This window comes from Echiichthys vipera, assembly GCF_963691815.1.
Source record: "Echiichthys vipera genome assembly, chromosome: 7".
NCBI classification, from domain to species: Eukaryota; Metazoa; Chordata; class Actinopteri; order Perciformes; family Trachinidae; genus Echiichthys; species Echiichthys vipera.
The window spans coordinates 14,051,560-14,255,026 of NC_139832.1; the positions used below are offsets into that span (position 1 = coordinate 14,051,560).

The following is a 203,467-nucleotide window of genomic DNA, read 5'->3' on the forward strand; positions in this document are numbered from 1 at the left end:
TTTATTGTGTATATTATATATTCTTTTTAAAAGGATTGGATTGTCTGCTGTTCCTCACAACAAACCTGAAAGCTGCTGACATGCTGTCAGTATGAAATAAAAAAAGAATAATATTGGTTTATGAGATGCAGTCTATTTTTGGAATCTACAGAGCGGAAACGAGGGATGAAATTTGTGGTGTCACGGATAAATCTGATTACTTTCCCCTCTTCCCACCAGTATCGGGATTATAAACCTAATTCCTATTTTGAAAGCTCTCTCGCAATCTCCATTGACAACCAGTGGAGTGCGAGTTATGATCTGGGTACAGCGATGCATTTCTCCTACACATATTGGAGCCATTAAACCTGCACCGTTATGCATTATTGTAATCACCTGCTGTAGAACAGAAATAACCAGCTGGGTTTAACTTTCATGCAGCACAAATGGCCCTTCAGTGCAGAGGTGGTGTAGCATAGACCGTCCTCCGATGCCACAGGTGTCTGATGGCCTAGTTTCTAAAGTCACTTGGGGCATCTCTTCTGTTTTGCCACCCTCTCAGCTTTCCTACAGCCTCGATGGAAAAATAATGATACCACTGTGAGCGGACTTTCCTGAGAAAGGAAGCTCAATGCGGCATTGAAGCATCTGATTACAGTTTGCAGATTACAGTGAGGCATTGAATGACCTGAGGGACTGTAACTTTCACAAGGGAGCACAGCATCTTCCGAAAGAGCACAGCTAAACATCATTTCCATTCAGCGCACAGGACCAGTGACATTTTGCAGTCCTTGCCTCTGGAATTTGAGCATACGTTTAGGGAATGGGCATTTTCCTGCATGCAGATTAAATTAATATTTAACCCAATTGTGTGTTTTTAAACAGGAGTGTTCTCAGCACTACAACCAAAACAGGTATGACACTTCCATTGGAAAACACAGGATGTCACCCTACACCCAAGAATGGCCCACCTCATCAATTATTTCAAGGCTGCAAGAGTGCTTTATTACACTGCTTCACCTTGTCATAACCTAACCAATACTCTGGGGACAAAAAAGTTACTTTATTAATAGACATCTTGGTCAGCAGTTAAATGCTCCCTTCTTGGTGGGTGGAATAGAAATAGCCTCCAGCAGCATTAATAAGAAATGGTCTCATTAAAAATGCTCTATCTTACCTTTCTTTCACCCAGTCCTATAAGAAGTCACAGTGTGTTAGTGTTTAGCTAGAGAGTCTGCCTGTCAGAGGTGAGTAGCTTCACTTTTCTCTACCAATGAAAAAAGGAGGTGGGTACAGTTTAAAGTGGGTTTTACCCTCCACTACCAACAACCCCAGCGCTCCTCATGGTAATTACAACCCTCACTCCTGACTGAGCGGAAGCCGGCAGGAGGCTCGCGGGTCCGGCACAAATTCGGTAACTGCTCTTGTTACTGTGGTAACACGTCAAAAAAGCTAAAAAAAAAAAAAAATCCCATACAAACTGACAATGTTAATCAATAACCGTTAGAACCTTACCTGTCACCAACCGCTCGTTGGCATAACAACCGGCATATTAATGAGCCGAGTGTAACCGTTATACGTTCGTGATTCATAACGGGCACATTCATAACCGGTGCATCTTACATTTTAAATCCACAGTAGGCCTAAATACACATTTAAAGCCCACATTATGTACCGGTAGGAAACACGCTAGGCTTATACCACCTAACGGAAAATGACTCACAGCGAAGCGAATCAAAAATACCATCTATTTTCACATCATTTTTAAAATAAGACATCTAACGTTAGCTTACAATGTCGCCTTGACGTCATTCCCAGGTAATATTTGAACGGCTTCAAGTCAATTTAAGGCATTTTTGAACAAGACACCCGGCCACGATTCACAGTAACACTCTCACTGCATCCCGTTATTATCTACATACCACATATAGAGCCGTTTGTTTCCGTTATGTCCCTCGGTGTGGCTGTGCAGTGGAAATCAAAGCCTTTACTCTATTTATCTTTGGCTGACAGACCGACAACAGCTAGACCTACCGGTGTTACTAGCATTTGAGTCCAGAGGAGGTGGGAGTGAGAGCAGGGGAGGAGGGGGAGAGAGCCGGGCAGGCGATGGAGTAGTTCTCGGATCATTTAGAAAAAAAAAAAAATAGAAAAGGGATTTTAAAAGGGGTCCTCTAGTGGTATGTAGTAGAATTACAAACATGAATTTTTTTTATTTGCAGCAAAGGTGTATAGAGGGTGGGGGATGGGGATCCGCGTCATCGTGACGTCTCATCTCAACCCCCTGACCTTGAACACTAAAATAGAAAAATGTCTACAGAAGCTGAAATAGTGAGGCTATAAGTCTGCAAACAACCAGTGACTCACTGCTGCAGTACTCACAGCATGAAGGCAAAAAACAGTTGGCATTTCTTTACATAACAGTTTATGACAAAGGTGGAAATTCATACACAATCTAATATCCTGATGTTTCACTGTTATGTGCTGTAGCTAAGCTGGAAGACATTTAATCAGCCATAAAAAATGGCCTCCCCTTGCACTTTCAGTCGTCCAGGCCTCAATAGTCCAACAGCTCCAAGTGTTAACACAGTCCTGAACTGGTAAAAGTGACCAAGAAATTAAAATAAATAAATTAAACTGATTAAAAAATACTCATGGTAAGTCAAAAATGAATGAGTTAGGCACAAATCTGATTTACTGTTGTTAAACGCATAAGACACCAACAACCTCTTTCACACATGCACTGCAAACTTGACATTATCTAGACATTACCCGGCGGAGCTGTATACAAGAACGCAAATGTCCGAATCAGTTGGATCGAACATCAGACTTGACCCTTTAGTGAGCCCATGTGGGAACAGAGCCGCTCAATGTGCAGAGGACTCACAGCGAGCGAGCGGCGTGTTAATGACGTTCCTATTATGCAGCTGCTGCAAAACCAGAAGAAAACAAACCTCGAAAGGGTGAAGAAAAGAAGAAAAAAACAGGAATTTACACAGAGACGACAACAAAAATGTCCAAACTGGAGAGACGACGAGATTCAGGAAGTTTTGTCGGTAAGGACTGAGGCCGAAATGACAAAAGACTCAGTTGTTTAGGAGCAAATTAGGAATCTCACGACAAGAGTGCGGTGTAATCCGCGTCATGTCCGCCCTCCTGCATGCTTCACCACCAATCGCCTAGAGTATTTACAATAAGTGAGAGCACGTCTGACACGGAGAGTCTCCTGTTGTTTCTGCATGTGTGAAAGAGAAACTGATTCTCCTGATATTGTCCAGAGTTCAGATGAGAAAAGGGTAGGTAAAATTACAAATAAACGACTCACTGAGTTAAAATTTTTAACTTAATAAGCCAAATATTTGTGAGATACTCAGTCAAAAATGGTGATGAGTCACTTTTTCACAATAATGAGTAAGTAAACCCAAATTATGACATAACCAGCATAAATTACTGACTTGTGCCTTATCATTGTAACTTACCACAGGTATTCTTTCATCATATATAACTTGTGACGTTGAAATGAGCCTCCAATGTGTCGTCTTGCACACTGAGACAGTTTTTTTTTAAATGGAAAAAAGCCTCAGGACATCATCTTCATGCCGTTCATCCATCTCCCCTGAAAGGCGCCACCAGCTGTTAACTATCATGATTGTGCTAAGATAGATTTTTCTGTACTGCGGGACAGTTGTTTCGACAGCAGGATGAGGTGACGGGGGCCACTGTAAACAAACAGGTTACTCAAGTGTAAGTCCGCCATCTGCGCCCAGCGTGGGTTCATCTACTGCTGTGGTTCACTCAGGGAGGAGCTCTCTGCTTCCAGGCCCACTCTCCTCAGCGACTCCGAGTACTTTCTCCTCCCTATACTGACGACGTCCTCGATCTCATCTGCCAGGTCTCTCCTGCCGCTCTCGATCATAGCGGCCACCAGCCTGGACGCTGCTCCTGGTCCTGCATCCCTCTGTCCCCGGGCCCAGAGGAACAGCATGTCCAGCACCAAGGCTCCCAGGTTGTCCCTGTTGACGAGAGCAGAACAGACACACTTTTATTTTTTAACATCAGCTACAGTCACCTACTACTGACCTTACAACAGATAAAGGATGCACCGCAAATAATGAAATGGAAGGAAAATTATTTTTCTTTTCTGTTTCTGTTGAAGAATGAATGAATTTTGTAAACAAGTACTGTAAATGTTTAAATATACTGTAGACATGTAGATGCTTGTTATTCTTTGTTAGCTCGTTTTCCCTTTTCTTTCTATACCTGCTAAATGTATGTTTATGTCTGTCAACACATTTTTGTGTTTTTTTTCCTTCTTCAAAAAATGATTCTTATAGACTTAAAATAAATATAAAATAACTGATCACTGTAAATATATATCTTAATCAATAATATTTGTGGTTCTCACGTCAAAGCAAAATTAGATTCTATATTTCATACCAGCTACGGCCACATGAAGTACCGTACGTTTCAAATTCCAATGTATATTCCAGATACTGGAATATATAATATATATAATAATATATAATATAACAATATATAAATATTCCAGATACTGTACATTCATAAATATTCTATATAAAAGGTGCCAACGTTGTCTAATCATGTGAGGTATTGTGATCTACGTGCAGTTTGAGTATAACCACGTATAAACTGTAAGGTTTGGGCTTTGCACCAACGTTTATCGACTGCCAACTTCCATCAAATACACATAAAATGATATGAGAATGAATTCCCATATAGAAACCTCACACATAAAACATCAACACAAAGTGTATGTAAGATTAAACATGATGCCTTTTTTTTTTCAGCCACCTCCGGGATGCGTCACGAGAGGTTTTCTGAGCATGAGGAGTAGAGGGGAGGGACAGATGAGCATCAGCCTGTGTGTAATCTCCTGCAGTGTCCCAGATGGCTTAGTGATGGCTGACAGTGCAGATTAAAACAATCAAAATTCTCTACCATTCCTCATCCCACTGCGGTTTCTTTCACTCATATTACGTCTCTCCAATTCCATCGTGTTCCCTTCGAGGCTCTGGCTGCTCTAACACACGTGTGTGTACGCGCTGCTTACGTCATTCACTCAAATAGAGATGCTTTAAAACAGAAAACGTACATTTGTATCTAAATTTCTCACATTTTACTCTATATTTGACTGAAATCTCAATCAAATGGGTCAGATTGACATAGCGTTGGAGTCTATAATAATAATAATATTTGTATTTATCCCTTTATAAATGAGCTCTGCTTCAATGTTCCTTAAACGGTAAAGGTTTATGTTGCATGGACAATAATTGCACAAAGCATTTTAATTTCTAGTCAAGATAAAGTTCCCACAGCATTTGGTTACATGGTGATAGTTTGGTTTCTAACTCATGGCCTTAAAATAAAAATAATAAAGTTTAAGTAGATCTCAGAACCACAGATGTATATATATTTGTTGTTTGTATATCTGGGGTTCCGTGGCAAAAAATAATTTCCCCCTGGGATTATTAAAGTGTTTCTGATTCTGATCCTGTAAGTACACGATAGCTTGTAAATGCAATGACCAGTCCAGTAAATATTGAGTTCAGTTGAGGAATTTTGGCTGAACATGACGCAGTTGGTCATTCCTACCTGTACTTGTACTGGATGCGGTCCAACTCCTGGTAGCTTAAGCCAAGATTGATGCCAATAACACGCCAGTCCTGACCTATCTGCAGAGAGATGGACAGCAGGTTGGCCTCCGTCAGGAAGCCGCTCTCAGGGTCACCCAGGTTCAGAGGAGGATACTGGAGCTCTTCCATGATGAAACCATTTTCTGAGTTCAGAGCCTTTGAACAAACACAGAGAGATCATACTTGCGGTGCTTTTCTTGGGTCTGAGGTTTAGATGCTAAATATTAATGTATATTGAATGTACAGATTTTTTCTCTATATGCATATGCTAATAAGTACACCATCCAACATTTTAAGACAAAATGCACATGAGGTTCCTACTAACTACTATCCTAATATCCGGAAATGCTAAAAATATCTTTGTTATCATATGAAATACGGAGAAAAAATGTCACTTCAACTGACAGGAAGTCTTAGTGGTAACGTTGTGAGCCACTGGCTGTCAGGTCCTTTCCTCTTTCTTGCCACTTCCTCTGGTAGATTGCTGGGAATATCCCCTCTATAAAAAGACACCTGTAGAGAGGTACAGAACATATTTTTAATGCACGGCACCGACCTGGTACAATTTACACTGAGTGACAACGGAAGAAACACCCATACAATGTTATACAATAATTACAATAAATACTACCAAATAGTTATTACCTTTCATTGAACTATTAGTTTTATTAGACACCAATACCATAGCTGTTTGTGTTTTGACTAGATTCTTGATTACATTTGCTGTATTATGCTGAAAGGTGTTTTTAACTCTTTTACACAGTATATGATGAACATGAATATGAGAAACACCTCATTATATAATGCAAACCAATACAAAATACGGTAAAGCCTTAACAACGACCACAAAATTTACCACAAAGTTGAATCTGACTCTGCTCTGGATCATTTAACAGTGTACAGTTTCTACTGTCTGGTCACTTAAAGTCCCATTAAGACTAGATTTATTTCTCTAGGGGTGTCAAGGGAGTTTTAACATCACCGCAACAATTACAGCTGCAATAACAGTATATTTATAACCTGTATGGCGTAACCTACTTGTATTTTAAAGTGGATTTCTGATGGTTTGTTTTTATTTTTTAACATGAGAAAAGCTGCTGTCCTTTTGTTTCTATTTTTATCTTTAAATCGGCTCTGACTGCTTTGACTATTGTGTGAAAATGGGGTGAGTCAGAACCCTGTTTGTGATGCTGACACATACATAAACTGGATTGGATGAAGTAGCACTATAACGGTAGAAAGAATAAAAGCCATTAGGAGAGCAAGACTCCATGTCAGCTACACGTATTAGTATTTTCTCTTTTGAGCCTTGTTTTGGGACCATATTTGTTTAAACTTTGGCAAAATTGGCACCATTAAAAGTCTGTCGAAGTAGCCGTTAGTTGTTCCTTTTTACACTGTACCTGTGGGTGTCGAGATAACTGTCACTGGAATACTTTGATGGTGAAGAAAACTTAACAATTTAATGATTCTCAGGCAAGTTCTGAAGCATCTTTTTATATCATTTCTAAAGAGATTTGTTAATAGTGGATAAAATGATATCCTCGGAAAGTGTAAGTCACTCTGATTGATGTCAATGTGTGACTTTTTGTTTTTAAGATTTGACTGAGATATGACTTTGAGAATGTATGTGATATGTACAACTTGTTACTTGTTGTTTGTTAAGATATAATGTGGATGAGATCGTGCAGTTCTTGCATCGTGTAATGTGGAACTGTAAGATTGTATGAGATGATATGCGTGCAAACAGAAACAGCAGAAATCCCTATTTTCCGTATCTCTGTCTTACTTGTCCTCTCACTGGCCCCTTCTGTTCCTGATCTGGACAAATGTACACTTCCTTCAGATTCTTCAGGGTGGAGTAAAACACAAAACGTAGTCTTCCCTCCACACAGTCTGGTCTCTCTGGAGAAACAAACAAACAGGAAAATGTAATCACAAGACTTCTTACAGATAGCTGTTTGGGGACAGTCCGTCCACTACAGCACATCATAAGACCCTGGAAGGAAAGGGAGCAGGAGAAAGAAATGTTTATTTAGGCCAGCGCCTCAAAGAGGACGTCAGACCTGTGCTGATGTCTAAGCCTCGCTCAAAGCCGGCGAAGAACTGCTCTCCTTCCAGCAGGTCAAACAGGTCTGAAGGCTGAGGTCCGTCATATTGAGCTGACAATAACTGCAGTCTGTCGTCCACCTGGACAGGGAGCATCACAATCCCTGTTTAGCATTTTCGTGTAAATGTTTCAGTTGCACAGAGAGAAGAGAGCTGATATGCAGACTGTTCTTGGTGTAAGTTTATCTATTAAACTACACGTTTAAAGTACAAAGAGGAGAATAACAAACCTTGTTAGCAGGTAAACACTGCAGCATAACTTGTGACGGATCAGTCTTCCTCTGAAGGACGAGGAACTGGACTTTAAACTGTTTTAGCCTTTGATAGACCTTCCTGACCACCCCACTAACACAGCGATGAGTGGTGTACCACAGCCAGTACCTGTGTTGGCGAACACAAAGTCGCGTTAACACAATGGAAATATATAAAACAAACATGCATTATGAGAATAGATTATAAATACTCACCAGGAGAAATGTGTGATGTAAAAAATGGCATACAAATGGGTGACGTAGAGAGACACTTGTGCTGTAATGTCAGTCCAGGTTTGGGCAGTGGGGTCTCCATGTAGCAGATGTAAACAGGATATATCGACTGTATGGCCTGCAGAAGCACCAAACATGCTAATACTTGCTAATACAGTCTGGTATAAACATGTATGATAATGAAGGCATTTTGTACCTGTGACTCCAGATGGCAGAGGGACCTGAACTTTGATACGTTGTAGGAAATGTATGCTGGGAGTCTGGGAGAGGCAGAGGAGAGGGCTAACTGTGGCCTGAGGATCCCCGCACAGCGCTTTTACCTCTGACTCAGACACCTGCAGCACCTACAGAAAGAGACAACATAAGGCTACATCCACACTACTTTTTAGCTCCGAATCAATAATAATCTCAGTTCCCATTAAAACACCTGAAAACGCATATCACATGTCCATTTGTGTATACTGGGCATATGTGTGCCGGTGTAAACAGGAAGCAGATTGTCTAATATTACTCTGGGGTTGAAAGTCATGGATGTGTAAAGTTTTTTTTACCAGCTGCACATCTGTATCAGCCGCTATTTCCAGGCTAATGACATTTTAGATGATATTCTCCGATGACTGGTGTTGATCTGTTGTGTTGCATCAAATTTGCGCTGGCTAAATGTTGTGTTTAAGGTTAAAAAGGCTTTAAGATTTCTTTGTTTCCTTGGCACAAACAGGGTTATAAATAACAAAAACAAAATACACAACAAGAATAAACATCAAACAAATTGTTATTTTAAACATAATTTCATATCGGCCCAGAATTTCACAATCACAAAATATATTAAAGGGTGAACCGCAACAGCGATAAGTAAGACCGGAGATTTATTTGCTTGGACCAACGACAAGGTGGAACTGTTACTGAAAGTATTAGACTAGTAACGGTGGAAGCAAACATAGATTGGGAGTCATTGTAAAGCAAATATAACGACATATTAAAGCGGTATCAGGAGACTTATATATCGCTGGAAGAAGCAATAGGAGAAGGGAAAGGAACACGCACACAACAAGGATGAAGAACAGCCTACCTAACTGATAACACATCGTTTTCATTCATCAAGAATAAAATGCCAGAGTTTTCAAACTAAAAAAGGCTCAGCAGCGTTTCCAAACATCTCTGAACTAGGGGCTCAGAAATGCCGGAGTAGTGTGGGCACAAGGAGGAAACGTAGCGAACGATAAGTGTTTTTAGACAAAAACATACTGGAATAGTCTGGATGTAGTCTTGCAAACCACAGGTGGCACAAACTGACATAGACTTCCATATTATGCAGTGTTACCTGTAAGGTTATAGTGCGGGTTTGGACAGTGGAGTCTGGAGGGAAGTGGAGTTTAACTCCAGGGTCAGCGCTGGACACCAGCAAGGCTCCAGCTGGTGTAACAGCGCAACTGTCCTTTACCGGACAGCACACTGCCATGAACCAGGAGAACTGTCTCACTGTGCAGCAGGCCAGCTACAGAAACACAAACACTATTATTACAATTTGTACTGCCAAAAGACAAAAGCTTAAACACAACTGTTAATAAAATTGTTTTGCAGTGGCAGGCTTTACACTTTACCCTGGCCGGACGTCCACCTGGGTGGCTGCTATGGCTCTCGCTTCCTCTCCTCAGAACAGTGGGCAGAGTGCTCCATGACTCTCCGTCAAACCTCCGCACCACCACCTGCCTTCTTTGTTTCCGACGATATGGCACACACACCTCCACAGGCTGTGAGGATTTCAAAGTTGTAAGTACGTTTACGTCATGCAAGTGCAGGAGAGAACTCAGTGACAAGATGGAGTGAGAATTTTGTTTCTGTGACTTTCGGTACAAAAGTTACCAAATGGCCAAATCTTAAAGTTTATTATTATAGAGCCACCATTCACTTAGTCCTCAGCAATACACAGAGCCTATAATAACCATGCACTGTTCTTTCTTTTATGCAGAACTGAAGCCTGAAAGAAAATTAAGACAGAATACCACAAATCACCATTTAGATACAGGACTAAGGCTGCAATTCAGGGAACTTTCCATTGGAATTAAAAGGAATTTATGGGAATAAACTGGAATAAACCTGGAATTTACAAAGTTTAAGGTTGGCGTTAACAGGGATTTTAATGTAGTTGGGGAAAATATATTTTAGTATTATCTTGACTAAAACATGCAAGTACACTGGAGAATATCTTTGCTATTCCTCAATCACAACACACAGCATACGACTTACTGCAGGGGTATTAAAGCCATGACCCCTACATGCACTATGCATACCTCCATCACAGAGGATTAATGTCTGCCAATGACAAGACAAAATGTTTATATTTATGTTTGGATATGGTACAGTTTCTTTAAATGACCCCCAATTTCCACTTAATTACCATACATTCTCATAATCCCCATGGCAAGTTTCCAATTTGGGCATTTCCAAAATTCCTCATCTAAACTTTCCATGAAAGTGTCTGGAAGGTTTACAAAGATTTACGGGAAATTGTCCGCCCCTTTGCAAGCCTATACAGGAATCTGTCTTCGTGTGTATAATTGGTTAAGTCCCTGTAACAGATGTGGCACAAAGGCAAATAAAGTTCAATACCTTTAGAAACTTAATTCCATGGGGTTGAAGTTCCAGTGGACGACTCAGCAAGATGTCATGCTCCTCCAGCCACACCCACTTCCTTTCTGGCCTTTTCTCGACCCACTTCAGTCTTGTGGTTGTCACCAGGCACCCAGGGGGGAACAGCAGCTCAGCCCCCCCTGGGAGAAACACATGACACCCAGCAGACGAGACGCAGAAACTAAGGAGCAAAAGGAGTGCAACAGCTTTAATGTTAATCCAGTCAGAAACACGCTAATTGTTAATATGACCGCAGATTGAGAAAATAGGTCCGTGCTGAAAGTGACACTATACCTGTGCTGATTAAATCCAAGATGCAGCTCTTGAATTTTTGTTTCTCCTTGATCTGGTAAGAGAGCAGTGACAAATGTCAACATTGTATCTGATTACGATACAGTCAAACGGATCTAAGCAAGCCATTTTTTCTCCTCTCACCAGGTGTAGGAGGGAGAGGAGGAGGGGTCGGAGGTTGTCCCAAAAGGTTGGCACGCACATCTATTTTCAGCAGAGGCAGTTTGTTCAGACAATGTGGGATCAGGCGGAGGTCATTGCTGTAGATGACAAGCTCCCTGAGAGCGAGGAGGGAGCCTGGTCAACAGAGAACACAGTGCTTACACCCTTTCTTAATGCTGCGTTCACTTACATCAAATAAAACAAGATTTCCAGTTTGTGACTGTAATGGTATTTCACTGACACGCCCACTCGCCCGTACGTCCATACCCATGCTCTCTGGTAGCTGCTTCAGCTTGTTGTTGGACACTTCCAGGATAATAAGCTCCTCCAGAGAACCAATTTCCTCAGGTAGCTGCTGAAGGAGGTTATGTGAAATATCCAGTGTCTGTAGTGCTTTCAGCTGACCCACACTCGGGGGAAGAGAGACCAGCTCGTTCCCTGTGAGGGAGAGGTAGGTGAGGGAGCACAGCTGGCCTATATCAGGAGGCAAAGCTGAGAGGCGGTTGTGACTGAGGACCAAAGTGGACAGCGCAGGCAAACTGACAAGGCAGGACGGCAGACAGGAGAGCTGGTTGAAGGAGAGATCCAAGTGCACCAGATGGAAAAGGGAGGAAACAGATGTGGGCAAAGTGGTGAGGAGGCCAGGCAGGGGGTCACCTTGCGAGTCATAAAAACGGTGTCCTTGAATTAGAAATAAAGGTGCAGTTAGAGATTGTAAAACAGAGAATAAAATCCATATTAAAATGCATTACCACAGTATTCAATTCAATTCAATTCAACCAAAAATACAGAAGGTGAATTAAGCCATTTAAAGTTCCTCTCCAGACACTTACTGTATGTTAAAGAATGTAAACAAGTATGTAAGAGCACTTTCGCATCTGCCTCAATCGAACTTGAGTGCCTCATTTGCTACGGTTCGTTTGTGCTGGTGTGATTGCAGCGATCGTACTCGGACCAACCAAGCTCTTGTAGGCAGCTACGTGATCTACGTAATGATTAAGAGCCTCCCCTGTCACTGAAACAACAACAACAACACCCGATGTAATAACCAAGGACCAACGACAAAATCAACCCCCGTAGTTGTCTCTCCATTGTGACGTTATTTGTGGTGGATGCGTTGTCTGCTGTCACTCTGTTTACAAACGCATTTCAGGATTTACGTTACTGCACCCGCCCAAGACACATCTGACCAATAAGTGAAGTGCTATTTCTTCCTTATTTGTCCCAAACCTTAACTAAGCCAGGGTGCAGCTACATTTTGGTTCACTTCAACATGTCATCAACTGATTCGGAGCAGATCAAAGGAATACGTGTGAAAGTGAACCAGAAAAGCGGGAAGAAAAATATAAAAATATTCATTTTTGCATCTGGTGCACACCAGGGAAGTGGACTAGAAATGGACTATCAGGTGTGAAAGTGCCTTTAAAACTACTCTGCTATGATTTATATTTTGTGTGCTTTTCCATATAGAAAGTTAAAAAAAACTCTGGAAGCACATCTACTCTTTCTCCCTCACTGAGAAATACTGGATCTGGCCTCGCCCCGCCCACAGCTGCTCGTTCTTGGTTGACTCTTCGGTGACCACGTTAAAGCTTCGGCCCAAAGTTGACCGGTGAAAGAGCAGCGCTACAGGATGTTTGAGCCGTGGGCTGCCTGCCAACCACAGGTTATCTGCAACTAGTTTCAGTGTCAGTCAGACCCAGACGAGGAGTCTGTTGTGAACTAAAATCAGCGACTAGCAGATGGATCAGAATGGGAAGTGCAGTTAGCATTTGTGTCTTTTGTGTGTTAGCTTATTAGCTTGTAACTTCAGGTTTCTTTTCCAGTGCAGTGTCAAAGTCATTCCCCCGTCAAATGGTGTTTTCCATATTAGAAAGTGATTTGTTTACCGATTAGTGGCGTACCAACGATAGTCCCCTGGGATACGTTTCAATTTTGAATTGCAGAAAAGTGTACAGACATCTTCTGTGCTCTGATATCAGTCAGTATAGTCAACCTCAGACATTTTAGAGGACATAGACATAAGAAAAACACATTTTTGAGAGGAGGGGGACTTTAACAATCTATGTCAACAAGCAGCTGATACCACATGAAATGAATCAAAAAAGTACCCCAAATAACCAGAGAACGCAGTTCTGTCAGACGGGATAGGACATCCAGTGCCCCATCCAGGCCTGGTTTATCCTCAGAGCCCAGTCTCAGGTACTTGAGGCCCCTCAGCTGGTCTGGGACGGACCCCCAAAGCCTGGGCAGTACCGCTGCTCCTCCCTTATACACGTCCAGGGTCAGGCGTGTGTCAGTCAACACAGATGTGAGCTCCACAGAGGGAGGCAAGGGCGGAGTCAAAGACAAGGCAGAGGATGAGGAAGATGAAGAAAAACCGGCATGATGATGAGGATGATGATGATGGGTGGAGACGTAAGAGGAGGAGAGGCTTGATATGGAGGGACCACAGGTGTCCATGAGGCTGGACGGAGACGGAGAGCGCGCAGGTCCGGTCTGCTCCTCCCATTTCTCCTCAAGCTCTCCGCTGAGCCTCAGAGCCAACGTGTGAGGAGGAGGAGGGTCAGGAGCTCCACCTGTTGATGGATTTATTCATATATATTATCATTACCTATTAGTTCTAATATTCACTGCCATAACAACACTATTAGTCGTATGTCTAGTAGTAATATAGCCATTGTTACTACTATTATAAACTATCATATTCACCACCATAATTATTATTATTCATATTTCTATCACTTTAGCTGCCCTTATAACTACTATTCATATCATTTTATCATATTCACCACCATAATCATTATTATTCATATTTCTATCACTTTAACATCCTTTATAACTACTATTCATATCATTGTATCATAGTCACCACCATAATTATTGTTATTATTCATATTTCTATCACTTTAACTGCCTTTGTTACTAATATTCATATAATTTTATCATATTCACCACCATAATTATTGTTATTATTCATATTTCTATCACTTTAACTGCCTTTGTTACTAATATTCACATCGTTTTATCATGTTCACCGCCATAAGTGTCATCATTATTCATATTTCTATCACTTTAACTGCCATTATTACTACTATCCATATGATTCTGGTATATTAATATAATTATTAATATACCAGAATTAATTAATTAATGCCATAACTTGTTAGTCATAATTACATTAATATAGATATTATGACAGTTAATGTTAATTCTGTGGTCTCATCATAATCATCATAGATAAATCTAAGTGTGGTCTAGAAATACTCCACATGTAAAGTGTCTTGATGTCACTTTTGCACTATAAATTAAATAGAAATGAATGAATTACCTGCAGGTGTCACCGCTGCTTCTTCATCCTCAGACCTGCCTGGCACCACCATCCGCCCGGCTGCTGCTGCTGCTGCTGCCTGGTCTCCGCCCTCCTCCTCCTCCTCCTCTTCATCAGCAGCTGCATCTTCCTCACTGCTTCTCTCCATTAAAGACACCTGCTTTTGTCAGATTCCTGTTTGACACATGTCTGAGTGGTGCAACAGTGTCAGTGATGTTAGCTTCTTTGATAGCCGCTAACATCATCTACGTGAACATGAGCTGAAACCACACATCTGATGCCCTCTGCGGCTGCGTTAGACACTTTCAAGGTCCGTTTCTAACGTGACTTTGTCGCTAATGAAGTTATTAACTACACAAACACACAAACGCGTGGTGTTGTCTGCTGTTTCTCTCAACTCTCGGTCCCTTTCACTTCCTTATGTCCAGTGTTTTTAAAGAATAAGTCTTGCGTCACAGCGGCCTGCTCGTTTTACTGCACAGCGTCCACCAACGGGAGGCGGGCGGAGCCTAACCGTATGCATCTGTCTGAACCAGGGTAACCCCGCCTGTCCCGGGTGTCCCTGTGTTTAAAATCGAGCGCCTTCACGCTGGCGCCGCCAAAGTTTCACCCCAGGGCGGGACCAGCCTTACACTGTCAGTTTATTAGGTACACATTTCAAAGGATTGAGGACTTTTTGAATACAATTTGCACATGTACTTTTATTTTTAATGCTGTTTTATTTTGTTTATCATGTTTAGTTGTGTGTTGTTTTGGTTTTAAACGTGAAACTTGTATGTTTATGCTGCTGTCTTGGCCAGGACTCCCTAGGAAAAGAGATTAAACCTCTCAATGGGAACATTCCTGGTTAAATAAAGGGTAATAAATAATTAAATTAAAGACAGATAGATAAAACCAAGGCAGTTATTGTCCAAAGTTCACATAAAGTGAATGGGGTAAAAGTTGTAACCATAAAATATCAGTATGAAACATCACTCACATTAAGACAAAACTATTTTGTATTGTAAGTTTTCTGAAATGTTATGCAAATTACACATTATCTAAATAAGTGATACTCTACATATTCTCTCTAAACTGACATCTGAATTGAATGAATTCATTAATACAAATATTATTTATACTCAAGAGTTCACTGAGAGAAAAACAAAAAGTAAAGACGAAGCAATGCATTCATAAAAAAGAAAAGAAAGCCTAAATTTAAAAAAAAATAAAGAAAGAAAGAAATTAAAAACTTTTAGAGAAAATGAAAAAGAAAACCGCCATATATGTATGTATGTATGTATGTGTGTATGTATTGTACAATTTCATGCATTGTTATCGGGGAACAATTTTTACAGACACAATATCTTATCAAACTGCAGCATCCTGTAGATATCACATATATACTGAGGAGAAGTCTACAGACACAATAAAGTAGTAAAATGCACATCTAAATGTGTATTTTGTGCCTTAGGACTTCAGAGAAGTGTAATAAACTGAACACTGAGTGGATATGAACTTTTTTGTCACTGTGCCAATTTGTTCTACAAATGTTTGAATTAAATTTGTGAAAATATGCAAATAAGGTTTTAAAAAATCTACCAGAAAAACAAAACAATACTGTATTTACAATATTGTAAACTTGTTAAATCTACAAGGGACAACATTTTAGATTAGGCCCACTTTTAATCCCTTAAAATGTAATTTTGGAATTATTTGAGTCCATCCAAATTATTAATAAATAGAAAGCTTTTTATAAAGCTGCTAAACTACAAGATTTCTACAAGGAAGTGCCTTTACCTTTCAATTACTTTTTCTTGTATTGGTTTATTTACATTGCATTTCTTGTTTTATTTTGTATTTACTTCCTTTCTTTTTGGTTGTGTATTAAAGTATTCTTCTTAAATTTAATTTTGCTATGTCATCATAATGTAAGATTAAGATATTAATTTAAAAGGAAAAAATTCTGCCTTTATATTTTTTAAAAGTATGTTGCCGAACTGATCTACAACTGTTTGTGTCACATGTTGTTTGTGAGAATGAAATAAAGTTGTTCCAGGCCCGTGGGCGGCGCTGCTGGACTATTGGACTGTTTTTATTATACACATACAATTATACATAAATAAATCATATCGGTCTACATCATTTGCACATTGCTCACGCTGTAATGTAATAAAATGATATTGAATTTAAAAGTATGCAGCCATGAAGAGAATGACTATTGTTCGTGGACAATGCAGTTTCTAAGCTCTTAGAAATTATTTTTCTGCTAAACTCAATTATGAAAAGATTGCAACTGTCAAAACAGAAGAAGCATTTTGTTTATTTTATTTATTGGATTTTACATTTTTATTTTTATTCTTTGTTTAAATGTCTTTTAATTCCCTTTTTGTTTTGTTGTGTCGATGCAGTATTGGACAATTTTACTATATATTATTTGACTGTAAAATATTATGGGGGAAAAAAGGTTAACACCCTAAATAAAGAGCAGCGCTTGTCTTTTCATAATGAGTAGTAGTGTTTGTTTGTTGTTTTTCTGTTTGTTTGTTCAGACACATTAGTGAATGTAATAGCATTTTTTTATTTAAAAGCTTTTTAAAATATGTTTGCAATTCCTCTGGAACATTCCTCAATTAATTCATAATTTAAAGATGAAATAACATAAAATAAGTATATTTTTATGTTATAATGCATCATCTGTTCATTAAAAATATATATTTATTACATTTTTGTATGATCTACGATTCTTCCTCAAAAGGGTTAAACATCTTGTTTATATCACATTACTCATTAGTGACACATCAGTAAAAAAGTGCAAAGAAATTGTGTTAAGAGTTCATCTCTGCTGTGGAAACTATTTACTTATGTAGGAAAGAATCTGTCCGATACCAGTACGCTGTGCCAAAGGGAGATAGCTGGTTCAAAGAGCTAATTCGGGCACAATAATAAAATTCTTATCACATAACCACGCACCAAGTGCAGCTGCTGTCATAATTCAATTCAATTTTATTTACAGTGCCAATTCAAAACAAAAGTAAACTCAGGACACTTTACATAAGGAGTAAAGACCACACTCTATGACTTATCCTTTAAGTTTACATAGACCCAACAATTCCCCCATGAGCAGCAATCTTGTGAAAAGTGGCAACGGAAACCTTCCCTTTAACAGCAGGGACGGACAGACATCTGTCTTTACTGGTTTGGGAGGAAGAAGAGGAGAAAAAAGAGAGAAAAGACAGACATATGGACAGAGGGAGACAAAGACAGACTCTCCGAAAAGTCCCAGAGATGCAAGCAACCACAAAAGTAACTATAATACTATCTATGGTAATGTGAATATGACTTATATGTCATGACAGTTAATAAAGTAGTAAAGTAGAAACAAGTGCAGCTAAAGTGATAGAATATGACAATAACAATAATTATGTTGGTAAATATGATCAGTGATGAGTAGTGGTGATAACAGCTGTGATACAATGAGATATATTACTGATCATGTTTTTATGGCTAAAAATTTTATAATTAAGAAAACTAATGACAGCAGGAAGCGTCATGCAGGACCATGGCAGCAGGCACCACCACGATCTGCAGAGACCTGAGAGACGACAAAGCACAAACAACTCCGGGGAAGAAGTTGAATTAGTAACATGCATTGATGAGACGTGAATGATACAGACAGAGAGGAGAGAAGGTCAGAGTATCAGGAACAGGATTATCCACAGCAGACTAGGCCTACAGCAGCATCATTAAGCAGAACAAAATCAACTTAAAATCTGGTCAGACACAGACAATGAGTCACTTTCCTTGACGCTCAGCCAGAATTACATCTCTTTTGGGGCATTTAAGTGAGTCATTTACATAAACACGTTTCTAAAATGATACGAATGTGTTAACTTTGACATAACATTTTAAAACTGGTCAAATCTTAGATTATTTGTACTTTTTGTACTTGTTTATGTACGTAACCTTGATGTTATGCCAGCAGATTGTCGGGAGCTGAACTGCATCACTGTCAGCGTGGACGGACTCACCTGCTCGGTTGTTGATTATAATTAGAAAATATAATAACGAGCTGTGATGCCCCTATCGACCCCCAACGCCCCTGGTGAACCTGAGACCTTTGGTTCGCTGGGGAAACTCAGCTTTGACCGTCAGTAGTTAAAAAACACTTGACAGAGTGGGAATGTACTTTTTTTAAAGACAAATGGTGGTTTCACAACAGGATTTTTGTTCTCTAAGGAGCTATGTCCTAAACAAAACCTGGATCAGTGCCTACAAAATAAATTATATTTGGAGCCTAATTCTGCGAATAGTTTGTTCAAGGAAGTTTTCCAGAAAAACATTTTATTGTTATTCCTGAATGTAGGCTACTTCGAATGCAAGAGATTTGTGATTTCATTACTATTTCTTGTGAAACCCTACTACTATTTTTGTAAGGAGACTGTTGCAAGATGTTCAGGCTCTTTCTTGAAAACATGAAAGTGTTTGTTAGTTTGTAAAAATGACCACTATAAACAACAAATAAACAAAAACAGACTAGTGCCACTGTCACAGGTTTACCTTGACCTGTAAACAAAAGGTTAATAGGCAATATTGTAAAGTTGGGTAACAATACACACTCTTACTGATAACAATGATTACCAAAGAAAGTCCCTGTACAGCCTAGTTGTAATGTATAGACATAATTAATAATAAAATAATTAACACAATCTATAGAGAGGACCAAACCAGCGGTGGAAAGTAACTAAGTACATTTACTCAAGTACTGCACTTAAGTACAATTTTGAGGCATTTGTACTTTACTTGAGTACTTCCATTTTAATCTACTTTATGTTTCTACTCCACTACATTTCAGAGGAAATATTGGACTTTTTATTTGGCAGCTTTAGTTTTTGATATTATTAATACAAAATATTATCAACAAATGAAATAATATATTGTTATAGATTAAACACAGCAGTATATAAAGTAAATTCAAGTAGCCCCACCTTCATCAGCTGCAACATTAAAGTGATATTTACATTAATAAATCAATAATTATTATGTAATAATGTGATATTCTGAAACAGGCATTCTGCCTAATGAGCACTTTACATTTTGTACTTAAAGTACATTTTGATGCTGATACTTTTGTACTTTGTCTTTTACTAAAATAACGTTTTGAATGCAGGACTTTTAAAGAGTATAACAAAGTACTCGGAGCTGTTTTACTTCTTCCACCCGTGGACAAAACAAACCGCGTCGTTGCGCCTGGGGACAAATATTTGACTCATTGACTCCACCGTGTTACGGCATGGTGGACTGTGATTGGTCACGTCTTCAACTGTTGGATCTGTGATTGGTCAATTTGCTATGCGGTGTCGATTGTGATTGGTCGAGCCGGTTTGCCCCGCCCCCTCCCCCAAAGACACACCAACCAGGGTAATTGAAGGAACCAAAACAACTCCCCGTGGCTCACCGCGGGCTCGCGCTATTTAACTCGCTCAGGGCTGTTTTAAACTACAACTTTCACTCACGGGGTCGAGCTGCAGCATAATGGGGCTCCCGTGTTGTTTATTAAAGTTATTTTAGCAAACGTTACCTGCAGCGACCTTTACCCTTCACCCCATCGGCATGTTTCCTCTAGACTCGCCGTGGAGCATCTCGTTTGCCGGTTGCGGCTTCCTCGGGATCTACCACGTCGGTGTGGCCAGCTGTCTGCTGGAGCAGGCGCCGTTTCTGGTGCTGAACGCCCGGCACATCTACGGGGCCTCAGCTGGAGCTCTCACCGCCACTGCTCTGGTCACCGGAGTGTGCCTGGGTCGGTATCTGTGGGGGGTCTATTAAACATGTCCAGGAGGTGGAAATGATGCTGTTAAAAAAAACCAAATAGGCTGCTTGAGTCATGTTTAAAAAGCTTGTAGGCTGCAGTAAACTGATTTAGTATAAGTACTAATTGTATTAGTGTATTTCCAGTCATCAAAACCATTTATTAATTGCTTATATTGCACTGTATCATCTATTCCTTTGATATTCTTGGTTTTATTTCCTTTGCTTGTTTTTATTTTTATCTGAATGTCATTTTATATGTGTTTCTTTCCAATGCGTTTAATGTTTTAGGTAATTATGAATTACCTTGTTGTCAAAAGGTGCTATACAAATAAACTTGCATTGCCTAATGCCTAGTCCTGTGACAAGTAGAAGTAAATAAGTAATGCAGTACCAACGAATCGTAAAGGATTGATAGTCATTATGCAAAATTGATTATTTAACAGTAATATAAGGTTATACACTGCAGCTACTACAACAGTGGATTATAACGTTTGTTGCATTAAGGTGTAAGCAGCGTTTTAATGTTGTAGCTTGAGGTGGAGCTCATTTAAACCACATTATACACTGTTGAGTAGTTTAATCTGTAACAATGAGACACGTTTATCACGTTCATCTGCAAAATAATTAGTAGTTGCGGCTGTTAGACAAGTGGAGTGAAATAATCACATTTCCTTCTGATTTGTAACAAAGTAAGTAAATAAGAGGATAAGTAAAGTACCTCAAAACGTGTTTACTTTCCACCACTGTAAGTTACTTTAAACCACTGTCAAAGGACCAGTATGGCACCCTGACCATAACCATGTCTAAATGAATGTGCTTTTCCAGCTTTTTCAGTTCAGCGGCACTCCTCAAAGTGATAACCATCTCTTCTTCCATAAAGATGCATTTTGAAAGATTGTCTTACAAGGGTTAAACGTTTAAAGGAAACATAATATCCTCCTAACTGCTCTCTTACAGAATAACTGCAATTCTTGCTTTTTCAAATATGAAAATAAACTTAATTGAAGCTGCAAGTCCTGTTTTTATAATGTAGACAAAGTGCAGTTGTATGAAGAACTTTATTCAACCCCAAACTTCCTGCATCTCATCTTTATCTGATCATTTGCTTTAACAAAGTCTTAATGTCTTCACAGGAGAGGCAGGTGCAAGTATCATCGATGTTGCCAAAGAGGCGAGGAAGCGATTCCTCGGACCCATGCATCCTTCCTTTAACCTGGTGAAGATTGTCCGTCACATGCTGCGACGCACTCTTCCAGATGACTGCCACCATGAGGCCAACGGGCGGCTAGGAATCTCTCTTACCCGAGTAACAGATGGAGAAAATGTCCTGGTGTCGCACTTCAACGACAAGGAGGAGCTGGTTCAGGTGGGAGTCTCAGAACAGTTCTGTCAATATTTTGCAGAAGAGTTGGTTGATATTAATGAAACCAGACGTCAGGATACGGTTTATTTAAGTCTCATAATGTGACAGTATTTCGGGGATGCCCATGTGCGGTTTCGGAGGCCGTTTGAGAAACGATCATTGTCCTGTAGAATTGACTGTTGTTTTTAGAGCTAAGAGACACTTCAGCTTCTCAAATGTGAGTATTTTCTGTTTCAGTGTAAACTGGACATCTTTGTGTTCAACTGTTGGTTCCACACAAAAGAAAAAGGTTGAAGATGTAACCCTGGGCTCTTAAGAAATATAGCATTTTTCACCATGTTCTGACATTTCATAGACAAAACCTTTAATCGATTGATTGAAAAAAGTATCTGCATATTAACTGATAATGAAAATAGTTTGTTAGTTGCGGCTTTAATGATTTGCACTGACTGTTTATTTGACTCAGCTACAATAATGTAATTTAACTGTAATCAATCCTTTAAGAACAGAAAAAGACAGCATTAAGTTACACCATGACACTGTGATAACTGAATAAATATATTATTACACTGTAATACCAATCTAATATCACTATATCACCCACTGTTACTCCGCCCCCAACAATAAGTTTCTGATATTATCTCTAATTAATGTTTTCTCTTTTGTTAGGCCTGCGTCTGCAGTGCCTACATCCCAGTGTACTGTGGCCTCATTCCTCCTACGCTGCAAGGAGTGGTGAGTAGATTCAGAATTATTCAGCATGTGTCCTCTGTTATCTGTCCATATCTGATATGTGGCCTATAATAAAAAGAAATGACCTTAATTACTTTCATGGATTTTAAGTTAAGGACTGCACCGTGGTGTAAAGACCCGTCTACCTTGTACTGTATTTTCTTTCACCGGGCTCGACACTAACTTGATTGATTGACTGATTTTACAACAGTTTTGGACCGTTGGCTAAGCGCTGCCCAAGACATTTGGGATTGGTTTTAAGAAATACAAACAAGTCAGACCTTTTTCCCCCTCTATCCCGGATAGTAAGCCGGTGTAGCCAGATCATACTCCACCGCGCTGCGAGACTACCAGGCTGGCTACCAGGCGTCAGCTTGGGTTGCAAAAACTGAAAATATGCTTTTTAGCCACCTTGAGTAATTAAGATCTAACTATGCACTTACATCAGCGTCAGCTTAATAATGAAAAGGTGAAAGACCCCAAACATTTGCAGATTTCCTTTTTGTTGGTTGAACAAAAGTAAAATAACTTTATTTGCGTCACCACTGTCTCTAAAACATATGAAGAGTATACACATGTAACAGCAATATTTGAAAATCACTAATGCAAATTATATTATAATTGAATTGGATGCCAGTTTCTTAAACAGGTTGTCAATGAAGGGTTCGTACACGTTTTCCAAGGTCAGATTCAAGCACTTTTCAAGCACTTTCAAGATCCATTTTCAAGGTTTTCCAGCACCTTACAGCTGTGGTAAATTACACAATTCTACCAATACATACATATTAAAATGTTTATTTGACTTTTTTTAAATCACGTTAAAAGAGATGCTATGAGCAACTAAAATTGTGTCCTGTAATACCAGAAGGATAAGAAATTTAATTAAAAGTCTATTTTACAGCTATTTGGTTTGAAAGAAATGGGGATACAATTCCCAGCAGTATCAAGCACTTTATCCAAAATTCAAGCACTTTTCAAACCTTGAACCCAAAACATTAATAGTCAAGGATTTTCAAGGATTTCAGGCCCTTGTAGGAACCCTGCAATAGCAACCTTGCAACTGTTACAGTCGAGCCCTGCTCTCATTGTGTTTTGTTGTTGTTACGCTTTGCACTTTGTTCATCTGTAACTGCTCCCATTAGAGGCCTCCCTTTCCTCAAGAATGTGTTTGTTCTGAATGGCTCGTGTATGGAAACAATGATTATAAAATTCCTCAGGAGTTAGTGTTTGTCAGAGATCTCAGAACTAAAGGGGAAAGCAGAACTTGTATGTTTTTTTTTTTGCTGGACATGTTTCTAGAGCAAAGGTTCTGTGGGCAATATGATTGAGCAATACCACCGCTCCCTCTGTGGCCTTTGTGATGGTGTGTGTGTGTGTGTGTGGGTGTGTGTGTGTGTGTGTGTGTGTGTGTGTGTGTGTGTGTGTGTGTGTGTGTGTGTGTGTGTGTGTGTGTGTGTGTGTGTGTGTGTGTGTGTGTGTGTGTGTGTGTGTGTGTGTGTGTGTGTGTGTGTGTGTGTGTGTGTGTGTGTGTGTGTGTGTGTGTGTGTGTGTGTGTGTGTGTGTGTGTGTGTGTGTGTGTGCATGTGCAAAAATGTGAGAGTGGCAGAGCCAGATGAGACCATGTTGGCACAGGCTTTAAGGTTGTTCTGTCCTCTCTGACTCTCAGAGGCTCAAATTCATAAATGATGTCACTTTGGTCTTAATCTGTTGACACACACATCATGCCTGCCACCTCTAAAGTCTAAAAGTTCACCAGCTTCTATAAAAACAAACATCAATACACAGGATATGATGTCACTTATCATATCCTCTGTGATGATTGCTCTATGGAAAAAGCAACATGAGGTTCCCAGATTTGTATCCACTCTTTTTTATGAATGTAATTGCTATTACAATCAACAGACATATCACCAAATATCTCTACAACACAACTAACACACAAGGCCTTTAGATTCTTCCTCACAAATAAATATACGACAAAAATGTATTAAAAAAACATGTACTTTCTGCAATAAGAAAGGTTTTTATTATTGTACTGTCTTTGGGAATTTTATATTGTGCAAAACAACACTAAAAAGAACATTAGCCCTTACTTTGAATGTTCATTTTTTCATACTCATAAAGCTACATATCTTAATTCCACCCCATCTTTTAAGTTGTTTTTAATTCAAATACGTTATTTTGAATCTCTTAAATGCGTCAGTAGCTCAAATGCACTTTAGAGATGTTTGTCTGAAGACCATCACCAAAATTATTCTTATTTTTGTATTATTATTATTTTTATTACTCTCTTATTTAACTGTTGCCAAATATGATTTACAGTTAACGTTTTAAAGATGTCCTGCATTGTATGATGCAAATGTTTTTCTTTTATCATTCAGCGATATGTGGACGGAGGAATCTCAGACAACCTGCCTCAGTATGAGCTGAAAAACACCATCACTGTGTCCCCGTTCTCCGGGGAGAGCGACATCTGCCCCCGGGACACTTCCACCAACATACACGAGCTGCGATTCACCAACACGAGCATCCAGTTCACTCTCACTAACCTCTACAGAGTCTCCAGGGCACTTTTCCCTCCAGACCCAATGGTAGGTCGCTTGATTACAACCTTCCCGATCAACACAAACCTACAGATTAGCTCTTTGAACAAGAGTGAACTCAGTGGATTTCTTGTTTGTGTTTGCTTTGAGTGCAGGTTATGAAGGCCATGTGTAAGCAAGGATATAAAGATGCGCTGCACTTTTTAAAGAGGAATGGTAAGAACCTTTCCTAATCATGACAAGCTTTGTTTAAAAGAAACGGTTGAGTAATACGCTGAATTGTTTTTTTGTCCTCTGTTCAGAACATACTAGAATGTAAACACACTATCGTCCTGATACGCTATCAGAACATGTGCTTCCTGTGACCACATCACCAAATCAATAGACAGCTTTCACTTGTGGTTAGACTTGTGTTACACCTCTCTCATTTGTTTATGTATTTATGTTTTGGCAATCTGTAAGCACACAATCAACATGATCGGACAAAAACACCATTTACAAATGTGTTAATAATTATAAACCTGTTGGATAAGTAACTTACTGAGAAATGACCTCAGCATTGATCTCAGATAAGAAAAAATAACTTTTCACCTTTTGCTTCTGTTTTCAGGATTGCTCGATTTCAACGGACCCCGCAATGACATGCCCCTGCTAGCTAATGCTGAAGAAAATGAGGATTGTGATGATGAAGAGGACAATAAAAGTGATGAAGAGGAGGAGAAGCCACATGTGCAAGGGGAAGCTATGATGGTTCTCTGCAGTTCCTCAATAGATGAGCATATCATGGAGCACCTTCCACCCACCCTGCACAACGGTAACATATTATAGAAGAACCAATGAAAGGAAGTGCACGAAGGAGGAATAGATGTAGCTTCATATGTAGACTTTTGTCTCTGTCCTGTGAACACCATGTATGCACATTTAGGCTGAGAGTAACATCCCAACTTTAGCTTCCTGAAAATGCATGTTTCTGATAATCCATTGGGTTTTCAAGTTTGGAGATACACGGCGTAAGGACTACCACTGACGTCATCAGTGACTACATCCACAGTTTATAAAGTTTTGTCTTCTACTTTGTAGGTATTGTTACCATTTGTGTGCATGTCAACAGTAGCACACTTGTTATGTTTGCATAGAAATGAAGTTAAAAGGTAGACTGATTTGAAAAGTCATGTTACTGAACCAGTGGCTGCCTATATGAAAAGAATCGGATCAATATGTAAAAAAAAATAGAACACTATAGGATGGATAATAATCAGCTGTATGCAAAAGAAGTGCAAACAGTATTTATTCATTTTAATTAGAATTTGTTAGGACCTGGCGAAACGAGGACTCACGTGTAGTCAAGGTACGATAAATGCAGGCTTTATTTCTGACACTCAAACACCCTCGTTAGACAGAACAATAACTCAACAGGCTACTAAACTCTAAACTTGTCTACACGGACGAGAACTTTACAAAGAAAACAATCATGGCAAGAATTTACCAAATAAACTGAAAATTGCTCCAGAGGGAGGAAAGAACAATAGGCCAAAGCTACATTGATCTGAAACTATCATGTAACACAGCAGACCGGTGACACAGGAGGAAGGGCAAGTGACCTGAAACGAGAGGGGGATTGCCCTTCAAAATAAAACATGAATTTCACGAGAGTAAAAACCCAAGACAGGACAACTCTCACCGCAGTGTGACAGAATTGTACTTTTAGTGTTTCTTAAATGTATTTTACCTGTTTGAACACTTTTCTTGTTATGTTAACTTTGGTCCTTTCAGGTAATACATTTAGATACAATACAATTAGTCGGTAGTGGAACAGTACTATCACACATTTAATGGGTCGTATTTTGACGCTCCCTCCGTCAGCAATTATTTACTTTTCAAACATGGTTTGGACCGGAGCACAACTTGCGTATATCAGTGGAGAAATGCTATATTTGCTTACAAGAAAGACTATGTTCACTCTGCTTAATTGTGTAATTTGATATACATGTTGTACAATATGTCTCCTGTTTAGCTCATGAATGGGGCTGCATAAATCACGTCAATTCATGGTTTGTAGTAACGTTGTGGTCCTCTTTGCCTCCCTCTGCAGCTCTAGTTGAAGCCTGCATGGAGAGGAGGAGTTTGACTCGGTCGCTAAGCAACCTGCTTCCTGTCCGGATGGCCTCGGCCATGATGCTCCCCTACACTCTCCCTCTGGAGTCTGCCATGTCCTTGACTCTCAGGTGCTGTAGATCTTAATTACATCTGGTCCCGTTCCCTCCTTACTGGATGTACCACAGTACTACCTCTGCATGTCTGCTTGGGTGTTATGTGTGTAGCTGTGTACAGCAAAAGTCATTAGGTTGTTTTGGATGTTAAGAATGTTTTTACTGATTAGTGGAGCTGACTATTCTGTACCAGTAACAGTGTTTGCCATAAAGACATTAAAATAGCAGATAATACTTGAGAGGCCTTCTGTGCCATTTAAGACTAACAGCAACATATCCTGTGTGTAGACTTCTGGAGTGGCTGCCAGATGTGCAAGAAGATGCAGGCTGGATTCGAGAGCAGATGTTTAAAATCCTACAGCATGTTCTTCGCCAGGCCTCCAAAAGCATTTCACAGCATGTATCTGCCAGGTACGTGACTGTGCAAACAGCAGTTATTTATCTTTTTAAAGCAAAGTTTGACATATAATCATATCTATACGCTCTGTGATTGATCTGGCTGCTATCTACAGTACTGTAGATAGCATCTACAGTACTGTAGATAGCAGGGCCGGGTTGCAACATGGTTAAACTGATTTATTTGGAACAGTTTATTTTTGCAAGAGTTTATTGTAAGCAAATAACTGCGAGTCTTGTTTGTGGCCACCTGGAATGTAAGTCCAATATTCACTCTCTTTAGATATTTTTGGTCTTCATCAATACCTCCTGAGTAAAATATCCAGCTCTTTAGCTGCTTACTTTGTCTGTCTGCTGTTTAGTGCAGAGCATTAGTGAACAGATGTTTTTTTTTTCACTGAAGAGGCCAAGCCCCCAACACAGCAACTTCCTTGTTGATCCACTACAGAAGTTTTTCACGGCATAATTAAACCCATTTAAGGCCTGGTACAGTGTTTAGGTCATATCTCCATGACAACACTGTATACTCGTATACGTCAGTCAGATGGACGTATCTCCCTCCCCGCAACATCACATACATGCCCTTTTTTGGTAAGAGGAAATGAGGCGGAGTCAACGTCTGACAAGATGGCGACTCCTGTAGACGTGGACGATTGGATAATATTGAGAGAACGGACCTCAACGAAGAGGCTACATCCATTTTTTATACAGTCTATGGAAGAGACTGAACCAAAATAGTGAAGTTGAGTGCTGGTGCTCGTCAGTTAATCACTACGATACACCCCTTTCAAACTGTTTTATTGATACATAATTACAAATGTTGATTATAGCAGCTTTAATATCAATAAGTGAAACCGTTACAGCTGGATCTTCTTTACCACTTCTTTGTCTAGGTTTTCCTGGCAGCTGGAGCTGCACCACTACCAGTGCCTCCCGTCCAAGATCAGCTCATCCAACCTGTTTCCCAGCTGGGTGAATGAGAGCAGTTCTTCATTCCTGGATGTCTTCACGCGTCTCGACCAGTACAAAAAACGGCTGCTGTCTGGCGACCTGTGTATCAACATGGACCTGCAAGGCTCGTTCAAAACTGGACTGATGTCACCAGATAAGAGCCCTCCCTCCAACCTTTCCCTTGAAGGCCTCATAATGAACATAGATCAGTTTGATGTTCCACCTGCGGCCGACTCTGAAGAAACCATCAGCAGCATCTAAGGCTACAGTTACAAGTGGCCGACTATTTTCAGAAACGGACATTTCGCCGTCGTTTTCAAAAATAACTTTGTGCGCACCTTTCCGTTTTCAGAAAAAAAAAGATTTACACTAAGCTGTGTATATATATATATGCCGTCAAGAGCACGCCAAACCTGTAGGTGTCAGTGTACAGAGAAGCTCAAGCCCCCGTTAGTCAACGATCCGTGATCACGAGAGCCACATGAAAATGGAAACATAGGTTGCACCTGTGACGCAGGTGCAAGTCCTGGCGCATACTTTGACGTCTGCTGCCGAAGACTCCGTGTTTCTCTGTTTACATGTAAACGTGCAACGTGTTTTTCAAAATCTCCACTCTGGCCGGAGTTTTTAGAGAGAATCGTCTTCAGAAGTGAATGCTCTGTTTGCGTGTAAACGAAGGGCACAAACGCAGGAAAACGTCTCTGTTTAAAAATAACCGTGTAAACGGGGCCTGAGAGCTTCTGACAGGTCTCTGCTGCTGCCGCACTGACGTTCAGACAAACTTAAACTAGACCCAGGAACATTTTAAAGGAATTTAAATCAGACGTTAACATCTGTTTACACCCTGACATTTAGATATTTTGACGATGCCAAGAAGGCATTTTTAATCTGATCAGACCTTCTGTATAGTGGTTGAAAATGGTACTAATTTACCACATTTACACTAACTGTGTATTAAATATTGACGGATGCATGACACTGAAATAAGTACTTTATATTTTAATCAGAGCCCATAGACAAAGTTTGTCTGCACAGTAGGTCTACAGAAGTGCATTTAAACTTAGCACATGTGCTCAAACATGTACAAACTTTAATTACAGGATGTTACAAACAAAAATGCACACTCAAAGGAGCTTTGTTAAAATAGGCGAGTGTTTATGTTTAAGTGGAATGTAGTCAGACCAGTGGTTAAGCATCACGCTCCTCCTGCGTAAGGTTATGAGCTCTAAGTCACTTCTGACCAGCAGTGAATGTACCAATCCATTTGTTACACTTATTTACTCCTTTTATTTGATGCAAGTGTCAATGCACTACTGTGAAAAACATGTTTCTATGTCATGGTTTTATTTCTTTACACTTATTTATATGAAAAATACAAAACTGCTGTGCTCTGTTTCTATTATCTTATTATTTTGAATTCACTCACATGTGAGTTACAACAATTTAAGTCTATATTATATTGAATTTCTGCTTGAAAATAGAAAAATACATTTTAATGCAAACAGTTAATTGATATATTTTCATTATTTCAAATAATTAGTTTTAATTAGAATTTTACTTAGTGTTTCTTAGGCAAAAATGTACCTGTTTGAATACTTTTCTTGTCGTGTACTACGGAAAATTCTAACTGTTGTGCCTTGAACTTCAATGAAATAATTGCCAAATGAGTTTAACATATTGTCAAATTGTTGCAGGGAATAATATTTATGTGATCATTAAATAAACAGGTATTGTTTAACATTAACTTCAGCTCATGTGTTTACTCATTGCTGTGAATACTCGGTTGAACAACAATGATCGTCACATTACCCAGAAAAACTGTGACTTGCAGTGAAAAGTGCGCACAGAGCAGGGAACAGCACACACCGGTGACAGTAACCAAACAGTGCATCTGGGAACTGAAAGATTTCTTGGGAGGCTTCCAGATGATTCCAATAAAATGGCAAATAATCACAGTTGATTCCCGACTTGTGGGTGTAAAGCACAGCTCACAGTTTGACAGTATAGTGGTACCACAATAAAACACTGAAATATGAAAATTGAAATTGATTGAGGTTGAAAAAAAATATGAAATACGTTCCAGGTTAATTTTGCTATTTAATTATAAAATACTTTTATAAAATGGAAAAGATAAGATAAGATAAGGCCTTTATTTATGGTCAGAAGGTAAATTTGGTTGTAGCAGCAGAAATAAAAAACAGATAAACAGAGAAAGTAAAAATTTAATTATATGAAGTGAAATAATAGAAGTAAAACTAAAAACTATACACGTTTCTATGCCCATGCATTTTCTATGGACCATGCAAATCTTTGACCTCAACCCTTATTTGATCTCAACTCACCTGTAAAGTTTCTTGACTACATTTTGTACGGTTATTGGGCCAGGGCCGTAAAGTTGGGGGCCCACACTCATTTTCGAAATCAACCTTCATTTTGAAATCCACGCCTGTGAAGTTTCATGACTGTATGCTGGACGGTTGGAGGCTACATATCGTGGTGCCAAAATCTGACCGATCTGGCGTCGCAGCATGGTTCGATCCCATCACAAGATGGTCTCTGGTGATACTTCGTGTCTGGCAGTATTAAAGGTTGAATATGGAGAATGAGCAGATCACCGCCATCTAGTGTCTCAAGATCGTCATCACAACAACAAAAAATAATTCCTCCTCTCAGGTTGCCAGGTTGGTCAGACCCGGTCCAGTGGCCTACAGTAGACCGGAGTCTGTTTGATCCCATCCCCTCGGACAAATCGCACCATAAAAACAAGCATTGCAGAGGAGTTTGACTGACAGTTACCGTTAGCCCCTACCGCCCTAAAGTCAGTCAGCTGCTGGGACAAATAAGCAGCTGCAGGATTTTCAAACTCCATTTCACCAGTGCCAGCCGACAGTAGCTGCACCCAACAACAGACAACCCTGGCAACCAGCAATGCCCAACGCTATTGGCTGGAACAATGTAAACAGAACGTGACAGACATTGTGAAACCGGTCAAAAAAAAATTAACAAATTAATTCAGACTAAATATATATTTTAATGGAAAAGCAATACTTTTACTCTGTACCCCTCAAAACGCCCTGTGGTGTTTTTTTTATATATATATAGCTTTTAATGAAGATTCTACATATTCAACCTTTAATATATAGGTATAGGTAATAGAAATATAATATAGTATATATGATCTAATACAGTAGCCTATATGGTTTACTAACATATGTAAGGCCATAATACAACAATACAGCCTAACCTAACTATTTGCCCCATTTTCCCACTCATTTAAAATGTGTCATATATTCATAATATTACTCTCTAAACCAAACAAATCTATTAACTTAACTTAATAAATCTAAATAAGTGAGATATAAACACAGGCAGCCAACGGCGGCAGATACGATGCCTTCAGGTAATGTCGGAAATATTGTCTTTCGTGTATTTTTGCTCATAGTCCGCCTCTGAAGGTGGAGGCCAATGACTGGTGTATTTTACACACATGCATTTGAATTTTATGTTGGCCTTTTATATTATATGTATATTATATATATATATTATATTTGTTTTATTTTTTATTTTATTTTATTAAATTTACGATAATATAATTATACTATAATATAACAATTTTGTGGGGCTCAAATCAACCTCTTTATTCTAATTCTCACCCAGGCACACTGGGTCTATAATGAGTTAGTGTCACGTACGTGTGCGTGTGTGTGTGTGTGCGTGCGTGCGTGCGTGCGTGCGCGTGTGTGTGTGTGTGTGTGTTTGTGTGTGTGTGTTGTCATGTGATGTAATCAATCAATCACTTTATTTGTCCCCTAAGGTTTTGTAGCACCTCACAGAAACACAAAGCACATGATCACATTACATAAATACAAAGTAGGAAGGGAAAACGGTAGCGGAAGTGTAAACAGGTTATAAGTTCTTTAACAAATATTAGTAAAATATCTCATCTTTATAATAAACCATTTATGTGTTGTTTTTGTGTAGACTTATTGTTTGTGTTGTTGATGTTGTTTTTAATCTAGCTAAAACGGTAATTGTTATTAATTCATAGCCTAGTCTATGAGAAAATTACACTACTTTTGTATTTATTTTTTGACCGTTGTAAAGAAAACATTGAAAATACAGTGTCCCTTCCACTGAGTTGGTACTTTCCGAATAGTCCTTGAAGGCAGCATGGGACTGCCACTCAGTCGGAGTTGGCTGTTTACGGCTGCGGTTCCGGTGTGTCTCCGCCAGGGGGCACGGCCCGGGGCAGACTCCAACCCCAAACCAGCCACTCCGCTTCTCCTCGTACCATGAGCTGAATCTGTCCGGGATAGACCAGGGAAGATGGCGGCCACTGACCATTCCCGGTCCGAAGCTGCCAAACAGCGACGGCAGGATCAGCTGCAGCGATGGCTGGGCTCGGAGACGGATCAGACGGGCTCGGAGGCCCGGGAAACTTTGAGCGGTTCTGGGACGCGGAGGGCAACAGTCCGGTTCGCCCAAGGAGCCGTGTTTATGGCCGCCTGCTCCGCCGGAGACCGGGAGGAGGTGGCAGCGCTCCTCCGGCAGGGAGCTGACATCAACCACGCCAATATAGACGGACTGACAGCGCTACATCAGGTAGGACGGTTACTTTCGAACTGTAACGGTTTATTTAGGGACGTGTGTTTCAGTTTATGGCCGTTGAGTTGCGGCTAACTGTCGCTCAACTGGTGGCAACGGTTCAACGTTTATCCGTTAATTATCCTCACAGCGAAGAAGCGTTAACTTATCGTGGACTTAAGTAAGTTAGTGGTTTAAAAAAGTACAGTTAATCTTCTGATTTCCGCTGCTTTTACATCTTAAGTTACTGTAAACTAAACCCGTCACTGTATCATCTCCAGTTAGATTGTTTTTTAAAAGTCCCAGCAGCGTTTTCTGGCCTGTGTGTGTTACTTTATTATTCTGTTGGCTGGGCCGTCCACACGGTTTATTAGGAAGTCAAAGGCTTCTTTTTCTAGCATATAATATAGATATGAAGATAGTGATGAGCAGAGGGCAGTAAAAACACGTCACCTCAAGGTCTATGGGATCATCAGGCAGTAAAAAGGCACTGACTCACACACAGTCCCTGATGGAGTGAAAAAGGGTCATTTTCATCAACAACAACAGGTCTTTTTCCTCAAGGAAGAAAGCAAAATGGAAGCCTGTTGACTATCACTACCGACATGGGGATGTATGGCAGGATCAGTTTAATTGAATCTCAGTTTGAGGACTGTTGCTTCTGCATGTCCCAAATTGGCTGCACTTCTTCTGAGCCATGTTCAGTCTTAATGCAGCTTAAGGTCCCTCCCTCCCCTTGACTTCAGTCATAACACAGAGCAGCAGTCTGGACAGCATCACTGTCACACAAGCCCTCACTGATGCAGTATTTCCTTAGCTTTTATGATGCCTCTTTTGAATCCACACTTGTATGGACTTAACTTTGATATATAAGCAAGCTTTTAAGCATAAAAGACCTTGTGCTTTTAATTTTCACGAGCTAGGCGCTCGCAGTTGACGTCATGCGTGGAGATGATTGGTGTTTTCCCCCTCATTTAAGCCAGTCGGGGTGTATTTGATGAAGTTACTTTCCCATGACCGGTTCAGATGAGTCACTGAGCATGTTCCTGCCTGGATGTAAGGTGAACGCACCCTCCCTTGGTTGATCCACATGTCGGCCTGTCTCTCGGTGTGGTCCCTCTCCTGCCCTCCATCCTTTTCTCCCCTGTTGCTCATCGGTTGCCTGGCAACCAGAATTAAATATAGGCCCACACTCTCCAAACTTTCCATCCTCTCCATCCAAAGCCTTTCTGTCTTCCCCACTATGCTTTCTCTCTCCTTTGCCCCCTTTCTCCTCCTCCTCCTCCTCTTCTCTCTGTCTCTCTTTCTCCTTCCCCTTGCCAATTCCCCATGGTGGGGACTTTAGGGATTTCGGATGAAGAAATGGAAAACATTCCTCAAACAGCACAAGCTGCTGTTGTCAAAGGCGATTTCCACAATGAGTCACTTGATGACCCAGTGAAGGAGTCTGCTGGGAGGCTGTGTGTGTGTGTGTGCACCCCCTCGTAACGCAGAGGACGCGAGAAGTGCCCTTCTGTTCATTCATTCAGCGTGGAGCACCCACTTGTTCAGAGGGATCCCCCCTTCTGCTGCCAGCGAACGCCGCTTTTGACTTCCAAGTTTCTGGCTCTGCTTTGTACTACGAGCCTCGTCTCAGACTCTTAAGACGACCACGTATTTGTTCGTCCAGCCCCTTTCCACCCTACTACCTGACTAATTATCTTATATTATGAAGGAGGGTGGAGACTTGTAGCAGCTTTGTGATTAGTTGATTTAGCCCCAAAGCAAAGCCTCTTAGGTGGCTTAAGACATCCTGATGGACAAGGTTTTGTGTGACTGCAGACACTTGCTGCTGTGATGTCCTGCAGAGGAGCTGATGGTGGTGAATGGCCTGAAACGCAGTCACTTTAGTGCAGTCTTCTGAGCAGACGCCACCTCATCAGCTGTTAGTGATGAAATCGGACATAGAAACATTGTTTAGATAGTATCACAGTGGTAAATAAAAAAACAAAAAGGTTGATTTAATTATTTTCCAATAAAAAGTTATAGTAGGTTATGTGTCTGCCCCCCCCCCCCCTTTTTTTTACAGCAGTACAGAATAATCTTAGAATCACTAATATGTTTGTGAACATTTATGTCTGTTTTAGATCGACCTGCTGGTTTACAGTGCTTCAGTATTTTTAGCCGTGTCAGCGGCCCGACTCGAGGAATGGTCGGTGCACTACTTTGTTCCAGAGTGAAATATCTCTACAACCATTTCATGGGTTGTCATGTACAGATATTTATGGTTGTAAGAGGATAAATCCTACTGACTTTGTTGATCCCCTGACATTGCATAGCATGAGGTTGAAATTAGTGTTTTTTTCACAGTGAAATTGGATGGATTGTCATAACATTTGGCACAGATATTCGAGGTCCCCCTCAGGATGAATTGAAATGACTTTTATGATCCCTTAACTTTTCATCGAGTGCCACCTGCAGATCAAACTGTATTTGTTCAATAATACTTTGGTTTATGACCAAATGCCTGCAGAAGGAAAGGCATTCCCATCACTCTCAGCTATACTTTGTGTTTAGTGCTAATTAGTAAATGTTAGCATGCTAAGCTAAGACGGTGAACATGCTGTAGACTCTTGTTTTTGTCTATAATTGACCCCTGACACCCTTATTTTCCTAAATACATAATAAATAAACTTTCTGTGTGCTTAATGCAGGAGTGCTTAGTCATGCAACAAAATAATAACGTAAATCTATCAAATATTTTTGGAATAGTTTAATTATTAAAGTCATTTATCAAGAAAAAGTGCAAAATATTTTAAGTTTCCAGCTTCACAAATGTGATGATTTGCTGCGTTTGGCTGTTTTTTTATATAATTTCTATTAATATGTTCTGATTTGAAAAACTATTTTCAGAAAAAATAATCAACAACATGACGACATTACCATGGGCTCTGGGGATTTTTATGGGCATTAACATGAGTTTCTGCCATGATCAGTTATATTTTGCAGCATTTCTTATTTGACCAAAAGCTCAATGTTCTTCCAGTTTAAGCTAATCTTTATCTGCTTTAGAGTTAGTGTTATACATCACAAATGTTATCACAATACAATATTATATCGATTCTTTGGACGGTATGACATTAGTTGATATCTGCTGCGATACAATTTCACTTTGCAATGGCCTGCAATGCATATGAGATGATATCAAATGCCCATTTAACATTCATGCTAACTCACAAAAAGCAACTAAAATATGATTTCACCATTTAATTACTGGGCTCTTCCAGACATTTAAATGCACTGTACTCAATATTCAGAACAGTAATGAAGCAGCAAACAACTATTTTCTATGCAAAGATACGAATTTTAATCCTTTATTGACCACAATCATTTATTTAGCTTCCACCATGTCATAAAAACAAAACACCAATTAAGAACAACAAAGGACCATAGGCTTAACTATTACACAAGTCCACAAAATGCACAATATAAACACACGTGCTTGTTGGTGCATGTGGCCGCGGAAAAACATTGTTGTTTCTCGTATTGGGCTGAGAGGCGTGTGGAGGTCACCCCAGCCTACTTTTTTTTCAGTATTTCAAGAAAGGCACCTTTTTAAATGAAGGACAAACTATTGTTTTTGATAAAAAGTATAGATATAAAGTGGGAATTTCAAATTAAAGGCACGTCTTAAATACGATACTAAGAGGTTTTCTCTTTGCAATGAGGATATTGCATCATTGATCATTGAATCGATATATTGATCCAGATCAATGTATCGTTACATCCCTATTTGCTAATGAACACTGCAATAATTGAACAATTTAATTCAATAATTGAAGAATAAAACTTAAAGGTTATTGCAATCTTTCTATACTACCTTTGATACTAGCGCAGAGGTCTACCACATGCTGGCTTGTTTCATGTTAACTCTCTATCTAGGAAATTCTTGAAATACGTTTTAATTTAAAACAGACTGAAACAATATTAAAATTGCATGACTTTTTTCTGTACTGGACATCTAGAGCATTGTTATAGCAGTAAACAAATATTTTCTGTGAGAAGATAAAGTGGAGTAATGGCGTCCTGAGCAGAGAATTAAGTCACTCCCCCTCTCTGTGTGTTGTAATCCGAGCCTCGGTTTCAGACGCTGATGGCAGTGACAACACATACTTGATGAGTTGGGAAAAAAGTCTGTAAGTGTGGAGAGACACTTTTTTCAGCCGTGATCATTTCAGCATCTTTTTAAATTATGGCTGTAATAACCAGAGCTTTTTTGTCTGGTATAGAAACAGTTCACTTGGAAAAAGTGGCACATCCAGATCTTACCCTCTGAGGTTTTTCCCATAAATATTAAAGCCACATATCATAACATTATACCATGGGGTCCTCATGGGATTCATCTCGGGACTTGTGTCGGATCACATTGGGATCTCAACTCGACCTCGCTTCAGGAAAAGCAGCTAAATGGATTTGCTGTTTCCCTCACGCCACAAAATGACTGTTTTGGAAAGTCCTTGAGGGCTTTGAGCAGCCCACTTAACAGAAAGTAATCACAAGTAGACACAGTAGTCATTGTTTTAGCCCCAGTGCTTTAGATGAATTTAATAGATTTGGGAAGTTTTGACTTTGACAACAAACCCAAATGAAGTGAGTCTAAGCTCTTCTCTACTGCGAGTCTGACTGACGTGGGCTGTCTGGTTTCTGTTTTTGTTTTTTTATGTGCATTGTGGGGATTCTCATAATAAACGGCCAACAATAAACACTTATATAGCAATCCGTCTGGGCGGGAGTGTGTCATGTGGCTGTGTGTCCTCTGGCAGGCCTGCATTGATGAAAATGCTGAGATGGTGCAGTTTCTGGTGGAGAGCGGGAGTGACGTCAACAGAGGGGACAACGAGGGCTGGACTCCTCTGCACGCTGCAGCCTCCTGCGGCTTCATCCAGATCACTAAGTGAGTGCTGAGCATCACTGACACAGCACTGCCATTTATAAAATAAATACCCCAAAGTCTTTACATCAACGTCGAGTCAGTATTCAAATGGTTAATAATGTGTATTACATTGTTATAATATTAACAATGCTGTTTTCAGTGTTTATACATTAAAGAACTTTAATATGTATTATTTTATTCAGGTTTAACTTTTCATTCTCAACTCAACACTGTATGCTTTTATTTTTTAAAAGATACCTGATAGAGCACGGTGCTCGCGTTGGGGCAGTGAACAGTGAAGGAGAGCTTCCTCTGGACGTGGCCACAGAAGACGCCATGGAGAGACTTCTCAAAGGTGAAATCAAAAAACAAGGTGAGGAATCGCTCAGTGCCGACATTAACATCTTCACTCCAACTCAAAGTCAACTGCTGCATCTTGTCTGTCCTGTTGAGACCTGTCCCCAATAATCTTTTTAAGTAAAGGTCCCATGTTTTGTTTATTTTCAGGTTTATGCTTTTATTTTGGGTTGCTACAAGAACATGTTTACATGCTTTCATGTTTAAAAAACACATTATATTTCTCATACTGTATCTCTGAATATACCTGGGTTTGACCTCTTTCTGAAACGCCCCATTTTAGAGCCTATCTCTTTAAGAAGCCCTCCTAAAAAAGCCCAGTCTCCTCTGATTCGTCAGTGTTTCTGGGTCTGCATCTGCACTCTCAGCGTCTCTGCATCGTCCTATATATATAAACTCACAGTATATATCACTTTCTACCTATATATAGTATATTTGTGTCACCAGAACCGTACAGAAGTTCTGACGGCTCCTTTAAAGGCACAGGCAGAATACGGGCTGGCTGTGTACATTTCTCTGTGGATTTAGTTTTTATATACTTTTCACAGTATTTATACAGCATTATAACCTGCTTTATGATTAAAGAACCTACACATTGAAATCTCACTTTTTACAATATGGGTCCTTTAAGTCATTTTTAAGCAAGGGCATTTGCCAATCCTTCGCTGCTTTCTGCTCTCAGATGTGAGGATTTGCCTTTTCTGTTTTTTTTTTTTATCATTGGAAATTGAATATCTTTATGTTTTGTTAAGTTTTAACTGTTAATTGACCAAAACAAGCTAGTTGAATGTGCCACCTTGATACCATTATGGGACTGAAAGTTTCAGTATTTTAATTAATTACTGTATTTTAATTTGATCTTTATGCAGTTGATAGTTGCATGGACGAGTAGTGAATACAAAAAAAAGGATTTGACACATCATAATTTGCAAATGAAAACATGATGGCTGCTGATGTTTGAAATACTGTGAGCTGCGCAGGGCAGATGTTTACTAAAACTATAGACACCATGTGGTTTGAATGAGGGGTTCTCAGAAGCTTTGGCAGCAGTTAATTTTTTAGGAGCAGAATAAATTAGGAACTCATTCAGAGCTCAGGCTACTTGGAGCGAAAAAAATCTTAACTCATTCTCATAAATCTATAGCCCCAAAACCTGCTTTGCTTTTTTTGTCCTGTTTTTACAAGCGGCCATGTTTAAAGCACACGTCTCGCTCAGAGAAGACAAAAATAGACAAGATAGAAACGAGGACAGAGTCACAATGTACCGAATGTTCTGTGACCTTCATTGACTGAGGCTCCAGGCTTATATCTTTATCACTGTCAAACACGCACATTGCCATCATGCAACTGAAATCAGGGATGAAATTGAATATTTTGTCTTTGTCTGCAGCTTACAGTATATGTTATAGATTTAACTGACAGGGGATTTTCAAAGGTCTAATTTTTGTGTGTGTATGTCTTCACTTGTGCATCACAGCAATAGACGTGGACAATGCCAGGAAGGAGGAGGAGAGGGTCATGCTCCAGGACGCCATGGCGGTGCTGGCAGGAGGTGGCACCCTCACACCTCATCCAAACACCAAGGCCACCGCTTTGCACGTCGCCGCTGCCAAAGGCTACATCGAAGTCCTTAAGTGAGGATCACTCGCCACACGAGAGCAATGACAGCCTGTTGGCTGTTTTAATTTGGTATCACACCAAGTCTAACTGCTCCTCCTGGATATTCCCCATCTTCTCCCGCACTTGTTTGCTTCCCTCCCCTCTTACCTCCCCTCTCCAGAGTTCTGTTACAGTGTGGGGTGGACGTGGACAGCAGGGACATCGACGGGTGGACGCCCCTGCATGCAGGAGCTCACTGGGGGCAGGAGGAGGCGTGCTCCCTGCTGGCTGACCACATGTGTGATATGGGTGCCGTCAACAATGTGGTGAGCGCGAGACAAAAGACCTTTCCTTTGCATAAACTGTTATGTAAATTGAAGCCTTTATTTGTGCCATGACTGACGATGCACCGTGAATGTCCTTGTAGGGCCAAACACCTTTAGATGTTGCAGACGAGAACCTCGCGGACACTCTGGAGGAGTTGCAGAAGAAGCAGAATGCTGTGAGTCTGCCTCCACAGAGGCTCCACAACTACCTCACTCAGTTAGATAAACCTGATATGATTGATAGTTTCACAGCGGCGAATGTTCTCTGTGTTTATGTATGTTTATATTCCTCTTCAGTTACGCAGCGAGAAAGAGAAACAGACTCCTGTTATTGAGACCAGCCCGCAAATCTCCATGGTACCAGCTCGCACACGCAGGTCAGTGCCAGCGTGTTGGCGTACGGGCATGTGTTTGTGTGTGTGTATGTGGGCACACGCTACGCTGTTCCTCAGCTGAATCCCAGTAATCCCAGTACCAGTAGTTTGCATGCAGGTATGATGTTAGCAGTCCCAGCATTCCTTTGAACCTTGCTGCTTCTATCCACTGACGCTACACTGGATAGATGTAGCAGGCGGCGTCATTCTGTGCCCCAGTTTCATACTGTATACTAAATGTTGCTGTTTTCAGTACATAGTGTGTACACATTTGAGAAGTGAACTGATAGATCTAAAATATGAACTTAAATATAAACATGGTTTTAATGGATGCTTAAGTCTTCCCCTGCAACAAAGAGGGAGAACATTAATCAACTTATTAAAGCATCTCTGCCACAAAGAATAACAATAACAATTTTTTAATGATTAATAAACATATTATTCCTTTGGATAAATCAGTTCAAACATTAAGTACGTTGTAGTATACAGTATGTGGTTGGAACACATTTGTTTGGATGTTTTGTTTCTATTTTATCCCTGCTGGTTTGTGTAAAGTTTGCATCACAAATTGAGGATAGATTAAAGAAAATAAGTGATAAAGTAAAAAGCTGTAGGTCGAAGTTGGCTAAATGGGGATCTCGAGATAAGACAGCAGTGCTACACATCACAAAAAGTGACCCACTGTTCCACCCACCGATGTGTTGATCGGCGCATGCCCGCTCTAATTGGCTGCACGTGGAATGACTGCCTTCACTGATCAGCTCCCTGCATGCCACCTGTTGTTCCACCCCACCTTGGCCCCGCCCCTGCAGGACTTCTATCTCTCGTATGAGCAGTAAGGAGAAGTTCTGCCTCCACGAGCGAGAGAAGCACCCACCTCCCGCTCTGCAAAGCAGCCCGGCGGAGGACGAGGAGGAGGAAGGCCAGACGGGACAAAGCCAGCCTCAGAGCCAGGGGAAGGCCTCCAGCAGCTCCAGCTCGGAGGAGGAGAGCGAATCAGAGAGCGACGCGGAGTCGGGTAAGAGAAGTTGCTGGTGTCTGTATTTTGAAGAGAGTCTGTGTATGTTAAATACAAATAATATTTGAGAGAAGTTATATTTCAGATGCTACTATTAATTTATTAATTACAATCCTTTTTGACCTTTGCACTGTTGCAGAGAAAGCGAAAAACAGAGAGATCATAAACAACTTGAACAACAAACGCAACGCCACCAGCCTGCTTCCTACCTCCATGTCAACAAGTACTGCTGCAAGCCAAGTGAAAAAGGTAATCTATAGAGACGTTATATTGGAAATATCAAGTGTGTGTTTTAGCTGTAGGACAATACTGAACAATACAGGTGATGACTTCTGCCGGTCTTTGCAGCAGGACCCAGGCAAGCCCCTGGCCCCTGAGGCCCCTGGCTCCTGGAGAACGTCTCTGAGGAAGGCAGGCAGCTCGGTGACTCTGGGCTCAGTTGGACTGTCTGACTCCGGCCAGGACCCCACCAGACCACCGGAGACCGTCCTTGGCATGACCCGCTCTGCCTCCAGTCCCCGCCTTAGCTCTGAGGCTGACACCAGGGTACACACACCGCTGCTCACATGATTTAAGGATCTATACACTCATGAAACCCGTTATTGTTTTATAAATCTAACCTGACTGTAAATAAAGAGTCGCATAAAAAAACTCATGAACCAATCTCGATCTCCCGTCTTTCTCAGGAGCCGAGGCTCGCTCGGGTACCGCCCATCCCGACACGGAGACTCTTCAGTATTCCAGACAGCAGCCCTGACAACTCCAACAGGTGGGTCGGTGCTCTCGTATACTCCTGCGTTTGTGAAACCAGAATCTGTTTTTCTGAGTCACTGCATATGTGCCCTTGTCACCCCGTCTTTCCCTCAGTTGGCTAAGTCGTAGCTCCTCTTACACCCGGCGCCTTCATAGTCAATCAGGGAATGATCTCACTAGTTCCACCCCCTCTTTGCTTCACAGGTCAGTCATGCTGTTCACTGCCCGTCTTGTATTTGTTTACACGTTTGTGTGTGATTTTGTTATTGCTGCGTCACAGCTTATTGCATTCCCCCAGCTTTGAATACTAAGTTGTGTGGCTGTGAAAGATGCCTTTGTGTTTCCAACGGTCTTTGTCTTGTTTCTAGCTCATCGTATGGAAAGAGACTGGATGACCCCACCGTGACCTCAGCTAGTACAGGAACAGGCTCTGCTGGACTCAGCCGCCTTAATAGTGTCTTGGCCCAGAGGTATTTCATTTTCATAAATATTTTCCAATGATGTGATACTTATCTGATCTGATACTAACCTCACCTCTTATATTTCTCCCTAAGACATCCTCAGGAACCGACAAAAAAGAAGGATCAGTCTGCCGACACCACCTCCAACTCTCGGAACACCGTGACCACAGGCGAACAGGAGGCCAAGCAGAGGCGCAAGTGAGCCATGCTGTGTGTGTGTGTGTGTGTGTGTGTAGGGTGGCGGCAGTGTTTGTAAACTGTGTGCATGGTGCTGCGTTGAATCTAAAAGTGTGTGTCTTGTGTAGATCATATCTGACACCAGTGCGGGACGAGGAGGCAGAGGCACAGAGGAAGGCTCGCTCCAGACACGCACGGCAGTCCCGCCGCTCCACTCAGGTTTAAACACCTCAGATGTTCATGTTCACAGAAGTGATGTCCGTCAGGCCGGTGCATAAGTCTGTGTTTCCTCTTCCACATCAAGGGGGTGACGCTAACTGATCTGCAGGAGGCAGAGAAGACAATGAAGACGGACAACAAAGGGAGAGAAAAGAAGGAGGAGGAAGAGAAGGAGAAAGAGAAGGAGGCAAAAGCAAAGAAGGGAGAGGAGGGGGTGAGAGCCATATATCAGAGTTATAGGCCTGTGTTGGCTGCTCTTATATAATGTCACGTGACATCACATGGCGGGGGGTACTGTGTTTACAGGAAGTGAGCTGGAGGTCTCGTATTGCCAGTCTGCAGAAGTCTGACCTGCTGGGCCTCACACAGCCCGCTGGCACTCCACGCCCTCAGACATCTGACAGGAGAGGTACACATCAACACTTACCTCTTCTCGCAAAACGTACAGCTTGTGGTGTTTGTTGAAATATTGGATTTGCGCTTAAATGAGTGCTGTGTGGCTTCATTCCAGATGTTGAGGCCAGCACAGGGGAGAGCGAGACAGAGCGATGGGCCAGGGAGCGCAGGGAGAGGAGGCAAGCTCGGGCCAGAAGGAAGGCACAGAGGACCGGGGAGGTAAACACCGCGAACATCACTTTTTATTTAATTCGTTCATCTTGTCCCTGTCGGGGTCGCGGGGGGGCTGGAGCCGATCCCAGCTGACATTGGGCGTGAGGTGGGGTTTTTGATTTGATTTGGAAATTTGATGCAGGAATGAAAAAAAACAAAAAAACAAAACTAACTTGACTTTAGTGTTTTGAAAGAACATGATGTATTGTCTGTGTCCTCCGCAGAGTGATGATAATGATCCCAGTGGAGAGGAGGAGTTCTCAGGCAGTGGGCTGGATCCACAGGTGTGTGCGTGTGTGCGTGTGTGCGTGTGTGCGTGTGTGCGTGTGTGTGTGTGTGCGCGTGTGTGTGCGTGCGTGCGTGCGTGCGTGCGTGCGTGCGTGCGTGCGTGCGTGCGTGCGTGTGTGTGTGTGCGTGTGACATCGACGTAACTCTTTTTCTTGTCTTCTCTGTTTACAGACGGACCAACACTTGAGTTCCAGGTATGATTTCAGCCTTTGACCTGTTTGATTTTCCCTCTTTCTTCATTCTGTCAGCACAGTCTCAATGATAGCAGTGTCTCTGACCTCTGCTCGTATACTCAGGTCCTTTAACGACTGCACCCGGGGAGGAGGCTCTGATGCCAAAGATTTTAAGAAGGTCAGCAGACAGAACTGATGGAGGTCAGAAAATGTGTTTTTCTTGTTTGATTGGCCCAGTTATTTACCGATTTGTGCCTTTTTCTGCGTCAGTTGTTCGAGGAGGTCTCAAGAGAAAACAGTCAACTCCAGTCTCAGCTGCAGGACACCCAGAGGATTATCAGTCAGACCAGGTTGGACCTGGAAAAGGCCACACAGGTGACGACACACTAAGTTAAACAGGTTCTATATTGTGGCCAGTGTTGGCTATCACTTGTTCTGCTGTCGACACAAACCGTATTCTATTCACCCTAATGTGGAAACAAAACGTCTTTTTCTTGTGTTTCTTCAATGAAGATTTGGATCTCAGTTTTATCTTTATCGTGTGACATTAAAGTGAAAATGTGGAACTTTTGAAAGAAGAACTAATTAAGTGTTCATACAGATGAAAAGTCCATTAACAGTGCGATGCATCCTTGCTGTCATCAGTGCCCCTGCAGCCTAACTTGGTCTGGTATGACCAGTAGTTGAAGCTGGCTAACGTTAGCTAATTTCAGCCGACATAGTTCATGCTCTGTAACTGATTAACTTTATGACTTCGGTGACACGTTTACCCTTTACCATCATCCTGTAATTGTTACCTGTGAACACTGCGGTTATTGTTTTGCTTTAATTGAAAATTCAAATGATCAAAATATATAGCAGGTTGTAATTTTAAATATTCATAATGTGTTTTAGTGCACAGGCCTTCTAGTGTTCACGCAAACCTACTGCTGTGGCGATGATGTTAATGTTACTGATTTGTTGTATCCAACAGAGACAGGAGCGCTTCACTGACTGTTCAGCCTTGCTGGACCTGGAGAGAAAGGTAATGCATCCCCCGGTGATGGTGTTACCTGTTGTTGTAGCTTCAACTGCCTCACTACTGCCACCCCTGCTGTCTGTTGACGCTCTCTCTCTACTCTCTTCTCTCCACCTGAACCACCTTCTCACCTGTTTTCACTCACCATTTGTGGTCCTTCCTCTCTACATCACCTTCTCTCTCCCTCACATTTCCCTGCCGTCAGGACCGGAGGATGTTGGAGCGGCGATTGGCAGAGCTGGAGGAGGAGCTAAAGGTGAGGAGACGAGTCTTATCGTGGCCGCAGACACTTTGCATGCTCCTGCTTGATTAGCCTGGCTTTAGCTTGTGCAGGCAGCAGTGTTGTGGAGGCTTTATACAGCACACCCTCTCTCAGCCTGTTTTCAAGCGACGTCATCATCAATTTCTGTTACGTGTGATTAATTTGGTTGTTTTTCACATTAATGGATTTTTCTGTTTTACCTCAAACCTGATCTGGCCACTCTCATAATTTTGTCTCATAATTGTCTCTCCAGTAATACAGAATGAATATGTAAAGTCCTTTTCTTTAAGGCTCCGTCTAAAGGTAACTTCAGTATTTGAACTGGACTCTCTGCTGGTCGCCTGACAAACTTTTAACTGTCTGCTGTGAAAACTGCCTATAATGTAAACTCTAACCATCCAATGTCTCCTAATCCAGCAACATAAGTACAAGAAATAAAATCATCAAACTGGTTTTAACTTTTCTTCTAATGTGTGCTCAAATTTGTAACCACCAGGTTCTGGTCGACCTGAGAGCAGACAACCAGCGTCTTAAAGATGAAAATGGAGCACTGATCCGTGTCATCAGTAAACTTTCCAAATAGACGGAGAGAGAGAGCGAGACACGAAGAGCAGGGAACACCCTCCCCCCTCCCCCCCTCCAACCCTCCCTGCTTCTACACATTCCTCCCAGTGCCAAAGAGTGTGAGAGAGGAGGGGGGGAGGCAGCAGAATGTCCTATGTACATGAACACCACAGCTTGACTTGGATCGTGATGCCTCTCTGTGAGCAGCTGGAGTGGCTTTTGTGTGCCTTACTGCCCGTTCATCACAACAAGACCTACGGCATGAAGGCCTGTGGCTATGTTCGGAGGCTCCCACAGTAGCAACGTGAGACTCGACAACAGCCAGAAAAAGCCCGCGGCGGGTGCAACACGCGAAACATCTACGACGACTGTGCATCAGGGGAACATTAACGTGCACACACATTCCTATGCGTGCATCACATACTTCCTCCGTGCACATTCCACGAGCGCGCAAGGCAGCTTGGGCCTTAATGCTCCCACTAAGTATTTATTTTTTTGTGAACACACTCACGTCACACATTCACGAATTTACCCCACTCACAGTTCAAATCTAACGTGTTGTCAAGCAGTAAATGTTTTGGTGTCGTTCATCAAAAAAAGAAGACGCATTTAAGGCTCAGTCTTTACATTAAGCACCGTCCCGACGACGGGGGGGAAGCCCACGAAGCTCCGTTGGGTTGTTTTGTTTCCACATGCAAGAGTTTGAACCCACCTACCTCTCCACCTATGCACTTCCCCACATACATTTTTGTTTTTGTGACCACAGACACACTCCATGCTCTTAAAAATGACCGCCTGAACCAGGTCAGTCGACCACAGCACTTTACTCTCTGCAAAGCAAAAAAGATGTGCAACGCTTTGCCCGTCCTCCACGCAGAAAAACTCATTTCAGAACAGCGCCCTCGCACTTATTAAGTGGAGGGAGAAGTTACCCATAGCTGAAGGTCAAAGGTCATTGCACAATTATAAACATTGCTGTTCTGTCAAAGCCTATTATGCTACGGATGGTTTTAATTATTACCATTGATAAAGATATTATTTTCATAGTTTTTCATTGTCAGTTCCTCTCTTGCAAGAGAGCGTGGTTATGTATATTACATGTGTATAAATATTAGTCTTGAATAATACCCCCCTTTGAAGTAAAATTCCATGTAGCCTTTCTTCACATGTTGGTTTTCTAATATATTGGATGGATGTCTGCACCCTAATTAAAAAACAAAAGTGTGTTTGTAGCGACTGCCTGGTTATTTTGTACTTTGTTCACCAAAGTACTGATTGAATTTTCCATTACAAGGATGCATCCTAATGTTGTTCCCGTACATCACACTGAATCCTTCATGGCTTCCCGGCTTCTTCGATAACATGTTGCGATCGATGAAGTCATCACATATTCTACTTTTGAGAGTTTTTGGTCAACTGGTTGTTTGCTTTTGTGCTGCTTTACCCACATTGTATCATCCTGACATACAGTTGTTCTGTTTTCTGGTAGCCAGATGTTCGACATCACTGAGGAGAGGGAGGGGGAAAGAGGAACAGAACAGCTGCAACACAGTGAGCATAACAGAGGAAACAGGGCAACACAGATGTATTTACAGTATGTTTGGACTGTTACATTAATCTGCTGCTCCCAGGTGAACAGTACATCTTGACTGACATGGTAGAAATGAGCGTCGTTATATGCTGGATGAGTGCTGAGGAGACGTCTGGGTAAAAGAGCTGCGAGTGCCGTCGTTTGAGCTCCTGTCCGTTTGAACTTAAGTGTAGTTAACACCAGTCATCCATCTGTTTGTCTCATCTGAGAGCAAAGAGATGGACCACTGTCCTGCAGGGTAAAAGTACCGACAACAAGCTGAGCTCCTAATAAGGAAGGGCAGGCTGGCCGAGGCACTCTCTCTGTAAATATCCCTCAGGTCTGAGAAAGACAGAGGAAGGGAGCTGGGGAGGAAGAGGGAAGCGGATGGATTGCAGCCTTATATGGACAAAGCACTGCTTTTCCCAGGGTTTGTGGCTCTGACCCCCGGCATGATGCCAGATGCTGCGCAAACAGCTCCTCAGCGCCACCAAGTGGTGCAACTAATGAAATGACTTGGTTGAGCTGAGGTTGAGGCTGAAAAAACTTTAAAAACTCAATAAATGAGAAATATTGTGCTTACACTGTAATCAGGGCCTTTAGTTGGAAATGGGACTATGCTTAAGAACTCACTTGTATCAGCCTTAAGGGAGATTTGCATATTTACCCAATCCTGAGTCTTGGTTATGATCGTATACTTATTTACATGGTGCATAATCTTTAAAGGGGTGCTCTTGTAATATGATGCGGTATTGTCATAAACTTCAGGGACTCACAAGAGACAGAAATTAGACAATAATCAGAGGTGCAGATATCCTCTCTTTTAGTCTCTTGTGTGTGACAACCCTGACAAATGCTGGATTCTCCAATTCCCACAATGCTAATTAAGTATTTTATCGAAACTTCCTTGCTGGTTAAATGCCATCATCTTTCAAACTCAATGCTCCACTTTAGAAAACTAACCCAGAGTCACAGACAGACATCATACTGCTGTTTTACAGGTTCAGCAACGATAAAACTGACCTTTATGTGCAAAATTGGTGGTGCCCCTTTAACACATTTTTATGTTATCAAGTGATATATATATTGTGTGTGTGTGTGTGTGTGTGTGTGTGTGTGTGTGTGTGTGTGTGTGTGTGTGTGTGTGTGTGTGTGTGTGTGTGTGTGTGTGTGTGTGTGTGTGTGTGTGTGTGTGTGTGTGTGTGTGTGTGTGTGTGTGTGTGTGTGTGTGTGTTTTTGTCAGAAGGACCCTCAGTAAAGGCTTTCTAGCAGGTTGATTTAGGGTGGTCTTGGACCCACATCAAAGGACTCCAGCTGGATGCAAACAGAGGCTATTACAGTTCATGGTCGACATCTTAACCTTCAGGTGTAGCTACTGTGTTAAATCTAGAAAATATACAGTATATATTGTTGGTAGTGGTCGTGGGGCTGCATAAATATTCCATTCATCGCCCTCATTTGGACATAGTGATAATAATAGATGAATAATATTTATTTGTAGAGCAATTTTCAAAAACCAGGTAACAAGTGCATATGACTGAACGTAAAAAAACAACAAAAATCAGAGCAAATGGAAAAAGATTTCAGTAAGATAGCAAAAAAGAAATATCACTCTACTCGAATAAAATCTAGTTAACGTCTCACATAAACGGATGCATGTTTTAAGAAGAGATTTCCCATTTCCTCAAGCAGGTTGTTCCAGAGGCTGCAAAGGCTCAGTCTGAAATGATCATGTAGATTGTTTAAGGAGTAAAATAAGAGCTAACAATAAGGTCAAGTGGGAGTTTAGAGCAACTGGTAAGCGAGAGTGGAGATGCCATGATTTAGTTTGGAGAGAGTGACGTGATGCAAGAGATAGCATGGAAATGTAAACACTCTCACTGTGACCTGCAGAGTATGTTTACAGCCTCAGCCAAGCGGCCCTGGGGTTTTAATTGTGAATATGTACGCATAAGGTGGCAGCGATTACAGCCTGCGACAAGAGGTTCAAACTGACAACTTTAACTAAAGTGCAGATTGTTAAAACATTTTCTTAAAGCTGCGCGTTGACGTCATACATGGTGTGATGGTCATGGATGGATTACTGAATGGGCCTACAGGTCCAGGCCCAGGGACCCTGACTCGCAAAATGTTGCTGAAAAAAGCACAAAACACTCAAAGGGATCCTAAATGACCACAAACACACACAAAACAACTACAAACATTCCAAAATACAAAGGGACACACCTAAAACATTATAGAAAATAGATGCATTACAGCTACAAAGGGACTCAAAATGACTAAAAATAGACACAAAAACAAAAATAGATGTTTAACAACTGCAAAGTTAGAAAAAATAGAAATAAAAACACTAAAGTGAGATGCAAAATGACGTAAAACGAATACAAAGTAAATCTAAAGGTCCAAAAATAGGCACAAAACCACCAAAAAGATGCAAACAACCACAGAAAAGTCAAGCCTCTAAAGATGGATGCAAACCGTGTATAAAGTGAAGCAAAATGGATGTAAAACGACTACAAAGTGACTCAAAATGACTAAAAATAGATGCAAAACGTCTGAAATATAGATGCAAAATAACTAAAACTAGATATAAAACAACTAAAAATAGATGTAAAACAACTACAAAATGACTCAAAATTACTAAAACTAGATATAAAACGACTACAAAGTGACTCGAAATTACTAAAAATAGATGCAAAATGACTAAAACTAGATACAAAACACCTAAAAAATAGATGTAAAACAACTAGAAAGTGACTCAAAGTTATTAAAAATAGATCCAAAATGATTAAAACTAGATGTAAAACGACTACAAAATGACTCAAAATGACTAAACTTGATGCAAAATAACTAAAAATAGGAGTAAAACAACTAGAAAGTGATTCAAATGATTAAAAATAGATGCAAAATGACTAAAACTAGATGTAAAACGACTACAAAATGACTCAAAATGACTAAACTTGATGCAAATTGACTAAAAATAGAAGTAAAACGACTAGAAAGTGACTCAAAATTATTAAAAATAGATCCAAAATGACTAAAACTAGATGTAAAACGACTACAAAATTACTCAAAATGAATAAACTTGATGCAAAATAACTAAAAATAGGAGTAAAACGACTAGAAAGTGACTCAAATGATTAAAAATAGATGCAAAATGACTAAAACTAGATGTAAAACGACTACAAAATGACTCAAAATGACTAGTAAACTAGATGCAAAATAACTAAAAATAGGAGTAAAACGACTAGAAAGTGACTCTAAATGATTAAAAATAGATGCAAAATGACTAAAACTAGATGTAAAACGACTACAAAATGACTCAAAATGACTAAACTTGATGCAAATTGACTAAAAATAGAAGTAAAACGACTAGAAAGTGACTCAAAATTATTAAAAATAGATCCAAAATGACTAAAACTAGATGTAAAACGACTACAAAATGACTCAAAATGACTAAACTTGATGCAAAATAACTAAAAATAGGAGTAAAACGACTAGAAAGTGACTCAAATGATTAAAAATAGATGCAAAATGACTAAAACTAGATGTAAAACGACTACAAAATGACTCAAAATGACTAAAACGTGATGCAAAATGACTAAAAATAGAAGTAAAACGACTAGAAAGTGACTCATGATGATCATGAAATGATTAAAAATAGATGCAAAATGACTGAAATATAGATGTGAAATAAATAAAAATAGATGTAAAATACTATAAAGTGACTCAAAAGGGACCCAGAACATGTGATGGGGGTCTCTTGTATGTCTGTGCCCAGGGGCCAGTTGTCTCATGATGCGGCCACGGTGACAATGAACTTGACACTAAAGTCTCGTGAGCCTGTTATGACCCATAGACGGTATAATGTACATTTATACAGTCTGCGTTATAAACATGTTCAATAAGACTGATCCAAGCTCCACAGCCGGAAGTGGAGTTGAACGCTTCCTGCCATGTTTTCCAGCAGACCAGAGTCAAGTCCAGGTTTTCTCCGCAGCACAGTGGCATGGACGCGACCTCCTCCTCCTCCTCCTCCTCCTCCTCCTCGACAAACTTCATCAACAACTTTGAGTGGTTTGCTCTCGTGAACTTTAAAAGACATCACAGCACATAAGCTGTTTTATTTTGGTAGGTTAAACTGTAAATAACCTGTGTGGGAGCGAGTGCAGGTTTTGTCTTCAGCTTCTTTTCTCTCAGCTTTTCTCTCTTTGTTGCAGAAACAGACGCGTCTTCCCGTTCACGTGAGAGTTCACTGTTCCCGCTGCAGTAGTTTCTTTAAAGAGACTTTTGACTTTACGGACTTTGTGCAGAAACATCAGCAGCTAACGTTTGAGCAGTGACATAGTGTCATCTACGAGCTTCTTGACTTGTAATTATTTTATTTATTTTTGCAAATGAATGCCTTAAAATGAAGTTTGTGACTGTTTAAAAAACTTTCTGTGCACCTCTCTACTTTATGACGTCACACATTTTTTGACACAAAAGTGCCAAAGTACACAAATCTACAAATAGCCTTCACTGGCAGGAAGCTGTGAAAAAATGTGTGAGGTTTCAGTCAAAGTTTCCAGGAAGGATCTAATGTCTCATATCGATGCAACTTGAGATGTTTAGTTCAGCTTAGTCCAGTAATAACGCATAAATACAGCGCATAACCTGCATGAAATGGATGTTAAAATGGAGCTAACTTGTATTTGGGGGAGACACTACAGGTGAATTTATTAAAAAAGCACTAATATAACCATTGAACTTCCCCAGGTGATTACTTATATTCAGACACATAAGCTTTGTATTACAATGTTTCATTAATTTCACGTTTAAATATGCAAATGAGAGATTACTTCATTAAATACGCACTTATTTGCATATACATATGAACATTGGATAAAACAGAAAACAACAATCTTGTTTCATTTTGCAGACACATTAGAGACAAAATATTTTACTGAGGGGATTGTGGATATATATTTCTATCACTCCATAAATCAGAAAATACTGGCAACAAACTTTACAACAACTTTTCAACAAGTTTTTAAGGATAAAAGTAAAGTAAGTATAAATGAGGCTACAGATGATATGTGAACAAACTTCTCTGTACAGAATATAGATAATAGATAGATAGGAATAAAACTGGAAAGTTAGGTGTATGTAAGTGCGACGGGAGCCGAGATTATTGTCGCAGTGATTTATATATATTATTAGAATTTTGAGGAAACGGCCTTTGTAAATACAGATTGTTCCACACACTGCAAGACTTTTTTCTTTTTTTTCAGGGTAAAACTCTTTAACCGATGTCCCCATGTTGTCTGAAATGTTATGTTTAAATATACAAATGAGGCATTGTCTAATGCAAACCTTTGGTGAATGTAGACACAAATAAACAGATAAACGTGTATTTTGGATGTTTCCTTAACTCGTCTGAAAGAAGACAAGTTAAATAAACAAAATAGCCCAAAATCCAAAAGATTGACCAGTGCATGAAGAAATGTTCCCCTTAAGTGAAATAATTGTTCATTGTTGAAGAGCTGGGACCCTTTCGAGGAACCCTGACTGCATTTGGGAAACCAGACCTTAAACCCCACCTCGTCGCCATGTCCTGTAACGAAGACCCCTACGTCTTCTCCACCGACGCTTTACCCAGTGACCGCCGCTTCCTGCCTCCGCTGAGCAACGGGCTGCTGGGATGGACGGTGTACAGACCTATCATGCACATGGGTAGTGTGTATAACGGGGAGGGTGGACGTTGTCACCGAGCAGATGTCCCCTGTCCTTTCGCTGTGACGGTTGAGACAGACGAACCAGCCCAGCACACCTATAACCTGGACGCCCGCACAGGTAGTCTCTGCTGTCTTTCACCGCCCGTGTGAAGTCATCGTGAAGAGTCGTCGTTGATAATTGTCTCATCTTCTCAACCACCAGGCATTTTCACCCACACCCTGAGCTCAGCAAGTGTTACGGCGTCACAGTCTCTGTATTCACACCGATACTACCCCAACCTGATGGTGATGGAGGTGCTGTTGGTGCGTCAGAGGACTTCACAGGAACCCGTCACTGTGAAGCTGCTCAGTTCATTCACACCTCAGAGCAAAGACATCATTTTTGAGTCTGGTCCTGATTACAAAGGAGGAAGGTAAACACATCATGTACAATGCATTATATACAGGTCATGTCCGATATCTTACACAGACTACACCCGTCTCTCCCTCAGTCACATCCAAGGAAAGGTGAGCTCTTCTGAGTTCCCAGGAGTCTCCTGTCCCACGGTGCACCTCATCTGGAGCCCCATACCCCTGACTCTGACTCTGCTGCCGGAGCAGGGCCAGGCTCGCTGGGGCTTCGTCCTGGTTGTGGCAAACAGTTTAGACACTGCTGAGGCCAACTTTGATGAGGGCCTGAATCTGATTGCGACTGGTAACCTGCGTCCGTCTCACGAGAAGGCCTGGAAAGAACTGTGGCTGCAGAGCCAGGTGGAGGTTACAGGATCGGAGCTCCTCGGCAGGGCTGTGATTGGCTGCATGTTTTACCTCCTCAGCGCCTTCCCCTCCATACATGACACCTCCAGCTCGTTTGGTGGCGTCAGTCCAGGTGGGCTGTCTAATGGTGCGGATGGTCAGGACTACTGGGGTCATGTTTTCTGGGACCAGGTGAGACCAGTGGCAGCTGATAGGTGTTATGTGCATGTTGTTTGTTTGGGTTGTATGATGTATCACACAATGTCGCTGCCTTCCTCTGACAGGACATTTGGATGTATCCTGGCATAGCCATCTTCTATCCCAAGCTAGCCCGATCTGTGCTGGAGTACAGGGTGAGGACTATAGATGGCGCAAAGGACAACGCCCAAAAGCAGGGCTTCAAGGTATGATGGTCACTGGATACCTGCCCTGTGTGTGTGTGTGTGTGTGTGTGTGCGTGTGCGTGTGCGCGTGCGTGCGTGTGCGCTTTCAGCATTTTAACAATGAAACTGAGTCTTCTGTAAAAAAGATATTATCTTCACAGGGACTGAAGTTCCCATGGGAGAGTGCTGTGTCAGGGAGGGAGGTGTGTCCAGAGGACATTTATGGACAACAAGAGATTCACATAAATGGAGACGTCACTTTGGCCTTCCAGAACTATCTCCACCTCACGGAGGTACGCTCTTTTATCCCGCTCATCGCCATAATGTCTCTGCCTGTGTGATGATATCCTGAGTTTTTACTACGTGAGCTCTTGCAGGATCTGTCCATGTTCACAGAGGGCCGGGGCAGGCAGGTGATTTACGGTGTGGCTGATTACTGGGTCTCTAGAGCATCGTGGAGCCCTGAGGACCAGGGGTACCACATCTTAGGTAAAGACCAGTATTAGAAATGTGGTAATCGTTATGAGTCTATTTAGCCTCACATGATAATCAGGCTCACTCTTTATTAAAAGCTAAATTAAAGACATCTGACATCAAATCAATTTTAATTAAATTTTAGTTTATCTCGAGACACTTATAGAGTAGGTAAAGGCCACACTCTGTGACTTATTTATGAGTTACAGAGACACAACAATTCCCCCACATAACGATTTCTGTAACAACTTGGATCTCAGTGTCAAGACCTTTTTATTTTATTTAATTCAGTTTCTATGTGAAGGTACGTTTCCTGCACGGGGTCATGTGAGAATGGAAGCAGGGGTCGATATTCACGGACATCAGTCCCATCTCAAGACGGAGTAACATTTAAACAAAAATACCGGTACAGACGTGTTGTGAACATTGCAGGGACAAATACGGGTCGCGTCCGTTGAATATTAAAGTGTAATTTTGGCGTTTGATGTGTAGGGATACTTATGCTACTGCAGAGGTTTGGTGTTATTTTGAGCAGTGGTTAAAAAAGACGTTTTAATGCCTTCACTGCTGCTCCGAGCTAATCAGTGTTAGCCACGTCTGGCTGTTAGTGACGCTCCGGGATTTCTCCGTTATTAGTTCATACACGAAAAAAACTGTCTCGATGGTTTATTTGATGTGTGTAAGTGCAGAAAAAGACCCTGGGATGATTTTACACCGGAATTACACTTTAATGTCCCTGACAATAACAAGAGACGTCTTCAGTCGTGCACACGTAGCTCCAGTCTTGCCCCTTCTTCTTAATCATCTTCATCATCGCCGTAGTCGTCGTCTTCTTCCTCATCATCATCTTGGTCTTCTTCCTCTTCTTCTTCATAATCTTCTTGGTCTTCTTCTTCTTCATCATCATCTTCTTGGTCTTCTTCTTCTTTATCTTCTTATTCTTCTTCATCATCATCATCTTGGTCTTCCCCCGTCCTCTTCATCATCATCTTCTTGGTCTTCTTCTTCATCATCATCATCTTGGTCTTCTTCCTCTTCTTCTTCATAATCTTCTTGATCTTCTTCTTCTTCATCATCATCTTCTTGGTCTTCTTCTTCTTTATCATCTTATTCTTCTTCATCATCATCATCATCTTCTTCTGTTGGCATCCATTAGTGTGGCATCACCACCTGTCCCTTGCCTCATCTATTCCAGCATCACCTTGTGTGAAAAGACCGGGATGTTGTGAAAGTGGCTGCATGTGTGAATGGGGAAAATCACTAACGGTACCTGAAATGTCATCCCAGTAATTAACAGAGAACCATTTGTGAGAGAGGCTTTAGATACTTAAAATGTGATAGCATTTGTAGCATAGTGGCATCATATTTGTATAGAATTGTATGAATATTTGTTTTAAAATATTATGAAGCATTTCCCTTTTGTGCCACTCAGGTGTCATGCCACCTGATGAGTATTATTACAATGTCAACAACTCTGTGTACACAAACACAGCGGCCAAATTCAGGTACTAGTATGTGAATATTTCCCTGCAGCGCAATTTGACTCATAATTACCAATAATACAAAAAGTTTTTCATTTCTCAGTCTCCAGTTCGCCGTAGAATTGGCTGAACTCCTCCAAGATCCTGCACCGAAGGAATGGCAAGAAGTGGCCGAACGCCTCAAAATACCTTTTGACCAAGAATTCCAGTACCATCCCGAGTTCGATGGCTATGTCAAAGGTTAGTTTTTGTTCCTTTCTGACACTGACCTGCATAAGAAAACCATGTCCTCAACACGATACCAGAATGTCTTTTTCTCCTCTCACAGGTCATCCAGTGAAGCAGGCAGACACGGTGATGCTGGGCTATCCTCTGGGGCTGCAAATGTCCCAAGAGATCAGGAGAAATGACCTCGAAGTGTATGAGCCAGTAACAGACCCTGATGGTCCAGCCATGACATGGGTAACACACAGCATGTTATGTGTGACTGTATTAGAGATTTATCGATAAATGTACTTTAAAAAACATCTCATCTTCAACCGCTTATCCGGGGTCGGGTCGCGGGGGCAGCAGCTTTAGCAGGGGACCCCAAACTTCCCTTTCCCGGGCCACATTAACCAGCTCTAACTGGGGGATCCTGAGGCGTTCCCAGGCCAGTGTGGAGATATAATCTCTCCACCTGGTCCTGGGTCTTCCCCGAGGCCTCCTCCCAGCTGGACGTGCCTGGAACACCTCCCTAGGGAGGCGCCCAGGGGGCATCCTCACTATATGATCCTGAACCACCTCAACTGGCTCCTTTCAATGCAAAGGAGCAGCGGCTCTACTCCGAGTTCCTCACGGATGCTGAACTTCTCACCCTCTCCCTAAGGGAGACTCCAGCCACCCTCCTGAGAAAACCCATTTCAGACGCTTGTACCCGCGACCTCGTTCTTTCGGTCACTAATGAAAAAGAAGCTCAAAAAAAAAAATACTCCAATTCAACTAAAAGTATTGTGTTGGAGATCTTAATATTTTATATCAACACTAGATCAAATGAGTATGAAATCTCACCTGGTCCCAGAAAACATGACCCCAGTAGTCCTGACCATCTGCACCGTTAGACAGCCCACCTGGTTCCCCTCAGCTCTACAGAGCTTTTTTTTTCCTCTACCGTTTTTCAGCTAATTCCTTTTGTTTTATGGCTCGCAGCTTCATCGTTTTGGTTTGACTCTTGACTCTTGACTCGGCTCTCATCAGCTCCTGGTTTTTAGCAGCAAGCAGCTGATTTCAGCTTAAACGCTCTGATAAACCTGCAGACGAGAGACGGACAAAGTTAGCCAAAAGTGCAGCTGAAGAGCCAGATATTTTTCTCAGGAGTTAGCAACCAAACATATATAACTATAACTTAATGTTGCTGGATGTGCAAAAGGTAACTGTTTGCTAACAAATCCACTTTTAAGGTGATAATATATCAGTGTTGTATTTACAGCTTGTCGTTTAGCCAAATTGACATGAAAGTAGCTTTAAAGTACAGTACATTAAGTATTAACGGTAAAATGAACTCAAAGCATTAAAAGTAATAATTATGCAGTAGAATGGCCCATCTGGGCTTTATGTACAGGATTTTACTATTATTATTATTGTTATTATTATTATTACATAACTGAATTAACTCTTTTTAACTACTTTATAGTTGATGGTTTAATAATATGTAACATTTCATTGTATTTTAAAAGCTCATCCCAGGTTTTATAAAAATCTTACTCTGCAAAGTAACTAGTATCAATAGCTGTCAGATAAATAAGTTAATTTATTAGTTAGTTTTAGTTGCATAATTAAACACAATTATGTATTTTTACAGTGTCTCTTTGCATTGGATGTCTATTGTTGCTGTCACTTTCTTATGAAGTGGTGTATATTTGTACTAATTCCTTTTTCTTTGTGTTGTAAGGGGATGTTTGCGATCGGCTGGCTGGAGCTGGGGGAGGCTGAGCGAGCTCAACATTTACTGGAGAAGTGCTTCAAAAACATCCAGGGGCCGTTTCAGGTGACCTTGTGACTCACACCAGCCTCATGATGCTAATAAATGCCTCTTTACTGCATATCCAGTGAACGTGTGATCACGTCTCTTCACAGGTATGGAGTGAGTCATCGGATGGCTCTGGTGCAGTCAACTTTCTCACAGGGATGGGGGGATTCTTGCAAGCTGTGCTGTTTGGTTACACTGGCTTCAGGTTCGTTAACAATGGGAAAAAAACACCTTGGTATGAACAAGGTTGTGATATAACGATTAACTTAGTGTGTTTTTTTTTCTAGAATTAAGAAGGAATGTCTGTCCTTTTCCCCAATTCTTCCCAACGCAATTTCTGAGCTCTGCGTCCGTGGTGTGAACTACCTGGACAGTCAGATGGACTGGCTGCTGAGGAAAGATGAAGTTTGTATCATACTGAGGGAACAGGCAAACATTAAGTCCTGTGACCTGCAGGTGGTCCTGAAGGCATCAGGAACTAAAATCCCTCTCATCCCAGGTAACTTAGTGATCAGCTCATTTCTGTTTTTCCTTTTAGAGAAGGGCTTATTTAGGCTTAAAGGACCATTGTGCAGAGTTTAGAGGCATCTAGTGGTGAGGTTGTAGATCGCATCTGGTCTCACTTTGCCTCACCGTTGCCTCAGCGCTGGAGAATGCTCTGTCTACACCAGCTTATCATTCTGGTATGGGGGGGAAAAGCGTTCTACTTTTCTTTAAACTAATCACACTCGTCTTGTAATAAAAATGTGCTCTTCTTCGAGACAGACGGGCTTTTATAACAATGATATCTGCTTTCACCAAATCTGAGGAAACTGGGTACTCCAGAGGTACTTTGTCTCATCTCATCTCATCTTCAAACCGCTTATCCGGGGTCGGTCACGGGGGCAGCAGCTTTAGCAGGGGACCCCAAACTTCCCTTTCTCGGGCCACATTAACCAGCTCTAACTGGGGGATCCCGAGGCGTTCGCAGGCCAGTGTGGAGATATAATTTCTTCACCTAGTCCTGGTTCTTCCCCGAGGCCTCCTCCCAGCAGTTGTTTGTGATCTTGCAAAACAGATTAACAGCCTTAATAATTCAGTTAAAAGATACCAAGATGCTATTATTAAATATACTCAAGTGCAAACCCCACCCAAAATGATACATGTTTGCACACTGAAAGTGTTACTGGACGGTGGAGTTACAAGCATATTTGTTTGAATTCATGTTTTTTTCTGTGCATTCAGAAATGCATCACGCTGCACCAGTCTTGAGTGATTTTATTCAACTTTGCTCCTTGATTTCATATTTCATTCCTTAATGGCTCTGATGCAGTAACATATTATTATTAATTGAATTGTATACATCTATATTTTCAGGGAAGCCGGTAACTTTTCCTCGAGAGCCCGGGTGTGTGTGTAAAGTGGTTTCAACGTGTTCCTGCTGGGATGCAACCACGGCCCTCCTGATGGTCCCGTTAACACACACTAAGAAGGTGTTGAACAAGTTATGTCACATCTAAGTTGCTGCTACGTTGTATGTTGCCATTCACTTGAGCAATCGTGGACAAAATGTATGAAATTCTCTTATTGTTGGGGCGGAAGTAGCTCAGTCCATAGGTGACTTGGCTGGGAACCGTAGGGTCGCTGGTTCAAGTCCCCGTGTGGACCATGTATGGAGCGTGGACTGGTGGCTGGAGAGGTGCCAGTTCATCTCCTGGGCACTTCCGAGGTGCTGTTGAGCAAGGCACCGAACCCCCAACTGCTCGGGGCGCTGGTCACTGGCAGCCCCCTCGCTCTAACATCTCTCCACTAATTGCATGTATAGGCCCTGTTTGTGCATGTGTGTATTTCGGGTCTGTGTGTGTAACATGTATAATAATAAGAGTGAAAAAAAAAAAATCCAATTTCCCGTGTGGGATAAATAAAGTAATTCTTTCTTATTGTATAACATGTTACAGACCATTAACCAATTATGTTATAATGTAAATGAAATATATTCAAATACAATTCCTTATAAAGCTTATTTGTTTTCCATATCTTGTGGATTTTTTATAAGTAGTAAACAGATTTAAAAAACAAATCACCTTGTCTTGAGCTTTTCTTAACAACTCTATTTGCGTATTCCAACAAACAGAGAACAGTTCGGCATCATACTTTAAAAAAAGGAAGAATATAAGGCAGTACGTTTTCCTTTCAATGAACATTACAATCTTACATTATGACTAAACATAAGAAAAGCAAATACAAAGTTAGTAAACAAATACAAAAAAAAGGATTCAGAAGTAGGCCATATAATCACAAACAATATTGTAAATCAGCTGCATAAACACTTTTAATTTTTATTTACCTTGGTGAGCTGGATCACCACAGCCTTTGTTGTTGCCCTTCTTCGACCAACCCAGACCGAGTTCTGGTGCTGGTTCACTGTTGCTTCAACTTGGGACCCTGAGGTTCTCCACAGGCTAGCCACGTCATTATGTCACTGTATACGTCTGAGGTTTCCCCAGAAATGATAACGCCCACTTCAATCACAACAACAACGGTGGACTACAACAAACTTGTACTGCTTGTCTTGAATACCATAAATTAAGATTTTGTTCGAGAAGAAAGGTTTTGATTCTTATTAACACTAAATGTAAGATGCTAACGTTAGCCTTTGCTGGAAGCTAACTTTAGCTAACCTTACCTAGCACAGGTAATTGCAGTTAAATTAATGATCCATTAGTGGATAGTGATTAGTGTTCAATGAAAACTGCTGATACACCAGGCATTTACATGTATTATTATTATTACATTATTTATGTTTGCTGGCCAAGTTAATAGTTCTTTCTCTTCTTTGATTTTCTATAAGGAACTGTGTGTAATTATTGTGCATAACTGTGAACTAACATTTTTTACTTAAACTGTGTTTCTCTGTTGATTAAGCATACTAAAGAAGACATGTCTATTTAGAAAAGTTGTTCATTTTGACAAAAATACAACAATAAAAGGCACAAATTCTAAAATCATTTATGCAAAACTTTATGGTTCAGGTTCAAGACCAGAAAAGAGTTGGTGCCGCTCTGTAGCCAGTTTTCCCGGGCAAAAGACGGTACGTCGGTTGTCGAAACAGGAAGAACCGGTTCAAGATTGGGCACCGGCTCTAAACCGGCCCTCAACATGTCTTGGTCGAAAAGGGGCAACTTCAGACGTCCTTTCGCTTTGTTTCCAGGGGCAACGGTCTGAAAGAGGGGATGTATCAAAGGACAGAGAGAGGTCATCATATTAATCTACACACACACACACACACACACACACACACACACATATATATATAAACAACATTTGCCTCTCAAACCAGACCACTTCAGGATTTCTTAGAATATATTTCTAAGTGTTTTCTGTCATAAAAACAAAACATCAGGCGGGTGAAGCCGGTGGGCGGGTCGGAGGAAATCCTGCCAAGCATCGATTGGTCGATTTAAATCTTGAGCAGCGCTGTGACCCCGCCCCATATTTCCGTTGGGTTCGCTCCATTTGTCTTCACCTGTCAGCGGTTTCCACACTCCGCGGCTCGCTGCTGTTGCGAAACGCCCTCGCGGACAGTCACGAAGAAACAAATGGAGCACCCCCTCCCGACGTCACTGAGCTTCGCCTCTGTAATTGGCTGGTGAAGTTTTGAACGAGTCAAACGGTTTCAGCGGTTCAGTGAAGAAGGACAGCGGATAGTTGATGGTTTTAACACGCGAGCTGTGAAGAGAAGTGGGAACTCCTTTACCTTTTAACAACACTTCTTTTCACAGTCAGTATGCGATTGATTTAGCTTTTTAAAATTAGCGGAGCAACGCACATCGGTTCCCCCTTCCACAGACTCGACACTTCAAAGGTAACGACATTTGTTTTGACCGCAAATAACGTTTCAATATTAGCTTCCGTCGGTACATTAAGATAGCCGTTAGTGTTAAAACATGGCAGTTAAATCAGTTAAATTACTCAGTGTGCCTCCATGTAACTGTTAGCGGAACTGTGTCACCAACCGGACAGTTTTTGTCTAAATTCTATCAAACTTTCTGTTTAACCTACGCATATAAATGACGGTGTAATGCTTTGAGTTAACTTAATAGTGTTAAACTAAAACCTAGCGTATTATCGTTATAACCATACATCGTTTTAACGGCCTAATTTAGCTGTATGGTTACAATAGCCGTCAAAAAGACGCTAACACCGGTATTAATCGTGTGCTACTCTCGGCCCTAGTCGGACACCCCGACCTCCTCGTCGTAAACACTGGGAGCTGCTGGTCGTCCACATTAGCATCAGTGTTGTCAAAACATCCAGGACCATACATCAGTCCTCCACAATAAAACATGTTTTAACAGCTCTAGTATACACAAAGTCTTCTTAATTTCCATTTTGAATGTAAACCAGCACCTGAGCCGCTCAGGCTGAGCGTCGCCCAAACCTTCTTATTACTTTCTCTCATCAACTTCACTTTATTTTACTAATTTGACATGTAAATGCTCATGTACAAATATGAAACTTCACTTGTGGATTCTTAGAAGTGTGCATATCGATCCGACTTGCACTTCGATGGCGACCACCCAGTAAAAGCAACTCGAAAAGACCAGAAACTACGGCAGACCAGATCCGTCCGGATAGGGATAACACCAGTGAACGGCGTCCGACTGGTGACACATCCCCTAGCTCTAAGCTAACGTGTTACCAGGGAAACGTGAGCTAATTCTGTTCACGTCGTCTAACGTATGTAATGTAATCTGTGGTGACGGCAACAAGACGTGTCAGTGCTGCTGTAACATTAAAAAGACCGATGTTTTTGTAAACTGCATTGTTAGTAAATACAAATACTAAATAAAGTACAGTCCAAACAATCCACCAAACCACAGGACATTGCGCATGCGCCGTTTAAATTTACAAAGACAAGGAAAGCAGACGTGACTGCAACACTAAAACATGACAACACAAAACAGGAATAGGTGACTTAACGTTGGTACTTTGTGACTATGAGAAGAGTATTACTTTTAAATTAAACTTTGCAAAGTCCAACTATTCTGAAAACGTTTTAAAGTAGCATTTTTATCCAGAATATAACTCTTAGATTTAGACTTCTCTTAATTGATCCTTTTGGGATGACTTTGGTATCCAGCAGCTTACAGAACACGTGTAGAAAATAAGAAAGTAAAGAAAAAGATACATATAAGATAAACATAAACTCTAAGCTTAATAAATATAGAACGTAAAACAGTAAACAATAGAAGGTGAACAATAGACAATATACAATAAGCTCTTAGCTAAATATATAAAAGTAGAGATAAGAATACAAGTAAAATAAAATTCACTGAAATTAAATTATTGCACAAAATGTCACTTGAAAAGACATTTTGTCTGTCTAGTAAGGTTGAATTGTGTGTCAGTGATGTTAAAGGAGAGTAAACCTCGTAACACTGTGATTAAACTTAAACAGGGAGTCATGCTTGTTCTCTTTTTTTGTACGTGGGAATAATTGTGGCATACTAATGACACACACACACACACACACATTTTTACATTGTAGTAATAATGGAAGATGATATTTTTCCTATGTGAAGCATAAATGGTAAACGTGTAGTTGTCAATTCACATAAAAAACAAAGATTTCCCCATCAAAGATTTGTTGTTGTTGACAATGTCAATATTAGATGCAGTATTTTTTGGTAAGTTATTGATACATTACCGTGTAAATGATTTTGTTGGCTTTTGTTTTCTGGTGTGGGTGTAATAGTTGTGCTAAAAAGAAATTACAGACTGTGAAAACCCAAATTTGAAACACAAACAACCTTTTTGGCCTCTATAGTGATTCTTCAGTCAACCTGTTTTTACTCACCATCAAATCTTTTCCAACTTGTTTATTTAATGGTCCAATCTTTCCCCCAGGCCGTCAACATGAATTCCGTACTATTATCTGTACGATCCCTCATGCAGATGTTTGATGGGAAAGCCCAAGAATTCATCAGTGACATTGACAATGTCCACATGGTGTGGCTTGAGGAGATCCAACAAGAGGCCAACCGCATGTTCTCCAGGTAGGTTTGAAGTCATGTCATGAAAAGCCACTAAATATGTTTAACAATGTTTGGTCTGCTATTTATTCCACAAGTTTCCATCTTCAAATATCTATTGTTTTTATCTGGATTTGTCTTTTAGGTTTAACAAGTGAATTCATTTTTATTTCAGAGATTTTAATGCTGAACCAGAATTAATGCCCAAAACACCATCACAGAAAAAGAATAGTCGCAGGAAGCGTGTATCCTTGGGGCATCAGGAAGAAAATCAAGCCAGACGAAGGTTTGTTGCTTTCATTAAGGTTTTAATAAAGGCAACAGTGTCACATTTCATCAAAACTTGAGTCGTTTTAAACATGTGCCTCTGTAACTCTTCCTGTCCAGATTTTCAAAGGGAAAACGCAGTAACCTCCGTGGCTCCTCTGTCAAATCGCTAAACTTCATTGCTGAAGAAGAGACCATTCCCAAAGCTTCCACCTCTGATGCCAACACAACAACACAGCCTAAACGCACCACCCGCAAAAACAAACAAACAAAGCCTGAGGAAGCAGAGGATGTGAGCCAGTCACACATCAGCCCTGAAACTGAGGAGGAACAGAACCAGAAGCCTGAGCTGGTGGAGGAGGTAGAGATGGATGAAGACATGGATATAAACTACAAGGCGAACAATGCAGAAGACACGCCGGACAACATATGCAGCACTGCCCAGTCCCCACCTACGATACCCTTGCCAGAGGTTGTTGTCAGCATCTCTTCCTCAGACCGACTGTCTGCTGAGCAAGCTAAAAATCTGCAACCTTCTCCTGGCCGTACGGCTGCTAAGATTGCAATAGCGGGCGAAGCTCGAAGCTCACGGCGGAGCTCTGCGCGGTGCTCTCTCAAACTACGTCACTCGCTGGCTGGTCTTCGTCACAGTATGACACAGGAGTCTGTTCGCCGAGCCTCCCGCCGCTCCATGCTTAAGAGGAAGGTGTCTCGCATGGGCAACTCCACATCTAGCAGCAACGTTGATGGTAAGAATGACCCATATTTGGTTTATTACATCAAATGCAACCTTCTTCCACACACACACATGTTAATCTGTTATATTTGGTCATTTTTTTGTGATCCTAGAAGACTCTTGCGTGGACTCTGCAGAGGAAGGCGATAGAGAGGCGTGAGTAATGACTAATGTTTGTCTTTGCATGGGTGAATATATTGACTTCTTAATGGAAAAGAAAAATCTGGTGTCTAGAATTTAAACTATTTGTAAGGTAAATTTCTTTAAGCCACGTGACTGCAATTAAATGTTCTTTGTTTGGAAGTGTTTCCCACTCATTCATTTATTCACTCTGATAGCGTGTTAGAAGCTGTAAGTGCAGACACAGAGGACAATCCTGCAGCCGAAGAATGCACAAACAATCCAGAGGTATGGATATGTCTTTGCTTCTTAATGCGATAAACTGCAATTGAATCTATCCTTTGGTTATCGATCAGCTAATATTTTTGTTTTACATTATTTGCGTCAAACTAATGTAGATCCAGATGAACCAGAGTTTACGTTCGTCTGTTGGACGCATTACTCGATCAGTGGCTGCAAACTCTGCCACGGTGGCATCCTCATCGTTGTTTACCACTGAACCAACAATGACCACTCCCAACAAGAGAACAGGTATGGGACCATGCCACTTTATGAATTGTTTTTGATTAGTAGATTTTAGTTGATACTTCTGGTTCAATGAAAATCAAATTACTTGGTGTCATGTTTTTCAGCCGCTTTGAAGCAGAAGACATCCCAGTCAGGTCGCAGGTGAGTGCTGTGTGTGTGTTTGTGTGCAGTGCCGTTCAACGACATCAACTTGGGAAGACTGTTAAATAAATTGTGTTCTTTCTTTTAAAAATAAATATTTTTGTGTCTTCAGTTCACGTGAGAGTACCAAACGCAAAGCACCAGATACTGTACAGGAAAGTCCCACAAAGAGATTCTCTCCTCCAAAGAAAAGCCACAGTGTAAGATGAAAATTTCTTGCTGGGATATTTTTAAAATAACGAGGGGATCAAACAGTAATCTTTTCTAACGTCTTCTCTTTTGTTTTTATTACATAGACAATTAGACCCAACATGAGACCCTTTTTCCACACTGTGCAGAAGAATCAGATGCTCATGATGACTCCATCTTCCCTCGGCCGGACTGGTGTTATCAAGTCCTTCATTAAACACACCACTCCTCTGAAGATTGATCCAAAGGTAAGGCAGTTCATCATGCGCTGATCTGCTCGCACTGTGGAGCCCAACTGCAACACTAGCAGGCTGAGTTAGACTAAACAGAGTTCAGTAAAGTAAGGATCGCATTTGATCTGCTTTATTTTTGCTGATTTAAAATGTATCCATTTTACTGCTGCTACTGATCAAGGCATCTGAACTTTCTGACTAACTCCTCTGACTCAAAACAGACGTGTGGTATCTGCATAACTCTCCATGTGAACTGAATTAGGTTCTTTAATGTCCCCAAAGGGTTAATAGTTTTCACACAAGTCAGTTAGTTTTCATGGCAGCATACATTTAAATAGGAACAACACATGGACATCATATACAGATAAAACAGATAACGCACCTTCTCCCCACAAATAAGAAATAGACCCTCTTCCCAAATATCCCCAGAACAACATATAGATAGCACATAGCCATGATCGCACATAGTTTTCTTCAGCGTTGTGATGTCTGAGGGGACAAAACTTCTTTTAAAATGTGCTTTCCTCTGGTCTAATACCCTATATCTGTGGCCAGATGGGAGTAGAGTGAAGTGTGGGTTGAGGGGGTGGTTGGGGGTGCTGATAATTACACGTGCCAGGCGTATGATAGCATCATTTGTCATTTACAGTTTCATTTGCGTGAATCCCTGACGCCATGATCTTTTGTATCTTTTAGAACATGTTGGAACTTGCAAGAGCACAAGTAAACATAAAAAAGTCACATTAAACTGAAACGGAAATATTAAAAATGAGTATGTGTTCTTAAACTAATAATATATCAGATATTGTGGCTTATGTTTTTCTTGAGTTGTTAAATTATGCGGTCCTCTTATTTGGATGTTTTTTTTCTCCCCTCCCCAGTTGAGTGCTGGTATAGTGGTAAGTGTAATGTGGAAGCACTCTGTTGTTTGTGGGCATTTGATGGTGTCACTGTCTAATATCCCATTGTGCAACTTGATTGCATGTCTCCTCATTCACAACATACCTTTAGATAAGCCCCTTTCACACTACCACATTGCTCTGTCAGAGCTGAAATTAAGGCCCTGACAGTTTGGCATCTCAAGATTTAGAAGCATTTCTGTCAAATTTGGGCTTTATTGCACACAGAAGCAGCAACGTTCCCGGATAAATCCCTCAAAGTCTAAGAGTTGAGACCCTGTTCTACAGAAAGACAAATAAATGACAGAAGCCATGTCACAGTAATTGAGCCCTGCAATTTTGCAGGGTCTCATTGTGAAAGGGGCTACTGTATTTCAATAACACCCCAAACTGCGCTCTTTCGGTGATGGCGTCTGATGCCAGGGGTCACTAATGCTCATTCTTTGCAATCTTTGAATCTAACAATCCCTCAAACCATCTAAAACAGCTCTGGTAACCTCACTGTTTGTTGACTTTAAAACACAATTTTATCAGAAGTACGGTATAAAACGAAGTAAAAATCCATCTGAACCAGAGGACATGTCACTGTTGTGTGGTTCATAAAACTGGTGTCAGTGGATTAAGATTCGCTGGGTGACAAAAACACACTGGTGCTAATGTATTTGTCCCCTTCTGGGGCTCTTGGTCGGGTTTTATCAGTTGTTTGTTCTTGTAATTAGATGACATTCAGCTACACTTGTTGGTAATGATAATAAAATAATGATAAACTTATTGTTGCATTAGATACCGCAGACATCACATGACTGTAGCCACATGTTGCTGGGTGATGTAGCTTGTTTAAAGGGACACAAACGTGATTTCTAGAAATGCCTTTCTTTACACTTAGTCTGTGGAAATTGTCAACACAGTAGTTTGGAGACTAATTTAAAGACCAAGGAAATAGCAGGAAGTCTGTCAGGGTGGATTTTTGCTTCATCCGTCAACTCCACTGGTGTGGTGATATGTTTCCACATGAATAAACTCCACCTGCTATTCCAAATTCTTTTGACCGACTGCTGCAATGTGTTAGAATTACAGTGGCCTGTTTTGTGAGAACACAATTTTCCTAAATCCTTTTTTTTTGTTTGTTTTCTTTTCTCAGACAAAAGAGCGTTACAAACTAGAAGCACTTAAGAAGAAGCAGGAGCAAGAGGAAGAAAGAATGAAGAAAATGGAGGAGGAGAAGAAAAGGAAGCAGGACGAACTTAAAAGGTTAACCCCAACCTCTTGACTCTGAACTGTTTAGTTATGTATTCTTATATTGTTTTGTTTTTTTAACCTTTTAAATTTTGCGCAATAGGAAGAGGGAGGAAAGGCTGAGAAGAGTGTGTGACGCCAAAGTGAAGGAAGAGCAGAGGGAGGTGGAAAAGAAAAAGAAGATTGAGCAAAAAATGGCTCAGATTGACGAGAAAAATGACAAGGTATACAATAAAGTTAGTGTCTCAGTGTGTTCACCTCAAAAGTGATGAACCCATTTTACTAATATTTGGCATTGTGCCTCTTTGTGCAGCGTGTGGCAGATGACAAGGCCAAGAAGAAGACTGCCAGTAAACGCCAAGAGGAGCTGGAACAGAAAAAGAAGTTGGAAGAAGAGGCTAAAAAGAAAAAGATTCAGCAAGCAGTGAGAAAACTTTTTAAAATTAATTTATGTAGTAATTTCTGTTGCTGAATTGTTTCTGGGCTGCTACACATAGTTGTGTTGATTGAGGAATACATAGAGCAAATGCCACTATTAAATACCAACATCACATTACCTCAACAATGGGGATAACTTTTGCACTAAACATTTTCAGTTTCTCTGCCATTACAAACTGCAATCTGATTTTTCTTGGTGTGTGTGTTTTTTTTCCTTTAAGGAGGAAGAGAAGCGGCAGCAGGAATTGCTGGCCAAGAGGAAGGCTGAGGAGGAGGAGGAACAGCGAGCTCGTAAGCTGGCTGAAATTCGGCGAGTGCAGGAGCTGGAGAGAGAGCGACTTGCTGCTGCTGAAAGGTTATCTATTGTCTCCTAACAGTAGTTACATAATGGTAGTGTTTACAGATGCCAGTATGGTAAATGCCTCTGATGCTGCCTAAAAGGCTGGTATCCGTTTTGGCGAGTATGCAAGTCTAAGCACTGATCTGACACCACATAATTTAGCCCTGAAAACATTTAATGACTAGATGTTAAACTAGATAATAAAGAAAAGTTATATGGCATTCATTCTTGTTTGTTCATGTTTTACAAAAGGGTTAAATACTGAGCCAGTATTGGCAGATACGCCAGAGTTTGTTTTTCTGACTAAATGTTTCTTTTTCAGGGAGCGCGTTGAAAAAGAAAAAGCTCTCGCCCTGCAACGAGAACAGGAGAGAGCAGCGAGAGAGAAAGAGAGGAGAGAACTGGAGAGAGAGCGACAAGCTGTTGCTGAAAGGTTATCTATTGTCTTTAATACTCCTAACAAAAGTACCACGATCAGTACTTCACGAAACTAAGTAGTCAAATTATCTTTCCATTGTGATAAGTGTATTAAACTGAAACTTGCATTGGTGAAGAAGACGATAAACAAGAAGTTTGTGTTTACGGTGGAGTTCATTTAATTGCGTAATGCCTGTTTTCCAGGGAGCGAGTGGAAAAAGAAAAGGCTCTCGCTCTGCAACGGGAACTGGAGAGAGCAGCAAGAGAGAAAGAGAGGAGAGACCTGGAGGAGAAAAGAAGGGCGCTTGAGGAAAAAAGAAGACTGGTAAGAAATCAGAATCCACAGTCATGAAACTGACTCCTGAGAACGGCCCTTTAAAACTGATATATTTATTGTCCAAAAGGCAACAGAGAAACTTGGTAAAACAACGCAAGCAAGTGTAAAGAAATAGAGTCAATTATTCAGGGGATTTGATGATCTTAAAATATCGGAAAGCATTGCATTATTCAGTTTCCTCCTCCTTTTGTTTTGAGTCAACACCATCAGACTTGTACAGTAGCTAAGAAGCTCATCTTATAACGGGAAAGTGTTGATTCTAGACCCCAAAAATGAAACAGATTTATCACATTTATTGGTCAATTCTGATGTTATATTAAAATGGTCTTAAAGTCTTAAATTGAACTTGTTGAATTCTGAAGAAACCCTGTTTAATGATGAGACATTAATGATTATAAGATTAATGGGAGTTTCAGCTACTTTGTTTGTTGTTGACGATCTCAGAATTACAAACGTAAACTAGACCTCTTCATACCCAAATCTTGTCCCGTTGCCTACGTATTCTCTGTCCTCTGCAGAATCTCTTTATAGAGATTAGTTGTTGACCAAATTTCACAAGGACCCCCTATGAAACAACTCTCTGAAGCACTCCACTCATTTTCTGAAAGTTGCTGTATTCTGCGTTTGTTATTTTGTTTTCTCAGCTGACTTGTTCATGTGCTTTTTTTCCCCTTAGGAGCAGCAGAAACTAGCTGCAGAAGAGAAAGCTGCGAAAGAGAGAGAAGCTGCTGCTAAAAAGGCTGCTGATGCAAAGGTAAACCTGCAGGAGGTAATAGGACTTAGTTTAGGTAAACAAAAGAAAAGGTTGATATAAATGTGTGGACAGTTGAAATTATTATTTTTTGCTTTATTATTCAAAGACTTTGCTTTTGAACACTTTTCAAATAGTCACTATACAAAATGTTCTTTGCCTTTTCTGTGGATGATCCACATTTGGGTGACCAGACATTTGAGAGTGCATAATACTGTAGCGGTCTGTATTTTAATGATAAATGTACTTGTTTTTTCTTCTCCCCTCTGTAATGAAGCCTCCTGCCTGCCTGAATGTGACTGTGGATCTCGAGGTAAGAACCTTAACACAGCCGCTCTCAAAATCAGATAATTGTGGACATTTTTGAATTGAACCTTATTTAAATGTGTGCATGTAAGGCAGGATGAGGGTTAGTTTGTTTTTTGTAAATATATCTGATTGTTATTCACTGACCATGTTAATGCACATGATTCATTACCTAAATAATTTATGGCCTCTGTGTTTTGTCTGTATTCTCTTTTAACAGTGGCGTTTTCTTGTTAACCAACAAAAGTTATGTTTACATTTAGTGTTAATCACTAAAGTGCATTGTATGTATTCTTGACGACTGACAAACACGTCGAGTGCAGTTCATAAATCCAGCATGGTTTACATCCATGTTTACTAGCTTCTTCTTCCCCGTCTTTGTTGGCACATTGCACCACACCACTGTTGCTCAGTGGAATAGCGTAATAGTGTGGCCACATGTATTTACGTGTAAGTGCACTAGTTAAATAAATATACATTATAGTGCTAAATGCCTAAAACTAAAAAGGAAGCTTTTCAAGCGGTAGTGAAAGACATATTTACCACTTTTCTTCTTAATCTTTGCAGCGCTCTGTGATCGGCACGCCTGTAGGAAAAGGTGGCGGCCTCAATGTGACCATTGAGATTGAGGTAAATTTAAATAATGTATTTTGGCCCACAGTAATTTATCATTGGAACGAAACTTCATAGTGTGTGTTTTTGTCCTCTGTAGAAATCACCACAATCCTACTCCCTCACTCCAACGGGCAACAAAAAACCTCAGATGTCCAAAAGTGCAGAAGATTACGGGATGGACCAAAACAGTGACGACTCTACCGATGATGAGTCCGCTCCAAGGAAAGCTATTCCATCTTGGGCAGAAGGTAGGCATGATTAACACAACGCATTTATTCTGATAATCAGACTCCATATACCTGAGTTGTTTTTTAATCCAATTTAGAAATGTGTGTTTCGTTATGCACGCGGTGGAAATTGACCTCCCTCAAACACCAGCTGTGTCCAATCATAGCTTAGCACGTGTAACCATGCTGGACAGGTCTGCGGAGGTTTGATTTCTCCTCATTTGGAACCAAACAAAAATAACACACTTGTTCTGCAGGGTGGTGTGGTGTTTACTTGCTCTAACATTAAGTCTTCCAAAGACTTTTCATCAAGCCATCAAGCCAGCTACTAATGAATACCTGATTAAACAGTCAATTTTATTGTGACTTATTCTAAATTGGGTCAATCCCATATAAATAATTATGAATGTTAGGTGCCTGTTGTTATTTGGGGTGTTGCTTATGTCGCAGTGTGGTTTTAATCTCATGTTGTGTCGTCTGAAATGAAAACCTTCTGTTTAAATGTGTCTCCTCAGGTCACAATCTGCAGCAGATAATTATGAAACAGTACTTCAACCCTCCGGATTTAGACTCTTTCTTCGGAACAATTGAGCCACCGAAACTGGAAAACATCTTTTACAAGAGCAAGCCTCGCTATTTTAAACGCACCAGCTCTGCTGTGTGGCACTCTCCTCCAGCTGGAAGCAAGTAACGTCTGGGCACTGACACAGATACACATGGCTGTATACAGTTAAATCTTGTCTGTTTTCAATAAAGTAACATATTTTTATGGATGTTTCACTGTCTTTTAGGTTTTAGCGTTCAACGTTTTAGGAAAATTCTTACTAGTATGTAAAATATCATGGTGATACACGTGAAATCGGTGCTTCACGCTTGGACTTGTACTTGAAAATGGGTTTGTATTATAACCATTGGGATATGAACGTTTGAAGGTTTTTGCCAAGTGATTAGTAAAAACTTTCATTTGCATGTGTGTACCGACTGTAAATGATCGTAGATTTCTTATGTTTGGATTTATTCAGGTGCATTAAAATGGTTGAGAAAATGTGTTGGTGTTGCTTTTGATTGAATTTGATAACGCGTGACATTTCTGTGGCTTTAAAGGCCCTGCACACTTAGTTATTTCAGCTGATAGGAGCTCAGCTCAGGGCACTGTGTGTAAGTTTCCATCCACCATGTGCCAAAGCGAAAGGGGGTTGCTCAGTCCTGAGAAGAGGTCTGATCAGTCCAAATGTGATCAACTGTTATGTATCATGGGTGTGCAGGGCTTTTGAGAGAAATTTGTTTTGAAGAAGACTGCAAGCTATGCCAGACATTTTTACTTGAGCTGTAGTATAACGTTATATTTCCACCTGTGGTTTTCCTGTCAAACTCTGCCATCTGTCACCCAGCAGCACATAACAGAATGGCCTGTAGGACCTTGGGGTCAGATTGTTTTGTCAATTACATCTAAAAAAAAAAAAAGTAAATGGTAAAACTGGAAACGCCTTTGATAGTAATTTTCATCTGTCCAGTATAATCTCTTGTAAAATGTTCTTCACTTAAAGGTTGAATATGAAGAATGAGCAGAACACCACCATCTAGTGTCTCAAGATCGTAGTCGCAACAACAGAAAATAATTCCACCACTCAGGTTGCCAGGCTGGTCAGACCCGGTCCAGTAGCCTACAGGAGACCAGAGCCTGTTTGAACAAATCCCCTCTGACAAATCACACCATAAAAACAAGTATTAGAGGAGTTTTACTGACAGTTAGCATTAGCCTTTACAGCTAAGTAAACATGAAAGTTAGCTTACAGATCAAGGAGGAACAAAGCCATTTCAGCGTGTGTTTTAATGCCGTTGAACTCCATTATCTCAGTCCATGGAGTGAATGCTCGGCCTATATTGACTCTGGTTTTGCCCGTCTCCGGTCACTCAGCTGCTGGGACAAATAAGCAGCTGCAGGATTGGTAAACTCCATTTCACCAGTGCCAGCTGACAGTAGCTGCACCCAACAACAGGCAACCCGCAATGCCCAACGCTATTGGCTGGTACAATGTAAACAGAACGGGACAGAAAGTCATTGTCACACCCAAATTTAAAATACTCATTCAAAACTTAATATACATAAAAAAAATTATAGAAAAGCAATACTTTCATTCTGTACCTCTTAAAACGCCCCTTGGGTGTATTGTTATTTAAAATATCGCTTTTAATGAAGATTCTACATATTCAACCTTTAATTTGAATGGAGCTGCAGTTCCAAAGACTATCCGGTAGCATGTGCTGTGAAACCTGACTCAAGTCCTCTTTGCACATGTCTGTTTAATAACTTTAAATGCATAAAAACCACTAATATCCATATGATCAGAAGACGCTTCCCCCTCACGCTGTGACGTCCCAGCGCGTCTGCAGCTGTGGCCGCAGGTACCGTCAGCGTCCGCCGGTCTGCCCTCTTCTGTCAGTGGACATTTGTTTTGTGAAAGGCCCGGCATCAACAAACCAGGTACTTTTGACATAACGGGTCCATGCACGGTTGGTAACTGTAACCTGCCGTGTGGTAGCGAGTGTTAGCACGGTCTGAGATGAACCGGCGGAGATTTACTAGCTAACAGTGCCTAGCAACCGTAACCAAGGGGTAACGCTAGGCTCCAGCGGGACTAACGGTACTTTCCTTCTTTGATTTCACGTTAGATAAAGAGTGTTAAAGGTGTTCATTTAGCTTGGTTACCGATGGTGTTTAACTTAAATACACGAGATATATAATTTTCAAAGTCTTTCGGTCAGTCATTGTGAGATGAAGGTCAGTTGTGTCTGGATCAATATGGATACAGACTATAACCAGCATACCAGTTGTGCTAGCCAACATTGAATTACTTGCTAGTCAGAATGATAATGAAAGATATCCACAATGACATCCTTCCTATCTACAATTGTCATTTCTGTACCAACAACATTATTTTTACTAGTACAACTTACATGACATGCCCTTCATGTGTATTGGGCTTTCAGTTCTAGATATCCACAATAACATTTTAGATATCTTAAATGGATATTCTGGATATCTGTTATGTAATTATTACTTATGAAACTGCAGTTGTACATATCCTTAATGGCATTTTCACTAGTCAGATGTATTTTGGATAGTCAAATTTACATTATGGGTATCTGGAATGGTATTTCATTTAGGATATCTGAAGTTTTTCCTAGTAATAATTACATTACAGATATTCAGGATGTCCTTTATAGATATGTAAAATGTTATTGTGGATATCTGGACCTGAAAGCCCAATAAACATGCATATCTGAAATGACTAGGAAGAATTGAATGACAGATATCTGCAGTACATAGTGTAGCTATTAAGTGTTAAAACCGCTTGCCATAAGTAGTACCATTAAAACTCATCCTAATGACATGGATTACTCAGAGAAGTTGTTAAATTCAGATGTAGATAAATATTTTTTTAAGTCTATCCACCTCCATTATATCAGGGTCAAGGCAGAAGGACATCCAAAATGATCGGCATAAATAAGATTCACTCTAGTTCACTAATTTTTTTATGTGAATTGACCCTTCGAGTGGTAGATGACAGTTATTTGTCACTTCATTATTCAGCATGTTAACATAAAGGTGCTGAGTTTCAGTGACACAAGTAGATATTAAGTGAGAAGAATAGTAATGTCAGGTGATGGTGTCATGTCTGTAGTTACACTGTCATAATGTGTCCATCCAGTAATCAATAATTACTGCCTGCAGATGAGTGCCATGGAAATGTGTTCATTACATCACATTTAGCTGACGCTTTTATCCAAAGTGACTTCCATTCACACCCATGCACAGCACAAGGAGCAATTTGGGGGTTAAGTGTCTTGCCCAAGGACACTTCGACATGTGGACCAGGGGATCGAACAGCTGATCTTTGATATGGGGAACACCCACTCTACCCCATGTTCACTCATTTATTGATTGTTTACAGAAATGAGTTCGCAAATCCGACAAAACTTCCACCAGGACTGCGAGGCTGCGATTAACAGACAGATCAACCTTGAGCTCTATGCCTCTTATGTTTATCTCTCTATGGTAAGAAATGCTTTCAAGCCGGTCATGTGACGTGCATCTTTACTCACAGCTCAATTCTGTTTGTGTTTTCTAAACTCAGAGACATAAAAAGGTTTTCTCTTTTTTATTTTTGATGTTTTTTTTTTCAGGCATACTATTTTGAAAGGGATGATAAATCCCTACCAAACTTTGTAAGGTTCTTCGACGCACAGTCCAAAGAGGAGCGTGGGCACGCAGAGAAGTTGATGAGTCTGCAGAACGAGCGCGGAGGCAGAATCTTTCTGCAGGACATTAGGGTGTGTACTGATATTTACTGTACAGTGTTAAAAGTGTATGTTTCGTTGGTTATTTTTTTGTAAAATCAGTATAACACCGGAGTTGAATCTGTGAATTATTTATGTCCATCTCAGAAACCTGATAGAGACGAATGGGGGAGCGGCCTGGAGGCTTTGGAGTGCTGCTTGCAACTGGAGAAAAGCGTAAACCAATCCCTGCTGGACCTGCAGAAAATGGCGACTGAACACGAGGATCCTCATGTAAGCAGCAGACTGCGTCACGGCTGCCAGAGACGGTCCATCGCAGTTTAACTTAACGCAGTCTGACTTTGTCTCCACACAGGTGTTTTCAGTTAAATAGTTGATTAGACCTCTTCTCAGGACTTTGTGGGTGTGTCAACTGTGATTGATTGACATCTAGCTTTGTTTCACCTGTTAAGGCGGGACAATGAACACCTTTATCATCTTAGTGGCAGACGCATTTATGACATTTATTACCTCATAAATTCCCATCAAATTCTCGCCAAAGCCCCGCCCACTTTCCACCCAGGCAGAGGTCTAATCAGCCAGAGTAACTGAAAACACCTGTGGGTGTTCAGGGGGTTTACAGTCATGCTATGTTCATTCAGAGGACCTGAAAGTCTAATGAGGTGAAAAATTCTGTCTTTTTTTATTCGCAGTTGTGTGACTTCATAGAAACACATTTTCTGGATGAGCAGGTCAAATCTATCAAACAGCTCGCTGACTGGATATCCAACCTGCGTCTCATGGGAGCCCCTCAGAGCGGCATGGCAGAGTACCTCTTTGACAAACACAGCATGGCTGACGGGGGCAGTTAAACTACGCTCTGACACCGATGATCATCCTGGTCAACGCTGCATGCCTCCCTGTATGGCGCTACCTGCATGTATGTGTTAATGTGGGTAATAAAGAGAACGCTGCTTTATTTCTGTTTGTAAGCCGACAATCAACTGCAAAATTTGCAAAAAGGCACAGAAGGCTCTAAAACAGGACAACTGCAGACCTCAGTTCACGTTACACACCAGATTACAATGGATCTAAGATGTTTTATAGACGTAAAGGCTGAGAAAACCTTTAAGTGATGCCATTTATATGTTCATACACACTAATATGTTACTGATGTGTTGGTGAAGATGCTACAGTTTAATGACTGAGCTGACCTTTGAAATGCATCTAGCTTCTCTTTGAGCAACAAGAGTACGGAGGCTGGACTACGCGCATATAATTAATTGCTTTTATAATAAAAATTATAATTACATTCAGTTTGTGATATCCGTGTTATTTTTATTTACACGTCTTTACTTTTTGTAAACATGTTGCAACTCTCTCTTTAATATATTCACACATTTTTACTTTATTCCTTTTACAATAAGTCTTATGGTACTCTGTAGGCTCTTGATTTTGCTCTGTTCAACATATTTTACACATTAGGCTCCTGATTTTGCTTGCTAATTATTATTTATTATTTTAACAAGCTTACATTTAATGATACCTAATTCTCGCACTGGGAGCAGTTTGGCTTATTTGATTAATTCTATGTACTACAAAGCATTGGCTAAATTGATGTAATATTATTATATACGTTTTGTAAACTATATTGTTCCTGCAAAGACTGTTATTGAGGGTATCTAAAGTCCTTAAACCTGAACATGCCAACATTTTATCTGCTGCTGATTCTCTGCGTTGAACCTTTAGTTCTGCATGTCAAGAAAAGCATCTTTAAATTCATTTGTACATGAAATAAACTTTAAGAGTAAAACAAGTGGTAAATGAATTGGTAGACACATTTAAAAGATGAATCCACCATTTAATGACAAAAACAAGTATTGAAAATTAGTTACTGGGCTTAAAATTAGAACAACAGATTTAACCCTTCATATTTTTATTGAGCATGGCCTTTTACATGCATCAGTTTTGAGCTGCATATATGCTCATATTTCTGTACGTGCTGACTGTCGTTGAATTAAATAAATGTTTGAGCGCACTGATGTTGGTAAGCAGGTGAAATCTGTTGAATATTTCCTCAACTATTTTTCAGGGGGGCAGATCGTTTCTCTCTGCAGTTGCTTTTTATAATATGATTTTTGCACTTATATGTACACACAGTATCCGTGTATAACAAAATAATAACTGAAGTTTAATTTTTTTATTGAAAAATCAAAAGAAACAACTTGATACTTCATATTTATTAAAAAGTACACTGATGGAAACCACACTAAGAAGATTAGTTTGTTTACACATTTTGGCTTCTTGTCATTGAGTTTTATAAGAAACTGGAAAAGTTTCTAATTTTTTCTTCACATGTTGACGGTTAAATCTCATAAGGTGCTTTCTTCGTCACAAGTAGGTTAATTGTTCTATGAGAGCTTAACAGTAAGTAGAGATTAACTCAGTGTTTACGACAAATATTTCTCAATTGTGTGTGGGGCTCCGGACTTCTGTAATGTTCAGTTCAGAAGCACCTTAGGTCACTTCCTGTTTCTATGAAATAGTTTGAATGCCGCGTGATACAAAAAGTCTGTTGCACCATCTTTTCTCAGTCCTTCTCCCTCCCTCCTGCCGCCTTGTTCGCTGCACCGTCCACCATAACACCCAGCAGATCCCCTTCAGCCAATGAGATTCCTGAATCATTGGGTGAGTGCTGCTGATTGGTTTCCTGCTGCGATGATGCTGAGGTGGAAACCGTGTTCGTGTTATTGCTCAACCCGCCGTTGGTGCCCCCGTTGCTTGCCCTCAAGTTCCCATGGTTACTAAAATTAGTGTGACTTGTGCCGTTGCAGAGACTTCCTGCCGGGCCAGCGCTGTTGGTGCTTGTTGCATTAATGCTGCTAGAGCTGCTGTTGGGATTACCGGGATTTGCTGCCGCTGTGCGAGAAGGAGGAGTGAATGAGAACACCCGTTCTCCTCCACTTCCGGCCGCCCGAGCACTTTGGGGTCCGGGCTGGCTGTCGGTAGAGGGGAGGGTGTCCAGAGTAAGGCGGGGAGGTGGAGGGCGGCGGGACAGCAGGCCATGTCCAGGTCTGAGTTTAGATATAGGGCAGAGTTCAGGTGGAGGGTCGGGGAAGGAGAAGGTGGGGGCACTTGGCACCTCACCGTCTGCACTCAGCCAGGGGAAGGCAGAGGATGGCGGTAGGGGGACGTGGTTGGGGGTGTCGGGAGGCAGCAGCTGTGAACCCACCATGGGATGAGCAAGGGAGCTGCAGCTGCGGTCCCACTCGTTCTGTGTTCGCCGGGCAGGTCGAGGGCGGGGCACCGCAGGAGGCACGCAGTGGATGGGTGTCTGCGGGCAGCTGTAGAAACCCGGTCTCTCATACAAGGGCATGTTGGAGAAGGCATAGTCTGGATCTCGCTCGTGGTTCAAAGGCTGGCGGCCTTGACTCGGGGTGGATGGCAGGTAAAGAGGGAAGCGGCTTAGTGGAGCCCCAGGGCGGCGGCGCAGCAGAGAGACGCGGGACGAGCGAGGAAAGTTAGGGGACTGGACACCGAGGAGGCGACCCAGCCCTCCGAGCAGCGGGGTGGAGTAGTTGGCTTCCTCATTTTCTTTGATTTGCTCCAGATTGGACTGAAATTCCATCTCCTCCTTAGGAACACTAGTTAAGATTAAACAGGTGGTTAAATGATGAGTAGGAGAGTATTTTTCAGTATTTAAGAATTGTCTGCCAGAAAATAAAGACATTATTGAACCTGATATCCAAGGCTGAACCCATGAAGGAGGGTTTGCGGTGTTCAGCACTGGCAGCAGTGTATGGAGGTTGAGGTTCGGACTCGTTCCAGTACACATCCTTCTCAACCAGCGGCAGGCTGTCGTACATCTCATCCACAGACAACAAGGACACCTGGGAGAGAACAGAAACCACAGCAGGTAGAACAAGACAGCCTCTGTCTGCTGATGAAAAAGCTGCAGATAGTTTGAATCCAAACCTGTAAATTGCGATCGACGAGCCAGTTGGTTTCAAAGTCGTCATCGTCTTCACCAAAAGGATTTATGAGTTGCTCAGCCACCTGAGACCACGAGCAGAAAAGACCACATCACAGCCAGGAGAACAAATTAATAACAATTATTTTGCAGCATCAGTGTGATTTGATCATAAAAACGATTGTGCCGTTCCTCACCTTCAGCCAACCGACGTAGAAGAAAAACTGCAGCAGGGTGAAAACAGGCACGTAGAAGTCAAGATCGTGACCAGGGTAACGCTGAGCTGGATCCAGGAACTGACGACCAATCAGACAAGCCAGAAAAAAGCTGTAGACCGCCACTGTCGCCACCTAGTTAAGAGATTAGTCAGGTGCGTTTCACAGCTAAGTCTCTCATAAAGTGTTTGTATTGCTTCTTTGCTCATGTGATCAAACTGAGTTAGTAATTTTATGTAGATGATGATGTTGATGATGATTGTGCGCACAAAATCACGTTCTTTTTATCCTACCAGCAGCTCATTAGCAGTTATTTCTTTTTTGAAGCCTAATCATTGGACATGTATCAACAAATGAAATCACAGTATATCAACACCTGAGTATAGACAAGAGGCAGACTGATCCAGTCGTAACCGTACAGCTTCATACATTTTGCCCGCAAACTATTCAACTCCTGAACAGAGGGGGAAAAAGCAAAAAAAAGAATTTCAGAAAATGTTTCAGAGCTAGAATTGCCACGTAAAGCTGTTCAGGCTGTTGTGGCCTGCAGACAGATGAAGACCTACGGTGAGAATGGCTGTGAGTGCCACGTCGTTGTTGATGCGGCCCTCAGTCCGAGCCCTCAGAGCCAGGCTGACGAACCACATGCAGGGAACCCAGAACTTGTTGTGAGGAGAGCGCAGGTCCTCCAGGTGCCTCAGCTCCTCCGACGTCATCAAACCTGCAAACACAGCAAAGAAATGAAGGAGAACGAATTCAGACATTTGCATGTGTTCAAGTTCTGAGCTCAGCTGATACATCACTAAAGTAGTGCCATGTAACGCACAAATGGTTCAACCACATCATACACAAGTCTGATCCAGTGCCATGCTGGACTTGTTCACACAGTTTCTTCTGGACCTTTAAACAAATAGATCCAGCAGCTTTGGTGTGGTTGTGCTGTATGTGAAAGAAGACTTGCAGGACCAGCAACAGGGAGTTTTGGTGTTTTCTTCGCCACGCCGTACCTGCCTGCACCACATGCTCCATGGTGGGAAACCTCTTGTAGACGGCTGTGCTCACGGAGCGGTAGATGAGCACACCAGAGAGGTTGGCGTATCGCATCAGAGTTCGCCGGGTGAGCCTGGAGGCCTCGTCAACTCCACGAACGTGACCACCCACTAATGCTGCCAAGCGGTCCGGCCAGGGGACGTTCTCAAACTGGCCCCACCAACGGGACACGACCAAGGTGACATAGAAGCCTGAAAAAAAAAAGAAGGAGAAAAAGTAAATGATTAGATGAAAACCTCTCTGCGATGGTTTCCATGTTTAGATTAGGCTTGAAATCTAAAAGTAGTAAAACAATCAGCCTCAACTCACCCAGCACAAACGACACAGGGATGAGCTCAGCGTAGCGGTCACAGTATATCGACAGCTTCTCAAACAGCCTCTTCTGGTCATCATTTAACACAAACCTGTTGCAGGAAACATCTAGTGAGGCCACACATCTAAAACACAGGGAGGTGAGCCTGTGGAACTTTCTGGTCCAGCATAACTTTTGATAGATATGGATACGGCAGAAATGATTACAAATAAATTAGGACATTAAAAATGAATCCGTTTTTCACCGAAACTTATTGTATAACATCTCTTTTTTTATCATAAATCTTCACACTTAATCAACTTTTCAGTATAAAAACTCCCACACCGATCGGGCTGTACAAATAAAGTTATTACTGGAGCTGAGAAATCTGTCCGGGGCTGACATCTGACAATATTATTTCAGATATATACCGGTATTGCCACGTCAGATGATAAGTAACATGAAATCTCCGTACAGAAATGCCAAAGTTTAAGATGATTTAAAAAGAGTCTAAATAACATTGTTTTCCAACAAGTTCCAACTGTCCATTGTAAGTATTATTATTAATATTATTTCTGTTTTACATGTTTAGGTTAAAAAATAAACATCAGAAGATATATCAGATTTTTAAAACTCTGTAACGGCCTCAAAAATCCAGTATGGGCCAAACTCAAGTAAAAGATGTAGTAAGAGACTGCTAATGGATGGATATCAGCAGCTAGAGTACCTATAAACAACACTGAAGGAGTAGTAGAGGAGAGTGAAGATGATGAGCTCTCTGTAGAGCAGTTTATAGATGCTGCCCTTCCATCGCAGAAGCAGGTGGAAGAAGGTCCCCAGACCTGCATCAGCAACCCTGCGAGAGTACGTTACTGTCATCGCTGCTGCTTGCTGGCTGTCTGTGTCGTGACATGAAGGAAACCAGTGTGGTTGTTGTTGTCTGTGTCTCGTCTTAGCTCAACGTCAGCGATCAACCTGGATCTCATGAGGCCAGCACGGTCACAGATCTCAAAATGATAGAAGAAAATCAACAGGTTATTAGCAGTTATTTCATATGTGCTCTACTTTACAATTCCCATGTGTGGATTCACTGATATTCCAGTTTCTACATGCCTGATTAACCACTTAAAATCACATTTTCCTCATTTTATAGATCTTAAATACACCACTACATCTGAGGAGAGGCTCACAGAGCTATAACAGGTCATACAATACGTGATTGTCTCAAACACAAGGCTGTGAAGTTATCACTTACCACACGATATGGAAACGTCTGGCCATCGTCCTCACTGTGTGTTGGCAGCGTCTGTTGGAATAACGCTGGAGAAGGGGAAGCAGGAAAGAAAAAGAGCGGGGGACTCCTACACCTCCGGTCACTTGATGTGTTAATCTGTTTCAGCAACAAAGCTGCATTGTGACGCCGGGTCCTGTTAATCTGAACAAATCTGAGGGCAGCAGAGCACCAACACTGCCACAACTAGGTTGGTTAAAGGCATGAGCGCTGAGTATTTATGTTCAGATTTTAGAAAAATTACTCTTTATGAAACCATTTTCTTTCAAAGTTTGAAGGTCCTCCCTCCTTTGACACAGGCGCACCATATCATGTTATCATGTCTTGACTTCAGAACACCTAGAGGGAACATTAATGTTTGAAGCGTCAGATTTACTGACGGTAAACTCTTGATCAGGTGAGACTGGGTTCGCCCTCCCTCTGCTGGAAGAAATGTGTACAGTTGGGCTTTGACTGGCCAAAAGGTGTTAGTGATTAACCCTTCCTGTCTAACCAGGAGAGCAACAGTGGGGCGAAGTGCGGACAGAGTTCAATCTTGAGATTATCAAAGCACAATTTCAGCACTTTTGACAGATTTTTGATGCTCTCGCAACAACTGGAGAACTTTGGTGAGTCTATTCTGTGTATTTTCCTTCCCTTTAAATCCTCCTGGATTAAGTCTCACGCACTCCACATGTGTGTGTGTGTGTGTCACACTTGAGCATGATATTGTTTCTGAACTTAGGTTAAAGTTATGTTTACACTGGGTATCTTGCAATGAAACGAATTCCTTTAGCATGATCACCTGCAAATAAAAGAGCCTGAGCTCCTCTGACTCTGCAGTATTCAGAGGGGGGAGACGTGAGTAAGTTATTCAAACAATAAAGGTCATGCCTTGCCACTGGGTACTGCAAGACTCTGTGAGGGTTGTTTTAGCTTTCATGTGATTTTAAATGGCAGTCTAAACTCTTTCTTTTCTGCACTGTATGTGCCTTAACACCCACAGGCATCAGGATCACTAAATACCACTCAGAGCATTGAATGTAAGTTCAGTGGAGGCATCTGCTAGTTTCATGGATGCCTTTGAGGGAATTCACAGCATCCAGATTTCCTCTTCTCCTCCATCTTCAACAACAGCCAGCCCAGGATATGAAGTCATCAAAGTAGGGAGGTCTGGAATAGCCGTATATTCCTCTACGGTGTTTTTCAGCACACCTGATGTCACGGGACAGCCGTCTGCCAGACAAAAGTGCAGCAGGGAAACTGAGGAGGAAGGCTGCGTTGTTGGACGGTGAGTGTTACAGAAGATGAGTTTGATCTGTATGGGCTTAACATGATTGGAGGTGACCACAATGGCTGTATTTAAAGGGTTCAAAAGCTTAACCCTCCACCGTATTGGTACTACAGAAGAGATAGTTATCATTTAATTTTGCATAATTATCAAACAACAAAAATCTTCTCACATGGTTCAATTAGACATGACGTAAAGTCGAACTTCTACCCTTCCTGAAGACTGGGACTGATGATGTGTGTGACCATCAGCCAGGTGGTAAAATCGAATGACCACATATGTAAACAGGCAAACAGAAGTCTGTATTTAATCAAAACTCCAGCATTGCATGATGGTCCCTCAAAGGGCTTGTTTAAAAGGAGGGTTTTGCGTTACAGCCAAGGAGTGAAAAACATCATAGACACAGAGACATTTTTTTTTCAGTCTGTGGGCCCACTGCGGGGTCAGATCAGGACTTGTTTTGTTTGGGTTTTTTGCCTTTATTAGAGCGTACAGTGGAGAGCCAACAGGAAATGAGGGAAGAGAAAGAGACGAAGGATCATGTGCAACAAAAATCAAGCAACTCAAACCAAGGATGTTGCGGTTACACAGTCACTGTCCCCTCAGTCACCCCAACTAAACTTCTTTTAGGTGGTGACGGTTTATTTGCAGGGTGAGAGGAGTTGCTGCATTACTGTGGGATGGGAGTTTGCATTGAAACCCTTTGTGGGACTAAAGTTGCAAAGAGGGGATTTCAAGGTGGAAACTTTACATTTGAATTACTGGGAAATAACAGGAATAAAATGGAAATAAACAGGTTATTTGTTCGGGCTGTTTAACATGTCATGTGCTGATAGAAACAAACATTTTACCATATCATAAGCAGACGCATAAGCCATTAATTTGTCAAACGCATACAGTGTGTAATGTGCCATGTGCTGAGTTGGCTGGCTAGCAAGTTAACTCATGGAAAGAGAGGCTTACTTTGAACATTTGAGCCGACAATAAGGGCTGTGTGCAAACTTAGGGTTTCAACTGAACAACTAATGTATAGAATCAATGCTTAACAATGAAGAATTTAATGCTTTAATTAAAACTCCTCAATTAGCACGCTTAATCAAGCTACATCCTGCATGCTAACAACTAGCTAGCAAAAACTAGCAGGAGAAGGTGTTAAGTAATAAACTGAAGTACACAGTTTTTAGGCTATCTGCTGGTTAACTGAAATATAAATATATGTAATATAATATAATATAACAAAACTTACATGAAAGCAGGGAATCCTTTGGCTCAGACAGTGCAGTGATTTGGGCTGCACATGTGATGGGACAATGCACTATGTTGTGCTTTTATTTAATTTCTTTTTAATGAGATGCTGATAAATGATCTGTACATGTTATGGAAGAGCTGCTGAATGCAGGGCAGGTTACATTTCAATTAAAGGACCATACTTTTAACCAAAACATGTGATAAGACCTAGTATTAGCAATGCAATTTCCTTTTACTTACTTTTCACCCTAGAGGCTGATATTGACTGATTTATCTGGCAGGCACTCGTGTGGTTAGACATTTTAATTAAGGGAAATAGATAAATCATGATATATTATAACAATTTTAAATGTTGATTATCATAGAGTGGAAAGGTAAGGCAAATATGAACTATATGAAGCATTTATTTAATGCTAATACTGGAAACTACAGTAAGCTTAACTCTGTGTTATCTGGCTTTTGCTTCAATTGAAACTTTTTTTTTGGCATGTACAGTATATTGTGTTTAATCAAATTACTCAATGGAAGATCTGAGGTATTCTAGCACAGGAAGCAAAGAAAAACTGTATTTGGTGCAGAAAGAGTGGGAGAAATGGAGGCTTAATTGGGGTCCAGCACCTCATGGAGACAATTTGTTGAGGATGCTTCACATCAGGACCATATCACTGAAAGAGAGAGATGAAGCGTATTTGCATATTAAATTTGGCCGAACAGTAAGGGCGGCCTAAAGTCTGTACACACAACTTTGTACGGTGCTTACAATACTAAGATATTACAATGATCACTATTAACATATTCATATATTTATACATCATATATTAATGTTAAACATACATTTAGAAGGCACATTGAATCCTTCAGCTCAGTTGTATCTGTGCATGGCTACCTTAGTGCCTAAAAGCCAATAAGCCATCATCAAGGTTGCGTAAATGTATTTTTTTCCCCACCAATATATCTTTGCTAATAATACGACGAATTCATGTTAATGTATATTTTCAGACAAGTTTAGTAAAACAACAAAAAAACATTGGAAAGATTATCAAACACTTTGGCGGACCCACTTGAAGATCTCTGCTTTTAGTTAACTAAACAATGTTTGGGCTTTAAATACAAAATTGTCTTAAGAGGTCAGATGAGCCTCACACACACACACACACACACACACACACACACACACCCACACACCCACAGATAAACAGATAACTGTATGAGGTGTTTGTTTTTCATCAACTTTATTATTGATTTACAAAATACACTAACAGTGCACATCGCGGGTACAAGCGGCCGAAATGGGTTTTCTCAGGAGGGTGGCTGGAGTCTCCCTTAGAGATAGGGTGAGAAGTTCTGCCATCCGTGAGGAACTCGTAGTAGAGCAGCTGCTCCTTTGCGTTGAAAGGAGCCAGTTGAGGTGGTTCGGGCATCTAGTAAGGATGCCCCCTGGGCACCTCCCTAGGGAGGTGTTCCAGGCACGTCCAGCTGGGAGGAGGCCTCGGGGAAGACCCAGGACTAGGTGGAGAGATTATATCTCCACACTGGCCTGGGAACGCCTCGGGATCCCCCAGTTAGAGCTGGTTAATGTGGCCCGGGAAAGGGAAGTTTGGGGTCCCCTGCTAAAGCTGCTGCCCCCGCGACCCGACCCCGGATAAGCGGATGAAGATGAGATGAGATGAGACTAACAGTGCATGAGCATCACATCGATAACAGACAGACGTTACAACTAAATGAATACACGCATTAATAGAGATAAAAAAATAATAATGATACATTTTAAAAAAGGATAAAAAAGTAAGATACACCAGGGGACATGAGCAATGAAAATGAAATTGAATTAAAGATATTAAAGAGGGAGCACAGATTTATAGTGTTGATAGCTTTCTTGTTATATGCAGAGGATATTAACTTGAAATACACCTCCAGTTGTTTCATGAAAACACAAAACATGGGGTTTACTTTGGAAAATGTACACTTGTGGATGTAAACTGTGCAATAATTAATGTGAGAGGAATTAAAAAGTTTCCTTTTTCAGCTGGAGCGATACTCTTTACAAAGCCAAAGGGGACATTATTCAAGAGGAGTTCAAAATCACAGCAGATATAATCTACAAGTATCTTGCCACAGTTTACGGGTACATTCACATTTCCAAAACAGGTGAATAACAGTCTGGGAGCCACAAAAGGCACAGATCCAGATCAACTTTTTGAATTTGATAAGGTTTTTTTTTTTTAGGTTTTTATTTATTTGGTACAATTTAAAAAAATACACAAATACTGACAAAGAAGAGAAATAACATACAGTGCACGAAGAGGCAGAAAACCCAGTGGGCTTATTTGAAGCCTCCACCTAAATAATGTTAAAAATTCACAATATTATAAAGAAACACAAAATTAACCTACAAGAAATAAAAAATAAAAAAGTACATAAAGAAATAACAAGTTAATAGTAACAAATTATATATGATAACAAAAATTAATAACATACAATATAAAAGCAAATAAATGGAGTATATAATATGTAAATGGACAAATGTGTAAAGATTTAACAACAATACATGAAAAAACGCAATTACAAAGCAACCATTAAATTATCTTTTAAGTTTCTTTTATAGGAAGTTATGGATAAAGAAGGATTTAACCGGGTAACACCGATGAACTTCTTTCACCTTATTAACCACAAACAAAAAATGGGCTCATATTTCCCCCCAAAATAAATTATTAACACGATTATTCCGGTGAAATATTACAGGAGAAACAGAAATAATGTTACACTGGAGAGGAGCACGGATTTTACGATTGCGTTACCATAGAAACGTGAGCTCTAAGGGTGTCACCACGCTGGGTTGAGTGTGTCGGTGGACCGGGCTGTCTCTCCGGGCGTTGGGAGTGGATGCGCTGTCATGTGACCGGCGAGAAAGAGGCAGAAACTGGAGCAGAGACACACAGAGTCGGGGTTTTCTCGTCTGGAATATAAGGACGCGTTGATGAAAAGAGAAAAAAATGAAGGACGTGGCTGGAAAGTGTTAACAAAACACTTTTAACGTCTTTTTTTTAACGTTAACGTCTGAACGCTGCTGTTGACGGTTGTCTACGTCATCGTCCGCATTCCAACGCTGATTTAAAACGGCTGAGATTAGTTCAACTGAAACCAGCTGATGTGAGCTCAGCATTTGATATCCTAACAACAACAATAACAACAACAACAACTGAAGGACACTGGAGGGGAGAAGACAGGACCGATACAGAGAGGGTGGGAGGTTGTCTGCTATCCTGGACACCGACAGGGTAAGGGCGGGCACTGAGGGGAAACATCCCCGGACTAAAAAAGTTGCAACTGTTAGCTAACAGCTAGCTAAACAGCTAACAGCCCTGTTAATGTTTGTGTGTGACCTCGGTTATTAAAAGTTTGGAGCATGAAGTTTGTGGGTGAATGTTGAGGTTTACTAATTAAGTGGCCGAGGGGCTAAACCTCTGGTCCGGGGTCCCCTCAGAGGTCTGTAAGTGATTTCACTCACCAGCTGCAGCTCCAATCAGACAATGATTCATTATTAAGAGGCTGTCAATCAAATGTTTGTGATGTTTAAGAGCTGTGAAGCAAAATATTTAGGTGTTTTCAGACACGATGCTGCTGTCTAAAACCAGAGATCCTAAACAGGGGGTCCGGGACCCCCGGTGTCCTCAGAGTTACTGTAGGGTTCGCTAAATAGTTTGATAATCTTTCAGACGTTTTTTTCCATAAATATTGCTGAAAATGTACATTAACATGAATGCAAAGTTATCACATTAACATATGATTTAATGTTAATAATGATCATTGTAATATCTTAAAAGCAAAGCATAAAAAGCTGTGTGTATGGGCTTTAGGCCACCCTAGCTGTTAGGCCCAGTTTAATATGCAACTCCATTTAATACAATATTTGTAGTGGGGGGTCCCTGCTTCAGCAAAGGGGTCCTTGGCCTCAAAAACCATTGAAGCCCCCTGGTCAAAACTGATGATAAGAAAATGTTTGAAAGCTGAAGTGGAAAATATTTTTAATTAACTTCATATTTAAAAGGTAAAGTATTGTTTTTAGTACAATCTAATGTTTTAAATATTTTAAATTGTTTATTTTGCATCCAAATTCTTGACATATACTGTAGTGAATAACACTCAGTTGCCAGTTTATTAGATATAGATGGCTAAAACTAACGCAGTATCAACAGCCCTGTGATACATCCTATGCCCACGAATCATCTGGGCCGATGTATTTTTTGAAAACATTGGCTATAAATGGGGTAGACAAAATATTAGAAACGCTAAAAGTAAAACACAAAACTGCAGCTTCTTAAAAACTGAACACTATTACCATAATGCTGGTAGGATTTATTTGTTTTAGCTAGGTGTACTTAATAAACAACTGAATGTACATTAAGTATCGGATGTTTGAGGATGATCATCTCTGTTTTACCCATATGACCCCTTCCTACATGAAAATGATGACTAAGTGGTTTTATGTTCCCCATTAGGGTTTAACCATTTGTGAAGACTCAAAAAATCTAATTGTTTTATTTGTAAGTACATTATTAACCAAACATGTTGCAATGTGATGTCAACATTAAACGTCTACCATAGTTATCTTAAAAGTTCATTTACATCTGCAGCTCTTGGCATCAACACTTAAAACATGCACACAGTGACCTACAAAACAAAGCAAATGGTTAAAATTATCATTACATCAACGTGATATCCTAAACTATCTTTATAGCATCCCAGTTTAAGGAGTGAACGTGAAATCTGAATGTTCCCTCACTAACCATACTTATTGTGTGAAGGTTGGTAGATCTGGATCCAGAGCCAAAGTCCAGGGTGGAGGGCGGAGGCCAGGCTGGGCCCACCTCAGCCAGGGACCATGGCGACCTCTCCCGGCTTCGTAGCTCCTCCCTGGAAATCAAAGAGAAAGAAATCAGAGAAAAGGGCTCGGAGATCCTCAGAGAACAGCTAGATGCTGCAAAGAGGGTGTTGTAACCTACTTTTTTGCTATGACACACACAGGCACACAAAGCATTGTGTGACCTGAAAAAAAAAGTTGACAATGCAAATGTCCTTCCTTGTTAAATGTGGCTGTGACCTTTTCTCCTACACATTTCAGGAACTGAAACTAAAGGACAAGGAGTGTGAGCGTCTGTCGCAGGTCAGGAATCAGCTGGAGCAGGAGCTGGAGGAGCTGACTGCCAGTCTTTTTGAGGTAAGCAGTAACTATCGCTCTCTGCTGACTCCTGACCGCGCTGTCATTTTGACACTCAGATCCTGATGATGAGGGAGTCTTCAAATTCCCAATACGCAGTTCAGTGAAAACATCTACTAAAAGCTTTTCCACTGTAGAGAAACAACATATTAAGCTGGAATAGTTCAATGACGACAATGATCATTTTGTTTCAATTGATCTATTAAACCTCAGAAAATAGGAAATGATTTTCCAGATGTCTAGTTTTTTTTGTGATGGTCTAAAACTCAGATATACTTGATTTACAATGATATAAAAATGAGGAAAGCACCATAATCTTCAATTCTGAAACCAGTGAATGTTTGTTTTATTGAATTTTTTAATAGAAATATTGATTACTAGAATAGTACTTGTTTATAAAAAAATCTATTAAAAAAAATAAAAAATAAATATATATATGTACATACACAGACATTTATACAAACACACTTTTACCTACTCAGATATACATGTTCTGTGTTGTTGTGATATTGTTTGCAGCTTGTTTTGCTTCCCAAAGTGTCCAAGTGTTTTTTTAAACAGATACACTGTTGAACATTCGTGAATTATCAAGGACAACTTTTGATCCGAGATATCAGAATTCCATTTTTGAAACCACGGTGTAGTTGGAGAACGAACCCAGTGTTAATGTCTCATCTTCATCACAACAGGAAGCTCACAAGATGGTGCATGAAGCTAACGTCAAACAAGCAGCAGCGGAGAAACAACTGAAGGAGGCTCAGGGAAAGGTGTGTGATGTTGTCTTTTGTTTCTGTACTGCATTTAAAACTTAAGGTGATGTTTCTTGAGCAGAGTGATTTTCATGACCCTTTGTCCTATTAAAACTCCTTCATAGCAGCTGAGCTACTTAAAAAAATTGCGGCTGCTATTCTAAGTAGTTTTTCTTTTAGATTTTAACAATAAAGTTACTAATTAGACTTTCATCACTTCCCCAATTCTCTTGTTTTCTTCTTCTGCACCTTTTCTGCCTCCCAGATTGATGTTCTGCAAGCAGAGGTGACTGCACTCAAGACTCTGGTGTTGACATCAACGCCTTCTTCACCAAATCGCCAGCTGCATCCACAGCTGCAGTCTTCAGGAGCCAGGGGAGCGTACAAACATGTGGGAGGCCATATCCGCAACAAGAGCGCAAGCGGTGCCTTTCCATCCTCACCTGGAAATCCAGAACCCTCCACGGTTTCCATACAGCCTGCCGCCAAAGAGGACAGAGAGGTAACTTGACTAACGCTTGCACATTTACCTCTCTCCTCTTTTCTGCATATTTCTCCTCTTCATTCTCGTTTCCAGTCACTGGTCCTTCATGTTCCCTTTGCTTTTTTCCTTTCTCTCAGTACTAACCTCTCCCTGACTTGTTCTTCCTCTCTGTCTCTGGTGTCTTTTCCTCTCTCAGCCTGCTGTTCCTGCTCTCCTCTCTCTGATACTCTGCCTGGTTCCTGGCCAGTCTGTCAGTGTGACCTTTGACCGTTACTGGCAGGAGCGGGGGGAAGGGCTGGGCACTGACTGCAGACAGGTAACTGCATCCCTCCGCCCAGGCATCATAAGTCTTTAATATTTATCTGCTTTCTGTAACTGTTTTAATGCTTTTATGCGACAATGAGCATGTTATTCCTATAATAATAATAATATTAATAATAATAATAATAATAATACACTCTATCTCTATGACAAATTACATGTTTGCTTCTGTTTTCTTTTCCTTTCTTAATAACTAACATGTTGTCAGCTGATGTTTATAGGTTTATTGATCAATACCAATGATTTAATGATCATTTGGAAAGGTGCTGGGACGCCTTGCTTTCAGCTGTTAAAGGCAGTTAAAATTAGTGTTTGACCAATATAGTTTTTCAGTTGCCAATATTTAGAGAGCAGGTGCCTGATAACCGACGTATAATGCCGATATAATGTTTTTATAAAATCTAACTGCTAACAAATGAAACACAAGATTGCTGAACTTAATTGAAAATGTATTTAAATGTTATTCTCTGCATTGTCTCTGTTGAGTCTGTGTTTAGTTGTATGTTATAATAATGTTTTCAAAACTTTTTTTCTTGTGTGGATTTCCCTTAAACTTCTTCACACTTGCTTACTGTCCCACAACCTTCACAAATGACACATCGGATAAATGTTTTACTCGTCAGGGGTGAAAGTGGGGGCGGGGGACGCCCATACAATAACCCTTTCAAGCCTGTAAGCTAGTTTAGCTGGTTGAAGGCTTGCTAGGGCCTGTGAATGTTCTCATTCGTCCAGGTCATCGTTATCCTCAAAGCAATTTCAGTCAAAATCAACTGGACTGGTTGTTTGTCTAGGAAGACGTTTCACCTCTCATCCAAGAGGCTTCATCAGTTCATGTACGCATCTGACCAGGCTGGGACTGGTCCAACTAACTGGTGTGGAGATCCAGGTATTTAACCTCTCACAAGGCCGATGATGTCACTGACACCCTTTGTGCTCCAAGTGCCCACGCCCGTCGTTAGAGTGACAGTCGTTGGTGGGCAGTTGGTTTCGACTTCGTTAGTGCTCTATTGAGTCTGAACGACAGTCGTTGGGGTCACCCGGGCCATGTGTGAACAGTTGTCCTTTGAGGTTAGATTGTTGAATCTCCTGGGAAGGGATGAAAGGGCGGCATTGTAAATTGGAGATAAGTGGTGTCTCAGACCCCCTCCTCTGTTTAGCGATGGTTTCTCCACTTTTACATAGATCGCTTCTTTTACTCCTCTTTCAAACTATCTGTCCTCTCTGTCCAAGATTTAGACATTGCTGTCATCAAAGGAGTGGGCTTTCTCCTTGAGGTGTAAGTGGACAGCCGAGTCCAGGCCTGAGGAGTTAGCTCTCCTGTGTTGGGCCATGCGTTTATGCAGTGGTTGTTTTGTTTCTCCAATGTAAAGATCTTTGCATTCCTCGTTGCATTGGACAGCATAAACCAGGTTGCTTTTGTGGTGGTGTGGTGTTCTGTCCTTCGGATGTACTAGTCTCTGTCTGAGTGTGTTACCGGGTTTGAAATACACAGGGATGCAGTGTTTGTTGAAAATCCTCCTGAGTTTCTCCGATACCCCAGCCACATATGGGATGACTATGTTGTTTCTCCTGTTATCTTTTTCTTTCTCAACCACTTTGGTTTTCTTTCTGGAGGCAGCTGCCGTTTTAACAAAGGTCCAGCTGGGGCAGCCACAAGTTGTGAGGGCGCCTCTCAGGTGCTTGCGTTCTTCCCCTTGAGCCTGTGAGCTGTTATACGTTATCAGCTCTATGTTGCAGTGTTCTGATAACGCCAAGCTTGTGTTCCAAAGGGTGGTGAGAGCCGAAAAGTAGATATTGATCCGTGTGAGTGGGTTTTCTGTATACCCCTATGTGGAGGCTCCTGTCATTCTCCATATGGACGTCACAGTCCAAGAAGGGCAAGCTGTTGTCCTTAACTTCCTCTCTGGTGAACTTGATGTTTCTGTCCACTGAGTTGATATGTTCAGTAAAAGTTTGCACCTCTTTGGATTTGATCTTAACCCATGTGTCGTCCACATATCTGAACCAATGGCTTGGGGTTACTCCTTTAAAGGAGTTCAACGCCTTGCCCTCTACCTCCTCCATGTACAGATTTGCCACAATAGGGGATACTGGTGAACCCATGGCACAGCCGTGTTTCTGTCTGTAAAAAATGCCATTAAACTGGAAATATGTGGTATTCAGGCACAAATCCAGAAGTTGGCAAATGTGGTCTGGTTTGAGATTTGTTCGGTTTTGTAAGGAAATGTCCTGTGTGAGCCGCTCTCTTACCGTGGCCAAGGCCTCCATGGTTGGAATACAGGTGAACAAGGAAGTCACATCGTAGGACACCATGGTTTCATCTGGATCCATTTTTAGGTCTCGGACTTTGTTCACAAAGTCCATGGAGTTTTGGATGTGGCGTGGGGTGTTTCCCACCAGTGGTGCCAGAATATTGGCAACATGCTTGGCAATGTTATAAGTGACCGAGTTTATGCTGCTGACAATGGGCCTGAGCGGGGCCCCTTCTTTATGGATTTTTGGGAGTCCATATAAGCAGGGGGTTGAGTCCTGGGGGTAAAGCCTGTAATACTGTGGTTTGCTAATGACTCCTTCTTTTTGTAGTTGCTGTAGACATTCTATCACCTTCTTTTTGTAACCGCTGGTAGGGTCTCGTTTCAGAGTTTCATAAGTGTTAGAGTCACTGAGTAATGCAGAGATCTTTGCCTGATAATCAGTTGTATTGAGAACAACTGTGCATCTACCCTTGTCTGCTGGAAGGATAGTGATGCTGTGGTCTTTGCTCAGTGCCGTTACTGCTTTTCTCTCCTCAATGGTGAGGTTGGATGGGGGGACCTTAGCCTGGGACAACGCTGCTGACACTTTCAACCTTAGCTGTTCAGCCTCAGTTCCATTAAGGTTGTTTTTCTTTATAGCTGATTCCGTAGCCGTAATCAACTCCACAACGGGTACCTCTTTTGGTGTCATGGCAAAGTTCAAGCCCTTGGCTAAGACCTCCTTCTCTGGGTGGGAAAGATCTCTGTCCGACAAATTCTTAACCCATCTGTTTTGTGTTGCTTCCTTTGCTGGAAAGTCATTTTTTTGCCTCCAAGTGAGTATTTCTGTGTTTTTGCCAGTGTCCCGGGATTGCAAATTGTGAAATTTCTTGGTTTGTCTCTCTTTGCTCTTGTTGTGTTGCGATAGTTGGGCTTTCTGGGTGAAATCCACAACTCTTTCCATGATAGAGACAGGTAGGATTGATGTGAGTTTCTGGAGTGAGAGGTCCGCTTTCTCTTTAAGCCCTTCAATGGTGAAATTGACCTGCCTTATTCGCTCACCGAGGAGTTGGTTTTGAGCCTTTTCTATGATTTTCTCCACTCTATGCCCTCTCATAGTGGAATTCAAACATAGGCTAGTTGGTGTAAGCCTTTGTTGTTTGCATCTCAGACTGAACCGTAGGTGGTTTCTGTAATCTGCAATTTTCCGAGCCAACCTTTCATGTTCCCGCACCGTTTTCAGGGTTTCCGACCCAAATTCTTGTGCAATAAGCCTGTGAATGTTCTCATTCGTCCAGGTCATCGTTATCCTACTTTACGCTTGCTAGCGTAAAGTAGCAAAACTGACACCAGGGGAGAGCTAACTTTGTTCTGCAGCAGTTACAGTGACAAGGCTGATGTGTCTGCAGACATTTTTGATTATGGCCTTATCAGCTGATGCAGATTATCTCAAAATTAATCTGTCCATCACTATTTAAAATCCAGTTCTCAAACTCAAAAGCAAATTACAAATCTTTTTGCATTTTGCTCTATATTATATTTACTGAGTTGGTAAGCCAGTTCACATGTCTGTTTTTAAAATGTGATTTTGTCCTTTGCAAGCTTCTGTAATTTAATGGGGTTATATCGGGTAGGGTGGGGGATGGGGAGAGGGGGGTCTTTAGCTTTCTGTAGTTGAAACCTCTGACAGGCAGTTTTAATCAGTGAGTCATGAATAGTTCTTTTTTGGCAGATGGACTCGGTTCTGTATGCAGAGTTTTTGATGTGGAAGGAGAATCCAAGTGTCGAGCGCTCCTCTGCGTTCTTGAGTCGCATCTACAGAGAAGACATCGGACCCTGCCTCTCCTTCACCAGATCTGAGGTCAGAATCTCACTGTTTCTTTAAACAACACTTGTTATATTTCAGTGTGGAAAGTTGTGTTAACATTATTGATTACTGTTCTCCACAGCTGTCACAGCTGGTGCAGAATGCAGTGGAAAACAACTCTTTAACTATCGAGCCTGTTGCCATGTCAGCATTACCGATGGTTAAAGCTTCAGCTATTGAGTGTGGCGGCCCGAAGTGAGTTCTCACGTCTACAAAACGTCTATCATCCTGTCCTCTCTTTCACCATTCACTGCTAATCAATGGCTAAGTCAACATTGTCAATTCACTCTTCTTTGGTTTTGTATTCTCCCCTGATGATCAGTGGTCATAGCTGAAGGTTTTTCATTGTCTTACCATACGAGGGGGTTTAATCAACGGGCACATTTCTAATCATAGATTTAAAAAATCTTTTCTTTCCAGTGGCTTTAGGGCAGCAATAGAGACGTAAGTCCTCTCAGGATCACCTGTTCAGCTTTTCACTAACACAAAGTACTGTAGCATGAAATTAAGTCTGCCTATCCGGACGTCCGCAAAGTTGCAAACAAATCTGTAAATTAATAAGTTCTGCATGTCTGGATATAAATTAATCAACCTTTTCTAACTCTAACTCTGATTGTGCACTACTATTGTTTTGTTTCTGTACTAAAAATGAATTTGCACCTGGAATGTGTTCTCTCTTATTTAGACGTAATGTCATTGTTGATAGTACCTGATAAGATGTAACTCATGTTTGCTGTGATAAAACAATGACTTTGTGTATCCATGTTGTCGCTGTGACTGTCTAACAGCTGATCTTTCTCTTTGCAGAAAATGTGCATTAAGCGGCGTGTCGCGGCTCTGCCGACATCGTATTAAACTTGGCGACAAGGGGAGCTACTATTACATTTCTCCTTCCAGCCGAGCACGGGTAACCATCACTTAATCTCTGTAACCTTCTTTAGACACACTGCTGTCAAGTGTTGCTACATGTGACCTTGTCCTAATTTCATCTTTCCAGATCACGGCTGTTTGCAATTTTTTTACTTATATACGCTACATCCAGCAGGGCCTGGTGAGACACGATGGTAAGTTTAGTAACACTAACATGTACAATATTTGACATTATGTGCTTTTCATAGAAGGAGTCTGTTTTTCCTTTTTTACTTTGCCAATAAGGACATTATTCAGGCAGCTGTGTTGTTTCTGTTGTTGTTGTCTCTGTCGTCCAGCGGAGCAGATGTTCTGGGAGGTGATGCGTCTCCGCAGAGAGATGACTGTGGCCAAGTTAGGTTTCTACCTCACTGACCAGGGCTAGAGGACCTGACAGTCTGCTGAAACACCCGACAGGACGGCATGATCCCAGGACCTTAATTAATCAAGGTCAGGGTTAAACTGTGGTAACAAACAGGTCTTGGATCAGTATTTGTAGCAGAGGTTGTACAGCATTATTGCTGCAGCAGAGGTCGATCAACAAAGGAAGCCGAAAATGTTCTTGTGCCACTTTAATCCAATAAGACAGAGTTTAACCAGCACAGTAAGAAAGAAGTAAAAATGTGTTTATTATTCACAGATATGTAAAATATATTTCCCGTTACACTGCAGGCCTCAAGTAATTCTCTCTACTGGTGTGGAGAATTGTTTCTGTTTCTGAACCTCCCCGGTGGAGAACACACAACTTGTCATGTTAATACGAATAGACTATGTATCATGTTCCAGGTAGTCTGTTGAAAAGATGAGCACAATGCATGAAAGCCGTTTAGAGAGTTTAGTTGGTCTCTTACCTCAAGTATTACATACTTATATAACTATGTAATGTGATAGTTCTACCGTGAGATTGACAATATCCATGTGGTTTCCACAGAACAATTATCAAGTCAAGTATTTGGGTTGTTCTCTTTATTCTTACATTAATATAATGCTCACTAGTATCTCTTGGTTACTTTCAGTTATCGGCTCAAACACCACAGACTTTTTGTCTCAGCATGGCCTTAATTTTGTTGGTGCACTACCTGTTCTAGATGCCTTGTGTGTAAACACACAAATGAAGCAGCTGCAGTCTTATGCGTCATGTTAGCCTGACTTGTGCTTTACTTAGTTATGACACCTCCACGCTCAAAATAGTGAGTTTCACAATATAGTCAGAAAATGTAAAAGCTTTAATACAAGTGATTACAATATGCACAACTGTAGTTTTACACATCTGCAATGAAGAGTATGAACTGTTTCATGCAGTAAAAGCCATAAATGAATTTGCATGAATGCAGTGCTGTACATAGCCATACTATACAATGTATATTGGTTAAACTTTATAGTATAGATTTATTATTATTATTATTAATGGTCAATTTTTACAGGAAACGGTCTGTTGAAGGTGAAAATGAAGAGCATTGTGTCAGAAAGTGCAATAACAGCTTCTGAGCCTTCTTTAGGGCTTTGAGGTTCCTACCATCAGTGTACTGATAATTAAAACACTCCATTAAAGACGAGGCATTGTAGCCTCACTTCATCACCTTTGTACTGTGTGATTTATAGCTCTTATTTGAACAAAATCTGATAGCAGATAAATGGATCAGCTGGTTTGACTTTGATGTCGGCTCTTTGTGTGGAACGATGACCCGTCCATGTTATTAATTTCAACACAGTACAACCAGATGACACAGAGACCTATTTCTCTCCGGGCACGGCGCTGGTTTGGCTTTAGATTAAGGTCGTGGACAGGAAAAGCCCGGTGGTAACCCTGATACCAAACGCTCTGAAACACACAGTTACCTAATGTGTTTGTAAGCAGGAGTCAGGCACAGGGACACTGAGACCATATCCCGCTCAGAGGGGCTTTATGATATGAAAATCTGTTTTTGGAGCAGACATTCCAGTAAGATTTTAGTTTCCGGATTGAAAGGACTTTTGTAAACGTATTATTCCGTTTTCACGGCCTCCTCATACAGATTACAACCTTAACGAGAGGGGCACTCTCCAGACCACCGCCAAGGTCATGTCCTATCTGGCAATGTTAACGAAAGTGAAAAATGATTTGTGTATCTGCCCCGTGGTTCGGATCTGCCCCAAAAATGAATGGGTTCTTGCTTGGCCCGTGATACACTCTTCCTCCAAGTTTCACGAAAATTGTGCCAGTATTGTTTCTGTAATCCTGACAAACTGAACTGAGAACATAACCTTGTTGGCGGTACTGTCAAAGAAAAAACATATAAGGTCTTATTTTATAGGTACAGACTTTCATTTTCTACATGCCCACTAACAGGGACACTTAGGCTTAGTGTTACAGGCTATGATAAATAACAAGACAAAATATTCTGCTACTAGAGAAAGAGAGTCCACACATCAATATATCTGCAACTTGAGATAATTAAGACAGTAACAGGGTTAGGGGAACATTAACTCAAAAACTAACTGTTTAACTTTTCCCCTGGCAACATCCAGCAGTGACTACCTCTTCTTTCCTGGGAAAATATCTGCAAAAGAGACGTTTAGTTATTCATATTTCACTTAAAAACTACTGTTATGTTTCATTATGTTTCAGGGACGAATGAACCATTTATAGAACATTCATTCCACTTTCTAATTATACTAAATCTGTACGGCTTTAGCAGACGTGGAATGTTTCTAAGTACATTTACTTAAGTACAAATTCCAGTATTTCCACTTTATGTTGCTTTATACTTCTACTCCTCTACATCTCAAAGACTGTACTTTTTACTCAACTATGTTTGTGTGACAGCTTAAGTTACTTCTCAGATTTCAGTCTTTCATCCCTCACCGCCCAGTGGAAATCATGTATCTGCAGATTTGGTGATTTTGAATTTTATCCTTTTATGGGTTTTAAAATATTCTATTTCTTTTTAATAACTGTTTGAAACCCTCTGGGATCAGCTGGAAAACGCATCATCACAAGGTTGAACACAGGGCTGTTTTTTCATGAAAAGCTGACTTTATAGAGATACGTGGTTCTCACAGGGCAGCGACGCTACAAATGTATAGAAAATGATACGTTGCTGTAGATTGAACAGGATATAACTAAGTTAAATTAGCACAACCTTTTTACAGCAGTAATATTAATCCAGAAACATCATATATATAGTAAAATACTGATGGGGACCATTTTACTGCACAATGAGTACCTTTACTTTTGATACTTTATGTACATTTTACTGCTAATACTTAATATTTGAACTTAGTCCAGTACTTAGGGCCTACAATTTTTACTCAAGGATCTGAATATTTCTCCGCGATTTAGTAACTGTTAAGTGTTTCAGAATATGTAATTCGTGACCAATAAAAACGATCTTCAGTGACTTACTTGCGATAACAGAACATGAGCGTCAGCAGCGCGGCCACACCGACGATCACTACCATCACTGCAGTGACGACTGAGACGACAGACAGCGAGGAGGGTTCTGGATCCGTGCACACAAACATGAAGAAACATTCAGGAGTGAAATGTACTTTTCAAAACAAAAGTCGCAAAGTGCTTCACAATAAAAGCATTTGGTAGAAAATGTGCATTATTAAATAATCTGAACCAACCTGAGCAAATAAAGGAGCCTGGTATGTTGAGACACTCCAGGTTTTGTGGGCAGAGAGAAGTCTTTTCTTCACATTCATTAATATCTGTAACAATCAGGCAAAAACACCAGAACAGCTAATGAATGGACCTTTCCCAGATCTAGAATTAACTGAAGGGTTTTGGTTCACGTCTAAATCTCCACCTCACCATCATAAGTCTTTCTTTAATGTGATCTTGAACACAAACCATGTTGTGACGCACTGGTCTTTAGAAATATATTGATATCTGTTCCAGTCTTGTCACCAGACCCTTGTTTATTCTCCGTACCTTGACATGTCGGGGGTGTGGGGCTCCACTGCTGGCTGTTTGGATCACAGCTGACAGATGGCGGTCCCAGCAGCTTGAAGCCAGAGTGACACTGATACAGAATCACAGAGCCACAGAGCATCGAGTAGCCCGATTGAATCCTGGGTATCGGACCACAGCTGGGATCTGGATGAGAGGGGTAGGCAGCGAGGTCCGTGTGAGACGCAACAAGACACACCTGATATCTCGCTCCTCTTTTCCACTTCCTCACCTGAGTCTGCTTCTTTCCACGGGCCGAGGTCGAGGTGGGAGATGAGCGGGTTCGAACAGGCCAGCATGTCCTCCGGCCTCTCAGTGCGTGAGAACGGGTCAGCGGGGACATGAGTGATGCGGCTGTTGTCACATATGATGCGGGACAGAGAGACGGTGTGGAGGTGTCTCCTCTGGGTGCTGGTGAAGACACCTTCCTTCTCCCACCAAAACCTTGCGAGACAAAGACATTTAAATGTCTATCCTTGCATTATAATACTAATTTTAGAACAGAGGATTTGGTGTCACCTGTCCCCGTCTCTCAGCGCTCTGAACTGTCTCGCCAGCAGGCAGGACAGCAGTGGTCCGACTCGACCTCCAGGCAGAGCGGGCTCAGAGATGGCCCCCACCCACACATCGATGTTGTGAGGTGTCCCGTACAGGAGCTGTAATTTGTGAGCCAAGGTGAAGTTACTCAGAATTGCAGCCAATTCGGATGTTGTGTTGGGAACAGAGAGGCCGCAGGAACTCCTCCATGAGCCGTATCCTGATGGGGTGAGATGGGACAGGAGGTGAGGGGGGAGCATTAAATACAGGGTTTCAATACCTGAAACAAAGACCACCTCTACCAGACACCAGAGTAAATGAATACACTTCAGATGAGACTAGACATTGACACAAGACGCCAATTTCACAGGTACAAAGTTATTTCTAAATGTATTAACTTAAATTTTGACTACTGTCAAAAATAACTTACTACAATCCACGTATCCTAGGCAGTTGGTAGAAAAGCTTTTAGGTTTAAGGCTCCTTACGATTGAAATAAATAAACAGTAGGTGCCTGTTTCCTGTCATGCTTTTCTTTGTTTAAAAATGTTTTCTCATCTTAAAACAGTAACAGTAATACCCTCTCTGTTCATTGATTAATTATTGTCAACTATCTTTAGTTGGGTCCTTTTTTCAGTTGATAATGTTGAGTCTATGGTTGTAACTCTTTTTCTTTTTTGTATATTATTGTTTTCTAATACTCATATTGTTGCTTTGTTCTTTGTGCTTGTATTTCTTTTGCTTTCTAGAAGTCAAGATAATAAAGAAATTAATTACATTCGGCTTCAGCAAATACCAAATATTTAAATATTATTTATATTCAGACTGTTTTTGAATATTAATATCTAAATATTTGTTATTTGCTAAAGCAGAATGTAATGAATGTGTTCATCTTGACTTTTTTAGTTAATTAATTATTGAGTGTGCTAGGCAACAAACTGAACTGAACCGGACTGCTTGGTGGAAACAAGGCTTTACACTGTACTGTGCCACATGAAAGAAAGCTGGTACCAGGCAGGCCGTGATCCCGGCCCCTCTGGAGGTTAAGAGCCCCGAGGTCCAGGGGCATCCCTCCCTGCGCCTGAAACAGCCTCTCTGTCAGCTCCTCCACCATCATCTGACCTGGAGTCTGCAGCTTGGCCGGAGATAGCAACAAACCGCGCAGCACAGGGTCTATACCACCTGACATGGAATAAGATTAGTAAATTGCATGTCATTTGAGTTAAATGCACGACATTATCATAGTTTTACCTTCCTGTACAACCCTCCAAGAGGCGAACAGTGAATGATGCAGAGGCAGTGGGGGATGCTGGGAGTTAGTGGTGTATCCTGGCCCTAGCCTGGTCACCACTGGCTGCACAGTGACATGGGCAAAACGAAATGCGGCAGCAGCAAAGACGTTAGCGATGCTGGGATCCACGCTGGGATCATAACCCTCGTAGGGAGGCATCAGACGAGACGTGGTGCTCTCTCCGAGGACCCGCGGCAGGTAGTGCTCCCATGTTAGTACCTGGAAAGATGAATGGAGCATGTCAGAATGCTGGTGTTGGCAGACATGAACGGCTGGAAGCTGCTAAAGATACCTGGTGAACGGCTCCCATGATCTTGCGGGCCTCCTGATAAAGTGTGTCAGGGCTCCAGTGAGGGTTGAGCAGGTGCAGCTCTTTGACCAGCCGGTTGTGCTCTCTCAGAAAGACTGTGTGCAGTGCAATCATTCCCAGGTGCTCATTAGCTCTTGAATCACCTGTGAAACATTCATCATAACCAACAGCTCCAGTGAAATCTGCGAAAAACAGAAAACTCAACATTTACTCACTCACCAGCTTGAAAGCAGGATGTGGTGTTCTCCTGACGCACAGATCTGTCCAACGCCTCTAATCTGGTGGAGTTTCGGGGGCCGCAGGGGTCCAGGTGAGCCTGCAGGCGTGGCAGGAAAGGCATGTAGGCCAGCTCCTGGTCCGAGTGCTGGGAGTTGAGGGCCATGGAGCCCAGAGGACAGGAGCGGTTTCTCAGAGCTGAGGCCAGACTGGCGGAGCTGCCGTACACCATACTGGCATCTACAAAGGAGGTGATGGCGTTGAGCTGCTCTCGGTGGCGATGAGACGGGACACCAGCGACACAGCTGGGGGCAGAGCGGAAGAAGGGCATACAGGTCTGGACGCCATTGCGAGGATCTGACAGAGGGATCTGGGGAGAAACAAATAGTTTTAACAAGTAAAATATGAGTTATTCATTGTTCATTCATATATTTAAAATTTTTAGTATGTATATATATTGTATTCATACCACATACATATTCAGATAATTTAAATATATATAAATATATGTATATATTTTATGTATATCAAGCATCTAGGGCACAAACATTTCTTCAAAGGTAATCAAAAGTCTTTTAAAATGAAAGATGCGTGATCATCAAGCCACGACACAAGCACACCGAGAAGCAGCTGATGGTAAGGAGCACCTGTATGGGGAAGCAGGGCGTGTCCAGGCTGCAGGTGCGCGTGCAGTCAGCTCCCGTCTTGAAGGCAGCTGTACTGGGGCTTTGAGGCGTCAGCACCACGTCGTGGTCTATCCACTGACCCCACTCCACCAGCAGGTGGGACAGACTGGAGTCCAGAGAGATGTTCTCATTGTGAGTGAACAGCACTTCCTGAGACACGAGCCGCACCTGGACAACAAACAAAGACAGGAGTGTCGGAGTCACAGCAGCTGACGGGACAGAGGACGACTGAGTGCTGCTGCAGGACGCTTACCGGAGGCAGAGTGGCATTGTGGTAGGTGTGCGCTGGGTCCCAGCCTCTGGGCATCCCCCGCACATCTTCATACTCTGCAGGCAGCCAGCGGGAGTACGGGATGTTTGCAGCCCCCCATCTGGGGTTCTGTCTAAACGGCACAAGGACACAAATTAACACGAATGACCAAACTAGAATCACCTCCTTGTGGTTGTAGGCCGCTGCAAACCAGTCGAGTTGAAATTTACATGAAAACTCTTACATAATATGTGTAGTGAAGACTTAAGGGATTTAATAAAAGGTATTAATTGTATTTTTTGGTGCCACATGGACACTTCATACATGTTCCTCAGTTATGGTGTTGAATAATGGACAGAAACATTATGACGTCAAAGTGAAGTTGACCTTTGACCTTTTGGATATAAAATGTCATCACTTCATCATTTTTATCCTATTATACATTTGTGTGAAATATTGTCATAATAAGCATTTGAATTCTTGAGTTATGGACAAAAATGTGTTTTGTTTTATACTTGCTCTTGTTTGTATTCATAAAAAAAATTGGGGGAAAAAATGGGTTTATGTGGTGTCACAGTGACCTTTGACCTCCACAATATAATCAGTTCATCTCTGAGTCCAAGTGGACGTTTGTTGCCGCATTTGAAGAAAATCTCTCAAGAGTTTCCTGAGATATTGAGTTCACATGAATGTGATGAACAGAAAACACGGAGGCATAAAAACAGCAAAATATATCCAAGACAGCGCTGCTCCGTGACTAAATGTTCTTTTTTGTGTGGGCACTTACCGGTTGTTGCACTCTCCTGTGATGGATCTGTAGCGCTCAGACAGACAGTCACCGTCACAGCTGGGTCTCTGCAGCTCAGCGGCGCAGCCGGTCACCTGCAGCAGAGTCTCCACGTCTCCTTCACTCAGCAGCTCTTTGGGAACATAGATTAAACGGTACAGCTATCATCAGCACATCATTGCTCTAGCCTACAACATTTGTAGCTTTACAGGGTTTGATTCTGGGACGTCCAGTGGGCTCCGTGTGTCTCTGCACCCCCTAACACTTTACTCTTTTGACACAGTGTGAAATACAGTAAGCAAATCGATAAATAACTAGAATGAAAATTGTAAATCCTCAAAAACAACAAAGAAATTAACACAAACTGAGGTCACAGAGGAACAAAGTATAAGAACTTTTGAAATAGGCGTTTTGAGTTTTTTGTGTCTTTTCTGGCTCGATACTGAGGGAAAAGTGATTCCATGACGTTTAGCGTAGCATCCCTCTGTCTCGAGCCTAGACCAGCAGTTAAAAGTGAACAGCTTTTGTTCATTATTATTGGTGATCTGTAGCCTGAAACGTGCTGAAAACAAATGTCAGAAAGGCCTGGCATGTAAAATAAGTTGTTTTAGATTCAAGATTCAAGATTCAAGAAGCTTTATTTATCTAGAGGGAAATTATTGTGCAACAGTTTCAATACAAAGATGGGAAAGGATCAGAGTGACAATAAGCTAACATAAATCAAATAAAAATAAAGCTAACATCAAATAAATCAAACAATAACTAAGTGTGACAGAGTGCAACAGAAATTGTGGTTAAGCGTAGGTATATACAATATACAACAATACGCACTGTGCAGTTTAGCAGCATATTGAAATAAGATAAGTACAAATTAAATAAGTGGTAAGGAGCGATAAGTGAAAACAGTGTTAAAAATGTAGCAGCATTTCCTACAGAACTAAGTTACAGTAAAGTGACAGTGGAGTGTAGCAGCAGTAGGTTACAGTACCACTAAATAAAGTGATGTAGTGGTGATATAAAGTACAGTAAAGTGTAGTAGCATTTCTTACTGAAGTAAGTGACAGTACAACTGAATAAAATGATGCAGTGATGATATAAAGTGACAAAGTGACAAAGTGACAACATTTTCTCAGGACACAGTGCCAGTAGACATACAGGTGCAGAAGCATCTCATGTGTTGTGCTGCTGTTTGGTACCTTGAGAGTCAGGCTGCACCATAGTATGAGTGTACACCATCTCTCTGATCAGCTCCACTGTGTTGTCCAACAGTTCTGCAGCCCGGATCTGAGTCCTGGTTCTGGTTTCAGTGTGTTTAAACTGAGCCAGCAGGTCACTGGGTCTCAGAGCGCCTTCAGACTGAGACTTCTTTACCCTGGAAACATTCAAAGCTTTGTTTTTAGTGCAAACACTTATTATAGATGTTAAATGATTATTTATGCTTCGCAGAGGGTCTGAAATATTTAGTTTTAACCTTTCACTTGTGCGGGCGTAAGCAGCATCAGTCAGCTCGATCGCCCTCTTTAGAGCATCCTTCACAAATACAGATCCTGGATACACGGTTCCTGACATTACCACAGGAAAACATAGATGCAGTTAGAGAAGCTCCTCAGTATCTGGTCCCATCGGTTATAATCAGAAATCCTACCTGAGTCGTTGTCAAATACTCTGTTCAGTGAAGCATGCTCGGGGAAGGAGAGCAGGACAAGAGCCAGTCCAAGCAGAGAGACGGACACCTGAAACCAGAACACATCGAACTGAATATCTCAGGAAAAGAAGCTGCTTTTTTCTATTAAATTAAGAAGAACATAAACTCACCACTGGTGCTGCGTCCATCTAGAACGTTAAACTGTTCAATCTGTGCAGAAAGGATTCACTTGAGGTTCAGAAACTTAATCATGCTCATAGTGTATCTCCACTGCTCTCATCTTGAGAGCCAACCCGTGTGTGTGCATGTGTGTGTGTACAGAACCTAGCGTCGAGGTTGCCATTTATACACTGGCAGCAGGGCCAACAGGTATGTGCAGAATCCTCTTATCTGTCCTCCTGGTGACAGGAAGGCAACATCAAACACTGGACTCACTGCCTCGACTTAATAACATTCAAATCAAATCTACTTCTGTCCTCATGATGAAAACCTTCTGTCACATTTGGATCATTTCAATTAAACAGTTCTACCCATCCCTCGAGAGAATGTACATCTTTGTAGCAGTGGACAATCAACCAAACAAATGTAGGCAGTAGAAGCAAAATTGAAAATACCGGCTGATTTATTACTTTTATTTAGTGGAAATGGAATTCCTCAATGACATGCAAAGTTTTTTGAGGATCATTTTTATTACAAGTGTGTCTGTGTCTTTGCCACATGCCAAAACCTTCAATCTGATCGTCCCTGCGCCAGTGACACAAGACAGGTGGGTGAGCTGGACGATGAGGATTCTGGGAAATGCTCGAAGAATCGGAGATGAGGATGAAAATAAGAAAGGATCAGACAGAAAGGTTCTCAGTCAAACCAGTGTAGAGGATGTGACTCAAAAAGCGTGGGTTGTGTCTGGTATAAGCCTTTAGAGCTCAAACGTGGAGCGCAAGGCTTCCCGCGTCTCGCCTTTGATGCTCCAGGTGTGTGATACCATCAAATGAGTCATCAGTCCCATTTCATTAAGATGTTATTAATATCATCTCTGTTGACCCACATAACCCGTCATCTTCCGTATGTGACGTTCAAGATCTGAAATGTAGAAATCGTTTGTTTGCAAAAAAATGTCCCGTTGAGGAAACTGCAAGAAAATAAAGGGAGATATTGTTCACTGGCCTTTTTTGTTCGTAACTGTCTCTGGTTATGTGGATTATTTTAGGTGGTTGTTTTGGTTTAATTCTCTCGAAACCTCAACAAATAAACAGAAACTGTCTACATGGCTGGACAGTAGGGATATGTAGGATGGAATTACCGTTAAAAACAAAGTGTGTGGAACATTCTTTCCCAATGTTGTTGACATAAAATACATATTCACCAGACTCAACAATCATCATGCCGACAGTAACCTTTTGTTCTTAAAACACACAAACTCAAAATAAATTACAGACAGCTTTTATTCACACGTTACCTGGTTAGAACATTTCACTATAATTGTCAACGTTTCTTTTTTTAGTTAAAGAGATATTTTATTTCCTGTACGTGCAATAAAACATTTGACCTGAATCATTAAGAAAACTGAAAAAAAACAACAAAAAACAAAAACAAGTTAAAGTTAAAAAGTAAATACTGTTTTTCTCTGTGAGGGTAAGTACCTTACTTTAACCCGAAAGCTCAGACAAATGTTACAGTGCATAAGTTAAGGTGCAGCTTTAACAGCAGTTACTGGGGCGTTTTACATACAGTGTTAGTTAATCGTGTTTGGCGTAGAGAAGCTGCAGCTGAGCTTTAGTTAGGCGTGCTGAGACCACAGGAAGCGATCACAGCGCTCTAGCATCGTCTGGATCATCGCTCTGAAAAAGAAAACAAAACTAATGGTAATACCTATGAATTAAGTCAATTCAAATAATGTTCTGGAAACCGTTCCTGAACTGTCTTTTCAGACTTCATTCACACATTTTGGTTCAATATCTACCTTAAAAAGTCATTTTCAGACCTTTAAGAGAAATACACACCACTGAGAAACATGTTTAAACATTTTATACAGCTTTCTTCAAGGAGCACAAAGTTTATAAATAAGTTAATGGATCAAAATAGCATTTAACCACAATATTTCAAGCCTTCAAAAAACTCATTTGCATTACAGTTGATAACAGCACAGGAACTCCACCCTGACCCACCTCTGCCTCTTCTCAGCGACTCTCAGCAGCTCACAGACCAGTTTGGAGTGCGGTGAAAGGACCAGCTGCACGCCGCACTCCTCCAGGACGGCCATGGCGTGGTCAGGCCCGGCTGTCCGAGCCAGCATCAGGGTCAGGTTCTCCGGGTTGATCTTTCCGCTGCGATCTGCCGAGCCGTTGGACCGGCTGCTCCCGTTCACACCTGTGACCTGCTCTGAGTCTACCGCACTGCTGCACTGCTGAGATAACTGGATCAAGAGCTTCCACTCTTCCAAGGTCCGAGGCTCAACACCTGGAAAATAACAGAGGGACAGTACAGACATCAGAGTATGGTTGTTTTTCTTTTTGGTGAATATGTTTTGAGCCAGTGTCATTTAGTCGGAGTGTGTTTCATTTAAATGGTACCAAAGAAGCCACTCCAGTGAGGGCAGACAGTGTCACTAAGGTAAATCATTTATTACCTGGATGTTACCCGGTGTCATAAAGGTTGAACCATTGTTTGTGACCCAAACTGTCAGTGAAATTCTCCGTATTACTTAAAAAATAACATTTTTTTTACAGGTTTACGTTGAGGTTATGTCTGCCCGATCTGTAATGTTTGCAGTTGTTGACAATTTTTTTTTCTTTTTCTCAGCAATGACAAGAAGGAGAAAAGTTCACTTCAGCGGTTGGATCCACTTTGGTGTAATTGTGTAATCTCTGTCCGTCTGTTTTGGCTGTTTGGCTCATAACTTGTGTTGTGATGAAGTTACAGTGTATGTGTACATGTGTTTTCATGCAGCCGATTTGTGATTTTAAGTATGTGTCTATGTCTTTTGCCTGAAAGTAAACGTTTTACCGTCAGCTTCCTCCAGCAGATTGATGTCATCCAGCTGACAGATGGTGGAGAACACTTCTGTGCGACGCTGCAGCTCACAGCAGAGGTAGATGTAGCCCGTCCAGTACCTGCAAACACGCATTAAACAGAAGGTTAACAATGTGACAACAATGTGACCTCAAAAGCATAAGCAGCATTTTTTTTCTTTTGACTGTTGAATCAAAGAAAATGACTAAGTACCCGTGACTGCGGCAAGTCTCTGCCATCTTCTGTTTGGAGGACAGGTCTGCAGGAAGACGGATCAGGAGAGACAGGAGGCGTCCGTAACCCCAACTGAAACAATGAGAATGCCACCTGCAGCAGGAGTCACATGAAATCAGTTAAATATATTATTTCACTTTATTGTTTGACATTGTTGTGGCTTAAACAGAACACAAAAGATAAATGTGCCCATGATAGAAGCTTAGTTCACGTTCATATTTTTCTTTTTAGCCCCAAACTGAAAAGTTACTGGGTCTTTAAGTAAATGTTAAAAAAAACTAATTACAGGATCATACACCCCCCCGCCCCTATTTTTCCCACACTAACAGGACCAGACCTTGGCTGTCCATCAGGAGTCAGGGTATCATAGCGTTGAGGGGCATCGTGGGTAAGTGCCAACTCCAGCCAATCCTGCCGCAGTGATTCTGGCTCAAGAAGGGACTGCAAAAATGACAACCTACAGGAAGAAATGAATGTAAAAATTCAGCAACAAAGGGAGTTCAAAGTCTTTTTTGTCTTATGACAAGTAGATGAAACTTAATACGTACCTGTGCTCCTCGGTTCGTGACTGGACCAGATTATCCAGGTATGCCAGGAAGTGGCTTTTCTGAGCCATGGTCATTACATCAGCAGGAGTTATTGTAGGATAGAACTGCGTAAACGAGCGTACAGCCGCCTCCCCGTGCTTCTCATACAGCCTGGAAAACAACACAGCAAACTTACTTCATAAGGTCCCTCACAGCTGTCATATGAGCATGTGCCGAGCAGAGAGAAATGCGTGGACTGACCTGTGTAAGTGAGCGAGGAGAGGAGGTGCGCTCCAGGGCTGCAGCTCTCTCAGACTGCGCAGTGATCTCAGTAAATCCCCTCTCTGAATAACCTCCACCACCTTACTGGACCGAGTTAGATCTGCAGAGAACGACACAAGTTGATTTTTCAACTTCTTAAGTATCAGAGGTGCATGGGCCTTTGATTTAAATATGAAGTTATTAGATGAGGTCTGAAATGAGGACTGAATCACAAAGGTGGATTATAAATTGTAGAAAAAAATAATTGTGTGTTTTTTATAGGCTTCACTACCACAGAAGAACCAAATATATATATATTTCTACTATATTCTGAGGTATACAAAACCAACTAGTATTAATGTTGGACATACAGAATCAGATATTCTCTATGTTTTAAAAACGGTTAAATGATGAATGAATGAGTTTTATAATACAAAGGGAACAGCTACACTGATTTTTTTGAAAGGAGAAGAGTTTTGGATAGTTTTAGGACCTTTTCTCTGACTGTGGAAAAAGTAGTGTCTGCATGTCTGTGTGTATAAGAGATGGGGTTCTGGTTTTGTTTTTGTTTTTTTCTCCATCCAAGTTTGTTTGGTTTTAATACGTGGGAATGCGATGCAGTTTTAAAATATCCTATTACTTATATTTAACTTTCTTTCCCAAACACAGAAGCTCTCTATTTGTTCCTTGGTAAGTGTGTTTTCAGTTTTCTTCATCTATACATTTACATTCTACCATCATTTGTGAAATTTGAAATCTGAAAGTAAAACACAGGGGGGAAAATGATTAAAGTAGAGATTTAAGGGGAAGCTTCAGACCTAGCATGGCCTCAGTGAAGGAGCTCTGTGCCTCCGGCTTCTCCTGATAACACAGCAGACACGTTCTTCTCACACGCTCTTGGTCCAGCAGAAAGAAGTAGCGGCGCAGGAAAGTTGTGCACCCCAATACTTGTTCAATTTCCTGATTTCTAAAGCAGCTAAGCTCAGTGTAAAGCGTTGCCAGCTGGGTGAGATCAGCCAGGAGATCTGACGGTACAGGTTTAGGAGACAGCACTCGAACAGGATCTTGAGCTCTCCTGTTTGAAACTTCAGGCTCCTTTTCAGTGGAGTCACACTGGTCCTCTTTCTCTCCGAGCTCAGGAGACTCTCCTTTCTTCTCCTCTGTGACCTGATCTCCTGATGAGAAGGAAGACTCCTCTTGCCGCTCTGAGCAGGAGTTAAGATAATCCCACCGTTCCTCTCCTGGTCCATCCACCCTTGACTCGTGCTCTACAGGTCCGAGTATTCGCTCCAGCACCGCCAGCCACTCCAGCAGAGTTTCTTCCAGGCAGACTGGATCCAGAAGCACCAAAGGATCTTGGATCTGAGAGCTGATGTTGGGAAAATGTAACAATTAAATATAAGTTCAGTTTCTACTAAAAGGCTGTGAAATCAAAACAACGCAAACCACTTACGTAGCTCGCTCTGTAGCTGATCGAAGTTCCTGCATGTCGGCCTCTGTGTTAGGCATTTCATCATAAACTCTGTGATGACAAATATAATTCACTGGTTTTATCTGAATTACCTTTCATAGTCTAATAAAAAAACGTATTATAGTCCACTATCAAAGGTATGTACTTACTCATTCTCCATTTCCTCTGAGTATGATGCTGTGGCTGACATTTCGGCCTGTCCGCCCTCTCTGGATTCAGGCCGTTGCCAGAGCTCAGAGTTCATCTGGAGGGTGTTGATCTTCTCTGTTGTCTTCTTAACAAAACTAGAAACACTGAGAAATACAAAAATAATAAAACAGCCTTTCACAAATGATATTACATTAGACAGGTTTTCAGTCGAACAGCCACAAAGGACAAACAATTTCATGACAAATGAGTGAGTGTGATGCATGGAAATGAAACCTGCCACATGCGTCTGCACCGATGAATAATGTAAATTTATAAAAAACTAGATGTGGAGGTCTTCAGTTGAAAGGGGAAGTAAGCCCTCAAAAAGCCCAGCTGCACTTGAATGATTACAGTTATTATAGGAGTTTCAATCCTCATGAGAAAGAAAGCACAAATAACTTCATCAGTGTTGAATGCAGTGTGACACATCCTTGTATTCAAATCTTTTAGTGTGTTTGTCCTTCGTTTCCCTCAATGTTTACCTGTCTTTGACGGCCTGCAGTGCGATGCGATGGGGTTTGGGACGAAATGAGAGGGGGAGGTGGAAGTGCAGGCTTTGCTCAGATCGCTCAGCCTCCATACGCTCACTGCTCTGTGGATCTGAATAAAGATGGGGGCAAGAGCCAGAGGACAAACACAGATGGATGGAGTACTGGAGGGGACTGATGAAAGGCAGAGGACATAATGCAAGCAGATGGAGCAAAGGTGCCAGACACCACTATAGAGAAAACGTAAATTAAATGCTGCACGATGCAAAAAAATAAAAAAAAGAACCAAAATGGTGATTTTATGTGTGATACAATGGACAAGACAAGAAACTTGACATTAACAAAGTGTAGATTGTATTCGTAAAGACGTCAGAGTGATCATTCAGCTCTCACAGCGGATCCGAGCATACAGCAAGACTACTGATTCAATGATTTTATGTGGTTTTCAAGTCAAAATCTTATTGGTTTTAGTGGCAAACATACAAGACGGTATCAAAAACAGGTACATGATCATTATGACAACAAAGACAAAGTCAAAGAGTAAAATTATTGTCACGTTTATGCTGATACATCTCTCAGCAGGTAGAGATGCTCCCAGTTACAAAATCTTATTTGGTATTTTTCCCATGTTTTTTTTTTCATTTTCGGAGTCACAGATATAAAACTGAAAATAACTTCACTCTCTTTTCACACTGAACTAAGAAGAGGCAGAAAAGGGATTTGTTCCTGCTAAGGAACAAAGAGAGAGAAATAGGTAAGAAAGCAGTGAGGTAAGAAACAACAGAGTGAGTTTCTTGTCGTTAGCATTAGTTTGGTTTTTAGCTTTTTTGGATTTTGTTCATGTGCAGATTTAAAACAAAAGTAGAGGTAAATAAGAGTTTTAAGAAGAAGATAGCCCAGGATGATTAAGTTGTTACATTGTTTTTTTTTTTTTAATTAAGTTAATACTGTTCAACTTTATTCTTAATTATTATATTACTATATTATATTATTATTATACAATATTACTATTTATAATTGTTATGAGTAATTATATTAAAACTTCCTGTTTTTTCATAAAATAAAAATGAGTATGTTCGAAGGATTATTGGAGTATTAAAAAAATATTTTTTGCAATGTTACAATGTTGTATGTTTCAAAAGTGCAGTCATATTTATTGACAGCATTTGTCCAGGCGTCGATCTCTTACCATGATCCACCGGATCATCCTCCTGCACAAAACTGAACTCTTTGAGCCGCTCCTCCTCGGACGTGGACTGATTGATGAGGGAGCCCGTCTCCTCATCTGACTGACTTCCTCTGCGGCTGATCACACGGTAGATTCCACAGTCCAGGACGTTGAAGCTCTCCTGGTTAATGATATATCAGATCAACACACTTTATTGTTACCGGTCTTTTCGGATTTACAGGAGCTGCGTGCTTCAGTTCCAACAGGCTCATAGGAGTTAACATGTACTGAATGGACAGTTATCAAAGCATGATGTATTTGTGTGATGTGGAATTGTTCAAGATTCAATGGATGTCATAGAAAAGTAAAGTAAAGTGGGATGCTTATCGTATATAGTTATGGTGGTTTCCATTTCATCTACAGGAAGTTACTTTAACTTACATGTGAGGAGATGCTGCTTCTGCGGCTGCTGGAGGCGGAGTCAAGGGGCTCCAGTTTAGTGATGACCTCCTCCAGCTGGCCACTCAGCTCCAGGTGTGTGCTGGAGCTGAGCTGGGACCTTAGATGTTCGAGGCGGTCGATGGGAATGGATTTCCTGGCCTGAATTAAACAGGAATGACGAGGAAGGCTTATGTTAGTGCTTTATCAAAACAGGGCAGGTCTGATACAGTTCATAAGAAATCTGGTTAAGATCTGATTTCTAAAATGCTTGATCTACTTCTAACTTTAACTTGTAGCATGTACACTTCACATTTGTTTTTCACCGTCTGCACAGCCCCAGACTGACCTATTATATACAGTACACGGGTTCAATACAAACTACTACTACTATAATCACTTGTTATTTACAAGATAGCACTAGAGATGTGCTTGAGTGATTGATTCCTCAATTACGCAGCATTATGACGGGGTTAATGATAGTTTTTTTTTTTTTTACAATGCAGCGCTGTGCATAAGCCGTTTTGAGCTGAACTTTTGCCATCTGAGTTATTTATACAAGACCTCCTCATTACACTACAAAAACTTAAATATTTTGTTGGATGTAAACAAGGCCAGAAAAGGTAAGAGCAGAAGAGTCTCTGAAGAAATCAGAAATCAGAAATCAGCTGGTGCACGGAAAGTGTTGCTGTTTTGCAGGAGCCTAGTTTACAACTTGTTCCACACATTTAGTGCACATTTCACAGATTCAGTATGGACAGAAAGCATTGACATGACGTGAGGGTCGGACGCTTGCTTGCTGTGTTTTCCCTCTTCAAGGAATTGACTCCCCCTCAAGAAGTCCATGCGATAGGTCGACCTGGGAAAACATTTCTCCCTTAAACATGCCCATCCCTATCTAGCACCTGCATGTCTCTGTACACAGAGACAGAGGCCAGATGACATGGCAGCGGCAGCCATCTTACCCTGCTGGTGGTGATTGTGTGCTGGAACATACAGCAGACCACAGCAGCTAGAGGCCAGGACTCCCTCCGCAGCAGACGCTCGACACAGCGCTCAGCAGATAACAGGGAGAGGTGGGACAGACGTCCGCTGCCATGGAGACAGAAGAGCTCGTTACGGTAGACTGCGATATCAGCCAAGTCTGTGAAATCAGAAAACATGTCGCATCGGTTTAAAGTAATTCAAAACAGGAACAAAACATCTCTATGATCAATGCTAAAATCATTAAACATTCTGATGCTTTCCTTGTTATTATTAATGACTAGTGGTCCAATAATCAATCTTTTTACAGCTTACGTGTGTTCATGAATAAAATGTTTGCTTGTCTACTACAAATGATCGCATACCTTTGACTTCAGTCCACAGAAGCACTTGTCCGTTCTGAGGTGTGAAGATATAAACAGCTGAATCCGTCCACGTCAGCAGGTTCTGGTCTCTACAAAAGTTAGTGCACAGTTAATCCAGACACTGACTATTACTATTTAACAATGATATCTGGTGTAATCAACGTATTTGCCTCTGATTCAATAATGTGCATACAGTATAAAAATATAGGGAAGTCTCACAACTCAGATAATAAAATACATGAATTATTTCTATTATTACCCAAAGTAAAGCAGTTTAGGGAAGGCGACTGACTGGGGGCTCTTCTGCACTGGGTTGTAATGTGGCTCATCTCTGCAGGAAACGACAGTAGAACGAGAAGCAAATTTAAAACAAAAGAGAAATTAGGAATCAGGCCTTTTAAAGAGGACCATTTAAAAGCAGGAACAATCGGTACCTGTAAGTGATGAGAGGTAGAGGAGGGCAGGCCAGTGGCTGTTTGAACTGATGGGTGCTCAGAACCTCGCCATTAAAACTCGCCTCCCATATCCGAGACCCCGGCCGGGCAGAGTACAGCAGGGGGGGCTGACCAACTATAAGTCCCCTGTTCTGAGGGAAAAAGCATGCTCCATACTCCCCGTCACGCTCCTTATTTCCAACACGCCAGAACTTCTCCCTGAAGGTGGGTAAAGACAGAACAAAAAAATAATTATCAGGAGAAAGCAAAATTATCAAAATGACTTTGACAGAGCCCAACTGAATCACCGTTTACTAAATTATTTAAATACAAATGATAATGATAATCAGTATCTTACAAGACTAGAGAAATTCATTTTGGCTTTTGAATTACAAAATTATTTAATTTTCAACAAATGCCAAGATCAGCTTTTCCCAAAAAAAAAAGGAAAGAATCCTTAAACATGCCTGCATACACAAAACTATTACTGTATGTCTACCATTGGAATATATAATATAAAGGACACTTAATGGGCCCTGTGAGAGTTTCTCCTCCTGACACGACGCAGCCACGCTGGTACTCACCTCTCTGTGTCACAGAGGTAGCAGCGGGTCATTGAAGACACCAGCAGGCGGCCATCTTGGTACCCGAGCTGAACCACCCTGGAGTCCACAGTGGTGACGGTCTGAACAGGGAAGATAACGAATGCTGAACCCTAGAGACAAAGAAAACCAAACCAGATATTTACAGCATCTACATTACGTAAAAATGGTCAACAAAGAGGACTGAAGAAGAAGAAGAAGAAGAAGAAGAAGAATTCCTTTATTCGTCCCGCAATGGGGAAATTCAATTTTCACTCTTTTTTTTTCATTTTACACACACACAGAAGCGTGGCTGCATCCCCACCGCCTCCAGCAGGGTTGTCCGGGGATGAAAGTGTCACTTATGGCCCTGTTGTGTTCTTTAACTCTCTAATGTGGCATAGGTTTATATTTCACAATTATTGTTTATCTTCAGATCCTTCTTATGATCTTAACATTTCCCGGGCAGTTAAGTGCTTGCTAAGTGTTTTTTAAAACTCTCCTGTGGAAGTTACAGAGGTAGGGATGTTTACTGTTGATTGTACGGGACTCTCACACCGCCTCAAAACAGACTGTGACGAGTCTGATTGCATTGGCCACTGCAGTGTGACGTTGGGTTGTGTTTTTCCAAAAATGTAATCTGTCTGACCTTCTAACTGCAGCCTACTACGTTTCTCTTGTCCCCGCCCCGCTGCTCCCACCAGCACGGCTTAAACACACTACTCTGTTTAAAATGAATGGGTGTGAAACTTGAACGTTCTGATTCACAAAGAAGAAACAACACAAACTCTCTGCCACAGAGATGGGCATATTTTTTTGAAAGATTCAAATATTTATCAATAGTGTATGAAAACAAAAAGTGCCTAAAGTTTATGCAGTATATAAACATCACCACTGAGGAAACAGTTTTCACTGTGAATCACTACCTTGCCCAGCTTGGAGGATCCTGCACGGAGAAAGGACACCTTGCCTGCTGTATCCCCGACGAAAACTCTGAGCCCGCTGGTGTCCCAGCAGAGTGCAGTGATGTCCTGACCTCTGTGCTCCCAGGACACACTGACTCTCTCCGGACGGCCGCGCCTCTCCAGCTGCAGCTCCCACACCACCACCAGACCCTGACTGGAGCAGAGACAGACAGTGTGAACAATACAGACGGCACAACCAAACAGAGATAAGTGAGAGATGTATTTACTTCGTGGAGAGACCCTAACCTTGTTGCAACAGCGATAAAGTCTTCATCATGAGGGCAACACGCCACCTGAGCGATTGATCCCTCCTGAAAATGAGTGCACAATGGATTAGGAGTTAGAAAAGAAATCAAGACTTATGACTTATTATGTGCAGCTGCATCAATAAACAGCCGAACAATAAATCAACTCTGTATTTCTGACAGACACCCAGTCACATATCACCTTGTGAGTGAGGATGAGCCTTTGTTTCCAGCCCTCCTTCTGGATCAGGTGCAACCCTCCTGCCGATGTTCCTAATGCGAGCCACTTCCTTGACACTGCCAAACAGGTACACTGTAACACCGAGGACACAAAGTTTACTCATCTGTTTATGTAGATAACTGTTAAATTTACAATATTCTCATGATAACATGTTGATATTTGTGTTTTTAGTGTATCCACTTCTAAGAAACAGACAATCTGATGTTTCAATTGTCGTTTTACTGCCTTTAAAATCTATTGTAGCTGTTATGTTTTTAATCTAGTGGGTTTGGTGAGTACAAAGTACACGAGGTGCAGGCCCAATAACTGTTTATAGCCAGTCATGTTTCACTCTGTAGAATTTTAAAGCCATAAAAAAATACACTACTATAAATCGCTCAGACATGTGATGGTGAAACCTACCTTGAGCCTGCCAGAGTCTAACCTGAGCGCAGACAGAAGTGGATCGAGGCAGTCAAACTCTGCCAGGACATGACTGTGGTTCTCTGGCACGACTGGTACCAGAGGCATGTTCACTGATGATCTTCTACAACTGAGAGAATGAGATGAATGAGAATGAAAATAGGAAATAAAACTGTGAGAGACTTTAAGAGTCACTACTACTGATTCCTCACATACCACGGCCCTCAGCCGCGTGGCATCATATGACTTTCAGTAGTGTAACTACCCTTTCAAATTCACCAGTCATGACTCCAATTTACATCATCTCCGTCCTGGTAACAAAAACATGTTATCATCTCTGGTGAACCACAGATGTTGTTCAAATGTTTCTTGTCCTGGAGAGACCATTTTGCCAGGAACAGACGAGGCACCATTCAGTTTAACATGCAGCTCTACACAGTAAACTTTGACTTGATTTACTTGTTGTGGTTTTAGGCGAACTACGAGGAAGCAGAAGCAAAACTGAAGCTGCAGATTATTAGAAGAATCCAGTGGCGAAAAACACCGGTGTGTAAAAATGTTTGAAGCAAAAAGACAGAACATAATTGCTCCGAAGCATTAACGTAGTTGACACAAATATCTCAAAAGGAGGTAAGAAGTAGCAGTCAACTCTGACCTCTGTCTCTGTATTTGTTAACACTCGACTGCAACAGGAACGTATTTGGGAATGAGGAGGAATTTACCTGCTATAGAGACCTAGGGAAAAATGGTGACTCCAGCCCGAACACTGTTTTTTTACACAAATACATAGGCATAAGTTTCAATATGTGTATGGAACTTTTTTACTGTTTATCACTGATTTGTATTTGGGTGTCAGCCGTATGCCTTGTGGTGAACGTCTGCCGCTGGTTCATCATGTCAGTTATAATGTATTTAGATCCCTTACCTAAAAGTCAAAGTAGCAACAAAGCACTGCAAAAATACTTGAAGTTAATCAACTTTACCTCAAGTGTCAAACCTAATCACACCTAACTTAATATCACATTAAATGTGATGCATCGATATGCAAACAGCATTTTATTGATGATTTAGCTGGTCAAAATGGAGTTCATTTTAAAGTCCTCCTCCCAACCTGTTTCAAAGTATGTAAACTCTGAAGTAATAATTACACTGCAGATATCCAGGATGTTCTTTATAGATATCTAAAATGTAATTGTGGATATCTGGAATTAAAAGTTCAATAAACACGAATGGCAAAAGTGACGTAATTTTTTTAAAAGCATGATGTTGTGGAAAAACTCCTATTTCAGGTATCTACAATCCAATTGTTACTAGTCATAATTTTAATTTCAGATATCCCAAATGAAAAAAGACTTTCTAGATATCCTTAATGTGATTTTGACTATCTGAAATGCATTCTGACTAGTAAACATGTCATTAAGGATCGTTACAACTGCAATTTAAAGTAAGAGTTACATTACAGATATCCAGGATGTTCTTTAAAGATATCGAAAATATAATTGTAAATATCTAGAACTGAAAGCCCAATACACATGAATGGCAAAAGTGACGTAATTTGGACCAATAAGCAGTCATCGTGGATATCTCTAATTATCATTCTGACTAGTAGGAATTAAATGTTGACTAACAGAAACGGTGTTATGGGTATTATTATATCTAAAATGTAATTACAGATAGGAGTGATCCATATAACCATAGCAACCAACAGTTTAAAGGGCAGATCCAATCGTCCGTTGGCATCACGAGACCTGTCCGTTGCATAGTGGTCTGCTGACACTGATGCTAAGGTTTATATCAAAACTAATGCAGTGTCGAAAGCCTTAAAAAATAACATGAGCACGACATATCTATGTTAAATATATATGACGATTTATTCAACTTAAATAATAATCCGAAGATCGTTTAATTACGCCAACAAACCGCCCAACTGTCACCGTAAACACGCTAGCTAAGTTAGCTAAGGCAGTTGTGTTGCCTTTCACTTGTGGTTCGTCAGGAGAAACTCACCAAATTAAGGGAAACACTCCGCTCTTTACCGCCTACAAATCCACACCGAGCCGCCGAGCTACATCGCGAGTTTACTTGTTTTCTGGAGAGGGCCAGCGGTCAGTCTCACGCCACTTTGACGGGAAAGAAGCCGAGCTGTCACGGCTCCTCTCAGCTGACGTGAGGGCACATCCGGGCGGACACAAGGAAACAACACTTTCTCCAAAGCAGCTGCGCGTTTACAAACGGCTAACGGTAAACGGGTCTCTCACGTGTATGAAGTACCACCACGCGCTCTGTTTCAAACAACAGAAACGATGAAATGATTTAATGTTGCATGTGGTGCGAAATATGTCAAAAGTCTAATAAATTAATAAATAAACACAGAAATAAATGTAGAAATAAATAAATGTACAAATAAACCCACCTCTTATCTTATTAAAGTTTGAATATGTAGCATATTCATTAAAATCTATATTTAAAAAAAAAAATACAAACATTGGGGTACAGAACGAAAGGATTGCTTTTCCATAAAAATAAAAAAAAAAATGTTTTAATTAATTAATATTCAAATTTTCTTTTTATGGTTTGACAATGACTGTCTGTCCCGTTCTGTTTACATTGTACCAGCCAATCATGGCCGGCATTGCGGGTTGCCAGTGTTGTCTGTTGTTGGGTGCAGCTACTGTCGGCTGGCACTGGGTGAAATGGAGTTTGCCAATCCTGCAGCTGCTTTATTATTTGTCCCAGCAGCTGAGTGACGGGAGACGGACAAAAACCAGAGTGAATATAGGCCAAGCATTCACTCCATGGACTGAGATAAAGGAGTTAAACGACATTAAAACACACACCCAAATGGCTTTGTTCCTCCTTGATCGGTAAGCTAACTTTCATGTTTACTTAGCTGTAACGGCTAATGGTAACTGTCAGTCAAACTCCTCTGCAAACCTTGTTTTAATGGTGCGATTTGTCAGAGGGGATGGGTTCAAACAGGCTCCGGTCTCCTGAAGACTACTGGACCGGGTCTGACCAACCTGGCAACCTGAGTGGAGCAATTATTTTCTGTTGTTGCGACTACGATCTTGAGAGACTGGACGGCGGTGTTCTGCTCATTCTCCATATTCAACCTTTAACATATGTGCACAGAAATATAGAAATAAATAAATGTATGTAAACAAAAGTGTAGAAATACTGTGAATGTAAAGCACTCATTTATTCTTGTATTTGTTTATTTGTACATTTATTCATGCATTTATTGAGACTTAAGTCATGCTTAGTCCTCCATATCCAGGGTCTATGGGAGAGATAGTCCCCATGACCCAGAACTCACACTCTCGGGATGCTCAGTCTGTTTTGAACTGCACATCTAAGGATCTAAGGACGTCTCAGCATTGATGCTGAGGAGTGGTAGCTGCCAAGAAGATGATTCCTACCAGCTGAAAATCTCCTCACACGCGCGCACACACGCGCGCGCGCGCGCACACACACACACACACACACACACACACACTTTTAGAAATGTCTCAATTAAATGATCATACAAATGGATAAGGTTCTACACCACCATTGTTGATCTTATGGGGTCCATTCATCTCAAAGACAAATAATCGTAAAATGTTTGTATACCACCTATGTAACATCTTAAAAACAGCTTAGGTACACTGCATCTCTTGCAGCTTTTTATTGTAATTTGTTGTTTATTTCATGTTGTGCAAGTTGCTTGACCACAAAATTCAAACTTAATGGACTTAATTAAATATTGCAGTTTCAATACACAGTGGCATGAACAAAATCTCACTTTAATTCATAGTGACATTTTTGTCTTCAGTGCAGACAGAAGGTGCAGACATTACAAACCAGTGACCGACGCACACACACACACACACACACTAATGCACTCAAGTGTGAGGTGTCTTTACAGTATTGCTATATTCACGTCACCTTTTGTTTCAGATTTTCTTGGACTTTGTTCCAAAAATCGACCCAGGGCTCAGAGGGGCTCCTTGTTTGTCCAAGCCTTTTCTCGGCTCTGTGCTCGGAGGAAACGCATGTTGGCAGTGCTCTGCTTGCATTCCACACACCACCCTCTTGTCCAGAGTGCCTTTCTCATTTTCCATTTGATATTTGGTCATATTACACCATTTTAAAAGTCCCATTCAACCATTTTACCGGCACCAATCTCTCAACCATTGAGAAAACACAAACAAAAGAGAAAAAAACTAATTACAGTTATTTGTGACGGAGATAGTCTCTGTTGAACAGTTGGGGATGTAGCAGCATCCACCTAAATCCTCATGAAGCCCAGTGAATCCTGTCCCATCAGGCTGTTATCTGTGGTCTCTTCACAGCAGTCTGGAGAACCTTCTCAGGTCACTTGTCCATATACTGTAATGTCTTCCTTGTCCTCTCTTTGACAAACCATCAGACCTCAAGTCTTCCTCAACATGCGACGGGTTTGCCAGACGTGGAACTTGCTATAGGCCGTCTGCAGCATCTCCTCCAAATGCCCTGTGAGCTGTGGGGACGTCAAACACATTTAACACAAGTGCCACCGTGTATGAGACACTGCGTTGTCATTAATATCTTGACTTACATTTGTACTTAAGTATTGACGCTGAACCTTCTCCTGAAAAGGACAAAGTTTGGTCATCTGAAATCTCTCAAGGTTTGACTTCATTTTCATCACCTATATGGAAAAAAGTATGAGATTATGAGCATTAATCTGAAGAAAAAAAATATTTGACTTCCCGCTCATGAAATTATTATTCACCTTTTCCTCCAAAAATGGCGTGTTTACAGGAAAACAGGACCAAAAGTGTCTTAACAACTCTCCAGCAGCTGCATAAAGATGCTTCAACTCTCCTTGAACCTCAGTCGGAACCATCTCTGAAAAAACAAATACAAAACCTGCCTTGATGGACTAAGGTTTAAGTAATAGTGCATCTTATCTTTTTCCATATCTTACTTTATTGCAGGTATTTACATAAAAGGTTTCTGCCCAATGTGTACATTTTTACTGTGTATAACCAAAGAAATGAAAGAAAGCAACAGTGAATCTGTGGGTAAACAGTGAACAATCCACAAATCTTATATGGAAATTACGAGATTTTAATCCCTTCATCCATTCTTACAGAAGGCCAAGGCTTTAACAGTTAGTATTAATACTGTTATTTAACAGTTGTACGACACACTTACGATTTATGGCTTGCTGTGTTGCTGCCTGCATGAGGACGCCACCTGGAGAAAGTGCTGCGATGGCAGAACTAGCAGTTGTGCTGGACAACACCTGCAAAGAGTATTACTGTGTTAAACACTTTGAAAGCACCATTCATAGTTTTAATTATTTACAAGGAAACAACCGGAGCAACACATTTTTGGTGTGAAATGTTTGATTATAGTTTGCTGTATCTGACACATTTTCAAGACTGAAGAGAGAACCTGTGGATCCTCATATGTCAAAATCTAAATCTTCTGACCTGACCAAAGAATCAACTAAATTAAACAGTGAATAATCTAAAATTATCTCTGCATTTTACATATCGCGAGTAACCTCATGCGTTTTTTCCGTGTCTACATCAGTGAATCTGTGGTCGCTGTCTACCTGTTTGAAATCCGTGAACAGAACAGAATTACTGAGTCCTGGTTTGATAGCCGCCGCTTCTCATCCTGGCTTGGCGTACGTGCAACCGATTAAGCCAGGATGATCAGACCAGACTAGCTCAAGGCTGGCTTTTTCATTCATCCGGTCTTGATTCTGCCTTTAGGGAACAGCCCCCTGGAGGTGTGTGATGTGTTGTAGGAGGGAGGACATGACGCAGATTATACAACACCAATGGAGCTAGCGTTCTTAATTTGGCCGTAAACAACAGAGTTTCCTGCTTATCCTTGAATGTGCCTGATGATTTGGGTTTCTTACTGACAGAAGTCCCGGGATATTGTTGTCTCCCCAGATAAGACATTTTCATTGCCATCCTAATGTAAATCCCCCTTCTTCTTCACGTGGATACAACAGAGAATTAGTGGCTGTATTCTCACACGAACCCACTGAGAGAATACCCAGACTTTTTACGAGGGAGCTGGCAGGGTAATCTCTGCCCGTCTGGATTGGATATTTGCGTTCACGCACACAGCCCCGCCTGTTAATGTCTGGATAATGTCAGGTGTGCAGTGCATATGTGAAAGGTGGTACAGCATGTAGGATCTAACCTGAGTGAGGTTGGGTTTATAATTGACCATCTCATGACGGATGAAGTTGACAGAGTTGATGATATCTTGGCTCGTCGTATAATGTTGGGACTGAAGTGGCACAGGACCATGAGCATACCTTATAAATGAAGAGAGGCAGTGAGAAACATTTTATTAGAGCATGTCATAGATTAAACCGAGAATACAATGCCTGTGTGAATGCATAAAGTGGGGGCTGGATCATCCCATTTCCATTCACTTTATATGTTGAAGAGACATTCTGTTGTTATGGCCAGTGGCAGGAAACTTTACACAGTAAAAACAATAAATCAGACCTGTGAAATTAAATACCAAGTGTATTTTTAAACGGTTCAATGTTTGCACTATCCAGAGAAAGTGAGGAGCCTCTTCAGTTCTGGCTACTGAAACTCAAATAGTTTTAAGTGATAGAGCTGACACAACTAATCACCCAATTGTTTCGTCTCCGTCCAGCTGAAGGAAAGAAAACTGACGAAGCGACTATGAACCGTTTTTCTTTTGAAGTCAATTTTAAAGTAAAAAAGATCCAAATATCTGTTGGTTGCAGATTCTGAAATGCAGAAAAATATACTTTCTTTCCTCTGTTTCGTATATTATAACCTGAACAATGAATACTGAGTTTTGTGACAGCTTGGAAAATGAATCAGGTGTTAGATGAAAATATTAATCTACAAAATGTGTTTCACTAGTCACTGCCATTTGGAGTTAACAAGTTACACTGTATGGAAGAAAGAACAGAAAACAAAATGTGGAGAAACTGTACCTGTCAGACTTCTTGAGGTTTAATGCAACTGTTTTTGGTCTGTCTTCCCTTTGCAGATCTTCATATTCTATGGCTTCTTGTAATTTAACCTAAGAAAGTTAGCCAACAGAAAAAGTGACGCAGTCTGTCACAGAGAAATAACCATATTTTGATAAAAACTCTGTTAGAGCAGCAGTGCCATCATACTTTCTTTACAGGAGGCTGGAAGAAGTCAGAATCCCTCGAGTTTCCATCTGTGCTACTCGTCTCGCTAGCTTGGTCAGCTGCTGATTCCCTTTAAAAAACATGATACAGTTAGCAAAAAACGGAACAGATGGAGCATGTGATATTATTTTCAAAAGTGATTTATTTACCCCTTGCGTGAGCCTGCAGCCAACACCATGGCGCTGTGATGGTTGAACCGCTTTATAATGGCAGAGTTGCAGCTCTCCTTCACCGTCCGGTTCGAATTGGAAGTTGAAGCCATTGTTACTCCGTAACCCTGCGTCACAGAAAATACCAAGTCTTGAGGTCGAAGGAGGAAAAGGAAAAAAGAAATCTGTACGAGTAAATTATTTAGTAGCATGATGTGGCTGTGATTGGCTTATCATTAAATCTCACCTCGTCTAGCGTTTTATCCTCCAACGACAGGAGGTCCACCAAAGGATTCTTCACTCCTTGAACCACCATAGACTTTAACCCTGTGTGAGACAAACGCAGCAAACAGAGTTGAGGCTTGGCGGTTTCGTTGTTCAGTGACTAATTAAATGTTGAAATAACACATATACTGACATTGTTAGAAAACCCTTGTATTTATATATATTGGATTTGCACCTGTAAACGCTTTAAAACTCCCACCTTTTTCATCCTGTTTGGCACACTCTGAGAAGATATCCTGTGTTCCTGTGTTGATGCGGTCTCTGTGAAAATAGTGGGATTGGAAAAAGCGGGTCCAGAACTCCTTCTCCGTCAGGTTGTGAGGCACGTTTTCGCTGTACTTCTGCTTCACTGCAAGTATAAAGCAACGTGCATGTTTAATATCAGCCACATAACTGTCCGTCTAAAGATTTACCAGCTGAATTCACAAAGAAATTCTTCCTCTCTGGTTGCAGTGCGTTAATCAGTGCAATCATTGTTGTCATTTTTTGGTTGAAATGGAAATCTGAGCTTGTAGCAGCCTTTTCCTGGTCACTCATTACTGTTGCAACGGATGAGCTAACTGCAAAGGTGTAATACCTGCGGGGTATGTTCTGAAGATGGATTCAATAATGTCAGCTGTCAGGTTATATCTCAAGCCGTTGCAGCCGTCTGTCTGAGGTCTAATGTCTGCCTGTGAAGCACAGAAATGACATTTAAAACAATGTTGTTAATGCTGAAGTCGTCAATGTTTGAATCAGTTGTGAAATTTAAGACGAGACTGTTTTGACTTTTGACTTGATGTACTCACCAGAAAGGCTCCAGATATACCGACTTCCTGTTTGTTGTTGGACACGGCGGGGTCAGCGTTGTTTATGTCTCCTAACCGGTTGGCCCAGAACTCGTCTGCACTGATCACCTGGCTCACCACGAGATCTTTATACAACTGGAAAAGCACTGGATCTTCTTGAAGCATCCTACAGGAGAAACATTTTAAGAATAAAATGAGTCTAAATTGCCTAAATAACCTAATTAGTGTTAGCGATTTAATGTAACGCATCCTTTAAGAAAAGAAATATACTCTATATGAATTAAATCATTAAAAAATAACATATTAAAATCAATCTTACATTCACATACACTCATCTGTCAGTTTATGAGGTTCATCTTGCTAAAACCAATGCAGTTTAAGTTATAATGTTCATTGTTGATTCAACTGTATGGTCACTTTGTAGTTCGGGATATAGCTGAATTGTATTTTGTCAACATTTTTATCAATGAGACTAAATATTAGAATCCTCTCTCGCTGCTGTAACACAAACTGCACCCTCCAAAAAGACCAAAAGGTTTTTATCAACACCTCTAAAAAACAGTTTCAAATATGTGGATGTTGAGTTAAGGTTAGTCACGTGCTGCGCCCAAAGTCAAAGTCACAACACTCTGACGTCACAACAATAACTGAACAGGATACAGAGAGCATGCAAACCTTTAAAATAGGCATTAAACACTGTTTTTTTTAATTATCATTATTATTTTTTAGATTTAAACATTACTCAAGACTGGAGTTTTTGTTGTGTCTCATTGAGTTCCACATAAATCAGAACAGTGTATGGATTGACTCAACGTAGGACAGTAAAGGAACAAACAGACAATACATTCATTGTTGATTTTGATTTTTTAATGCCATTTGATGCCAACAACAAAAACCAGACAGAACGGCTGAGTCTCACCTGTTTTTCTCCTCCAGTTCCTTGTTGGCTTTCTTCTTGAACTTGGGCAGCAGCTGCTGCAGCAGCTCTTTGGCAGCGTCTCTGTCTTTGAGCGCACTGCTCTCATTGGAAAAGTGGAATGTGGTACTTTCGCCCGTGTGAAGCACCAGCTGGAGCTGAATTTTGGCTTTACCATCTGGGCTGATCTTCTGACCTGAACAGAGAACAAATCCAACTTGTGAACATCATCTCTGACACATCATTATTGTAACACTCGGTGTAGGTGGATGGTATCAGGTACTCACAGCGAATATCTGCATATAAGTGGCTGACTGAGAAGCGGTCTTTGCCCTCTGGACCCCAGGCTATGCGTTCAGCCATCAGATAAAGTGTGCCATCCTGCTTCCTCTGGCGAACCTTTTTCACCACCAGCAGCACCTCCTCTGACAGTGATGCCATGGCTCAAACTGAGAAAGTAACTGATTATCTTTAATAATCTTGATCAATATAATGAATATCACAGATAAAATGACAAACAGCACATGAGAAAGAACTGTTGATACCTCATAAACATGAATTTAAGGCTATGACTTATTATCTAACATGAGCAACATTAAAGGTGGCAGGAACAAAGACACTTATTTAATGCAACACTTTGACCAGATGCAAACCCGAACTATTTCAGCTGATTTAAACACACCATCCTGCATAAATGTAAAGCTCCGAGAAAAGGTTAATCCGCTGCTAAGCAACGCGATGTAAACACAAACAAGCAGCTGTTGTGTTTACAGTTTTATCATATTAACTTAGCACCGTTAGCTCACGTTAACAAGCAAGAAGAGAGAATAAAGCCTGAGGCAGAAGTCGGCACTAAACTTATTTTTACCTCAAAATAAATCGATGCTGCGACGGATGCCTCGCTTTCATTCAGTGCATAATAACAAACTAATGTATTTTTGAATATAAAAATAACTGAATGACTTATTTTAAACTGGATTTTGACTACTCTATCAGACAGGGTCCTGACTCTGCGCCGACATGACTGCCAGGCGGCGTGTTACACTGAAAGCGTTCCGACTGGATAACGCGGTAAGTAATGAGTTCCGGTCAGAGCCGTACACTGTGTACAGATTATTATATTATAATTATATTAAGTCTATGTTCAGAAGTCTTTATATCGACTGTGTTCATGTATAGCACATTATATAAAATGTATATAATTCGGTTAATTTAATGCAAACATCGATATTAATCTATATTAATATTGGTATGTACTGACTTCGTATTTGATGAATACGAATTTGTATTTAAACATTATTTTCATTTATTTATTTTGCTTCCACAAGGGCAGAATGGCAGCAATAAACAAGTTTGGATAATGTGAAAAAAACATGCAACTGACAGTTCACACATTTTTTTACTGCCTTTATTTTGTTTAATAGACACCAAAAGCTAAATATCAGGGTCACTGAGTTGTTTTTCCTGGAGCGAAGCCTCTCAGTCACCCATGGATGAATAATGTATATTATATTTTTTTGTTATAATTATTAATGCACTCATGTGTACATCACTTTAATGGTGAAGCTAGCTGCTGGTCCTGGGATAAATAAAAGCGTATTAACCTAATCTATAATAATACATCTATTCTTTTGGTAATATGTTATATCAATAATCTGAATTGTTATTTTATAAGTATATGGGCAGATTTTAAGTGATCTACAGACTGAAAAGAGCAGAACGCACAAATTCACAAAGAAATAGTTTATTCTTTTTTTCAAAAATCTGGATCGGCAAAGTAACTAAAAGTCATTAATTTGCCTCTGAAGTGTATTCAGGTGTGGATTAATGCAAAAGCTGCAGCCTACGGGCCCCACATGTGCAAGAGCCCCGGATTGGCGAGACAGTTTCAAATTATTTTAATTTACATTGACCCTATTAGACCATAAGACATCTTGAATCAGCTTCATAAGGTCAATAATGTCATAAGTTTTATTAGGTCAAAATCCCATGAAGAAAATCCTTGAATTGACACAAAACAGGGTCCTGCTGCAGAGGCTGTGGGCTCTTGGTTTAGAAACCTAAACGTTGTTACCAGCTTGCAGATGCACTGTGAATGGCTTTTTCTTCGGCATTACTGTTCATAGTAAAGGCTGTCTCAGAGTGTGTGCATGTGGGCCATGTAATATTCCTAGCACACAAATATGGCACTAAATAACTATTTTTCTGTTAGTAAGAGACAACCTTAATCCACCCCTGAGTTTCTATTCAGGTGCATTTTCCTAAATAAATATATTAATTTGTATTAACCTCAGCCCAACGGCTGCTTTAGAGAGTACTCCAGCACCTGGTTAATTCAACCAAGACAAAACAATGTGTTATTGGATGGTGCGACTACAGCAAAAACAGAATTGCGTACATCATGTAGTTAATACAAGGTTTTACTTACTGTGCAAAATCTACATTTTAGAGATGAATGATTATTGGAAGAATGCATGCCAACAGTGCATAATGAAATAAAAAACAAGAACACGTGATCATCAGTAAAATAGTTTTAATGACACTGAAGTTTGACACATCAGATGTTTGACAAAGATAGTTTGCATATTCTTTACACCCTTTCATTTATATTTTCAATGGGTTTTGAAATAATTTATGTTGATGGTGCTGTTAGAAATAATGACCAAAATCCTTTCAAATTCAAAACCATGTTTTCAAATCTTTCACATTTTACCATAAAGATATCCCATTCCCCAGTGAAAATTGATATAATGTACTCCAGTATCAGATCAAGTCGTCTGTTATGTCTCAAGTCAATTACAGTAAAAGAAGGAGAAAAACCCTCACCCCACCTCTTTAAAGCTAAAAGAGACACCAGGACACAAATATGTGCCATCATCACGGGGCACTACATCAACCTCTGCTGTAAAAGGTTTTACTAATTTACCCGGCTGCTGAATACAGAGAGGTGTGTGTCTTCACATATTGAGTCTTGACTCTCTGAGAGTTTTTAGAGAGGAATTGTTAAAGTTTATGAAAGTATTTACTTTTTTCCCTCCTTCCCGTCCACACATTCAGCGACATGGCAGCCACACTTGTCAACTGAGATGTAGGAGTGCTTTATCTTGCTCCCATCATTGCAGCTCATCTCCACCTCCTTCTTACTGGTGGCCATTTCTTGACAGCATGAGCATGAATGCATCAAACGGTTGTTGTCTGCAGAGTATCTGCAAAAAGAGACAGGATCACTGTCAGTCTGCTGCTGTTCAATGTAAATTAAATTAACATTTATATTAAAACTCAACATGCCTTTACAACATGATTAAGTCGTTTGAACTATATATATATATTTAAATATATATATATATATATATATATATATATATATATATATATATATCAGGTTCTTTGTTTGAAATCTCACATTGAAGCGGACGCCCCACAGGATCCTGCACAGGATGTGATTTCAACTGGCACAACTGACTTGCAGTTCTTTGTCTTCAGATAGGTGATGTTCCTGTTCAGTTTACAGTCGGTAAGAGGAGTACCTGTAAATGAAACATCTTTTTCAGCTCGCTACAAAAACACACATTATCATTTTAGTGGCAAAATGAAATAAAGCAACTAATAGATGGAGTATTAGCCGCTTTTAAAAAAAATGCAAAAACAGCGTTATAGTTTATGATGGACCACAGACGATTGCCTATCGATGAATCCAAATATCAACATATTAATCTATGATGGTCATTAGTTGCATCCTGAACATTTTTCTTACTGTTGTCAACGCGGAGTACGAATAACAGATGATAACTGCAAAATAGTGTTATTTTAATCTATTTTATCGTCTCATACTTACAAGTTTTGCAACAACCGTTGGTGTCACTTTGTTCAGTCCCCTGTAATTTAGACAGTGTGGATAGTAAAAAATGAAGATAGACACTGACAGACATGAAGTCATTTATATCACTGATGTCTTTGCACATGAGCAACATAAAGCGATTTCCTCTTCACTATGTACTTATGTTTTTCAGCACATTTTGTGTATTATCGTCTCTCATATTTCTCTCACCATATATCTTACTTTATAGTTTTTATCATTTTAGACCATTTACAGATAAACGTAAATACATTTAACTTACAGTGCCTTGCCTTCTATACAACGTCAGTACATCTAAAACCTTGACCGTGATCTTACATCTACAAAGCAAGACAAGGCCAAGCCACGTTCTGCACGTGTTACAACAGCGTGGCTTTGTATTAAAGAGCGCAGGTAATAGACTGGCCTGCCTGCAGCCCAGACCTTTCTCCCGTTGAAAATCTGTGGCACATTATGAAGAACAAGAACTGAAGTCGTACATCAAGCAAGAATGGGCAAGATTTCCACCTACAAAGATTCAACAATTAGTGTCCTCAGTTCCCAAACGCTTATTGAGTGTTGTTAAGAGCAAAGGTGATGAAACACAGTGGTAAACAGTCCCCCTATTTTGGAAAGTGTTGCAGGCATCAAATTCAAAATGAGTGAGTATTTGGAACAAAACAATAAAGTTTTACAGTTTGAAGATTAAATATCTTGTCTTTGCAGTGTTTTCAGTTGAATATAGGTTGAAAAGGATTTGCAAATCATTGTATTCTGTTTTTAAAAAAAAAATGTTTTACACCATTTCCCAACTTCATGTATATTGGGGTTGCCGCATGAATCAAAAATATCAGAGGGCGGCCGGTGGCTGAGTGGTTAGAGCAGGTCCTCGAGGCAGTGGCTGAGGGTTCGACTCCGACCTGCGATCCTTTGTTGCATGTCTCCTCATCACTCTCTCTCATCTCATTTCCTGTCTGTTCTCTCTAATAAAAGGCTTGAAAAACTGTCAAAAAACATCAGTAGAAATAACAAAGCTAACCCCATAGGAAAAGTGAACTGAATGAGCCAGCATGACTTCAGAGTTAGGAACAAAAATTATAGCTACCAGAATTAAGAATGTATACTCGCTTCAGGTCTGTATTATACTCACAGGGACGCAGTTCTCTGGATCAAATGCAGGACACGTTACTTGTTTTTTAGAGGTTACGAAGTCATCCTTTATCTTTTGGCAATCATACTTGGTACAGTTGTCATTTGGTGGTGACCAAGACTGTGAAGGCTGTCAGAGGTGTAGAAGAGGTCAATTAGTGACTTATACCACAATTTAAGGTTACACGCTCTGATTTGAAGGTGTTTCACTTAAACTGGACTTACTTTAATAATTATCGGAGAAGTGAAGCCTTCGATCTCAATAACACAGCTTGTCTTTTTACATGATCCACAGCATTGTCCAGGTTGGTCTTCATACTCATAGCCCTATTTAAAAAAAAAAACATAATCTGCAACTTCAATCAATTAAATGTATACATTATTCGTTATTAATTATTTACAGAGTAATGTTCACCAGGATAGTTTCATTAAATTACAAAAAGAAAACTTTTCTCCCACTTACTCCAAAGTGGTATCTGATCTGACGTGCAAAGGTTTGAGATACAGTATCTATCTGAGATTTCTGCTGCCACCCGGATCAGGTGAAATTAGATCAAAACACTTAAGATTATTTTGTTTGTTTCAGACAACGACAGCCCTGTTTCTCTGGATAATCTACAGTATAGGCCGTCAACAATAGACAATTTCTTTAGTACAAACAAACACAAATCCCATTTATTGTATTCGGACTGTGCCAGAAATCTCAACAGACAGATGTCTCAAACTGCATGACTTGACACTAGATATGACATGGAAAAGTAGCAGTTCTTGTAGTTTTGTCAAGTTTTGTATATTTGTCTATGCAACAGCAACTGTTATACAAATCAGCAGAACCCTTCGTGTAGAGTTCAGGAAGTATAGGATATGAGTTATGCAAATTCTAGCATGTGCAGTTTTACGTGCCAGGCAAAGAGCCTGTTTATACCTCTCTTTCTTTTCCTTTTTCTCTCCTTACATTCACTCTCTGTGCTGCCTGAGCTGTGGTTGCTGTGAGTTTGGGGTACTCTGAACATTTTGCACACATTTGTTTTGACACACCAGGTTTAGTTTAGTCAATGCCACCCCTGTAATGGTTTTTGAAAACTTTTGAAATGTATTTTTAGATAAGAAGAAAGCCATGTTTTGTTTTAAGATATACCCATTAATGTACTTTCGTTATGTTGATAAATTTTGTTTGCCACTACCTCCGTATCCCATCCTCCACATTTTGTGAACCTTTGTTACATTGGCAGGAAAGCTGTAAAACATGGCAATTTTCACTTTTACTCTAATTCTGTCAAATCATTTGATTGTCACGTTGTCTGCAACATGTTTTCACAATATACACCTAAAATTACTAAACTGCAGTGCTCTTAATAGTGACATGCAAACGTACCTCTGGACAGACTGCTGGAGAGCACTGAATCATATTACACATGATGGCATTCAACTTGCTGCTGGGATCCTGAGTTTCAGTACAGTGACATGATTCACATGGGTTTTTGGAGAAATCCACACCAGGCTGTTAACAATGAAATGTAAAGTTTGAGCCATATTTCAGATAAAGATCAGCAAACCATATGTCACTCTGGTCCTTAGACTTACAGAAGAATGGTGAGCTACATTTAACTAAAATAATAGTGAAAGTATTTAATATACTTAATTTAAAGATTGCAGAGTTTTAGTAACCCTTTAACAAGCGAGTTTAATCTTACTTAAATGCCTTATTGCTTACCTTGTACTCTGTATCGTTGAAAACACAGACGCCTTTGGGCACTAGATCAAAAAATGTGAGGTGATTAAATTAAAGGCTTATGCTTACTTCAGTGTAATTGTTCTCACACAAACACTACAAGCAAATGAAATTGAAACTTTTTTGGAAAGCTTACCACACTGTTGAAATGGGCAGCAAGTCTCATTTGACACAAGGATCTCCAACTCAAATCCTAGTTTGCACTTTTGTGTAGCAGAACAGCGGTCCCTATCACATACTGTGGGTTGAAAGGTAAGACATTTTAATGCTCTCAGTATGTAACCAAGGAGACCGAGTGTCTTTATGTAACATACCCCATTGTTCACTGATTGATTCACTGCAACGATTAGTCATACAGTATATTCAGAGAGGCTACCTGGACAGTAATTTCAGATGTATACTATTTATATCACGGGAGGAGACTAAATAACAAACACCTGTCAGTATAACACAATAAAGTTCAACAGCACCCTAAAACTATATCCTGCAAAATAATTATAAAGTTGAATTAACACATCTAAAACTATTTTAACAAAAACGTTATGCTTTAAGCTACTTCACAGGAGGAAAGACCATATTTCCACAATGTGAGTAGTACCCCCAATGATGAGAACATTAATATAAGTAAGTAAAATCAGTGGAGAGCGAATAAAATAAAATAATAATAAATCATTAAAAACGTATAGGTGTGTTTTTTGAAATCACTCACCACAGGTCAGCCTCTTACAGCAGTCCACTGTGCTGTTCACCAACACCTCACCTTCCTCGGTACAGACGATTGGTTCTTGAATGGGACATGGACGAGGCTTGCACTGAACACCCAGAATGTCTTTATCACAAACACATTGCTGACAGCCGCTCTGCCAAGTCTCCCCAACCTGTTTGAGACGTAACAGAGTTAATGTTGTGACAGCAACGGATATTCTGTGAATAATGATGGTCAGTCATGTAGTGCAGCATTTACCTCTTTAGGTTGGCCATTAGGTCCAGTGCAACCTTAAACAAGGAAAACAGTCAGTTTAACTGAACACAAATTCATTCACAAAGAATTTGGGTTTTTTTCACAGCAGAAAATGCTCTTACAGGAGGAGACACAGAGGTCCGATTGTGGATTGAACAGAGTCATCCCCTCTGGGCAGAAACATCCCTCCATGATGCCCTTATACGCATGGTTCGGGTCGCCTTTTCTTCCTTGGCATTGTTTGACAGCCTTCTCATTGAATCTAAATGTATAAAATATAAAGCAATTTATGGTAAAAACAACCCAACAACAGACAAAATAATTCCATAAATGAAATCATAAATGATGATGTTAATGTTTTTTCGCCATGCTAGCAGCGTAGTTCTAAAGATGGCTGTGTTGGTCCAGAATGGAACATTTCAGCAACTTTTCGATTGATTGCCATGAAATTTTTAACAGACATTGATTGTCCTCAGAGGATAAATCCTAAAGACTTTGGTGATCCTCTGACTTTCCCTCAAGCACCACTAAGCGGTTGACATTTGTGGGGAAACCTCTCAAAACTAGTCAGTTCCGTTTGGTAAAGATATTCATGACCCCTTCAGGATCAGGTGTAATGACCATGGTGATCCCATCACTTTTCATCAAATCACAATTTTGAATGTGTCCAAAACGTATGCTTACCTGCAAAACACTAACCCTGTTAGTTTGCTATAATATATAAACTGAGGCATGATTTGATTACCTTGCATTGCACGTTTGTTGAACAACTGACCCACAAGCCTTGTAGACCTTATTTTCTGGACATGTATATTCTACAAGAAGAGAAAGTGGATTTAAATATCAAAAGGATGAAAAAATGTAATCTGGACACGTCAGACTAACAATGTTTGCTAAAACGAAAACCTCCTACCACACACTCCGTTTGTAGCGTTCCTCCAGGTTATGCAGACCAATGCTTCAGCGCACATCATGGCGTACGCCTCCATAGAGGAACAACTGAAGTTGGAATTTTGCATGTGGCAAACATCAAATTTGCAAGCTTCATAAAATGGTTCTGGTGCGATTACTTTGTGGCATTCCTCAAACACCCTTAATGTACAAATAAAAAGAAAGTAGGCTGTTAATCAGTGTCTCTTCAGAATGAACCGACATATTCTGCTAATATTTATCCAGTAAGTTCTTACTTGCTCATCAGAATCTCACAAATATCAGCTTTGCAGGGTTTTTGTGATGGATTTGGTGAAGGTATTGGTGCAGGAGGCTGATTTTCACAATATGACTTATTCTTATCTGGTACCTGCCACTGATGCATCTGAGAGCATGCTGAATTAATACTGCCATCTGGTAGTCTGCAGTCATTTTTCTTGTAATTGTCACAGTTTCCTAATGAAAGTAAAAAGTAACATGACAGATATTACAACCAATGTGTTACCACATTTGATAAAATCCAATAGTACTTTCAACACTGTTTTGTGTTTTTATCTATGAACGTAAAAGGCAGTCTCATGGCTGCTCAACGTGTTTATTATAACAGCCAATAGATTTTCATCTTACCACACTGGCCCTGTGTGTTCCCGTGGAAAAGGGAAAATGGTAATTCAACGTTGAAAAACAGCCCTTTGTAAATCACAACTGCTTCAATTTCCGGGATTCTCATTAGCAGTTCAATTGCTGTACTTGTTATGATGAAGTCATCATTCGAATAAGTTGGGAATACCCGGTTTCCATTGATGAACACCTAAACAATTGCAACATTGGTTGGATTAAACATTTTTTCATCATCATTTTCACTGTACATAATTAAAATATAAGTAAAACCATTACATAATTTAAATACATTCAAGTAAAATCATTTTAATAGGTTAAAGCAGGTTGTTGTTGCAAAATTTACCTTGTTCACGGTTTTTGGGATTCTGTCCTGTGTGAGAATGACTTCATAGTTCTTGTAACTCACAATCAAGGATTTAGCACAGGTCACAGTTCCAGACGCATCACAGTTTTCGTTGTCGATCAAAATCGTAAAATTGTGTCGAGGAACGATCTCTGTGACAAGGACATATGTGCAGTTTTTCTGCATGCCGTAGTACTGGCCATCAAATGTCACATAGTGAGGATCTCCCCAGCCCATACAAATACCTGCAAATAGAAGAGTGAAATTACATCAAGTTGAATATATCAAATTAAAACAGTCCTCAAATATTTGACTCAAAGGGAGTTTAACCGTGTCAAGTGATATGTTCCTTGAGTACACAAGATATTTTTCTGATATATTCATGACCTGTGCAGAAAATTGCAGATGAACATTTGATATTGAGGAATTAATATAACAGACCTCGCTAAATATCCCTGAAACAGTTTTGCCACAATTTAGCAAACCGACCATACACGGTCAACTTAGTCTTGTTCTCGTGTGGCAGTTTTGAGATGTTTCTTGAACGTGAAAGATTTTTGTTTGAACTTACATTTGCAGTCATAGTGGAAACAGCAGCCTCCTTCATCATATACCTTGACTGGTGGTTGCCCATTTTCACATACAGGTATGGTCACTTGTTTACATTTCACATATTCTGTTATTACTTTTGCATCTTGACATAAAGCTGTGGTGCAGTTGCTTGTACTCCAGGTCTCACCATCCTGTTAAGGGACAAATATTATTTTAGAAATAATAAATATCATGTTAGAGCTCCCCCAGCTGCACATTTACATTTTACACTTTAACATTTTTACATTTTTTAATAATTATGTTGGATTTATGTATTTGTTATTTATTTATTTTATCTCCATTAATGACACAAGAGGTACTCAGCAATGTAAAATCCCTTACCTGTAAATTATTTCATGTATGGAGCTAGTTGTTATGTTTTTACATTACATTACATTTAGATGACACTTTTGTCCAAAGCCACTTCCTATAAGTGTATATCAATGCATGTTTTAATGTATCATTCTGTTAGTTTGTATGGTTTTGTAGAGTATGCTGTGAGTTGATGTGTTTGAACAAGCATTTATGTTGTCTGTAAAATATTGTGTGATTTGACCTGAGGAAGAATAGCCTCTGTTTTGATTAAGCTAATGAGAACCTTAATAAATTAAATTAAACAACTGACCCAGGTGCAATAGTATGCAGCTGCTGGGAAAAAAATCTGATGATATAAAAAGTTTTCTACTCCGTCGTAGAATTGACGATTCAAAAAAGCAACCAGAGTATGCAGAATAGGCATTACATGCTGCTTTCTTTCATCCAAGGGAATCAAAGACCTTGTTTGATGACGTCCCACTATGACTTAATTGAAATACCTTTCTAGGTGGTGTAAGATATGAACAGTCCTTGGAAGGCTCCCCTTCAGTTGTTGAGCCAATTTGTTTCGTGGTGGTAGGAGTTGGTGGAGTAGTAGAGCGACACGGTTGAGCAAGTTTCTCAACATTACATGTCAGATTGCAATATGCTGTGAAGCACCAGCCTTCTCCGTCAGTCTTATTGTACATGAAGCTACCTATATGAGGGTAAAACAAAGGCAGTTAGATCAAATGATGTGAGAAAAACAAGTTACAATGCCGGGGTTGCAACTGTTTTTAGAATGCAATTTTTGTGAAAACAAGTCTTACCAGATTGTTTTCTAAATGCACACTTAAATGTAAAGTCTATGTAAAGATCCCTGATCAGATCTAAATTTACTCCATAATATTGCAAGAAATTTCTGAATGAATATGGCTCCAATTGCCACATTTATGGCAGTAGGAATGTGATTTTAAGTCGTGACCCAACTTCCAGCTGTGGGCACTGACCCTGATCCTAAGTCACTACTTTATGGACGAAGATGAAAGACATCTTTCCTGAACAACATGAAGCTAATTGTATTGTTGGAATGTATGTACTGCAGATATGCACATCAATTTTACTACATCTTGGTTACAGCTTCCCCCAACATCCGAAAGAAATGTCGATTGTGATAAGAAATCTCAATGCAAACAAGATTTAACCCGAGGATAAAGACATTACCAGTTAGAATGCCTATTGTGATCAAACATACCAGGTTGCATTGTGAGGACAGTTGTAACCATGGTTAAATTGTTAATATTAACAATATAAACAATAATTGATGGAAATAGCCATTTGCTTACCAGGAGAAAACAACTGATCCATGTACTTGCAGTAACATAAAGTTGTTCTGCTTGGTGTTGAAGACTTGGTTGTTTCAAAAGTGGTCTTCTTAGTGGTAACAGAAGGTGTTCCTGTGGTGGGGGTTTCAGTTCTTGTGGTTATGGTGGGTTTCCCGGTGGTTGTGGTAGGCTTTTCTGTGGTTGTTGTGGACTTTTCCGTGACGGTGGTTTTGGTGGGTTTTTCTGTGGTTATTGTAGGTTTTTCAGTCACTCTGGTTATGGTGGATATTTCTGTGAATGTGGTTGTGGCGGGTTTTTCTGTTGTTGATGCTAAGGTTGTAGTGGAACTACCTTTGGTTGTTGTTGTAGGTGTAGACGTTGTTGAACACTTCTTATTGTGACAACATTTCACTTGTATTTCATAGTCATAACACATTGGAGGTATACCTTGGTCCTTGTTATGACAAATCAGCCCATCTTTTGTGTTGCATGTTACTTTTTGACCTAGTTCCTTCAAAGTAAGATCTTTGTATCGTGTTGCTCTACATTTTATTTCCATAGGTGTTCTGCAAGTTTCTTTATCAATGGGTTCATAATCTCCATCCCTTCCAACTCCAGGGTAATCCTTGTTCTTCCAATCCGACCACTCACAAACATACACGTAGCAATCAGTGACTGTGGTTGTGGTGGGTTTTTCTGTGACTGTGGTTGGGGTGGTGGTGGGTTTTTCTGTGATCGTGGTTGTGGTGGGTTTTTCTGTGACTGTGGTTGGGGTGGTGGTGGGTTTTTCTGTGGTTGTGGTGGGTTTTTCTGTGGTTGTTGAGGGTTTTTCAGTCACTGTGGTGGTGGTGGGTTTTTCAGTTACTGTGGTTGTGGTGGGTATTTCTGTGACTGTGGTGGGTTTTCCCGCGGTTGTGGTGGGTTTTTCAGTTACTGTGGTTGTGGTGGTGGGTTTTTCCGTGGTTGTGGTGGGGCTTTCTGTGGTTGTGGTGGGTTTTTCAGTCACTGTGGTGATGGGTTCTTCTGTGATTATGGTTGTCGGTTTGGTTGTTTCAACAGTGATCTTTTTAGTGGTAACAGACAGTGTTTCTGTGGATGGTTTCTCAGAGGTTGTGGTGGGTTTTTCTGTAGTTGTGGTGGGTTTTTCAGTCAATGTGGTAGTGGTGGGTTTTTCTGTGATTGTGGTTGTGGTGGATTGTTCTGTGACTTTGGTTGTGGTGGTGGGTTTTTCTGTGGTTGTGGTGGGTTTTTCTGTGGTTGTGGTGGGATTTTCTGCGGTTGTGGTGGGTTTTTCAGTCACTGTGGTTGTGGATGGTTTTTCTGCAGTTGTGGTGGGATTTTCTGTGGTTGTGGTGGGTTTTTCTGCAGTTGTGGTGGGATTTTCTGTGGTTGGGGTGGGTTTTTCAGTCACTGTGGCTGTGGTGGGTTTTTCTGTGGTTAAGGTGGGTTTTTCAGTGACTGTGGTTGTGATGGTGGGTTTTTGTGTGGTTTTGCTGGGTTTTTCTGTGGTGATGGCGGTGGTGGGTATTTCTGTGACTGTGGTTGTGGTGGTGGGTTTTTCCGTTACTGTGGTTGTGGTGGGTTTTTCAGTCACAGTGGTTGCGGTGGGTCTTTCTCCAGATGTTGTAGTTGTACCATTAAGCAAGCTTCCTGTTGCTGGTGCTGTTGTAATTGCTGTATATGTAACAACTTCCACGGCTGTTGTGGTGTGTTTTTCAGTGGTTGTGGTGGGTTTTCTAGTCACTAAAAATGTGGTAGGTTTTTCTGTGATCCTGGTTGTGGACAGTGTTTCTGTGGATGGCTTCTCAGAGGTTGTGGTGGGTTTTTCTGTGGCTGTAGTGGGTTTTTCAGTCACTGTGGTGGTGGTGGGTTTTTCTGTGGTTGTGGTGGGATTTTCTGTGGTTGTTGAGGGTTTTTCTGTCACTGTGGTGGTGGTGGGTTTTTCAGTTACTGTGGTTGTGGTGGTGGGTTTTTCCGTGGTTGTGGTGGGGCTTTCTGTGGTTGTGGTGGGTTTTTCTGTGGTTGTGGTGGGTTTTTCAGTCACTGTGGTTGTGGTGGTGGGTTTTTCCGTGGTTGAGGTGGGGTTTTCTGTGGTTGTGGTGGGTTTTTCAGTCACTGTGGTGATGGGTTTTTCTGTGATTGTGATTGTGGTGGGTTGTTCTGTGACTTTAGTTGTGGTGGTGGATTTTTCTGTGGTTGTGGTGGGTTTTTCTGTGACTGTGGTTGTGGTGGTGGGTTTTTCCGTGGTTGTGGTGGGGTTTTCTGTGGTTGTGGTGGGTTTTTCAGTCACTGTGGTGATGGGTTCTTCTGTGATTATGGTTGTCGGTTTGGTTGTTTCAACAGTGATCTTTTTAGTGGTAACAGACAGTGTTTCTGTGGATGGCTTCTCAGAGGTTGTGGTGGGTTTTTCTGTAGTTGTGGTGGGTTTTTCAGTCAATGTGGTAGTGGTGGGTTTTTCTGTGATTGTGATTGTGGTGGGTTGTTCTGTGACTTTAGTTGAGGTGGTGGATTTTTCTGTGGTTGTGGTGGGTTTTTCTGCGGTTGTGGTGGGATTTTTTGTGGTTGTGGTGGGTTTTTCAGTCACTGTCGTGGTGGTGGGTTTTTCACTCACTGTGGTTGTGGTGGGTTTTTCAGTAACTTTGGTTGTGGTGGGTTTTTCAATCACTGTGGCTGTGGTGGGTTTTTCTGTGGTTAAGGTGGGTTTTTCAGTGACTGTGGTTGTGATGGTGGGTTTTTGTGTGGTTTTGCTGGGTTTTTCCGTGGTGATGGCGGTGGTGGGTATTTCTGTGACTGTGGTTGTGGTGGTGGGTTTTTCTGTTACTGTGGTTGTGGTGGGTTTTTCAGTCACAGTGGTTGCGGTAGGTTTTTCTCCAGATGTTGTAGTTGTACCATTAAGCAAGCTTCCTGTTGCTGGTGCTGTTGTAATTGCTGTATATGTAACAACTTCCACGGCTGTTGTGGTGTGTTTTTCAGTGGTTGTGGTGGGTTTTCTAGTCACTAAAAATGTGGTAGGTTTTTCTGTGATCCTGGTTGTGGACAGTGTTTCTGTGGATGGCTTCTCAGAGGTTGTGGTGGGTTTTTCTGTAGTAGTGGTTGTGGTGGGTTGTTCTGTGACTCTGGTTGTGGTGGGTTTTTCTGTGGCTGTGGTGGGTTTTTCAGTCACTGTGGTGGTGGTGGGTTTTTCTGTGGTTGTGGTGGGTTTTTCTGCGGTTGTGGTGGGATTTTCTGTGGTTGTGGTGGGTTTTTCTGTGACTGTGGTGGGTTTTTCTGCGGTTGTGGTGGGATTTTCTGTGGTTGTGGTGGGTTTTTCTGCGGTTGTGGTGGGATTTTCTGTGGTTGTGGTGGGTTTTTCTGCAGTTGTGGTGGGATTTTCTGTGGTTGTGGTGGGTTTTTCTGCAGTTGTGGTGGGATTTTCTGTGGTTGTGGTGGGTTTTTCAGTAACTTTGGTTGTGGTGGGTTTTTCAATCACTGTGGTTGTGGTGGGTTTTTCTGTGGTTAAGGTGGGTTTTTCAGTGACTGTGGTTGTGATGGTGGGTTTTTTTGTGGTTTTGCTGGGTTTTTCTGTGGTGATGGCGGTGGTGGGTATTTCTGTGACTGTGGTTGTGGTGGGTTTTTCAGTCACAGTGGTTGCGGTAGGTTTTTCTCCAGATGCTGTAGTTGTACCATTAAGCAAGCTTCCTGTTGCTGGTGCTGTTGTAATTGCTGTATATGTAACAACTTCCACGGCTGTTGTGGTGTGTTTTTCAGTGGTTGTGGTGGGTTTTCTAGTCACTAAAAATGTGGTAGGTTTTTCTGTGATCCTGGTTGTGGTCGGTTTTTCTGTGATTGTGGTGGTGGGTTTCCCTGTGGTTGTTGTAGGTTTTTCTGTTACTGTGGTTGATGGTTTGGTTGTTTCAATAGTGATCTTCGTAGTGGTTACAGAAGGTGTTTCTGTGGAAGGTTTCTCAGAGGTTGTGGAGGGTTTTTCTGTGGTTGATGCTGAGGTTGTAGTGGAACTTATTTTGGTTGTCGTAGGTGTTGAAGTTGAACACTTCTTATTGTGACAACATTTCACTTGTATTTCATAGTCATAACACATTGGAGGTTGACCTTGGTCCTTGTTATGACAGATCAGCCCATCTTTTGTGTTGCATGTTACTTTTTGACCTAGTTCCTTTAAAGTAAGATCTTTGTATTGTGTTGCTCTACATTTTATTTCAATAGGTGTTCTGCAAGTTTCTTTATCAATGGGTTCATAATCTCCATCCCTTCCAACTCCAGGGTAATCCTTGTTCTTCCAATCCAACCACTCACAAACATACACGTAGCAATCAGTGACTGTGGTTGTGGTGGGTTTTTCTGTGACTGTGGTTGGGGTGGTGGTGGGTTTTTCTGTGATCGTGGTTGTGGTGGGTTTTTCAGTTACTGTGGATGTGGTGGGTATTTCTTTAACTGTGGTTGTGGTGGGTATTTCTGTGACTGTTGTGGGTTTTTCAGTGGTTTCGGTGGGTTTTGTAGTCACTATAGTTGTGGTGGGTTTTTCTGTGACTTTGATTGTAGTGGGTTTTTCTGTGGTTAAGGTGGGTTTTTCTGTGATTGTGATGGGTTTTTCTGGGGTTGTGGTTGGTTTTTCAGTCACTGTGGTGGTGGGTATTTCTGTGACTGTGGTTGTGGTGGGTTTTCCTGTGTCTGTGGTGGGTTTTTCAGTGGTTTCGTTGGGTTTTGTAGTCACTATAGTTGTGGTAGGTTTTTCTGTGATCCTGGTTGTGGTGGGTTTTTCTGTGATTGTGGTGGTGGGTTTCTCAGTGGTTGTGGTGGGTTTTTCAGTGGTTGTTGTGGGTTTTTCTGTGACTGTGGTTGTGGTGGGTTTTTCAGAGGTTGTGGTGGGGTTTTCAGTCACTGTTGTTGTTGTTGTTGTTGTTGTTGTTGTTTTTGTTGTGGGTTTTTCTGTTACTGTAGTTGATGGTTTGGTTGTTTCAATAGTGATCTTCATAGTGGTTACAGAAGGTGTTTCTGTGGATGGCGTCTTAGAGGTTGTGGCAGGTTTTTCTGTTGTTGATGCTAAGGTTGGAGTGGAACTACCTTTGGTTGTCGTTGTAGGTGTAGAAGTGGTTAAACACTTCTTATTGTGACAACATTTCACTTGTATTTCATAGTCATAACACATTGGAGGTATACCTTGGTCCTTGTTATGACAAATCAGCCCATCTTTTGTGTTGCATGTTACTTTTTGACCTAGTTCCTTTAAAGTAAGATCTTTGTATTGTGCTGCTCTACAATTTATTTCTATAGGTGTTCTGCAAGTTTCTTTATCAATGGGTTCATAATCTCCATCACGTCCATCTCCAGGGTAATTCTTGTTCTTCCAATCCAACCACTCACAAACATACACGTAGCAATCAGTGACTGTGGTTGTGGTAAGTTTTTCTGTGACTGTGGTTGGGGTGGTGGTGGGTTTTTCTGTGATCGTGGTTGTAGTGGGTTTTTCTGTGGTTGTGGTGGGTTTTTCAGTTACTGTGGTTGTGGTGGGTATTTCTTTAACTGTGGTTGTGGTGGGTATTTCTGTGACTGTTGTGGGTTTTTCAGTGGTTTCGGTGGGTTTTGTAGTCACTATAGTTGTGGTGGGTTTTTCTATGACTTTGATTGTAGTGGGTTTTTCTGTGGTTAAGGTGGGTTTTTCTGTGATTGTGATGGGTTTTTCTGGGGTTGTGGTTGGTTTTTCAGTCACTGTGGTGGTGGGTATTTCTGTGACTGTGGTTGTGGTGGGTTTTCCTGTGACTGTGGTGGGTTTTTCAGTGGTTTCGGTGGGTTTTGTAGTCACTATAGTTGTGGTAGGTTTTTCTGTGATCCTGGTTGTGGTGGGTTGTTCTGTGATTGTGGTTGTGGTGGGTTTTTCAGTGGTTGTTGTGGGTTTTTCTGTGACTGTGGTTGTGGTGGGTTTTTCAGAGGTTGTGGTGGGGTTTTCAGTCACTGTTGTTGTTGTTGTTGTTGTTGTTTTTGTTGTGGGTTTTTCTGTTACTGTAGTTGATGGTTTGGTTGTTTCAATAGTGATCTTTGTAGTGGTTACAGAAGGTGTTTCTGTGGATGGCTTCTTAGAGGTTGTGGCAGGGTTTTCTGTTGTTGATGCTGAGGTTGGAGTGGAACTACCTTTGGTTGTCGTTGTAGGTGTAGACGTGGTTGAACACTTCTTACTGTGACAACATTTCACTTGTATTTCATAGTCATAACACATTGGAGGTATACCTTGGTCCTTGTTATGACAAATCAGCCCATCTTTTGTGTTGCATGTTACTTTTTGACCTAGTTCCTTTAAAGTAAGATCTTTGTATTGTGCTGCTCTACAATTTATTTCTATAGGTGTTCTGCAAGTTTCTTTATCAATGGGTTCATAATCTCCATCACGTCCATCTCCAGGGTAATCATTGTTCTTCCAATCCAACCACTCACAAACATACACGTAGCAATCAGTGACTGTGGTTGTTGTGGGTTTTTCTGTGACTGTGGTGGGTTTTTCAGAGGTTATGACAGGTTTTTCAGTGGTTGTTGTGGGTTTTTCTGTGACTGTGGTTTTGGTGGGTTTTTCAGAAGTTGTGGTGGGGTTTTCAGTCACTGTTGTTGTTGTTGTTGTTTTTGTTGTGGGTTTTTCTGTTACTGTGGTTGATGGTTTGGTTGTTTCAATAGTGATCTTCATGGTGGTTACAGAAGGTGTTTCTGTGGATGGCTTCTTAGAGGTTGTGGCAGGGTTTTCTGTTGTTGATGATAAGGTTGGAGTGGAACTACCTTTGGTTGTCGTTGTAGGTGTAGACGTGGTTGAACACTTCTTATTGTGACAACATTTCACTTGCATTTCATAGTCATAACACATTGGAGGTATACCTTGGTCCTTGTTATGACAAATCAGCCCATCTTTTGTGTTGCATGTTACTTTTTGACCTAGTTCCTTTAAAGTAAGATCTTTGTATTGTGCTGCTCTACATTTTATTTCCATAGGTGTTCTGCAAGTTTCTTTATCAATGGGTTCATAATCTCCATCACGTCCATCTCCAGGGTAATCATTGTTCTTCCAGTCCGACCACTCACAAACATACACGTAGCAATCAGTGACTGTGGTTGTGGTGGGTTTTTCTGTGACTGTGGTTGTGGGTTTTTCAGAGGTTGTGGTAGGTTTTTCTGTAATTGCAAAATAACAATTGAGTATTTGTTATGTTAACAATTAACAATGTCAATTTTGGAAAATCTATCTAATATATAGTTATTCTTACCACTTGGTGTAAAAACAAAGACTGTTGTTGTTGGTTTCGGGGTCGTTGTGGAGCAAATCTCTATGATTCTACTAATATTTCCTCCTTCTCCACAAACAGCGTGTATACAGGTTCCATCTCCATCATGTGTTTGGTATATTGTATCTCCGTACTTGTACACACGTCCTTTATATGAACAAGTGCAAGCTGCAAAATAAATAATCAAATAAGATTTATATAAGTCGTTGTTGTTTAAATATAAGTATATATATATATATACTAGTGTCTTTTAAATTAATCTGTATGTTGTGTTAGATCATAGAACTGGTCATAGCCAGAATTACCTTGGACAACATATGTGCACTCCATCTTTGTTGAAGAACAAGAACTAAAATGTAAATGAAATTAGAAAAGTTTAAACACAATGCATTAACACTATTTTGGCACGTTTTTGTTGTTGGACCATGCCGTGGAACCCAACATCGCACCAGCAAACTGGTATTTTCTTGGGGGGGGGCACTGAGATAATTTCCGTAACTGTGCCGGTTTGGTATCTAGGTACCTTGCTGTGTCCCCATTTGGAGGAGAGGCACAATAGTGGCAATAATGAGCACATCAGCGCACGTGTTTCATAATATTTTGATCACTTTTTTGGTGAAGACATAAACCCCTATATAATCAGTATGTTTCATCTTTAAATTGGAGAGATGCACGCTGTCAAGGGATAACTAATACTACAAATCTACTGCTTACATTTTGTGCAACAAGAACCAGAGTGAAAATAACCACAGAGACCTCTGTGCTAATGCAAACATCAAAGTTGTCCTATAATGAATACTCCACAGTAGTCTTCCTGCCTGCAGTATAAATGAGCAGCCAGGAGACTGACACATTAAAAACAGTCTGCACAGTCACATGAAGAGTCATAGACCAATTAAAACCTCTCACTGCTAATCGGTGTTGAGCCTGAAGCGTTCATTGAACGATAGTTCATGAACTCATTCATATTTCCGGCGAACGTGAACTTAACGTACTGTATAACTGCCTGATGAATGTTACTGTGAATGTGTTCATTCTGGTATCTGTGAATGGCCTGCTCTCTCAGTTTAACCTCATTCAATAGGTTCCCAGATTTCTATAGAGACTTCTAGGTGAAACCATGGCTAAAACACACTGTAAACTGGGCTTAATATGTAGCAGAAAAAAAAAACTGGCAACACCAGCCACCAGTGTCGCACCACTGCATGCATCATCAACAGCAGCATGGAGGCGACAGAAGCATATAGGGGACAAAGCAGCAAAATCTTACATTTCTGTGCAAACTTTCCTGCTGGCTTTCAAAAAGAAAATCCGCACTTCAGTCACATCCACAGCAAAACTGACACGGCGCGTTGAACTGAAGCAACCGGCTAGCCTTTCAAGGTATGTGCAAGCAAATAAAAAAATCAAAACAGTCAAGACAGATCCTTGATACAAAGCCCATTAACTGCGTACAGTTGGAGACCTGCAGCCTTTGAGTAAAGTGAAGAGCCAAACTTTCATAACTTAATTAAGGGGTTGCAGCTAGGGGTGGGCATAAAAATCGATTCATGTAAAAATCGCGATTCTTCTAAGATTCATAATCGATTCAGAACTTTCAAGAATCAATTTTTAAAAACTCTTTTTCGGTCTCGCGGTGCGCACTTCAGGGCTTCAGTAGAACACTGTTGCAGGAGCTATCACTGTCAGTCACTGCCCGTCATTGTGTTTAGGCGCACTTTGGTTTTTACCTCCAGGGAAGGAGAAGCTGGACACGACTCATTCAATATGAAGGTTTGCAAGATGAAAGTCAAGTACTTCGGCAACACTACGAACACCCACTGCAGTCAAGTGAGCAGTCATTCACTTCGACATTTATGGTAAATACATTGAAATTGGCACAGCGGAGCTGACATTAAGGGTTAACGCTTTACTGTCATTCTTTCTCACTCTGCAGAATAAAACTCTTACCTGCAGATGAAGAATAACTTTACACGAGCACACCACGTGAAATACAAGACTTCAAATTGTATCGAAAATATTTTTGTTGTGTCCACGTCCGTTTTTCAGTTTTCAGAATAAAGTTTTACACAACCAGGCCCAAATACCAAATACATATGGAAAAAGGATTAATTGCATAATATTCACAGAACTTTTCACTGTGGAATTTTCAGGATAAAAGGTTTTTCAAAATATAATGTACACTTTCACAATTACCTAATTTATTTACATAAGGATTGCTATTGCTGAAATAAAATAATAAAAGCACTTCACAATGTATTTAAGCAACATGCTATTATGGTATAAGTATACATTATATTCATTATTCCAGCTTTTGTTATAAAGATATTAAGGTTATCATTAACTTTTGCAACAGATGCAGCATTAATAAGATGAAATTGACCTACCAGTTTTGACACTTTTCCTGTGGAGGCATGAGCTCGCCTTCTTCATAATGCTTTCCTTCAGTATCATAGCAGCCACATTCCTCCTTTGACACACACTTCATGGAAACTTCCTCCAAATAAGATCGTTCAGGCGGGCAACTTGGATAGCAACCTTGAAAAAAAATAAATGTTACTATGAATTGCAAACCTAGCCAAGAATAGGTGCGGACAGGAAGTCTAGCCTAAACCATTTGAGTATCACTAGTAAAAGTTAATGAAAAGTCAATAACACAACAGAAAGCACTTAGTTGCCTTGCAAATTGTAATTGTATAAGTGCTTTACCAATGGGCTTTACTAGAAGACATCATGCATGGTCTCTAACTCTCCTAATATAACATTTTAAACACAAACTATTACTTTTATGTCATTTGTACCTTCTAATGCTGGAATGTGATTGTAGCATTTTCCTGAGGGATTCCTGCATGTCTTCATGCACGGTTTTCCGCAAGGCTCATAGTGCCAGTCACACTCTCCATCAGCGTTGTAAAAATCACAGAATAAAGCTAATGAAACGAGAATAAAGGAATATTAAGATTCTGTATAAAATTTGTATAAAATGTTCATAATAAAACAAGAGTTTTGAAATTTGTAAATCCTATAATTGAATCGACAAAGGGAATGATGAAAGATGGTGATCATGAACATACATTTCATTTTTTGTTCATCTCCTCACAACAGGAATAAAACACTCACGACAGATTGTGGGAGTTCTCCATCTCACGCAGACTCCAGCCTCACTACAGGCTCCTGCATATGCTGCTACAGCCGAGCAGAAACACTCACAATCTCCTCCTGTGTTGCAGGAACACGTGTCTCTCACACAGGTTTCATAATAGTTTTGTGGATCCACCTTTTTGAAAGAACGATTGTAAATGAAAGTAGAGGCTGAATATTCTGCTTGCTTATTATACAGGAAGTGATTGAATAGATAGTTACTTGGCGGTTTTCCTACCTTTGAATGGCAAGCAGCAAATACTTGACTGTTTATAATGCTGCAGTGTTTTAATGCCCATGCCTGCCTGTGTGAGTACAAACTGCAGGGATTTTTGAGTGCGTTTGTATTTGGACAGGTAGGTGACACTTTCCAGCTGTTTCCAAACTCATGGGCTTCTACCACAACTTCTTTGTTTCTGGTGGTGAAATCGTTCTTGATATTCCCATCGTAATTCCCACACATACCACAGACTTTGCCCTGGGATAAAATGAGATTGAATTAATCATGCAACCATTATTACCATTCGTTTGTACGCCTGTATATCTCCTCACCCACCTTGAATGTGGACTTGAGCTTGATCATGAGTGCTGTCTTTTTATTCCAAATGAGAACAAGACCATTCTTTGCCTCAATGACAAGATACATGCCCATTGTGTGTACTTTATATGGTATGTCCACTCCTTTGCTTTGTTTGATAACTCTGACTCTTTCCTCCGAAAGTACAATTTCATTGTTCTGAAAGAAACACAATACAATCATTTGAAATCCTGCAATATTCATTTTAGCACTGTAATTATATATGTTTTGAATGACAGTGTTATTTAGGGCTGGGTGATAAGGCCAAAATCTTCTATCCAGTTATAGGTAATTTGAAATCTCACTAACCATACATGACAACATAGCATGTTTTCTGGTAATTTATTGAATACATAGTTTATGTTAAATAACCACATGGTAAAGCCTATTTTTTTACACTCCTGTGTGAATTTAATACTCAATACTACAGAAGGTAAAGCGTCATCCAAAGGGCGTCAATATTGTCGTAAGCCAGTTCGGCCGCATATTTTTCTACATTGTGATAGTATCAATCTAAAAAATAAACATGACAGACATTTCCATATCGTTCTGACGATATACATCTTCCTTCAATTAAATTAAATTCTATTTTAGTGTCAAATCATAACAAAAGTTATCTTCAACAATTTCCATAAAGAATAGGTCTAAACCACACTCTATGATTTATTTATGATTTACATACACCCAACAATTTCCTCACGAGATACAGTGGCTACAAAAATCATAATCCTTTTTACAGACAGTGACGTCAGAACAGACCCATAGGCTCTATGGTGGACAGCAAGAGATGCCCAGCAACCACAATAATAATATTAACAACTATGATAATTATAGAAATATGACTTCTAATAATTATGGCAGTGGATATAATAATATACTAATTAGAATAGTAGCAATTCATCCTATTGCCTTGTACAGAATATGGAAAAATAATTTAAATTTATAACAATATCTGCTCAACTATGTGAAATCATGTGTTGTGTAATCGTGTTGATTTTAATCACATTGAACTGAACTGAAGTGTTAAAGTGATATTCCCTCAGGTATTTCAGATAACGACGTTTCAGTTAATGTTATTGTCCCTTTAGAACACATGATTATGTATCATAAAATCCGAATATGATTTATTCATGAAAACGAATTGAAAGACGATAGGTACGATATAGATGTGATATGTTATGTACCCCTAAGTAGAGTTTGATAGCAGTGGAGCAGATGCTCTCAGTTGTTCCACATGGGATGCTCTCAGTCAGGACCCTAAAAGTGCCGTTCTTATCGTCCCCACAGTAATCCTGAAAGATATGAAAAACAGTATTAAAAGACTGACTTTTGACAAATCACAAAGTCAAAGTTAAATAAAAGTCTGTGCAATACCTGAGTGAAGACATAGCCACAGTCCCCATTAAAGGAGAATTTCTTGTCATCAAAAGTGATGTAATGACCTTCTCCGTATATGGCACAGGTCCCATCACACTGATGATCTGTACATTCCCATGTTCTGCTTTTGCAAGTGCTATGATTTAAATGGATGAATTGATGTCAAGTTATATATTAGTTAATGAATAACAAGAACACAGCACTAAATTAGTGTGGAAAGTATTAAATGGCTCACCAGGTATTGCAGTTCACAGTGACAGTCTGTCCAGAATTATAGGATTCTCCATTGAATGTGCAGGGACAGTTCTCCTCCTTAATACAGCCTCCTTTCCCATCAGACAGCAGGCCGGCAGGACATACACAGCCTGACATACACTGTGTACTTACCTATACAGTGTAACAACAATGTATTTAACACGTCATGCTGCTTTCGTAAACATGTAGAGTATTCAACATCAGCGTCTCAATCTTACACATTCTGTGTCCAGTGTCTGGCAGCTTTTTTGGCACTCGGATCCCTTGGCACCTGGCTTTGCTCTGGAGCAGTTCAAGAACACCATTGGCTGGGTGCATGCTGATGACAATGATAGTGTGTTACAAAGGAAGCCACTGCATGCTTGATGTTGCTCACACTGAGCTTTGCTCTAGAAGGAATACTATGACGAGCTGAGGGCTTTGTACCTACATTCACTTATTTGGCTTCCTGTACATCTTAGTTTTCCACTACGGCAGGTGCTGAAATGCATAGAAAGACATGCAAGTTAATTCTTGCCAAGGCAAAAAAACAACCTAGAACAGTGGTTCCACACTGGTCTGGCCTTCGGGATCTGTATTTATACTTCATCTTTAAGTCATTGCTTACACATATACAGTACGCTAACTTGACAATTTGAGGGTAGCTGGTGACTATTTTAGCACATACTGAGAGAAAAGCAGTGTCCCCCTGACTGATCACATAAAACCAATAACCACATTTACATTGACACTTTAGAGATTTCAATTCACTGAATACTGTTTTTCTTCTTCTTGGGGATTAAACCAAAGCCTCGAGAGGAAACAGTCTAACAAAAGTCAAACCTAGGACATTCTTGTAGCTTGCCACTCCTTCAAAATGAAAATAAAAACTAGAATTACAACCTTACATTCATTTCAGGGATTTCATAAAAGATATTATGTGTATTCATAGTTTTGTTTAAACCCGGTAGCACAGAAGATCTAAACAATCAGCACAGTTTTAAGGTTAGTGTCACAAATTCTGTATCTGACAATCTGTTATGGCGTCGAAAAGATGGACAGAAACATAATGACATCACAGTGACATTGACCTTTTGGGGTATAAAATGTCAACACTTCATCATCATCAGGTCACAGTGACCTTTGACCTCCAAAATCTAATCAGCTTATCCTTGAGTCCAAGTCGACGTTTGTGCCACAACTAAAGAAAGGTCCTCCAGGGGTTTCTGAGCGATTACGTTCACAAAATTGGGATGGTCAGATGTACGTACATTGGAACAACTCAAAAACATAATGCCGAAATACAAATAGAGCTTAAAATTCAATGAAATAACAAGCACTGTGTCAGGAAGTGCAGTGCAGTGTTAAGCAGTTATGAATTGTGGAGCACACTACCTTTCTGCAATTAGCAGTGGAGATCGTTGAAGGGCCGCTATGATGTGCAAGGAAAGTTACTTGTGGTCAAATCTCATTGGCCACCTCTGTGGCCACCCCAGATCTGATAGGTAGTTGGTCAAGTTCATCAACACACTGCCCAACAAATGCTGAAAGGCATCTGAATAACCATACAGTATGCCCACGTCCACTGCAAATGACTCCTTGACCTTTTGATCCAGGAGGAAGTGCATTATTTCAAAATAAAAGTGTTTGCGTAGCAGTAACACCAATTACATATTTTTTGGGCTTATTTTAAATTATTATTTAACATAATCGTAATCTTGAACATAAAAAAAGTTCTTATCCAAACCACCGGTGTGATAAAAAATATCTCTGTCCACATGAAACCGCAAAATCCGCCTGCTATTCCAAAGAAGTGGGTAGCGATACCACTCCTCACACAAAGCCAATCACAAGGCTGGAAAAATTCATACCGGAAAAACAACAATGGCGAACCGAAGCCGGGGACAGATTCCTTTTTGTGAACTGACAGCGATGTTGGTCGGTCTTCCTGTTCACACGACACTGCTCAAACCAGACTTTTCCAAAAAGTTCAGGCTAAAACGGGCAGAGAAACACTGTCACTCACTCACTCACTCACTCACTCACTCACTCACTCACTCACTCACTCACTCACTCACTCACTCACTCACTCATCTTCAACCGCTTATCCGGGGTCGGGTCGCGGGAGCAGGAGCTCTAGCAGAGGACCCCAAACTTCCCTTTCCCGGGCCACATTAACCAGCTCTAACTGGGGGATCCCGAGGCGTTCCCAGGCCAGTGTGGAGATATAATCTATCCACCTGGTCCTGGGTCTTCCCCGAGGCCTCCTCCCAGCTGGACGTGCATGGAACACCTCCCTAGGGAGGCGCCCAGGGGGCATCCTTACTAGATGCCCGAACCACCTCAACTGACTCTCATGAATTTAAAATCAGCAAAATTCAGGAAAATGTGGTAGTTGTTGTATGAGAAACACACCAAGTGCTGATCAGTTGCTAAATAGCACCCGTATTACAAATGACCCGGAAACGCCACTGCTTGTGGGAAATGGCTCTTCAAAATATAAATAAAACACTGTGCTGGATATATATTAAACTTTGGGACCTACTTATCTAAGCAGGATAATTGTATTCACTTAAAAATAATAAATTAACTGTAACATCCACAGTTTGCCTCAAGCTGCAGACCTTCTTTATGACATTCCCCATCTCTCTCTCTCTCTCTTTTTGTTTGTGTCAGCTGGCCAGAAATAATCATTAAAATAATTCTGTTCTGCTTTAATTTCACTTATAACATTGTAATCCTCACCAAGTTTGTCCATGGACTCTGAGGATCTGCCCACGGCGTAACAGCTTGTCTCCCACTTGACAGGCGCATTGTGAGGCTGACACACATTTTCCCTCCTCATTCAGGTAAGTTCCTTCAGCACACCCGCAGCCATCAAGCGGGGTAAAATCCACCTCACATGTTAAATCTGACTGGCTGAGAGAGCGGCAGGTGCGACCACAGCTTGTCATTTGATAGCCATACACAAAAGTAGAAGGGCAGCCAGTCGTGTAATTCTCTTTTGAAAGGAAACAGGTTTGTTTGGTGTCATTAGATTATGAATAAATTTAACTTTGGATAGTTCCGGTTTAACTTACGGCACACGGTGCTCCTCCATCCGTTCAGTAAGACACCTTCAGCGGCACATGCATGGACATAGGAGGCTATGGCAGCACACATGCATATCTCACTGTTATCACAGGCGCAGGAGTCATAAATACAAGACTGTGAGGAGAAGCAGCAACAAGTAAAATTAATAGCTGAAATTTGAAATTGTTAAATAAGGGAAATAACACAAATACAAATACATGTAGGTGGCATACAAAAATAGATCACTGCTTACAGCTTGGTAGTCTTCTGGGTTTATTTCAGAATGGCACTTTGCAAAAATCCCTTTTGGGTCTGACAGCAAGGCGCACCAGTGTTTGGCATATTTCTCTACAAAAACAAATAAACATGTGTATTCATAAAATGTTGTGAAAACTAATTATTAAAGTTATAATCCGTAAGATTTTAATCTAGTTAATTGTCTCTAACGTTACTATCTATCAAAGAGTGAGTCAAAACAATGTTGAGCCGAGTATTACAATATCTGTGTCTGTGGAGACATTGCCTCCCTCCCATTCTCTCGCTATATTAAAATGCACCGCAAGGTAAGTGACGCTTCTTACGTTAGTCAGCAGCAGTTGGTCTTCCCAGGTTGAGCTCATCACTGAAGCGTATGCTGCATTTCATTGTAATCAGAAATGGGGAACTTCCAACTTCTGAGTCAGGCTTGTAGTAAGGGCAGAAGTGTAATAGGAACATGTGTGTGTGTGTGGATTTAAGAGGGGAACATATAGGGGGCAGACCGTAAGTAGAGAGGTGAATGTGTTTCAATAAGTTTTACAATAGTTAAGAAAAGTCAAGACGCATTGCAACCGCGAACGTGACAAGATGGAGGGCCCTGAAAGAACAGGCTCGCCTACATTTACATCTTACCGCCAAAGAGGTCGCTAGAAACAACGTGTCTCAAATCTTGCGAATTACAACTTTAAAATGAGGAGTACAATGTAACAGTGTGACCTACCTTTGTTTATGCTCAGAATGCAGGGGTCCCCAACTATATTGGCCACGTCAGAGCAGCTTGTTTTGGTTTTCCATGTGTTGACAAATGTCCGAGCCGTTCCCTCAGTCAATCCATTTGTGGTTCTGAAGTCATCAGCTTCAACATCATTAAAATCTCCACAAAGACCTGGATAAAGATATTGATACTTAATACTTAATAAAATTGTCTCTGCAAAAGGTGGATTTGACACTATAAACAACAGAAGTGAAACACACCCCTGAGTTTGCCCTTATTGGACACACTGGCTTTGATGTAGACCTGCATAATGGGTGAGAGCTGGATCTCGAGATCAAGCCCATAGTTGGTGTGGAGTACAATAAAGAACGTCGATGGGCTGAAGACCGTTATGTCATCTGTGGGGAGAAAAACATTTCCACATTAAATAAAGAGCTAATTAATCATATGTTCTGATTTTATCTGAGAATAAAAACTAAAAAGAACCAGTCACTCACCAATAAAAAGAGGAAGCTGAGTGATCCGCTTGTTATACAAAACCTGTCCGTTAGGTTTAACTGAAATCTGAAAAGAGACACCAAAATGACCTCAGGGAAAATCTAAACCTTCATGACAGATATGGAGAAAATCCTATAAATATGTGTGTGTTTAGGGGAGAATCCTAATATACTGTAATTTTACCGTGTGTTTAGATAGTAGTAGGCTGACTGCAGTCAGGCAAGTTGATTTATCTGATCTTTTACATTTTGACAGGTCGCCAAAGACACTGAAAGTCCCATTAGTTTCCTATAGTCAAGAAGATAAAAATGCACTTTATTACAAACTGTTAGGTTATGTTCAAGTTGTGTATCTTTGTCTGTGGATTAAAGGATGAGTAAATTAAAGTTTAAATGTTTACCTTAGAGAGAACATAAGAGCAGTCTCCATGGAAAGTATATGTTTTATCATCATAGGTGGAGATGTGGGAGCCGCCCAGCACGGAGCAGATACCAGGACAGTCTGTATTGTTACAGTGCCACTGACCCTGGGTACAGGTGCTGTCAACAGAGTTCAGTCAGTTCAAAAGGACATATCACCTTAAATACTCGTTATAAACATTATACTGAAGATAGTCAGTAATCACCATTCTTGACACGCCCTTGAGTATGATTCCCCTGGATTATATGGCCTGTCGTTGTGTAAGCAGGGGCATGTGTCCGCAGCAACACACCCCTTTTGTGTAATGTCGTCAAAGACGGTTCCTTGGGAGAAACAAAACGGCGTGATTTGTCTGATCTGTAAAGTAAAATGCCCCACACAATGCAAACCCAATCTGTCTTCATGAATTAACAGAACAATACTCCAAGAAGTGTCAAAGATAACAACACCGTCCACATATCTCCATACAAAATCAAAATTAAACTGCATTAAATTCAAACACCTTTTTTAATATCACTGTGCCTGGCCTGACAACTATCACCTTTAAACTGATTGCAGCCAAAGCTTCATCAAATGTAGAATCTCAACTGAGAAGAGTGTTGAGAAGATAAAGCTATAACTTCAGCTTATTTTTGTTACAAACATTGACACTAGTTCAACAGCATGAATTTGCAATTTTGCACATCAATTGCAAAAGTCAAGAGAACAAATTAAGTATAAGGGATTCTGAGTTAATCATGCATGAATGTAAATAAACCAAAACATCATGTGTTCTGATTGTAAATTCACTTACCAGATGGACAGAAGCATCCATCTATGCAGTGATCCTCACACACAAGGCTTCTGTCGGGGTTGCTGCAGGTGTCAGTACAAGGACTACCGCATTCTTTATACTCCATGTTGAAAGGGCATGTTTTTGCTATTGGACACACAAAAAAATACAACTTAGAAACAGTGATTCTGAAATAAATACAGTGAAAACATCAAAGCCCCAACATATAAATGTTTTAAATGCTTATCTTACCACAAAGCTGCTCGGTCTTCCATTGCTGTGGTTCCCCGCCTGCATGAGCACACTGACGGGAGTACTCTGATACGGTTGAACACAAGCAAGTACTTCTGTTACAGTGGCACAGGTCCTTTACACAGGCTTTGATGAAGGATTCAGTATCAATCAGATTATGACAGCTGAGGAATGCAGGTCCTGAGAGCAGGTTTACACAGCTGTCTGTCTGTAGGTCAAAGTATGCAATGTATTTAAATCTTACCTTAATGTTACATACAAAATCATTTGACGCATACCCGGTTTCACATACTTGATTTTCACAGGTCTCTGCAGCTGGAGAGGAGATTTCATCACACTCTTCTGTAGGATCACTGACTTTCCAGTTCTCCCCATAATATTCAAGTGTTACAGACTCCCCTGTTTCCAGAGGAAAAAATAGAGTTTAGCATATGTGAGGAGGGATTTTGTGCAGAATGTTTTAAGCTTTATTATCTAGTATTTACCTGCTTCGATAAACTCATCATAAACCTGGACTCCGTTGAAGTCACCACACAGGCCACAGGTCTGATTCTTGAATTGGGCGTCGAGCTCAACCTTAAAACCAGGTGGAAATTCAAGTTGAATTAAACACAGAAATGAAGGAAATCTCTTAACTATACAAAATCATGCAATTTTTCCTCAATGATTTCCCTTTGATTTAATATGGATGCATTTTGATGTCACCTGAGTCAATTCTCTAATCTCTCGCATAGAAGTAAAACCAAATAAAGTGTAAATACTTTCAGGGCTCAGTCTCTGTGTTTATCTGTTCGCTTTCAACATAATAATGAAAATCAAGATCAGATAGTATTTAAGTGAACAGCGCATAGTGAATACAAATACCCAGAGTGTATCTTCTTCATTCCACATGACGACCAAACCCAGCTTTGCCTCGATTTTGACATAGGAGATAGTGCTTTCAATTGAAATGCCAACCTGGCTGAATGGTATAGTGACACTAGAGGAAAAAAAGCACAGTAAGATGATAAGACATCAACCATCTCTGTAACCAGTACATCAGCTGGCGAAGAAAAGTCAAGTTATCAAAACAGGCTCACAGTTCATCGTTGACTTTGATGAAAGTCTTGGCTAATTCCACAACGGCCCCATCCAGTCTCATAGTGACCTTGTTAATGGTGGTGACACCATTCATCTCCTGCCGTTGGAACTGAATATTGAAACTTTCATAGGTTCCCTTACACTGGGACGTAAGGATGTAGTTGCAAGTGGAGGGAAGCTGGAAGAAATCTCCATCAAAAGTCTTAAAATGGTAATTTCCCCATGTACTGCAGATCTGGTTATTGTGAGCAGGTCTCACTTCTAGTTGGAGATAAAGAACATGCATTAGAGTATAGTTCAAACTGTTTATTATCTTTGGTTTGTTACCGTTCATCTTTGAAAATATTACCTGTTATCAATGGCATTTTGGTCATTGTCTGAACCATGACTGAAAAAAGAAATATACCTTATTAATAGTCAGGCAAAAGCAGTCTGATCATATTTGTACTATGCAGTATTTGCATGAAAAAACAACATTTATCCAACACTTTAGTGGTCTTGATCATATTTTTCCCCAGGCTTCTTTATACTCAATAGACACTGCAGGACAATGAGGTTGGATTTGATATTTGCAGCTCTCTTTGTGTGTCATTGAGTGTAAAGTACGTACCAGTGCTGGCTGCAGTTAGTCCAAGGTAGAGGGTGAGCCATGGTATCACCCATTCAAGTAGCATCCTGGCTGCTCTCATGATCTTCGTGTTGTCTCTGTCCTTACAGGGACGGTTGAGCCAAATGGTCTCACACTACTAATGTCAATTAATATAGTTCTGATGATGTTTGCAGTTAAGGAGTGGTAAAAGAGACACTCTGGGTGTTAACCATTGTGGGTTTTGACTTCATTAAGTTCACACCCATGAAATGGTTGCTTATGACAACATTTCATCTTCATAGGTCTTTAGATTGAAGCGTCATATCCGCCACTCTTAGTCTCCATTTCTCTATTTTGATGTTTATCTTTGCTTAATATCAATACACATCCTATAAATTCTGTTTTAAATTCAACTGTCATACACTGGTTTAAGTTGGTGATATACTGTACTGTGCTTTAATTATGGTATACTTTTTATTCATGTCCTGTTTCATTACAGGGGAAGATTAGTATTCATTCATACTTAAACAAGAATTGTGTACTTTTCTCACTGGTCCATAGCATTGTAAGCTATAGGTTGTGCCTATACATCTTTTAAGTAAATTCATAATTCAATGGCGTATACATTGCTCAAACATTTGATAAAGACTTATAGACCATACCCTGAAACAACACAAATTTACATATCCAAGGTGTGGGTGGGGCAACGCAATATACATTTAGAAAAGTAAAAATAGCTTTTTAATTTCCACCTGCATTCGATACAGACGAATATTTAGCTGCAAACAAACTTTATTTGTTTTGTTGCTATTAAAATTATATTCTTTTTCAGTCCCACACAAGAAAATGGTGCTGTTGACTGACTGTGTTTAGTCCGTTGATGGACGGACATGGCTCCTGCCTAAGGAGCTAAATGTTGTCACTGAAGTAGTCGACTAGCAGACGTATCAGAATGTAAAGCAGTTAGCATCTTTAATTAGTTACTGTTGTAACTGTACGACTGTCAGCTTTGATGCCCGTGTGTTTTCTCTCTGTACTGACAATCCACTCTGAGATGGAGGTTCAAGTTTCAGGTGTCAAAGTTCCCTCATCGACTATTGTTTCACATATTAGACGGCGATTTGTTTATATATCAGTGACGTATAAACTAAAGCTTGCCCGGAATAGGTTTGAATTACAAATTGCAGAGAAGTGCACAGACATCTCCTCCTTCATGAGATGAATGTGAAAACACCTCTTTAGTGACAAACGTTGCTCGGACACAAGTCACTATGGCCATGTCGCATATTTTAGAGGACAGAAACCAACACTTTTTTGAGTGGAGGGACCTAGAGTGACATAATTCTCTGCTTAGGACACAATAACGCAACTTTATCTTTACATAGCTGATATGTGTTTGCTGCTGAATGTTGAGTACAGCTCCTTTAATGTAACTAGAAAAGTGCGCTCAGTAGAGTGCAGATCCCCACCAGGTGCGTCTCCCTCTCCCCTCCTAAACGAAGAAGAGTTGAATCTCACTCAGTTGTCCCACCTGGTTCCCTTACAGTCAATATAATGACAAAGATAACAAAAATGGGAATTTATTGATCTTGTGTCGCGCCTAACTTTAGTGGATCATAACATATTAGGTATGGAATTAATCCAGATAATCCAGTTCAAAATGAGACCAAACTTTAGTATATTTATTTATTTTTATTATGTGAAAAAAATGAATAATGATAAGAAACAAAAAAAGAAACTAAGAATAATAATAAAATAAGGACATTAAAACATTTTTTTAACAGTTACATGTCCAAAAAGGAGTAATAAGAAGAATAAACATATTTAAAACGACCCCTTCTCCATTCACAAACGTTGTGAACATCGTTATCGAGCCACGACGAAGGCCTTCGTGTCGGTGAGAGGGATAATTGTAAAATAAAGGGTCATTTAAAGACTGATTCAACACTAGTTTGAATTTGAAACATCATCCTAAGCTGTGCATGCACTTCAGCCAGCAGGCTTTTAGATGGATGTGGCCCAAAATAAACTCAGATCAATTCACCAAAAACAATTAACATTTTAGTAAGCATAATACAAATAATATAATAATAATTTCTTGTTTGCTGCAAGTTATACAAGGTGCAAGGTGAACTAATATGATGTCAGTTTTGTCAACAAAACCTTCCCACAAAGCATGTCAAAGGAGACACTATTTTGTGCGTTATGACAGCACATCACACATTATGGTTTTTGTATACTGTCATGCAAACAAAAAAGCTTTGCTCTGACGCAGAGTAAATAGAAAAGCTTGCTTTGCACAGTTGTTAACAGTAACATTAGGCTGAAACCTAACAATCCCACGTGAACAGGGGTGTCTTGTGGACATACATGTGCGTTTGTGTGTAGAGCGTCTTTCCCTCTCCATACAGGCTGCCCGTGACTTTGGATTCTCTGTTACTAATTATTACTGTGGCTTCACTGTCCTGTACTATCGCTCAGTGCTTGCTGCTCCATATGAAAACTACAAATTATACTTAAGGTTAAAACATGAAGTATAAAATCATATTTTGCTGGCTGAATGTAGAAAAACTATGTAAAGAAATGCAGCATATTAATGTATTTTATGAATTCTTTGTTTTTGTTACATTTCGGTTTCTATGTTAAAGCCTGTGTAGTTTTCACACATCCTACTTTGTTTAAACTGCCACAGTAACAGTTATTTCAGTATGTTTGTGGAGTGATGCTGAAAGTCGTGCTAGTATGTATAAGAACATGACTGAACAGTTCTGCCTTTTAGAAAAACAATGTCATGATGAGCCTGTTACAAGTGTTCTTAGGTGTAATGTGACATGTGATGGCCCATTTTCCAATATTTGAGTCTAAGGTGTGGTGAAGTCGAGCAACACATCCTTCATCGCACAGTTTTGTTTAGTTCTTTAATTAAATTAAATTAATTGACAGTTAGGGCCCGGTTAAGTCAGCATCACATTTCTTGTTATTCAAAGAATTGCAGTAGTGCTGTTTTTTGTCGGATATATGATCTGTAATATACAGAGTGAAATAAAATACTTTCAAGAATTCATTATTGATAACTGTTATATTTTTCTGTTAACTGGATGTTTAACATGCATAAAATGTGTTTTAATTGTTTGAATTTTTTTAATTATTTGTTGTTTTATGATAATTTGTCCTTTTTTTAATAGTGCAGTGTTCATTTTTAGGACAGCTTAAGAGAAAAGTGTATCATTGTCAAGCAGGGTAGCCTATCTGGTGTCAAATGAAACTGATCTGAAAGGACAATCAGCAAACAAACTCACCTCATCTTGACTTTGGCCTCCTCGCAGCAGTCTGATACAAAGTAAACACCCTGAAATGTTCCAGTGATGCATTAATGTCTTTGTGTATTTTAACGCAAACTGTCAAAGAAAAACATAATAAGGATGTTGCACAATGAAGCAGCTGCAATAAATTACAGCACTTTATCAAACGCTTCAGCCTTACTTTGGATGCTCCTGGACTGAGCTCTACATGTTGCACACACTTTATATAAACACCAGCACACATCTGGATCATGTGGCTAATACATGCTGTATCTCAGAAGTTACGGAATAGAGACAATAAAATGATTTCTTAAGTGTACACGAGATAAACAAAAAGACATCAACAAATAACTGTTCCTATCATTTTCCAGGTTGATTATCTCCTGCAGCCAACAGCCCACAGCGTTGACACATTAAACCTAACAATCACAGTAAATGTGGATTTACCAGTTAAAATAGACTTAGTTTGTATCTCTCCTGTATTACGCTGTTGTCACAGAGATAAGATAAGCATCAGTTTTTTCCCGAAAGATAAATCCCTGGCAATATTTTAAAAAACAGGTCATGAAATAATTTTCTTGAAGGTCAGAATCACCAAAAATATTTTCTGTTTAAAATATTTCAATGTGACACCTTGCTTGTTATATTTCCAAACAAAAGCACTATTGTAAAAATTACAATAGTGCTCAAAATACTCAAATAATGGGAAAGTATAATTAATATACAGTAGATCGATACATCTGATAATAAGACGCTTTGTGATGTGTTGTTTGTGATGTTCAAATCAAGAAAGGACATGTGTCACTTCTGGCTGCCATCTTTGTTTCACAGCTAGGCTAACGTTAGCATAAACGACCCTGAAAGACCGCCAGGGATATTACGTTAATGCATAAAACTTACAAACTGGGGATAAGGTCACAAGCAACCAACACTTCATAATATCTTTCCAGATACAATAAAAAACTTTTCTCAACATCACAAACGGCTACTAGTTCCGGTGGTTACGGTTGGCCCTGACGCTGTTAGGATGAAAGATAAAAGTTCACCTAGCGTACTGTACCGGAAACGTTTGGAAACTGGCATGAGCAGCACGACTGCTATGGCAAAAAAGGTTTTTGTTTTTTTCACTCCACAACATTTAACTGGTAACTTAAGTTATATGTTAAAGTAACTAGTTACTTTACAGATTCAGATTATTAATACACAATATTATCAAAAAAATCAATAACATATTGTTATAGATTAAACTTTACAGCAGTATATAAAGTAAATAAAATCAGCCCCAGCTTTACCAGCTGCAACATTAAAATCATATTTACATTAAGGTTGAATTTGTAGAATCTTCATTAAAAGCTATATTTTTTAACAGAATGAAAGTATTGCTTTTCCATAAAACAATATATTTAGTATGAATTAATATATATATATATATTTTTAATTTTGACTGGTTTAACGATGACTCTCTGTCACGTTATGTTTACATTGTATCAGCCAATAGCAGCCGGCATTGCGGGGTGCCACAGTTGTCTGTTGTTCGGTGCAGCTACTTAAGGCTGGCACTGCTGAAATGGAGTTTGTCAATCCTGAAGTTGCTTTATTATTTGTCCCAGCAGCTGAGTGACCGGAGACGGGCAAAACCAGAGTAAATATAGGCCGAGCATTCACTCCATGGACTGAGATAAAGGAGTTCAACAGCATTAAAACGAACGCTGAAATGGCTTCGTTTCTCCTTGATCGTTAAGCTAACTTTCATGTTTACTTAGCTGTAAAGGCTAACGCTAACTGTCAGTAAAACTCCTCTGCAAAACTTGTTTTTATGGTGTGATTTGTCAGAGGGGATCGGTTCAAACAGGCTCCGGTCTCCTGTAGGCTACTGGACCGGGTCTGCCCAACCTGGCAACCTGAGTGGTGGAATTATTTTCTGTTGCTGTGAATACGATCTTTAGACACTAGATGGTGGTGTTCTGCTCATTCTCCATATTCAACCTTTAATCTATCAGTAATTACAATCAGATAATATAATATTCTGAAACGAGCCATTCTGCATAATAAGTACGTTTACTTTTTGTTGTTTAAGTACATTCTGATGCCAATACCTTTGTACTTTTACTTAAGTAACATGTAATTTAGATTTTAAAAGGTCTGAGTATTTCTTTCACCAGTGGAAGAAGTGAAATAAAATACGCCAGTTAATAAAACTACAATCCCCAGCTTGGAAAATGAAAACCGACCAGAGAGGTTGGTCTGGATGGGAACAGGATACAGATAGGTCCAAGTTGAGGAAATTAAATATAACAGATAATAAATAGATTAAAGCTGAAAAGCTATATGCAGTATAGCCTACCTGTAGACAAATGTAGCCTTTACCTCTCATAGCTGCAATCAAAACAAATATTAAAGAGCACACAGGAATGAATAAAACAAACAATGATACAGGTTGTAAATTTGACGCTGAATTTGATTGCATTCATCTGAGCAGTATTGTCACTACCTCAGAGAAAAGTCTCTACATACACCATGCTCAAATCACAGCAGTATGTGGCCTGTTAGAAATGTACTCACTGATCCTTAAACATGTGTGCTGTGCAGCCAAACACTGTTTAAACCCACATAACTTTATTTAAAATACTAGTTGAGACCTCAAAGCTTTCAAAGATAGTTTACAAATGTCCCGCTGTCTGAACTGGGGAAATATAATTATGATTAAAATTAAAATCATGATTTTACTTAGAATATTTACATTTGATGACGCATGAAGTCTCACATTTAAAAGCAGATATATGAAAAAATTAATATTATAGATGTATATTAGTCTTTCAAGGTTGACATGATTCCTAGATTTATGGAAATTACTTTCCAAACATCAGTTTCTTCAGTGAAGTTGCAATAAGGGCTGCTGTGTGGTTTCTATGCACTGATGCTGCCTCTGATTTGAAGCTGGTCGTCTGCATGCTGTTCCCTGATCGGTTAAAGACTATGAATGAGACCGAGCTCTTGGCATGGCCTGTTGATTCACTTCACAAGCATCAGAGGACTAGTTAAGTCCAATCATATTCAAGCAGATGCAGAGCAAAATCACCTGACACTTCTCACTATTAGTGCAGTGATGACAGCTAACATCTAACTGTATAAATATTTGCTATTAAAGGTCAATTCCTCAATACATCTTTATCCACAATGTAATATTAATCCAGGGGCATAAGAGACGGAGGGCTGAGATTATTGATGCAGGAGGAAAAAACCCATAACCTGACTCTCGTGACGCTGATGAGAGCAACGCAGGGAAAAGCCAAACCCCGTCGGGAGAAGTGCGAAAACATCATTTCCACCGACAAAAGCCTTCAAAGCCGTTCTCTGGTGTTCTTTTACAGAATAAATATTCTCTAGATTGGACAACACGGATGAAACAGCAGCACCGATGTTGATGCCTGCTTCCTCGATGCGAGCTGCCATTGTCGTCTGAGCAGTCGCTTCTCCGCTACATCACATTTATAAAAACCCGCCCGGTGGTCTCGACCACCTGAAATCATTTTCCTATGGAGCGATTACAGATGGTTATGTGGAGCTAGCGGAGTCAAGGCGGAACGAAATTCATCTGGCGATAGTCAGGTTAGAAAACCCGGCCCTCTGCACCTTGGACAGCACACTCACATTGTTGCACAGACTGTGCAGGTTTAACCTGACTCATAACCAACGCTGATTAGGAGTTCGTTTGGCAAACTTCATTAGATTTTCTCTGTCACACGTTACCAGACTGATCTGCGGGTAAAATACAATGGAGGATCGGGATGGTCTCACAAGGCTAGTGCAGGTCAGATCTTCAGTTCAGATGGCCACACCTGTCTCCTTCTCCACCTAGATTCACCTTATCTTCTCTATCAAAAGCAGTCTGTATTCAGTTCTATAGTGTTCCAATAATATTTTTTTGATAAAACATTTGTATAAATTCCTTTCATTGTGAGGGACCACGTAAGATTTATAATTTAGATCTGTGTAAAATTAGTAATACATGTACTTTTAAATAGACATGATAGTTATTTTCAAACAGCAAGTCAACAATAAAGGTTGGCACAAACAAGAAAATAGAAGAGATGAGACGTCTCACAGAGTTGCATATTTTTATTGATCAATTGATAAATATTCTGAAAAGACGATTGCTTTGTTAGAGATGTAAAGATTGTTAAGACAATAGGGGAAGACATTTTTACATCCCACACCCATTATTGCGATGGTAGATGTCTTTATTACACCAGCTTAGAGCTTCGCCTCCTGCGAGCAGGTTGTGCAACAGCTCCGTTGCAGTCTGTGTAGTTGCAGCCACACTCCTCCACATGGATGTATGAGTAGGGAACCACATCTCCATTCAAACAGTGCAGGTCAACAGTGCGGTTGCTGGAGCGTGTCTCCCTACAGCAGGAGCAAGAATGCTGCATAACTGCTGCTGCTTCAGAGTACCTGAAGAAAGCAGAGGCGGGATTGATTAATAAACTATTAACAAACTTTCACTATCCGAAGGAATGAGAAATATTAGTGATGTCTTACTTGGTGAAAGTGTTGCAGGTTCCTTCACAATATGGCATATCTACCGCCTGGTAAGACTGACAGCCCTTGTGCATAATATGCGTTTTTATGGATTGTAACTTGCAGCCCAACTCCTTCTCCACACCTTTTCAAAAAACACACACAGTTAGCTTGTTTTTATCCAAGTATCTTCTATCCAAATGTAAAGAAAACAGCATACTCACAAATTTTACAACAGCCATTTGCAGCGGTCTGAACTGTGCCCTATGGAGAAAATTAACAACATTTACATAATTTGTTTTAATATGTTTTTTCACAGACACAGATAATCCAGATTCATTTGTTGAAAGTGGCAAATGACACTTACAGGTTGACAGTTGCTCTGCTGGAACGGCGGGCACACAATGTGCGAATTGAACGTTGTCAAAGTGTCACCGATCTTGATACAGGTGTAATGCAGACACTTATTCTCAGGTGGTGACCAGGTATCTGCTGGCTGGAGAGTAATGAGATTTACAAGTATATGAAAATACTAATATATAATATGAATTCTGAGGTGATGTAGGCTATTAAGCCAAGAAAGATGACCCAACTTACCTTCAAGAGCTTCACAGTTTCATTCACATTGATGACACAGTGCGTCTGTACACACTTCCCACAGCATTCATCAGAATCGGTTTCCACATATTCATATCCCTGAGAGAAAAGGCACATTTTTTTTAGTCATGTCCAGTTTTACTCTCAGTAAACATTTTCTGAGAAAAAAAGTTTTATTGTATGTTTTGTGTATATGAGTTGAATGGGTGTAGTTTTTCTTACCATGTCACAGTTTTCTTGACATTTCTGAAACTCACAACTTATCTTGAATAGACCAGAATGGGGGTCCACCTCATTGGTACAGACACAATCCTGACATAATGGCCCAGGAACAGAAGAGCCAGGCTAGAAAATAATGAAGACATTTTTTTTAATTATATTTTAGTGTTTAGCCATTCAATTAATTAATACAATCATTATATATTTCCATTTCTTATTTACCTGGTATTCAGTGTCTTTGTGGACACAAACTCTTTTAGGCTCTAGAAAAGATTTAGACAACGATAATTACGTAAGAGTGCCCCTCTATTCAATAGGCTTTATATAAACTATGAATTAATGAGCTCACCACATGTACGTTCTGGACAACATTTTCCTTCAGGAACACTGACAACTGGTGTATATCCTACAGGACAGTTCATGATCTTTACTGGGCATTTGCTGCTTTGACATTCTGTGGAGATGATAAAATGGTGGCAGTGAATCGTTAAGAGCCATCAATACATTATCAATGTACATTCACTGTAGAGACAAATGTGAATTGATGCTACATGTCTTACGGCAAACAAAGGTAGAACAGCAGCGATCTGATGGATTAGTTTGGTTCACAAGGACAAACCCGGGACCAGTGCAGTTCGTTAAAGGTGTTGTTGGGCATGTCTTAGGCTTGCAAGTCACAGTCTTGGTGGACTCCTCACAGATGCAGTTTTGGCATTTGTACTCAAACCTCTCATTAAACTGAAAGAACAAACCACAGCAGTGACCTACTGTCTCTTGCAAGTAAACAGGACAACGTAGGATTTGAACTGACTATGAATAGAAGACTCACCTCACGAGGAACACCCTCAGGATCAAGACATCCTGTTGAAAAATGAGCACTTCATGTTTGATACAATATATTCAGCTCAATGTTAATACTTGAGGATAAAGACCATACTTACCACACTTATTAACACATATTCCAGAGTCTTTGTTGAAGAGTTTCATTCCATCAGGGCAAAAGCAGCCCTCAGTCGTGAAGTTCATGGTTGGTTCATTAGAACTGTGATATTGAATCATCAAGAAAGAACAGTTAGTTTATGTTATTTCTTTCAGATCTCTCTCTTATCTAATACAGTGTATTCTACTCTACTTATTGCTATTATGCTGTTAATAGGAAATATGTGTTGCCACTATCCATTATGATCTTTGTCTCAGGAAATGTAAATATGCACAATGAACTGGATTTTTTTAATTTTTTTATAATTAAACGTACTTGTCTTCACAGGTTGGCTGTTCTGCAGGACCACATGGTTTGTAAACTTTGTTTGACGGGCAGTCACTTGCTGTAGGTGAAGAAAACAACTGTTTAGTATATACTGCCTACCTTCTGTATATAATCAAACGTGAAGCAGTCTGTTAAATGTGTGCGAAATGTGACAAAAGTAAAAGATGTCATGATTATAGCATTTGAAGTTAAAATAATGAGGGTTTGCTTACCACACAGCCTGGTGTGGTTCCTCCAGTGCAGACAAACCCCAGCCTGAGAACAAGCTGCAGCATAAGTCTGCAAACTTGTGCACTCCACTGCTGGGTTGGAAACATGACAGCTATCAAAAACACAACCTTGGTAGAAATTGTCAGGGGAGACAAAGGGATGGCACGCTGCAAAGAGACTGTAAAAGAAAAAACACAAACACAGATAAAAATTGTGTTTTAACTCCAATATGTCAGACTTATGGGGGAAAATATGAACTACTACTATGTATAAGATAATTTCTACCTGCTCCTAAGCAGGTGACAAATGGAGTCTGGCTTGCATGGAGTTAAGATTGGTGGAGGTTCAGGTGTATTAGTGGGGAGTACAGATGGTATGTGGCAGTTGGGTTGGTAAATGTGTTTTGCAGGCCAATAGTCGGCCATAACAGCACAATTTTCCACCAGCTGGCCTCCAGGCAACCTGCAGTCATCAGCCTGGTTGTTATTGCATGTTCCTGCGGGTGGAGTCACAAAACAGTTTATACTGCAGTCAACCTTTAAACTAAATATTTCCCATTATGGCCACTGGACAGAGAAATGTTCTTACCACAATGGCCCTGTGTGTTACTGCCAAAGTTTTGATATGGAAGATTGAGACTAAAGCCAGTTATTCCAAATGTAATGACCACTTTTAGGCGAGGGATCTCCAAAACCAAGTTAATGCCAGAGTCCAAGATCTTAACACCTTGGTGTGAGTAAGGTAGTTTCAGACGTACTCCATTTTTCAGTGCCTGCAGTGAAAAATTGAATACACTGTAAAATAAACTATGACAAAAAGATCCACAATTGCTACATCTACTACTACATTGACAATAATATTCCACTGCAAGATAGTGTGATGAGTTTTTCAGAATATACAACAAGACTTTGACCACATTGTTTATTGTTTTACCTCCAACTGAGCTGCTCCAAGAAGGTTATGATTTATGAGTGTGACAACTTCAGATTGGTATGATATAATTATCGATCGTGGACAAGAAACATCTTCAGTGGGATCACAGTAGACATTGTCAATATAAATGTTCAAGTTATATTTTGGTAAAATCTCTTCCATCAAGACGTAAGTACAGTTTCCTTGATAACTGTAGTATAAGCCATCAAATGTGATGTAATGAGGGTCTCCCCAGCCTTCACATACACCTGAAAAAAAGTAAGAAAGAAAATGTTTAAAAAAGAAACATGAGTAAATACATGCAGTCGAACATAATTTTAACCACAGAATGGCTTACAGTCACACGCGTAATGCTGGCAGCAGCGGTACTCATCATACACAAGAACTGGCTTCTTTCCATTGGCACAAGTGATTTTCGCAAGGGGTGGACATTCATATGGAACTATTTCAATTGTATTGTTCTCAATGCATTTGGCCATGGTGCAGTTGCACAGGAGGAAGGTCTCATTTTGCTGATGCAAAGAGAAAAAAGGGGACAATCAGTATAATGAAAGCAAGTACAGTATATATTTAATGTGCTAGGTCCATTGAGATTCTTACTGATACATCCCATTCAGGGCAGGTAGGTACAGGTTTTGTGGGTGTGGGTGTAGGCATGGTGGTGGTCCCGCAAAATATAGTCTCGTTGCGAATCTCACAAATATTAGAACATATCATTGTGAGACATAAACCTGATCCAATGTGTTCCATGTTTAATATTACTTCCCCTGAATATGAGAAAAAAGATGAAAAATAGATTACACAGTGGTAAACCGTAATTTGTTTTGTAATATGAATTATGCATATAGCTTGTCAGTGAATGACATAACTGCAGATTTTTTTTCTTACCTGGCTCATAATGCTTTCCGTTAACTATACAGAAGCATGGAGTGGGATGAATAACTGAACCAGTTGATGGAGACCCTGATGTTGGCAATGTGGGACCAGTGAAAACTTCATCAGTAGTTGTAGTGGTAGGTACAGTTGGTGGGGTTGTAGATTTTGTGGTTGTGGTTGGTGTTTCAGTTGTAGTAGTAGGTTCAGTTGGTGTTTCAGTTGTAGTTGTAGGTTCAGTTGGTGGGGTTGTAGATTTTGTGGTTGTTGCTGGTGTTTCAGTTGTAGTAGTAGGTTCAGTTGGTGGGGTTGTAGATTTTGTGGTTGTGGTTGGTGTTTCAGTTGTAGTAGTAGGTTCAGTTGGTGGGGTTGTAGATTTTGTGGTTGTGGTTGGTGTTTCAGTTGTGGTAGTAGGTTCAGTTGGTGTTTCAGTTGTAGTTGTAGGTTCAGTTGGTGGGGTTGTAGATTTTGTGGTTGTGGTTGGTGTTTCAGTTGTAGTAGTAGGTTCAGTTGGTGTTTCAGTTGTAGTTGTAGGTTCAGTTGGTGGGGTTGTAGATTTTGTGGTTGAAGTTGGTGTTTTAGTTGTAGTAGTAGGTTCAATTGGTGTTTCAGTTGTAGTTGTAGGTTCAGTTGGTGGGGTTGTAGATTTTGTGGTTGTGGTTGGTGTTTCAGTTGTAGTAGTAGGTTCAGTTGGTGGGGTTGTAGATTTTGTGGTTGTGGTTGGTGTTTCAGTTGTAGTAGTAGGTTCAGTTGGTGGGGTTGTAGATTTTGTGGTTGTGGTTGGTGTTTCAGTTGTGGTAGTAGGTTCAGTTGGTGTTTCAGTTGTAGTTGTAGGTTCAGTTGGTGGGGTTGTAGATTTTGTGGTTGTGGTTGGTGTTTCAGTTGTAGTAGTAGGTTCAGTTGGTGTTTCAGTTGTAGTTGTAGGTTCAGTTGGTGGGGTTGTAGATTTTGTGGTTGTAGTTGGTGTTTTAGTTGTAGTAGTAGGTTCAATTGGTGCTTCAGTTGTAGTTGTAGGTTCAGTTGGTGGGGTTGTAGATTTTGTGGTTGTGGTTGGTGTTTCAGTTGTAGTAGTAGGTTCAGTTGGTGTTTCAGTTGTAGTTGTAGGTTCAGTTGGTGGGGTTGTCGATTTTGTGGTTGTGGTTGGTGTTTCAGTTGTAGTAGTAGGTTCAGTTGGTGTTTCAGTTGTAGTTGTAGGTTCAGTTGGAGGGGTTGTAGATTTTGTGGTTGTGGTTGGTGTTTCAGTTGTAGTAGTAGGTTCACTTGGTGTTTCAGTTGTAGTTGTAGGTTCAGTTGGAGGGGTTGTAGATTTTGTGGTTGTGGTTGGTGTTTCAGTTGTAGTAGTAGGTTCAGTTGGTGTTTCAGTTGTAGTTGTAGGTTCAGTTGGTGGGGTTGTAGATTTTGTGGTTGTGGTTGGTGTTTCAGTTGTAGTAGTAGGTTCACTTGGTGTTTCAGTTGTAGTTGTAGGTTCAGTTGGTGGGGTTGTAGATTTTGTGGTTGTGGTTGTGGTTGGTGTTTCAGTTGTAGTAGTAGGTTCACTTGGTGTTTCAGTTGTAGTTGTAGGTTCAGTTGGAGGGGTTGTAGATTTTGTGGTTGTGGTTGGTGTTTCAGTTGTATTAGTAGGTTCAGTTGGTGTTTCAGTTGTAGTTGTAGGTTCAGTTGGTGGGGTTGTAGATTTTGTGGTTGTGGTTGGTGTTTCAGTTGTAGTAGTAGGTTCAGTTGGTGTTTCAGTGGTAGTTGTAGGTTCAGTTGGTGGAGTTGTAGATTTTGTGGTTGTGGCTGGTGTTTCAGTTGTAGTAGTAGGTTCAGTTGGAGGGGTTGTAGATTTAGTGGTTGTGGTTGGTGTTTCAGTTGTAGTAGTAGGTTCAGTTGGTGTTTCAGTTGTAGTTGTAGGTTCAGTTGGTGGGGTTGTAGATTTTGTGGTTGTGGTTGGTGTTTCAGTTGTAGTAGTAGGTTCACTTGGTGTTTCAGTTGTAGTTGTAGGTTCAGTTGGTGGGGTTGTAGATTTTGTGGTTGTGGTTGGTGTTTCAGTTGTAGTAGTAGGTTCAGTTGGTGTTTCAGTTGTAGTTGTAGGTTCAGTTGGTGGGGTTGTAGATTTTGTGGTTGTGGTTGGTGTTTCAGTTGTAGTAGTAGGTTCAGTTGGTGTTTCAGTTGTAGTTGTAGGTTCAGTTGGTGGGGTTGTAGATTTTGTGGTTGTGGTTGGTGTTTTCGTTGTAGTAGTAGGTTCAGTTGGTGTTTCAGTTGTAGTTGTAGGTTCAGTTGGTGGGGTTGTAGATGTTGTGGTTGTGGCTGGTGTTTCAGTTGTAGTAGTAGGTTCAGTTGGTGTTTCAGTTGTAGTTGTAGGTTCAGTTGGTGGGGTTGTAGATTTTGTGGTTGTGGTTGGTGTTTCAGTTGTAGTAGTAGGTTCAGTTGGTGTTTCAGTGGTAGTTGTAGGTTCAGTTGGTGGAGTTGTAGATTTTGTGGTTGTGGCTGGTGTTTCAGTTGTAGTAGTAGGTTCAGTTGGAGGGGTTGTAGATTTTGTGGTTGTGGTTGGTGTTTCAGTTGTAGTAGTAGGTTCAGTTGGTGTTTCAGTGGTAGTTGTAGGTTCAGTTGGTGGAGTTGTAGATTTTGTGGTTGTGGCTGGTGTTTCAGTTGTAGTAGTAGGTTCACTTGGTGTTTCAGTTGTAGTTGTAGGTTCAGTTGGTGGGGTTGTAGATTTTGTGGTTGTGGTTGTGGTTGGTGTTTCAGTTGTAGTTGGTGTTTCAGTTGTAGTTGTAGGTTCACTTGGTGTTTCAGTTGTAGTTGTAGGTTCAGTTGGTGGGGTTGTAGATTTTGTGGTTGTGGTTGGTGTTTCAGTTGTAGTTGTGGGTTCACTTGGTGTTTCAGTTGTAGTTGTAGGTTCAGTTGGTGGGGTTGTAGATTTTGTGGTTGTGGTTGTGGCTGGTGTTTCAGTTGTAGTAGTAGGTACAGTTGGTGTTTCAGTTGTAGTAGTAGGTTCAGTTAGTGGGGTTGTAGACTTTGTGGTAGTTGATGGAGTTGAATGGGTTGTGTTTTGACATATCACTACCTCACAACAAAGTCTGATCCTATAGTTGAAACACTTTCGTGGAGGTCTGATCTGGTCTTCTCGTCTACATATTAAACCATATCGTAAATCACAAGAAACAACTTGACCAGTTTGACTAACAAAGTCATTATAGTCTTTGTCTGGATAATCTGATGCTCCACATTCAAGTATTTCCGGATTTTCACAGAGTTTTATACCACTATTTGTGATGTTCTCATATGTTTCCCAGTCACTTTGGTCCAGGCTTGGGTTATGCACATCATACCAGTCTGACCACTCACACGTTGTAATACACGGTGGGGTTGGTTCAATTGGTGGGGTTGTAGATTTTGTGGTTGTGGTTGGTGTTTCAGTTGTAGTAGTAGGTTCACTTGGTGTTTCAGTTGTAGTAGTAGGTTCAGTTGGTGGGGTTGTAGATTTTGTGGTTGGGGTTGGCTCTTCAGTTGTAGTAGTAGGTACAGTTGGCGGGGTTGATGTTGGTGTTTCAGTGGTAGTTGTAGGTACAGTAGGTGGGGTTGTAGATTGTGTGGTTGTGGCTGGTGTTCCAGTTGTAGTAGTAGGTTCAGTTGGTGGGGTTGTAGATTTTGTGGTTGTGGTTGGTGTTTCAGTTGTAGTAGTAGGTTCAGTTGGTGTTTCAGTTGTAGTAGTAGGTTCAGTTGGTGGGGTTGTAGATTTTGTGGTTGGAGTTGGCTCTTCAGTTGTAGTAGTAGGTACAGTTGGCGGGGTTGATGTTGGCGTTTCAGTGGTAGTTGTAGGTACAGTTGGCAGGGTTGTAGATTTTGTGGTTGTGGTTGGTGTTTCAGTTGTAGTTGTAGGTTCACTTGGTGTTTCAGTTGTAGTTGTAGGTTCAGTTGGTGAGGTTGTAGATTTTGTGGTTGTGGTTGGTGTTTCAGTTGTAGTTGTAGGTACAGTAGGTGGGGTTGTAGATTGTGTGGTTGTGGCTGGTGTTTCAGTTGTAGTAGTAGGTTCAGTTGGCAGGGTTGTAGATTTTGTGGTTGTGGTTGGTGTTTCAGTTGTAGTTGTAGGTTCACTTGGTGTTTCAGTTGTAGTTGTAGGTTCAGTTGGTGAGGTTGTAGATTTTGTGGTTGTGGTTGGTGTTTCAGTTGTAGTTGTAGGTTCAGTTGGTGGGGTTGTAGATTTTGTGGTTGTGGTTGGTGTTTCAGTTCTAGTTGTGGGTTCACTTGGTGTTTCAGTTGTAGTTGTAGGTTCAGTAGGTGGGGTTGTAGATTGTGTGGTTGTGGTTGTGGTTGGTGTTTCAGTTGTAGTAGTAGGTTCAGTTAGTGGGGTTGTAGACTTTGTGGTAGTTGATGGAGTTGAATGGGTTGTGTTTTGACATATCACTACCTCACAACAAAGTCTGATCCTATAGTTGAAACACTTTCGTGGAGGTCTGATCTGGTCTTCTCGTCTACATATTAAACCATATCGTAAATCACAAGAAACAACTTGACCAGTTTGACTAACAAAGTCATTATAGTCTTTGTCTGGATAATCTGATGCTCCACATTCAAGTATTTCCGGATTTTCACAGAGTTTTATACCACTTTTTGTGATGTTCTCATATGTTTCCCAGTCACTTTGGTCCAGGCTTGGGTTATGCACATCATACCAGTCTGACCACTCACACGTTGTAATACACGGTGGGGTTGGTTCAATTGGTGGGGTTGTAGATTTTGTGGTTGTGGTTGGTGTTTCAGTTGTAGTAGTAGGTTCACTTGGTGTTTCAGTTGTAGTAGTAGGTTCAGTTGGTGGTGTTGTAGATTTTGTGGTTGTGGTTGGCATTTCAGTTGTAGCAGTAGGTTTAGTTGGCGGGGTTGTGGGTTTTGTGGTTGTGGTTGGCATTTCAGTTGTAGTAGTGGGTTTAGTTGGTGTTGTTGGAACAGTTGTAGGAGAGCAAGGTTCATTTTCAAATATCACTGTTGCATTCCTGCATATTGCATAGTAGCACATTCCCAAATTGTCAGTGACATTGAAAATAACTTCATCTTCCTCGTATCTTGTGTTGTTGTAAAAGCAACCTGTACACACTTCCACACACATCCCGGTCTCTTCATCAAATATGGGCTTATCTTCTGGGCATACAGGGTAACAACCTGTACAAATCACAGGATAAAACATCATACATTAGTGGGGGGTTTTCTTGGACACTGAAGCTGGTCAGGTGGTTTTCGAATCTCCTTTCTTAATTTGCCACACCAAGTAAGCCGCACTGGACCAGTTCAACATTTAAGATTTAAACTGGCACATTAACGGGCGTCAAATTTAGACATTTTGAATTAACCTCTTACCTTCCAGGTTGGGTAAAGGTTTGCCACAATTTTCTTCTGGATGCAAACATGTCTTGTAGCAAGGTTTATGGCAAGGGTTGTAGTGCCACTTACATTCACCTGGGTTGTTGTAGTAATCACAAAAGACAGCTAGGGAGAAAAGATAAAACATATGTTTTTTAACTACAAAGCAAGGAGTCACTGTGCGTCATTCTGTGGGTGTCTGTAATTCACATATGTTGAGAACTGTTCACCCAATCTACTTCACACTTATAACTTACAGCAACACACTTGGTGGGTGTATTGCTGGACACCCAGTGAACTATTCTTTGTTGATGAACTTTGAATAAATAAAAAGAAAAAAGACAAATCCCTCATAAATACTGGAAACAGCTTTCGATGTGTTTTTTGAATGCTCTGAACAATAAAACACAACTCATCTTCTCTAGCTTCTGTGTGGTTCACACATTATGACTTAAAACTTATGAACACACAGAGGTTGGAAGAACCACTTCCCAACTTGGGAAATGGGAACATTCAAGGTGAATATGAATGCAACAAGCATATATCAGAGCTAATTACGGATACAATTAGATTTGCAATCGTTTCTGAGTCAGTACAAGCATCTGCTGTAATTTCGCAGACACACAATCCACCAAAGAGCAGATGTCAAAGTTAAAGTCACCTCTCTTCTACTCACACACCAACGTGTATCTTGCGTAGAATGGACAGTAAAGAAGCAGCCTTAGTTGATTTATATTTTGTATTAAAAATCTGAAATTAATACTGCGGGCCCAGTAATCTGCCCGCCCTGAACGGGCACAGCCCTAGTGTTTAAAATAAAGAAAATGTTTATTTTTCACTCAGTTAAGACTTAAACCTCAAGTGATAAATTCTTGCATTATATTTCTATTATTTGTTTAATATTTTTCATTTAGTTGAGTTAACTTGGGAAGTTATCACTTACTCAAAGTCATCATGTGTATAAACAATTGCAGTCTTTAAAAATATACCCTTTGATGTAGCATGCACTGGGGCCTAAATAGTTTCTGTAATACACACCAGCTTTAATTACATTTGATGCTCATTCACATATTAAATCTGAAATAAAGTTAAGTTCTTAGCGCCAGAAAAGGTTAAAAAACCTTAGCTTAATCTGAGGTTAAAATTGTTACTTACGACAGATTTCTGGAGTTCTCCATGCAACACAGACAGAAGCCTCATTACAAGCTTGAGCATAAGCTGCTACTGCTGAGCAGAAACACTCGCAGTCTCCTCCAGAGTCACAGGCACACGAGTCTTTCACACAGTTCTCATAAAACGGAAGGGGATCTACCTGTTCATTAACACAACATAGCCAGATTTTTTAAAATGTGTTTTCAGCCATCAAACTTTAAATAATCATGAATAAAAACAAAGGTGTCATTACCCTATTGTGGCAGTCTTTGAATGTATTTCCAGTTATAATGCTGCACATCATTTTTGCCCAGTGATGTCGATTTGGTCTTGCTCCACAAGGGTCAGCATTTATATCCACATCTGGGCACTGGCTTGACAGTTTCCAGCTGTTTGCAAATTCTAGTGGATTGCTCACTACCATCTGACCCTGGGTGGTGAAGTCGTTTTGTCCATCGCCATCAAAATCTCCACACAGGCCACATACCTCTCCCTGTTTAGCCAAACAAAAGGATTCAGTGACTTCTTTATACCACATCAATGCTCTTTGATATTACAAGCAACACATATTGACATAGTATTTACCTCTTGTTATGAATAGTGTAATAATTGTTATACTTTTCAGCAATGTTAATATACTTTACATCAATACGATACGAAGTCTACAGACGACATATGAAAACTCTCATTCTAAAATCTAGTATGGTAACGGATTTCTTTATAATCATTTAAACAAGTGTTGTGACTCACGCTGTGCTGTGGTTCCAGGATGATGCGAACAGTTGTTTTTCCATCCCACATCACTACCAGACCGATGGCCGATTCTATCACCACATACAAGCCAACCTTCCTTATTTTGTACTGAATCTCAGCACCATGTCCCAGGTCAGACTCTTCATGTTTACCCTTTGATAGTTTGACCTCCTTTCGCTGTAATGTTAGGGAGATTTGTGTTGCATTCATTGTAATGTAGAAAACTGCAGTTTGATATATGACATAATTAATTTAATTATATCCAATATTCAAGGCAGAATGCAGGTGTATGAGGTCTTACCCCCAGTTGGATTCTGACAGTTTTGGAGCATGTGGTGCCTGTAGTTCCACATGGTACATTTTCTGTGATCACTCCAAAGTTGTCCTGTACTGTTTTATTGCCACAGTTGTTCTGAAAAGAAATGGACTCATTAAGCATTTTGCATGTTTTAGGGACAAGTGTCAAATCAAACTTCAGCTTGTCTTTTACTAGTCCAATTTGAGATTGTTTAAGAAAAGCTGTGACACTAAAAAGAAGGGGAATTGATCCCAAGGAGAGCGATATCTGCATTTTTCATTCATATTCACTTTATTTTTTATTATGACAAGCAGTCACCTTAAAGTGAATGAAGTTAAACATAACAAACAGTCTTTGGTGTTCAATATTAGCTGGAATCACTACGTTCTACTAAATCATGCGCAACATTTACTGTCCAACACCTTATTTGAGTGTCTGAAATTTAAATAATAAAATTACAGTTGAGCTTAAGTGATGACACAAATATGAACGTACAGTATGTGTATGAAATCTCAATTCAGTGCTCACTATGACTGTCCGTTGTATAGCCAGTAGTGAATGAGTGTGAAAAGGCATGATTTCAGACACAGCCTTTTTGATTTGTTTTGTTTACCTTAACAGCAACATAGGCACAGTGTCCTTGGAACCCGTAAGTGCGCTTATCAAATGTATTGTAGTGACCACTCCCATAAATAATGCAAGTTTGTGGGCATTTTTTCTCACTGCACTCCCAGCTTCCACTTTTGCAGGTGCTAGATCAGAAATGGTTACATATAATACAGCATTTTAAAGACAATACAATCACGTAAAACATGCAGGAAAATATGGTAATATTTATGCTATATTACACTTTGATTAATAACAAGTGCATACCAGTTGTTGCACTGGTCACGGATTTGTGATCCAGGGGCATAAATATGCCCATCATGCTGACATGGACATTCATTCTCTTTCACACAGGAGCCTTTGCCATCATCAAGGAGGCCACCTGGACACTGACAGCCAGATTCACACTCTGTGGAGTCCTGGGAAAACAGAAAGATTGCAGCAATAGAAAATAAGAAACTGATACTGATACTAATAAAAATCACTGTTCAAAACTCTCTAGAAGCTACTTTAGAAACTAGTCACTTTCCACCTAACATAATTCCACCATTAAATTCAGAAAACAGACAGATGCAGATTAAGTGCTCACACAATCATTGCTGTCCAAATTTAAACAAGTTCGAGCACAGTGCAGTCCCAGCTCTCCTGTGCTCGCAGCAGAGCAGTTGAAGAACACTTTTGGAGAAGGGCATGCTGTAACAGAAGTAGAAACTGATTTATTATACTGTACATATTAACTATCCACCAGGTCAGAATCTGTATCAACCAAATCCTTGTGTTGTAGTAAACAACAACAACCAAAAAACGTACTTGATGAGCGGGCTCTCCAAGAATGGCAATGAAGAATTCCATTGGTACAGACACTAGAAATAAAACAAAGAAAAAAGATGACATGCAAAACAAAAGTGCTTGAAAACAGTCTAATTTATTGAAATATTACATACGACAGGGATTACAATCATGTCAGTCCTCGTAATTAAAGTATAATTGTAGCGTAAAAGCATCCCATGGTCTTTTTCGTCATGAATACACATCAAATAAGCCATTTTTTCATCGATCACCTATTAACAGAGAAATCCTGGAGAGTCGCTAGCAGCTAGACGGTGCTGGACCATCCAAAGCGTTTTTTTTTTAACCACTAATATTGCTCAAAATAGCACTTAACCTCTGCAGTAGCAGTTCAATACTTTCCTCCTTGAACTGAACTCCGGTGCATTCGATAATCGACTTGTATGGGCTGTCAATATGGACATAGTCAGCTGCTCAGGCTTGTAGCATTGTAAAACACCCTTTTTTAATAAACTACGTTGTGGGCGCTTGATTTTATGTGTAGGGACTCTTATCATGCTACTGCAGAGGTTTGGTGCTATTTTGAGTAATATTAGTGGTTAAAAAAGCTGTTTTGAATGGATCAGCGCTCCGCCCCAAGCTACTCAGTGTTAGCCATGTCTAGCTGCTACCAACTCCCTGGAACTCCTCTGTTAATAGGTGATCAAGTAAAAAACTGTCTCAATGGCTTATTTGATTTATATTCATGCTGAAAAAGACCATATGATGCTTTTAAGCTACAATTACACTTTAAGTTTGTCACTAAATTGCAAACAGTTGACCCACCAGTGCTCGTCTTTGATGCTGATGGACTTTCCGGACTTGATGTAGGCTTCGTTATGGTAGCAGGGACATTTTGCCATCGGGACGCAGATGCCGTTTTCATTCAGGAAGAGACCCTCAGAGCAGGAGCAGCCGTCCACAGGCAAGAAGTCAGAAGTGCAACTTTGCTGCATTGCCCCCAGTGACCTGCAAGTCAACTGGCATCTCTGGTGCTTGTAAGAGAAGATCTGAGATGCTGGGCAGCTCCTTGTGTATTTATCTGTTTTGTGCACATTGTGAGAATGGTCATTTAATAGTTTTATGACTATGACTCAACTTTTCCACCACATAATGAAAGGAATCCTTACCGCACACGTTCTCTCTCCAGCCTGTCAAGAACACTCCCTTTGATGCACAAGCCCGAGCATAGGAGGAGAAGACGGCACACAGGCAGTCCTCACTCTTCTCACAGTTACAGCTAGCATAAGTGCATCGCTGCAGTAGAAAGCAAAAACTTTCAGAGAACTATAGTCCCATCAAAATTTAAGTCAAACAAATGATTTGCAGTACCTTGTAGTACACCTCAGGATCCACAGTTGAACGGCACTGTGCAAAAGTGCTGTCTGGGCTCAGCAGCAAGGCACACCAGTGTTTAGCGTACAACTCTGAAGAAACAATAACTCTTTATTTTTAATATCCACAATGCTGTTAAATGTCTAATTGTCTTAAACATTCTTGCAGACTGGAAATTAGTGTTCAAAACTGTGAATCAGTCAAAGAAATACACGATGTAAACAGTAGAATAATCAACCAGTGCTTTTTACCGTTTTCCACACTGAGGGAACAGGGGTCCTTAAGTCTTTCCTCTCTGTCTCGGCACATATGGTTAGCCTTCCAGGAGTTACTAAACGTTGCGGCTGTTCCCTCCACGATACTTTGAGGAGTCTTCATGTCATCAGACAGCTTCATGTTGTAGTTCCCACATAAGCCTGAAGAAACCAACAGAATTTCATCAGCACTTATACACAGATAACAAACATTTTGCTGAAACCACAAATGGGAAAATTGAACATTGCAACAAGATGATAACTCACAGGAATATAAATTCTGTTAATTTATTTAAATTAAGATGAAATGAGACAAGAAAAATTTATATCAAGCACTGAGAATGGAGGGTTTGTAGTGCGGTGATTCCACAGTTTTGTTCATGTAGAGAGAAGAATACGGGAGGAGATACAGTGGGTGTATATTTGAAGCAAAAAACGTAATTTCTGTAATAAATAATACCTATTAAATAAAGAGTACTACCAAATAGTAACATGTAAATATGTGTACATCTGTCCAGCACTACTTGGCCACCAAGACTTGTGGGTGTTTAATTAATTTGTTATTATAAATGTACTGTAATCAGACATAGGTTTTGATAATGCCACTTCTTGTAAAACAAATGTAAAACTCACCCCGTGTCTTTGCTCTGTAGCTCTGTTCCATGCTGACATAGACTTGCATGACAGGCACATGCTGGATCTGAATTTGCAACCCAAAACTTGTCTGGAGCATGATGTGAAAGGATGAAGCGTGAAATATGTTGACGTCACCTTTGGATCGAGAAAAATACATAATTAAATAGTAAGAGCATTTGCTGATACCATAGCATAAATGAAACATGGCAATAATAATAATAATTATTTCTATTCTAGAAAACAAACAGAAAAACAAACAAACTGCAATTTCCCAGCTTGGGATCAATAAAGTATTTCTATTCTATTCTATAAGATGTTTCATCAACAGTGTCTGCCCCACCTGAGTGGTATGGCAAACTGATGATCTGCATGTTCTGCTTCACTGTGCCATCAGATGTGAACATTAATACCTGAATAAAAACAGAATTGATCATTTGAATGTTGCAGATACCAGCGTGAATCTATAAAATGCTAAAGACTTCTTTAACTTACATTGTTTCTGTCATTGTTCAGCAGGATTTTAACGCTCTTAAGACAAGTGTCAAACTCTTGATTTGCACACGGCACCAACTGAACCAGGATGGTAAACTTCGGACTTGCATCATCCTAGAAAATATAGAGTGCAATTAAATAGATCTTTTTTTAAGTTCTTTTTACATAAGCTGATATATTTTCTGCCATTTAGTTGTGCAAAGCTATGACTCACCTTCTTTTCCACTTTAGCTAGGGTATAATAACAGTCTCCATGGAAGGTGTAGGTTTTCCCATCAAAGGTTGTTACATGTGAACCCTCTTCAACTGCACATGTAGCGGGTGTTTGAAGGCTCTTACAAGCCCATCTTCCCTCAACACATGTACTGAAACAGCCCAAATAAATGAAGTTAACATTAAAAATCACAATTAAGGAGAGCAGATGAGAATATCATTTTAGTGAAATATCTGACGTACCATTCCTCTCTGTCCTGCCGGTAAACCTCACCGGAGTTATAGATTTTGTTGTGTTTGCATTGACAATCAGATCGAGCAATACACCCTCTCATTGAAATATCATCAAACACAGTTCCTGAAAAAGACAAATGTGATATGACATGAACATTCACAGACTAGGATGCTGAAATCTGAAAAAATATTTAAGGTTAAGTAAATGTGAACAGCACCAACCAGGAGGACAGAAGCAGCCGTCCATTTTGTGGTCCTCACACAGTGAACTTGTGTCTAGAAGTGTGCATGTATCCATGCAAGGGAAACCACTCTCTTCATAAACCATGTTGAACGGGCACTGTTTAGCTGTGAAGATACGGAACAGTTAAAAATACACAGAGGTAGGTATGAGTTTATTTGAAATACTCAAAAGTATATCAAGAGTGGAAGTAATTTAATCTTTGAATGGAAAAAAAAATGTTTTCTTTTGAGCACTTATTTTGCTCACACTCATTAATTAGTTTTTTTATTACATTTTATATTTTTTAATTAATTCAATCTTTATTTAATCTTGAGGAATAAGCAAGCGCATGCCCCCATTTCCAATGATATCGAAAGTACAATTGAAACAGAATACATTCACAAAGAAAATAATTTATGAGAAAAAAAACAGCACAAGGTTAGAAGCAATTGCATTCAAGAGTGCAGTAGTCTGTAATCATGGTTTTGAATTGACCTATTGGTATAACTTTGTTAAGTTTGAATGTTTTTTGTAAAATGTTCCAAGAGTGTGCAGCACAAAAGCCAGAAGCAGTTTTCCCAAATGAAGTGTTTGTATGTGGGACTTCTAGCATTAGCCAATCTCTGGAACGAGTCAGAAAGGACCAATTTAATAAGGAGGTGATAGATGATGGCAAAATGCCATTAAGGGCTTAATAAATAAATAGGAACCAATGACTGTCACTTCTTGCTGACATACGTAGATGTCCACCCAACCTTTTCATACATGTTGCAATAATGTGTAGAAAAACCGTCACCAGGATGGAATGATAGACTAAATCCAGAGGGGTAAGAGAGGATGCAGAGGTGTGTCTGTAACATCACCATAATCCAGGACATACAAGAGAACGGCCTCAACTATCCATAGCTAAAATTAGCTTTGTTTCTGTACAAATATCAATTTTTTTTGTCATAGCTTGCTAGCAAGTGTGCCAATAGGAAATTTCAGTGTACATTTTTGATCCAGCCATATTCCAAGGTATCTGTACTATGTCCATTATTAGAGTAATATGGTAATACACAAGCTGTTATCCATAATATCACCGACTCTAGAGAATAGCATATATTTATTTTTGCTTGTGTTCAGGGCTAATCGCAAAATAAAAAATGCATCTTGCAATTTGTCAAAAGCTTGTTAAAACATTTCAGTTGCTGCTTGTTTTTATTTTATTATTAGCAAATCAATACAGAACTGTATCATCCTCATAAAGATGAGCTTTACAATTTGTTTTAGAGGATGTAATATTCAATGGTAAATGGTGAACAAGATAGGACCCAGTATTGATCCTTCTGGAACCAATTTTTACAGTGGTAAAGATACAGAACGATAATTTCCCAAAATGACCCATTGCTGTCGAGACAGATAGGCCTGAAACCATTTTCAGGACTTATTATCAAAACCAATAACACTGACCTCTATAGGAGCATAACATGATCAACAGTGTCGAAAGCTTTCGTTAGATCAACAAATGGAGCAGCACAATATTTCCTTTTATAGACAAAAGATACAATATAATTTATAACCAACGTAATAGCTCTGAAACCTGATGTGATAGACTGATGTGGATTTAACAGAATTCTTGAGAGGAATGACTTTAGCAGCACAGGACAGTTTGGAAATTGGACGAGAGTTATTTAGATCATTTAAATCAACTATGATCGATGTCAGCCAGAAAGCTATACATATATGGCCTTTCTTTATGCAGAGTTCCGTATTTTTTACCTCAAAGTTTGATTAATCCCCTGATGCAAGAGCTGCATGACTAAATGTTGTTATGTTCAGACAGAAACACTGCACCTTTTCTTCAAAGAACAATTAAAGGAGCTGTTCTCAACATTCAGAGCATCAATATAGCAGCAAATAAATATTTGCTATGTAAAGATTACGTGCAATAATGGTGTCCTACGAAGAGCGTGAAGTCTGTCTCCCTCTATGTGTGTTGTGATCTGAGTTTCTGTTATTAGTTTAGATGGCATGCCCAACTGTGCATACAGCTGTAATTCACGTACTAGGGAACAGTCTGCAAAGCCCTATGGAGGTCATCCCAGTCTACCTTTTTCTTCAGAATTTCAAGTACAGCTCCTTTATAATGAATTGCTTTTCATTGAGCTGATTTAAGTACTTTAGTACTCCACCGCTCATATTTTTTTAAATATAAAGATTATAACAGAAAGGGAACACGTTACCACAGAACTGAGGTGTCCTCCAGTTGGGGGGCTTCCCTCCTGCATGTGAACACTGTCTAGAGAACTCAGATAGTGTGCTGCAGCCACAGAAGTCATTTGTGCTGTTGGCACAGCCACACATGTCCTGCACGCAGGCCTGGATGTAAGGTTCAGGGTTAATCAGTTTGGTGCAGGAGCTCCAGTGCTCTGAACGCAGTATCTGGTTACAGTTGGTTTGCTAAAAGGGAAAAAGAGACACAAGTTACTGAGTTGCAAATGCTACACCTGTTTATTATCAAATATCAATGTTGCTAACACTTGGTGGAAAATGAACTCACAAACTCCTTGCATGAATCCAGAACAGTCTGTGATTCATCTTCCTCCTCAAAGGGGTCCTCACAATCATCGTTTGGACGATGGACTTTCTGTTGGTTGCCAAATTCAATGGGGCTGATTTTACGACCTGTATTTGATTGTAATTATAATGTCAAATATCAAAGACACAGTGGATGATTGTAAAAATGCAATAACAGATAAAGTTAATAACCATATATACCATTATGTATGAACTCATCGTGGACAGAAACACCATTGAAGTCTCCACAAAGTCCACAAGTTCGGTTTGCGTAATCAGTATCCAGTTCCACCTACAACAGGCAAAAGAAGCTTTTTCATAAATTAAATAACACTTAAACATGAAAAATATATAAAAAATATATACAACATAACTGTAGCTCTATGTTCCAAAATCATCATTTAGGAGTCTTAACTAAAGTGTTGTATCGTATACATGTATTACAACACACTATTATAATATAAACATGTGCTTGACCTGCGTTACTTTAAAGAGAACTGTGTGTAGAAATATTTCTGCCTGGTGTATCGTACCATGACTGCATCGTCACCGTTCCACATGACAGTGATGCCGACTTTAGATTGGAGCTTGAAGTAAACATAATTTTTCTCCAGTTGTACCCCTGCATTGTAGTACGGCATTGTGATGCTGGAGAAAAAGAGATTTGTTTCTTTAAGTGTGATGCAAAATTATCATTGAAAAGAGAAGTACATTTGGCGATATGGTCTTTGACTTACGGGAGATCATTCACAGTGACCATGTCCTTGGTGAGGTAGACCAAAAGGTCATTGATGGTGACCACCACATGGCTGACTGTCGGGTCTCCATCTTTGTCTTTCCTCTTGATGTGCACGGAGAATTCCCGGTAGGACTCGTGGCAGTCTGAAGCCAGGTTGTACTCACACATACCAGGGAACTGGTACACATCACCGTCAAACGTCTTGAAGTGCTCTCTGCCCCATGTGCTGCAGATGCTGCTGACATGGTTGCGAACTGAGAAAGATTTTAAAGTTTTTGAAGAAAACCGTTTATTTAATGCTCTACATGACTGATCCTAGAGACTGAAATAAATAAATAATAAATCATTTATTGAAATATATGAATAAAGCAGATTAATCCATCCACACAATTCTGAAAAACCTTACCCAGTCTGGCCTGGACATCGATGACACTGCCAAGAGACACAGCGAGGAAACACAACCCCAAACATTTCCACCTCATGGTTACCACTGTGGGCTTTCTGTCACCACCAAAGACGGTAATAGTCAGACTGGACTTGACAGCCCTTTATATTGAGATTGCACTTTTTTTGCTCACGCCTTCTGTCTGAGTGGGAATTGAAGATTTATTGCCAAGACACAGCAAACATATGCTGAATGGATGTCTGACGCCTTTCACAAGTCCAATATAATCATTCCTACATCCTCCTTACTGCTCGATTGAACAAATATGCACTATGATTAAGAATTTATATTCTTAGAGAAATGGGCTGCAATGAAGCAGCTGACAGTGTGCACCTTTTATTAAGTTAAACTTAGGTAGTTACTTCTGGGTTAGAGCTAGCAATAAATCAGTGTCACAGAGTTGAGGATGCTAATTCTACTTTTTAATGTAGTGATGAGAACTAATCAGCCATGATATATTGATAGGATATTATTATTATGATTTTATGAAAGAGGAAATAAAAATATGTTTTTATTGGATTACCGTCCAATCCTGTCACACCCAGCGCCAGCTGGGATGTGTTTGAGCATGCAACTCTGCAATGGATAAACAAGTATAGATTACTGATACAGCCTACATAAGAGTCCGTCAAGTTCAACTTCAAGTGGTTTCATTTGTAATTTCTATGTGCAGAGTATTCAGAAACTAAATGCAACATAGATACAAATATGAAAGTAAGGAGTAAAGATTATCTCTAATGGTTTTTGGCTGTCAACACTATGAGCAGTGTTACAGTTATTGTGTATTGCATGGCAATATAAATATAATGTTGTACAACTGAATAATAAAACTATGAGAATGGTGTAAGTATAAATAATGCCTAACTGTTGTTAACTGTTAGTGCAATGGAACAAAGATCATGATCAGAATCAGAATCAGAAAACCTTTAATGTCCCGCAGACGGGGAATTTCTTTTGTCAGAGTTACAATTATGAATGGATGAAAATGTAAATATAAATAATGCTGTGAATAATATACCGTAAATAATGTCAATATGCATTACAGTATGTACTTTATCAATAATGATAGTGATAACAAGTTAATGTAAAATAGTAAAAAGATAAAATTTAATTTTGACAAAATTACATTTTGATGAGCAAATCAATAAACAGAGGCACTGTGAGCACCAAGGGAAGTAGAGATATGTTCATATAACCTTAATGTAGGTGACCTTCAATTACCTCAAACCTTGACTGTGCGTGCCCAAACAATGGGTTGAACAGAGTCAGTGTCACTCTGTCTGCCATCTGCTTTATATTTGATAGGCAGGTGGATCATTCATAAACCTACCCACCAACATGCTTGTTCTTTTCAGGGCAATCACGTTTCTTTCTAATCCTATTCACGGCAGGGTTTTGGCAATATCACTATGTAGTAGGCCTATAATGTGAGCACATATTGAGACAGCTAATGCTATCCCTGTTTCTGTTTTGCAGACCATGTTGGAAATCAATGAGAATGAATGCGATTTGCAAGTCAAAAAACGACCTTGAAGACCACGTTTGAACTGATGCCGTCCCTAGGAAGAAAAAGACTGAAGTGTTGAACAAATATTAACAGGTGACTTATACAGACTTGTACAACACTAGCACTCACTTCTGCTATTACAACTAAGTTTTAACACATATATTTTACCAAACCACATTTCTCCAAAATATCAAAAGAAGGAAGGGGATGCATTACATTTGTTAGCCTTCAAGAATAAACACAATGCATGTTATTTCAACTTTATCTGTTGGTGAATCCATAAATTACATTAAATAGTCATAAAGCAGTCATTCATGTTGTTTTACAATCTTTTTTTTAATTGTACTTAGTGTCAACTTAATGCTAGAAGCTGGTATTAAGTTTAGAGAAAAATGATATTAGCTTAAGATGAAGGGAATGTTGATGCAACGGGATTGTAGTATATCAGGGATCTGGAGATGACTCAGTGATAAATGCTTTCCAGAACCGAGGTGAAATAATTAGATTTTGTTTGACATTGAAAATGTTAGGGTTGAAACTTAATCAGAATTTCAGAATATACCACAGGACAATGAGGTGTCGGTTTTATGTTAAAAGTAAATGTGTTAAAGACAATACCCTTACAATACTCTCCAGCAGTAATAAAACATAGATTTAAATGTTTGTTTTAATGTGGTGATAAAGCATACTGCATTATCTTAATTGCACCTGGGTCATATAGCACAGGAACTGGCGGTTCTACATCCTTGATCAGTCATCACATGCGGTGTCAAGTGGATGCACGCAACGCTTGGCATCATATCAAGGATCCAACTTTCCAGCTCTCAAACAAAGTCGTCACAGTAAGTTTGTGTTATGTCTACAGATACCATTTGTTCAAACACATTACGCATTTGTCTTATCTGCGGTTTTACCTTGGAAACAAACAAAGTTATTTGGATTTTTTCCCGCAGAAGCTCCTCCAAGTGCAAACAGGGCTGTGGACCACTCCCACAGCAGGGCAGCTGCATGATGAGGAAGGTGCATAGTAATTCCTGTCAACAGTGTTGATTCAGGGAGGACAGTACACTCAAATGATCACAGACAGTTTTGATCAGAGAAGAGACTATTCACGACTTTGTAACCTGTGTTAAAAATAATACCATTGGACATCCAAGTGTGTCAGAATACAACCTAAGCTTCAACATGTAAGAATATCAGAAATATAAACAAAAAGTGGTCAAATATGAGCATTTTTACAAATTAATTTAAATGTTTTAATATATTTCATTTAGAATGTAAGCCAGGTTAAATTAATTTCTATTGGCTAAAATACAGTTTGAATGTTTTATGTGATAAAAAATATCAATCATGTTTGGTTTAGATTGTGGTCTGAGGGGATTATTTGACCAACGGACAAGGTTAGAAAGCTGTCACCAATTATTTGGAGAGGGAGAGACGAGGAGAAAAAAAAAGACTTTCTGTTTGCAGGACAGTCTGCAAAGACAACACTTACTGTTGCTGCAAAGACACAGAAATCAAACAACGTGAGAAGGTTTGGTTAACAAAACGAAAACTGCATTATTAGTTACGTAATCATCAGCAGCTGATGCCAATGCTAAAGTAATTATTAGGTCTGCAACCAAAAATTATTTTCACCATTAACCGATATATTGATTATTTTATCAGTTGATCATTTGGTCTTTATTAATTGTCACTTAATTTTGAAAAACTGTAAGTTCGCAGAGCCCATGGTGACATGGTCCTTGTTTTTTCAAATTCAGGTTATTATCATAGAAAACTAATCAATAAATGTTAACTTTTGAGAAGCTGTGAGTTTTTTTTTAATTATTTTTTTTTAAGTTTTGCTTTAAAAGAAGTGTTGCACATTAATCTTCTGTTAACTGACTGATTCATTAACTAATCATCCCAGGATGCTACTTATAAACATTACTATATTTACTGTATTTAGAATTTAAGTAGATAACAAGTGAAAATTAGATTGAAAAGTTCTGCAGCTAAATTTCCATTATTAACACAAGCATTATTAAAGTACTGCTAGATCCTTTGGTGTGTTCATGATTGTGTTGTGTTTTGTATTGTTATTATTATTATTATTATTATTATTATTATTATTATTATTATTATTATTATATTGTTTATACTATATTGTGTGTTTATTGCTTGTATTGTACTTTGCTTATTGTTTTATTATATATTATTTTTGCTAAAAATGTACCAAGGGGGAGTAGCACTCGAATTTCGTTGTATGCAAATGCAATGACAATAAAGGCTATTCTATTCTATTCTATTCTATTATTATCATCATTATTATTATTATAATAATGATAATTATTATACTAATGTCCTGTATTTTTTTCTTTGTGAATCCTGTTGTTTCTTTTTCCATCATTCTGACAATTTTAATGTACTTGACAAGTGAATGTACATTTTAACAACAAATAAAAATAAAAATAAATGGATGCGCCACCCCCTTCACAGCTGCAGGTGGCGCCACTCCTGTTATCGTGAGGCGCTCTACCACACGAAGAAGACTGCGCACAGTGTGTACAATATTCGCGCATGCGCATCAAGGCGGTTGCACCAAATGGAGGCTGTTTGAAACGGTTTGAAATGTCGTCTGGAAACTGACAAGTTACAAAAAACATGCGACAATATTACATTTAATATTTACCAGTACAGTTATTTACGTTTTGTATTGAGCGGTCATTATGGGTGAGTATGACATGTAAGAAGTGTGTTTCTGTTTGTGTGTATGAAAGCTTGATAGCCACCGTGCTAACTAACGTTAACCGATTAAACGTTGAACGGTTGCATTCAGTTTACAGTTAGTTAGTCCGTCGGTGCTTCTAGGTGGCGGACGGTGTTCACTGCTGGGTTCGTACTGGGGCTGGACATCCTTAAAATCACTTGAATTTTAATGTGGTGTTTCCAAGGTTTGAGAAGTGATTTAGATTTGTTTAACAAAGTGCGTGAAATGTTATGTCATGTGATGGTTTATATGATATTACACAGAGAAGAGAAGATATCCATATTTCAGGGACTGAAAACAGGATTTTCTGACATTTTTTGCAGGAAAAATAACGTTCATCAAAATAGTTGGTGATTATATTCCTGTCAATGTTAGTCGAGTTAGTTTTCCTTTTCATTTCTCGTCCTTCTGTAGAAAGCTGTCTCAAGACATCATGTTGGTTGTTTAAACTTTAAAGGACAATAACATCTAACATCTGTTGAGTGCAATAACAAGTGTGCTGAGTACTCCATACAGATATGCAGTTTCCCACAGCTGTAAGTTGCTGGAAAAGCATGAAAATGCATCTTGAAAAGCTTGAAAGTGCTTGAATATGACTTTGTGTAGGAATGCTGTTTATGATCTGCTAAAATCATACAGCCAAGTCAGTTAAAAGCAGCTGGAAGCCAAAATTAATGCTTAAATGACTGATTCTGCTCTAGATAACAACTTTTATGTTGTGATAAAGCTTGTCATTTTGCGATAAACACCTTGTTACACCTCCCTCCAATTTTTTGTTTTGTTGTTGGACCTGTTTATGCAAGGTTTAAACCGCTCTGAAATAGTTAGAAAAAATTATTGAAGGCTGCATGGGTTTCAGGTAGGTGCACATAATAAACTGGGTCTGGGTGTGAACCGTGACACAGACCAGGTAGGATGTCATTGATGGTCTAATACCTGAGCTGTAGAAAATAGTAAAGTATAGTAATAAAGTATAGTAATATCACCCAGCTCTAATCCGTGCTACTGTTTTGTTTTCTTCTTCCCAGATTGTAGTGCTGAGGGATTGGAGACCGAGAGATCCTCCTCTCCAACTGAAATACAGTCTCCTGTAATGGACCGCAACCCGTCACCACCCCCAGACACAGCCGACGGAGAGGAGGACGGAGATTTGGACGCAATTGGAGACACCGTTTACAGCAAGCACTGGCTTTTCAGCACCCTGACTCGTCTCATCCATGTAGGCTGGCTGTTATTGCTAATGTCAAATTTATGGCATAACATTTTCAGTAAGCACTGTTCCAACCACAGGTGTACTGGAGATCTGGCAGTGACAAGTCTAATCGAGTTGCATTTAGGGCGCACTCACACTGTCCATCTGTCCACTCACACTCGTGCGACTGCTTCTTGCCTGCCTATACGTCATCACGCCATAACACGTCACACGCATTGATTGACGTCATCGCGATGCATCGCTCTGTTTACAAATCTTTCCACAGACCTTGGAGTTTTTGTGCGTCTTGTCCGACTGTTTTTGAATTTTTTCATCCGACCAAATCTGCAGTAAACACTCCACCTCCGCATCACACCAACGTGAACCTTTCGCCGCCATTGTTTTAAATGTCCGTGCATGGTCCGTCCTTTTTTTCTATGTCCGAACAGGCGCACATGAAATGACGTCAGAACCGCCGTAGGCCTTGTGCTCGTAAACGTGCGCACGCTCGTGCTCATACATGTGCAAATGTGCTTTACAAAAGCCTACCTCTCCCAAACGAGCGGTGACCACTCACACTGGTCAAAAGAACTAGACTTTAGCCATGAAACTTGCTTGAGCACGGTACGGATGGATAGTGTGAGTGCGCCCTTACTTTCTTGAATTTTTTCGAAATGGCCTTTTCTGATCAGCAAGTTTAGTCCACAAATGAAGTCTGTTGGAATGAAAATGTTTCTACTGAATAGATGGGAGCCTCTTTATTACATATTGACCCGCTAAGCTGTCGCTCTCTGCTACCACAGTGTCAAATATACCTTTACATTTATTCATGTTTGTAAAATGGTCATGTCTTACAGATGGTCACAGAGCATTCAGAGGGGGAGTCTGAAGGTCAGATGCAGCTCCCTGATGATCACGAGGAAGATCTATGTAGAGTCTGGGATATGGCAATGGATAAGGTAGAGTTCTTTACATTCTCTGAACGGTTAGGGTTTTATTTGCAACCCTGTCTTGTGCGTCCTTTCCCGATCAAAATTCGGGATCGGAGTTGTGTAATAAATTAGATCATTTGTGAGTCCACAGTATTTAATTACACATTATTAAATATGCTGCTGGTGTCTTTGTGTCTGCATATAATGTATCCATAACATTACCAATGAATTAAACCTTTTAATTTTTATGATCAATAAAGGATGTGGGTTGTGGTGCTTTTAAAACTCTAAAGTGATCATAAAGTTTAATCAATGCCTGTCTTAAACAGTTTAAGTGAAAACTGGCCATTATCACCTTCATGAAGGTAGGATTTATTGTAGAGCTGTTTTACTGTGTAGGTGTACTTAATTAACTGGCAACTAAGTGGTGTTGCAGTTAGATGTGAATCACATAATTTCATGCTCAAATACCTAATAATGACTGTGTAATTACCAACTGTGTGTAGGATGTGGCTGGTTTTCTGCAGGAATTTAAAGCTACAGATATCCTTCTCGGGGTGATAGCCAAATCTCATTGTCCACGGCTCACAGTGAGTGAAATCCTTTCCAATTCATACATTCTGTGTCAAAATATATGGTGTATTTTTGGGCTTTGAGAATTCCCATGACGGGTCATAGATTTTTCTTTACTGTAGGAAATCTGTGTGGGAATCCTTGGGAATATTGCTTGTTTTCCTGACACTTGTCTGACTCTGAGCCAAAATGAAGACTTAGGGTGGGTAAAAGTCATCAATTTCAACATATTTTGAACACTACTGTGATTCACTCTAATTAATGCAGCACTCTGTGCGTCCACAGCGCTGTGCTGTTGCTCCTGCTTGGAGATACAGATCCTCCGACCCTGCTGGAAACAAGCAGGTAAATATTGCATTTTCTGCACCCTGAGACAGTGAGACAGACTGAGAGCCAAGTATTCATCTTTTCTGGTGATGGTTGCAGATTGCTGCTGACCTGTGTCTCTCAGAAAGATGTCTGTTCCCTGTGGCTTCAGCGAATACGACAGCAGAAGTCTGTGCGCTCCAACCTCTTTTTCATCATGAGCAGTTCTACCAACAGTACCGTGCTTTTACTCATTCCTTTTAAATAAGCTGATGATGTGTTACTTGTGTTGAAAAAATAAACATCTTTTTAACATAGCGCGATGACTTAAGTCAAAGTCCCTGTAAGCTGTTTATCTTAGATTCCCTTTGGAGTTTCTGACCTCTAGCGGTGCTGGATGTAAACAATGCTGGATTTAAATACTAATGCTATTTAACAGGCTTTGACAATGATTTTTGACTAGGGAAATGCATTCAATACATTTGTTAGACCTCAGTGCTGCACACAATGCCTTTTTCGTGATTAACACTCCAAGTTACATTACTTTTGCCTTTTCCCAGAAAACTCCACAGGGCACCTTAAAACTACTCGTAATCTTTTCACTGCTTTCTAAAATTTTTATTATAAGTTAATAACCTGTATGTTTTACAGCTGACCTGCTTGAGAAGGTTGGAGAGCTGGTTGACAAACTGTTTGACCTTGATGAAGAGCTGATGAAGAGTTGGATCGTAGCCCAACCAAGTGAGGAGGAGGAGGAGGAGGAGGATGGCGAAAACCATGTAGATGTGGCTTTGTGTCTTCTTGAGGCAGCCAAGCAGCTTAGGTGAGAATGTGAACAGAAATTCTGGAGAATGTTATAGATATAGTGGCAAAACTTCTCATTAACTCTTAAAGTGAAAAGTGAGTCCATAGCCAGGACAACAGACCATATGTTGAATAGACTAGTCTCTGGTTGAACAGTCCGCTCAAAGAACCAAGAGACACCACAGTGGAAGATGACGCCCAGTCATGTGGTGCAGGGAACAAAATTGAGGTTGAGAACAGCAACTTATACAGCAATTCAATCATGAGCAGATACAACTATGATGACAAGGCAGAGGATCACCATTTCATCAACTCTGTGTCGAGACAGAATTTTTTGTTTTTGTAAGATTAGATTTAGGTTCATTACTGGGAGTAGAAACATTTTCCATGGAAAGCAGTGTGTTGGAGGTTGGAGACCAAAACCTAACGAACAATTACTTTAGTCATGTTGAAATGGCCTCAGTCGCTCTTTTTTCGTATTTGTGTATCTATATTTAGTAGAGGCATTGCACTGTCTGGTTAATATTATTGACATTGTCTGTAAAACAATGTATTGTTGTTCTAATACAGCAGAGTTCAAACCAAAAAACATGGTACTTCTGATGTTGATGATTCAGTTGATGCTCAGTTTTTAATTGTTTTCGCAGATCAGAGAGTCCGAATGGCTTAGAGGTTTACCTTCATACCCTCCAACTCCTCACCACCATAGATGAGGGCATTCACATTTTTGGTAAGAGCTAACTACACAGTTTATATTAAGCTCAGCTGTTGGCACATAATAGAGAAGTTTAAGGTGTTTTACCATGCTTGTCTAGTCAGTAACACTTAACAGAAGACTGAAGTAACATCTTAACAGATGAGACATTTTATTGTGTCTTCCAGCTGCCCCCAATGGACCCGGCAAAGCAGTGTGGGACTTTATCTGCGCCGTTGTGTGTGAGGACCTCTGCCAGCCAACCGATCTTCCAGTCGTCCTGCAAGAGCAGAAGAGCATTTTGGTTCAGGCATTTTCCGTGCTGCAGGCTCTTTATAGATGCCAGGATCAGTGGCACAGCAGGAGTGATACAAGTAAGTTTGGTAACAGAATGTCAACACCCCTGAGATCTGCCTTTTGAACTCATGTGGTACACTGAATGTTGATTTAGTTTTAGCTGTTTTTCAGTTTTTTTATGGTATATTAGTAACTTTCTAAGATGAGCCATAGGATTATGACCGTGGATGCAGGAAACAGTAAAATAAAAATATAATGACATCAAGCTCAGGCTGTGGGGTTATCCTCATTACATTTCAATTTGAATATGCCCAGTTCCTATAAACAGGGTTCGTACAGGTGCTTGAAATCCTTGAAAATGCTTGAATTTTAATTGTGTGTTTTAAAGGTTTGAATAGTGCTTCAATTTTGGATAAGTGCCTGAAAAAAACCAACTGAAATTGTATCTGCATTTGTTTCACAAAAAACAGCTATTGAAGAGAAATTTAGCTTAACATCTTTCCCTCTGGTGTTACAAAACACAATTTCAGTTGTTTATTGTGTGTATATGTGTTCGTAGACATATGTAATTTACCACAGCTGTATGTTGCTGCAAAAACTTGAAAACGGATCTTGAAAGTGCTTGAATTTGACCTTTTGAAAAAATGTATGAACCCTGTATTAATGATTTGATGGTTTTTGTGCAAATACATTTTTGTTTTTTGCCTCCAGGTCTTCCCCTTATTGGAGCTATTTTGCGGGTGCTTCAGTTCCACAGTGAGGGCAAAGCTGATGGTACAAGCAAAGAAGACGCAAACGATGAACAGCTCCAGACTCTAGCAGAGATCACGGCTGAGTTGCTAGCTGACATCTGCATTCAGATTTCCACGGTAATAATACCAAAGAAATGCTTTGCTTCAATTCCTGTTAGATCAGATTGTTTACTGAGATTCTTAGATGCTACTGAAGTGTCTGTTCATTCTGGTTTTTATCCTTTATAGGACACTGTGGCAGATTTGGTGAAGAAAGGTTACCTCACAGAGAAGACTGCTCTCACAGCTGCAGGCAGTTTGGTTCCAAACTTCAAGACTTCGGTAAGTGCTTTCTCCAAAATGGTTAAGGTATATCAGACATGTATTACGTTCAAGTATGGAGCAACAAGAATTCAAAATTAAAGTCTGTGTTAAAATCCTTACCGTTTCCACATAACAGTTCTCATCTAATGCACTCAGTAGTGCAGATCTCCACCAGGTGTGTGTCCCTCTTCCCTCCCAAACAAAGAACAGTTGATTCTCACTCAATAGTGTCCCTGTAAAAAAACATTTACTTTCCACCCAACTTGAAATTACTAGTTAATAAAAGTCAATTGACTTTGTAAAATGGAAAACCTTTTTGTTTTTAAAAAGTGGCAATAGACAAGTGTTTTTGCTTTAACTTATCATTATAAGGTAAACGTTGATTTCACAATGTAATGGATATATAATGACACCGTCAGTGTTTGGATTGGTTTTCTATAAGCCTCACTTTCCCTTTGCACTTCTGTCTGCCACTGGGTACAATCTACGGGGAAAATAAAGGAAGAGGATAGAGCTTGAGTTGTGCTTATACTTACTGCTGGGGTCATGTAAGAATAACACTGAGACTCCAGAAAGCATTTCACTAAGAGGCACCTCAACAGAATATCAACAGGTAGTGTAAAAGGCAGACGAACAACAGGAGTCACTGGAAAAATCTACCCAACATAAGAAAAAGAGGGCGGACAGGGAAAGTAATAAAAACAGTTCTGTGGGGTTAAAAAAGTTTTCTGTTTCCACTACATACAAAATAAAACATTTCAGAGTTTCACACACGTTTTAAAAATGTTATCGATAAAATGACAGATTTATCTTTTTATATTTCTCCAGTTTTTATTATAAGGCTTAATCCTGTGCGACACCCAAGGTTTCAGATTTAATGTAGCGCTTGTGTCAAGTTGAGACGTGTGATGGACTGCTGCTACACACCACCAGCTCCAGTGGAAAATAAACATTATGTTTCCACTCACCCTTCTTCCTCTTGTACAGTTTCAGCACCTGCAGTCCATGCTGTCAGAGACTGATCCCCAAATGGCAGACATGGTGAGGACACGGTTTCCTGTCTGAAGGGTCCAGCAGATCAGTGTTCAGCACTTATCCAGACTCTCATCACTGCTTTTTATAGCAGCCTCTATTTCCCCTCCAAAGATCCTGCCTAAAACTATTCTGGATTTCCGTTGAAAGACTGAAACAGGATGTCAAACCATGACGAGTGGCGGACAGTGTGACAAGACTTTTCTCTCATTTTTTGAGCCAATTGTGTATCTGTTTAATTTTTTTTATTGTGAATGATATTTTTGTATTAAATAACTGAGACTTTTAATTAAAAAAGATATTTTGTGCTTAGAAGCTTTAAATGAATCATCGTCATCCTGGCAATCAGCAGAAAAGTCCCTCACTAACGAAAAACATTTGACATTTAAGTTTTTATTTTATAAAAGAAAGGGTTAGTACAAAGCACCTAGAAACCTTTTTATATAAATAAAGGATGTGTTATGTAAATAAAAACACGTGGCACACACAGAGGTGAGAGATTCAGTCCAAAAATTTAAAGAAAATATGTTGCAGGATATTTTTGGCTTTGCTTGAAATCCAAACAAATAAAACACCATTGATCTTTAAAAAAGTCCCTGCAGGAAGTTCCGCCTTTTCTGTCTTTTAGCTTTAGCTGTTTATCTGGAGGCTGTAATCATACCTGACTGACAATCCACACTTTTACATATTTAGTATTTGAGATCTGTCTCCTAATTAACAAAACAGAAGTCAGAGGGATTGCTGAACCAAACCAATGACCCCTCACTAATGCACATGCCCATATACATGTAGTCTTACTGTAATATGATAATGTGTTTAAAGGTACTTAACACATTAAAGGCATCAAAAGGCTCCGTACATTTTTCTGAGAGCTTTGTAAGAAAGACTAAACCAGATCATTAACATGTGTTTTTTGTCTTTATTTAAGCACATCAAACACTTAACTGCAGTATTGTACCTTTTATTTTTTTGGATTATTGCTTTTGGCTTTTTTCTGTATATTTGCCACATGTAGGACATTCATTATATCCACTGCAGTTTGGCATAAAAGCCTTTTTTAACCCAAAATGAGCAAAGCTGCATTAAATGCATCATCACAATGTATATTATTTGTTTCTGTTTTCTGATGTAACTGCGCTGAGGTGTACTGAGTCACCTCTCCAAGCATATGAGTAATGGTACTAATGCTGATGACAACATCAAGTGTTTACCAGAGGGTGACAGTCACTCGGTAACGACAATAAAATTAGATGAAAGGCTCGAGCCTGGCAACAATGATCTCATTTGGTTTCCAAATGCACCATTTCGCCCACTCATGGGGAAGAGCAGGACGACCTGCACATTTCCATCCAGCGTACGCAGGCTCTGTGAATATAGCAGTTTTTTAATTAAAGCTTGGATTGATATGTAGAACACTCTTTCTAATGGAAATCCCGAGATGGTCCGAGCATTTGAGAGACAGAGATTACCCTATGGGAAAAAAGCCTGTCTGTTTAATCTCTGGACACGATGTGAACCTTGACTAGACTTGTGATGCACATAGGTGGCTGGTGCCTTGATCTATCTGCGAGTCATGTCCTGTTTGTTCCGTAAATGGCTACAACCATGTAGATGTAATCATGCTTGGCCTTTCAAGGTTGCTCGTGGCCAGTTACTTGCACGTTGCAGGGTGCTCTGTCTTCAGGCCTCGCTCCTGGGCGTGTCACGTCACAGAGATCACGGTGAGTCCCAGATGTTTCCTGCTGCCCTGCCAAACTTCATTGTCGGTCTGCCAGTCTTCACAGCAGCTTGATATGATCTGACTCCACGCGCAACACAGCAGTCTGTTCCTCATGCGGTCGGGGCTTTATGCACATCAGTGGCGTTGAGGCATGTCAGGCCTGTCTGATGCTGATGCTGGATGTCAGATGTTTCTTTTTCTGTTTACCTCCGCCCACACAGCTCACTGTTCTTTTAAACGACCTGACATTTCGCCTCACAGTGAAGTGAATTCTATTTTTGTCTCACATTTGTGTAAAAATCTATATCTGTAAAAGTAATTGTAATAACACATGGCTTACCCATGAAATTGTTAAATATTATGAATGTTTATCATCAAGGTTCGTCAAAAGGATTTGTAGCAAATAAACGGCTCTTTTGTAATAATAATGAAACTTCTACTACTAGTAATAAAAACCTGTAATCTGGGATCAAGTGGGATTGAACCGTCTTCTCATGATGGAAGACAGACATTATTCAACATAAGCAGAATGTTTTCTTGAGGACATTGTTTTTCCAAAAAGCATTCTTGTGTCATTGCCTGAGAAGTGGACTGACGTCTCCATGATGACAAGACAAATGTATGTATGATAAGCCCTCCTGAGTGTGTCAAATGGCCCTGGCACTGTTGTAGTACCTGTTGCTGGGCGAGCAGGGGGGATAATGAAGAGATGAAGAATGCGTGTGCAGCGTCACGTTCCCTCTCCTTTGATTCCAACGCCCCGGCCTATTCACAACCACCTGGTCAAGGCGTGTTAATAAAGACACATGAGGCTGTTGGGAGCAATCAAAGCCCCCTTCAGCTCATTTCCTGAGTTCTCCTGTCTTTATATCTCTTGTCAACAGAATCACAATGAAACTTTCCCCTTCGTGATCCCTGAATATCAAAGACACTGACGTTTCCTGCTCGCAAAAAGTGATGTGGGGGACACTGGTGTTTGTGTTTGCCTTAACTTCCTGTTCTGCTTCTTCAACCACCTTATCTGTTTGGGCGTTGTCATGATAAACTAGAGCCTACAGTGGACAATTTTCTCAATGGCACTGCAGCATTCTTCTCAAACTTAACAGCCCTTCATTTATGATGAGGTAGAAAGGAAATTTATGCCGAGGTCACCAAATGTAAACTTGTATAACAATTATTTTTTGTATGTATTAGTTTTTCAGTGAGTTTGATATTTGTGTGAATCAACACACAAAACTAATATCGTCCTACACAAAAACATTAAAGCATGAAAATCCTACAGAGATTTGAAAACTGTGTGGAATTTAATAAAAAGAAATAAACTGCATACAAAACTACACATATTTGTTTTCTAGAAAGAACTGCTGTGCAAAACTGTGCAAATCTGGCACAGTTTTGCACAGTTTTGCACAGCAGTTCTTTCTTTTTTTATTTTCAATTACTTGTATTGGAGAAATCGTGGTGTTAGGGGATTAATGTGCCTCGTAAATGATCACATAACCTCATTTTAAATCAAAACAGATTAAAAAAGCTTTCCAGATAAAATGCACAAGACTTTCAGTGACCTTTGTTTTTCTTCCTGCATGACATATCACGTATCTGTTTCGAATGAAGCAGGTGTTTATGGGCGCAGCTCTGTCCTGTCCTATCCTGTCCTTGTGTGCCGCTGACGCCTGTCACCAAGAGGCATATGCTGT

At 40.3% G+C, this 203,467-nt stretch overlaps 14 protein-coding genes across 22 annotated transcripts; 7 read left to right on the forward strand and 7 right to left on the reverse strand.

Moving 5' to 3' along the window:
* Window positions 1–2,503: 2,503 nt before the first annotated feature.
* On the reverse strand, window positions 2,504–15,032 carry pidd1 (p53-induced death domain protein 1). Its single transcript, XM_083916777.1, is given in 17 exon segments — window positions 2,504–3,769; window positions 3,772–3,992; window positions 5,593–5,789; window positions 6,039–6,146; window positions 7,423–7,538; window positions 7,700–7,823; window positions 7,973–8,123; window positions 8,210–8,345; window positions 8,424–8,571; window positions 9,549–9,722; window positions 9,829–9,978; window positions 10,838–11,039; window positions 11,153–11,204; window positions 11,294–11,446; window positions 11,579–11,992; window positions 13,423–13,890; window positions 14,643–15,032. Coding segments are annotated over 17 exon segments (3,018 nt in total). The 5' UTR covers window positions 14,791–15,032; the 3' UTR covers window positions 2,504–3,713.
* A 5,083-nt stretch (window positions 15,033–20,115) lies between these two features.
* On the forward strand, window positions 20,116–30,317 carry pnpla2 (patatin-like phospholipase domain containing 2). The gene is made up of 9 exons (XM_083915988.1): window positions 20,116–20,421; window positions 21,566–21,798; window positions 22,465–22,530; window positions 24,909–25,118; window positions 25,226–25,286; window positions 25,681–25,884; window positions 27,163–27,295; window positions 27,569–27,691; window positions 28,570–30,317. The coding sequence occupies exons 1-9, from the start codon at window positions 20,235–20,237 to the stop codon at window positions 28,886–28,888; spliced, it is 1,536 nt and encodes a 511-aa protein (XP_083772114.1). The 5' UTR covers window positions 20,116–20,234; the 3' UTR covers window positions 28,889–30,317.
* A 2,624-nt stretch (window positions 30,318–32,941) lies between these two features.
* On the forward strand, window positions 32,942–47,491 carry LOC310948791 (protein phosphatase 1 regulatory subunit 12A). 5 transcript variants are annotated; one of them, XM_083916030.1, is made up of 25 exons: window positions 32,942–33,229; window positions 38,014–38,144; window positions 38,378–38,496; window positions 39,958–40,114; window positions 40,261–40,405; window positions 40,507–40,581; window positions 40,703–40,782; window positions 41,592–41,797; window positions 41,937–42,046; window positions 42,146–42,343; window positions 42,484–42,566; window positions 42,665–42,754; window positions 42,919–43,020; window positions 43,105–43,209; window positions 43,317–43,407; window positions 43,493–43,621; window positions 43,714–43,816; window positions 43,919–44,022; window positions 44,241–44,300; window positions 44,476–44,498; window positions 44,601–44,655; window positions 44,748–44,852; window positions 45,451–45,501; window positions 45,701–45,751; window positions 46,254–47,491. In XM_083916030.1, exons 1-25 carry the CDS (start codon window positions 32,954–32,956, stop codon window positions 46,338–46,340), a joined length of 2,736 nt encoding a protein of 911 aa, XP_083772156.1. In that variant the 5' UTR covers window positions 32,942–32,953; the 3' UTR covers window positions 46,341–47,491. The 5 variants fall into 5 exon arrangements, with proteins under 5 accessions (XP_083772156.1, XP_083772157.1, XP_083772158.1 ...); XM_083916031.1 differs by having other exon boundaries at window positions 42,149–42,343; XM_083916032.1 differs by having other exon boundaries at window positions 41,616–41,797.
* A 4,411-nt stretch (window positions 47,492–51,902) lies between these two features.
* pgghg (protein-glucosylgalactosylhydroxylysine glucosidase) lies at window positions 51,903–60,534 on the forward strand. 2 transcript variants are annotated; one of them, XM_083917427.1, is made up of 14 exons: window positions 51,903–52,022; window positions 53,415–53,726; window positions 53,811–54,021; window positions 54,100–54,535; window positions 54,628–54,747; window positions 54,888–55,019; window positions 55,104–55,215; window positions 56,633–56,705; window positions 56,785–56,921; window positions 57,010–57,143; window positions 58,612–58,707; window positions 58,797–58,894; window positions 58,977–59,188; window positions 60,046–60,534. In XM_083917427.1, exons 2-14 carry the CDS (start codon window positions 53,483–53,485, stop codon window positions 60,186–60,188), a joined length of 2,148 nt encoding a protein of 715 aa, XP_083773553.1. In that variant the 5' UTR covers window positions 51,903–52,022; window positions 53,415–53,482; the 3' UTR covers window positions 60,189–60,534. The 2 variants fall into 2 exon arrangements, with proteins under 2 accessions (XP_083773553.1, XP_083773552.1); XM_083917426.1 differs by having other exon boundaries at window positions 51,955–52,263.
* Window positions 60,535–62,398: 1,864 nt separating this feature from the next.
* Window positions 62,399–73,394, forward strand: incenp (inner centromere protein). Of its 2 annotated transcripts, XM_083917368.1 has the most exons (22): window positions 62,399–62,533; window positions 64,579–64,727; window positions 64,879–64,989; window positions 65,091–65,719; window positions 65,820–65,862; window positions 66,045–66,114; window positions 66,225–66,357; window positions 66,459–66,495; window positions 66,608–66,695; window positions 66,792–66,932; window positions 67,799–67,816; window positions 68,958–69,067; window positions 69,156–69,276; window positions 69,366–69,476; window positions 69,712–69,845; window positions 70,153–70,263; window positions 70,452–70,572; window positions 71,261–71,338; window positions 71,613–71,648; window positions 72,209–72,271; window positions 72,354–72,504; window positions 72,999–73,394. In XM_083917368.1, exons 2-22 carry the CDS (start codon window positions 64,588–64,590, stop codon window positions 73,172–73,174), a joined length of 2,622 nt encoding a protein of 873 aa, XP_083773494.1. In that variant the 5' UTR covers window positions 62,399–62,533; window positions 64,579–64,587; the 3' UTR covers window positions 73,175–73,394. The 2 variants fall into 2 exon arrangements, with proteins under 2 accessions (XP_083773494.1, XP_083773495.1); XM_083917369.1 differs by lacking the exon at window positions 67,799–67,816.
* A 3,047-nt stretch (window positions 73,395–76,441) lies between these two features.
* Window positions 76,442–77,636, forward strand: fth1b (ferritin, heavy polypeptide 1b; the record flags this gene model as incomplete). The annotated part of the gene is made up of 4 exons (XM_083916035.1): window positions 76,442–76,543; window positions 76,672–76,818; window positions 76,933–77,058; window positions 77,478–77,636. The coding sequence occupies 4 exons, from the start codon at window positions 76,442–76,444 to the stop codon at window positions 77,634–77,636; spliced, it is 534 nt and encodes a 177-aa protein (XP_083772161.1).
* A 1,718-nt stretch (window positions 77,637–79,354) lies between these two features.
* Window positions 79,355–83,170, reverse strand: best1 (bestrophin 1; the record flags this gene model as incomplete). Its single annotated transcript, XM_083917215.1, has 9 exons — window positions 79,355–80,408; window positions 80,503–80,654; window positions 80,740–80,820; window positions 80,932–81,084; window positions 81,326–81,403; window positions 81,516–81,670; window positions 81,957–82,190; window positions 82,309–82,403; window positions 83,019–83,170. The coding sequence occupies 9 exons, from the start codon at window positions 83,168–83,170 to the stop codon at window positions 79,355–79,357; spliced, it is 2,154 nt and encodes a 717-aa protein (XP_083773341.1).
* Window positions 83,171–89,161: 5,991 nt separating this feature from the next.
* On the forward strand, window positions 89,162–99,415 carry rab3il1 (RAB3A interacting protein (rabin3)-like 1). 3 transcript variants are annotated; one of them, XM_083917361.1, is made up of 12 exons: window positions 89,162–89,378; window positions 90,906–91,089; window positions 91,223–91,318; window positions 92,008–92,085; window positions 92,333–92,569; window positions 92,748–92,867; window positions 96,839–96,967; window positions 97,056–97,168; window positions 97,394–97,417; window positions 97,781–97,880; window positions 97,971–98,037; window positions 98,182–99,415. In XM_083917361.1, exons 4-12 carry the CDS (start codon window positions 92,020–92,022, stop codon window positions 98,265–98,267), a joined length of 942 nt encoding a protein of 313 aa, XP_083773487.1. In that variant the 5' UTR covers window positions 89,162–89,378; window positions 90,906–91,089; window positions 91,223–91,318; window positions 92,008–92,019; the 3' UTR covers window positions 98,268–99,415. The 3 variants fall into 3 exon arrangements, with proteins under 3 accessions (XP_083773487.1, XP_083773485.1, XP_083773486.1); XM_083917359.1 differs by lacking the exons at window positions 89,162–89,378; window positions 92,748–92,867 and having other exon boundaries at window positions 91,056–91,089; XM_083917360.1 differs by lacking the exons at window positions 89,162–89,378; window positions 92,748–92,867; window positions 97,394–97,417 and having other exon boundaries at window positions 91,056–91,089.
* A 949-nt stretch (window positions 99,416–100,364) lies between these two features.
* epx (eosinophil peroxidase) lies at window positions 100,365–107,729 on the reverse strand (the record flags this gene model as incomplete). Its single annotated transcript, XM_083916435.1, has 17 exons — window positions 100,365–100,422; window positions 101,268–101,364; window positions 101,495–101,578; window positions 101,802–101,966; window positions 102,052–102,263; window positions 102,339–102,576; window positions 103,368–103,538; window positions 103,608–103,866; window positions 103,940–104,100; window positions 104,177–104,543; window positions 104,821–105,027; window positions 105,113–105,242; window positions 105,897–106,029; window positions 107,093–107,268; window positions 107,368–107,458; window positions 107,542–107,629; window positions 107,712–107,729. 17 exons carry the CDS (start codon window positions 107,727–107,729, stop codon window positions 100,365–100,367), a joined length of 2,655 nt encoding a protein of 884 aa, XP_083772561.1.
* Window positions 107,730–108,965: 1,236 nt separating this feature from the next.
* On the reverse strand, window positions 108,966–121,713 carry hps5 (HPS5 biogenesis of lysosomal organelles complex 2 subunit 2). Its single transcript, XM_083917023.1, has 23 exons — window positions 121,551–121,713; window positions 119,544–119,673; window positions 119,103–119,213; window positions 118,902–118,966; window positions 118,617–118,809; window positions 117,694–117,824; window positions 117,110–117,328; window positions 116,935–117,006; window positions 116,676–116,764; window positions 116,292–116,470; window positions 115,330–115,488; window positions 114,910–115,069; window positions 113,715–113,832; window positions 113,193–113,336; window positions 113,026–113,094; window positions 112,391–112,941; window positions 111,573–111,693; window positions 111,333–111,482; window positions 111,122–111,241; window positions 110,764–110,877; window positions 110,545–110,651; window positions 109,707–109,998; window positions 108,966–109,379 (listed from the first exon to the last, which is right to left on the reverse strand). Exons 2-23 carry the CDS (start codon window positions 119,649–119,651, stop codon window positions 109,319–109,321), a joined length of 3,333 nt encoding a protein of 1,110 aa, XP_083773149.1. The 5' UTR covers window positions 119,652–119,673; window positions 121,551–121,713; the 3' UTR covers window positions 108,966–109,318.
* Window positions 121,714–123,378: 1,665 nt separating this feature from the next.
* gtf2h1 (general transcription factor IIH, polypeptide 1) lies at window positions 123,379–129,852 on the reverse strand. The gene is made up of 15 exons (XM_083916231.1): window positions 129,727–129,852; window positions 129,146–129,307; window positions 128,862–129,054; window positions 127,943–128,108; window positions 127,732–127,825; window positions 127,354–127,503; window positions 127,117–127,196; window positions 126,870–126,997; window positions 126,703–126,790; window positions 126,517–126,605; window positions 125,736–125,853; window positions 124,725–124,815; window positions 124,300–124,415; window positions 124,123–124,215; window positions 123,379–124,044 (listed from the first exon to the last, which is right to left on the reverse strand). Exons 2-15 carry the CDS (start codon window positions 129,297–129,299, stop codon window positions 123,958–123,960), a joined length of 1,647 nt encoding a protein of 548 aa, XP_083772357.1. The 5' UTR covers window positions 129,300–129,307; window positions 129,727–129,852; the 3' UTR covers window positions 123,379–123,957.
* A 1,711-nt stretch (window positions 129,853–131,563) lies between these two features.
* Window positions 131,564–161,014, reverse strand: LOC310949103 (uncharacterized protein). Its single transcript, XM_083916436.1, has 49 exons — window positions 160,905–161,014; window positions 160,644–160,682; window positions 160,294–160,555; window positions 160,079–160,193; window positions 159,700–159,790; window positions 159,507–159,613; window positions 159,215–159,422; window positions 158,984–159,109; window positions 158,396–158,513; window positions 158,171–158,309; window positions 157,954–158,058; window positions 157,770–157,836; window positions 157,533–157,670; window positions 157,279–157,443; window positions 156,553–156,647; window positions 156,308–156,434; window positions 155,973–156,228; window positions 153,679–153,728; window positions 153,467–153,567; window positions 153,229–153,380; window positions 152,991–153,129; window positions 152,801–152,908; window positions 151,596–151,775; window positions 151,278–151,517; window positions 151,019–151,175; window positions 150,700–150,828; window positions 150,286–150,436; window positions 148,204–148,247; window positions 147,881–148,066; window positions 147,707–147,788; window positions 140,661–146,809; window positions 139,836–140,032; window positions 139,001–139,172; window positions 138,430–138,674; window positions 138,093–138,276; window positions 137,723–137,921; window positions 137,449–137,627; window positions 137,281–137,350; window positions 136,658–136,797; window positions 136,539–136,570; window positions 136,284–136,452; window positions 135,711–135,812; window positions 135,557–135,597; window positions 135,218–135,343; window positions 134,068–134,169; window positions 133,844–133,972; window positions 132,694–132,733; window positions 132,262–132,385; window positions 131,564–132,064 (listed from the first exon to the last, which is right to left on the reverse strand). The coding sequence occupies exons 1-49, from the start codon at window positions 160,981–160,983 to the stop codon at window positions 131,881–131,883; spliced, it is 12,540 nt and encodes a 4,179-aa protein (XP_083772562.1). The 5' UTR covers window positions 160,984–161,014; the 3' UTR covers window positions 131,564–131,880.
* Window positions 161,015–168,429: 7,415 nt separating this feature from the next.
* LOC310949104 (mucin-2-like) lies at window positions 168,430–188,943 on the reverse strand (the record flags this gene model as incomplete). Its single annotated transcript, XM_083916437.1, has 44 exons — window positions 168,430–168,640; window positions 168,728–168,851; window positions 168,931–168,970; window positions 169,074–169,202; window positions 169,304–169,402; window positions 169,526–169,648; window positions 169,745–169,785; window positions 169,872–169,976; window positions 170,083–170,260; window positions 170,352–170,383; window positions 170,464–170,564; window positions 170,778–170,847; window positions 171,002–171,177; window positions 171,285–171,495; window positions 171,588–171,771; window positions 171,933–172,180; window positions 172,270–172,444; window positions 172,533–172,625; window positions 175,849–176,205; window positions 177,766–177,941; window positions 178,137–178,265; window positions 179,295–179,451; window positions 179,545–179,784; window positions 180,042–180,221; window positions 180,346–180,456; window positions 180,956–181,094; window positions 181,216–181,367; window positions 181,759–181,811; window positions 182,552–182,818; window positions 182,907–183,033; window positions 183,109–183,203; window positions 183,363–183,527; window positions 183,999–184,136; window positions 184,342–184,411; window positions 184,494–184,607; window positions 184,708–184,858; window positions 184,950–185,064; window positions 185,163–185,288; window positions 187,389–187,605; window positions 187,706–187,830; window positions 187,924–188,014; window positions 188,256–188,370; window positions 188,460–188,715; window positions 188,868–188,943. The coding sequence occupies 44 exons, from the start codon at window positions 188,941–188,943 to the stop codon at window positions 168,430–168,432; spliced, it is 6,282 nt and encodes a 2,093-aa protein (XP_083772563.1).
* A 4,043-nt stretch (window positions 188,944–192,986) lies between these two features.
* saal1 (serum amyloid A-like 1) lies at window positions 192,987–200,810 on the forward strand. The gene is made up of 13 exons (XM_083916237.1): window positions 192,987–193,128; window positions 194,194–194,384; window positions 195,215–195,316; window positions 195,796–195,879; window positions 195,985–196,064; window positions 196,148–196,207; window positions 196,289–196,404; window positions 196,820–196,991; window positions 197,620–197,702; window positions 197,855–198,040; window positions 198,675–198,832; window positions 198,944–199,036; window positions 200,006–200,810. Exons 1-13 carry the CDS (start codon window positions 193,125–193,127, stop codon window positions 200,081–200,083), a joined length of 1,407 nt encoding a protein of 468 aa, XP_083772363.1. The 5' UTR covers window positions 192,987–193,124; the 3' UTR covers window positions 200,084–200,810.
* Window positions 200,811–203,467: the final 2,657 nt, after the last annotated feature.

Bases quoted from the DNA above. Each gene is read 5' to 3' on its own strand.
- gtf2h1 (XM_083916231.1), bottom strand. From the start codon at position 129,299: ATGGCATCACTGTCAGAGGAGGTGCTGCTGGTGGTGAAAAAGGTTCGC. The intron at 127,826-127,942 runs GTGAGTACATCA...TGTGCTTCACAG, and splicing joins GTATATCTGGAGCCTTTCTG to GCAGACATTAGACCTCAGAC. The intron at 126,791-126,869 runs GTAAATAAATCA...TGTTTTTTAAAG, and splicing joins GCTGCAGGCTCACGCAAGGG to GGAATCAGCAGCTGACCAAG.
- pgghg (XM_083917427.1), top strand. From the start codon at position 53,483: ATGTCCTGTAACGAAGACCCCTACGTCTTCTCCACCGACGCTTTACCC. The intron at 53,727-53,810 runs GTAGTCTCTGCT...CTCAACCACCAG, and splicing joins TAACCTGGACGCCCGCACAG to GCATTTTCACCCACACCCTG. The intron at 54,536-54,627 runs GTGAGACCAGTG...TTCCTCTGACAG, and splicing joins GTCATGTTTTCTGGGACCAG to GACATTTGGATGTATCCTGG.
- LOC310948791 (XM_083916030.1), top strand. From the start codon at position 32,954: ATGGCGGCCACTGACCATTCCCGGTCCGAAGCTGCCAAACAGCGACGG. The intron at 42,047-42,145 runs GTAATCTATAGA...CGGTCTTTGCAG, and splicing joins CTGCAAGCCAAGTGAAAAAG to CAGGACCCAGGCAAGCCCCT. The intron at 44,499-44,600 runs GTATGATTTCAG...TCGTATACTCAG, and splicing joins GACCAACACTTGAGTTCCAG to GTCCTTTAACGACTGCACCC.
- pnpla2 (XM_083915988.1), top strand. From the start codon at position 20,235: ATGTTTCCTCTAGACTCGCCGTGGAGCATCTCGTTTGCCGGTTGCGGC. The intron at 22,531-24,908 runs GTGAGTAGATTC...TTTATCATTCAG, and splicing joins CTCCTACGCTGCAAGGAGTG to CGATATGTGGACGGAGGAAT. The intron at 27,692-28,569 runs GTACGTGACTGT...TTCTTTGTCTAG, and splicing joins TCACAGCATGTATCTGCCAG to GTTTTCCTGGCAGCTGGAGC.
- LOC310949103 (XM_083916436.1), bottom strand. From the start codon at position 160,983: ATGAGAGCAGCCAGGATGCTACTTGAATGGGTGATACCATGGCTCACC. The intron at 157,837-157,953 runs GTAAAATTACAG...GTCTCTTTTCAG, and splicing joins TACTACTATCTAAACACACG to ATTTCAGTTAAACCTAACGG. The intron at 148,067-148,203 runs GTAATTCTGGCT...TTTATTTTGCAG, and splicing joins GTGCACATATGTTGTCCAAG to CTTGCACTTGTTCATATAAA.
- saal1 (XM_083916237.1), top strand. The intron at 195,317-195,795 runs GTAGAGTTCTTT...AACTGTGTGTAG, and splicing joins GGGATATGGCAATGGATAAG to GATGTGGCTGGTTTTCTGCA. The intron at 196,992-197,619 runs GTGAGAATGTGA...TTGTTTTCGCAG, and splicing joins GAGGCAGCCAAGCAGCTTAG to ATCAGAGAGTCCGAATGGCT.
- hps5 (XM_083917023.1), bottom strand. From the start codon at position 119,651: ATGCCTCTGGTACCAGTCGTGCCAGAGAACCACAGTCATGTCCTGGCA. The intron at 111,483-111,572 runs GTCAGTCCACGC...GTTGTTTTCCAG, and splicing joins CTCCTCGCTCACTTACACAG to GCTGTATGAGAAGCACGGGG. The intron at 111,242-111,332 runs GTACGTATTAAG...TTCTTCCTGTAG, and splicing joins TCACGAACCGAGGAGCACAG to GTTGTCATTTTTGCAGTCCC.
- rab3il1 (XM_083917361.1), top strand. From the start codon at position 92,020: ATGGTGCATGAAGCTAACGTCAAACAAGCAGCAGCGGAGAAACAACTG. The intron at 97,418-97,780 runs GTAAGTCCTCTC...TTCTCTTTGCAG, and splicing joins TTTAGGGCAGCAATAGAGAC to AAAATGTGCATTAAGCGGCG. The intron at 97,881-97,970 runs GTAACCATCACT...TCATCTTTCCAG, and splicing joins CTCCTTCCAGCCGAGCACGG to ATCACGGCTGTTTGCAATTT.
- incenp (XM_083917368.1), top strand. From the start codon at position 64,588: ATGAATTCCGTACTATTATCTGTACGATCCCTCATGCAGATGTTTGAT. The intron at 66,496-66,607 runs GTGAGTGCTGTG...TTGTGTCTTCAG, and splicing joins ACATCCCAGTCAGGTCGCAG to TTCACGTGAGAGTACCAAAC. The intron at 70,573-71,260 runs GTAAGAAATCAG...TTTTCCCCTTAG, and splicing joins TTGAGGAAAAAAGAAGACTG to GAGCAGCAGAAACTAGCTGC.